The sequence below is a fragment of the Apostichopus japonicus genome, chromosome 16 (assembly GCF_037975245.1).
Source record: "Apostichopus japonicus isolate 1M-3 chromosome 16, ASM3797524v1, whole genome shotgun sequence".
Taxonomy (NCBI): Eukaryota; Metazoa; Echinodermata; class Holothuroidea; order Aspidochirotida; family Stichopodidae; genus Apostichopus; species Apostichopus japonicus.
In genome coordinates this window covers 13,334,087-13,559,616 of record NC_092576.1, presented here as the reverse complement: position 1 = coordinate 13,559,616, position 225,530 = coordinate 13,334,087, and the positions used below count along the sequence as shown (strand labels likewise).

General features: G+C 38.7%; 6 protein-coding genes and 4 long non-coding RNA genes across 29 annotated transcripts; 3 read left to right on the top strand and 7 right to left on the bottom strand.

Annotated features, from left to right (window-relative positions):
* The first annotated feature begins 15,471 nt into the window (after positions 1–15,471).
* LOC139981960 (phospholipid scramblase 1-like) lies at positions 15,472–191,045 on the top strand. 7 transcript variants are annotated; one of them, XM_071994409.1, is made up of 7 exons: positions 15,472–15,760; positions 183,529–183,630; positions 186,467–186,610; positions 187,115–187,356; positions 188,227–188,341; positions 188,749–188,945; positions 189,559–191,045. In XM_071994409.1, exons 1-7 carry the CDS (start codon positions 15,641–15,643, stop codon positions 189,578–189,580), a joined length of 942 nt encoding a protein of 313 aa, XP_071850510.1. In that variant the 5' UTR covers positions 15,472–15,640; the 3' UTR covers positions 189,581–191,045. The 7 variants fall into 7 exon arrangements, with proteins under 7 accessions (XP_071850510.1, XP_071850509.1, XP_071850513.1 ...); XM_071994408.1 differs by lacking the exon at positions 189,559–191,045 and having other exon boundaries at positions 15,473–15,760; positions 188,749–189,493; XM_071994412.1 differs by lacking the exons at positions 183,529–183,630; positions 186,467–186,610; positions 187,115–187,356; ... (1 more) ...; positions 188,749–188,945; positions 189,559–191,045 and adding exons at positions 20,330–20,469; positions 20,972–21,213; positions 22,102–22,216; positions 22,631–24,063 and having other exon boundaries at positions 15,481–15,764.
* On the top strand, positions 29,266–32,764 carry LOC139983596 (uncharacterized). The gene is made up of 4 exons (XR_011798761.1): positions 29,266–29,437; positions 30,327–30,510; positions 30,901–31,114; positions 31,636–32,764. It is a non-coding gene; the product is annotated as an uncharacterized lncRNA (long non-coding RNA).
* LOC139983597 (uncharacterized) lies at positions 32,201–33,549 on the bottom strand. The gene is made up of 2 exons (XR_011798762.1): positions 33,333–33,549; positions 32,201–33,215 (listed from the first exon to the last, which is right to left on the bottom strand). It is a non-coding gene; the product is annotated as an uncharacterized lncRNA (long non-coding RNA).
* Positions 49,465–51,500, bottom strand: LOC139983608 (uncharacterized). The gene is made up of 2 exons (XR_011798765.1): positions 51,428–51,500; positions 49,465–50,861 (listed from the first exon to the last, which is right to left on the bottom strand). It is a non-coding gene; the product is annotated as an uncharacterized lncRNA (long non-coding RNA).
* LOC139983607 (uncharacterized) lies at positions 51,497–54,782 on the bottom strand. Its single transcript, XR_011798764.1, has 3 exons — positions 54,518–54,782; positions 53,150–53,293; positions 51,497–51,576 (listed from the first exon to the last, which is right to left on the bottom strand). It is a non-coding gene; the product is annotated as an uncharacterized lncRNA (long non-coding RNA).
* On the top strand, positions 70,176–94,588 carry LOC139982409 (integrator complex subunit 11-like). 3 transcript variants are annotated; one of them, XM_071995242.1, is made up of 22 exons: positions 70,176–70,336; positions 71,341–71,352; positions 72,041–72,126; positions 72,534–72,607; positions 73,499–73,610; positions 74,479–74,538; positions 76,731–76,787; positions 77,891–77,989; positions 78,732–78,766; positions 79,913–79,993; positions 81,858–81,980; positions 83,202–83,256; positions 83,482–83,577; positions 83,989–84,201; positions 85,427–85,464; positions 87,416–87,540; positions 87,919–88,029; positions 89,446–89,516; positions 90,412–90,539; positions 90,775–90,844; positions 91,724–91,783; positions 92,775–94,588. In XM_071995242.1, exons 1-22 carry the CDS (start codon positions 70,309–70,311, stop codon positions 92,841–92,843), a joined length of 1,803 nt encoding a protein of 600 aa, XP_071851343.1. In that variant the 5' UTR covers positions 70,176–70,308; the 3' UTR covers positions 92,844–94,588. The 3 variants fall into 3 exon arrangements, with proteins under 3 accessions (XP_071851343.1, XP_071851344.1, XP_071851345.1); XM_071995243.1 differs by lacking the exon at positions 70,176–70,336 and having other exon boundaries at positions 71,341–71,405; XM_071995244.1 differs by lacking the exons at positions 70,176–70,336; positions 71,341–71,352; positions 72,041–72,126; positions 72,534–72,607; positions 73,499–73,610 and adding an exon at positions 73,621–73,684.
* LOC139982408 (APOBEC1 complementation factor-like) lies at positions 97,598–131,702 on the bottom strand. 4 transcript variants are annotated; one of them, XM_071995238.1, is made up of 9 exons: positions 130,831–131,701; positions 115,189–115,363; positions 111,774–111,969; positions 111,077–111,239; positions 109,597–109,680; positions 108,766–108,861; positions 107,702–107,831; positions 106,126–106,362; positions 97,598–101,698 (listed from the first exon to the last, which is right to left on the bottom strand). In XM_071995238.1, the coding sequence occupies exons 1-9, from the start codon at positions 131,560–131,562 to the stop codon at positions 101,589–101,591; spliced, it is 1,923 nt and encodes a 640-aa protein (XP_071851339.1). In that variant the 5' UTR covers positions 131,563–131,701; the 3' UTR covers positions 97,598–101,588. The 4 variants fall into 4 exon arrangements, with proteins under 4 accessions (XP_071851339.1, XP_071851340.1, XP_071851342.1 ...); XM_071995239.1 differs by lacking the exon at positions 109,597–109,680 and having other exon boundaries at positions 130,831–131,702; XM_071995241.1 differs by lacking the exon at positions 106,126–106,362 and having other exon boundaries at positions 107,695–107,831.
* On the bottom strand, positions 137,132–149,448 carry LOC139981962 (phospholipid scramblase 1-like). The gene is made up of 5 exons (XM_071994416.1): positions 149,158–149,448; positions 139,273–139,416; positions 138,548–138,789; positions 137,949–138,063; positions 137,132–137,525 (listed from the first exon to the last, which is right to left on the bottom strand). The coding sequence occupies exons 1-5, from the start codon at positions 149,275–149,277 to the stop codon at positions 137,301–137,303; spliced, it is 846 nt and encodes a 281-aa protein (XP_071850517.1). The 5' UTR covers positions 149,278–149,448; the 3' UTR covers positions 137,132–137,300.
* On the bottom strand, positions 170,862–176,754 carry LOC139981963 (phospholipid scramblase 1-like). Its single transcript, XM_071994417.1, has 5 exons — positions 176,418–176,754; positions 173,851–173,994; positions 173,219–173,460; positions 172,776–172,890; positions 170,862–172,325 (listed from the first exon to the last, which is right to left on the bottom strand). The coding sequence occupies exons 1-5, from the start codon at positions 176,535–176,537 to the stop codon at positions 172,104–172,106; spliced, it is 843 nt and encodes a 280-aa protein (XP_071850518.1). The 5' UTR covers positions 176,538–176,754; the 3' UTR covers positions 170,862–172,103.
* Positions 191,046–204,770: 13,725 nt separating the features above from the next.
* LOC139981955 (phospholipid scramblase 1-like) lies at positions 204,771–221,663 on the bottom strand. Of its 9 annotated transcripts, none has more exons than XM_071994400.1 (7): positions 221,403–221,662; positions 212,374–212,507; positions 210,594–210,737; positions 207,984–208,127; positions 207,376–207,617; positions 206,669–206,783; positions 204,771–206,233 (listed from the first exon to the last, which is right to left on the bottom strand). In XM_071994400.1, exons 3-7 carry the CDS (start codon positions 210,711–210,713, stop codon positions 206,012–206,014), a joined length of 843 nt encoding a protein of 280 aa, XP_071850501.1. In that variant the 5' UTR covers positions 210,714–210,737; positions 212,374–212,507; positions 221,403–221,662; the 3' UTR covers positions 204,771–206,011. The 9 variants fall into 9 exon arrangements, with proteins under 9 accessions (XP_071850501.1, XP_071850498.1, XP_071850497.1 ...); XM_071994397.1 differs by having other exon boundaries at positions 210,594–210,730; positions 212,373–212,560; positions 221,399–221,661; XM_071994396.1 differs by having other exon boundaries at positions 210,594–210,730; positions 212,373–212,507; positions 221,399–221,661.
* Positions 221,664–225,530: the final 3,867 nt, after the last annotated feature.

Sequence of the window (225,530 nt, the reverse complement as noted above, 5' to 3'; positions counted from 1 at the left end):
GGCCCAACGAAGTTACCTTAAAAATGATAAATAATTTTCCAAACATTTTGTCAAAGTATGAGAACGCTAATGTTGCGTTTGACAGAGAAACGATTTTTAATCGTTAAGGATGGACATTTCCAATATGATATGAACAGTACAGAACGTGACGTCATCTACGCTAATGCAGATTGCGACATAACCCACGCTCCGTACAGTACCTACAGTAATCACAACAAAAACCGCGTTTGTATACAGATTAATTTCTACCTTAATTTTCGGTGAAATTTCTTATAAATTAGATATGTTTTCAAAAACTCCTTAAGCCGCCATATATGTAGTAGATCGGTGGTTTCGTGGACTTTTGTGTAACACAAGATAAGTTTTAACAGCAGACTCTTCGTTGTTTATACATCGCGCTATCCAGCTCCAACGCGAAGAATGTTCGCATGTAGGTTACTCTAACGTTTACAATCGGACAGTTCTGCAAAGCCTAATCTTCTCGGTACTACACTCTGCTCTGACATCGATTCCGCCAAGTTTCATCTTTCGGTGTTTTGAATACTTTTCAAGTTTCCTTTTACTGTTATTTTGATCCGTGAATTTTATGTCAGCGATTTCGAAGAACAGTTTATGAATTGTGGTTTGAGTGTGAGAGTATATTATGTGCAACGCTTTACGTATACCAACTGGGCATGGTGCAGTAGGCTATATACGTTCGCGATATGTACGTTTATATACTAGGCAATCACCTGTTCGTGTACACGTGAGAGTGTATTTTCTGCGGAAATGGGAGTGCTGACTTCAAGTCGCCTGTTTTGCCTATTTGCCAGCACAACGTCAATCACCATATTGAAAACGTTCGAACAAACGGTTCTTTTGGTGAGAAACTGGTGAATTTAATTTCTACAATAAGACAACGTCGAATGGGGACAATTTTTACATGGGTAGAAAGAGAAAAATCATTACTACAAGGACAATGTATCAAAGTCTTCCACCAGACAATTTCTTTAACCTGGGCCCATGATGTCCACAATAACAAGCAGTGATACAATGTACAGTTATGGTTACAGTTGTTGTGAATTTACACCTTCCATGTTAAATGAAACATTCTTTAGTTTCAGACAATTGATTTGCAAAACTCCAGGCCTAAGTAGCCTACTAGCTAATGTTTTCAACCAACCCTAATAGTAGTAGTACTACGCAGCATACTGCACATGTATGATGTACTGTCATTAGCTGCACCAGGGTAGTACAATACATATTGGTTGTAAGGATTCTATTGTTGTAAGTCACCGTAACACAACGCACAATACGGTTTAGGCAGTTCCGCGAATTCCAACGACACATGCACAGAATGGACTGGCTTTTTAAAATATTTCTCTTTGTTACATAAATCTTACCACGTTGGCAAACTCAAGTTTTTAACTTGCAAAATGGTTGAAATATGTTCTAGAGAACATGCTTAGATGGATCCCGAAAAGATTGGACGTTGGAATTTTCGTGTCATGGCCACTTTCAAGTTAGTTTAGAGACCCAGGGATTAGAAGTATTGTAGTAGGTTATTTCAACATGCAAGGTGCCAATGAACTGTCGACTAAGTAAATGATTTCTTCTTGGTAATTTGTTTGGCCATAAAAATCTGTTCAGGTGATGCAGAATTTATTCAGCAGGTGGTTCAAGTCCACCAACAGATAACATTAAGACACTCAGTTTCCAAAAAGAATGTCAAACTTTTGAGCACTTAATGAGACTTGCTATAGAAAAAAGGCTAATCCTATGATAGAATTTTTGTATGGCAATTGGCAAAGCGATCAATGTGTAGTATAGTAAAGGCTTTATAATTGACGCAACTTCGTTATTGACCAGCTTCAAATTTTACTAGCAACGATACAGCAGGCAACCTAAACTTTTTGCAGCGAAGCAGAGTTACATATTTCATGAGATATATGATATACACAAATTGTGGATTTGTTTAAGCTTTTAACACTCTCTCCCAAGTTTTGAACGTATTTTTAGCATTTAGAAATCTTTTTCCCTAAAAATAACTACAATTACCTCAACACGAGACCACTACTCACTGGGACTTGGTCTGTCTGAGTTTATAGGCTCAAAGCATAACAAACAGCATCCAGAGTCAATGGATGTATAATTACATTATTACACAAAAGATACAGTTAGGTTATCGACGAATGTATCAATTTCGGGGTATGAAAGAACTTAACACGGCGGACATTTTGTGGTCAAAATTCTGCTCACTATACTCTTGAAGGTGCAATGCCAGTCCGAAAAGATCTCTTCATTTACAGTTAGCTTGTTACAACAATGTGACAACATAAGTGTTCAATTGGTAAACATTTCATAATGTTTGAGCAACACATACATTCACACTTAATATAAGACAGTGCGCCCCCCCCCCCTTGTAAATAAAGAATAGGAGCTGGTGTTGTTTTAGCTTATTACCAGCTGCTTTTGGTACAAACACAAACAAACCCACTGGCGGGATCATGGGGTGGGGGCCAGGGGCAGATTATGTCTCCCCAACATTTTCCCAGACCTTGAGCAAGTTTTCAAATACACAACTAGAAACCCAAATTTCTCAAAAGGGGGTAGGGGAACTCCATTGTTTCCTTCTCCCAGGTTTGCCTCAAAGCTAGTACTTGGAAATAAGCTTACCAAAGCTTCACCATGTTACATATAGGGGCTTAATAAACCATAAATGTATCTCATGGACAAATGAGGCACCTTCCTTATTTCCTTCTCACTTGTATACCCCCTTCAGACCCAACAACCTTGGACAAACATGTCATGCTTTTTTTAAAGAGCTGCATAATATATAATCGTGAAGAAAGTACATGCTCTTAATATGTTGCACAGATTGATAAGCAGCCACCAGAATGTGTCTGTGTCCTGCAGTAAACACAAATGGATAAGATTTCACCATTATCAGCCAAGACTTCATAAATTTTTTTCTGCCATCATTTATTGAACTTGTAGAGTATTGTATTCTGAGTGCCACATTCAAACACTTGGTAGTCCAATTGCATTCTGATTGTTTCACTTACCCCCTTCGACTGTGCCACCGCAAACCAAACACTTGGTACTGCATTCTGAGTGTTTCACTTGCATACCAATGGCACAGTGATTCAAACACTTGGTATAATATTCTGAGTGTTTCACGTACATACCAAAGGCACATTGATTCAAACACTTTGTACTGCATTCTGAGTGTTTCACTTTCGTACCAAAGGCACATTGATTTAACACTTGGTATTGCATTCTGAGTGTTTCGCTCACATTAGTGATTCAAGCACTTAGTACACGGAGTGTTTCGTTTTCCATCATTTCTTGAATTGATTTTGAAATTTGGTTTCGCAATGAACTAAAAGTAACTGGTATCTTCATCTCTATCCCCAACGCATTCAAAAGCTTAACAGTTTACCACTAAAACAATTCATATTATTAGCGAATCTGAAGCGGAAGTGAAGTTAGAGGTCAACTAGCTGTGTTGTCGAACACCTTGAAACTAACCTCAGCCCGGCAAAAACCTTTCTAATGAGTTTGATCATTCGTAGTGGTAGGCAAATGCATAGGCTATTCCCGATTTACAATTTGTGTGCGATACGACGATCGAGGAGTTAATTAGATCGCATGCTGTCAACCATTGTGCATCTGGCTTTACACCCAAACAGTCTGCAATTTAGTTTGAAATTAAAGTTTTTGTCGAAATGGAAGCGGCTGGAAACTAGACATCGTTTACACACCAAAAGTACTCTCCTCAGATGAGATCGTACAGGTCGGTAAAATCAGCAAGCAATGGTCAGGATAATACGTTAAGGAAGCGTATACTAACCACCGACAACTTTGGTATCCAATTCTCAATAGACTTAGAACTGAAAACGAAGGCGATATATATAGGGGCTTTTTTCTAATTGATTTTGTGTTCTTCGAAAATAATTGAAGAATGTTTTGAACAAAGCCCCAAAAATTACTTCTCATAAAAGAGAACTATTAATGTTGTAGATTCTAAGCCAACTGCAAATATTAAGACATTGTAATCCAATGTTCTTTTTAAGAACCACTTTAAACTGCTTACTGTAAGTCGAGGAAACCGCTACGTTGCGATATTTGTCTTGGTTCATCTTTAGACAGCGCCCTCCCAGTTTTGTAGAGGGGGCACGCGCCCTCCCAGTTTTGTAACTCAATTGTTTGTTCATTTTCTTTTATAAATTACAGGACTCTTTCTGGTACCCTCTCGCTTTTCCGTAAGTGAATTGTGTTATTTGGTTATTTCAAAAGATTGATGTTCCTTCTCTGAAATAATATAAACTTCAATGAAAAAAAGAAAGTGTCCTAATGTTGCAAATTTAAGAATAAAAGTGTTTACTTAAAATGTGCCCTCGCGTCAATTTGTTATCTTCAAATATTGGAATTTTTGGTAAGAATAGCACGGACAGGATCAATTTTGTGTTGAGGTATAACTATCTGATTCTGTCTTGTATAGCTGCGAACGGATTTTTGGAAAACTACATACAGACTGCCTTAACCATTACGGTGACCCATGCATACCAGGTTTGCCGTTTACTGGGAAAGCCGTTACTAATTAGATACAGTATCTATAACAGCGCATGCGTATAACATGGCTGTCACCATACGGTTACTTATTTTTACGAGCGTGAGTTTCCCAGTAGAGTAGTAAGCCACATGAGTATTGTATTCTTATTGCATATGTATAGTCAGCTAGTTGGGAAAAATTCCTAACGCTAATACCTCTCTAAACTGTCCGCCTAATTCATGCTTCAAAGCACTCGTATGGACAGTACAGGCAGTTCCTAACTTTTATCTGATAGAACATGATATTCATACTGCTCATACGGACACGATACGGGTTCTCTGCAGGGGACATTAAGTGCAGCTGCATAGAAGGGAAAAAATGTCCCAACTGGCCGGTGTAGCAGTAAAAACTGTCGCATATAATCCCTATATATATTCAGTTCATACTGTCCTATAGTCCCCATAGGACAATTTATACTGGATTTACCATTACTTTTAGTCGCCCGCACCTATTGTACACGATCAGTTGGTACAGACTGTCTCCCGGACAGCAAATGCTATGGTTACACGAAGGGGGACATTATTTAACGGTCGCATATTTTGTTGTAAAATGTGTCCCGCTGAACACAATGTCCGCCCTAGCAGGTAGGCCTACAATAGAGTAGCAAAAATTTAATCAGTAATGGAATTTGGCATTGTCCGTATTATTAGCAAATTTGTCGCATTTCGGCTTCCGTATATTTAGCAGTAAGTCGATCGATCGTGCCGTGCGACAACTAAATATGGACAACTTAGAAGAAAACGTGAGACAAATTTGCCGATATTCGAAAAGATCCCAGTTTTGTAGAGGGGGCACGCGCCCTCCCAGTTTTGTAACTCAATTGTTTGTTCATTTTCTTTTATAAATTACAGGACTCTTTCTGGTACCCTCTCGCTTTTCCGTAAGTGAATTGTGTTATTTGGTTATTTCAAAAGATTGATGTTCCTTCTCTGAAATAATATAAACTTCAATGAAAAAAAGAAAGTGTCCTAATGTTGCAAATTTAAGAATAAAAGTGTTTACTTAAAATGTGCCCTCGCGTCAATTTGTTATCTTCAAATATTGGAATTTTTGGTAAGAATAGCACGGACAGGATCAATTTTGTGTTGAGGTATAACTATCTGATTCTGTCTTGTATAGCTGCGAACGGATTTTTGGAAAACTACATACAGACTGCCTTAACCATTACGGTGACCCATGCATACCAGGTTTGCCGTTTACTGGGAAAGCCGTTACTAATTAGATACAGTATCTATAACAGCGCATGCGTATAACATGGCTGTCACCATACGGTTACTTATTTTTACGAGCGTGAGTTTCCCAGTAGAGTAGTAAGCCACATGAGTATTGTATTCTTATTGCATATGTATAGTCAGCTAGTTGGGAAAAATTCCTAACGCTAATACCTCTCTAAACTGTCCGCCTAATTCATGCTTCAAAGCACTCGTATGGACAGTACAGGCAGTTCCTAACTTTTATCTGATAGAACATGATATTCATACTGCTCATACGGACACGATACGGGTTCTCTGCAGGGGACATTAAGTGCAGCTGCATAGAAGGGAAAAAATGTCCCAACTGGCCGGTGTAGCAGTAAAAACTGTCGCATATAATCCCTATATATATTCAGTTCATACTGTCCTATAGTCCCCATAGGACAATTTATACTGGATTTACCATTACTTTTAGTCGCCCGCACCTATTGTACACGATCAGTTGGTACAGACTGTCTCCCGGACAGCAAATGCTATGGTTACACGAAGGGGGACATTATTTAACGGTCGCATATTTTGTTGTAAAATGTGTCCCGCTGAACACAATGTCCGCCCTAGCAGGTAGGCCTACAATAGAGTAGCAAAAATTTAATCAGTAATGGAATTTGGCATTGTCCGTATTATTAGCAAATTTGTCGCATTTCGGCTTCCGTATATTTAGCAGTAAGTCGATCGATCGTGCCGTGCGACAACTAAATATGGACAACTTAGAAGAAAACGTGAGACAAATTTGCCGATATTCTAAAAGATGAGAGCTATCCAAGTGGTTTCACAAAAATGAAACAGAAAAGGATGATACGGAGACAAGGTCAGTCTATCAGACTGGCTGAAAATGGATCTCTTTCGTACTTAAAGCAGCATTTTGCGTCCTTTTCTATGATTTTTCTCAACCTCACTGACTCCACTATGCCATAACGACATACATAACTAGCTTATCTATTTAAATCGTACTTCACATGGTGGCATAAAAGTCGAAAAATTTGCAATTTTCAAGTTTGTTTTTCTCCAAGATATTTACCGTTAGAACCCAATAAACCTCGCCCATAATATGAATATTTAAACACTACAAAAGTCATTGACCAATTCAACACCATGCTTGATTTGTGTACAGTCTATATTGCAGTTGTACCAGGGAGTTCCATTACATCTCCCTGGTTGTACCAACGCAAAGTCTTGAATCTATATTTAGCAACGGCTCATAACTAAACCTGCATCTCTGATTGATTGAATTCAAACTAGTGGGTTTGGCGGAACTGTATGCGATTAATTTTAACTGTGGAATTTGTCGAGGACACTCTTCTCATTATCTGCAAATATCCTTAATTACTCGCCAATTAACGTTGTTGGCACGAAAAAAACTTGGCTAATATCTTAGTTTGCTGTTTTGTGATTGATATATGTAAAAAAAATCGATGGACATGTCAAACAAGTAGAAAACGGCGACCAAACGCAAAATGCTGCTTTAAATGGAAGGAAAGTTTTGCCATCTCAGCTTCTCAACTCGCCCAAATCGAGGCAGCTCTTAACTAGTGGCATCTGAGGTAATGTTTACAGATACAGGGAAACGCTTATCCCCTATTTGCACAGTGATGATCACATTTGCGTAAGGTTATTTATACATTACATCGCATATTACAACAGCCATTCCACAGTTAAAACATAACTAGGCCCTAGGCCTGATTGGTGCACAAATCATGATATGCTTTTACCACGTTTGGTTAGTTGTAAAAACTCATTAGCAAAAAAACTCAAGCAATTGCTTATGCAACATTATAATCAGTTGTATGCTTGAGCAAATTTGTTAGTGCATGAACAAAGTTGTTAGGGCCTAGTTTTTGTTTCGTTTTGTTTACCCAATTGTCATAACAATTTTTTTGTGAAACCTTTTATGGCTCTGCTTATCATAGAAGTTAACAAACATAACCAGTCATATCACTAAAGCTTACAGAGATAGTCTGGTCTGCATGTATGCGACAATATAAAATGCAATTAATGGACTATAGCATACAGCCTAGCCTACTTCTAGAGGGAAGTGGCACTAATAGCGTACTATACGTAACAAATTCACCTTCATTAATTGTGGTTGGTAAGATATTGAAGGTCTGCTAGTACTTTTTTCGGTGTGCCATATTCTCTACATGCCGAACCTCACTGCAGTAGAATATTTAATAAACACCTAGACGAAAAAGTAGCCATACAATAATGGGAATATTCCATTTCAAACACTGATACAGAGTTGTAAATAAATTTTAGTGGCACTTCAGCTAAAACTACCAATTCTGCAGCCAAGTTTTATTTTATTGTTTAGATTATTATTATTATTTGGGGGGGGGGCAAACAATCATGATATCTCCTTGATCATGATTTTTTTTATCTCTTTTGAAGGTGCTTATGTTAGCATAGATAACCAAACAATATATTATGTCTAGATTGTGATGGAAAACTATCAACGTGGACGTAGTATGGTATATTCAACGTTGCAACATTTACCAGGAGGTCAAAGCATCATTGTCCTGTAGACCTACAAACAAGTCTCCATAGCATTCCTGTAACTGTTGTCCACAGCATACAGTGAAGTTCAAGTTTAGTTAAAGTCACTCTGTCTGGACAAATTAAACATTTACAAGTTTAAAGGTTGTCTGTAAAGGCCCTAAATTCTGGCCACTCTAATTGGTAGAAGTTTCCCTGGAGGTATTGACCCTTCGAATTGTGCTCAGACATTCTAAATGAAGACACAAGATGATTGAATGTTACAATGAAATAAATTTCCTCCAGGGTTGTAATAAACATAGAAACATAGAATTTTGACCAAAGTGAAAATCTGGCATATTTAGGGTCAATACAGCATACCTTTAAGCCACACTTTGGCATAACTGCAGAACAACCATCCATATGAGCACATATAATTGTAAGTTTGAAAGAGCGGTACCACTTTACTGGTTTAGAGGTTAAAACGATTGTAAATATGGTACAGTATGGTTTATGTTACGTTTTCATGTATGCTCAGTTAAAATAATTGGCCTAAATCCACCAAGACCCTGTTTCGATTAGATATCCCACTATTTTCTATCTAGATCTGTGTACAGAATGGAGCAATAGAATATAACAACTGTCAAGGCAAAGCTTGCAACTTGTAAATGTTTTTGAAATTAGCACCTAAATGCTGTCTTCTTTCTTAACAGGTTGGTGTTGATCTTAATGGTCCTATGCCAGTGACAGCTGCCAGCGACTGCACATGATAACACTGTCTGACTTCTATTCAAAGTGGCCTGAGACTAAGGCAGTGCCTGACAAGACTGCAGCATCAACTTCTAATTTCATTAATGATGTAATGATGAGGTAAACATATCTAAAACATTTAATAATTTTCTGTAGTTTGTGCCAATAATGAATGGCATCATATCTGTTATTTGTACCATGCAAATAACTGATAGTGCATGGCAGAATGGTCAACACTGCTGTGTTTGAGTATAACTATTTCTACATAGGTATAAAGCATATACAAAGGTCATGAAGGTAGGTGAGAACCAAGAAAGTGTACTGTAAATCTTTGCAGGTGTAGTTCCCATTAATAAGTTTATCTGTAAATGTTTCTTTTCCTATATTTACTTGCAAAGATTCCACCTCTGGTTCTTAAGTGGCATATAGCCAGACAATTGTCTTTATTTGGTCTACATCCCCAAAAGAGATTTTTCCTGGACCTTTTTCACTGAAGCACACACAGTTTATGTGTTCAATCAAATGATGAGTAAATAATTAAGACCACATTCCACAGCTAGACATCACCTATTGTGTGTTGTTTTTCAAAAAAAGTGTTGGATAGTTTGATATTGTAACCACAGGGTACTTTTCTGTTTAGAAAGTGTGAACTTATTACTACTTCGCTGTTTGGACAGGAACTTTGATAAGATAAGAGAGATAATGTATCAACTGAGTTTTGGTACCATTTCTCGGTTGGGCCCCTTGAGGAAAATTGCTAAATGTGATTGTGTGTGTATTGGTGGAGGGATATTTTCTGAAACCTGGGTAAGGGACCCCTTTTCTTTGGCAAAATAAGGCAATTTTTAGGTCTCTTTGATGCAAAATGGTTAATAATAGTACATTTTACTATAATATTGGTTAGCTAGCATTATTTGTTTTGCATTTGGGTCGTACAGAGGGTGTTTGAACCCCCATGGATCCTGATTCAGGACAATTAATGTTGATTGGTATTAAACAGTCAGACCATGAACAATTACATCAATAGAGCACCAAAAGGCATCACACTTCTGTTGTATCCTAGCTTACTCTAATTTGATAAATGTCTGATATTTAATTTAATCAATATGTCACAAATGTTGTATTGGCTCAAATGGTTAAAAAAAATCAGTTTTTGTAGTAAACTGTATGATATAACGCCAAAATTATGACATGCAATCTCGAATAAGGAAAAAGTTGAGCCATTAAGCCCATAAACATGTAGGTGTCACAATTAAAGATCATACAATTAACTCAATGCCTAAGCATAGTTCAGTTGTACACTAACAGTCTACCCTCAACCAATATGGTGAATGTTAATTATCTTTGCAGTGGAGCTTAAACATAAACCTTTCAAGATGATAATTTATTTTATATATGACTTACAGTGTGGCATTCACTACTCGTTATATTGCTTTCAACTTTTATTTTGCACATATCTGGTTGTACTGACAGTCTCATCTCTGACCACCAATGGGAGGGAGTATCTATGAAGTTAACAGAAGACCCCAGAAGACATGTCTAGACGATTTTCTTGGCAGTTAAATTGTTGCCGACAATAATCCTGTCTTTCACTCTAACATATCATGAGAGAAAATTTCGTCGGCTGCTACACGTTTAAGCAAAGACAGGCCATTGACTTTACACTGCTATTCGTTCGGTAGAAATCCATATATTTTGCATTTCAAGTTGACGCGATGTGACGCTCGAAATTCTTTATCACCTCATTACTTCATAAAATAACAAATAAGAAGGCGTGTTTCTTGGTTCTGGAAATTGTGTTCAAGATAACTTCTCATAAAAAAAAAACATATAACCGAACATAGTCTGCTTCCTGTTGTAACGTTTGCTGTGTTATGGAGTTATGTGTAAGTCTTAAGGACAAACCCGTTGGAAACATGACAATCAGCCATTTTATTTGTAGTTTACAATAAAACTTAAACTTTTGGCGGTATCAAGTTGTACATTATAGTATTATGTAGGTAATCCTACTGTTTTTGGAAAGCAATATAAGGGGGAATTCTATAGGGAAAATTCTGCATGGTTTTATTGAGGTTTACCAAACTCCAAAGAGGCTGTTCTTCCTGTGGATTATGAGAGTTTACAAGTACATATTGTTTGAAGAAGAGTGACAGTAGTATATGATTCTAATTAAGTCAAACCTCCCTGCTTGAAGGATGCTCTAGAAAGCATCGATTATATTTAGTTGCCTCAGAGCTACAAAGGGAGAGTCATCATTCCAGTTAAATTTGCTCATGAATTATCCCATGTATAATTATTTTTTCACTCCTTGCCCAGTCTGATATAGATTCAGAATATTATGTTTGTAACTATCATCCAATTTCAAGTTTTGATTATTACTTCATCAAATGTCTTTGAACTATCTTATCTCTACAAGAATGACGTATTTAAAGTGTGAGAAACATGATGAGAAAAAAAACTCTAGCATATTGCAACCTTCTCTGTCCTATTTGCTTTATTTTTCTTTCACTTTTGTTGGCTTTGTTTTTGTTTCTTGTATGTTTGCAGCTCTTTTGAAGAGGATATCTTTTGAATATATCCTTTTTAATTTGAACCACATTTTATCCATTAAAAAAAATTTCATAATTAGAGAAAAACGATCCTTTATCACTGGAATTGCCTGGAAAGCCATTTGTCTATACAATGAATATTTGCTTCACGCATGGCCATCACAACGGGCTTAGGGGGCAGGGGATCGGGGGACGGTGGCATGGCCCTCCACCTTGTTGAGAGGGAGAAAACCTTGACTCGACGATTGAGTGAGAAAAATAAGGAAGTGTAAAAAAGTAAAAAAGTGGTAATGAAAGTCAAGAAACAGGTGTCAGGCCCGTACGGAGAGAGTTGGGGTAGTGATGACATTTTCAATGGCAGGGAAGTATCTTCCAGCTACCTCAGGGTTGTTATTAGCAAACAAAAATATTTTGGAACTCATCACAGATAGGTCACGGACGTAAGAAGGACAAAAATCGATAACTTACCACCCCCCCCCCCTCCTTGCAATCACAACTCTGTGTATGGGCCTGAGTGTTGTATACAACATTGCCGATTTCGTTTAGGATGTAACTTGAAAACACCCTAGGTTCCCGTCCTATAATGAGCTTTACGCACGGATGAAATTTCATATTGGCTAGGCAACTCTCGTAGAAGTACAATTACCATAATTGCCAATTATTACCCACTGTGTGATGGGGAAATACGGCTACAACGAAGTTTGAACTCCTTTAAGTTCGTAATCGTTTACCTCTACAATTGTTATTTTTGTTGTAGCTGATGCCTACTCTATCATGTACCCGCCCTCCGTTGGGAAGGAAGTTAGGTTGATACGATCTCTTCCTCTGTAAAGATGACTATGAACGCAAACTAGTGGCCGAAAGCAACATGCAACGTATACGGAGGATTAAATAGCAGCAATCACAACAAAACATTATTATCCTCTTTGACAGATGGAAGACTTGTTACCTTTTCTTCTCTTCTTCCCCTTCTATTTTTTGTTTCGTAGCAACGCACACCGCCTCATTTATATCATGAACATCTAACTATGTATGCATCTGTTTTAATGATTGATATAATTGCGAGTTCCTGCTATATAAGGAGGATCTAAAATACATAAATAATGAAATTAATTGTCTTTTGAATGTCGAATTGCCTACATTTTATGCGGGACAAAATATACTATGAAGTATTTGCGGACATTCTGTAGCAGAATATTTCATCCGGCCGGACTATACATTTTCGAGGAAATGTGCCGTCAAATATCATCCAATGTGATTTTTATATGAAATGAATAGGACACGTCTGTGTTGAATTATTACCCTTTATACAATAACGGATAAACATTTATAACTGGACCATTCTATCTAAATCCTTAAATGAGCATGTCAGAGTTTCCTCATATTATAAAGAGTATCCTGCCAAATTCAATAGATAGAGAATTATTAATAACACTCATTATGCGTCCATTTAAAATGAACATCTAGATACCAAGGCTAAAAGTCTGCCGAAAGTCACCGTTTAATCCCAAAATGCAAAGAGTTAATCCTTTTCTTGTATTTTCTTTCGGAGAATAAACAATGTTATTTAACTTTCAATCACTTAATTACATTCGTTACATATATAACATCAAGTTTTAGTGGGAAAAGGAATATTATAGATACAGGTATATCATATCATAGCCTACCTATAGCTGGACATTGGTGTCATTATGAAGTTATATTAGCATTTAAATTTGACAAAGTCACAATGACAAAGTGGCGTACGCTTTTATGAAGATTTCGAAGAGTGTTGTACTGCTATTCTTGTTCGATCCTCTTTTATGAACTATTGCTACATGATATATCGACCCTAAAGTGTAACCGGACTCTTGTTATGACATGTTCATACATGTATTGTCTTCATTCAGCAACTGCGAATACAAAGTTCAGTAATATTTAACCATGGGTTGTAAAGTAGACAAGCGTTGGTAATTTGAAGGGATTTTACTGTGACAGAGTCGCATACGCATTTTCAAACTTTGGAAGGGTGTTGTTAAGTGCTATAATTCTTGTTTTATTATCTTTTATTAAATATTGCTACTATGATAATTATATATCGACCATAAAGTGTAAACTGTGTTGTGTGTTTATGACATGTTCTTACATTTATTGTCTTCTCTCAGCAACTGGGAATATAAAGTTCAGTAACATTTAACCAAGGGTTGTAAAGTAGACCAGAGTGAGTCCACATCGTACCGTTTGTTTATGATTAGCTATCCTAACACTTGCTTAATTCTAACATAAGAAACAACAATGTATAAAGGGATTGCGCAAACACGTGCCTCTTTAGTAACGTTTATATGCTAACCCTTTAATGTTCCAGGTGATGATGAAAATGGCCTCGTCTTTTAGAATTATGTTATATCCTCCATATAAAATCATACAGTTTTACAAAACATGTTCTGTTTTATTGTTTTCCTTTAATAGGCCGATCAGTCTAATTGTTTTTTACATTATGTAGAACGTTCTCATGCAGTTATACTAGCATCATTTATTCATTGAGATATGAGCACACAGCATTTTTTTTGCGTGTATCCAAGAACCTGGATAATATTGCAACAAGTTTATTCTAAACATGTCAGCGGTAGATGGTTACTTAAAGTACACGGGTTTCAAAGAACAATTAAACATGTAGCTTAATATAAAAACAATGACGTCACACATGTTTGCTCCAAGTTCATTTTTGGTACGTTAGGTGGCAACTTCAACTCTCATTATCTCAAAAACGGTACATAGGAATTGAATAGAAATTTCACCAGAATACTTAAATGATGTTCCTCAATATATCAAAACGAAATTCTGACCTGGACTATTCTTTAAAGTTCCTAATATTTTACCTCTGCAATTATTTTTCGTGGTAGCTGTTGCCTGCCCTATCCCGTACTCGCCCCCTGTTGGGGAGGAATTTAGGTTGATGCGATCGCCCCCTCTGTAAAGATGACTATGAACGCAATGTAGTGGCCAAATACAACATGCAACATATACGGAGTATAAAATAGCAGCAATCACAACAAAAACATGATAACCTTTTTACAGATGAAAGACTTGTTAAATTTTCTATTTTTTGTTTTGTAGCAACGCACAACGTATCATTTATTACCTGTAATATCAAACTATGTATACATCTGTTTTGATGATTGATATAATGAATAGTTGCCTTTTGAATGGCGAATTGCCAAAATTTTATGCGGGACAAAATATACTATAAAGCATTTGCGGACATTTTGTACCAGGACATTTCGTCCGGCCGGACTATATTTGCTGTAAAGAGGGGACACAATTTTCAGCAGATAATGTCCGACCGGACTAACTTGATGTGCTCGCACAGAGTGTCCCCGTGGACACTTTGTACAGGGGACACTCTGTACTGTCACACCGGCGATGTAGTAGGCCTAAGCACGAAAATCGTGGTAACCCGTCCTAAGTCTTAAAACAGGCGAATGTGTTCAGTCAACTATATGTAACACTACTGGTTAGCCCACCTTCCAGCACATAACTGTTGTAGCCGCTTTGTTCTAGATAGTGAAATTCCTGAAAATGAAGTCTGACTGTTTACAGGAATTATATGGAATAGTTTTACTTTCATTTGCATAACGTGTAGTCTAAAGTGTTTTTGATGACAAGTGACTTGGAAGAGAAAACAATAAACATACATTCTCTTATACACACCATACACGTCTGGTACATACATTAATATCGCAATAAGGAAGGAAGTACTATGCTTTGAGTAGGTCATGTGCATGTTTACGCTCATATCCGTCACCCCCCCCCTTATTTTGTTTCTTTCTCTTCAGGCTGCCTGATATAATAAACAACCAGGTTAAGAACTGTTTGTACTGTCACTAAGAGTGCTTTGAAGCATGATGTCAGCGGACAGAATTATAGGTATTCTATACAATATCACTAGCACAAATACAACTGGCATATTAAAGCTTCGTGGACTCTTGAACTTATCGATCCTGTTTGAATTGCATTTTTCAACATTAGCTTTATAGATCCCGACCATGGCGAATACTCCACAGTTTGGTATGACAGGTATAACAGCGGTGACGTCACCTCCTGGTTTGGCCCTACCGACCCTTCAAGTCCCTGGTGCGGGGTTATCTTGGATGGATCGACCTCCCGTAAGTTATTTATAATTTCAACCAAAAAAGTATGCTTTCGCCCATGCGTTAAGTTCTGTACTGTATCATTCCTATCGATGGCTGAAAATCAGTCATGAATGAACCTCGTAATGTAATATTGTCTTCGCCTATATACAATATATAAACTTAGCCGGTTTTTTAAGGACTTTGTATAGATAAAGTTACGTTTTAAAATAGTGGTTACAAGTGGTTGAAGCTTCCAAGCACGGCTGTTAGAGCGTCTACTAGTTTAACAACACATGTGTGTAAACCATCACAGTAGAACGGAAGTTCGGGAGCGCGCGAATTAACCATACACCACCAACACATACAAACTTGTAGTATATGGGCTCCAATTAGATTCATATGAAATTGACATGTGCACTTAATTGATAGCCTTACCTCTAAATTACGGGATACAACAGAATGATACTGTCCTGGAACAAGAAGCTCGTGAACGAACTTCAATTTGGAACTTTTGAATTACATATTTCGAGATATATTTATTCCAATTATCTCCAACTGCGCTGCAACGCCAGAAGTTATAATTATCATCATAATAATTTTAATAATAATTGTAAAAATCAGTTAATATTAGTTGATGTAAATTAGACCGCAAATGAAACCAATTGCAATACACGGCTAAATGAGAAACATCTACGTTAGCAAGTTTTGACAAAATGAAAGGCGTTTCTAAGCCCCGGAAAATTCACTTTATTTTTCCGGGGCTGCTTTCGTTTAAAATAGTTCAAACTTTCAAAGCTCAAAGCAAATTTAAAAGCAAGTTTCTAAAAGAAATCATCAATGTTTGGCTCGGTGTTACTTGTCTTGCATACGAAAATATAATACTTCATTTGGATAATTAAAAAATTGTAAGGGTGACAGTAAACGTTGCCAAAACCGAAAAAAATCTTGTTTGGAAAAAAGAATTGCTTATTTAAGAAACGTGCTTTGATGGAAATTTGCCACCCTCAATACTGCTCCATATCTCGGCACATTTGACGTCGGTTTGCCAACTGTTGGCTGTAAATTTCGTTAGACTTTCAGCCATCGTTCTCTTGTTATGCAGTACGTTATGCAGACGAATTGTAATCACGTACAAACGCTACACACAGTCGGTGCATGTACACTCACGCCGAGCCGAGCAGTTACAGTATCAGCTGACATATCTTATGACACACAATAAGGATTTTGATTAGCTCTTTACTGAAAATCACTGCGTCGGAGAAGTCCTAACAACGCAAAGCGGATTAAATGAGTCCGTCTTAAGCTGCTGTTTACTCTTAAAAAAACACTGCCCGAACCATCCGACATCAAGAATATTAATTAGCCGATGAAACACACCAGAATATGTGGTCAAACCTTGGTACTAAATAAGTGCAACGACAGTGAACGATATCGAGCCTGCCCCGATGGACTAAATTGAGAGGCTGAATAAAACTGATTGGACCTTTCAAACAATTAAGAAGATGGATTTAAAAAGTTAACATTACAACAACCAGACCTCCTCCATTCAATTGGAATGGCATTAATTAAGCCCCAATAAGTTGTAAATGGGAAAGGACGCAGCTGGTATCTATTTTCAAAAGCCTTAAAAGACAGAGGAGCCCCGTTCTCGTCGAAGAGATCGCCCACAAATAAAATCCCTTTTTATACCAAATATTGTTCAAAAACCATATTACTATTAATGCGTAAGTGAGAGTTATTCCACAAATTTTCATCTCCGAAAGGGTCCGTGGGTAGCATATAAGTGATGTCACACCGTGCCTCATAAACATTGTTTTACCAAAAGACAATAAGTAGAGATCGAAGAAAATTTCCACTGTCCATCGATATCATTTGTATAACGGCGAATCCAGGTACACTTCAGACCTTTAACAAAACTTTCAATGTGAGGTACCTTATAAACCCCCCCTCACCGAAACAATTTATTATCGATGAACGTTTAACTTTGTCTGGATTGCCATGCTAGACAAAATCAAAGATGATGTGTTCAACTTTTGGAAGAATTAGAAACAAAATAGACTAGCTGAGAAAGCCCAAGGCTTTTAACAATTGTATTCCTTTCCACTGGGGTTAAATCTCTAGTAGACCAAACACGTAAACACTTTTTAAGTCTGGATAGTATAGGAATGAAATTCAAACGAAATTGATCGTCGCCGATATTAGTCAAAACAATGCCTAAGAAATTTACTGGACCTTGAGTAAGTTTAATACCCAACTCATTAATGAACACTGGACTACGGTGAATAAAAGGACCCAACGGAAACAAATAAGACTCGCTCAAATTCACGGCAAGATCAGACGAGAGCTTGATGTTATTAAGAACACGAAGAATTTTCTTAAGAGAATCTCTGTTATGATCGATGAAAAAGACAATATTAATACCACTTAGAATGTTATTACAATTAATTTTCAAGGGTACAATTTCTGCACACAGAATACAAATTTAAGGGCTTAAGAACACCTCTATTAATTGAAAAGAAGCCTGTAGTATAACCATTGTTACAAATACAAACAAATCTAGTATTTTCACCCATTAATTTTCTTTTAATGAAACCGCTTTGCCGAGGACCGAAGTCAGTCTCTTAGATTCATATTATAACGTTCATGATTATGAATTGTCAATTGTCAACAACTCTGTCACTGGACGACATACATTAATCTTTGGAGTGACTCGAACTGGGGACCTTATGATTAGAAGGCACTGGCGTTAACCACTGAGCTAACACTGCTTGAGTGTTTTATTCTTCTTAAAAGGAATAAGATAAAAAGATTCCGCCATTGTTCCTCATTTAAATTGAAAACATCTTGCCACTTTATGATAGCTTTTGGCGGCAATGAATGATAGTGGATTAACAGACTGTAAAATATGCCGAGAAATATAAGTTGTCCGCTGAATTCTTTGGAATAAAGAACCAGGAATAGCATGAATAATACCAAAGAACTGCAAAAAAGGAGCTGCGTATCTTGAATTTGTTTAGAAACCGAGGACAAAAAGTGCTCATCTTTATCCAGCAGATCCTTTTACATAAATAATACCTTTATCATACCAATTTTTGTATAAAACGTTATAATTGTTAACCTTAATACTTGAATTATTCCAAAGGATTTGATCCTTAAAATCGCAAGAAAAAGAGACGAAAAAACATGGGCTTGGGCGCGATAACACTCCATATTGATATAGTAGAGAAGAAATATGCATGCTATAACTATCTTCCAATACTCCAATACTGAGATACGCTAAAGTATCATGGAGTAACACAGTGCGCCGTGGTATTGTGCAAAATTGTATGGCTTTCCTGCTGCGCCTCTCCATTCACCATTGTAGAAGGCTGAGTTTGGTTCCATTTTGGTACAATTCTTGTACTTGCTGCCGCCATTTTCTTTTTCCTTTCTTGTCCTGTTTCGTCGGGTCGTCCACGATGTAATAAACCCTTCTCTGCGAGGGCTCTTCTAGCATTTTGCAAAATTTGAATCCTGTCTTGATAAAATGTTACCTTGACAAAGATGGTGCCTTTCTCTTCCTTCTACCAATCTCCATCTCCGTGGGCCCTTTTAATTCTGCAGGCGGGGATGCCAATCTCCGGAAAAAAACTGCAGTTGCAAGGTCTAAACAGTTCTCCTCTTCGTTCGATTTCAGATTAACAATCCTGACGTTATTAACGTTCCTGTTTTATTGATCATGGAGTCATGTAACCACATTCCTCTTCTAGTTTCGCAACCCGTTGCTCAATAGTGAGGTATCGCTCCTATAATAAATCGTTTTCCCTTTTCAGTTATTCAAAAGATTTTCTCAAATCTTCTTCTAGATGGGCAAATTCTGCCTTTATCTTCTTGAGTTCTTTCGAAATGTTGTTCGTAGCTGTATCCACAGTTTTAGTAAAGTTTACCGACATCGTTCTGTAACATTCGGATTCGGCTTCGCATTCGGAGTCATCGCCTAAGCTGCGTTTACTGACAGCATGTTGTGATGAGGCAGAGGATTGAGTGACTTGACCTACAAGTTGTCGTTCTTTTTCTCCCCAAACTGCCGACTGATCTCGCTCTTTGTGGCATATTCGCACACAATGTAATGAAGAGTTGAAAGTCGCTATCCACTTTCATTAATATAATATTAATTCACTCATTCTCTTCTGTGGATCGGATTTTGATGTCGATAGGTTGAACCATTCCCTCCACCTCTCCACTCCCCTAAAATAGATATTAAAGGAAATACAACTTGTTATTTACCTAAGTCCTTGCGAGTAGACCTAATTTATAGCCTAAACATTAGTCCATTTCACCTCTAAAATATTACTTGTCTCGCGGAAGGTGAGACACAAACCCCAACCCCTTCTCTCCCCCTCCATTCGAATGGAGTATTATATGTATCCTTTGCTAACTTTGTCGTGGAAGTCTAGATCATCAACTTCCTCGTTTCCTGTTTAGTATTGAAAGAGGTATATAAAAAAGGGGGAAATACCCATTGTTAATATGGCTGCCTTTTTTTTGTATTTGACTATTGTAACTATTTCCACCAGAGCCACTACTGACCATGTAATAACTTCGTTGTCGTTTCATAGGCAGCCATCGGTTGTCCACCAGGACTGGAGTATCTCAGCCAACTCGATCAAGTCCTCGTCCATCAACAAGTTGATATGGAAGAGGTTCTTACCAACTTGGAAACGGCAAACAAATATCATGTGAAAAATATTATCGGTCAACAGGTACGTATACGTTATACAGTACCGTATATACTTCATCTTAGGAGGTATTTAATACAGGTGCAGGGGTATGTGGGGTGCATACCCTCTCCACCCTACCCTACACAATACCCTCCCCGCCGACACCCCAGTCTTCAACCATACAACACAATCTAACGAAAGATCGTTATTAGCACAATTATGTGTAGACCAGTTTATTTAAACTTAATTTATTGGCTAATATTCCTCAGAAGATATAGATCCGACGTACATGTTTTTTGGGGGGGGGGGGGTGAGGGAGAGGTTGGGGCTCCTGAAAATATACCTACTTATCGACATCTTCCTATAAGATTTTGTTACCTAATAAGATTATTTTGTGTATTGGATGTTGAAAAAGTAGTAGTGGAACTACCTGTCTCGCGAAAATAATTTAACGTACTGTGTAACATTTATTTTATTTTTTAATATCATATGTTGATATATAAATATATTTATCTCCATACCATTTTTTCTTAATTTAAATTAGATTTTTTTCGCCGTCGAGGAGTTACACAGAGGCGTGATTCAAATCAGCGGTAAAAAAAGAGGTTTCGTGATGCACATTATGGATAATATGAATCAAGAAGTCATGAAGGTCTCCAGAGAATTCAAGTGCTGTGTGGGTCTTTGTTGTGCAAGCTGTGCTGGATGCTGTAATGGCGAAAAATGTGCCTCTAAAGCCTCTGTAGAGGCCCCGCCTGGCTGCCCTATCGGATATGTTGTTCAAAGGTATATATGTTTACTCTCAACATTACACAGAAAGGATAATTACGTTAAAAATAGTTAAAACGTTTCAAGGTTGATACTAGGGTGTAAGCTCAGTGGTTAACATCGGTGCCTTTCAATAAGGTCCCCGGTTCGAGTTACTCCCAGATTAATGTATGTCGTCCAGTTACAGAGTTGTTGACAATTAACAACTCCTAATCATGGACGTTAAATATGAACGTAAGAGACTGACTTCGGTCAGTTTGCGGCTTTGATAAGCCAATGAGGCTTCTTTGCGAGATCCTGCTTGCAGAAGGATCAAATATACATACCTATATACAAACATATTGTCTTGTATCAAGACAAGGCTGTTCTCAGAATATTTGTACAAGGTGATATATTATTGTACTGCTGCTTCTGCTAAAAAAAAGAAAAAACATTACGTACATTTGTATTCCCATATATACCAGCTTGGCTATTTATATATATATGATATATATATATAAATATATATATATATATATATATATATATGATATATATATATAAATATATATATATATATATATATATATATATATATATATGATATATATATATAAATATATATATATATATATATATATGATATATATATATATATATATATATACAGCCTACTACGTGTTCAAAGACTATTCCATGGTCCGCTAAAATATGATAAAATGTGTAAAATATTTGCAAGGAATTGCTCTAGCTTGCACCTGAGCATGCATGAATGTAAAATTAACAGCTATTGTAGCATTTCTGATAATTTTAACTCTTTTCATACTGACTATCCTTGTAGGATGTGGGAAATTGTGAACACCAGACTCAATGAATATATATATTAATTGTATTCAGTCCTAAATATATATATTTTTGTTCATGCAGGCCAAGCTTGTGCGGGGATCATTTAGCGATTCTGGACGAAAATCATGAAACTTTGCTTAAAATAAGAGGACCAGGCTGTAAATGTCGGTCAATTTACAGTGACATAGAATTCAACGTAAGTACCCCCCCCCCCCCCAAAAAAAAATAGTACTAATGTGGGGATGGATGGACTTTAAACTGGAAAAAAATCTTGATATTTCTTAGTCCAAGGATAAAGGTGGGTTGGGCGGAATATGAGTGCTACTTATGATTCTCAAACTATAAAGCTTTTATAATATTCGGGATCTCTTAAATAATCTTTGAAGGGTTAATGGCATCGTCTCCTATAGTGTAGGATAAATTGCATGCTATTGTTTATCCATGATCCCTTTTTTGGCAATGTTAATACTCCCTCCTCTACCCCCCCCCCCCCTCCTCCCCGCCCTCGCCGCTGCAACTTCAATCCACGTCTTCTCCCTCTCTAAATGTACAACTAGCCTCATTATGTAAGTAATTTACCCTCTATTTCTCTTTCTCTATCTCTCCAAAGGTACTCTCCTCAGATGAAACCGAACACATCGGTAAAATCACCAAACAATGGGCAGGAAACGTTCAGGAAGTGTATACTAAAGCTGACAACTTTGGTATCCAATTCCAGATGAACTTAGAAGTAAAATCGAAGGCGATATTAATAGGGGCGGTAATACTTATTGATTTTATGTTCTTCGAAGAACAGCAGACGATCCATCAGCAGCGGACCAATCAGCGGCGTTGAAGAATTGTTGAAACAAAGCCACAAAATAAATACCTTTCGTAAAAGACAGTTTTTCATGATTCTATATATAACAACTGCAAATATTAAGACATTGTAATCCACTGTTCTATCGCAAACCGCTTAGACTGATCACTGGCAAGTCGGGAAAACGCTACGCAATAGATTTTTATAGGAAAAAGGTGCGGCGGAGTTTGTGGCAGAGGGGGTCACGTGCCCTCCCAGTTTTGTAACTCAACACTTTCTTCATTTTTGTTACTGATATTTTAAAAATTACAAGACGTGCTCATTCCGGTACATTTTTCTGTAAATGAATTGTGTTATGTAGTTATTTCAATAGATTATGTGTTCCTTTACTGAAATAATATTAACTTATATTCCAAAAATAATAAAGGGTCCTTTTATTTTGCATGTTGGCGAATAAAACAAATGTATATTTATTATGTGCTCTTTCGTTAAAACATATTCAAATATTGGACATTTGGTAGGAATAGCACACATGATCTATTTTGTGTTGAGGTAAACTTTCTGATTTACACCCCCATGCATCACTCCCTACCCACCTCCCCTTTTCAAATCGAATCACATGACCTAATTCCCCCTGCATTATTTGTGCCCCTTCAGATTGAAACCCTCCCGTATCTTTAAAAGTAAATCTATATTTAATACCAGCTTTGTAGATTCCTACGTATGAATGAACCAACATTTCCCGCAAAAGAAATATAGGTTCAATATGCATTTTTTAAAGAGTGTCATGTCACCAACAATGTAACCCTACATATTGTAATTATACAAGGGACGAAAAGGGACCCTAGCCTGCTTTAGAACCCCGTTTAACCCTTCCACGGGGGGAAAGAGAATTGACTGTATGGGTTCTAGAATATGACGAATTTACCTGGGAGTGGTGTTACCAGGTCTAAGCAAGCCCCACGCTTTTATTCAATGCCCCCCTCGTTAGTAATCTAAGTATTTTTTTTTTAAATATTCAAATGTCAACAGTTGCTTACGGAGATTTTGTTACACCAAAGCATGTCTCTTTTACCATGGATACATACATTAACGTATTATAACCTAAGTATCTTACGTATGTGAGTACAAGGTCGATGATGACGTCACACCTCCGGTATATAGGGCAATTCATTTCATTTTGTTTTATTCTATTCTTTTATAACTTCATGTTGTTTCTTTCTACAAATATTGCTGAGACGACAATACCGCGTCGTGTTTCCATTGTAAAGTTTTGTAATGAATTTCACAGAAATCGTTAAAACTCATTTACCTCTCACGTGCTTTCTTTTGAGTCTTGCGATGTACGTTTTGAGAAGATACGAGGAGATAGGTTTCGAGCATGGACGTCAATCCAGGGGGGGGGGGGACGGGGGACACGTCCCCCCCCCACATTTCGATGGATGGGGGAAACAATATCAAATGTCCCCCCCCCCACACATTTGGAAAAAAAGTAGTGTCGTGGCTCTATTTGGTTACGGCTTACACATCTTAGGATTCATATCCTCGAATATCACTCAATGTTGCTGAATGGAGAATTCCACCCAGATCTCGTGAGTTGGTACCCTGAGCACTCCAACAATCTTAAGCTTAGTCTGCCTTTCTTTCGAAGCCAGTTCAATTCGTCGTCGGTTGAAGGGTATAGACAAATATTCAAGTCGATGAATCCAGCGGTACGGGCTATGTTTGGTGAAGTCGAAGCTCTCTTGCGGTTGCTCCTCGTCTCCTCCGCCAGTTCGACGGAAGCCGAGAGATGTTTTACTGCTCTGAGGCGTTTGAAGACAAGGCTACGGAGCACCATGACTCTACAGAGGCTGAACCACGTGATCGTGTTCCATATTCACCGCGCAGGGACGTCGTTAGAGGGGGTGTGGGGGTGTCTCATCCCCAAACTTGGTAAAACTGACGCTAGTTGGAAAATTGGAGTGCGACAGTCGGAATTTCCGACTGTCGCACTCTAGTTTATCTAGGCCTGTTCATTTATCCCTGTGATCGTGCGATTTTAAAAAAAAAAAATCGGTCAAAGTTGACCTTTAACCTGTCATATTGACCACGTTTTCCTTGCCACTTTGGGAAATTGTACCTCGCGATTCTTATACTCCACCGTATAAAACTTCGTATGATTTTGAATACTACAAAAAATGCCTAATAGAACTATATACCGAGATACGCGTAGGAGCCCAATTTGATTTTTTTTGGGGGGGGGGGGGGGGGTTGTAACGACTTGCCCGAAAAATATAACCAAACTTTTCGCGCGCTGCGCGCGCATTCCACACAATAATGTGCATATCATACAGGCATGCATCCGTTTTTACATCGCATGCAAATAGCATACAATCATTTCCGTCCCTGGTTTCGATGCTAACGGTACACTCAAGGTGTTTCGACAACAAGCTTGTTGACCTCTAACTTCACTTCCGCTTCAGATTCGCTGATGATATGAATTGTTTTAGTGGTAAATAGTTAAGCATTTGGATGCGTTGGGGATAGAGATGAGGATACCAGTTACATTTAGATCATTGCGAAACCAAATTCAAAATCAAGTCAAGAAATGATGGAAAACCAAACACTCCGTGAGCTGTACCAAGTGCTTGAATCACCAATGTGAGCGAAACACTCAGAATGCAATACCAAGTGTTTAAATCAATGTGCCTTCGGTACGAAAGTGAAACACTCAGAATGCAGTACAAAGTGTTTGAATCAATGTGCCATTGGTATGCAAGTGAAACACTCAGAATACAATACCAAGTGTTTGAATCACTGTGCCATTGGTATGTAAGTGAAACACTCATTATGCAATACCAAGTGTTTGGTTTGCGGTGGCACAGTCGAAGGGGGTAAAAGAAACAATCATAATGCAATTTGACTACCAAGTGTTTGAATGTGACACTCATAATGCAATACACTTCAAGTTCAATAAATGATGGCAGATAAAAATGATGAAGTCTTGGCTGATAATGGTGAAATCTTATCCATTTGTGTTAACTGGAGGACACAGACACACTCTGGTGGTTGCTTATCCATCTGTGCAACATATTTAGAGCATGTACTTCCTTCACGATTAGATATTGTGCAGCTCTTTAAGAAAAGCATGACATGTTTGTCCAAGGGTGTTGGGTCTGAATGGGGTATACCAGTGAGCAGGAAATAAGGGTGGTGCCTCATTTGTCCATAAGAGTAATTATGGTTTATTAAGCCCCTATATGTAATATGGTGAAGCTTTAGTAAGCTTATTTCCAAGTACTAATTGTGAGGCAAACCTGGGAGAAGGAAACAAGGGGGTGCCCCCCCCCCTTTTGAGAAATTTGGGTTTCTAGTTGTGTATTTAAATATTTGCTCAAGGTCTGGGAAAATGTTGGGGAGACATAATCTGCCCCTGCCCCCCCCCAACCCCATATTCCCGCAAGTGGGTTTGTTTGTGTTTGTACCAAAAGCATCTGGTAAAAAGCTTTAACAACATCAGCCCCTATTCTTTATTTACAACGAGGGGAGGGGGAGGGGGCACTGTCTTAAATTAAGTGTGAATGTATGTGTTGCTGAAACTTTTTGAAATGTTTACCAATTGTAAATGATCTTGTCGGACTGGCATTGTCTTTTCAAGAGTATAGTGAGCAGATTTTGACCACAAAATGTCTGCCGTGTTAAAGTATTTCATACCCCGAAATTGACACATTTGTCGATTACGTAATTTACTGTATCTTTTGTGTAATTATACATCCATTGACTGTGCATGCTCTTTGCTATGCTCTTTGCCTCTAAAACTCAGACAGACCAGGTCCCAGTGAGCAGTGGTATCATGTTGAGGTAATTTTAGTTGGTTTTAGGGTGTAAGATTTCTAAATGCCAAAAATACGTTCAAAACTTGGGAGAAAGAGTGTTACAAGATTAAGGAAATCAACAATTTGATCGGCCTATATCTGAAATGGATTCAAACTCATGAAATATGTAACTCTACTGCGCTGCAAGAGTTTATGTTGCCTGCTGTATCGTGGCTAGTCAAATTTGAGGCTGGTCAATTACGAAGGTGCGTCAATTATAGAGCCTTTACAATACTACACATTGATGCTTTGCTAATTACCATACACAAATTCTATAATAGGATTAGCCTTTTTCTATAGCAAGTGACATTCTTCTTGGAAATTTAGTGGCTTAATGTTATCTGTTGGTGGGCTTGAACTACCTGCTGAATAAATTATGCACAGATTTCTATGGCCAAACAATTTACCAAGAAGAAATTATTTACTTAGCCGACAGTTCGCTGGCACCTTGCATATTGAAATAACCTACTACAAGACTTCTAATCCTTGGGCCTCTAAACCAACTTTAAAGTGGCCATTACACAAAAATTTCAACGTCCAATCTGTTGGGGATCCATCTAAGCATGTTCTCTAGAACATATATCAACCATTCTGCCAGTTAAAAATTTGATTTTCCAACGTGGCAAGATTTATGTAACAAAGAAAAATATTTGAAAAAGCCAGTCCATTCTGTACATTTGACGTTGGAATTCGCGGAACTGCCTAAACCGTAATGTGCGTTGTGTTACGGTGACTTACAACCATAGAATCCTTACAACCAATATGTATTGTACTAGCCCGATGCTGCTAATGACAATACATCATACATGTGCAGTATGCTGCGAAGTACGTTGAACACGTTAGTAGGCTGGTACTTTGGCCTGGAGTTTTGGAAATCAATTGTCTGAAACTAAATCATATTAAATATTTCATGAAACATGGAAGGTGTAAATTCACAACAACTGTAACTATTACTGTACATTGCAGGGACTGCTTGTTATCGTGGACATCATGGGCTCACGTTAATTCCTTTGAACTTTCTTAAAAAAATAAAAACAATTAGACAGTGCAGATTCATATAGCCTACCGTCAACAACGTTCAATGGTGCTGGGGGCTCCTAGCAAGACACGGATGGTTGCGCTACCATCATGTGCAGTCCAAAGGATCAGAAGTGAGTTTCCAGCCAAAGGTCAGTTCACTGGATTTAAGTTGCCAGGAGAAAACTTGATTGTATTAGTCAGGTGGCTTAGCAACTTTAACGTTACAAATAGGTCACAAATGTTGTAAACCTTTCCCGGATAGGCCCCCAATTTTGTTACGTTGGAATGCGAGAGGTCTCGATAACTAATTTTTAACGAGACACAAGCCTGGGTTCGTTTCCGTAAGGAACACAGACAAATTGACGAGTCTAGAGAATTTGAATGAGAACGTAAACTATATTGAACAATGCAGTTTGAACCAACAACAACAAATGGTAATTACAAATATATAGAAAATTACTCACAAACTTAACAAGATAGGATACACTTTAAAACACGCTGGTCTCTTCCAACGGCGATATCCCTCCCCAGGAGAAAATTCCTGTTAATACCTGTTACAATTTCAACAGGTTTTAACCGGAACCAACAGGGACTAACATGTACCTGTTAACGACAACTGGTTTGAACATGTATTGTGACCAAAACCAGTTTATACCAATTAATTACCTGTTGCAACAGGTAAATTACCTGTAAGCTGTAACATGTACCAATTGGTTTTAACAGGTACCTGTTGAAAACAACTGGTTTAACAGGTACCTGTTGAAAACAACTAGTTAAACAGGTACCTGTTGAAAACAACTGGTTTAACAGGTACCTGTTGAAAACAACTGGTTTAACAGGTACCTGTTACACCAGTTGCATTCAACAGGTACCAGTTGGTTCAAATTTCTGTCTCCACTTTAAGGCACATAATGGTGGACCACAGTTGTCAGGGAAGGTTTATGAGGGGAGGGGGGCTTGAAAATTTTTGTTTCTCAAAAAGGGCTGATATGCAAAATGATGCAATTATTTCCTTTTTTTTGCTCCCTTCGTTTTTTTCACCGTCGGACATCACGTCCCCAAAAGTTTTTGTTGAGGTACTCTTTCCCCTGCCCCCCCCCCTTCCCCACCCTCGCTGGCTTTGCCACTGCAAAGATGTGGTATAACATATGTCTGATCATTGAATTGTTTATTCTATGAGGTACATTAAGGTAAAATGAAAAATTCACATATTAAATTTATGAGAGAGTTCTTCCAGATAGTATATGAATACGTAACATACACATACATCAAAAGATTGAGACGAGCTCGCATCTATATTTAGATCAGTGATTCATAGTCTAAGAAAGTAAGACGCATATTGCCAAGTCAAAATCAAGATAAAAATACTTAATGTTTAAATTGTGTTATGATTTAATCCTTTCTTATTTACTGTTGTTTTAAATTTTTGATATAAATTAGTGATATTTGTAATTTTCAGTGACATAAAACTCTCAAATTGGGAGGCCAAAGACACTTTTTCAATTTTTTTAAAAATCACATTTTGTACGAGGTTTAAGTTGAACTTTGACTTCAACACCATATTCAATTTCGAAACCGAAGAGCAACGGCAACTTGCATTGCACGGCGTAAGCATTGCTTGGCATGGTTGAATACGATCACTCTAAGCAACTTTCAACTGTTAATCACCCAAGAAGATCTATAGAAGAATGGAAGTATTAACCGCCACCATCGGCCTACCTGTTGTTCCTTAAACTTGGAGGTAAAACTAACGTTAATTGTTAGGCCACTGGCACAAAGTAGTATTATGGTTAGCGTTACGCTACGCAGTGACCGTTGTTAGGCTAGCGTTTCGCAATACACAAGTGCAATTACAGTGAGTAGCCTAGGATTTCTATTGAGTACTACAGTGCATTCTCAACACTAAACTGTGCATTCTAAACACCAATTAACAATGTGTTATGTGTGTATTGGGCTAGATTGAACAGTCGCACATAATCTTCTAATTTATTTCCAAACAAATGCTGAGACTGAGTTTCAATAGTTTACTTGAAGCTTAGGTCTACACTCACTTGGTAAAGATTTCTTGAATTTCCCATGTGAATCTAAATGGGTAGGCTATGTGATATTGAATAAAGCAAGGCTAGACCTTCAAACTTACTGTTACAGTATGCTGAACAAATTATGTTGGCTAGTCACCGGTATTATATACTTTAGTACTACTACTAGTAAGACTAACAAAAAGACTGAAAGACAAACTAACTTAGTGTGACAAAGAACTATTTGTTCTCTAGCCTAGGTCTAAATAGACTTGTTAAGTGAGCAAGCAAAATAACAACTTAAAACAATTAGGCCTATAAATAAGTTGGCTCAGTGCATTTGTGTTTCTAAAATTGTGTATTTTTAGATCTTAAAAACAAACAAAGATTTAGCCCATGTTTTATTATCTCTGTAGTCTGGGCATTTGATTCTGGTTGCAATAATGATGACACTCTGGTTCAAATTTTCAGCTTTATACAGTCTGCTTCAAACTTTGGGATTCTTTTATGAGACTATTGTGGAAGCAAATCTCACATCACTTTGTGGTGACAACTTTATTTCATTTTTCTTCAAATGATGACTACTGCTGTTTTGCTATTTCCTTTTTCCAGGAAGAATTAAAAAACCAAATATCCAGGTGAGGTTTCCTGTGATGTACGACACCAGTGTGGAGGCAACAACAGAAGAGGAGAACGTATATGGCTTAAAGACATAATGGTGTAAGATGATACTAAGAGTTTATCCGAGAGCCCAAAAAGCAAAGGAACAAGTGCAATAGAGAAAAAAGATGGAAGGGTGAGTTTAACCATTGTACCCAAATGTGTAATGATATTATTTAGATACTTTTCATAACCTGTTTATGTATAATATAATAAAAAACAGTCTGGTACATCATTTACGTACAAGCGTCATAAGTTTGGCCAATTTTTTACTGATTTGGGATAATTATAAACATGGTTATTAAGCTTTGAAAAATAACTTGGTGTTATAGTGCAAAGCTACTGTAGTTATTATTTGGTAAAGCTGCTATTCCTGGCTTATAATTTGAGGGACCTAGATTTAAATGTTTACCTCCCAATATGTTGATATAAAATTTTAATGTAAATGTATGTTTATGATAATGTGAGTTATCATGTGCTATAGCTGAATATATGCTTACAGGTATAACATATTTTCTGTTCACAGGTCAATATTGGTGCAGATTTTGGGCTTCCTGAAGACAAGTGGGAGGCCATTTGTAGTTAAGAGAAACACTTTATGTTCGTGAAGACTTTACTGGTGTCGATTTGGGGTACCAACACTTTGAAAACGAAAGCCGTTGGGAATGCTTGCACAAGATTCAACAGTGACAGAGATGCAAAACCGCTGTTGTCTCCCGTGAAGGTTAATGCTATGGAAGGTTAGTCATTATGAAAAGCTTTCAAACAAGTAACCATTTATATTACAAGCTCATGACTTAGTACACAAGTGTACAATATAATTTACTGAATAAGCTGTTTTTCAGGAGTAAGTAATTTTTTAACACTGACAGAACTATTTATCAGTAGGATTATGCATTCCAGTATCATGAGTTAACAACTGATATCATTTTGGTTGGTTCTTAATTGCCTTTGAGTTTTGACAGGAAGCCTACAATCAAACTACCATAGTGGTGTAGTTTTTCCAACCAAAAGATTGAGCAAACCCAAATTCTAAACCAAAAGAATGTTCTTGGTTAGACTGTGATTGCTAGTCCATTCAGGTTGGATACCAACAGAGATAAATATCGTGAGACATTCTAACCCATAGGAAAGTTTGACCTTAACTTTCCATGAAAGCACTCATCTAGCAATGCAAGAGAGTTTAAGTTTTAGGACCACACTGTTACTGTTAATCATGATAAGTCAATTCTTAAGTGTTCATACGCTTTGTTTCTTGCAGCACAATTCGTGGAACGTTTGAAAGAAAGCTGCAATTTACTGAGGAAGCTACAAGGTTCAGCAAATACATATCCGAGAAGCTGACATCAATCGTAAAACAAAGAAGGCCTTAAAACATTAGTATCATATTATTTTTTTCAATGGTTATTGCTTACCATTAAACAGTCTTTAGTTTTATTCAAACTGACAGCATATTGCTGTCACTGACAAGTTAACTTTTCAGAGGAAAAATTTCCAGACAGTTCTTTTTTCAAAGTAGGATTAAACCCATATTTATTATTATGTTTTTAACAGTTATTGTTTACCATTATATGGTATTTAGTTTTTTAATTAAATTCAGGAAATGGAAAGTATGTTGCTGTCAATTACAACTTAAGTCTTCAATGGAGATCTTCTGGACAGTTTTTTCTTGAAAGTGGTTTAACCAACACTATTATAGACTGATGTTGACTTTCACTTGGCAAAGTCATCTTTCCACTTTTGCCTTTTTTTTTTTAAAGAACTAACATTTCTAGTAATCAGTATGTACAAATGCCATTTAACAGTATTCAGATTTTTATTCAAACTCCAGAATAGACAGTATATTGTCGTCAAATATGTGTTCAGTATAAATATGCATTACAAATACATGCTTTGTAGGTAAATATTGTTTTTTAAGATCTGATTGGTAGCCAATTTAAGAATGAATTCCTTTCAAAAGGTTACTGTCTGACTAGCTATTATTATTGTCTGCCTAGCATGCAGAATTGCAGACTACATAATTTGGTAATGCTAACTCTTGAGTAACTTTTATCTATTCAGCTGTAACTTTTATTTTGATATAATGATTGATAAAAAATTAACCTTTATATTGTTTTAACAGATAGAGTTTCCTTTCTTAATTGCCACAGCAATACATGAAATCATTGTTTTAATGAACATATTTAGTTGGTATTTCATAATATATGTAAGTTTTTAATGTGTAATATGAAAGTGTTTACTTCAGAAGTTTGCTTTCTTGTTAGACTCCAAATTTATGTTTTCTTTTTCATTGCCCTCAACTTTGCATTATTGTGCAGTACTATACTTTTGCCATTCATGTTTGATCCATTAACTTGTCTTAACTTTGTTGGAATAAAATGATATTTTCAGATTTTTGTTAACAGTGATTTTTACTCCATCTGCTGGAAGTTCTCCCTCGCCTTAACTTGCTTGTTAAGTGTTAGACCTACATCGTGTGCAACTGTAAAGAGTGATTTTAACCTGTTGAAATTCATCGCCACCTGTTTTCACCAGATAACTTGTTGAAAACAATTGAACCTGTGGAAAATCCTACTGTTATAACCAGCGTAAAACCTTTCATACATGTTCTTACCTGTTGAAACGTTTTCAATACCAGTAAAGACATGTTGAAAACAGAACCAGTTAAAACCTGTTACCCCTGTTGAAACCAGTTGAAACCAGTTCATACAGTATGTTATTACCAGTTAATAGCTGTTGCGCCTGTTGAAAACAGTTGAAACCTGTTATTACCAGTTAATACCTGTTTATGCCAGTTAAAAGCTGTTGTGCCTGTTGAAACTTGTTGAAAACAGTTGAAACCTGTCAATACCAGTTAAAAACTGTTATGCCTGTTGAAAACAGTTGAAACCTGTTATTACCAGTTAATACCTGTTAATACCAGCTAAAGCTGTTGTGCCTGTTGAAAACAGTTGAAACCTGTTAATACCAGCTAATACCTGTTAATACCAGTTAAAAACTGTTATGCCTGTTGAAAACAGTTGAAACCTGTTAATACCAGTTAATACCTGTCAATACCAGTTAACACCTGTTAATACCATTTAATACCTGTTATTACCTGTCACCAAATACCAGTTGCAACAGGTACCTGTTAAAACCAGTTCAACAGGTATTAACTGGAATTTTCACCTGGGTGATCAGCGGCCACGACCTTGATGACGACGATTCTCGGTCCGTTGTACCGCGAAATTGACTGGTCCTCGACGAAGTTTCTCGCGATCCCATAAACAACAGTCACCTTCTTTCCGGCGATGCTCCAAAATAGAAAACGGACTTCCAGCCACAATCGAGTGAAGCACAAGCTGAACTCCTCGCCGACTAAATATTACCAGAGTCAGTCCAAAATCAGCTTTATAGCCACCAACTCCTGGCGTAACGAACTTCCTCAACGGAGACAGAAATTCTTCACCTTCTCCGAAATAACGACTGGAAAACTGTAGTTTCACAGCAAAGTCCTCTTCAAACTTCTGAATGGAAGTGTAGAATCAATCTTGGTATCGATATCTCAATCCCTCAGAAACTACTGGCAGTTGAGCACTGACGATATATAGTAGAATGGTATAATATGTGTCGTCGTTTGTATTCGTTCAGAAACTGAGAAACCTTCCGATCTGGGCGGCTTTTTATACGATTCGCCATGTCAAGAATCATCTAGATCTTTCTCGATACACCTGAGTAACAATTCGACCCAGTTTCTCCGTTCTTGGAAGTCCTTTGCATATCTCGCGAACATTCCAGATAATCCACGAAGATGCGTGCACAGCTTACACGCGATTTCACGTAAACCGACGTTAACCCGAGACCAGCGTGTCATCATAAGGAATATACCAGAACAATCGTGTATTTTAACATTCTGACACGGTAACCCGACCTAATTTCTCAAATATTGATTTATCACGTAGGCCAGTTCTTAACCTGGTTGTTTATTATATCAGGCAGAAGAGAAAGAAACAAAATAAGGGGGGGGGCGGATATGAGCGTAAACATGCACAGCCTACTCAAAGCATAGTACTTCCTTCCTTATTGCGATATTAATGTATGTACGTTATGTATGTATGTACGATATCCGTGCTTAGGCCTACTACATCGCCGGTGTGGCAGTACAGAGTGTCCCCTGTACAAAGTGTCCACGGAGACACTCTGTGCCAGCACATTTAGTCCGGTCGGACATTATCTGCTGAAAATTGTGTCCCTCTTCACAGCAAATATAGTCCAGCCGGACGAAATGTCCTGGAACAAAATGTCCGCAAATGCTTCATAGTATATTTTGTCCTGCATAAAATTTTGGCAATTCGCCATTCAAAAGGCAACTATTCATTTACATCAATCGTTAAAACAGATGCATACATAGTTTGATGTTACAGGTAATAAATAAAATGTGTGCGTTGCTACAAAACAAGAAATAGAAAATTTAACAAGTCTTTCATCTGTAAAAAAGGTTATCATGTTTTTGTTGTGATTGCTGCTATTTTATCCTCCGTATATGTTGCATGTTGTATTTGGCCACTACATTGCGTTCATAGTCATCTTTACAGAGGGAGCGATCGCATCAACCTAAATTCCTCCCCAACGGGGGCGGGTACGGGATAGGGTAGGCAACAGCTACCACGAAAAATAATTGCAGAGGTAAAATATTAGGAACTTTAAAGAATAGTCCAGGTCAGAATTTCGTTTTGATATGTTAAAGAGGAACATCATTTAAGTATTCTGGTGAAATTTCTATTCAATTCCTATGTATCGTTTTTGAGATAATGAGAGTTGAAGTTGCCACCTAACGTACCAAAAGTGAACTTGGAGCATACAGGTGCGACGTCATTGTTGCACACTGATAAATAATGTTTTGCTTTCCTTTAAAATTTACGTCTAAATTTATACTCCACAATTGGATGCATCCATAATGTGAATGTACCATATGTATTGGTATTTAATAAACTTCACATTCCCTTTAGACAAATTAGTAACCTATCCAATACAAGGTCAAATCAATAGACAGAGAAATAAAGAAAAAACAGACCATTATTTGTTAGTGTGCAACTATGACATCACACCTGTTTGCTTCAAGTTTACTTTTGGTAGAATATCAGATAAATTCTACTATCAATATCTCAAAAACAGTACATCGGAATTGAATGCACATCTCACTAGAATGCTTAGATTATGTTCCTCTTTAACATATTATAACAAAACCATTTTTGACCTCGACATTTTAAAGGAGTTCAAACTTCATTGTTGCCGTATTTCCTCAACACACTGTGGGTAAGATTGAGCAATTATGGTAACGGTACTTTAAAGGTCTGCATGAAATTTCATCTTTGCATAAAGCTCATTATGGGACAGGTACGAGGGTCTTTTTCAATTTACATCCTAATATACAACAAGTATACAACACTCAGGCCCATACTCATCATTTTAAGTGCAAGGAGGGGGGGGGGTGGGATGGTAAGTTATCGGTTTGTGTCCTGTGGAGGGGTCTTGTTAAGTCCGTAACCTATCTGTAATGAGCTCCAAAATATTTGTGATTGCTAATAACAACCCGGAGTTAGTTGGGAGACACTTCCCTAACCATGAAAATGTTCTAACTGCCCGTACGAGCCTAACACCAATAACTTGACTTTCATTACCACTTTATTGTTTACTTTTTACATTTCCTTATTTATCTCAGTCAATCGTCGAGTCAAGCTTTTCTCCTATCAAAAAGGTGGAGGGGCCATGCCCCCCCTGCACGCTAAACCCTTTTGTGATGGCCATGCGTGAAGCATATATTAATATGTATACACAAATGGCATTTGAACTCGGGCAATTCCAGTGATAAAGGCTCGTTGTTTATAAATATGACATTTTTTTAATGGGAAAAAAGTGGCTAAATTAGAACAGATATATTAATAAGGCTTCAGGCTCTACATCCCCATAAAGAAATGGCACGGTGTCTTGTCCTAACAATAGCAATGCTTTTTGAAAAGGGCAGCAGTATTTGTATTCTATCAACAATGTCAGCCACTACCTTCCTCCGTTATAAACACCACTTCCGATCCATTGATCATCAATTTACAGCCAATAAGTTCAGTTTGTTTGGAAACACGATATCCTCTTCAAAAGAGCTGCAAACTTCAAATAAACAAAACGAAACCAAAAAAGGTAAAGAATAAAACAAATAGGTCAGAGCAGGTTACAATATTGTGTATTTTTTCTTATTCATGTTTCTCACACTTTAAATACGTCATTCTTGTAGAGATAAGTTTCTTCAAAGAAAGTTAATGAAGTAAAGATCAAAACATGAAATTGGATGATAGTCACAAACATAATATTCTGAATCTATATCATCCTGCGAAAAAAATGATTATACATGGGATAATTCATGAGGAAATTTAACTGGAATGATGACTCTCCCATTGCTAGCTCTGAGGCGACTTAAGATAATCGATGCTTTCTAGTACACCCTTCAAGCAGGGAGGTTTGACTTAATTAAAATGATATACTACTGTCACTCTTCTTCAAACAATATGTACTTGTAAACTCTCATAATCCACAGGAAGAACAGCCTCTTTGGAGTTTGGTAAACCTCAATAAAACCATGCAGAAGTTTCCCTATAGAATTATCCCCCTGAACTGCTTACCACACCCGATAATATATAATCAGTAGGAATACCTACATAATGACTTAATGTGCAACTTGATACCGCCAAAAGTTTCATCTTTATTTTGTAAATTTTGTAAATTACAAATAAAATGGCTGATTCTAATGTTACAACGGGTTTGTCATTAAGATTTATACAGGACTCCATAACACGAATACAAAGTTACAACAGGAAGCAGACTATGTTCAGTAATATGGGGTTTTTTTTCTATGAGAAGTTATCTTGGACACAATTTCCAGAACCAAGAACCACGCCTTTTCATTTGTTCTTTAATGAAGTAATTGAGGTGATAAAGAATTTCAAATCGCGTCAAAATGCAAAATATATGGATTTCCACCGAACGACTGGCAGTATTAAGTACTATGGCCTGTCTTTGCTTAAATGTGTAGCAGCCGACGAAATTTTCTCTCATAATATGTTTAAGTGTAAGACAGGATTATTGTCTGCAACAAGTTAACTGCCAAGAAAATCGTCTACACATGTCTTCTGAGTCGTCTGTTAACTGCATACATACTCTCTCCATTGGTGGTAAGAGATGAGAATATCAGTGCAACCGAATCTGTGCACAATGCAAGTTGAAAGCAATATTATGAGTAGTGAATGCCACACTGTAAGTCATACATAAAATAAATTATCTTCTTGAAAGGTTTATGTTTTAGCTCCACTACAAAAATAATTAACATTCAACATGTTCTTTGAGTGTATACTGTTAGTATATAACTAAATTATACTCAGGCATTGAGTTAACTGGATGGTCTTTTATTGCTACACCTACATGTTTATGGGCTTACTGGCTCAACTATTCTTATTACTTATTAGAGATTGCATGTCATAATTTTGGCGTAATATCACAAACTGAAATGTTTTAATCATAAGAGCCAATACAACATTTGTGACATATTCATTTAATTAAATATCAGACATTTTTCAAACTAGAGTAATCTAGCATATACCATAAGTTTGATGCCTTTTTTGTGCTCAGTTGATTTATGTGTGCAATGTCTGACTGTTTAAGGCCAATCAAAGAGTTATTGTCCTGAATCAGGATCCATGGGAATTCAAAACACCCTCTGCCTGTATGACCCAAATCCAAAAACAAATAATGCTAGCTAACCATTACAGTAAAATGAATTATTTTACATCATTTTGCATCAGGAGACCTAAAAAAATGCCCCATTTTGCCAAAGACAAGGGAACCCTCCCCCAGGTTTCAGAAAATATCCCCACCAGTACACACACATAAACACATTTAGCAAATTCCCTCAAGGGACCTAACAGAGAATTGGTACCAAAACTTAGTTGATACATTATCACTCTTATCATGTTGAAGTTCCTGTCAAAACAGCCAAGTAGTAATAAGTTCACACATTCTAAACAGAAAGGTCCAAGTGGTTACAATATCAAACTGTCCAACATTTAAAAAAACAAAACATACAATAGGTGATGTCTAGCTTGTGAAATGTGGTCCTAATTATTTACTCATCATTTGTTTGAACAAATAAACTGTGTCTGCTTCAATGAAACAGGTCCAGGTAAAACCTCTTTTGGGGGATGTAGACCAAATAAAGACAATTATCTGGCTATATGCTAATTATTTCTTAAAAGCTGTGTATCAAATGTGGGTTAGAACCAGAGGTGGAACCATTGCAAGTATATGTAGGAATAGAAGCTACTTGCAGATAAACTTGTCAATTGGGACTACACCTGCAAAGATTTACAGTACACTTCTCAGCTCTCACATACTTTCATGACCTTGGCCTTTCTGTATGTTTTATACCTATGTGGAAGTAGTTATACTTAAACACTGCAGTGTTGACCATTCCGCCATGCACTATCATTTAAGGTATACATAACAGATATGATGCCATTCATTAGTGGCACTAACTAAAGAAAATCCTTAATGTTTCAGATAATTTTACCTCATCATCATATCAGTAATGACATGATAAGTTGATCATGTAGTCTTTTCAGGCATTGCCTTAGTCTCAGGCCACTTTGAATAGAAGTCACACAGTGTTATTATGTATAGTCTATTTGCAGCTATCACTGACAGAGGTCCAATAAGATCAAAACCAACCTGAAAAGAAAGAAGACAGCATTAAGGCCCTGTCTTGACTGTTGTTCTATTTTCATTGCTTCATTCTGTACACAGGTCTAGATAACAAAATAGTGGGATATCTGATCGAAACAGGGTCTTGGTGGATTAAAGCCAATTATTTTAACTGAGCATACATGAAAACGTAACATAAACCATACTGTACCATATTTGCAATCGCTTAAACCACTAAACTAGAAAAATGGTACGTCCACTTTTTCCAACTTACAATTATATGCCTACGATGTGTGGCTTAAAGGTATGCTGCATTGGCCCTAAATATGCCAAATTTTTACTTTGGTCAAAATTCTTAAAGTATGTTTATTACTACCCTGGGGGAAATTTACCTCACTGGGACATTCAATCAGCTAGTGTCATCATTTAGAATGTCTGGCACAATTTAAAGGGTTATTACTCCCAGGAAAGTACTTTTTTTCGAAAATTTAGAGCCTATACCTAAATTTAGGGCCTAAGGAGTGTTAGCTCAGTGGTTAACGCCGATGCCTTTCAATCATAAGGTCCCCGGTTCAAGTCACTCCCAGATCAATGTATATATATATATATATATATATCGTGCAGATACAGAGTTGTTGACAATTGACAATTCATAATCATGGTCGTTAAATATGAATGTAAGATACTGATTTCGGTCAGCTTGCGGCTTTGATAAGCCAATGAGGCTTCTTCGCGAGTTCCTGCTTGCAGGAAGATCTAAAATACATACAATACATACATACTACCTTTAAACTTGTAAATGTTTAATTTGTCCAGACAAAGTTACTTTAACTAATGTAAACCTTCACTGCATGCTGCGGACAACCTGTACAATTAGAACAGTTTGAGAATTTACCTATTTCATTTTTCCAGTTACAGGAATGCTATACTGACCAAATGTGACCATATTTGAACATCTAGCATATTTGGGTCTAATACAGGATACCTTTAAAGAAAATGAGCTACTGACACAGGGCTGAAGTTAGTCGTAATAAAGGTTATTGGGAGAGAAGCTTTGATCAAGTTTTTTAAGAGACAGGTAGTGAGAACTGTTCAAGTGATTTTCAAGTTGATTCCTTGTGCAAAAGTGATGATCAAGGGCTTGGTATCCCTGTTACATTTCACGATTGATGTCGAGCAATCAGTGCTCCAGCATATGACGATGGTTATGTTGTAAATATGTCGTCAAAATTTTGATTTCAGTACTGCATTTCTTATAGAAATTCATCGTATAAATAATTGAGGTATTAATTAAACTATACTGCGAAAGTTCACTTAGTACTCATTCTTCAAAAGTAATGGCGATGCAAATACAGTTAGCTATCAGTAGCATTAATTATGTTGTTTAATAATTTATGTTTAGCTTCTTCACAATTTGAATGCATTGCGACAATATTAATTTCTTTGCAGATTGTCCAGAAAATTACTGGTATGATATTGCAACTAAAGCCTGCAAGAAAAGTACCGTCGTATGCCAGAATGGTGGTGTCCTGCATAACAATGTTGATTTCAGCAATTGTCCTCCTTACTTTGTTGGTTTTCTTTGCCAATGTGGTGAGTTAAATCTTCATCTTACCAAAGTTTTCAAACATTCAATACAAAGTAAGAACTCGTTATTTATATCCTTCTTTATTTATAATCAGCAGAATTTAATTCTGGTATCATGGTTTGGGAAGATATACAAACGATATATAATAACAGAATATTAGAAAGAAGAACAATTCCCTGAGGTTACGGTCAGCTTCAACGCTAAAGAATATGACTTATATAACTTTCTTTTTGAAATAATATATTTTTTATCTATGTATGATATATATATGCAGTTAAATTGTCGTTGACAATTATCAAACACAACGGTTAATCTAGCTACTAATGAATGATCTTATATTAAGTATCTGTTTTTCAGACATTCTCATTTTTCGATATCGCATGACATTCGACCTCACTAAGCTAAGATTCATACTCGATATAAGGCGTCTACATACTGCAGTGTATGAGAAATAACCAGTTGACTCTTTCAGACATTGAGCTTCGATGTTGACCTTTGACCTCCAATACAAATAACTACAATATTTCTCTTAATGTGAAGCGTATATATGTAATTAATATGAGCTAATACATGAACTTGATTCATCCTCCTTACAAAATTCAGTCTTTGACTTTTGATGGCATCTAGTGACGTTTTACCTTGACCAAAACCAATACATGCCGTTTACTGGATACGAAAAATCCACAAATTAGCTGCGAGGTGTATTCCCCACCAAAGTGTCACACACCAACCACCAGATTCACAAACACACATACATTTACGACCGACTACGTTTTCTGTTGGCGTTGAAAACAAAGTCGATAAAACGAAAGTGCCGTTTCACAGAATAATTTGTTCTAATACGTTTACAGTATGTTCTTTATATTATGAGAATATATAATGAAAGCATATCCTTTGTAACTAAATTTTAGACACATTATGAGTGTTTAATATCAGCTACAGGACATTCGTCGGTGAAGTTTTGTTATATTTGAGTGGGACATTATGCTGTCTATATAACATTGAAGATTGGACCTTTCCTCCGTAACGGTGAAGTATATATCAGATATAAAATCTAAAAAAAAAATCACATTACGCATTTCTTTAACGTATGACTCTTTTTAGTTTTTATTTCTAATTTTCTAATACAAATTAATTTTTTGTCACCTTTCCAGCTGCGATTGAAATTATATATATAATTTATATATATATATATATATATATATATATATATATATATATATATATATATATATATATATATATATATATATATATATATATATATATATATATATATATATATATATATATATATATATATATATATATATATATATATATATATATATATATATATATATATATATATATATATATATATATTGGTGGTTGGTAGGGATAGCGCAAGGCTAAGGGAATTAACCCTGACAGAAAATTTGGAGTGGAGCCCCGTAGACGGTCTGAATTGACGTAGGCAACCTTTCCGGCAACTCCTGCAACCAGCTGAATGCCAGACGTACTGCTCTGCTTTCCTCTGGAGTACATTTGTGAGGTCGAGAGGGGGAACTTGAAGTATAAGATCTACCTTGGGCAACTCAGGATCCCCATATGAACTGCCCAGGCTTTGTGTCATGGAGAGGACACTTCATCCTTGTGCTAGCAACACAAGGGCACAACACGGAAGACAGCAGTTACGGGTTATAAGTCAATTCTCAATTGTCGTAGAGATGGACGCCACGGGTTGTCTTCGTCGGTGGGAGGAGTCATTGTAACTCAACTGATCAGCTACCGCCCGCCAAAACTGGGCAGCCTCCAGCCAGTAAGGTGCTGATCCGACACGGGCTACATGCTTCTTTGGGTGCAAGGGGCTTAGGGTGCTAAGCACCTGAACTGTGGACCGAAATACCTACGTTCCCAGCAACACAAGAAGAAATTTGAAGAAACTTCCAGCACTTCGTCTGGTAAGCTGGAATGTTAGAACTATGACGCCAGGCATTTCAGAAGATCTCCAGAACATCAACGACATCCGCAAAACAACCGCCGTTGATGCTGAGCTTTGCAGACTGAATATAGACATTGCTGCCCTACAAGAGACAAGACTTGCAGATGATGGTTCAGTGCAAGAGAAGGATTACACATTCTTCTGGAAAGGGAAAGCCAAGGAAGAGAGACGTAAACATGGAGTTGGATTTGCAGTAAAGTCATCCCTACTGCCTATGACAGAACCTCTCGTTGGTGGAACAGAGCGCTTGCTATCTCTCCGTATAAACACCAGTAAGGGCATAGTTAACCTGGTGGCTGCATATGCTCCAACTCTCGCTGCCAGTCCTGATGTGAAAAACAAATTCTACAGTGAACTCGATGAGCTCATTGTCAACTCCCAGAATCGGAAGACCTCTACCTGCTAGGTGACTTCAATGCAAGAGTCGGTGCTGAACATGATTCCTGGCCCACATGCGTCGGTCACCATGGAGTAGGAAAGATCAATGAAATCGTCAAAGACTTCTGGAACTCTGTTGCAACAGGAACTTGTTCATTACAAACACCTACTTTCAGCACAAAGAAAAACATAAAGTGTCCTGGATGCACCCACGCTCACACCAGTGGCATCAGCTTGACCTGATCATCACTAGAAGAAGTCGCATTGGAGATGTGCATACAACCCGCAGCTACCATGGCGCTGACTGTGATACCGACCACGCTCTAGTCATCAGCAAAGTTGTACTGCAGCCCAAAAGGATACATCATGCCAAACCAAGAGGTCTCCCAAATATCAACACTGCCTGTACTGCGGATACTGCAAAAACTCACAAAATCAACGCATCCATGAAGAACTTTTGCCTGCTCTTCCTGATGAAACTGCAGAATCAAGATGGTGTCAGCTTAGCTCCTTCATCCACCAGTCAGCCATTGATGCTTTTGGTAGGAAGAAAAGACAAAACACCGACTGGTATGATGCCAACTTGAAAGTTATTGAACCTGCAACAACAGCCAAGAGACAGGCTCTTATAAGATGGAAGCAAGATCCAAGTGCCAAGACCTTGAGTGCCCTTAGGAAATCTAGGGCTGAGAGTCAGATGATTGCCAGGAAATGTGCTAATGATTATTGAACTCAGCTGAGCACCTCCATCGAACAGGCCTCCACTAGTGGCAACATCGGGGCCATGTATGAAGGAATCAGGCAGCAGCTGGGCCAGCTGTAAAGAAGTCAGCACCCCTGAAGACAAAATCAGGTGAGATCATCACTGACCCAAACAAGCAGATGGACAGATGGGTGGAGCATTACCTTGAGTTTTACTCAACAGAGAACACGGTCTCCGAATATGCCATCAACTGCATCCCTGTCCTACCAGTACTAGAGAACCTAGACGAGGAGCCTACAATGATTGAGCTTGAAAAAGCTATTGATGCACTATCCAGCAGCAAAGCTCCAGGAAATGATGCCATTCCACTTGAGGTCATCAAAGAAGGAAAAGCTACACTTCTACCCCATCTCCATGAGCTTATCTGCCTCTGCTGGAGAGAAGGACAGGTACCACAAAGCATGCGTGATGCCAAGATAGTGACCCTCTTCAAGACCAAGGGTGACAGGAGCGATTGCAACAATTATCGTGGAATATCCCTCCTCAGTATTGTTGGCAAGGTGTTCGCACGTGTGGTCCTAGCTAGACTTCAGGTGCTAGCCGACAGGGTGTATCCAGAATCCCAGTGTGGCTTCAGATCAGAAAGGTCCACTATCGACATGATTTTCTCTGTGAGACAGCTCCTAGAAAAGTGCAGGGAACAGCAATAACCACTATTCCTAGCTTTCGTCGACCTTACCAAGGCTTTTGATCTTGTTAGCCGCAGTGCACTCTTCAAGCTGCTGCAGAGAATAGGATGTCCTTCGACACTCCTCAGCATCAGCATGTCCTTCCATACAAACATGAACAGCACAGTCATCTTCAATGGCAGCACATCTAAACCCTTTGATACCAAAAGTGGAGTTAAGCAGGGCTGCGTGCTTGCACCAACCCTGTTCGGAATATTCTTCTCTCTGCTTCTGTCGTATGCCTTCCAGACCTCTACTGATGGGATCTATATCCACACCAGGCGCGATGGCAAACTGTTAAACCTAGCCGGTCTGCGAGCCAAGACCAAGATCACTCGTGTTCTGATAAGGGAGTTGCTGTTTGCTGATGATGCAGCTTTTACCAGCCACAACGAAGAGGGACTCCAGCATCTTATGGACTGCTTCTCCCAGGCATGCAGAGAATTTGGCTTAAACATCAGCATCAAGAAAACAGAGGTCATGGTACAGAATACTTCATCTATTCCAGCAATCAGGATCCTTGACTCCACACTTGTAGTAGTAGACAACTTCAAATATATGGGCTCCCTGATGTCAAGCAACTTGTCCCTGGATGGTGAGATCAACGGGCGCATTGGAAAAGCAGCCACAGTGATGTCTAAACTCAACACCAGAGTCTGGACGAATAAGGACCTGACGCTGCACACCAAGCTCAAAGTCTACCAAGCATATGTTCTCAGTACGCTTCTCTATGGTAGCGAGACTTGGACAACATATACCAGGCAAGAACACCGACTAAATGCATTCCATCTCAGATGCCTCCGCAAGATCAGTGGCCACACATGGGAGGACAAGGTCACCAACAACGATGTTCTGTGCAAGGCTAGGTCAGCATCAATCTATGCAATGCTCAGTGAACGTCGGCTACGCTGGCTTGGACACGTCTCCCGAATGGACAAAGGACGCATCCCCAAGGACCTACTGTATGGTCAGTTGGAGTGTGGCACAAGATCCACAGGTCGCCCACAGCTCAGATTCAAGGACTCGTGCAAAAGGGATCTCCTGTCAGCCCACAAGGACATCAACACCTGGGAAGACTTAGTAGTAGATCGCCCCTCCTGGAGACATGAAGTGAAACAGGGAATAGATAGAGCAGAGCGAGACAGAAGAGAGCAACAAGACCTCAAGCGCCAAAGAAGGAAGGAATCTAGCTCTAGCTCAAAAGAAGATACCATCCATGTCTGCACTGACTGTGCTAAGGACTGCCACTCAAGGAGAGGCCTGTACAGCCACCGTAGACGCTGCTCGAAAGTAACGGAACGCAATCCATCGTATGCGCATATATATATATATATATATATATATATATATATTAATGCATGAATGCATCTACCATAATAAACGGAATTCTACACAGCTGTAATCAATACAATTTACAACACGTTATCGCGCTCCCGAGTAATTTTGAATCGTGTCAGTGCGTTTTCCCTCGAGATTTTTATCTGGGAAAAATAAATAAATCTTTGTTAGAATAGCCTTTCAGACAACTACGCAATTGTTGAAGTTAAATATATTTTGCGTCATCATTTAATCAATTGTTTTGTGAGTGAGCGGGGGAGGGAGGGAAATTCCTGTTTTCTATTGAGCACTTCATGTATCTTGTGTAATAATCTTCGGGTTAGCTGGGAAAATTTGAATCTATAAGTACGTGTTCTCTCGAGCGCGTCATTCGAAAGAAAGAAAGAAATCAAACCCTTCTTGGGGTAGCCTTTCAGACACCAACGCAAAAGTTGATGATTTATTTAAGCAAACAACTCCATCGGCGATTTACTTAGTTTGATTATTCAGAAGTTAGCAAGTTAGTTAGTTTGACCAATAACTCCCTGTAAGAAGCACTAAAAGCAAATATAATATAAACCAAAATACCAAGAAAATACAAAATACAGTAATGGTAAGAGAAGTAGGAGATATGTAGCCTTAGTCCATAACTTCTAAGATAACAGTTCCTTAATTTTCTAATTGAATGATCAAACAGTGCACTGTATATTATAATGTCCTGTGGCAACGACGAACATGACTAACACAGCATGTCCTGTCTTTAAAGATTGATTATGAAATGACACATCTTCGTTATGTACCACGTACTATATTGTATAGATATATAAACACACTTCCACATAATTATTAATACAACAGAGGATTTAGAATAAGAACATTTAATATTTTTCCATTTCATCCAAGAACACTGGTTTTCATTATGAATGTTTGTGTCGATCACAAAATACATTTTCAACAATCCCTGCGCGTGAAGAGCAAAAACACATTTGCTAAAATTGACCTTCTGAAGTTGTCGCATAAAATACGTTTTCATTGCAGAAATACTAGGCACATGTTGAATCTGCGACCATTTTCTTAACCTTAGTTTTTGTTCTAGATTTAATAGATTTTTACATTTATTGATATAGCATATGTGAAGCGAATTGAAAAAGCTGTCTTTTATAGGTAAACCCAGAGAACAACACTTATGCGATGCATGTATGTATGTATATTAGATCCTCCTGCAAGCAGGAACTCGCGAAGAAGCCTCATTGGCTTATCAAAGCCGCAAGCTGACCGAAGTCAGTCTCTCACATTCATATCTAACGTCCATGATTATGAATTGTTAATTGTCAACAACTCTGTGACTGGACGACATACATTAATCTGGGAGTGACTCGAACCGGGGACCTTATGATTGAAAGGCACCGGTGTTATCTACTGAGCTAACACTCCACATGTATGTATTTTAGATCCTCCTGCAAGCAGGAACTCGCGAAGAAGCCTCATTAGGCTTATCAAGGCCGCAAGCTGACCGAAGACAGTCTCTTAGATTCATATTTTAACGTCCATGATTATGAATTGTCAATTGCCAACAACTCTGTAACTGGACGACATATATACATTAAACTTGGAGTGACTCGAACCGGGGACCTTATGATTGAAAGACACCGGCGTAACCACTGAGCTAACACTCCAGCTATCCATCTTCTAAAACTTTAAGACATGACACATCCATTTACGACCAAATTAGCTGATGGCCCGTAAAAGCGGTTGCAGTTAGTTTCATAGCTGGGACAGTTTTGCAGACAGCTACCTCCCCATTTTCCTTTAGTACAAGCTGACAAAAAACAAGAAGTGAAGAGATTGATGGAACCATTACACGTAACACTTCTCCTTTCGAGAGGTTCTTTAAATATTCACTCTGTTTTAAGCAATGTAGTTCGAAACTTTCTAGTACTAGTAGTGGACTCTTCAAGCTGCTGCAGAGAATAGGATGTCCTTCGACACTCCTCAGCATCAGCATGTCCTTCCATACAAACATGAACAGCACAGTCATCTTCAATGGCAGCACATCCAAACCCTTTGATACTAAAAGTGGAGTTAAGCAGGGCTGCGTGCTTGCACCAACCCTGTTCGGAATATTCTTCTCTCTGCTTCTGTCGTATGCCTTCCAGACCTCTACTGATGGGATCTATATCCACACCAGGCGCGATGGCAAACTGTTAAACCTAGCCGGTCTGCGAGCCAAGACCAAGATCACTCGTGTTCTGATAAGGGAGTTGCTGTTTGCTGATGATGATGCAGCTTTTACCAGCCACACCAAAGAGGGACTCCAGCATCTTATGGACTGCTTCTCCCAGGCATGCAGAGAATTTGGCTTAAACATCAGCATCAAGAAAACAGAGGTCATGGTACAGAATACTTCATCTATTCCAGCAATCATGATCCTTGACTCCACACTTGTAGTAGTAGACAACTTCAGATATATGGGCTCCCTGATGTCAAGCAACTTGTCCCTGGATGGTGAGATCAACGGGCGCATTGGAAAAGCAGCCACGGTGATGTTTAAACTCAACACCAGAGTCTGGACGAATAAGGACCTGACGCTGCACACCAGCCTCAAAGTCTACCAAGCATGTGTTCTCAGTACGCTTCTCTATGGCAGCGAGGCTTGGACAACATATACCAGGCAAGAACACCGACTAAATGCTTTCCATCTCAGATGCCTCCGCAAGATCATGGGCCACACATGGGAGGACAAGGTCACCAACAACGATGTTCTGTGCAAGGCTAGGTCAGCATCAATCTATGCAATGCTCAGTGAACGTCGGCTACGCTGGCTTGGACACGTCTCCCGAATGGACAAAGGACGCATCCCCAAGGACCTACTGTATGGTCAGTTGGAGTGTGGCACAAGATCCACAGGTCGCCCACAGCTCAGATTCAAGGACTCGTGCAAAAGGGATCTCCTGTCAGCCCACAAGGACATCAACACCTGGGAAGACTTAATAGTAGATCGCCCCTCCTGGAGACATGAAGTGAAACAGGGAATAGATAGAGCAGAGCGAGACAGAAGAGAGCAACAAGACCTCAAGCGCCAAAGAAGGAAGGAATCTAGCTCTAGCTCAAAAGAAGATACCATCCATGTCTGCACTGACTGTGCTAAGGACTGCCACTCAAGGATAGGCCTGTACAGCCACCGCAGACGCTGCTCGAAAGTAACGGAACGCAATCCATCGTATGCATATATATATATATATATTATATAGGCTATATATATATATAGGCTATATATATATATATATATGCATGCATCTACCATAATGAACGGAATTCTACACAGCTGTAATCAATACAATTTACAACACGTTTTCGCGCTCCCGAGTAATTTTGAATCCTGTCGTGCGTTTTCCCTCGAGATTTTTATCTGGGAAAAATAAATAAATCTTTGTTAGAATAGCCTTTCAGACAACTACGCAATTGTTGAAGTTAAATATATTTTGCGTTATCATTTAATCAATTGTTTTGTGAGTGAGCGGGGGAGGGGAGGGAAATTCCTGTTTTCTATTGAGCACTTCATATATCTTGTGTAATAATCTTCGGGTTAGCTGGGAAAATTTGAATCTATAAGTACGTGTTCTCTCGAGCGCGTCATTCGAAAGAAAGAAATCAAACCCTTCTTGGGGTAGCCTTTCAGACACCAACGCAAAAGTTGATGATTTATTTAAACAAACAACTCCATCGGCGATTAACTTAGTTTGATTATTCAGAAGTTAGCAAGTTAGTTAGTTTGACCAATAACTCCCTGTAAGAAGCACTAAAAGCAAATATAATATAAACCAAAATACCAAGAAAATAAAAAATACAGTAATGGTAAGAGAAGTAGGAGATATGTAGCCTTAGTCCATAACTTCTAAGATAACAGTTCCTTAATTTTCTAATTGAATGATCAAACAGTGCACTATATATTGTAATGTCCTGTGGCAACGACGAACATGACTAACACAGCATGTCCTGTCTTTAAAGATTGTTTATGAAATGACACATCTTCGTTATGTACCACATACTATTTAGTATAGATATATAAACACACTTCCACATAATTATTAATACAACAGAGAATTTAGAATAAGAACATTTAATATTTTCCATTTCATCCAAGAACACTGGTTTTCACTGTGAATTTTTTGTGTCGATCACAAAATACATTTTCAACAATCCCTGCGCGTGAAGAGCAAAAACACATTTGCTGAAATTGACCTTCTGAAGTTGTCGCATAAAATACGTTTTCATTGCAGGAATACTAGGCACATGTTGAAAACTGCGACCACTTTCTTAACCTTAGTTTTTGTTCTAGATTTAATAGATTTTTACATTTATTGATATAGCATATGTGAATCGAATTGAAAACCTGTCTTTTATAGGTAAACCCAGAGAACAACACTTATGCGATGCATGTATGTATGTATGTATATTAGATCCTCCTGCAAGCAGGAACTCGCGAAGAAGCCTAAATGGCTTATCAAAGCCGCAAGCTGACCGAAGTCAGTCTCTCACATTCATATCTAACGTCCATGATTATGAATTGTTAATTGTCAACAACTCTGTGACTGGACGACATACATTAATCTGGGAGTGACTCGAACCGGGGACCTTATGATTGAAAGGCACCGGTGTTATCCACTGAGCTAACACTCCACATGTATGTATTTTAGATCCTCCTGCAAGCAGGAACTCGCGAAGAAGCCTCATTAGGCTTATCAACGCCGCAAGCTGACCGAAGACAGTCTCTTAGATTCATATTTTAACGTCCATGATTATGAATTGTCAATTGCCAACAACTCTGTAACTGGACGACATATATACATTAATCTTGGAGTGACTCGAACCGGGGACCTTATGATTGAAAGACACCGGCGTAACCACTGAGCTAACACTCCAGCTATCCATCCTCTAAAACTTTAAGACATGACACATCCATTTACGACCAAATTAGTTGATGGCCCGTAAAAGCGGTTGCAGTTAGTTTCATAGCTGGGACAGTTTTGCAGACAGCTACCTCCCCATTTTCCTTTAGTACAAGCTGAAAAAAAACAAGAAGTGAAGAGATTGATGGAACCATTACACGTAACACTTCTCCTCTCGAGAGGTTCTTTAAATATTCACTCTGTTTTAAGCAATGTAGTTCGAAACTTTCTAGTACTAAATCAAATTTAAACATTAGGCCTACTTCACAAATTCTTTCTTGCGAATATTGCCTCAAGGGATTTTAAAATATATAAAAATAAATATTATATATATATATATATATATATATATATATATATATATATATATATATATATATATATACATATACATATACATATATATATATATATATATATATATATATATATATATATATAATATATATAATATAATACATAAGCGGAAGGCCCGTGGTTCGAATCCCGGTGGAAACTGGAAGTTTTTTCACTGTTCTTGATTTTCCAACTCATTACGATTTTCATTTATATATATTCATTTGCCTTGTCGTTTACCTCCATTGCATTATATATATATATATATATATATATATATATATATATATATATATATATATATATATATATATGTATATATATGTTTATATTTACTTTTACATACCTCTGTCACATGCATTGCCCCACCAGCCAGGTGCACAACGGCAGCCATAGCTGTCCCCACCGCATATCAATTACCACCTGGTAGATCTTCACATGTCAAAACCGATCCGGGAGTAGATCCCAAGAGAACCTCATCATCAGCGAAAAAAGCTAGAGAGGTGACCAAAAATAATTTGTATTAGACAAACGAAAAAAAAACACATGTCATAAACTAAAGAAATTCGGTATGTATTTTTTTTTTTTTTAAGATTTCATATCTGATATATTATTCACCGTTACGGAGGAAAGGTCCAATCTTCCATGTTATGTAGACAGCATAATGTCCCACTCAAATATAACAAAACTACACCGAACGTCCTGCACATGATATTTAATACTCAAAATATGTCCCAAATTAAGTTACAAAGGATACCATTATATGAATAATCATAATATAAAGAGCACACACTAAACGTATCAGAACTTATTATTCGGTAAAACGTTACTTTCGTTTTTATCAACTTTGTTTTCAAAGCAAATAAAAAAAAAAGGGTCGGTCGTAAAACCATGTGGATGTTTGTGAATCTGGTGGTTTTTGTGTGACACCTTGATGGTAAACAAGAAGGAATAATATACCTTGCAAAAGTTTGCAGATGTTTAGTATGGAGTAAGCGACATGTTTTGGTTTGTTCAAGGTAAAACATCAACAGATGCCATCAAAAGTCAAAGACTGAATTTTTTGAGGACGATGAATCAAGTTCATGCATTAGCTCATATTAATTAATATATGTACGCTACATATTGAAAAGAACATTGTAGTTATTTATATTGGAGGTCAAAGGTCAACATCGAAGCTCAATGACTGAAAGAGTCAAGCCGAAAAGGTGTGAGCTTATATTTGTTCTTAACGTGTAGCATATTATGCATATATATGCCAGGGTGTTATTACACAGTAACACGTGTTATGTTTTGGGAGCATGCTAGAGCTAGATATGTTAAAGATACAATACAGTAAATTGTAGTGGTATTATTTATATATATATTTTTTTAATATTTTTTTTTAAATATTTTTTTTATATTTTTATATAATATAATATAAAATATTTTTATATTTTATATTTTTTATATTTTTTTATTTTTTTTTAACACAGGCCGCAATAAAATGTGCCTCTAGCATAACACGTGTTATCATGTTATAACACAGATGCATATAAATGCGCAATATATTCAAGTCGAAAACGCTATTATAAGCAACTGTACAATTCGGTTCGGGTTGTTATTTCTACAGTATACAGTATATGTAGACGCCCTATATCAAGTACGAATCTTAGTTTAGTGAGGTCGAATGTCATGCGAGATCGAAAAATGAGAATTTTTGAAAACAGATACTCAATATAAGATCATTCATTAGTAGATAGATTAACCGTTGTGTTTGATAATTGTCAGCGATAATGTAACTGAACATATAAAACATAGATAAAAATATGTATTATTTCAAAAAGAAAGTTATATATGTCATATTCTTTAACGTTGAAGCTGACCGTAACCTCAGTGAAGTGTTCTTCTTTCTAATATTATATATATATATATATAATATGTATCGTGTTTATATATATATATTTATTTCTAAACCATGGTACCGGAATTTAATTCTGTTTGATCATAAAGAAGAATATAAATAACAAGTTCTTACTAGTTTGTATTGAATGTTTTCAAAATTTGTTAAGATGAAGATTTAACTCACCACATTCGCAGGCATTTCCAGAAAATAAAAGAGGACAATTGCAGCGTTCAAAAGTGCTATGCAGGACACCACCGTTCTGGCATACGACGGTACTTTTCTTGCAGGCTTCAGTTGCAAAATCATACCAGTAATTTTCTGGACAATCTGCAAAGAAATTAATATCATTTTCCGCAATTTTTCTTCAACCTATAGTTCACCTGAGACCCTACTCCGGAGGCAATAAGAAGTTCGGGCGGTTTGACAAATGAATTGCCCATGTAACGTCTTTTATATTTACAGATTGTTTTCAGAGTAGGGGAATATTTGATGTGGTATTTGGTGTACAATCAATTTGGTTAGCAATGCAAACTCATGATATATATTTGAAGTGTTTATGAGATAATTATATATTTCATATTCCAGATTACGTACTTCGTACTTCGTTACAATGATGGCATTACTTACCTCGTAGGGGTTGCATAATTTTACAATTTTTAATTTCAAAAATTCCATTATCGGCGATTGGAATAAGGCACTTTATGACAAATGAGCTACATATATATATATAAATATATATATATATATAAATATATATATATATATATATATATATATATATATATATATGTTGATACTAGATGAGACTACCGGGATTACCGGGGATTATGCGGTTGTTGGTGTATTGTTCTGCCGGTGTATTCTACAATACACCAACAACCGCATAATCCCCGGTAATCCCGACGAGGATCCTATATATGGAGCATAACTTGAAGCTATCAGTTGTCTGAAGATCGCTATAACGCGTGAAACTCCGAGTTACAACTACTAGTGTTCCACTAGCCTCATCTAGTATCAACATATATTCCGCTCTGTCCAATGGACATAGAGCACTCTGCGCCAAGATAGACGCCAACCTACTCTATATATATATATATATATATATATATATATATATATATATATATATATATATAAATATATATATATATATGTATATATATATAAATATATATATATATATATATTATATATATATATCATATTTATATCATATAGTTAAATCAAATGGAATCAAATCAAGTGCTATTTTTTAACCGGTATCAATCCTTATCTTTCTGTCATCCTACAATTCTGACACACCAAATCCACAGACGGTCATTTTGTAAAGAATCTTTCATTTTCACCTGGCCTTAGATGCAATTTGGTGCTCCAAATGAGATTTTTTTCTCATTTGGAAATGAAAAAGGGGTTATCTGACTTGCGAAGCGGGGGGCGGAATGATACTTCCGCCCCACCATATTTTTCACTGGGGGGGGGGGGGGGCTGGCTCCCCAAGCCCCCCCCCGGTTCCTACGCCCTTGTGATGTTGTGAAGCGTAAATGAACTTACTTGAAGCAGTTACCAGGATTTGGACAAACCATCCTCTTTTCACCCTTTTTGGTCTCCCTATGGTATAGAGACCAGCATCCTGGACAGATTTCAGGGTAAGTTTAGGTCCGGTGTTAATATTTCGCTTCTTTCCTTTCCACCAAATAATCTTACTACAACCTGGAGACCATCCAACGCCAATCTGTGTTTCCTCCTTTAATTTGTCAGAAGTCAGTGATTCAGGATAAATATGGACTGTATATACACCCCTTGTGTTCAAAATATATGTTTTGTTAAAAAAAGAAAAAAAAAGAATACTAGTTGTGCTAATTCTCTCTGTATAAACGACAATAAGTAGTTTGGTTCAATTCTTATAAGAGTTAAACAATTATATGCTCACAATGGGTACGTAAAGGGTTAACCCTTTATATACCCATTGTGATCATATAATCATTGTGATCATATAATCATTGTGATCATATAATCATTGTGATCATATAATTGTACCCCTGGGGGAAAATATTTACACATTGTAATTACTTAAAATCTGTTCATTTTGTCAATAGGGACCCAAGTATTGACAGATAGGTATTGAAATGAAGTTTTAATTTTTATAATTTTTTTTATAATTGAGCTAATTAGATATGTAAATATGCAAATGAGGTTATGATACAAACAATGTACTTTTTTTGCCCATTTGAAATTATTTTGATGAAATCTGCTGGACTTTTGATAGTTTGATGAGTTCAAGACATGTTATTTCATAAGTAAAATATAATTTGATGCTTGAATGTGAGGAATATGACTGATTTTCCCCCCTCCAAACAAACAAATGTATTCTGTAATACATTGGTAGCCACGCGTAACGTTAAATCATTAACAGTAAAATAAGGAAGATTAATCGATCATCGAAATACATTTCCTTACGAGTTATAAATTGAAGTACTAACATACCTTTCCTTACGAGTAATAAATTTAAGTACTAACATACCTCATGGAAGATTAATATTTCGTATCCAATCATTATACCTTTTAAATTCTGGATATTCACTATTGAAACGGTATGGGTTTGTTTTAACTAACCTGATTATGGTTTCAAAAATGTGTGAGCGATGAAAACAAAATCACGAAAAGTATGTGTTCCTTTGAATACACCATATCGCTCTTGTGCAAGTAAACGGAAATATACTCCAAAGTTATCTCCACTAGCAATTATTTGACCAGTCTCATCGGCAACACTGGACAGATCTTTGTCTTCTTTTGTGACTTTTATTTCACCACCGAGGCGGAGCCTATCGATGGCGTAAATGTAACCGGTCGAACAACGATCGCCTTCAGGGTAATGGGAGATGGTGTAAAATGGTGGAAAACTCCTAATTTGAGATTTTGCTGAAAGGAAAAGTAGGTATTGCTGTTGTTGATTTAAATATATATGAAGTGTTTTTTTTTTCTTTAGTAAAGAAAGAATTGACTTACTGAATGATTAGCAAACTTCAGGGCTATCTTACGAAGAGGGAATGCCGCATGTAGATGAATGTGCAGGGCACTACAGGGCGTTTGTAATATAATAACCAGAGGGGGCCGCGGCTCCTCCAGTCCCCTACACGGCCTACCCACTCAGCTTGTTTCCGTCTCAGCCATCCCAGTTGGTCCCAGTAAATAATGATAACACAAACCTAACACTTAACTTGCACCTAACTTTCCCAAATGGCTACCCATCAGCATAATTAGGGTACGGCTACCATCAGAATGCCCTAACGTCCTTTTATATCTCCAATTACACGTGTAAAACAATTAATACTACTATTTTTCCTCTACTAAGTAATTTTACCGAATAGATTTTTAAAAATTTACCGTTCTCTTTTTGGGGAAGTGTAAGTTTCTAAAACATGAGATCTCAAAATAAAGAAATGTTTAGATTCAACTTACAAGGCCTGTGAAGTGATATTTCCGGCTATCTTGGAAGAATTTTTGGCAACTGTTGGTGGTGCTTCGCTTAAATAGAGTTATGATGGTCCCTTTTGGGAAATGGGCAACCCACTTTACATTTCTTTAAAAAAGTCCTGCGGCAAAAAAAATTCTGTTTTACATTTCTCAACACTATCCGAACAGGTTAATTTTAATCTAGCGAGACCTAATGAACCAAAAGTGTGTGCTTATACTGTGTCCAGCTGCTTTGTACTCTTATTTATAAATCACTTCACAGGCCTTGTAAGTTGAATCTAAACATATTATCAGGAAAACGTTGCTGTATAATGGTTACTCTAAACTATATTATTTATCATTATGAAGTACTTTTGAAACAGTAAAATAAGCTACTCTGTTTTACTTCATATTGATTTCGACGAAAGAAAATGTTTCAGCTAAACGGTTTGGCGAATTGAAGCTCATTTCTCACTATTTCAGACCACCATCTACGTCAGCAACATGCATTTGGAAAGAAATCTTAGTCCATGCATTGATTCATTTTAAAATTAGAAACAAATTTATATATGAAAAGAACTCGTCCTTACTAACCACGGAACTAATTGAACTACTCTTGTAAAATTGGATCCGAAGCAAATGTTAATGCGACTGATGCTTGCCGTCTTTGTTGTTATATAGTAAAAGAAAACAATGGCAAGTGCTATGGTATTTTACTAATTATAACATTAATTTAACTATATAAGTCATATTTACCACCACAAAAGATGACAGCAAATACTCCGCAAAAGGCTAGTTTATGTGCGACATCCATTCTGATTGGTTCTCTCTGTAGTAGTGAGATACCAGAGATCGAATTACGATATTGAAATATAAATTGAAGGCAATCATTCATGCAAAGTCGTCCTTTCATATCGACGCATACGTAAACTGGGATATTTGCATAAAGGTTGATTATTGTACTTTACAAGTTCAAGATATCATAGGCTTGATTGCACCAACTATTCTACAAATATAAAAGATAATGCTATAAATGGATTTAGACGAATTTAACAACAATGTCATTATCTGACTTCTAGTTCTAGCTTGGTGAATTCATATATATATATATATATATATATATATATATATATATATATATATATATATATATATATATTTATATATATATATATATATATGTATATGATCGCTCAATTGGGTTGGAACAATACTTGGTGTTAGTTCCTTACTTCCAGATGACAGGATGTGCATCCACACTTCACAGCTCGTTTAACTTTCACGGAGGGGAAAAATTCTATGAACTGAATATTTAATATTTTGATAATTTCAAAAGGTTATAGATAGTGATATTTAGAAAGACTTTTGTGAACTTTCCGACATTTTGAGGACAAATATTGTTGTTACATGATATTGACATTTATGGACAGTTGTTTTATAGCAACAACTCTTTGTATATGTCGTGAATGTTGCGTAGTCTCAGAGGAAGAAATAACTTTTGGTTTGGACCCCTGTAATTGAATGTTAAAGAAGTTTCCACTGCATGTACCATGATATAAACGCAACAAACCACAGTCAGTGACCTTTGCTAACAACACATTTACTTTGCTATCGTTGTCGCTCGAAATCACCATTTTTTTTCATTTTGTTTCCAAACAACCATTTTGAACTTGTTGACAAAACAATTCGATCACAGTTGCTAAACAGCTGTAATCAATACAATTTTTCAACAACTAATTCTCACTCTCCTGAGTAAATCTGAATCGTGCCAGTGCGTGTTCCCACCAGGGTTATATCTGAGAGAAAGAAACCAACAACCGCTTGTTAGAATAGCTTTTCACACACCAACGCAATCTTTTTATATTAACTATATGATGCTTTACAATTTACTTAATTGTAGGAGTCAGACCCCGTGATTTTTATTGAGCACTTAAAATTTGTTGTATAATAATAATAATAATAATGGCGTGAAAAGATTACATTTGAATGGTGTTCTCTCGAGCCTACATGTTCCCTCGAGCGCTTTATCCGAAAGAAAGAAATCTACCAACCCTTTCTCTTAAAAGAGCCTTTCATACACCAAAGCAAGTTTTTTTCTTAAATTAAATATATTATGCTGTATTTTGTATCCTTAATTGTAGAGTGCAGACCCCGTGTTTTGTAATTTATTGTTGAAAAGAAAACTGTCACTCGATCCACCGACAAAATAAAAGATTCAAGATTTTGACTACAATCTTACCCATATTTTGCTCTACTCTATACAGACGACGCTTGAAACATCTTTTATACGTTCAATCTGCCGTTATACAAAATCTGCCAATTACTATTCAAGATGATTTAAGTCAAACTAATACATGCTAAGACGGTCTTTGAGAACGGAAGACAATGAGCAGTGTTGAACGGACTTGTTATCTATTCAACAAATGCTTTATAAATGATAAATGATATTCATAAATCAGCGGACTACTAACCATGGATGCACTGAGCATAAAATCATTTCGATTCAGAGATATCTATTAGGGTGTGATTCTTTAGAACACAAAGTTACACTTTGGCGATTGATATTCATACTGGTCTGAACATGTTTGCTCGTTTGGACTATATTTCTCGCGAAATTAAACTAATCTCTTCCATCCTATGTTCTTTATTGTCTAAGAACTGTCATTGATTATCATGACTGTTCTGATTGATTCACATGAATCATTTTGTTGATTTATTGGACTAAAACAGACCTATAGGAATAACGAGCGCAGTGGCGTAGGAAGGTACTTTTGAGTGGGGGGGGGGGGGGCTGAAGACTGATGGCCGGCCTGGGGGAGGGGTCTAAGGGGAGGGGGTGTTTTTTTTGCATTTCCAGGTGGCCTCAGATGCAATTTGGAGCAATATAGCACACTTTAACACCCACTCCATTTTGTAAAGAATTTTGCATTTTCACCTGGCCTTAGATGCAATTTGGTGCTTCAAATGAGCTTTTTTTCTCATATGGAAATGAAAAAGGGGTTTTCTGACTTGCGGAGCGGGGGGGGGGGCGGAACGATACTTCCGCTCCCTTATTTTTTCACTGGGGAGGGGGTGGCGCCCCCAGCCCCCCGGTTCCTACGCCCTTGAACGAGCGTATGTACAATACAAGATATATTTGTTGTTATAGAGGATGTAGGAAAACAATGGAAATTAAAGTGATCTAAAAACCATGTGTTAGTTTGACTAATAACTCACTGTATAAACAAATACTTTATCAACCAAAATATCAGCACATACAAAATACATTAATGTTAAGATATTCTTCTCCTCCCCTTCTGTAATTCGCTGCGTCCCCCTCTTCTCCCTCGGTCTTCTCCGCGTCTCCTCTCCTTCAAGCGGAGGGCGTCCGTTACTTTTAAACGACTGCATGGTTCCCTGGGTCGTTCCCGTCACGTGACAATATTCCCACGACAGACTCCTGAGGAGACCCGACAGAACTAGCAATGTTTACACGGTTTATGACGGCTGTTAGCCTGTATCGTCTCAGTCCTTTTATCTCGGGTCCTGCGCGCGCCGCCACCTGCTTCCCAAGCCTTTCAACAACAAAAAAACCGCTCCCGTCCGTCGTAACGTTCGATGAAGTGGACCGACCCGCTAGTCTATGAGACCCTTCGGCGGCAGAACCAGAAATGTTTACAACCCAAGCCTTTGAACAAGCCGTTTCCGCTTGCCGGAACGATCGATGAGAGAGGACTAGAGTCGCTGGTTCCCACCAAAGAGCAATATAAATCTTATATGAAAGGCTGCCAGCTACTACAGGGTGGTATTGAAGGGGTTACAAACTGTAGGTCGTGCCGGCGTGTTATCGATATCAGCACGGAGACAAGTTAATGGTGTTTGCCCGGCAGGCGCGTAGCAGAACGCCTTCGAGCGTGGTGTGAGGTGACAAGTTAAGGCAACATTTTGTTGTCCCAAAATTTAAAAGCCCATTGACCAATCTTCGTGTCGACCGGTGAGGCGGCCATAAGTGCAAAATCAGTGCCGTCAGTTTTGGGGTTAGGGTTAGGGTATACACATGACCCGTGATACACAGTGAATACAAAGAACTATGTTTTGCTTAGGAATACACAGGGACCTTGACGCATTGTGTATAGTAACAATAATGACATACTAGGGTATACACAAGGGTGTGCTAACCCTAACCATATCCATGACCCTAACCCTAACCTAAAGAGTATGTTATGCTAAGGTATACACAGGGTGAATGATACATAGTGAATACTTTCAAGTATATTATGCTAGCTTATTTTATAGCTTACATAAGTTACATGATAAATAGTATACCCTAAACTGTATGTTATGCGAGGGTATACACAAGGTACATGATACATAGTGAATACAAACAACTATGTTATGCTTAGGAATACACAGGGTACTTGACACATAGTGTATACTAACAATTATGACATGCTTGGGTATACACAAGGGTATGTTAACCCTAACCCTAACCCTAACCCTAACCCTAACCCTAACCCTAACCCTAACCCTAACCCTAACCCTAACCCTAACCCTAACCCTAACCCTAACCCTAACCCTAACCCTAACCCTAACCCTAACCCTAACCCTAACCCTAACCCTAACCCTAACCCTAACCCTAACCCTAACCCTAACCCTAACCCTAACCCTAACCCTAACCCTAACCCTAACCCTAACCCTAACCCTAACCCTAACCCTAACCCTAACCCTAACCCTAACCCTAACCCTAACCCTAACCCTAACCCTAACCCTAACCCTAACCCTAACCCTAACCCTAACCCTAACCCTAACCCTAACCCTAACCCTAACCCTAACCCTAACCCTAACCCTAACCCTAACCCTAACCCTAACCCTAACCCTAACCCTAACCCTAACCCTAACCCTAACCCTAACCCTAACCCTAACCCTAACCCTAACCCTAACCCTAACCCTAACCCTAACCCTAACCCTAACCCTAACCCTAACCCTAACCCTAACCCTAACCCTAACCCTAACCCTAACCCTAACCCTAACCCTAACCCTAACCCTAACCCTAACCCTAACCCTAACCCTAACCCTAACCCTAACCCTAACCCTAACCCTAACCCTAACCCTAACCCTAACCCTAACCCTAACCCTAACCCTAACCCTAACCCTAACCCTAACCCTAACCCTAACCCTAACCCTAACCCTAACCCTAACCCTAACCCTAACCCTAACCCTAACCCTAACCCTAACCCTAACCCTAACCCTAACCCTAACCCTAACCCTAACCCTAACCCTAACCCTAACCCTAACCCTAACCCTAACCCTAACCCTAACCCTAACCCTAACCCTAACCCTAACCCTAACCCTAACCCTAACCCTAACCCTAACCCTAACCCTAACCCTAACCCTAACCCTAACCCTAACCCTAACCCTAACCCTAACCCTAACCCTAACCCTAACCCTAACCCTAACCCTAACCCTAACCCTAACCCTAACCCTAACCCTAACCCTAACCCTAACCCTAACCCTAACCCTAACCCTAACCCTAACCCTAACCCTAACCCTAACCCTAACCCTAACCCTAACCCTAACCCTAACCCTAACCCTAACCCTAACCCTAACCCTAACCCTAACCCTAACCCTAACCCTAACCCTAACCCTAACCCTAACCCTAACCCTAACCCTAACCCTAACCCTAACCCTAACCCTAACCCTAACCCTAACCCTAACCCTAACCCTAACCCTAACCCTAACCCTAACCCTAACCCTAACCCTAACCCTAACCCTAACCCTAACCCTAACCCTAACCCTAACCCTAACCCTAACCCTAACCCTAACCCTAACTAAAGAGTATGTTATGCTAAGGTTTATGCATGGTGAATGATACATAGTGATTTTTTTCAAGTATGTTATGCTAGCTTTAGGCTATAGCTTTCACAAGGTACATAGTATACACTAAACTGTATGTTATGCTAGGGTATACACAAGGTACATGATACATAGTGAATACAAACAACTATGTTATGCTTAGGAATACACAGGGTACTTGACACATAGAGTATACTAACAATTATGACATACTAGGGTCTACACAACGATATGCTACCCCTAACCCTAATATAAACTAAAGAGTGTGTTATGCTAAGGTATACACAGGGTGATTGATACATATAGTGAATACATTGAAGTATATTATTCTAGCTTAGGTTATAGCTTACACAAGGTACATGATACATAGTATATATTAAACAGTATGTTATGCTAGGTTATACACATGGTACATGAAACATAGTGAATACAAACAACAATGCTATGCTTAGGAATACACAGAGACCTTGACACATTGTGTATAGTAACAATTATGACATACTAGGGTATACACAAGGGTGTGCTAACCCTAACCCTAACCTTAAACCTTACCCTAACCCTAACCTCAACCCTAACCCTAACCCTAAAACTTACCCTCACCCTAACCTTAACCCTTAACCTAACCCTAACCCTAAACTAAAGAGTATGTTATGTTAACATAGTGAACACAAACAACTATGTTATGTTTAGGAATACACAGAGACCTTGACACATTGTGTAGAGTAACAATTATGACATACTAGGGTATACACAAGGGTGTGCTAACCCTAACCCTAGCCTTAAACCTTACCCTAACCCTAACCCTATCCTCAACCCTAACCCTAACCCTAAAACTTACCCTAACCCTAACCTTAACCCTAACCCTTAACCTACCCCTAACCCTAAACTAAAGAGTATGTTATGTTAACATAGTGAACCAAACAACTATGTTATGCTTAGGAATACACAGAGACCTTGACACATTGTGTATAGTAACAATAATGACATTCTAGAGTATACACAAGGGTATGCTAACCCTAACCCTAACCATATCCATGGCCCTAACCCTAACCTAAAGAGTATGTTATGCTAAGGTATACACAGGGTGAATGATACATAGTGAATAATTTCAAGTATGTTATGCTAGCTTATGTTATAGCTTACATAAGTTACATGATACAAAGTATATACTAAACCAGGTGCGTATCCAGGGGGGGGCGTTGGGGGCGCGCGCCCCCCCCCCCCCCGGGTAAGAAAAAGAGGAGAGAAAAAAAAGAGAAGAAAAAAGGAAAAAAGAGGGGAAAAAAGAAGAGGAGGAGAGGAAGGAAGAGAAAAGAAAAAGAAGAAAGAGAGAAAAAGGAGAAAAGGAGGGAGTAAAAGAAAAACGCGAAGACACCGGGAAGAGAAAGAGGAACAGTGACATCATTACAGCGCTGAAGGGTAGCCAGTGACGGATCAATGATTTCGTAAAAGTGTGACTCACCCTACCCCTTACACCGACAACTCCATTTTTTGACGTTTCCATTTTCCTCTCTCACTAATGATCTACAGTATATATATACTATATATGGTCTATCATAACGCGTGTGTAGAATTGTGCTATGAAACCAACTGTGGCTGGTCTCAAACTCGACCGTGTCGTCGGGGAACATGACGATTTTTGGGATGGGGGCGACCGCCCGCCCCCCCCCCCCCCATTCAGCATTGTTTTAAATGATATCGCTAAGTAATTTCAAAATAGAAAGTGCTTAGATGCAACTTACAAGGCCTGGGAAGTGTCATTTCCAGCGATCTGAGAGACATTTTCGGCCAAAATTTGCTTGTACGCTTCGCGCTAACAAATGGTCCTGGGTAGTGCCATTTCCAGCGATCTGGGAGGCATTTTCGGCCAAAATTTTCTTGTACGCTTCGCGCCAACCTATGGTGGCGCTTCGCTGAGATAATTTGCCTACAGGCTTCGCCCCTCCCTTGGCAAATTCCTCGCTACGCGCCTGTTCGAATTTGTAACGCAAATAGCAGATATCACATCATATCAGTGAGCATGAAAATGGCGTTCCAGGATGAAAAGCCTCAAAACTGTCCGACTTGCCTGAAAAAATAACCAAAAATTTTCTCGCGCTTCGCGCGCGTTCAACGTGTTAATGTCGATATCATATAAGCAAGCATCGGTTATTACATCGCATGCCATCATGTACCGTACGGTCCGTTAAAATTGCGCAGTATACCGCGGGATGCTAATGTAAACAACGACATGTCTCATGTAGATGTATAAAAAGCAGGTCCAATTATGTCAAAACTCTCTTTTACATTAGTAATGGCGAATTAGGGGCTGCACCCCCGCCGCGCAGTGGCGGAGCGTCCATACGGCCAGGGGGCGCATGCCCCCCCCCCCCCCCGACGGACTCAAATGGACTGCTGGCGCGTTTTTCAGCTCTTTACCACTTTTTACTTATTCTAGATTATTGACTTTTTTATTGCGCTCTCATCTACTTATTGACATTTGTCACATTTTGTTGGTGTAATTTGGAGATGACACCTATTTATTCTTTGTTTATCTGCAAATTAGCCAGGCCCGGAAAGGGTCATTTCCTGCGATCTAGGGAGTATCTTTACTCAAAAAATTTCTGTACGCTACGCGCCAACCAGTGGTGGCGCTCCGCTTAGATAGTGTTGAAAGTGCCCCTACAGACCATTCTCGCGCCTCCTGACCAATACCCCTAGCTCCGCCACTTCCGCCGCGCCTCCTACGCCTATGTGTATAGTGTTCGGTTTCGGAAATATCTGCTATTTTTTCATTTCCTTCAACCAAGTTTCATAATAGCCGTTATAAGAGGTTGCAATATTTCTACACCAATAAATTAACTGTGTCTGAATTTTCGAAAATTTCTGACCTACATTCTGCATCACACTTCCCTCTACTCGTGCAATTTTGACGGTCTGTTAGGGGTTCAAGGAAGTTTTTCTATATTGGTTGTCCATAGATGAAATTTTGTACAACATTATCGGTATGTTTTGAAGTGAGTTTATTCACGAGAAAATGTGAATTTTCAAATTCTGAACAAATATGGGGCTTAAAACCTTGAAAAGTGGGGCTGACGGGTATTGTGGGCCGCGACGTAGAATCACCTACAAAAGCAAAGACCCACAGGAGATGCGATCAGGTCGAACATGATGTGTGCCGGGTTGACAATCTTCAAAAAGGTTATGGATGGAAAAAAAAAAACTATTAGGAAATACTTGGTTCTCAGGCAAAAAGTGTACATCTGGTTGGTCATTTCAAGCCCGAGAAGTGCCGTTTCCGGTGATCTGGGGGGTTTCAAAATAAGAAATTTTCTTGTACGCTGCGCGCCAACCGATGGTGGCGCTCCGCTTAGATAGTAATTCGCGCCCCCCGGGTTTGAAAATCCTGGATACGCGCCTGTAAACAGTATGTTATGTTAGGGTATACACATGGTACATGATGCAAAGTGAATACAAACAACTATGTTATGCTACGGAATACACAGGGACCTTGACACATTTTGTATAGTAACAATTTATGACACACTAGGGTCTACACAAGGGTATGCTAACCCTAACTCTAACCCTAACCGGATTTTGCAGTGTCACGGTGTTTGTGCCATGTGGAGGAAAGTCTGATTAGCTTTAATGGGCTGAGGGGTTGGATGTAGAGTTGCCTACGTTCCCCATTATCACCCATAGACCCTGTAGTATATCAACGATATCGGTAGTATTTACAAATAGATAATATTACCTAGATAGGTATACATGCACGTGAGTATCTCATATCTCACGTGTAATGAAGCGTACTTCTTTGCATTAAAGATCGTCGATAAATCAAGTCCCACACGACACACGGAACTGTTCTAGCTATCTGGTATATGACTATAATGAGGAAAATGGCTTCTAAGAAACAGATGCACCGTGCTATGATAAAAGCAAGTAGGAAAGCCTATCAAGTATTATCTATAATCATACATGGCTTTCTTATTTTTCAGTCTCGTCATTTTGTTAACTTCATTCCCAGTTTCGTTCCTGAAAAAAAAAAAATGTTTGATCCTAGAAGAGGGGGCCAGCTGGCCCCCTCTCCGGCCTTCTGGCTGCGCAGCTGTTGTTCGGTTAATACACGAAAGTAACGTATCCGAAATTGGAAGATAAGTAGTAATGAGGCTGAGCATAACATGTACGGTGGTGTAATGATGCCACGATAACTTTGATGAACCAAGAGTATTTGAAATTCAACTATTGTAGATGTACGCAGTGGCGTAGCCAGGACTTTTCAAGCAGGGGGGCACTGGGGGGTCACAAACTTTCCCTGGGGGTCACAAATTTCCTTAGCAAAAAGTTCCGCGAAGAGTGGTCATCCCTCTTCGGCAGTTAGAAAAATGCTTTTCTCAGAAAACATTTTTCACAGTTCATATTTCGAGAACATGAGATCACAATATATAATCAGTTTCAGTGTACATCAAACGGCCCATTTCCTGCAATCGGGGGCCTGTAGGGCAGTGGCGCCACCAGACTTTTCAGTCTGGGGGGGGCACATGGGGGCACCAGCATTTGATGGGGGCACTTAGGTGGATACGGATCGCTGTCCTGGGGGAGGGGTCTAAGGAGGGTCTTTGGAAAATTTTCGCATACGGAGGATGGGCTAGATGCAAAATATTGCCACATTTGATGCTAAATTCGATCTGAAGATATCTCCGGAAATTGCTATTTTTGAGGTAATGATTTTAACAACGCGCAGAATTTTGCAGAGGATATGAACCACATGCTGTCGATATTATGCCTAACCCTATCAATAGAACCTACATTTGTTGAATTACTGTGTGCATGACCCCCGACTCCTTTCTTGTCCTTCTTGTCCTTCTCGTTTTCTCCCATTATGTATTAAGATGTAACAGGTTCCAGCATCGTTATTGGCTCCTATCAGGGATCTCACCATATGCAATCCAAAGTTGGATCACACATCGAGTATGGCTCAGTATGCAGGTGTGAACATTTGCCATTTGTTCCTACAAGCATCTGACCTCAAATGACCTCTGCACCCCCTACACAACAGGGTTAATATATGGGTCCACAAATATAGGCAAGTATGGTGCCTGCGGACCCTCACATTCTCACATTTCGTCAGCTCCTAACCTGTCAACCTCAGACCAAGGCAACATATTGCAGTAACCCTCCCTTCTCACAGCAGGTCCGGATTTTCGGCATTTCACAGGCATCCAATTCACGAGAGGTAAAAGACACACACAGACAGCAGACAAACACTCTCACCCATATGACAAATGCACACAAAGGCTCACACAAAGGCCCTCAAGGTTAGGGTTCAGAGCAACGATATTACTCATCGGTCCAGAAAAAATAAAGCGCGTTCTTTCATATTCTGAGGTCAGAATCATGAGAAAGGTCCAGAAATAGTGTTCTCTGGAGAGTAGGGGTGGCCTACTTTTCAGGAATTTGATTGGACTGCACCTAGTGATTTTCTGAATATTCGTCCTACTTCCTAGGAAATAAAAACACGGCTGCAGCACAGCCAGAACAGGGAAATTCATTGTTTTGAACGATGAGTCATGTAGCTCGCGAAGCGGACGTGTATAGCCGCTGGTATGGTTTGAGCACTGACAAATTCAATGTAAATATCGACACCTGTTGTGATGGCGCGGGTTACGACTTCGATACCCGACGGTCAAGGATATACTTTTTCATTTTTTCGCAGCTCATTTGAAGAAAATACGAATTACTGTGCTTCTTTGTCCTTATGAAAAACCAACTCAGATGATGGGAGTTGAATATAACAAACTATATATATTTTTTTTACCAACCCAAACCTCAGATGGGGGGCACTCGGGGGGGAACTAGGTTTTCCAGGGGGGCACGTGCCCCCTGCCCCCCCCCCCTTGGCGACGCCACTGCTGTAGGGGCCATAGAGTTTTTGTACTCTATGTGCCGTGACCGCAATGACGTCACCCCCCCCCTCCCCACTTCTTCGAGAATCGAACCTGCTGACGTTCATGTGCATAGGCGTAGGAGCCTGATTTGATTTGGGGGGGCTGTAACGACTTGCCCGAAAAATATTACCAAAATTTTTCGCGCGCTACGCGCGCGTTCAACATCGTAATGTGCTATCATATAGCCATTCATCGGTTATTACATCACATGCCGATAACCGATGAACGCATATATGACATGCACAATAAGATGTTAAACGCGCGCGGAACGCGCGAAAAATTTGGGTTGTATTTTCCCTCTTATTACCATTCCATATTGGTTATAACTATTGGGGAAGTCGTTACAATAATAACGATAATAATAATTTCAGTTTAACCATTGAAAAACACATTGCAAATTATTATTCTTTCCGTAGGTGCCCGAAAAATTCTCAGCATATTGCCCGAATTTTCACCCCCCCCCCCAAAAAAAAATTGGAAAACACATTGCAAGTTATTCATCTTTCAGTAGGTGCCCGAAAAATTCTCAGCATATTGCCCGAATTTTCACCAAAAATTTTGTTTGGGGGGGCTGCAGCCCCCCCAGCCCCCCCGCCTCCTACGCCTATGTTCATGTGCAAAATTCGTCGTTAGCACTTCAATTCCCTCTGGAGAGACAATACCTTTTAAAAAATTACCAATGGTCTTAATGTTTTGTTCATTCACTTTCACATGAGAGTAGTAATTTCCTAATCAGACAGGATGAATATTTGGTACATATCTCCGAAAGTCTGAACATCCTTTTTATTTCTTTGTTTGGATTCTCCTGTTTTACATGTGTTAACAAACTACGCATGAAGCTAAGTGTTAAAACTGTTTAAAAGCAAACATAACTGCTTTATATTTGTACTAGTTACCACACCCTGGAGGACTTGTCGATGTGAGTGATAAATCTACCAAGCTGAACACTGTTCAGATCAGATGAGAGCTATTCTCCTGTTATTGTGCCCGTTCGCAAATTTGTCCACGAACAAGTCCAGATCTAACTTCTCAACACGGTGACTCTCTATTGAAAGTACTGCCAAATTGCTCAACCGGCTGTTTGCCATGGAATTCCTGACGAGAGTTTTGATGAGTTTTAACTCCTTTCGCATGCGGCGGATGTTTTACTGGTAGAACCGATGCAATTTTGGCAAGTCTGTAGAGCTCCCGGAAGGCCTCCTCAAATGGTTTTAAGGACTTGGCGAACTCTTAACAATGAATGAGGTGGTTCTCGCCCTTCCTTTTCACGGCTTTGTAATAGACGTTTCACTGAGTGCAGTTCATGCACTAGGTCTTCTCTGTTGGCATTGTAAGCTGTGGCGAATCCTGGTTTCCATGGTTTCATATTCCAAAAAATTCGGGCTCTTAGGAAGGGCTGCGGCGCTGGACTTGCCTGGAAAGGGCGATGTTTGGTGATCAAAATGTCAAAAGTTGGGCCAATTTCCCTCTGGGGGGCACCTGGGGGGTCACGGCTTTGTCGTGGGGGGGGGGGGCGTGCCCCCCCCCCCCCCCCCGTAGCTACGCCACTGGATCAGTATACGTATCAGCTATGACAACATTAAAAGCCAAGGCATGTCGTATCTGTTCTATTTCGTTATTCAAACTGCAATCGAAACGAAGTCAGCATAAATATACATTTCTTCATGAAAATGTTAACTTCTCTGTGAGACACATAAAGAGTCAGATTTGCTAAGTTCGAGCTCATGAGTTCAGTTTACACTTCAGATTTTATTCGAAAAAAAAAAACTCATTTGCATTAGAATTTTCACCCAAACATATCATGTATGCGATTTATATACTAACCTATACTGTGTACCTCATGATTTTAATTAAGCTTCCGACTAGACCGAATGACAAGATTGCCTAAAATATCCAAGGCGGATCATTTTTTGTGGGGGATAGAATTTACTGTGACGTGGAAATAAAATTAGTATATTTTGTCCGTCCGAACATTTACTGTGCAGTGGCACCGACCTGTCCTCACAGTGAAACTTATTTTATTGTAATTCTACCACAACATTAGTTCCGCGAAAACTTAAATCTAAACCAGGCAGAGTGTAAAGAAACTCGCGCTAGATGTAATTGATGTCCGTGAGATAAACCTAACAGATGCCGGAAATTAAAGTTGTGCCATTAGGTAACCGTTAATTTCAGTGTTAACTTTCACGATCTTACTTCTGTATGTAACGTAGCGTTAGGCCTAAATTACGCTGAGCACTTACACTTAGTACTTACCCTCGACCCTAACTTCCTATAAGTTGAACTTAGCGTTAACCTCGGAGGTAAAGGCTAGCCTTTGTAAGTAAGGCCTCGCGTGCAAACGTTAGTAGCCCTAGGCCTACTTTTACTACGTAGACAAAGGCTAAGCGTAGTTATGCTAATTTCAATTTCGTCTTGGTGCAAAATCTCTCTGTTATTCACTGAGAAAAAAAAATACAGACTAAGCCTAGGCCAATCCCGAAACACTGCCAACGAGAAAAGATATGGGCTTCTGTAAAACAAGGCAAAATACTGTCTAGGCCTAGCAAAACTACTAGTAGTAAAAGTATGACAAGAGAAAGGTTAAGACTAAAGTAAGGACAGGGACAGTCTCAAGGTGTCATGTACCATTCCTCGGATTAAAAATTGTCTCCAGGCATGAACCTGGATTTTATGTAGTGTCTTAGGAATACCCCCAAATTTGAAGGGAAAAAAAGCTTCCTGCTCTTACCTGAGGGGTAGCTTGAACCAAGTTATTAAGATGTCATTGTCCACAACCACAAATGTAAAGTTCATGGCTCACAGAAAAAGGCAACCCAGATCATTGTAAAGTTTCATAGCCTGAAATTCACATAAAAAGCATCATGCTGGACTAAGTGATGAATAATAATTCAAGGTTATAGTTTACAGTGCCTTCACCCTATTTTGCAATGGTTTATACTCTGGAACGAAATTCTTGTCAATAAATTCTGGCTGAGGTGTTTTAAAAGTTGAACTTTGGCATATCCTTGTAACATAATGTACACCCACCAATACAAACTGTGCCATATAAGAAGGAGCCTTTAAAAACAGATCTGTACCTGGCCAACGTGTTTAGATTATGTTGTTTTCCTTTTAATGGGAAGACAAACTAATATCTTGTGTTCTTTGTTTCTTCCCCAGGTGCCGGCCAAGGTGAGTTGGTGATTTTTCAGCGTCATTTTGTTTCAAAGAGAAGTTGAAGGATGGTATGAATCTATTTGCTATTTTTAAGCAGCTCGGCTTAGTAGCAAATTTCCTCGAGGAAATTCGAAGGACAGGCATGGTGGTGGCCTAGGTCACCCATTGTGATGCTATCCTAGATTTCTGAGGGTAACATGATCATATCTTTGGATTATATGTCATTGTTAAAGTTGCATCAGTTTTTAACATCAGTTTTAATATCGACATCTGAGTACACATGTTTCAACCTTATACAGCATACTCAATAAGCAGGTCAAGGGTCAAGACTTGACTGGCATACTGTACCTCTCGGGCTTGAGATGGTCAAAGGGATACGTAGAGGGCTATATATCACAATGGCATGGTGGACATTAGTTTGCCTAAATGTAGGACACCTTTTCATTACCTTGTCCTGGAGACCCCCCCCCCCTCCCCCATCTCCCTACAGTATTTGGACTCCATATATCGGCATGCATACATGATGCTCCTACTATGTGGAAATAAGAAAAACATGTACCACTATCCTGCAGTTTGGTCATATGATCTCATGTTTTAACTTTTATTCCATATTTGGTCATGTTAACAAATATCCTGAGCCAGTCATATCAAATCCTGTAATTATTTACTTTTACTTTTACTTTTACTTTTTTTCTTTTTGTAGATGTGGGCCGGAGCTGTATCCTACTCAGTATTGGAGGGAAGAACATCATGTTAGACTGTGGAATGCACATGGGCTTCAATGACAGTGTAAAGCTTTTCTTCTTAAAAATTCCTTTCTGAAAAAACTCATCCCCACTTTACACACCCCATCAGAAACCATAAAACTGATGGGGCAATGAGTAAAGGCCTTGTTTTTGTAACAGTTTTCTGAAAATTATTCTGGTTGAGTTTACTTAATCAGAGCAAAAAGCAGGAATTTTTGTTGCAATTTTTCTGGTAGTTTTTCACCAAGAAATGAACCTTTTTCAATGTGTCACTCCCAGTAATGATTATGACAGCTGTCAAGGTTTTCTTTGTTCCGCGAGAAGAGCAGCTGTTCTATTGATTGTGAAATTTTTGAATATTTTACATATACACGATGGGTACAGATGGAAGTAGTTATTTGGATTTTAAAACTGCATTCTTACACTTCTTATTTGTCGGTTACTTGACAGCGACGGTTCCCAGATTTTTCGTACATCACAAGGACAGGCAAACTCACAGAGCACCTGGACTGTGTTATAATCAGGTATGTAAAATTATTCAATCTCCAATCACCACTCTCCCGAAGAAGCAAAGCCTACTATTCGTCATTCAAATTTGCAAATTGCCTGACACCAGAGAAAGAGACAATTTTTACCACACATTCGTTTTTGTTTTTTTTCACCCTCAGTACACAGCACATACAGCACACACAGTACTTGTACACACAAAACACTCAGTAAACAACCAGCCTTGTAAGCTTTTACATTGCCATTAAACTCAGTTCTGGATTCAGCTGTGTGTTGAGGGGGGGGGTGGAGGGGGTGATGAAGCAGTATGGAAAGATTATCGACTGAAAACTGGCCATTCACTTTATTGTTATAATGTCATTGGACAGTCAGTGTGACCATACACCCTGAACACTTTTGAAAACTAACCCCCCAAAAAATCCTTTGCAGCAGATTCCTGTCCTTGGAAACTTTGTTTACTTGTGTTTTTCTTTGTTTTCTAGGAGTACTGTACCTATATTCCACAAACCCATCACAGTTCCCCGTTTTACATTAGGGTGAACAGTCACAGGGCCAAAAATACTGTATGTACTAGTCTAATAGCCTATGTGTTTTCATTAGTTCATTTGTATAATCTTTAATATGGTAACAGCAGTGTGTTTGTCACTTTGTAACCTATGAATCAGCCTTTGTCCAGTTCCAGGTGTTACACCCTGTATGACATAGTTGTAATTGTTGCGAGGAGGGTGCATCGTCGCGAATGTAGTTCTATGGTAGGTTTAACTTGTCAGCACTTTTCAAGTAGATGAGTTTATAGGCTGTTGGGATACAAAATCAGTATCGCATTGGTCCATGTTTATAACGCAGGGCAGAATGGGGCCCTTTTGAGTGTCATGAATTTTACAGTTTTGTTGCCATTTGTTTTACAGCCACTTCCACTTGGACCATTGTGGAGCCCTCCCTTACATGTCAGAGATGGTCGGGTTTGATGGACCCATCTACATGACCCACCCAACCAAAGCTATTTGTCCAATATTGCTGGTGAGTACTAACCTGTTTGTCAAGGACCCATCTACATGACCCACCCAACCAAAGCTATTTGTCCAATACTGCTGGTGAGTACTAACCTTACCCATTAGTCAAGGACTCATGTGCATGACACATCCAACCAAAACTATTTGCTTGCTGTTACTGGTGGGTAACCCTTTAGTCAAGGACTCATTTTCATGACCATCCAACCAAAACTATTTGTCCAATATATACTAGTGAGATAAAACCAATAGTTTTTTTTTCATGATCCTTGTGATATTACTCGTGAGTAACCCAGTAGTCAAGGACTCACTTTCCTGGCCCATCCAACCAAAGCTATATGCCTGATATTACTTGTGAGTAATCCAGTAGTCAAGGACTCACTTTCCTGGCCCATCCAACCAAAGCTATATGTACCATATTACTTGTGAGTAACCCAGTAGTCAAGGACTCACTTTCCTGGCCCATCCAACCAAAGCAATTTGCCCGATATTACTCGTGAGTAACTCAGTAGTCAAGGACTCACTTTCCTGGCCCATCCAACCAAAGCTATTAGCCCAATATTACTCGTGAGTAACTCAGTAGTCAAGGACTCACTTTCCTGGCCCATCCAACCAAAGCTATATGCCCGATATTACTCATTAGTAACCCAGTAGTCAAGGACTCACTTTCCTGGCCCATCCAAACAAAGCTATCAGTCCATTATATCTGATCAAGTTGCTCAGGAAAGGAAGATAAGTTAAAATGGCATTTAGTAATGATAGCTATCTGCCCTATATTAAGATGTGTGTAAACCATGCAACGAGGATCTTTTCAAGGAATATTAACGACAAAACTATTCTGTGGATTTGATGTTTTTTAAATGTCTCGTTTTGTCCAGGAGGATTACAGGAAGATCACCGTCGACAGGAAAGGTGAAACCAACTTCTTTACTTCCGGTGTAAGTATATTTATGTTAACCTTTTCAGTATCCCCCACTCACTGTCGAAAGGATATTTTTGGCTCTTTTTTTTAATATATCTATCGGCTGCTCGTATGATTTCTTGTCATATTAAACATTCCTTTGAGTCAGTTTAATAAAGCAAGCAACGTTAATAAATTATGCCTGCCTTTCACTGCTCGACCGAACACGACCCGATTTGACTCGGTTATAAAGAAACAGTCATAAAGAAATCATATTCCATTTGGGAGGTTTATCACAGAGTTGATGGGGTTTTTTCACGAACAACAGTGTGAGGACTTGATCAAGTCTAAAGACCTTTGTAACACTGAAAATCATGGATAGTCTGGTAGTGTCCAGTATGTGTGCTCGAGGATAATTAATATCTCGACTGATCAATCACAATTTTGCCAGTTTAGTTTAGTAGAAAAAAAAAGGATCAGGAGGGACACTCAAGTCCCCATCAAGGACCCTATAGGAGACAAAAAAATACTGAAGATGCAAACACTCAGACTCGATTACAATGCTTAAAGTGCTTGTCCAAAGCATTCTTAAACCCATTGACACTACTTGCAAGTACAACTTTCTCAGACAAACCATTTCCACTCATTCACGACCCTATTACAAAGAAAATTATGCTGAATATTAATCCTACTTTAAGACTTTTGGAGTTTAAGGCAATGACCTCTGGTACAACTACTATCAGCAAACATGAAAAAGCCAGTGAAGGATAAATTGTAAAACCATACACAATCTTGAAAACCTGAATCAATTCCCCTCGTAACCTCCTAAGCTCCAGTGTGGTGAGAATCAACAGTTGTAACCTCCTATAATAAGGAACACCCTTTAAGGAACTAATCATCCTAGTAGCCCTCCTCTGCACCTTTTCAAGTACTTCCTTATCCTTAGCAAAATATGGGTTCCAAGCCTGCACAGCATACTCCAGATGAGGCCCAACCAACTGCTTTATACAGCCTAACAACTATGTCCTCTGTTCATGCACCATGATGAATAGGGAAAACATAAAACCATTTTTTTTAAAATCCTTTTGAAGGTGGCACAAACTGAACCATCATTTATTGATGGATACAGATATAACTGTCATGAAAAACTTCCCAAAACAGTTGTAAAGAAATCATATTCCATTTGGGAAATATATCACAGAGTTGATGGGGGTTTTTCACGTACAACAGTGTGAGGACTTGATCAAGTCTAAAGATGACATCATCAAGCCACCTGTGCTTCAAGATTTTATGTTTTTCTATTCATCACAGTGTATGAACATTTCGAATAGACCTTGCAAGCATCTACATGAACAGAACCTGGCGGCTTGATTGCTTACATGAGAGCTCTGTATTAGAAATCAATATTTTATATATCATATGATATCATAATTTAGGTGTTATTCCGTATATTATCGTGTTCTACCATATCACATTATGGTTACATTACATTATATTAGATTATGCTATATTACGTTATGCTATGGTATATTTTGCTATAATATGATGTGGTTTGCTACTTTTGCTATGCCACGTTATGTTTCACTTTGCTACAGTATGCTATGATTTGCTGTGTTATATAATATTATGCTATATTATATTTTGTTATATTTGGCTATGGTATGATGTTTTTTGCTATTTTTGCTATGCCACGTAATATGTTATACTTTGCTATGCTATGTTTTGTCGTGTTATATAATATTATGCTATACTATGTCATGTTATATTTTGCTATGATATGATAATGTTTTGCTATTTTTGCTATGCCAAGTTATATGTTTTACTTTGCTATGCTATGTTTCGCTGTGTTATTTCATATTATGCTATATTATGTTATGTTATATTATATTTGGTTAAGATATGATTTTTTTGCCATTTTTGGTATGCCAGGTTATGTTATAATTTGCTATGCTATGTTTTGCTGTGTTATATAATATGATGTTATGTTATATTTTGCTATCTTATATTATGTTATGTCATGTTATGTTATTATGTTGTATTATGTTATATAATATGATGTTATGTTATATTTTGCTATCTTATATTATGTTATGTCATGTTATGTTATTATGTTGTATTATGTTATATAATATGATGTTATGTTATATTTTGTTATCTTATATTATGTTATGTCATGTTATGTTATTATGTTGTGTTATGTTATATAATATAATATGTCCTCTCTTGCAGATGATTAAAGACTGTATGAAGAAGGTCATCACCGCTAACCTCCACCAAACTATTCAGGTGAGATTGATGGCGACTGTCAAACACTGACTAATTCAGTGGTGGATAACAAATACATCACATTATTTAGCAACCTGGCAAAAAGTGCACTGGTGTATACAAGTTAATAATAGTAATAACTGAGATTTATAATGCGCTAATTATAAACAAAATAGTTGTCAAAAGCGCCGTACAAATATAGTTTGAATAGAAAGAAAGCAAAAACAATAATGCAACAATGAAAAATAATAACAAATCAAAATTGAAAAATGTTTAGCATACAGGTAGGCTTTTAGTTTAGTGAAAAGTGATTTAATAAAATAAAATGGGCAAATGTCCAGGGAAGTAAGTTCCCAATGGCTGTGTTGCTATAGGGGTGCCAACTACTTGCAAAGTCCATCCAATCATATACACCTTCCCTCATTAAATGTCCCATTTTGTGAAGGATGTATGCAAAGGAAAGTCACTTGCCATCTGCGAATATCCCGTCAAAGTTTATGCCTAAATTATGCGATAGTTAAGTGGACATGCCAGAGATTGCTATGAATATTCATGGATCCATGGTACGACTTGACTCTCGAAGTCGGACGGTTGTTCAAACATCACAAGGAAAGCTTGAAATGAAAACACCAGTACAGTGTTAGTTTTTAAGAGGTTTCGCTGTGTGCATGCTAATGTCACAGCATGGCTTTGTTGACATTTACTATCTGTAGTTGATAGAAGTATGCATGCCCTATGTTGATCTGTACAAATCTACATTACATGGACACTTCACACCAACTAGCGTGTGTCGGAAACTATCGGAAAGTGCTCTAGAAATATTGTGACTTATTAAAGCTATGTCTGATATTTTATCTGAATATTCAGTGATTCTGTGATATGATTATTCATCAGGTAGATATATCAGATGTCAGAACATGGCATTGTTGACATTTACTATCTGAATTCGATAGAAGTACGCCATATGTTCGATCAGTAAAAATCTACATTACAAGTACACTTCATGCCAACTAGCATGTGTCAGAAACCACAGCAAAGTGCTCTGGAAATTCTATGACTTGTAAAATCTATGTCTGATATTTTATCTGAATATTCAGTGATTCTCTGATATGATTATTCATCAGGTAGACGACGAGCTGGAGATCAAAGCTTACTACGCAGGGCACGTCCTCGGAGCCGCCATGTTTCACATCAAAGTTGGCTGCGACTCGATCGTATACACGGTAAGATGTCTACTTCTTTATTTTAGCTGATCACCTATCGGCTTGTTTGGTGGAACTAGTAGAGCCATCTACTGCGAGTGTGTTGAATGAGACAGAATACACTCTTCTTTCTAATTTCATTCGTATATGTAGCCTCAATCGTCGACTATAAGTCGAGAGAAATTTTCAGTTTAACATGGAACCTGACATTAAAAAGAAATTGTTTACAAACATATAAAAATAAACACTTTAGGAACGATCGAAGGACTCGCGGAGAAAATGCTGTCCGAACGAGATTCATTGATATTCATGGTATTTGATATGTTTTGTATATAAGCAATAAAATGTAAAAGATAAAATTAGCTCTTCCAGACTACCCATTGCTCACGCCAAAAAAAGAATTAAACACTGATACTACAGTGCACAGTCTGCATATATATATATATATATATATATATATATATATATTAAATATATATATATATATATTAACAGTGGTAGCACGAGGGGTCAGGGGTAATGGGGGGGCATCTCCCATTGTGATGATTGCCCCACTGTGACGTGTATCTGATACAAGTGCGCTTTTGCAATTCTAAACTATTGGCCCCCATTGTTGCCCCCTTCTAAAACATTTGCTTGCCCCCTGCCCTTACCCCATCCTGGAAAATTCTGGTGCTGCCACATTTGCCCAAATTCGTCATCCGTTTGAATGTCTCTTGATTACAGTTCTTCTCTCTATCTTTTCTGCTTCTTTTGTCTACAGGGTGACTTTAATATGACACCAGACAGACATTTGGGGTGAGCTTTGATTTTCAAATTTGCATATTAAATAGAATTGAATGTTAGATTAAATCTCTACGGCACATTTACAGGTAGTCTGTGCAACAGAATTGGCTGCAGTGGAAACAAGTCTTTGTGTGTGCGTTACAAAACAACTCATTTTCTGTGTACCCCCTGGTATTCAGACTTTTTGTTTTTACCTTGGTGACCCCAATTTTTCCAAATAGTGTGGCCTGGGGGAAGGGTATACTGGGGAGGGGATAGCCCACTCCACTTTGAGAATTTTTTTCTTGTACGATTTAGGGTAGAAGGTTGCAAAATGGTGTTATACTTTTCAGCATTTGAAGTAATTTACGTTCGAGATGTTGCCACTCTTCCGAATACTTCCAAAAGAGTTTTTCTCAATCCTTAGAAAAGGTGGTCGCAGCCAATACTTTGAATACCAGGAGGTTGTAAACGATAAGTTCTCATTGATTAGGTAACATGTAACTCATAACCCGAAAGTGAACAGTTGACTGCAGTTGTGCAACCGCTGCACGACGGTCGCAGGCCGCAAGTACGAACGACACTCAGTGCTGAGTCAATCTGACTGAATCTGATGCAACTTAACACTGGCAAAAAGTCTTGATAAGTTGTGTGGTTAAAAACAAAATAAAATAAAACTGTTAGCAAACTGCTTATCCACTAGAGAGCCTGTGTAGGAGAATGTGTAAAAGTAAGTTGGCCTGACATTTCGATCCTAGCAGGATCTTCTTCAGAGGCTAAATGACAAGTAACAGTAACAGAAGGGACAAAAACAGGCACAGCATACAGACAGGTTAAATGAGCATGGTGAACACAAAGATATAGATGTAAGGGGATTAGTAGACAAGGGATGGAGAGAAGAATGAAAGAAACCAACAGGGGAAGAGGAGAGGTAGTAGAAAAAAGTTGTGTGGTTGTAAGGGCACAGATGGCGCTTGACTATATCCACACTGTTCTACATTATCATGGCTATAATAAATTTCAAAATGGTCTATTCCAGTCCGGCAGGGTGCAGCCTACTTTGAGGATGTCTTTGGAGAGCAGTTAGCTAGCTTTCAAGAAAAGTATTTCCATAAATAAATGTATATTTTCAAAGCTTGATGATTTTTGTTTGTTTTTTCTCAACTTGCAACATTTCAGAGCTGCCTGGATCGACAAATGCAGACCGGATATCTTGATCACGGAATCGACCTACGCTACCACCATCAGAGATTCTAAGAGGTAAAAGTGACATATTTATGTAGTCTTTTTCTTAATTTAATTTTTTTTTATTTTTAAATTTATTTTAAATGAATTTTTATTATTTTTTTATTATTTTTTAAATTTATTTATTTTATTATTATTATTTATTTTATTTTTATATTTTTTTATTTATTATTTTTTATTTATTTATTTTATTATTATTATTTTAATTTTTTTTATTATCGTTTAGAACGGGTGTATTTTATATTGTTGCATTTGGCTTTTACATTTTATGCCTTGTTGGTTTTTGGGTTTTGTTACTATTTGCTTTTAGGTTTTACATTTGTAAAGCCCTTTGAGCAGCTTTGCTGATTATGCGCTATATAAATATTACTTACCATTACTTATTATTATGAGTACTGTCATCATGTCATGAAGCCTCGCCACCCCCCTCCCCCTCCCTCTTGTACCTCTGGGAATCTGTTCTGTGATTTCAAGTTCTAAGTTAAGTTAAATGATACCAAAAGGGGAAGTGATAAAATTGAATGTTAAAAAAGCAGTGATGGGTAGAGGTGCCTGCCCAGGAGTTAGCAAATTTTGTTCGAGGCTCGGTCCCTTGAGCAGAAACAACATCAATGGAATATTATGATTGCCAGGTGCCTGATTCATGTCTTTAGGAACACTACAAGAAGATTAAAGTAACATGCTGTGTAAGGTTATATTCTCTTGCGATACCATGCTACGATATTAAAATATATTAAAAATATTAAACATCACTCCTACTCTGTTTGTTAGAGGAATTTTTTGTGATATTTACAAGTATTTAAAAGGGGACTCATACCCAACCATCATGGTTAGCTTATATGATATAAGATATAAGAATCTTTATTGACCATAAAAGGAATTGGCATTCACTCCATCTCAGTAAAACAGACAATAAAACAATCATAAATACATCGAAAAAAAAACATAAAAATCTGATTCCTAAAACGAAAAATTAAGGCTACTACGTCCAAAGAGCAAATAAAATCTTGCTTTGTTTGGGAGATAAATGTTGTCCCTGGGAGGTGTCAGTTAATAAATCTGTTCAGATTGCGATAAGTTCCGATTGGTTGAAAGAATAGAAAGAAAGAACACTTTTAGTCGACACAGGTAGTGACCTTAAAAGAAGCAGAAGAGTTTTCTGTTACACACCTATTTTGGTAACATGGAAGGGAATGTGGCGTAGAATATATTTTGTTGTAATACTGTAAGGATTTAATAATAATAATAATAATAATAAACAGTTCTTATATAGCGCAACTTACAATAAAGTCTCGCCACTCTGTACAAAAGAAAGTGAAAGATATGTACACAATATACAATAAGAGTAAACATAACAATTATAACAATGAAAACAGGTGTGTCTTCAAAACAGTTTGAACATCCCCACAGACACGACATTCTTTATGTTGAGTGGGAGTTTATTCCAAAGGAGGGTTGAGGAGTACTGGAAAGATCGCTCGCCATGAGATTTAGTGGACTAGTTTAACTACCCGACTAGGAAAACTTAATCTAGGAGAAAAACAAAAACAAACGATGGAAACTACTTGTTATGTAACAGGGAATTATTTACCCAATATCGCATCACAAAATACTATGGAAAAATGGACGACAAACTGCTATGTATACAAGTGCAAACATGTACAGCAGTTTTAGTTACACAGGAAACATATAGTAATTTTTATTATGGGACAGAGGACAGAGGGCCTGCCTTCAAAACTGCTTCGCAAAATTTTGAGCACTAAAGTATTCCCTTTGCAAACCCTCATAAAGTGTTCAAATTGTTTCATACGTACCATAAATAGTTAAAAAACTTATAAATGGAAGGTTTTGATTTCTTCATTCGGTGTTCCGTGTGCAGATGTCGAGAGCGAGATTTCCTCCAGAAAGTTCACGAGTGTGTCGAGAAAGGAGGTAAAGTCCTGATACCGGTCTTTGCCCTCGGACGAGCCCAGGAGCTCTGTATCCTCTTGGAGACATTCTGGTGAGAGATTTAAACTGTCAGATATTAGATTTCTCTTTCTACCCCCCCCCCCCTTTCAAATAGTTTTCTTTTTCTTTCCACCAATTGGTTAAAGGCATTGAAGACTTGCCCCCAAAAAGTTTACTTTCTGTTGCTTGCAAGTGACGTTTTGTTCGTGTCGCTACAAAATGCAGACAGTAATGAAACGTGATACCTTGTTATCTTTAGCTGGACATGAGATGTCCATCCCTGTATCGTTTATGCACTGTGCTGTGGGTATTGACCGCAGCTGTATGTACTGACTGTACACTAGTGTCCTAATTACTGACAGTAGCAAGCTGTGTGTGTATTTTCTGGGATCGAAGGTGGTGTCTAACACTTCTGTTACACCTCATTCGAAACTAGGTCAGATTACCAGCATTAGACGTTTCTTTTTGTGCGATTCTTCACACCCTTTAAGGCAGATTTGATGAAATTAAATTGTAGTGTATTATTTATATATTTACTCACAAAGCAAAATAAATTTTGCCAGTTTCCTGGTTTAGTGTACTAAACAACTGTAAAGTTTGGTTTTGTCAATGTTTGGGTTAATTTCAAGGTTTCAATCTCTTTTATCATAAAAATAATAATAATACATCATTTTTATATAGCGCCAAACAAACTATGAAATAATTCACGTAGCGCTTAACATAATAATAACAATTATAACATGTATGCTTTGGTGAAAAGATACGTTTCGAGAGCTGATTTGAAACCGTTCACAGTATTTGCACATTTTTACATGTTCTGGAAGTGAGTTCCACATGCACGGTGCACTGGATGCGAACGTTCTCAAGCCGTTAGTCTGTGTTTTTACTCTAGGGATGAGTAACATCAGCAATGAATTAGAGCGAAGTGAGCGTGTGAATGATGATCATGACTTAAAGAGACGCTTCCACTCCTGTTCAATTCTGATTGGAAGAAGATCAATAAGAAGTATACAAATGTATTACTCTAGTCATAAAATTTTAAAATCGTTGAGACAGTTGTGAAGTTTGAATCTAAGAAATAAAATAATGTAGATGTGGGTACAAATAAAATAGTCAAATAGGTTTCCTGCTTCCAATAACCTGTTGGTCATTATATTTTATTTATTAATTTTTTTGTATGAGGGGAGGGGGGTATCATAGTTTCAGTGATTTACAGTTTTTGAAATAAAGTATGATTAAAAGTATCTAAATTTTGAGATTCTTCTCTTTGCAGGGAAAGAATGAACCTAAAAATTCCAATTTACTTCTCACTTGGCTTAACAGAAAAGGTTAGTATATCTTTATTGCCAGTTTTGTATATATGTTTGGTTATCTTTTCAAAGAACACTTAGACAGTTTTCAAACCCTAGGGACACCTTTTGCCACCATGGACCCCCCCCCCCCCACACTCTGCACAGCTCCAAGGTACACATTCTACTTATCTCTGACTACTTTACTGATGTTGATTTGATTTTGATCACATTTCTCATTTTATATTTTATTTTTTTCATCAGGCTAACCATTATTACAAGCTCTTCATAACATGGACCAATCAAAAGATTCGAGAGACATTCGTCAAGAGAAACATGTTTGATTTCCAACATATCAAGGTCAGTGATTGGTCAATATCAGTGTTTGCTTGAATCACAAAAGTAGTCCGATTATTTGTAAGCTTAGAGCTTGATTGTAAATAAGAGAAGCTCAGATATCATTTTTTTGATGTTGACAATATTTACAAAGAAATAAATGAGTGTTGTTTCAGAATATGTATCAACAACTAGCCTATATTTCTTCACTTTCTTAGTTGGTTGACCTAGTCTAGCCTACATTTCATTTTTACATATTAAATGTGTGGTAGGCTATCATTTTTTTTTCTTTCTTTCATATTTTTTCTCTGTTTCCTCTTTGCAGCCCTTTGATCGTAACTAGTCTAGCCTACATTACATTATTACATATTAAATGTGTGGTAGGCTATCATTATTTTTTCTTTTCAAATTTTTCCCTCCGTTTCCTCTCTTCAGCCCTTTGATCGTAACTACATCAACAATCCTGGAGCCATGGTCGTTTTCGCCACCCCGGGAATGCTCCACGCAGGTCTCTCGCTTCAGATCTTCAAACATTGGGCGTCCAACGAGAAGAACATGGTGATCATGCCGGGATACTGTGTGGCGGGGACGGTAGGGTCAAAGGTCCTGGCAGGTCAGAAAAGAATCGAAATGGAGAACAGACAAGTGGTGAGCGAGTCTGTAGCTATTAAAAGTATATATATGAAGAATAATGATAATATTGTCTCTTCGACGGACTGCAGCATTTTTTTTATAACAAATATAGAAGAATATAGAGTAGCGTTGAAATTAAGATGTTTGGTTGATCCAACTAGAACACTGTCCAGACTTGGATTAGTATTAATTTCAATGGATTAAAGGATTAAAAGGATAATTCTGGTGACAGACAATTTGACAATTATTTAGAAGAAAAAGTTGTTAGTTGGAAAAAAAAAAGATCTTTCTTCTAACTCGAAATATGCTTTTCTGCAAGACACCTATATTTTTGACCAGAATAACACTTCTTTACTCCTAAACTTCAAGTAGTGGATCACAGTAGGTGAGCTGTGATAGCATTGTGGTAAATGTACCTCGACAGCTTTACATTCCTATGGTAACACTGTCGTTGATTTGTCCCTGACATGTGTTACATTTGGAGTGATCGCCTTACAGTTGCCATGCAGTGTTCTCTTCCTTTAAAGAGATTTTTCTTAACCCAACACTGTTTGTAATAACGTTATTTTCCTCATGTACAAATGGTGGTTCTTAACCCAACACTGTTGTGATAACAGTATTTTCCTCATGTACAAATGGTGGTTCATAATCCAACACTGTTTGTAATAACAGTATTTTCCTCATGTACAAAATAGTGGTTCGTAACCCAACACTGTTTGTGATAACAGTATTTTCCTCATATTTAAATCATGTTAATGACATGAAGTTGTATGTGAGAAATGTGTTTGGTATGGACTAGTAATTGCCTTCTTGTTTTAACATAACTTGATCAAATGAAAGATTTAAAACTGTTCCCTGAGAAGGAGACTACGAAATTGGACTAATTAAGAATTAATGATCTCATTCATTATTGATCTAAATACATCTGTTATTTCAGATAATATTTTGAATGACAAAAAATATTTGCAAATTTTTTTATGAAATCTTAACAAAAATTTGTGGGAGTCTAATAACTACACTGTTTATCATATGGATAATTTTTACTTGGCCCACCAAAAGTTCAAAGATGTTGTTCGCTTTTCTCGAGTCTCGTCACGAGAAAGATCTCAGAAAGTGACAGGCACTATATTATATTAGATCTTGCCGACAGTGCGGATGAAATGTTAATCGGTCCCTGAAACTGGCATGGACGTTGCTTTTCTTTATTCCTTTATTTGTTTTTTTGCTCTCTTCTTCACAGGTTGATGTCAAGCTCTCGGTACAATACATGTCTTTTAGGTAAGTATCATGACTTGCCCTGGACTGATTATCTTAGGTCATTGTCAAGTCTTCAGTATCTCAGGGAGTACTCCAGGTATATGTGAAATGTCTTAATACTGAACATGTTCAAAACCAAGGTAGACATGGAAAGATTCCTTGTACTAAACTTTGCTATCTTCATTACTTATCTTCACATGAAAATGCAAAAGTATTTGCTATCCTGTAAGGAAAAAGTGTTAGTCTCTCAAAGATGGCTAAAAAATTTGATTTGTAATATGCTATTATTAATCAATGATTAAACCAGCCTGGATTGGATTAGTAGTATTAAGAAAAACCAGAATATAACCTGAGTAGATTTTTTTTTTTTTGGTCTTGGTCATAAGCTCTCCAGCCGCAAACTGAATAGACTAGGTCCAAGTAGCTAGTACAAGTTGTCTCTGGCAGCCATCATCAAGTGTGACAGCCATTCTAATGTTTCGAATGTTTATTGAAACCAGTATAAATATTAACAAAAATATTTATAAAAAGGTGTACAAAATACATTTAAAATATAAAATAATATTCAAAATATTCAAAATATAAGAAATTACTATTTGATTACTAAAAGGTTAGTACAGACATAAAATTATATAAGAGGTTGTAAATGATCAGAATAAATAGTGCAACACGATAAATTAAAGAATTTCTGTAAAGCTGAATTTTTTTTGGGGGGGGGGGGCAAGATATGGGGATTTCTAAGATTTCTGCTGGATGTAGTTAAATGACTCATAAGTGAAGCATGCAATGCATGGGTTTGGTTGTTTTTAATAGTATTTGTCAGTCTGATGAATTCGGTCTTAGCAGAGGTAGTAACGATTTCTCTTAATGATTGGTAATCTACTTTCCATACATCGTTACTGACAGCCATGTTGTAGCTGCTGTCCTCAAAATGTCCCCCATCCTTCAAGTTTGGTTTTCATACCGATTCCAAATTGTTAAACATGCTGTCGATTCCATCAGTGTGACCATTCTCAGCGCGGCTGTCTCAGTCGTTATTAAGCCGATGAAAGGCGTGATCATACTTTTCCTTTTAATAGCTGTTCCTCTCACAGTGTGCTCTATCTCCTTACAATTTTCTTTCTGTCAGTTTGAACAGTTTCAACACAAGCGCCTCAGTTTTGTTGCTGGCTGTTGCAGGCCAGTTTTTCACCGTCATTGTAAGGCCTTTGATATCGCAGCGTGTCTACCGTATTCACATTTCTAGTGCCCTGTGCAGAAGCCAAAATGTAAGATGCCGTTGAACTGCTAAATATGACAATCTCAAAACAAGAGTCCTCAGTTGTTGTAAGCTGTTGACAGCCATTATGACTGTCATGTTATAGCTATTGGTGATCTCATGTTTTCTGTACCTCTTTCCCAGTGTCAATTGAGTCGACCAATCAGAGTGAGCTTTCTCAATACAGGTGCCTCAGTTGTTACAAGCTGTTAACAGCCTTTGTTGCACTCTCAGCCCTTCTAACACCTTCCTCTTTTCATTCTGTCAAACTGTCAGTACGGGTGTTCTCAAAATAAAGTGCCCTACAGTATGGGTGTTCTCAAAATAAAGTGCCTAACATGTTGTAAGCTGTTGACAGCCATGTAATACGTAGCTGTTGCACTCTCAGCCCTTCTAACACCTTTCCTCTTTTCATTCCGTCAAACTGTCAGTACAGGTATTCTAAAAACACATACCTCATTCTAAGCTATTGACAGCCATTGTGACTGTCGTGTTTATAGCTGTTAATGATCTAACGGTTATCTCTACCTCGTTCCCCAATTTTCAGTGTCCTCCTACCACCTTCCTTTTTCCATGTGGTCAAACTGTCAATATATGGGTATTCTCAAAATAAAGTGCCTAACATATTCTCAGCTGTTGACAGCCATTGTGACTGTCATGTTTTCTAGCTGTTGATGATCTCACAGGTGTCTCCGCCTCGTTCCCCATTTTCAGTGCCCATGCGGACGCCAAGGGTATCATGCAACTGATCCGCCAGTGTGAGCCGAAGAACGTGGTCTTGGTTCACGGCGAGGCCACCAAAATGGAATTTCTCAAACAGAAGATCACTCAAGAATTTGGTAGGTGAAGTTTCACGACTTCTAGACATTTTATTTTAGAATGATTAGTTACGTCTCTTTTCGTCCTCTGTTCCCCTGACAATAATTTCAGGAATTCGGATGAAGTGAAAACAAGAATAATTTTGTCGGTAAAGATTAATAGGTCATGTGTGTGTGAAATTTGTTCAAAGTATTCATCTTGAGCAACTTCTCCAACTAAACCCAACCTTTTCCATGGCACTGGGTTTGACTTTAAAATGTATTCAAATTGCTCCAGTGTGAAATTGAACTGTGAGGTATTTGAAAGTTTTATCGACATCCCAAACGTCAAAAGACTTGCTAATATTGCGAATCAGCAATATTTATTTGTACTCGCCGATAATTGGTGTTTTCTAACAGATATCGGCTGCTTCATGCCAGCCAATGGACAGAGCATCGCCGTGGCAACTAAACCTACCATATCGGTCGACATGCCCTTGAGCCTGCTAAAGAGAACAATGAACCAGCCAGGTAATTAATTGTTTTTATCGATTTCTTAAATTATGTAGTTTTGCCATACTTGAAAGCATCAATCAATGTGTTATTTTGGTCCATGATGATACATTTGGACATCACCATTCCCCTGTAAGGGGTTGATGGATGTAGTTTCTACAGACTTTCCATCTAATCCATAAAAAAACCACTAGCTCCGTGAGCGCTAGCCTAACTACACCTCAATCAAAGAACAGGTTGGCTAGGCCAAGCGCAACTACGATATCCCGGTGCCGTAACTTCCTTCTAAGAAAGTGTTGCTTTTTTTTGCAAAATGTACTTTTAACTGTCTCCCATTGCTTACTGTCAGCAATTTTAGCTGTTTTATCAATTTCTCAACCAGTAATTTGGATAGTTCATTTACTGGGAAATTACACATTCCCTTTTCTTCCCTTTGAAATAAAAAGCACCCAGTTGGGACTATATTTTTCTATACTGTAGTGTCATGTCCCGCTTCAGAGCACTCGTATTGTCAGTGAGCAGTATGAATATCATGTTTCTATCAGATCAAGGTTAGGAACTGTTTGTACTGACAATACCAGTGCTTTGAGAGCATGATATTGGAGTACAGTTTAGAGTGGTATTAGCATTAGGAAATTGTCCCAACTGGCTGTTAAATAACATCTGACTTGTGAATAATCATTAATAAAGCATTTCATTTGCATATACAGCCTCGGTATGTCACATGTCATATATATGCTGCTTTAATTGCTCGATGGGTTTTGTACTATGTGAAGGTCACGCTTGCATTGCTCTTGGAGACTGTCACACATCCTGTGTCACGCATTCTGTCACACTTTTTGTGTCACGAAACGATCTTGCTCCGTCAAGCTCTGCCTCCTCCGTTAGGAATCTAAATTAATATGTTGAGAGAATTCCAGAGATTGTCACACACTCTTTCATGCCTTCTCTCAGTTTGTCATGTTTTTTGTCAGTTCTGGTGGGATATTTTCTTGTAAATGTTTTTGATTCCAGATCATGATCTATCCTTAAATGATCTTGTGTAAAAGTAAGTCTACTTACTTTAACACATTCTCCTAAACAGGCTCTCTAGTGGATAAGTAGTTTGCTAACAGTTTTATTTTATTTTACTTAAATGATCTTGACACATTTGGGAATCAAAGTTTGTGTTTAAAATGTCAGAGTAAATGTCAGTGCCACAGTCACAACAGTTAATTTATGGTTGGTTGTGTAAAATGTTCTCAACTTGATCAAGACAAAAATTGTGAGTGTAAGATCGAAAATTTATGACAGTTTAAATGTCCTCAATCTCCCATCCCCCATTCCTACCCCTCCCACCTCCCACCCCCCCCCTCATTTCATCATTTTTTTTCAGTCCTCTAGGATATTATCTAACTGTTTTTTAATCCAAACTCATTGTTGTTATCCTAACAGGTGATTTGATGGACCTACGGTCAGAGAAGAGATCCAAGACCTTCCATGGTGTTCTGGTGATTTCAGAAGATGTAAGTATACCAACCGGCAGGGAACCGTCTACCCGATACACCTAAACCCATCAAAGGAAATGGGCACAGATATACCCTTCAGAAACAATTTCACAGCTATTTGTTATCATACTATATATATATATATATCTTTGTGTATTAGGAAGCTGTGTCAAAGGGAGCGCCAATCAAGAGTGGAGACGTTGAAAACATAAATGCAGACATCCTGTTATTCACAGAAGGCATATAGAGAAATATAAATTTACCCACACACTCACACACACCGCTTTGAGATATTAAAGTAACCATTTATCAGTTAAAAATCAAATTTGTATCAGTGACATGTTAACATATGTAAAGCGGTTAACAGTTTACATTGACAACTATCGTTAACATATTACATTACATTAAAACATATCATTAACCACTACCATTCACAACTATCACCATCCTTTGGGGAAGACCTGAATTAAAGGATAGATCCCCTGTACAGAGATGGCAGCCACCCCTACTCACCTCTCCTAGCCCCCCCCCATCCTTCCCACCCTACTCTCTAAGGGCAGTACCAGAACTGACATAGTTAGAAGACTCACATCATCATATGCGGCAACGCATTTTCAGATTTATAACAAATTAGCAGTTTTAATTTATAAACACTTAGATTTACACTGTAGTTATTTAGTTGCTCTGTTCATGTTAATCTAGTGAGCTGTCTCACTGTAAAGCAAAACTGTAAGGCCAGGAGGGCTCGGAGGAAGTGGGGAGGTTTTGATGAGGGGGGAGGGTGACAGGTAAATTAGTGAGAAAGGCAGTAAATTTGCTTAAATCTCAAGCCAAATTCATGACATCCTTCAATAAAATTTTAGTGGCCATCATGTTTCTGCTAAAAATTAGATCACTCCTTTTTGCCTTCCAGAAATTGAAGGTCGAGGAACCTTCCAAGATCCTGAACGATTTAGATCTAAAAGAACACGAAATAAGGTTCACATCTACGGTCTCCGTGCCTCCCGTTACCATGGAAACACTTCATTCCAAGCTGGAAAAGTGAGTATCAGCCTGTGTCCATATCCATAATTTATTGGTCTACACAATTTTTTTTTCCCATTTGATTCTGAGACACCGATTTAGAACATCATTTTCAAAGTTGACAGTGTAGGGTTCTATTTTCATCATACCTCAAAACCAGTCAATATTCTTTTTCGAACAGTATGAAAAGTATATTTTGTTCAATTTTTGCGGGATGGAATTTGAAATTTTTCATTTCTAATTGTTGTACCAGATTACTTCCAGACCATTCAGTCTTGTTATCACCCGACGGATCAATTCTCATCGGGTCGGTCTTGTTGAAGGTAAGAACGATTTATTACAAAGGATTCAGATGGTGGGGGTGGGGATCGGGGTGAGAGGGGTGGTTGAAGCAAAGGGGATCAACAAACTTGAACAAAGGGGATTGCATGGTTCGGTGTTGATATCATTGAAAGAACATTCAGAGAAACATAAATTAATCCACACTGTTGGAAAAACCATCTCAATATCAAGATATGGTTTATTGCATATACCTATTTTAACTGGCTAAAACTAAGTTCTTTGCTCCTAAAAGTAGATCTCAGCAGGTGATCTGGGATGTCATCAGGGGTAAAACATCTTCAAAAGCTTTGCTGTACAGGTCTAAATTGTTTATTAAAAAACCTTCAAAAGACCACAGGAAACTTGCTTGGTGGGCCCATGCTCTGCCCACTTGTATTGCTAGAATATTGAATATATATATTGTGAAAGGAAGGGAAGAAAATGCCGAACCACTCCACTTCTGAAGGAACTTCATTGGCTCCCTATCAGCTACAGAATTCAGTATAAACTACTTCTTCTCACCTTTTGTGCTCATCATCTGGAACGGCCTGTGTACCTGTCACAACTTCTCTTGCCATATATTTCAACTCGCACACTTCGTTCCTCCAACAAACTGTATTTAACTGTTCCTAAACCACGCTTGAAAGACCTATGGTTACAGAAGCTTCGAATACTCTGGCTCTTAGCTCTGGAACAAGTTACCAGATCACATTCGAACATGCTATAAACTTTCTACATTCAAAAGTCTACTTAAGACCCATCTTTTCACTTGTTCTTTTGTAAATTAATTTGCTTTCTTTGTAAAGCGCCTTGAGCAGTGGCATTTGTCTACTGATTTGGCGCTATATAAGTCTCATTTATTATTATACTTTTGTGTTTAGTGCTCCGCAGAGGATGAAGATGATGAAGACCTGAAAATGCTCGTCTCGTGGTCTTATCAGGTGAGCAACGTTCCAACATTCAATGTTGTTTCGAGAGGCTGGTATTGAGTAGGATTGCTGATCTAAATCTACACAGACCTGCTATCCTGCCTTTCATAAATAATTATGGAAATTTCTGACGTGCGTTATCTTGTTTCATCACGTTGTCGTAAAATTCTTAGTACCCAAAATATTAAATGTTATACTTCCTTTTCTTATGAAAAAAAGTAGCGAAATAGATTTGAATCATTTTTTGATACCTTGAATGTCTTTAATGAAACTGATTCTGTGTGTTGGTATCTTTACCGGCGCTGTAGCCGATTGGATAAAGGCGGTGACATTTTGAAGCAATGAGGCTTAGCGATCGGGAGGTTCTGGGTTCGATACCCGGCCGGTTCATAGCAAGTTGGGTTTTTTCATCCAAGAGCAATCTACGGTTTTCCCATCTGAAAGGACTTTCGAAATTGAAAAAGGTTCCAAATTTGAGTTAATATGTTGAATTGGAAGCCACCCGACGTGTAAGTTGTACTTCATAAGCCCTTGCGGGCTTCTCCATCATTTGTGGTCGCTTAAAGGGTGTGAAGACTCGCGCAAAAAGAAATGCTCATGTCGGTAATCTGACCTAGTTTCGAGTGAGGTGTAACAGAAGTGTTAGACACCACCTTCGATCCCAAAAAATACACACACAGCTTGCTACCGTCGGTAATTAGACACTAGTGTACAGTCAGTACATACAGCTGCGGTCAATACCCACAGCACAGTGTATAAACGATACAGCGATGGACATCTCAGGTCCAGCTAAAGATAACAAGGTATCACGTTCATTACTGTCTGCATTTTGTAGCGACGAGCAGAAAAACTGCACTTAGCAAGCAGTTAGCAAGCAACGAAAACTTAACTTCTTAAAGATGGCGGCACGCTGTTTGGGGTGAGTCTTCAATGCCTTTAAGCGATTATAACTGCTGATTATTATTAATATTATTATTATTATGATTATTTTTATCTTTAACAGGAGGAAGAACTTGGCAGCACCCTCTTCCACACGCTGAAAAATGACTTTGAGTATCTGATGCAATTGTGACAGCATTTTTCGTGGCATGTCAAAGGTCGCATCGCTGCTAGCGGTTGCTTCACGACGGCTTCGGAATGCGGGCGGTACTGCTAGGACAGCCAAGGATATGACATAGTAGTTAACATCACATGTGGTGTAGCTGATTGGCGTGTTTAACATCTTTTCATGGCGCTAGATGGTGGATACCTCCCCCTTCACAAATGCACTGTGTCACACACCCTTTTATAAAGGTGGGAGGGTGGTGCTGCGTGGACTGCTCGATGAACTAACCAAGTCGATATCACATTTAATGTACAAGATGTAAGATATGTCCATAGCTATTGCTGTATAGGTTTTTCAGTTTCTGGATGACACTACACTGCTTTGCATAAGCTGGAATAAATCAAGTGCTGTGTGGGTTAGGCCCGGAACTGTTGTTAAGTTCACATCTCAGTTGGTATCTAAAGCTGATGGCTGAACCTATCCATGGCTGGTTCTGTAAACATGGTTAAACCTTTCAATCACAGAACACTGCATTGCATAGCTTGGAATACACTGTACAGATGCTGCTGCATCATGCATGGACAGTCATGGAACTGATTAATTTAACTTCACATTTGATGTTGGTGATTGCCGAACTCAACGTCTTCGTATAGCTATTGCTGTGTAGATGGTTAAACCTCCCCCCCCCCACCCCCATCACATCTTTGCCTGGAGTGAAGATGCTGGTGTGTGGAACAGTCATGGAACTGAATAAGTTAATATCACATTTGATGTGGCTGAATGCCAAGGTCCACATCTTTTTTATAGCCAATCCTGTGTAGATGGTTAAACCTCCCTCTCCCCTCACACTACACTGTGTTAAGGTAGCATTGGACTACAAGCTTCAGTGTACAATATCGTTTTGGGAGAAAAGGATACGTTAGATGCTCCTTTACAGAGCTGCTACCATGGTATAATATTAATTGACGGGCATCGATGGCAAATTGCTCTCGATTCCCGTACCACTTGCGCATTTTGCCCCCCAAAAAATCGCCCTTAGAGAACGGCAACGACTGCCGTGCTACCTCTAACCAACTCGGCGTGGGTGCCCCTCATACTAATCTAGATCATAATTATCAAAATTTTATCGATGGCTCAAAAATTGGCTGAAATTCCAGCAACAGTTGCAACCAGAAAAGCAGCCCTTGTTAAAGCAGCTACCGGAAGCGCAAAGTTCTCGATGTAAAGTTTTACAAATGGTGTCTTGAATTGGTCCCGTCTAATGTCATCTCTGGAAGTATGTTTTGTGACATTTGGAAGAAAATTCCTTGATGCTTTGCCATGTCAGTACCAAATCCAAAGAAATGTCTTACTATCCTTAGATAAAGCAAAAGGTTCCTTCGCCCTCTCCCAACCCTGGTAGTGAAGAGGGTTAGAAGTTTTTTTGGGTCAATGGGTCAATGCAACTTTTAGTGAGCATTCCCCCAAAACAAATTTAACCATTCCATGCGATTAGAAAAGACGAAACGTTGGGAAACATTGAAATGCGAGCTGGTTTATTGAGAACAGCAAATAATGATGGAATCACATATAACATGGAAATAAAGCATTGAATGAATTTGGTGAAGATAACAAAGGTTGTTTTTTTGTTCTTTTCTATTACTTTTGGTCATTTTTTCTATCCTTTTTCTTTTTTAAATTATATGAGCAAAAAAAAAAAAAAAGCATTGAATAAGCTACTTTCTACATTAATCACCATAACCTTTGGAGAGAATTAAGGTCGTAATCCCACAGATATCACCTGTGGTCAGACACATTGTTGTTGTTTTACGATAGGAAGAATATTAAGGACTATCCACTGCGGGCTGACCAAAAGGCCTTGACCAATCACAAAGCTCTTTACAAGAGACATGAAGTACATAGATCAACCAATTCTATTGGCTAAAAAAATTCACAGCTCTGTATAAAAAACATCTGAAGTTCCTTTTCCTCCACTTTTTTCTCTCTTTTTTTTTTTTTTTAGTAGCAAAAATATCTTCTTTCCTGAGACAGGTAAAATGTTTTGAATTCTGGTCCAGACTCAGTTTTGACAAGACAATGGCCATCAACCAATTTATTGTCCAGTGGTGGCACCAGCATACTATTACCGATCAAGAGGGTCTAGCGACGTGACTCATTATTGAGTTAACCTTAGAATTGAATAATTACTATGAAATATGCACTATGGCTTTGAGGAGGGAGTGAAATTTGCCCATGGTACCACCCAGAGCTGCAGCCCTGGGAGGGGAAGGGGTTGGGGGGTACTCTGCCAAAATTCTTCTTTGAAATGTCTTACAGTTTATAACACACAAGCAAAGTTGTACACACTGGCAACAGTAAATTCTGCATCTAAGCACCCCTTACCCAACCAAGCTCCCTTGGATTCTCCCCCTGCCCTCCCCTCTAATAAAAATTAAACTCTGGCTACAGGCCTGGTACCACCACCGTTAATTGACACAAGTCATACTGTGCCCAACTGGGCAAGCCACAGACATAATGCTACAAAAAAACACTAAAACAAACAGACTAGCCTTAAACCATGTGGGCTATAAGCTGGTATCTGTTTTTGCATTTTTTTTCCCTTTAATAATGTTTAAAAATAATAAAAAATATAAAAGGAACAAAAATGGCCCCCCTTTTTAAATGAAATTTTCTTAAAACATTTGTAGTAATAAAAGTTTCTTACAAAAAAAAATAATAATAATGAAAATATGACAATCATTGTAATATGTTCTTGAAATTGTTCATGTCACCGTGTTAATAATGAACGGAAACACTGCTAATTGTCATCACGTAGTTTACAAAGATTTATCTGTCTTATTCCCTGATTTACTTTAACATAGCAAACTTTTCTGCCTGCTCGACTTTAAGACAGACGACATACGACTTGGCGATTATGACTTTGAATTTTTCTCTTTTTAATAAATCATAGCTATAAACACAGAAACATTTTATTATCATGCATTCTGATTGGGGACATACAGTTCTCTTCTTAAATTGTTTTTTAACAACACAAAAAAAATACAATGGGATCATCTGCATTTGTTAACAATGGGAACAAACCAGTGTATTGTTGAAACCAATAAGATGAAATTGCTGGTGATTTTTAGTATCCTCCTTTAGGGTTAGGAGTATATAGGGGGCCATGTAAAAACCCATACACCCCCTCCCTCCCCTCCCCCTGCTCCTCAAATTTCGTGACCCTCCATTCCCCATTCCACCAGATTCAATCAAATTTTTCCCTCCCTGATGCCCCTGGTTGTCGTGCAACATTGAAAGTTGCCTCAATTTTTCATTTCCAAGCATGTTACTTTCTTGACGTTTGTGAGGGGGCTATTCAGGAATATGTCTTCATATGACATATTCTCAGATTATGTGTCCCCCTTTAAATTAAAAAAAAAAATTTCAAAGGAAACCATTCTTGCACTTTTGAAGCTCTGAGGGCCTTCAAAAGGGAGTTATACTCACGGTTGAAGCTTTTCTACTTCCGAAGAACGTGACCAGAGATATGTTTTGTTATTCAATTATTGGAAGGTGAGGGGTGGGGGTGGGGTGGGGTGGTTTATATACTTAGTGATATACACTGGCTTGTTCCCTGTGATTGTTTTATTCACTTTCATTCATCTCTCAAACTACTTCTTCTGATTTCATTACTCAGAAACGAAACACTACTTTTTGTTGCTCTTTGAGACGCCAAACAAAAGCGACTTCTCAACACATGAATAAAACAAGCATTATTAACAGTACTGTAGAAATGTTTTGCATAAAGTTTGTATAATATATATTTATGTGCACATATATATATATATATATATAGCTATGTAAAGGTCTTTTACTTCTGGAATTGGGTCTCACGGCAAAATATATCTCTCTTTAAAAAAAACCAGTGTAAGACCAAAAAAAAACAAAATATAATACTTTTTTTTTTTTTCCAAATCCCATTTTTTGGGGGGAAATTTGAAAAGGGCCCTCTTTTTTTCTTTAACATTAATATCTTCTTCCGTTACCCCCCTTTTTTCTTTTCTTATTTGATATTTCAGCAACATAAGTAGGGTCATGGCAGAATTGTCTAAGAAATATGTTTGCGTTTTACAGGGATGTATAAAAGCCAAGAAATATAGGCATAGCTTAGAATGGGAATGTTTACTTTGCAAGAGTGAAAAAGAAAAAAAAAAAAAAAACTTGAAACTAGATGAGGTGAGGATACTTAGATTATACCCTTGTCATAGGACATTGAGATATAAAATAAAAATAATAAAATAAAAATATGGTAAGCAGAGCAAGTCAGCAGGAGAAAGTCCAGGTTGCAAGTTAAGAATGAGTTATCAAGAAACCTGAGTTCCTCTTACAACCTCACAGCATGAAAAATATAAAACAGTAAGGTACACTTTTGAGGGATCCTCTTTCATCACCGAACCTCACCCCACCCCCCACCCCCCTCTTCCCATTAACCCAAACAACAATCCCCCTCCCCAGCAAGTAAACAAGAGACTGGTAAAAATTCACTATGAACAGGGTTTAATATCCTAACAGCCAGCCCCATTTGTTATACGAAAAACGGGAGGTTGTGTCAGACAATGCAAATGCTATTTTTCTCCCTCCAGGGCAAGAAAAGAGACACTTCCGGAAAAGAAAAAAAAAAAAATGTGTAAAAGTGGTAAAAAAAACTTTTAAGAAAAAATACTTTTACATTCTTTGTTTTGTCGAGGGGATCAGGTCTAAGAAGATTGCTAGATATATTTTTTTTTTATTTTCCCAATTCCTTTATTGCTAGATAATTCCACTTACATTTCATCTATTCGTTACTGCCGAGCTTGAAAGTACTGACGTAATGACAATGGTTTTTGAAACTAGGTTGATAAAGACAAATTGCTTGCAATGACAAAAGTTCAGAAGATGTTTGAAACAAAAGTTCAATTGTTTTTTTTGGCTTATTTCTTCCTGCTTTTCTATGACTTTAGCAGTTTTGGCAAGAAAAACATGGGGGATAGGGGTGAAGTAAGAAATAATTCATCTGTGCTACTGCAACTTTGGGAAAAAAAGTTGCAAAAAACGGTGAAAAGGTAAAAAACAAAATAAGACCAAAAATCAAACCAGTGTTTTTTTTAATGTTGATGTACCTATGTGGAATGCCTAATAGACATGTTGTTTATACACTACAAACAAAGGAAAATTCGATTTCTTAGCACTCTGCAAAAACTGTTAAAAATAGCAAAATACTGTTCAAGATTTGGCACTGTAAATGTGTTTGCTCACAAAGGAATGTTTAGAAAAAAAATGGCTGCTAGCAAATATGAAAAAAAAAACTCCAAAAAATAGTTGGAAAATAGCAACTGGAGAGAGGGAGGTAGGCTAACTGTTGAACAGATGGTTTTCTTACTTGTTTTTTTTTAGAGGGGAGGGAGGAGGAGGGGTGTGGGGGTAATGGATTGTGTATATATAACCCCTCCCTTCCCCCATCCCACCTCTGTACCAATATATTTTGCATAATGGTTTACTGTTAGTCTTTTCTTGCTCTGCAAACAGGTCTGAACAATATTAGCACCTCAAAAGTGATAACAGCAACTAGCTACACATGCAAGAATTCAGAATATTCCAAATTTGTTATATATACATATATATATATCTCAAATTTGAAGCGGCTCAAACATGTACAACTTTGTATAAGCTTTCAATAAAATGTGGTCTTTATTTTTTATCTATAAAAAGCTTGGTTGATATGAGCAGGTAAGATTCATAATCCACAAATCAGAAATTTTTAGCAAAAAAGTTTGCATTGTCTCCACCATTTTGAAATGTAACTGAACCAGATTTCAATACAAACTATATATTGCAAAACTGGGGGTACTATTTCAGTATTCAAAGTCTTTCTCTGACCAAACTCGGTGTAATAGTATGGGGTACTAAGTATACCACAATCATGTTGGTAAAAAGGGTAAATATTCTCCTTTTTTCTCATTATGGATCAAACTTTCTGACATAGTTCACTGTCAGACTTTTTCCAAATAACACTTTCAACTCCAGATTCCTTCTGTGAAGTTAGTAGTATTTCCCAACACACCACCACCAGCAAGGGTAAAAAAAAATTGGGCATACCTCGTTAACATATTCAAAATCTTTGAATTGTATATCTGTGAAGGTTGTTTTTGAAGAAGAGGGAAAAAAAAAAAAAAAAAAACGGTAACCAATTACTTTATGGTTATACACCTTATTTGCATATGGATCAAAGTCTGGCTTTAAAAGAACTGTTACAACCTATCACCATCATCTCAAAAGATAAGCCAACTTTTTTATCAGTCTGGTGAGGAATTTATACCCCTACCCAATTGTTTGCAGTCGAGGGATACAAAGGAGCATCTTTATCTGGCACTGTGTCAACGTTGGGAGAATTGAGTCAACACGAGTGCTGGGAACAGATATACATCTGCTGTTGATCTAAAACAAATCTCCTTACCAATTTTCTTTAATACCCAATCCACAGATCTGCGACCTTTCGATTTGATTTGTTTGCATGGAGGTTTCAAATATTTAAACAAGTTTACCACCCCTGTGTACAGATGGGGTTCCCAGTCCTTTACCTTTTAGGCTTTAGGACTTTAATACCAGACTTTGGAGCCCTTTACTTTTTTTAATACCCACTAAAGTTACACATCTTGTTTCAAGGTTTTCCAAAAATAAAACCAAATACATATACATTAAACTGATAGTTGCAAAACACTCCAGATTTTTATCGGGCTGGTAACTGAAGATAGGGCTAACGAGACGATAGCCATAAAATGTGATGTCACCAGATGAATCCAGCCAGATTTAGATTCTTGCGTCTGATTAAAATCTCGGCATGGCAAATAAAGTTTGCTTTATGGTGGTTACTTTGTAAACCAAGTTAATAGGTACTATTCTTAATCTCCTCATCACGAGAGCAGACAAAAAAAAGAAGAGATTTGGCACAATCGATACCACCCTATACCTATTAAGTCTTCCTATTATCTCTCTGGGTTCAGTTTACAACACCTGGCATGAAGTAGCGTTAGGCATTTAAATATTTTTTTCTTTACGCAGCTAGGTGATCAAGGCTGTTACCGTACGTACAATTTACACTAAGACTACTGTACTCAAACCCATAACGTGACTGTCTGTAAAAGAATTCCCTACAGAAATCCTCCTAAATTTGACTGCAATATTTTTCACAGTGTCTAAGAACTTGCCCTCCTTCACAAGAGAAAGAAAAGATGAGGTGTAAATATTTTTTATAGTTCATAGGACTACTCTTTCTTTTTTTTCTTTCATTACACCATTTGGGATCTATGACTTTGTCTGCATATGTAATAAATCCTGCCATGATGTTGACTTCTGAATTCTATCGCCCCCCCTACCCAACCCCCCCCAATCACCCCACAATCTATTACAAACTTTCTGAAAATAAGTTTCCTTTCAAAACTTGGCTTTTCAAATGTGTCACAAAATATGAAATATTCTTTAAAATGTTCAGCCTGGCACACTGTTCTGTTTCCACGCATGCACACGCGACGATTCCTGACCTTCGACCTTCCATTAAGGATTCGAGGAAAAGGAGTCACCATCAGCACTGACTGTTCAAAGCAAAAATTTGGCTGATAGACCTGTGAAAATCCATGATTGTATTCTTATGAAGGTTATTCCTTAATGTCCCCCCGCCCCTCACCCCTCTCTCTTAACATCACCATCATTGGTTTGGTACCTCTACCCTTCATAACCCTATCCAAATCATTAATGGTACCAACATTCCTATTCGTTTCCCCAGTCAACTAACTACCCTAGAACCCATCCTCATTGTCTTTGGGCAAACTCCAAAAATAATTCTCTACCAAGAGAGAGGTAGTGAATGCCATGAAAACTTTTCAAGTATTAAGGTACCTATCATAAATATTCAATGTTATGAATATTCAACCTTATGAATATTCAACCTTATGAATACTCAACTGTGAATATTCAAACCATTCATCAATTAAAAAATGGCTTATCCTGATGAAGGACATTTTTTTTTTTTTATCAAGCAGAAATTTACAGATAAAATGGAAAACTGAAATAATTTTTTTTTTTTTTGGACTTGAATCTTAAGTATTAATAAAAGAATTAGAAGCAAAATCTGAAAATGTAATGAAATGAGGCTGGCGATACCAAAATTAAGTCATGCTTCCAGGGTTTTTAAGCTGTTAAGGGAAACAGTATTGACCTTGGAAAGATGCTATGGTTTGTTCTTTCTTGTTTTCTTCTTATAGAAGAGTTATGGAAGTCCATCACAAATACCTTGGCCTGCTACTGTCTCACTTCCCTTAGCAGAACGATAAAAATTACAATTTTTTTTACGTATAGAAATTTGACTCCCGACCAAAGAATTCTGACTCTGACTTTACTTGCGAACTCGATTCCGGCTTGATTTAAATTTTTTCATTTTGTGATAACTGGGCGAGAATTAAATACCGTCTCCCTCGATTAAAAACGAAATTGAGAAAAAGTTTAAAATTGAAAGAATTGACTGATGAAAGCGGGAAGGAGGGAAAAAAAATTGCAATAATAATAATAATAATAGATGATGATAATAATAATAATAGCAATAATAATAATAGTAATGAATTGATGATAAAAATGGTCAAGAAATAGAACAGGGAAAGAATTTTGCCAAATACTTATATCTTTGATAAAACTAAGAAAATGAGGAAATTATTAAAAACTTGACGATGAATGATGAAGAGTGATTCCGTTGTTGTTGTTTCATTATTGCTGGTAGACTGCTGCTGCCGCGGTGGCGCCTGGGTACATGTCCGGCGCTACTTGGTATGCGTAGTGGTTTTGATAGGCAGCGTGACTATCGGATGCATCACCACCTGCAGAAGAGGAGAAGGAACAATCGAGGTTAGAGAGAGAGGTGGAGATACCGGACCGGAAAATCTACATTTGAAAAATCCGCCCTTTTAGTAAGACTGCCGTCCATTTTTTTGCCACTGCCCACTTCTTCACCTTGAAAGGTTATTAGTCTGGAAAAAGCCTGTGCCCTGTTTGTTACGTAATCGATTCGCCAAGCCCAGCGGAGGAAACAAGCGTGGGAAGGTTATTTGCAGGGCTCGGAATTTTGCACAGTCTACCGCGAGAGCCTATTAAAATGCACAAGGCAGGCAGGTATAATACTGTTATGGCAGTGGTATTAAATGGCGCATTTTCAAATGAACTAAAATCTAATCTGAGCCAATTATCTCGCCCAACACTTAAAAATTGATTTTATTCATTTAACTTTTTTGGAAAATACAACTAAGAAATTTTATGGCTATAACAGAATTCGTACAGTGCAGTGACCCCTGGGTTACAATCAAGTCCGGGGTACTACCAACTGAGGTATCCAGTCCTTAGTTTGTGGCGAATCCAAACTATAAGGGCTTGTCAGTAATCCCAGAGCTCCCTGGTTCGAATCACGTTCAATATATATGTCATAAATTTCTTTGTTCTTTTCCATTGTCTAAAACGTCCGTCAATTTTCCATTATTCCTTTACTTATATAATTTGTTTCTAATGCGTTGTTTTCTTTTACTATTGTTCTTTAAGTCATTGTTTTGCTTGTCTTTTTCTTCTTTTTGTTGGCTTAGAATCCACCATCAATACAACATAAGTGTTTTATATAATACCTACTAGTGAGTGATGGAATGGAAGTGGTGGTGTAGGGTGGGGGGGGGGGGAGGGGGTTGGAAAGGAATTAATGGCGGGCAAGTAAATAAGAAAAAGAATTTATCTTGTACCTTTCGTCTTCACACAGTTTTTGGTGCCACATTTTGTTCATTGAGTTAGGGTTTTGAAACTACTTAATTTTTTTGTAAAGTCTAATATTTTACATTATTATCATAATTTTTACTTTTCAGTGGCCCCTTTTTTAAAAGTGAGACTGTTTTCACTAGCCATAATGAAGGAATTAGTTTCACTAGAACATTTATGGTGACTTTCGGAGTAAGGCCAGTACTGATTTCCTAGTTATTGCAATGAGTGATGATTTGGACATAGTGGCCTTAGGTACTGTAACTATAGTGGCCAAAATTGATTGTGTTTGGATAAGATTGAATGGAATTTGGTGGCCACTAATAATTTTGGTACAGTGGCCATTTGTAATTGTTATTTACATGTTTATTAGTGATTGGAAGTGACCCATCAAATTGGTAATTTAGTTACAGTGGCCCATTGTAGATTTTGACACAGCGGCCATGGGTGAGTTTGGTTGTATCTAATCATTTACTGGTTGAGACAGCCTGGGGTCTATTATTAATTTTGTCACAGCGGCCATTTGTGAATCGGAATGTATGTATGGTAGCCACCAATGATTGGGACAGAATGTCAACTGTTACTTTTGTCATAGTGGTCTTTTGTGATTTTCTAGTTGCATAACTTTTGGTAGATACAACTTAAAGAGTTTTTTTGAAGTACAGCTTTTCAGATAAATCATCTGATTTTCAGACCCCCCTCCCCCTCCCAACCCCTCTAACCACCACCTCCCACAATCGAAACCTGCTGATTATAATAACCAGCCCATGCATAATTACTTGTAACATATTTCATTGAAAAACTCTCAAAGTAATTGCAAAGAAATCTAAAAGTAAAAATGAAATGAAGTGCCTTCTTTTTTTTTAAATTAAAATGTGGTTGCTTACGACTACAGCTTTTTTCTTCTATATTCAATATATATGTGACCAAATAATAGTTGCTTTGATAAAAAATAGACTAAATATCAATTTTGCTCATATAATGTGGATTTATGGATGTGATTGCTGACTTCAGTTTTTTTTTGAGGGGGGGGGTTCCATTTTCATACATACATATTTTTTTTTATAAACAGAATCTTCATAAATATATATTTATCATTGTGAAATTACTGCAAGAAATACATTTTATTGTGAGCAAGCATGAATGAGCTTTTAAGGGTAAAATGCGGGCAAAGAACTTGAAACTTTAACAAGAGAAAGCAATGAATGAAGCTGAGCAGCTGGTTGCATTAGCAGTGGAAATGCTTTCTCTTTAAAAGACAATTGATCTTGGTCTAGTGATTAAATTAACAGGGTTCAGTAATGGGGGGGGGAAGGAGGGGGCAGGAGCAAAGGGGAATGGATGATCAAGACAGGGTGGGCAGAAGCGGGGGGGGGGGGGTTGGGTGATCTAGAGACTTCCTCATATTAATCACATAATAATCACATTGTAAACACACCCAAATTTAAAAACAAATTCAAAAATGTTGGGGGATGGATGGGGGGAAGGGGTGGAAGGGGGGTCGAGTGACATCAAAGGAGAGATTTTTTAACAGGATTTGGTTGTTTGTGAGCAAATTTATTCATTCATCTAGCAGGCTGAACAGCTACACTATTTCAATTAAGAAGTGGCCTCTCACCGATGAGAAGACATAGCACCTATGCCCCATCCCCACCGCCACCCAAGATAAATGTTAGCCTCCTCAATGACTCAACCACCCCCCTCCCTTCCCCCCCACCGTCCTTCATAAACTCCTAGATCTGAAAGAAATACTAAGCATCAGCTGTTTGTGACATTAACAGTACAGGTACTTTAAAATACAGTGTAACACTGCCTTCCAATAGGTTACCATCCCCAACCCCCCTCCACCGCATTCCAACCCCTTACATCCCTAGCATATGAAGTAATAAACATGGGAATACCGCCAAGGTATTATGAATTCATAAAAATTGCAGAAGAGAAAGCAAAAAAATCAATAAAAATTTCAAGGAAAATAGAGGCTTTTTCTTTTTGTGCATGTTCTTTCCTTGCTTTTTGTAATTTACCAAATAAAATAGAAAAAAAAAACAGATAAATGCAGAAACTGTCAGTTAAGAGAGAAAATTCTCCCCCTTCCTGCATTTTATATTTTCAATGTGCACCTTTTCCTCACACATATCTATCATTTCAGAAATGATTTAATTCTAATGTCAATTGAACACTGTAGATCATCACAATGAAAGCTTTTGTTCTAACGATGAGATGGTACTATATATCTAGAACAGTGTCCCCTGTAGGGGCGTAAGCTGGACTTCTTTTTATGGGGTGGTCCAATGCTTTTCTAGGTGGGGGGTGGGGTGGCCCAGGTAGAACATTATTTCTAGAAAAAAATTTTTTTTTTAGATCTGACAATTTTTTTTTTTTTTTGGGTGGGGGGGGAATAGTTGAGGGGCCTAATCCCCTGCCCCCTCCACCCCCAATTGCTGTCTCACTGGTTCCCCTTGAAAATGAACGAAATCTATTTTAATCACACAAAAACTACTTTGTCATCAGATCCAAACATAAGTGCGACTGCAGCAAAGCAATCAAAGATTTGCTATTATTGCGTACTACTCTCGGCATCACCACACCTACTTTTAGCAAGCAACTGCATAATAAAATGTACAAAATGAAGAAAAAACAAAAAAAATGACAAAACGTTATAAAACACATACATGATTTCCACGGAAAGCTACAAGCCTTTGAAAACAAACAGAAGCCAAAACACAACAAAAATGAGAATAAGAATAAAAACACAAAAATAACCATAAAAACCAAAAAAAGGTGGGAAAAAGAGATATATTAAAGCAAGCGTAGGAATGAGATAATATAAATGATTCGCATGGCCAATCCTTAAGCGGACTTTCGACACACGATATTAAAAGTATCAAGTTTTGTGGGAAGGCAGTGGCCTTTTTTTAAGATTAATTTCTAATTTTGACAGATCTTCACTCTACTGTATCTTAAACCATACATACCACTAACATTAACAACTCCCAATGTGCTTTTTCGATGATAACCCATATTCTTTCACACATTTTCTCCACTTTTCGCCAATTTTCGTTCCGAGAGTCAGAGCTCCCTCCAGACGGAATAATTTTTTTATTTATTTAATACAGTCTAATTTTACATTATTTTGATAATTTAGGTTTTAATCTCCCATTGTGATTCCAAATTGGTATACTTTTGCCAAATTGGCGAGTTGGTCTCAGACACTTTCTATTATTTGAGGCTATCTCCCCCCCCCCTCCCCCCTCCTACCCTTTTCCCAGTTCTGTGCTGCAATCGTAAATGTCACCTTTACGACTGTAACCACAGAGCAATAACCTCTCAAACTTATTTCGGACTGACTTTGACATAACGGTCGATATCTGCACCACCTAAGTACACATCCTAACCCTTCCACCCTCCCTCCACATTTGCCAATTCCTACACCTCCCCCTCCCCCTCCCCCACCCCTTCCCTTTCCATTCCTAATACACGTGGATTGGCCATGCGATGTATGACTGCTGACCTGCAGTTGGCATGACGGCGGCAGAGTTTGAATTGGCGAAGCTGTGTGGCTGCGGGATGACTTGTTGAGGAGTAGGATGGTATGATTGCTGCTGCAGCGTTGGCCTGTGATGATGATGGTGGGTGGTGTTGGGGGGGCTCCCCCCGTTGTTGGTGAGGTGAGGCGAGCTAGCCATGGAGGAGGTGGTGGGAGTGGTGGAGGCCATGGGTGTTTGCATGGTAGAGGTTACCTCATCCCCTACAGAGAGAAAGAGACAAGCAAAAAAAAGGAAAAAAAAAACGACTTGGCAGATGGAGATATTTATGAGCAAGATTTGAAAGCAATGATTCCATCGTAAGACCGAACAGAAAACTCTTATTTACATCTTCAAAACACCTAACTGAAAATATCTGAGTAGCATATCGTTCCTTTCTTCATGGTTCCCTCCCCCCCCCCAAAACAAAATAGAACACACTTTTTGTTTCTTTTCTCCGGGCCCCTCTGCACCCGATACCTCTGAACATTAATTACCAGAATATTACAATTTGAATAACAAACTAAGTTCTGCTAAAATAAGGTTTGAATCAATGAATTTGTTATTTAATATAAAACCCCTGTGCTCAAGCAACTAATCACTACACAGTGCCCAGACATACAGAAGTATCACAGGTTTTCAGGGCATGATTTAGAGATCAAATTTTTTTGGCTTAGCAATTTTTGAAGCATTCTGAATTTGTTCTTTTATAAAATGTTATGCATCATGCATAACAAAAAACTTTTTATAACATCGTTGGACATGTGTATAGCAATTTCACCATTTATTTGCATAGCGCTTTGCGTTGTAGTACTAGATAATTTTATACCCTGGGCGGACAAAGATGTGTCGTGGGTGTGCGCCACTGACGATGTCATTAATATGCGAGGAGGATCGATGGGCTATATATGGTTGGATTTTCCAAGACTGATCGACGATAAATTTCTTCTTCGTTGGTGAAGGATGCGAAATAATTAAGAACATGCATGTTTGAATTTCTGAGATGGCTATGACAACATGAAGTGGATATGCATGGAGGGGTGGGGGAGAGGGATGGGGAGGAGGAAAGAACATTGAGGGTAGTGAAACATTTTTTGGGGGGGTGTCCCTGCAATTTGTTTTTTTATTTAAATATTTTTACAAATCTGTAGGGACTAATTTTTCTGGTGGGAAGACCTACTGTTTGGTAGGCAAGCTCCTGTGATTGTGCAAAACTTGGGCAATTTGATATTTATTTATAAAACACAGTGTCTGTGACCGGCAACTCTTAAGCATTTTTTTTTTTTCAACGTGACAAAATGAAAAAGGTAATTTCCTCCGTACATCTTTTGCAAGTTTCCAAGATACTCATATATAATCATGTGTATAATTAATAAAATTATTATAAATGATAAATTATGACTATAGGAGAGCTAATTCGCCGAAGAGCTTTTAAGGCTAATACGACCACAAGGTTAAACGGCGACCGTTACATGGATGGGAGCATGTATGTGTGTGTGCGGCTACTAAGAACTACAAGCACGTGACTGAAGAATAAAGGAAATTCTTACAGTTACCTCTTACCATCAACGGGGTAGCCCAGATGGACGAGCACGTGTTCGGCAGCGAAGACCTTAGCCTCCTCCGGCGTGGCGCAGAGTTTGGTCGGTTGAAATCCGTTGGGGTAGTTTGGGGCGAGAGCCGGTATCTGGATCTGTGGAAAGAGGGAAAAAACCGAAGGAGTTTTATGAGCCCACCAAAGAAAATAATATAACCGGGATAATTTTTTACATGGAATCAAAATACGTCGGATAATAGACATGGGTACATTTTTGTTTTTGCCAAAGTGAGGATAGAAGCCTGGGCAGGAAAACTTCTAACATCTTTGATCCACTCTCAACCCCTGCCCCCCCTCCCCACCCCAATCCTCTTTGCATCAAGGCTGTGACCCATTTCATCGTGACCGTGTCCAAGTCATGTGATGAATCTCAGGTCCCTCGGTAAGGGGATAGATACCACAACACATTAATTAACCGGTTAATTATCAAACTTTAATTCACGAGCGTGAGGGGAGGAGGGGGAAGGGGAGGGGTAAGACAGATAACAGTTTAAAGGAAAATGCAATCCCAACCATCATTCTTCATTTGTCTACCTGATAAGGAGTGTTAGCTCAGTGATTAACGCCGGTGCCTTTCAATCATAAGGTCCCCGGTTTTAGCCACTCCAAGATTAATGTATTTCGTCCAGTTACAGAGTTGTTGACAATTGACAATTCATAATCATGGACGTTAAATATGAATGTAAGGGACTGACTTCGGTCAGCTTGCGGCTTTGATAAGCCAATGATGGCTTCTTCGCGAGTTCCTGCTTGCAGGCGGATCTAAAACACATACATACATACATATATACATATCTGAGTTAACTGTGATGTATGACTTCCCCAATAGCAGCTAAGAAAAAAAAACCGGCTTAGCTCATATACAATTTTTTTTTTAATCGATAGAATAATGAACAAGATTTTTCTCAGCTGTTTGAGTGAATTGTTCGGCACAAAGATAACTAATAGATGCAAATTTAGCTGACATTCAAGATTATAACGAGGGTTTTTGTTTCCCTCGTACGTTTTGAATAAGTATATATATCCTTACCTTGAAGACAAACAACTGTAATTCCCCTTGCATACTGGACAACAGTGTGTACTGTGGGGTTCCCCACTTGTTCTTGTTACAAAGATCCTCCAATACCTAAGAAAATAGAACCAAAACGGTTACAACAAAGCCTGGGATTGAAAATCAGGATTAAAGAATTCCAAAAATGTTCTCCTCCATTTCGATGGCCACTCTGACTTTCGGACTTTGATCGAGCCTCCCCACCACCGTTCCTGTAAAGACTTACTGTAGAGTTTACAAAGTTTGAGGATAATACAGGAAATGAAAAAACTTTACAATGTATAAACCCGTCCCAAATATTTTTTATTTTTAATGAAAGACCATGGCAGATTTATATTCCGTGTAAAATGATGAGAAATTTGAACCTGGCTTTAAATTTTCCAAGGTATGCCATGTTGGCATATATTTTTCATCAGGGAGTTTTAACTGGTACTGCTCAACTTGGAAAAATCAGAGTTTAGGGTCAGGATGGTGAGGGTGGGGTTAAGTTGAGGGCCAATGGAGGGGGGGCGGGTAGAATTATCTGACCTGCTAACCTTTTAAAGTATTGCTCAACGTTATTACTCATGGTTCCAATTTCCCACGCATATCAACAAATCAAAATGCCAGACATAAATTTTTGTCTCTCTTTCACATACTTTTTCATGACCAAACCGTGTAATTTTAGGCTACTTATGGTCAGCCTAAACAATTGGAAATCGTGCAAATTATACGCTGACTAAATTATGATCCATCCCCACCCACCCCCCCCCCTTTCACCCTCTATCCGAGAAACTGTCCCTCTTTTACGGAAATGGTTGTAAATTATACCTGGCCGCTGTTTTTCTCTGGCTTGAGAGTGAGGGGGTTGGTCGGTGTCAACTCCATGCCTGGTACTATATCATAGAGTCTAGGCTGTTAGTGGCAGCAGCAAAGTTAAAAGGAAGCAAACACCAGCAAATAAAAGCAAAGAAAAATGAAACAAAAAGAGGGAAAAGTTAGTAAACCTCGCCGCACATAGCACTACGATGCGCGGTATAAATAAAGAAGAAAATAAAATTCAAAAAAAATAAAATAAATAACAAGAGCTATAAACCAACGAGAATCATGTTTCAAAATCATTTTGCTTGACCTTAAAAACAAAGGTGTTGGGGATCCTATACTGTAAGAAGTGACATCGAAAAATATCCAGTTATGATAAAAGAGAAAATTATTGGCTAACAATTTGGAACGACAAAAACGAATATGCAGAAGACACCAAAAACAAAGTAGAGGGTAAACTGAAAAAATTTAACAAACAGCTCAAAATGTTCAAATCAATCAAATAAAAGAATTGCTACAAATCAGAAATTTGAACTCCATAATGACATTTACTCATTAAATGTTGACTTATTCAAAGAGATAACCAAACTTAGTGCCAGGGGTACTTCTCCTACATGACCCTCCACCCCCCTCACCCTACATCAGTGGGAAGGTGGGGATTGTGCCTCCCCATCATCCCCAAACTATTTCCAAATCAATAATCTCCACATTTTAACACTACTGTAAATTGTATCTGACTCTTGCCTAGATGTATCAACGACTGGATCACGTACTATACAAATTAGGGAAAAGGCCATTTTTCCAAAGGGCTCATTAATGCTTGTGGAAGGCATGAGGGTGGGAGGAGGGGGAGGGAAGGACCAGTCCCTCCCATATAATCTAGCCTCAATATATTGTTTTCATGTGGACATTGTACCACCACCACCTCTGGCAGTAATTTCAACACTGCTGAAAAACGTTGTAACTATGGGGACTTACTGACCAACCAATCACAAACTTATCCATAAACCACAAAAAAAATACAAAAAACATTAAAAATAGAAAAAACAGAATGAAACTTCAAAATTTCAGAGGCAATCCAGGGAAGTTTGACTTTTTTTTCCCCTTGTATTTGTATAATTTGCATAATAATTTGGAGTTTTATTCATTTTGATCATATATTTAGACATCCAATCTGTATCATTTTGCAACAATTATCATTTGCATAAATTTGAGTAGAAACAGAATATTTGAATGCAAGGAATTTGCAATGCAATGACAGTCAAACTATTCCCTGGAGTTACTTCTGATCTTTGAAGTTTGAACATGAAAAGGTGAGAAAAAAAAACAAAAGAAGACAAAAAACAAAAAACAATTGATAAACTCTCAACATTTACACAAATTTTCAAACATTTGACAACTGACTGAGACCAGCTAGACAAGAACTATGTATGTTAGATGAGAACTTGAGCAGCATTGGAGCTAGGACCCTGAGAGAGGGGGGTCTTACCTCAGCTATGCGTTTGTTGTAAAAATTGCCGAATCCACCGCGACCAGCGGCGAATGGTGAATAGTGCCTGGTTCCTCCTGCACCCCTGCTTCCACCTGCACCCCTGCCGCGGCCCCTCATGGCCCCACGTGGTACCATCTGGCCACGTCCTGCACCTGGCATGCTACGATTAATGGAAAGCTCGGAATTATATTGTGGATAAAGTTGCAAAATAGACAAATGAAAACAATGTAGGTGGGGGGAGGGAGTGGGGGCTGCTGACTGATTCCATGAGTAGAGCTACAAGTAGATGGGCCTTACTCCTCATAAATCATGAGTTTAATTATCACCCCCTTCCTCTTCCCACCCCCGCTCCGCCAACTTGACATCTTCTTTACCGGGAGGGAATGTTGTCAGGTTGAATCGTAAATTTGTGAATTCAGTACCCACTGGGATCAACTGGTTAAAGTTAGAATATTTTCTAACAAGTTATGCATTCAACATATTTGTTTAATGCAGTACTTGTTACTCACATTCCCACGGACGGTGGGTTGACCTTAGAATATTGCGTGTAATGTGGTACTTGTTACTCACATTCCCATTGAAAGTGGGTTGAAGTTAAGAATATGTTTAATGCAGTACTTGTTCCTCACATTCCCACGGACGGTGGGTTGACCTTAAGTAGAATATTACGTGTAATGTGGTACTTGTTACTCACATTCCCATGGACAGTGGGTTGAAATTAGAATTGAATGACTGTGGTGCAGCGGGGCCTGGCATCATGTTGAATCCAAATTCTTGGTAAGGGTTGGGTTGGATGTAGCCGCGTCCGAAAGGTCTCATCTGATTCCTGGCGTTCTTGTCGACCGGTTTGGCCAGGACCACTTCCACCATAGCGCCATCTATGTCGTTACCTGTTAGGCGGCGACAAGAGTCGGGAGAGAAAATACAACTTAGCAGAGTTCTACGGAAAGCCCAACTTCACAACTTGGCGTGGGGCTCAACTTCACAACTTGGCGTGGGGCCCAATTTCACAACTTAGCGTGGGGCCTCCGTCGGTTTCCTTTTTGTTCCCTTTTTTAGCAAATGTACCGTGTTTCTATAAAAGTTTATTCTTTGGATAAATGCTCAAAGAAAGTTTACATGAAGTACAAGCAGCAGCACTGTACTGAATCTATACAATAATTTGAAAACACAAACATTTGCAAAACTGCACATCTTCCTTTACCTGGCAAATTTTCAGTTTAAGTAAATGTTTTTTATGATTGTCCCTCAGACAACGGACATCTTCTTGGTATACATGTCCAAACAGCAATTGTGGTTGGACATGCCCGGTAAAAAAATGTAGCAAAACAACAAAGAATGACCAAGGTTGGAGAGAACGAAGGTGAGATGTGTAGGGGGCAAACTGGTGAATAGAACTCCCCTGGATTTAGGCCGGTGAAACTCCCCTTCATACTGATCTGACCCTTCATATATGCCGACCAATCTTTTACTTCAATCTGTCATCTCCAAGGTGACAGAGGATACTTAATTCCCTTTTTTTTAACCAATTTATACGTTTACCTATTAGGGGAAGGCAGGGGCGGCGATTTGTTTCGAATATTGGGGGGGATATTGCTTGGGTGCAGGCGCGTAGCAACTTTCATCCCCAAAATACTATCAAAGCGGAGCGCCACCATTGGTTGGCGCGCAGCGCACAAGAAAATTTCTGGTTTTGATAGCCCCCCAGATCACTGGAAATGGTACTTCTCGGGCTTGAAAATGACCAACCAGATGTACACTTTTGCCTGAGAACCAAGTTTTTCCCAATAGTTTTTATTTCATCCATAACTTTTTTCAAGATTGTCACCAGTCACACATCATGTTCGACCTCCGATCGCATCTCCTGTGGATCATTGCTTTTGTAGGTAATTCTACGTATTGGCCCACAATACCTGTCAGCCCCACTCTTCAAGGTTTCAAGCCCATTATTTCTTCAGAATTTGAATAATAAATTCACTTCAAAACATATCCATATGTTGCACAAAATTTCATCTATGGACAACCGATATAGAAAAAACCACCTTCAACCCCTAACAGACCGGTCAAAATTGCACGAGTAGAGGGAAGTTTGATGAAGAATGTTGGTCAGGGAATTTTCGAAAATTCAGACACAGTTAATTTATTGGTATACAAATATTAAAACCTCTTATAACGGCTACTATAAAACTTTGATATAAAAAAAATACTAAAAATATGCTCAAGGGGGGGTCTCCCCCTTCACCCCCCCCCTTTGCTACGCGCCTGCGGTTAGAAATCTTGTAGGAAACAGGCCAAATGAAAACCTAGTGAACCCATATGGATGTGGATCATATATATGATTGTACGTACTTACACTCATACACAAGATGCAAACCAAATTTTATTACGGATGCAGTCCGTCTAGCTATTCATTTCGAGAAAAAAAAGTAAAAACTACTTTCGGTCATATATAGTAACAAATTGTGACACGGTTAAACAGGCGCCTTGCGAGGAATTTGCCAAGGGAGGGGCAAAGCTTGTACCCAGACTTTCTAATTGTAGCGCCACCATAAGTTGGCGCGAAGCGCGAAGGAAAATTTTTGACGAAAAGGCCTCCCAGATCGCTGGAAATGGCATTTCCCAGGCCTTGTAAGTTGCATCTAAGCATTTTCTATTTTGAAATTACTAGTGATATCATAAAAAAATACAAAACATATGCTTAAAAAAAACTATGCCACCAAATATTGGGGGGGGATATTAGCTACTATATCCCCCACCTAAAATATTGGGGGACATGTCCCCCCATCCCCCCATGATCGCCGCCCATGGGGGAAGGGGGGGATGGAGGGGTTTAATAAAATGCAATCTGAATTTAATGTAAAATACTAGTCATTCCGTCGGACACTCCCCAAAGCCTAGGTTTGGTCGACCGAATCGAAATTCGGTCGTCTAGGATGACCGGACAACCGTTACAATTTGCCCTATCCTTATGATGTCACCGACCTCTAGCTAATATTTGGGTGCCCATTCTGCAGTAGATATGGAACTACATCAAATAAATCATCCAAGCCATCACTAAACTGAACTAAATTTCTAAGTCTATATTTATTCAATTTCCTGCAGATCATGGACATAAAAAAACTATATTTACCAACCAAAAACGCAAGAATGAGCAAAAAATGGTCTAACTTTGCATGTACATGATCTCTTCAAATAAGTTATGTACAGCATTTCTTTCGGTACAGAGCATCAGGGAATAGTTCATCCAAAACAGCATAGCAAAATGCCACACAGACACAGCATTGGCAAAATTGCTACACAAATGAAAGATGTGCTAGCTCAGTGTTAGGAGTGTTAGCTCAGCGGTTAACGCCGGTGCCTTCCAATCACAAGGTCCCCAGTTCGAATCACTCCAAGATTAATGTATGTCGTCCAGTTACAGAGTTGTCGACAATCGACAATTCATAATCATGGACGTTAGATATGAATCTAAGAGACTGACTTTGTTCAGCTTGTGGCTTTGATAGGCCAATGAGGCTTCTTCACAAGTTGCTGCTTGCAGGAGGATCTAAAATACATAAACGCATGCACACATACATGAGTAGCAGTTATTTCCTACATGTTAAGTAACCATGGCATGTTATGTCAGACAAGCTCAGAGCCTTCAAAACTTAAAGTAGTGCCACCAAATTTTGAACACTAAATTATTCCACGTGCTTCGGAAAGAGCTTGTCACATCAAACTGCTGGGAAACGCCCGAGTTATTATTCAGCCCATTACCCGGAAGTGACAGATCTTCACAAGGTTGACTACTCAGAAACTGTCAGTGCCCGATGCTTATGTATCATAGGGCCCCATTTCAAATCACCTACAATGCCTGTCAGTGCACAATGCTTATGTACCATAGGGCCCCATTTCAAATCACCTGCAATGCCTGTCAGTGCACAATGCTCATGTACCATAGGGCCCCATTTCAAATCACCTGCAATGCAGCCCGGTCAACTTAGCGCTGATCCTGTGTGTGATCAGTTTGCGTGACGCCGAAAATGTTACAAAAATTTCATGAGAGCGTCACGACGCATGGGCCCATCGTTATCGATTATGCAAGGCAAACACACACGCACACTTACCGTCCAACTGACGCAGAGCATTGTGAGCCTCCTCCACGGTACGGAAATGAACAAAGGCGAAATCCCTGAGCTTCTTGACCCTCTCCACGCCCCCCTCAGTGACCTTATTGAACGCCTCCTGGATGGACTCCTCGGTGGTATGCAGCATGAGGTTGCGGACGTACAAGATTTTCACCTGCAAAGGAAACATAGAAAATTGGGACAGTTCAATTATAACAGAATGTGCTGTGGCCGAGTGAATAATGGCAGTGGTATTTGATGCAATGAAGCTTAGCAATCGGGAGTCTCCGGGTTCGATATCCGGCCCGGGTCATAGTGAGGTGGGCTTTTTATCCAAGAGCAATCTACAGTTTTCCTATCTGAAATGACTTTCTAAATTGGGTTAGATTCCAAGTTTGAGTTAAAATGTTGAATTGGAAAGCCACCTGACGTGTAAGTTCTAATCCATAATAAGCCCTTGCGGGTTTCTCCCACATTTGTGGTTGATTAAGCGTCGTTAAAATAACTGCTGATTATTTTTATTATTAATATTGGGATTTTCACCTGCAAGGAAATGCAGAAGTTAGGACAGTTCCATTATAATACAGTATACATCTTTTGCTTCCTCAACTCAAGAAATAATTTGTAATATATACAGATTTAATATATACACATAACTAGGTGTACCATACACACCGCAGGACTGTAAGGTCAAGTGCCTGGCTGTCCACTCAACAAATAATCTAAAATGTCTTTCCCATCAGGGAAATATCCCAAAATGTTGGTAAAGTCCTTTTTTTACACCTTCTTCAACAACCTAGAAATATTTAGCCTAGTAGCATAGTTGGATTATATACAAAACACCAAGTCATATTATGTACTGTGTAGGTCCTTCCTAGATCACCCTTCAATGTCCCTCTTAACTCCCCCCCTCCCCCCCCCCCCCGCTCCCAACCACCCATAAAAGTTTGGCCTAGAATTGTCACTTTGTCAAAAAGTCAAAATTTGGTTGGCCGAATTTGTTCCCCACTTCTTTTCTTTCCATTAAACCCCTCCCGTACCCCACATTGACTCCTGTAGTAAACCCACATTGTGTATAAAAGTCATCTTCCAAACTATATAAAACTAACTGTTAAAATATGCACAGTACATCTCAGATTGCAAACTCGTGTACACATCACACTAGCTATATATATATTAGCACTTTTATATAAACGATATATATCGTAGAGATTAACTACAGTTCATATAATTGTTAAGAGGTTTAAATAAATATTTAAAGGAAAGCAAGTTATAATGGATCGGTTGTGTACTTTGATCTGGGAAAACAAGCCTCTCGGTGTAACTAAGTTACTTATCACGGCCTGAACAAACCACTGCCGTTTTTTTGTTTGTCATTTAAACAATTCACCCTAAATCACGGCTTTACACCCCTCCCCCCCTGTCTGTTCGCTCAAAGGCAACAGGCATCTTCCCTTCGCCAAATACCACGCCGCACAAGGTATCTCTGATTGTTAAGGCAAGCGTTCCCCGACTGAGATTTCGGCTTGTAAATTTGACATTTCTCAAAAGGTTTGTTCTGGGCGAGTTGAATGATAACCGTACAAGCGGTTGTACAACTCTCGATGTGTAGCTGTAACTCTATAGTATTAATTTACATACATATATACTCGACAGGTAGATTCTGATAACTTGTACACACGTGGAGGGAGTTAGATCTGTTTGCTTGTTGGTCACGACCTTTGTACCCGATCGTCGCCGCCCACCCACCTACTGTAAATACCGAGGGAAGCCATGCATCGGGTTCTAGCATTTAGAGAGAGCAAGTTACTGTAGATAGACAGCTAAGCTAGAGTGAGAGAGAGAGGGGATTGCACGCCGCAGCAGAAAATAGACTTTGAACCCTCGGGAAATTTCAGTTAACGGTTTCTACACTAGACCGTCCACCGACGCATTCCGTGGGCACTGCAGTTCGTACAGTACATGTGTGTGACTGGTACTTGTAAATGCTGTTAGGGTGCTCAACACACGGCAAGCTGCTTTTGAGCTCGCCACGACAAGTGAAGAAGACCAAAAAAGACGGAAAACAGAAAAAAAAAAAAAAAAAATGATATATATAGATATAAGTGTACTTAACGCAATCGGAAATTCTAAGCGATGGACGCAACTTACAAACGGGTAGATACGGTATTCGAGTCCGTACGTATGAACGATTGACTGCCGGGGAGGGGATCTGCTAGTGGAATACTACGATCTGAGTCATTCACTGTACATAGCAATCTACAGTGCACATAGTCTATTGATGAATGATGACAGCATATATTGATTGATTGGGTCTGGCGGGCAAAGTAAGGGTTTGGAAAAGGGCGCGGCAGTGTAATTATATGGCCATGAGGAAAGCTAATATTACATGGTACATGCTGTTATCTATTGTACACATACATGTTTACAGTATAACATCCACACTAGAGAACACATGTTGTGTGTGTGGTACAGGGTACAGTAGGCCTTTATCCCATAATGTATCGATTTGCCATGTCATTGAACAAAATGTATGTATGCAAAAGGAGGTTTTGTGCCAAGAACAAGAAACTTTGCCATAGTAACTTTCATGTTTGCATACATACATGTACAGCACATGATGATATAATGTTCAACAAAAAATTAAAAATTGGTAAAAACTACTGTCAATGGAGTAAGTACTGGGTTTAACCCCCTCCCCAACCCCCTTCCCCTACCACATACACACACACACACACCTCATAATTCGTCTGGCCTGAAAAACATGTACTACTCTCAGGATTTTTACTTCTTTTCCTTCTTAGAAAATATGAATAACAAATTGAAAATGTTTGGGCTAGGATTATCTAATGAATGGTCAAACCTTTATTAACTGACTACTATACCTCTTCTTTTATTCTGAAGAAAAGTTCTTTCGTATATCCAAGTCATCACTAATTGCTACCCTCAGAAAAGTACTGAAACACCCCTCCCTCCCCCCCCCCTAAAAATGTTAAGTCTAGCTATCCCCCTGATTACATGCAAACAACAATGTATGTATGTCCTTCCTTGATCATACACCCTTCAATGTCTCTAAAAAAAAAAATAATAATACAAAATTAAAAGAACACATGTATGAAAAAAATCAAACTCTTTGATTGGTTACCATTCATGCACTTCAAAAAGAAAACTGAACATAATCTGAGGTGAGTTCAAAGGTTATTATGATGTTTTTCACAGCTTACAGGTAGGCCATAAGATCAAAGGCTGGTGGGGAGGGGGGAGGGTTCCTTTTTGGATTCCTGTCAAACAATGTCAAATATATTCCAAACATCCATTCCTCTAAAAATGAAGTTTTATGTATCTAAGGAGGCAAGCCAAAGGAGGGAAAGTCTTGGTAGAACTTTTCATTCTATTTCTTGGAAAAAGTTGTTAGTACTTCTTAATTTTGGGCTTCACGGCAAATTGTCAGCAAATGAATTTGCAGCCTAACAGGTGAGACTGGAAATGTTGTAACACAATACAAGCATCCACTGCAAGGAAATGTCCTTTCCAATGAAACTCGAGTTTGCAACTGGGTCAGATCCAAAACCTGTCAACCTCAGGGCTAAAATTTAGATGATCATAGTTATCAATTTTGATAGTTTTGTCCAAAAGAAGAACAATTTAAGCTTGCTTGGCAAAAAAATTAAATTTGTATGTTTCTTTGTTAACGAGTACTGCTTAATTATATCAACAATGCACTTATACCAGCGTTATGGACGGAAACAGCAATTTGTGCCACTGAACTGCAAGGAATGATGGAATTCACAGGAATCTGCACCTGAATAATTGTTTATGGTACTGATCTCTCCAAAATAGTTTTTGGAAAAATTAAGTAGGGCATCCCTAATTAAGATGCTAATCGAGAAGAAAATCATTAATTCCGTCCATAACGCTACCTGATGTCATTAATCTCCTGGCAATTTTAAAGTTCACTTCAGTGAAAAAATTTGCATGTAATCTTCTGAAGGTTATCAATGCCATTAAGGATGAAGTGAAAAATTACCAGATTCTTGCATATTGATAAGCTGGGGTTCAATGAAACATCTGTGTTATGGATGGAATTAGGAAAACGTTATGGACGGAATGTGAATGTTATGGATGGAAATTACTTTCTTTGGGAAAACTATGCAGAATGCTTTTTATTAAGTTAAATCAAAGACATCAAATGTGAATGAATGTTATTTAGGATGGAAAACCTTTTATTACATGTACATTACAGTATTTTTCTAGGCTTTCAGGTGATGTTTTCCCTAATTTAAAAAAAAAAAAAAAGAAGAAATTTCTGTAAAAATCCCAAACTTTGAGGATTTTTCATTTCAAAATAAGGCAAAACACCCTCCTGAAATTTTTTGTACAAACAGGGTGGTACTATATCTCTTCCAGAAAAAATTATCAGATTTTTTCAACATTACGCATTTTGAGTTATTGGCCGTCAAAGACGACCTCTTTTGTACATCGGAGCAGCTTAACAACTTCTTAAATTATTATTGAGAACAGCTAGAACCCTGAAATTTGTTTAGGGGTAAGAACTTTATAAGTAGTATAAAACCCTGACAGCTCTAACATGGTTACTTTGGTAAAAAATTGGCATCAAAACTCCTACCTCATGCTGAATCGCAGCATGAAATAGCAACTTTAGAGTTGCACAACTTGCAAACATATCATAGGAAAGCATTGTAATCATTATTTTGTAATGTTTGTACCAGACATAATAACCTCTGAAAGAATCAAGTACCCTGAAGCAATGGTGTAGGACCAATTCATCACTAAAAATAGCACATTTTTTAGTGAAAAGTACAAAAATCAAATATTTTGACATTTTTAAGTTGACCTAACTCCACAAGACAATATTTTTGTAGCCTTATTTTTGATATTCCTGTTTTATGGGACAGACTATATATGCATCTGTGATAGAAAGGTAATAGGATGTTTAATTGCTGAGATGTGAGACCTCAAAAGTCAAGAAAATGCCACGGTGGCGACAAATTGCGGAATTTCAAAGGGTGATAAATCCGCCAATTGGAAAGCAATGCAACTGAAATTTTCAGAATATGCTTAATTTCATGATGGTCCAATCATACAAAAAATTTGGAATTTTTGGAGAGGGTGCAGCAACAGCCATTCTTGATTTGACACGGAATGACCCTTATAAATCCAAGTTGTCATCCTTATGCAACATGGTTTTTGTGTATGAAGGAGACTGGTGGTTGGAAAAGGTGGACCAAATATCAGTTGACAGTAATGATGTCTATGTCTCCTTCCTACACCCTAAGGGCCCTACCAATACTTTCTTCTGGCCATCACCTGAGACAAATATCCCACTAGGAATGATCATGGGGAAACTAGAACAGCCTGTCCTCCTAATTTCAAGTAGCAAAGTGGGAATTGCAACAAATTTAGGTGGTTGAATATATTAGGGACAAGTTTCAAAGAGATTGTGAGCCGTGATGGTGACGAAAATTTTTGACAAATATGAATCGATGTATTTTGTTGAGATTGAAAAGTCTATTTCAAATTTTCATGACTGTTCAACCATACAGGCTTCCCATGTCCACAGTTTTATTTGCATGTGTTGTTTTCTTTCATACAAGCTTTGCAGACTGGTGAAACTTTGATTGCATTGGCATTGTTTGAAGGAGGTAAAGCCACAAAAGTGAAAAAAAAAACAAATGGGAAAAGTACTGACAGCCTCTGCTTATAGTGCTGAAAGCCACCTGATGAGTACCTTCAGCAAGAGTGAGACTTTTCATGTGCTGTAGCAATTCATTTCAGGCTAATTCAATACTTTCCGTCCATAACATTCCGTCCATAACAATTCCTATTTCAGGACTAGCTCTTTCCCTTCTTATAATAAATTCAATTTTATTTGATATTTTTACACATATTGGCCATAAGTATTAACTTATAACACACACTTCACAATTCAAGAGTTGATCCTAAATCAGGACAAAACCTTCCGTCCATAACGTTGTACATTCCGTCCATAACACAGAATTTTGGTTTTGGGTAGTGGGTTAATAGAGGTACATTGAAGATTATGAGTGGGAGTATGATAAAGCTAAGGTACCAGGCCTGTGATGAAAAGTACCTGATACTTTGAAATCCTGAACACTTCACAGAGTTTTGACCCACTATGAAGGTTGGTGGATATTGATCATTTTTCTGATTCCGTCCATAACGAACACCTAATTTGCATATTCAGACTAATATTGCACTACCCAATTAATTTTTTTCCGTTATATGGTAGAGGTATCCCAACTTAGATCAATCATGCATACCTTACCAAATACTAACTCTCACACTATTTTTGATGGGACTTTATCTCTGTGAATTCCGTCCATAACATTGGCAGAGGTTTTGGATCTGACCCAACTTACTTTTATGTTTTTAAGAACAAGTACATTAAAAGCATTACATATATATACTAATATTGATCCATTGGTACATATATATTTATATTTTTCCTCCTTTCTTTGTTCATGAATGCTTTATTAAAAACAGAGTGATCTGCCTCACAAAGCCTACCAAGGTTTTCTTTAGTTTTATACTTCCTTTCGTAACATACAGTACATTTTCATTTACAACTTCTGTAACATTTGTAACTCAGGGAGTTATCAAACTTGTGTGTGTGTGTGTGTTGTGGGGGAGGGGGATGGGGGCAGGGGAGGGGAGGGGGTGGGGGAGGGGCCTGAATTAGTGACATATATGTACTGGAAAGTGAGGAGTGTCTGGATGATAAAGAAACTTAGCCCTGGGTGCAACCAGAAACACATAACTAACTGACCTAGTGTTATCTCTTTAGGTTGTTTTGTTATTTTTAATGGTAGGGGAAAGGCAGGGGTGAGGTGTGAGGGCAGCCTGGGTGGGTAGAGAAGAGACGGAGGCATGAGATCATCTTCTGTAGAAGCTAGGCTGTATTACTTGGATCATTCACATTCATGATAAATATACGCAGGTTGCATCTAGTATGATATTCGACACAAGACATGTACGCTGCCTAGAGTTGTCTAAATTTGCAGGATTTTCAATTGTACTCAAAAATTTGCACACAGAATGATATATCGCAGAAACTTCAATAACTTTTTTCCAATTTGTTCTACCCCTCCACATCCCCCTATCCCCTCCCCTATCCCCTACCCCACCCCTACCCCTTCCCTACTACTCCAGTCTCAATGTCAAGTACAACCCTCCTGTGAACATGAGCAATACTTATATACTGCAAAAAAAAAAAAAAATTGAAACCTCAGAAAATAATCTGCACTTAATACAGACCTACTGATACTACATGCTTAAAACCTTCATGGTAAGAACTGATTCATTTTCAATTCCATTTTATGGATAAATTACCAATTCTACCACCATACAGCACTGTTATGTGAATGAATGAAAGTTAAATGAGATTGAACACTATATAGGCCAACCTATGCCCAGATAAAAAAACAAAACAAAGATATGCTTATATAGGTCAGCTTCATACTGTACATAACAAAAGAGAGTTCCTAGACACTCCACCACTGTTGACCCATCCCGCGACCTAGACGGCACCGAGCCGACTATCAGCTGCTCTTTGAGGGGGGGGGGTGTTTCAGAGAGGCCAAGGCTGTAATAGTAGTAAATTTCCAAGAATTTGACCAGTTAAACTGTAATTTTGACTGATATAATCTCAGATTGTAAAATAGCAAACAGCCCCAAAAAAATAATAAAAGGTAAATTTTACCCAAAAAATAGAAAAAAATAAATAAAATAAAACAAAACTGTTAGCAAACTGCTTATCCAGTAAAAGTGTATGAGAATGTGTGAAAGTAAGTGACCATTGAAAGAAATTTTCAAACAATGATTGGTCTGCAAGACACACTTTGAAAGTAAAATAAACAGTATACAATTTGATTCAGCCAATTTAAAAAAAAAAATATGCTAAATTTATGAAACTGAGGGGGATGAGATGGACATGTTGGGAAAGATGGGGTACAGCTGAGGGGTGTCTAAGTACTGTAGGATAGCCAGTGGGTGGTGGGGAGGGGTGGGAGGGGGTTGGATATGCCATGGGGATGATTGTTTTCCAATAAGAAACTTCATAGTAGTAGTAGGTAAGTAAATAGTAATAAATTACTGATCCTGTGGGTATAAAACAATATGTTAAAAAAATAAAAATATTTAGCACTTTAATGTAGTGCACACAGCCAATTTGTTGCACTATAATGTAGTGCTCACAGCCAATCTGTTGCACTGTAGTGTTCACAGCCAATTTTTTGCACTATAATGTAGTGCTCACAGCCGATTTTGTTGCACCATAATGTAGTGTTCACAGCTAATTTGTTGCACTATAATGTAGTGTTCACAGCTAATTTGTTGCACTATAATGTAGTGCTCACAGCCGATTTTGTTGCACCATAATGTAGTGTTTACAGCCAATTTCTTGCACACTATAATGAAGTGTTCACAGGCAATTTGTTATTGTCATCAGATGGGTCATAAATGTAATGAAGTGCAGTCTGTTGCACTTTGTTAGTCCTTCTCTGAAACAGTGAGGCAATGACATTGGTAATATATACTGTATGTCTGCCAGGTGGTTGCCAAAAAAAAAAAAAAAAAAAAAAAAAAAAAAAAAAAAGTGGCCACCTCACAAAATGAATACCAGCTTGGGAAACCCTGAGTATATACATCTCTTTACTGTTCAATCAGCCTCAAAAAATATATGCACCTTATCTGGAAGGAAAAAAGGTTCTGTTTTTTTTTTAAACATTATCAGAAGGAAAATCCTACACCTTCGCAGTTCCCACTCTCTTATCATTGTAGCCTAACCAGATGTTGCTGTTGTTGGTTAATATTAGATCTTAGAGTAAATAAAATTTAAAAAAGAAAAAAAAAAGACAAACATCCAACAGTCTTACATATATTAGACTAGATAAGTCCTGTGTATGTCTGTGGTAAGATACAGTAAGCTCTACTTATACTCACCTAGTTCAATTAATACATGTATATGCAACCTTTGACCAGGCATGTCCACGTGTACAACAGAGAATAAAATTTACAGTACTTAGTCAGTTCAAAAAAATTTAGTGTATTCAGTGTTGAAAAAGGCTCCGATTAATGTCTCAGATTACAAAACACTAGGGTTTTCTGTCTGTTTATAATACTTTTAAAGAAAGAGGGAAGAAAAATTACTGTACGGTACTAAATACATATTTGCCTATTTATGACTACACAGCATTAATTTATCTGCATTAATTTAACTGGCATTTAACTGACAATTTTTTTTTTTTACTGACTTTTTATTTTTTTTTTAACTGATTTTTGTTACTGACTATCTTTGTTCTGACTTTTTAGTGACTTTTACTGACTTTAACTGACTTTTTACCGATCATTTAACTGACAAATTTAACTGCATTAATTAAACTGACATTGCATTAATTTAACAGACTTGAAACCCTTACTCCAGGCGAGAGAAAATTGCAACCATTAAAGATGGTATGTCGTCTCCGCGGAATCCAAGGATGTGTACATGCTGGATACTGCATGTATACATCATGTATACATCATGTGCTTTTCTCTTTTCTTAAGTTCGATTGAGAGCCGATAGTAGTTAATACAAAAAAAAAAATGAACATTGATGATGAGGACTCGTTAACGGAAACAAAGTAAATGGAAGATAATATGGTGTCTGCAGGCATCATCGTTTTTAGCAATTATATAAACTGCCGATTTCAGCAATATAAAACTCTCAGATTCCTCATCTTTAATAACCATGAACCTCCCCACAAAATATAAAAAGAAAAAAAATATTAATTATCCCCATATTAGAAAACACTTGTAGGCTCTTCTATATTGTTACAAATTGTGGTATTTATACATGGAATTGCACAGTATTTGTAGTTATTACAATTTTCTGTATATATACTTTTATTATACGATTTACATAAAAGACAATCGTAGAATCTTCGCTATATATTAAGGTGAGCAGACGTCCCCAATTTTCGAGGACAGTCCCCGATCACAGTGTGCTGTCCCCGATGAACAAGTGTCCCCGAAAATGTCCCCGATTCGTCAAAATGTTCAGGAATTTCGAAAATATCCCACATTATTGGTAAAATAATTGTAAAAACAAAATTTAGTCAAGTGTGCAGTCAGTCGCAGAACGGAACTTATAACCAGTATTTCAGGTGAGCCAGTGTAAAGTGGAAACACTGTTAAAAATATGCGAGATGGATCTAGCCTAGCACTCTTTCGACCGTATAAATGGCAACTAGAGCGACACAAAGACACTTATAGTGTGAGCATGAGCAAGTCACAAGCTCTCAAAGAACCACGTAAAGATAGTGGATTTCGTTTAAGAAAAAGCTACATTTTTGAAAATAAAAAGTGCTTCAAAGTATCACCATTTTACATCTAAGCACCTTAGGCACTTGAAAATTTTCCAAAGGGGAGAGGGAAGCCCCTCCCCTTAAACCCCTCCCCCATATCAGTCACGCAATAAATGTTCCCGATTTCAGTCACGAAAATATGGTCACCTTACTATATATTGTAGTTATTGGAGAATAATTTCGCATTCATTTTTATTCGGTGTGCAGGCACTGTACCTTCGAGGGCTGCAAATTTCCGTCTGCTCTCAAATGTTACGGTTCCAAACTTCCTGTACATATATATATGCAAAAAGCGATATACATCTTTGCACTACAACCTTTCCCCATTTTTCATCCAAAGTATTTTTGAATTTTTTTTTTTCGACGTGATACCTTTCCGTCTAAACTAAATTCCCTATCCATGTAACTTGTTAAATACTATGAAAATTTGACAAATATTATAATATAATCAAATATCAAGTAGTTTTTTTTTTTTTCCATCCCACTATGCCAGCCTAGCTCACCCCTTCTCCAAACCAAAAATCTTCACAAATTTTATCCTCTGAATTCTTGTTGCTGCAGCACCCACACACACAAATATATGCACACACAACATACACATGTACCCACATCACGGACACAACAGGCTACATCTATAGGGTATTATTGTACAGTGTTTGCACTCAACCTGACCAGATTGCTTTTGGTTCAACAAATAAAAAATAACTCCAAGTAAAAAAGAAAAGTTAACAAACCCCACTGTCCTAATAAGTCTAAGCAGCTAAAAAAGTCAACAAGTTTAGAGATTTTGAACAATAACAAGAGGATTTTTGTTTGATGCCCCAGTTACAAGCATGTACATATATATCTTAAATACCTATTTATGTGGTTACACTAACATACATCCATTTTAAGTTGTCTACTTGTGCTTGTGGCTTTCTGATAAACTTTGGGGCTAATTCTTGACATTAAACTGCTATTCAAACTTAAGACAGTTTACTCTAACAGTTTATATGTGTTTATATGTCTTTGTTTGTTGTTTGTTGATTTGTCAAATGTATCAAAGAGAAGATTGAATACCGTAGACCTGTTTTTACTTTCTGGTCTAAGTTATTTAATTGACTTTTTCTCCTCGATCGTTTTGGTGTCCAGACATAAAATAGGTAACCTATTTAATAGTACCAAACATTTAACCACAGCTTATTTAAACATAGGTTGGCTATAAGTTGCAGCTAAACTTTTGTTTCAAGATGACAACAACAACAACAAATTGGGTGGAATGGGGAGAAGGAGGGATTGTCCAGAAAGATGAAAGATAAATTAGTTAAATTACCACTGATTAATAATTGATGCCCTCTGCAGGGTTGAACCATTTTAAAATTCCTTGATTCCCAAGCAATGAGATTCCAGTGGTTTTTTTTTTCCAAGATCAGAAACACATCTGTTTGTCTTAGGATACAGCTGAGTACAGCGTACTCCGTAGTAGCTCAACGACGACTTAAATTTTGGGCAACCTATCTACTGTTGAGCAAATACCTACTGTATTCAGTACCTAGGGCGAGCAATTTTAATGCAGGTTTTACATGATGTATGCTAACCCCAGAATAGTCCAATTTGGGGGTTGGGGGTGGGGGGGGGGACATTCAAAGAGCCAAGAACCACAAACCATGACTTTACACCCACGGTTTTCATGCTGTTAACTTTATCTCAAGAAGGGAATATACTATATTAACAAGATTTTTTTTTAAATAAGGGATATTTCCTTACTTTTCCCTACTTAAATTCACAATTCAAGGGCTTTTCAAGGCCTGTTTGAACTTTTCATTCCTTTTTTCCAGACTTTTTTTTCCCCCATCTTCCAGACCATGTGGGAACCATTTAAATCACACTGATATAAAACTTGATACAGAACACTTGATTTTTTTTACATTTTTTCATTTCAATAAAACTTTTTTTAAAACTGCAAACACTTTTCAAAGAAACCAGAACAGCTTAATCCTACTACAACCATAAATCTAATCAAACACGAAATAGTTCAACGGAGTACATTGCCAGCAAAATTTTAACAGGTCTTTATCTTTACAGTTTATCAAAAATGTCAGAAAAAGAAGGGAACAAATGGGTGGGGGGGTGGGGACTGGGGAGGCCAGTAACAGGGAACTTAAAAATGGGACTGGTCAACAATTTTGGTTTTGACTGTGATCTGCCAAACCTACATGAGCCCCAAAAGTGTGATTAAATTTATGTAAATATTACATTACTACACAATGAGGCAGGGGGGGGGAGGGTTCTTGTAGGACTACTGAGTGCATTAATGTAGATAACAATACATGCAATGAATGGCAGTTCGATCATTGTTTTGACTACCAGTACATAATAATAATAACAACAATAATCATAATAACAAGCACATCCACCCGGAAGGGTCACCAAGGCTTGGGAGAGAAAGAGAGAAAAGAAAAACAAAAAAAACAAACGAATGAATGAATGAACAAAAGAATTACTGGTTAACATATTGATGAATGCTTGACGCATAAGATGGGGTTTTCGGACGTTCTCTTTGAAGGAAGTGTCTAGTGGTAATTAGCTAGGAGCAGCTACTTCGAACGATCGAAAAACATCAAAACTAAACAGTTTAGCTGTGGTTTCATAGATTGTGTACTACACCACAAGTGTGTATCCTACAGGTGTATTATAAACCAGGCAGTCATTTTAAGTTCAAAAGTTGTGCAGCAGTGCACACAGTGGATGGCTCTGAGTTTTGTCACAAGTTTATAAAATACTACGATTCTTGTGTTAGAAAAAGAAAAAAAAACCTGCTATAAATGTTTGGACTTTGTACAGCAATTCGATTATTTTGCATAGCAGTTTTTGATTATTTTACATAGCAATTTGATTTTGTTTGGCATAGCAATTTGATTTTTTTACATAGCATTTTGCCTTCATGCCTGATAAATTGTTCCCTGTTTAACCACACAAAAAAAAACATCAAATGTGAAACATGTAAGGTCATCATGTAAACTCAGGACAAACATAACTTGGGATTAAAAAAAATAAAACACAAAATCGATTACATCAATTTTTTTTTAGCTTCAGTTTTTTAATTTGCATTTTACAGTAAAAAAAAACTTCCAGCCTCCACCGGGAGGGTGAGGGAGCGGGAGGGCAGGGGGATGGTTGGAGGGATATCTATAATAGTGACAAGCAAATAGCCATTAGGAGAGGGGCACAAATGCCCCCCCCCAAAAAAAAATCAATTTAAAAAAAAAAACATTTTCTTTTCAAAATGTCTAGCCCATTATAAAAAGATAAGATTGTACATATACAACATAAAAATGGAAGAAATACAAATATATGTAAGGAAAAAAGGTGGACAAGATTGCATCATTTGGCATCTGAATCCCCCTGAAAATAGCAAAAATTTCCTTTCGACTCCTCCTTCAGGACCCCCTGCGTTGATGGACCCCCACCCCCCAAATAGGTAATTACCCTGGCTACAAGCCTGGGTAGTGATGAAAACAATAAAACAAGTAATAGTGAAATGATGTATTGTAATTTTAACAAAGTGGCTATTGTTACGACTAGTCGTAAGAATAATTCCCGACTACGCATGCGCAGTTGCTATTTTCATGACCAGGAGTACTATTTTTACGACGAGAAAATAATTTCCGGTTAGGGTTAGGGTAAGGGTTAGGATTGAGGTTTAGGGTTATGTTTAGGGTTAGGGTTACCCCTACTACATGCGCAGTTGCTTTATTTACTTTACTGCGCTTGAATTTGCCTTTGTCGTAGGAATAGTTTATAAATAATTGTTACGACTCGTCGTAAGAATAGCCACGGCCTAATTTTAAATTTGTGCATTTACAAGATGTATGCAACTGTCTAAGACTAGGTTGGGGGAAGGGGGCATGGGGAGGGGGTGTGATGGGTGATGGGAGGGAATCTTTTCCTGCCCGACAAGAATGTGAATGCCAACATATCCTGATCCTTCCAACAAATTGCAAAGCTTTTTATTACAAACACTACCACTTGTAGCCTTGTCACTTATAGGTCCTTCCAGAAAGTGGACATTTGCACCGACTTCATTGAACAACACAGTAAAGGACAAATCCAGCAAAGAAAAGTTTTGTGATTTTGTGAACATGTTATCCCTATAACTATATATGCAGTGGTGACCCAAATGGGTTTTTTTTACAAATCAGTCGACATTGTTTCAACAGGGGATGCAGATAAATGTCTTAAACTCACAATGACTTTTTAATGAGATCTTTCAAAATTGTAACAGGAGCTGCCCTCTTACTTTAAACTGTACTGTAAAAATAATGTGAACATTTTCAGCAAGATGTTACACCCGATCTAACAGGAATAGGTCCTCAAATAAGCTACTTGAAGGCTTCCTGATCCTTGGGTCTCTAAACTAAACTACATGTATGCCTACTGTAGGTCATAAATCAATCTACTGTAGCAGTTTAGGTTAGGCACATTAGGAACAGTATCCACTTTCTCAACACACTGAATACTAATTTAACCAAAAATCTTCATTTCTTCTCATTCCTCATCAACAAATTTAAACAACTACAGCTAGGCCTAGGTGTAGGCTTTTTGAGTTGAAACTTTCGCTGTTATTTTAAGTGTTAACCTGTAGCCTACCTTGGAATAAGATGGATTTTTTTTTATGTGGCACCCATAGGTTGGGGAATAGGCCTACATCATGTATAGATACTGTACATGTATGTGACCTATTGTACGCTTTGGAAATTTGTATTAGGCTAGTAGGCCAAAGTTAGTGCCTTGCCAGTCCTAGCTAATTTGAATTATTGCACAACTTAGGCCAGGGTCAAACATTAGACCTAGGTTACCACTTTGTTACAACTTTACTTATCGGCGAAACCATTTCATTAGAAGTGTTGGTTGGTACAGTTATATGACAACTACTAGTAAAGTAGGCCAAGTACTTCTTAAGATGATGGTAAAATTTGTAGGAATTAGGCTACAGTACGTAGCCTAGGCCTAGTTTGGTCTATCTAAGTTATCTTGGCTAGGATAGTAAGCCAACTGTGCAATGCCAAGTATTATGTTAATACTAGTAATTCCAATATTAAATTTAATATTAACTGTTTCTTGTTACTGTTACTAGGCTACTACTACTAGTGTTAGGCTTTTTTGCCCAAATACTAAATAACTGTTAACCTAGCCTAGCGTGTACATAAGAATTCAGTAACTATTACCCATTAGGCCTACTACTGGTTAAGGATGAAGGCCTGTCTGTGAAACTTACATTTTTCATGATTTCTTCATCAACATCTTCCTCTGGTTCGGCCCAATCGACCATGATTTGATGGGACCACAACTGAATTCGTCCTGGGATGAGTTTTCTCCTCGCCATTGCAGCCGCACGGTGATTTTCATATTCGACGAAGGCAAAGCCACGGTTCTTGGTCTTGTCGTGAAGAGATGGGTAGACAATTACATCGACGACTTGATCAGTAACTTTGGACATTTCACTCAAAATTTCTTCTCTCTTTTTATTCTTGGGAATTCCTCCAACAAAGAGTCGGCAATTATCAACACTTGAGCAAACGCCAAGGTATCTCCCTTTGCGAATCTCGAAGTTGTTGAGTTGCTTCACGGCTTTCTTGGCATCTTCCCGAGATGCATACATCACGAACGCATAGCCACGGTTGTTCCCGCTAAAATCCATCATTAGACGTAATTCGTAAATTTTACCAATTTTTGCAAAAACGGGAACTAGTTCATCTTCATACAAATCACGAGGAATTTTGCCGACAAAGATTTCGCATCCACGTCCAGGAGTAGGACCCGACCATTCGGGTGGTGGTCCACCGAATTTGCGCTGTCCATTTTCCTGAACGATGTTGTATCCTGTACGCTCCATTAGTGCAAGCAAATCTGATTGATTTTTGGCCCCAGCCATCAGATCCCCTTCCCCGGTTTTATTGGCATTACGATCCATTCCTTCCATTTGATGATCTGATCCGAATCCAGACATATTAGAAAATGATCAAGATAAAAATTTTAAAATGAAAACGGGGAAGATTGCAATCAAGGTGCTTTCTGCCCTTTGAGCCGACAGAAAATGATTAGCACATCGAAAATCAAACTGAGTTAGCTGCTCGTCGCATGCATGCTGCTTGAGTTGCTCATGTACGTGTACGTATTAGCGCTAGCATAGTACAACGTACGGTTTGTACAGTCAATATTTACACTCGGTCAAACAGTCAAATGGCACATAATTGCTAATTGGTCTAAAGTTGCTGTTGAATATACATTACATGTTGTTACTTTTGGGACTTATTTGCTGTGTTCTGCGTGTTTCTTATGCAATTAACTTCTCAGAGATGTACATTTATCCATATAATGTAAACTAAGTGTGTATTTCGTTCATTAGTGAAAAGAAAGGGAATGTACATTACTAAAATATGATTATTTATGCGTGTTTAGATTAACCAATGACAATATGTTTAGTATGTTCGTGACAAACATGGTGCCGGTAGGACCCTGGGAATGAAATCTCTACCAAATAGCATTGATACAGTGTATACTGCACACATGTACAAATACTGTTCACTTGTGTGTAACTGTAACTGCATGCATTCTTGAAAATGCATCTTATCCGCTCTTCCTTTCCTGGCGATACGCATAACCAGCACTGCCATTATTACATTATGAGAATAACAGAATAGTTTGATCAAGTAACCTTGGTAAATGTTGGATAATCGAGATTTGATGTGCATGGTTCATGATACAGATACGGCTGCCCTATCCATACATATACCTATATACGGTATAGATAAGGTGAGGAACGGGTGGGGCGAAGATCGGAATGAGCATAAGGGGAAAGGGAAGGAGAAGGGGAAATAGGAAAGGGGATTGAGAATGGGAAATAGGGACCGGAATGGAGAAGGGGAGATGTAGGGATGAGGGGGAGGAATGAGTAGAAGAAGGGGAGGACGGATGGGAAGGGGATTTTAAGGGAGAAGGACGGGGTTGGCAGGGAGGGAATTCATAAAGAGGGGGGAGGTAAGGGGTAAGAAATTGGAAGAGAGTAGGGAATGATAGAAAAGAAACAGGATGAAAATGGTAGTGAGATAAGGACGAATGGTAAATTAGGGACCCTGAGGAGGAGGAAGTAAGGTTGGAGGTATAGGGAGGGAGGATAAGTTGGTAAGGAACACGAAGAGTGAAGAAGAAAAAGTGGTAGGGAGTCCAAAGTACAGTTGTAGATGAAAAAGGGATTTCTATATGAGCTGACGTTTATGTATACAGATTCGTTTTCACATTTACCGTCTTATAGGGACAGTGAAGTTTATTTCAGGGAACGATTTTCGGGGGGCAAACGATCATATTTTGGCTATGATAGTTGCCTTTATTGACTTACATCCAACATCTGATCTGTGAGCCTGGGAACATATAATATTGGGATAGATTAAAGATCCGGTTGTTAATTCAGAACTAACCTGGCCTTAAAGAATTTTTATAAATATATTTTTCGATCTGTGCGCTGATTCACAGTACATGGTTTGGTAAAATGTGTCATTTCTTAATTTTTAGCACGCCCTCTGTCGTAAGGAAACTTTATGTGGCAAACTCGCGTATATGTTCAAATTAAAAGAGGAAGTGCGCCCTCGATTTTTTCTTCCAAGGAATTTCCCAGTGTTCGAGTCCAGGAAGTAAAATGGTTTCTTTGCGATCGACAAATAACTCATAACATTAACATTGAGACAGGGGGTGGGCGGAGTCGGTTGAGTGAGGGAGGGGGGTTGTTGAGGATCCTTTTTATATACATTTTTTATATAAAGGACACCTGTCCCATTCCTGTTACGATTCTATGCGTTATTCAGGGAGAAGGAGGGATGGAAGTTACGTGGGCGAATTTGTTTAGGTACAACGCTGATGAAAAGTACCTGCGATATGGGGTACTGTACTCCACTACAGACCCTTTTACAAAAAAATAATAATAATAATCCACATGTAGTCGCAATGTACTTTTAGTGAGTCCGTCCCATTACGTGTACTCGGACTCGTATATGTTACTAGCACTACCATGTACCCGCGTACTCTCCCGCCTTGGATGTGTTCATTGTGGTATATACCGCCCTCGTACTTTAAAGTATTGTTAGAAGTTAAGTATACATCATTATGTATACTGCTGAAATATTTCGACCCTGCGTCCTATTCCATATCATAACAACACATCTAACATTTTGGTAGATATATTGTTGCAGGCTTTCTCATTAGATTACTATTAATATTAGCCGGCCTGACGGGGGGTGGTCTAGCTCAGAGTAGATGTTGGTAAATGAAGGTGCGACGGGAGAAAATATGAGATAAAGAATAATGCATTTTCATTTTCATAATACACTCACGTTCTTTAAGGAAAGATGGAAGATTAATATATGTGGAGGGGGGGGGGGGGTTATAGTGAACATTGGTCCCTGGGCCCGACCGATCTCTCAATGCCACTGCATATGCAGTGTCTATTCGATAAGACTATTGCGTAGATTTTACTGCGATGCTGTTGTTGTTGGGGGGGGGGGGGTCTTTTTAGGGTGGGGCGTTTGGGGGTGGGATAACTCAAGCATGCAATATTGCCGCTTTAAGGTGTATTAAATCACTACATGGCCATAAATATTTTTATGTACAATTGGCTTAAAAGACACAAAAGGTGTTTACTCTTTGAATATGGTAATGCTACCTGTAATACATTTATAAATAAGTACATAAATTGATGATATAAACATATCAGGATATATGACTTGACTAAAACACCTTTTCATCTGCGCATTTGTGTATGTATGTGTGTGTGTATACGTGTGTATGTGTTTGTAATTGTATATTATGTGTGCCTTTTCGAACAGGGGTAAAACATTACTACATACCTTAATGTACTATCGTGTGAATGATGGTATTAAAACCATGTCTATACTTGTCCAGCCGCTTCCATGTTGACAAAAAAAAAAAAAAAAAACGGTAATAACTAACATCAATTATATCTTTTGTTGCGGATCATGTCCAATTCGTCGCCGGTTGTATTATTTGGGACTACCGTACTATTCGATAATTTAGGTTGTCATCTAAAAATATATGGTTAAAGGTTGGCATAGGTTAGAGGGTTCAGTCGTTTTCTCAAATGTATTTTTTTTATTTCAATAATTTATTATATATATTGCGTGTATTTCTATTTATTGGTTTTTTTTTGTAGGTGTAGGGTATTTTCTCTCATTTTGATAGTAATAATTTTTTTATTTTATTTGATAGTTATCGGAAATGTCGTATTTTACCTCATTTCTTTGGGTTTATTCTTCAACATGCATGTTTCAAAACTTGCAAAATATATAACAGCCTCCATTTTACGAAAATTTCTCAATTCAACCGGACACCCCTCGACGACACTCCTCTCCTTCCCCCGGTGCAAAATATGGGGGTTGCAGGAGCCCCTGATGGATAACTTAGTTTAATGTCAAGTGTACTGTTAGCCTCGAAACCTATCTCCTCGTATCTTCTCGAAACGTGATCGCAAGACTCAAAGAAAAGGAGAGGTAAATGAATTTGAACGATTTCTGTGAAATTCATTACAAAACTTTTCAATGAAAACACGACGCGGTATTGTCGTCTCAGCAAAATTAATAGAAAGAAACAAAAATTGAGTTAGGCTTATAAACAGGAAGTTATAACACAATGAATAAAACAATACAGTGGCGTAGGAAGGTACTTTTGAGTGGGGGGGCTGAAGACTGATTGCCGACCTGGGGGAGGGGTCTAAGCCGAGGGGGTGTCCCCCTCCCCTTTGGATTTTTTTTTGCATTTCTAGGTGGCCTCAGATGCAATTTGGTGCAATATAGCACACTTCAACCCACCCACTCCATTTTGTATATAGTTTTGCATTTTCACCTGGCCTTAGATGCAATTTGGTGCGCCAAACGAGATTTTTTTCTCATTTGGAAATGAAAAAGGGGTTTTCTGACTTGCGAACCGGGGGGGGGGGCGGAATGATACTTCCGCCCCTCCATATTTTTCACTGGGGGGGCTGGCGCCCCCAGCCCCCCGGTTCCTACGCCCTTGAAACAATATGAAATAAATTGCTCTATACCGGAGGTGTGACGCACGTCATCATCGACTTTGGTTTCACATATACGTATGATACTTGTTATAATACGTTCATGTATGTATCCTTCATGGTAAAAGAGACATGTTTTGGTGTAAAAAAATCTCCGTAAGCAACTATTGACTTTTGAATATTTAAAAAAAAAAACCTAAATTACTAACGTACATATAACGATAAATGTAACCTTAAACATTAGCTTCTCTGACTCTATAGACTTTAAAAATAATAAAATATGTATATATATACATATCTAATTAACTCACGTATAATATGTGAGAATGAAGCTATTGAGTACAATGAACTCGAAAGTCGTATGCATTTGTTAGATGTATGCATCGATTTACGGTGAAGGGGGGGGGGGGGGCATTGACTTAAGTCGTGGGGCTGGCTCAGACCTGGCAACACCACTCCCTGGTAAATTCATCATAGAACCCATACGGTCAATCTGCTGTCCCCGTGTAAGGGTTTCACTCGCCAACACTACACCGGGGTTCTAAAGCAAGGCTAGGGTCCAGTTTCCTCGCGCCCAACCACCCCCCCCCCCCTTCATCTCTCCGTCACAGGAGCTTACGCCATCCTCCAAGCTAGTGAAGTCAAGCGGGTTCTTAAACGGGAAACGTAGCTAAATTCATTGACATTAGGTTCATATAACATTCACAATGATGATATTTGAAATATGCAAATATAATTAATACGACTTTATAGGTACGGTGAAAATGCAATGTTGATATTTACATATAGGCATAAATAAACAGAACATAACATAAAATTTGAAATTGCATAATATAGACAGGCTACATAAAATCATCTGGATATTAGTGTTTAATTACAATATGTAGGCTGACATTGTTGCTTTAAAAAATGCATATGGAACCTATATTAATGTTGCGGGAAATGTTGGTTCACAACGTAGGAATCTGCAGAGCTGGTATCAAATATAGATTTAATTTTAAAGATACGGGAGGATTTCAATCTGAAGGGGCACAAATAATGGTGGGGCAGTAGGTCATGTGATTCTATTTGAAAAGGGGAGGTAGGTGGGGGTGATGCATGGGGGTGTAAATCAGAAAGTTTACCTCAACACAAAATAGATTGTGTGTGCTATTCTTACCAAAATTCCAATATTTGAATATGCTTAATGAAAGGGTACATATATAGTATACACTTATTTTATTCCTAAATATGGAAAAACAAAGGACACTTGATTTTTTTCTCATATAAGCTAATATTATTTCAGTAAAGGAAAACATAATCTATTGAAATAACCACAAAACACAATTAATTTACAGAAAAGTTAAAAGTGTACCAGAAAGAGCACGTCTTGTAATTTGAAAAATAACAACAACAAATACGACTGTTGAGTTTGCTTTTTTTTACAAAACTGGGAGGGCATGTTACCCTCTCTACTACAAACTTCGCCTCACCTGTTTAAAGATGAACCCCCCTCCCCCCCCCCCAAAAAAAAAAAATTACGTGGCGTTTTCCGACTTGCAGGGATCAGTTTAAGCGGTTTGCGGTTGAACAGTGGATTACAATGTCTTAATATTTGCAGTTGGTTTAGAACCATGAACAATCGTCTTTTACGAAAGGTATTTATTTTGTGGCTTTGTTTCAACAATTCCTCAACGCCGCTGATTGGTTCGCTGCTGATGGATCGTCTGCTGTTCTTCGAAGAACATAAAATCAATTAGTAAGACCGCCCCTATTAATATCGCCTTCGTTTTCACTTCTAAGTCCATCGGGAATTGGATAGCAAAGTTGTCGGCTTTAGTAAACACTTCCTGAACGTATCCTGCCCATTGCTTGGTGATTTTACCGATTTCTTCGGTTTCATCTGAGGAGAGTACCTTTGGAGAGATAGAGAAAGAGAAACAAAGGGGGAAATTACTTACAAAATGAGGCTAGTTGTACATTTAGAGAGGGAGAAGACGTGGATTGAAGTTGCTGCGGCGAGGGCGGGGGTTGGGGAGGGGTGGGGTGGGGTAGAGGAGGGGGTGTTAACATTGCCCAAAAATGGATCATAGATAAGCAATAACATGCAATTTATCCTACACTATAGGAGATGATGTCATCCCTTCAAAGGTTATTCCAGAGATCCCGAATATGATAAAAGCTGTATAGTTGTAGAACCATAACTAGCACTCATATCCCGCCCCGCCCCCCACCATTTGCCTTGGACTAAGAAATATCAAGATTTAAAAACAAAAAATCATCCGGTTTTAAACTTCCATCCATTCCCACATTGGTACTCTTGGGGGAGAAATACTTACGTTGAATTCTATATCACTGTGACTTGACCCACAGCTACAGCCTGGTCCTCTTATTTTAAGCAAAGTTTCATGATTTTCGTCCAGAATCGATAAATGATCCCCGCACAAGCTTGGCCTGCATACAAAAATTAAATATATATGTAGGACTGAATTCAATTAATATAGGCTATATTTTCATTGAGTCTGGTGTTCCCAATTTCCCACATCCTACAAGGATATTTAGTATGAAATGAGTAACAATTATCAGAAATGCTACAATAGCTGTTAATTTTACATCCATGCATGCTCAGATGCAAACTAGAGCAATTTCTTGCAAATATTTAACACCTTTTAGCGGACCCTGGAATATTACCAGACATGTCATTACGTAGCCGGCTGTGTATCCGTGTTTGATAAACGTGTCTCGTGTTACATGACTTAGTCATCCACCTGTTTCCGTCCCTGTTTTCTACCCTAAAAATTACTGTAATTGGCTGCGTATCCATGTTTGATAAAATAATATATATATATATATATATATATATATATATATATATATATATATATATATATATATATATATAATATATATATATATATATATATATATATATATATACCTTTGAATAACATATCCGATAGGGCAGCCAGGCGGGGCCTCTACAGCGACATTAAAGCCACATGTTTTGCCATTACAGCATCCAGCACAGCATGCACAACAACGACCCGCACAGAACTTGAATTCTTTGCAGACCTTCATGACTTCTTGAGACATATTATCCATGATGTGCATCTCGAAGCTTCTTTTATTACCGCAATTTTGACGCACGACAGTGTCTGACTCCTCGACAGCGAAAAGAATCTAATTAAAAAAAAATGACATAGACACACACACACATAAATATATATATATATATAAATGAAAATCGTTATGAGTTGGAAAATCAAGAACAGTGAAAAACTACCAGCCTCCACCGGAATGGAACCCGGGCCTTCCGCTCTGTACACGGACACCCTAACCAATAGGCTATGGACGCTGATTGTATGTCCAGAGGTTCGAAACTGGTAAGGAAGGTCGCAATTTCACTGTAGGCGTTTGACATCTATATCAAACAATACTATTTCTGCTTTTGGTGACATATTTTGCATTCCTCTAGTGATCAAACATGATGCTAAACAACTCGATCGAAATCATCGAATATATATATATATATATATATATATATATATATATATATATATATATATATATATATATAGGGTAGGGGGTATGCAATCCATATGAAACTGCACCTGTATTATATACCTCCTAAGATGAAGTATAAACTGTATAACGTATACGTACCTGTTGACCGAGAATATTTTTCACTTTATATCTATTTGGTGTTTCGAAGTTGGTGAGAACTTCAGCTATTTCAATTTGTTGATGGACGAGGACTTGATCGAGCTGACTGAGATACTCCAGTCCTGGTGGACAACCGATGGTTGCCTAGGAAACGACAACGAAGTTACAAAAATATCAGTAGTGGCTTTGGTGGAAATAGTTTCAACAGTCAAATAACCACAAAAAAAAAAAAAAAAACCGTAGCATTATTAAAAATCAAAATAAAATGAAACTGTTAGCAAACTGCTTATCCACTAGAGAGCCTGTGTAATAGAATGTGTAAAAGTAAGTTGGCCTGACGTTTCGATCCTAGCAGGATCTTCTTCAGAGGCTAAATGACAAGTTACAGTAACAGAGGGGACAAAAACACGCACAGAATACAGACAGGTTAATGAGCACGGTGAACACAATGGGATGGATGAAAGGGGATTGTAAGTAGAAAGCAACAGGAGAAGAGGAGAGGAAGGAGATAAACTGTGGAGGGACAAAGAGAGGATTAAAGGCACAGGGTAAGGAATAAACTGGAGAGGACAAAGACAGAAAGGTGTGAAGAAAAATGGAGGGGAAGAGAGCTGTGAGAAGAAGAGTGAAAGGGGGGGGGGGGGAGAAAGGGGAGAAGGAGTAGGGAACAGAGGAAGTTAGTCATGTCCTTCCTGAATGTTCAGCCCATGAGGTTGAATGGTACGAAGGCGTTGCATCCAGAGCCTCTCTCTGCTGATTCGTACTAGGTCAGGACGGCTACCTAAGGATTCAATCCCCTGTAGGGACATGTCGTTAATGGTATGGTTGGGAAGGTTAAAATGTTCTCCAACTGGGGTCTCAGTCTTCATGGTGTTGACTGTGGATCTGTGACCATAGAATCGCTTCTTGAGGGTGGTTTTGGTTTCGCCAACATACTGGATGCCGCAAACTCTACAAGAGATCAGATAGATGACATTGGTGGTAGTGCAAGTGATGTGACCCTTAGTCTTGTGTGTGAGTTGCATGCTGTGGCTGGTGATGGAATTGGATTCAACAATGTGGTGGCTGCAGACGATGCATCTCGAAGTACGATCACATTTGAAGGTACCATGCTGAATGGGTGTGAGGTTAGAAGTAAGAGGTGGAACAGCAGCACGTACAAGAAGGTCTCGTAGGTTGCGTGGTCGTCTGTAGGCGATGATGGGTTTTTCAGGGACGGCTCGTTGGAGTCTATCTGAAGTGAGGAGAATGTTGTGGTTGTTAGAGGTGATTTTCTGAAGGGGAGGAAGATTTGGGTGGAAAGTAACAACCAGGGGCAGCTTGTTGTCGCAATCTCGTCCCTTTTTGTCCTTCACTGCCAAAGTAGATGATCTGGAAAGGGAGCGGACTCTCTGAATGGCTTCACGCACCCTTCTGGCACTATGGCCCCTGGCAATAAGGTGTTTTTCCAAAGCATCTGTATGGCGAATGAAAGAGGAATTGTTGGAGCAAATGCGACGAAGACGAAGTGCTTGACTGTAGGCAATTCCAGACTTGCAGTGACGGGGATGGCAGCTTGAAGAATGGAGATACTGGTGTGTGTCTGTGGGCTTGGTGTATAAGTCTGTAGAGAGAGAACCGTGTTCCTTGCGAACAGTCACATCGAGAAAGTTAACCTGTTGGTGAGAGTAATCAGAGGTGAATTTGATGGTGCTGTGGAAAGAATTGATGTGATGGATGAAGGTGAGCAGGCTATCCTCATCACTGGTCCAAATGAAGAAGATGTCATCAATGTAGCGCCACCAGATAAGGGGACGGCAGGGAGCCGTACTGAGCATGCGTTCTTCAAGGCTAGACATAAACAGACATGCAAAGGAAGGAGCCATCCTGGTTCCCATGGCAGTCCCGTGTCTTTGAAGGTAATGCTTGTCCATGAACGTGAAGTTGTTTTTGGTGAGAACCTGTTGCATGAGAGCTTTGATGTCAGAGATGGGTGGACAAGGTGACCGATGACGAATGGACTCAGTACACTAACAAAATTAACTTGTGTTTGTCTCAGCAGAACATTGAACTCACAGAAAGAAGAAATAAGAAAATGACTGACCTTCAGAAAAGACGCAAACGTACCGCTTGCAACCGTTTTAGAAGGCCCCAGACTCCACCTGAGTCTGAACCACCATCCTCAACTGCAGTTGTTAACTTATCTTCTTCTACTCTTACCAGTGCAGACCTTAGGCTTCTCTCCAAAGGACTCAACTTCTGTCCTACTCCTCCAGCATTTGACCAAGCGGAACTGAGTCAAGATCTTACTCATTTCTTTCGCAGAATTCGCCTTCGTGAGTTTTTCCTAGATGATCCTCCAACTGAACGGGAACCCTTCTGCAAGAAAAGTTCTTGGATGCCTCCTAAGAACAGAGTCCCTGTTTTAGAAGCCTACACACAGGTCGTCAGCTCTGAGACTAACCAGTCAAACTCTCCTCTCCGCAGAACACACGACAACCTTCCAAGAGATGAGCGTACAGCACTCTCCTCACTGATGTCTCGCAGTGACATTATCATCAAGCCAGCCGACAAAGGTTCTGCAGTTGTCATCCAGGATCGACAGGATTACATCAAGGAAGCCATGCGTCATCTCTCCAACAGTGATATTTACACTCTTCTTGATTCTGATCCCACAGATATTTTCTCCCAGCAGATAAAACAGACCATCACTGATATGTACCAGCGGAACCAGATCTCTAAGAAGGCTGTTTCTTTCCTTTCTCCCACAGACTGTAAGGCAGCCAGGTTTTATCTCCTGCCCAAAATTCACAAGCCTGGTAACCCTGGTAGGCCTATCATCTCGGGCAATGGGTCCCCCACCGAGAAGATATCCTTGTTTGTGGACCACTTCATCAAACCTCTTGTTCCTCAGATTAATTCTTATATCCATGACACTCCAGATTTCCTCAGGAAACTTGAAGATATCAAAAACCAAATCCCCAGTACAGCCATCATCGGTACTTTCGACATCACTTCTCTGTACACTAACATCCCTCATGCTGAAGGTATCGCAGCCACGTGTGCAGCCCTGTCTAAGAAGGTCCACCCTTGTCCACCCATCTCTGACATCAAAGCTCTCATGCAACAGGTTCTCACCAAAAACAACTTCACGTTCATGGACAAGCATTACCTTCAAAGACACGGGACTGCCATGGGAACCAGGATGGCTCCTTCCTTTGCATGTCTGTTTATGTCTAGCCTTAAAGAACGCATGCTCAGTACGGCTCCCTGCCGTCCCCTTATCTGGTGGCGCTACATTGATGACATCTTCTTCATTTGGACCAGTGATGAGGATAGCCTGCTCACCTTCATCCATCACATCAATTCTTTCCACAGCACCATCAAATTCACCTCTGATTACTCTCACCAACAGGTTAACTTTCTCGATGTGACTGTTCGCAAGGAACACGGTTCTCTCTCTACAGACTTATACACCAAGCCCACAGACACACACCAGTATCTCCATTCTTCAAGCTGCCATCCCCGTCACTGCAAGTCTGGAATTGCCTACAGTCAAGCACTTCGTCTTCGTCGCATTTGCTCCAACAATTCCTCTTTCATTCGCCATACAGATGCTTTGGAAAAACACCTTATTGCCAGGGGCCATAGTGCCAGAAGGGTGCGTGAAGCCATTCAGAGAGTCCGCTCCCTTTCCAGATCATCTACTTTGGCAGTGAAGGACAAAAAGGGACGAGATTGCGACAACAAGCTGCCCCTGGTTGTTACTTTCCACCCAAATCTTCCTCCCCTTCAGAAAATCACCTCTAACAACCACAACATTCTCCTCACTTCAGATAGACTCCAACGAGCCGTCCCTGAAAAACCCATCATCGCCTACAGACGACCACGCAACCTACGAGACCTTCTTGTACGTGCTGCTGTTCCACCTCTTACTTCTAACCTCACACCCATTCAGCATGGTACCTTCAAATGTGATCGTACTTCGAGATGCATCGTCTGCAGCCACCACATTGTTGAATCCAATTCCATCACCAGCCACAGCATGCAACTCACACACAAGACTAAGGGTCACATCACTTGCACTACCACCAATGTCATCTATCTGATCTCTTGTAGAGTTTGCGGCATCCAGTATGTTGGCGAAACCAAAACCACCCTCAAGAAGCGATTCTATGGTCACAGATCCACAGTCAACACCATGAAGACTGAGACCCCAGTTGGAGAACATTTTAACCTTCCCAACCATACCATTAACGACATGTCCCTACAGGGGATTGAATCCTTAGGTAGCCGTCCTGACCTAGTACGAATCAGCAGAGAGAGGCTCTGGATGCAACGCCTTCGTACCATTCAACCTCATGGGCTGAACATTCAGGAAGGACATGACTAACTTCCTCTGTTCCCTACTCCTTCTCCCCTTTCTCCCTCCCCCCCCTTTCACTCTTCTTCTCACAGCTCTCTTCCCCTCCATTTTTCTTCACACCTTTCTGTCTTTGTCCCTCTCCAGTTTATTCCTTACCCTGTGCCTTTAATCCTCTCTTTGTCCCTCCACAGTTTATCTCCTTCCTCTCCTCTTCTCCTGTTGCTTTCTACTTATAATCCCCTTTCATCCATCCCATTGTGTTCACCGTGCTCATTAACCTGTCTGTATTCTGTGCGTGTTTTTGTCCCCTCTGTTACTGTAACTTGTCATTTAGCCTCTGAAGAAGATCCTGCTAGGATCGAAACGTCAGGCCAACTTACTTTTACACATTATTAAAAATGGGTATTTCCCCTTTTTATACCTCTTTTAATTCTAAACAGGAACGAGGAAGTTGATGATCTAAACTTCCACGACAAAGTTAGCAAAGAAAACATATAATACTCTATTCGATTGGAGGGGGAGAGAAGGGGTTGGGGGTTTGGGTCTCACCTTCCGCGAGACAGGTAATATTTTATATTTTATATATATGGACTAATGTCTAAGCTATAAATTAGGTCTACTCGCAAGGACTTAGGTAAATAACAAGTTGTATTTCTTTTAATATCTATTTCAGGGGAGTGGAGAGGTAGAGGGAATGGTGAAACCTACCGACCTCAAAATCCGATCCACAGAAGAGAACCAGAGAATCAATATATACTAATGGAAGTCGATAGCGACTTACAAAAGTTTTTAAACTCTTCATTACATTGTGTGCGAATATGCCACAAAGAGAGAGACCAGTCGGCAGTTTGGGGAGAAAAAGAACGACAACTTGTAGGTCAAGTCACTCAATCCTCTGCCTCATCACAACATGCTGTCAGTAAACGCAGCTTAGGCGATGGCTCCGAATGCGAAGCCGAATCCAAATGTTAAACAACGATGTCGGTATACTTCACTAAAACTGTGGATACAGCTACGAACAACATTTCGAAAGAACTCAAGAAGATAAAGGCAAAAACCAGAAGAAGATTTGAGAAAATCTTTTGAATAACTGAAAAGGGAAAACGATTTATTATAGGAGCGATACCTCACTATTGAGCAACGGGTTGCGAAACTAGAAGAGGAATGTGGTTACATGACTCCATGATCAATAAAAACAGGAACATTTTTCACGACACAATAACGTCAGGATTGTTAATCTGAAATCGAACGAAGGTGAGAACTGTTCAGACTTCGCAACTGCAGTTTTTCAGGAGATTGGCATCCCCGCCTGCAGAATTGAAAGGGGCCCACCGAGATGAGAGATCCGTCGAATGAGGAGAAGGCACCATCTTTGTCGAGGTAAAATTTTATCAAGACAAGTTTCAAATTTTGTAAAATGCTAGAAGAGCCCTCGCAGTGAAGGGTTTATAACATCGTGGACGACCGGACAAAACAGGTCTGGAAAGGAAAAAGAAAATGGCGGCAGCAAGTACAAGAACTGTACCAAAATGGAACCAAACTCAGCCTTCTACAATGGTGAATGGAGAGGCGCAGCAGGAAAACCATTACAATTTCTGTTACTCCACACATTAAGATATACGGGTAGAGTTCTGATTGTTGAAGCGACAATTCTAGATAATTCTTTCATTCTCTGGTTAATGTCTACGGGTCCAAACTCTGATGATACGGGGTTTTCCCCGCTTTTTATCTTCTACTTTACAAATGGTTAATATCAACGATGTCATCATAGGAGAATGATTTGAACTTTATTTTCCGTTTCAAATTTGTCAAATTGGCAGGGAACCTGATGACCAAATGTTAAGGCGCCGAGGGATGAATGTATCAACTTAGTGTCCAGTTTTGATTTGATTGACATTTGGAGGGAGTGGAACCCTAGCCTAAGAGAATACTCTTGGAATTTTAACATTAAAACTCCCGGAATAAGATGTAGACAGGAATTTGGTTTCTTCTTATCTCGAGTCATATTCGCAACTTGGTTACAAAGTGCACTTCTTCTCCTATACTATGCATTCTGATCACTCAATAGTTAATTTGGCTTTTAAATATTTAATACAAATAAGCGTAGTCCAGGTTACTGGAAACTTAATAACTCTTCACTGACTGATTTGGTTTACACTTCAAAAGTAAGAGCAATTATTACTTGTGAGAATTGACGTGTTTCAGGGAAGTGACCCGTCCAAAATATGGGAATACTTTAAGTATAAAATCCGTGCTTCTAGAATAGACTTTAGCAAAGAAATAAGGGCTGCTCGTAGGAAACAGGAGACAGAGTTAATGAGAGAAATTTCGCTTTTAGAAAGTTCCTATTATAACTTTAGGGCAACAGAGAATCTGGAGAAATTGAATGATGGCAGGTTCAGGCTGGAAACTTGATATAACTATACACTTCAGGGCAGTACAATTGGTCGTTCCAGGGCTCGTTGGGTGGAACAGGGAGAAAAACAAAAATAAACATAGAGAATTGTCATGAATCTGTAAACGTTCAAAAGTGTCTCAGGACAGGATGTTATCAATAATTCAAGTATTTTAGGTGAGTTAAACAATGTTTACAAGCAGTTATATGGCAGTGTGGCTTGATCTCCTTGGTTGATCCTCCAACTTAATCTTCATTGTCCAATGCCTCTCACTGATGAGGATGCCAGCATTTGCAGCACTTCCTACAGAGGAATGTAGCCAGCCACCATTTTCTTTCAATGATAACAAGGGCCCGGGTAGTGGCGGTTTAACGGCCGAGTTTTACAGCTCTTTCGGCCTGCTGTTGCAAAGTTGGTCACAAACAATATAAATTTTTGCTTATAACCATTGCAAATTGTCGAACGAACAGTCTCGTAGTATAATTACACTTTTGCCGAAGCCTGATAGGGACCTCAATAAGTCTTATGGAATGTAGACTACCGGTATAACATTTGCTCCATAGCCTTTGGCCTCTAGAGTAAAATGGTTTATCGAAAAGTTGGTTGATTCGAATCAGACCGGTTTTGTTTAAGGGCGATATATTGGTGAAAATATTCCTTGTATTTTAGATATGATAAACTTTTCTGATGCTATGTCAATTTCTGGATTGATGGTATTTGTAGATTTTGAAGAAAAAAAGCCTTTGGTCAACTGGAGTGAGATTTTGTTTTAAGACTCTCAACATTTTCAACCTCAATGAGGATTTTTGACGCTGGGTTCAAACCCTTGTACTTTAACTCAATAGCTTGTGTTTGTAATAATGGCCTTTTCAACTCCTTGAAGAGTAGCTCTGGTTTAATGGTCAATTAATGAAGGGGGAAAACGAATGTATTTCCTCTAGGATCGTTAAAGGGAAACAAACCACCTTTTATGGACAGGTAAAAATTTAACTAGACCACTGGTCCAATTACTGTTTTGGGTATCACGATCGGAAGGGGGGGTGATCATCTTTTTTGGCTGGCAATTTCATCCCCAAACTTTCCCACCTGAAATCAATTCTCAATCTGTGGTAGCAGCATGACCTTAGTCGGCTCGTTGAAATCACGTTGATCAAAACGTTTCGCAACCTTTCGCAGCTGGTGTTTCTGTTTCGAGTTCACCCAAACCATGCCTCGAAAGTGTCCATTAGCTATAGGTTGCATCCAAAAACCTGTCGTTTGTACTGAACGGCAGGTTTATTCCAGTTGGTTAGCTGAGTTATAAGTCCCATCTTTTCGCACTTTAGTTGAGCTGCCTATTTGTCTATTATGCAACTCATCACACAGCTAGTAGCCAAATCACTATCAGATCAAGGCAGACATGGCAAGGTGTGAACAAATCAACTCTTCCAAACTAACCAGTCTGTTCGCAGAAGAGATAAAGTTTCAGTAAGTTGAGGTCAAGAGAGCTGAAAAATGCAACCTATGGTTAATGGACTAATTCTTGTCATGCCCACATTTTGGACAGGGAAGCCGGACACATAATACGGTTTTTAACAATATTTGGTATAAAAGGGATTTCATTTGTGGGCGATATCTTCGACGAGAACGGAGCTCCTCTGTCTTTTAAGGCTTTTGAAAATAAATACCAGCTGCGTGCTTTCCCGTTTACAATTGGGGCTTAATTTATGCCATTCCAATTGAATAGAGGAGGTCTGGTTGTTGTAATGCTAACTTTTTAAATCCATTTTCTCAATTGTTTGAAAGGTCCATTCAGTTTTATTCAGCCTCTCAATTCAGTCCATCAGGACAGGCTCGATATCGTTCACTGTCGTTGCACATATTTAGTACCAAGGTTTGACCACATATTCTGATGTACATGCACCGACTGTGTGTAACGTTTGTACATGTTTACAATTCGTATGCATAACGTACTGCATAACAAGATAACGATGTCTGAAAGTCTAACGAAATTTACAGCCAACAGTTGGCAAACCGACGTCAAATGTGTCGAGATATGGAGCAGTATTAAGAGTGGCAAATTTCCATCAACGACCGTTTCTTAAATAAGTAATTCTTTTTTCCACACAAGGTTTTATTTTTCGTATTTGGAAACGTTTACTGTCACCCTAACAATTATTTAATTATCCACCTGAAGTAATATATTTTCGTATGCAAGAATAGTAACACCGAGCCAAATATTGGTGATTTCTTTTATACATTTAAATTTGCTTTGAGCTTTGAAAGTTTGAATTATTTTAAGCGAAAGCAGCCCCAGAAAAATTAAGTGAATTTTCCGGAGCTTAGAAACGCCTTTTCATTTTGTCAAAACTTGCTTACGTAGATGTTTCTCATTTAGCCGTGTATTGCAATTGGTTTCATTTGTTTACAGCAACTAACATTAACTGATTAAATGATTATTACAATGAATATTATATTTATTATCATTATAATTATAACTTCTGGCTTTCCAGCGCAGTTGGAGATATTCGGAATAAATTATATCTCGAAATATTTAGTTCAAAGTTGCGTTCGAGTACGAACATGTGTGCTTTGGTTATGATTATGAGAACAAAATGAAATGGTATAACCTCACAATTATTTACGCTAAGTTTTATAGTTACTTTTGCAGAATAAACAAAAGCGTTCCAAATTGAAGTTAGTTCACGAGCTTCTTGTTCCAAGACAGTATCATTCTGTTGGATCCGGTAATTCAGAGGTCAGACTATAAATTAAGTGCACATGTGAATTTCATTTGAAACTAATTGGAGCCCATAAACTACAAGTTCATATGTGTTGGTGGTGTATGGTTAATTCGCGCGCTCCCGAACTTCCGTTCTACTGTGATGGTTTACACACATGTGTTGTTAAACTAGTAGACGCTGTAATAGCCGTGTTTGAAAGTTTCAACCACTTGTAACCACTATTTTCGAACGTAACTTTATCTATACAAAGTCCTTAGAGAAAAACCAGGCTAAATTGATATATTGTATACAGGCGAAGACAATATTACATTACGAGGTCCATTAATTACTGATTCTCTGCCATCGATAGTAATGATACAGTACAAAACTTAACGCATGGGCGGAAGTATAATTTTTTTCGTTGGAATCATAAATAACTTACGGAAGGTCGATCCATCCAAGATAACCCCGCACCAGGCACTTGAAGGGTCGGTTGGGCCTTACCAGGAGGTGACGTCACCGCTGTTATGCCTGTCATACCAAACTGTGGAGTATTCGCCATGGTCTGGATCAATATAGTTAATGTTGAAAAACGCAATTCAAACAGGATCGATAAGTTCAACTGTCCACGGAGCTATCAATATGCCAATTGTATTTGTGATAGCGATATTGTCTAGATTACCTCTAGTTCTGTCCGCTGACATCATGCTTCAAAGCAATCGCAGTGACAATACAAACAGTTCTTAACCTGGTTGTTTATCAAACCAGGCAGAAGAGAAAGAAAAAAGAAAAAGAAAAAAGGGAGAATACGGATATAGACGTAAACCTGCACAGCCTACTCAAAACATAGTACTTCCTTCCTTATTGCAATCTTAATGTATATACCAGACGTGTTTGATGTGTATAAGAGTATGTATATTTATTGTTTTCTCTTCCAAGTCACTTGTCATCAAAAACAATTTAGACTACACGTTATGCCAATGAAAATAAAACAACAATTCCATACAATTCCTGTAAACAGACCGATTCATTATTTAAGGAACTTCACTATCTAGAACAAAGCGGCTACAACAGTTATGTGCTGGAAGGTGGGCTAACTAGCAGTGTTACATAAAGTTGACTGAACACATTCGCCTGTTTAAAGACTAAGGACGGGTTACGACGATATTCGTGCCTAGGCCTACTTTACCGCCGGTGTGACAGTACAGAGTGTCCCCTGTACAAAGTGTCCCCGGGGACACTCTGTACCAGCACATTTAGTCCAGTCGGACATTATCTGCTGAAATTGTGTCCCCCTCTTCACAGCAAATATAGTCCAGCTGGACAAAATGTCCTGGAACAAATTGTCCGCAAATGCTTCATAGTATATTTTGTCCCGCTTAAAATTTTGGCAATTCGCCATTCAAAAGGCAACTATTCATTATATCAATCATTAAAACAGATGTATACATAGTTTGATGTTACAGGTAATAAATGATACGTTGTGCGTTGCTACAAAACAAAAAATAGAAAAAGAAGAAAAGTTAACAATTCTTTCATATTCTTTCAAAGATGTTATCATGTTTTTGTTGTGATTGCTGCTATATATTTTATCTTCCGTATATTTTGCATGTTGTATTCTGCCACTATATTGCGGTCATAGTCATCTTTACAGAGGGAGCGATCGCATCAACCTAAATTCCTCCCCAACAGTGGCGGGTACGGGATAGGGCAGGCAACAGCTACAACAACAAAATAATTGCTGAGGTAAAAGATAAGGAACTTCAAAGAATAATCCAGGTCAAAATTATGTTTTGATATGTTAAAGAGGAACATAATTTAAGCATTCTGGTGAAGTTTCTTTTCAATTCCTATCGTTTTTGAGATAATGAGAGTTGAAGTTACCACCTTACGTAACAAAAGTGTACTTGGAGCAAACAGGTGTGACGTCATTGTTTATGTTCATTGTTTATGCTCCTCTTTAACATATCGAAACACATTTTTGACCTCGACTCTTTAAAGGAGTTCCAACTTCATTGTTGCCGTATTTCTTTTAGACACAGTGGGTAAGATTTGGCAATTATGGTTTTTGTACTTTATCGGTCTACGAGAGTTGCCTAGCAAACATGAAACTTCATCTTTGCAAAAAGCTCATGATAAAACGGTAACCTTGGGTCTTTTTCAATTTACATCCTAATATACAACAATTAAGTATACAACACTCAGGCCATTATACATCATTTTAAGTGCAATGTCGAGGGGAGGTGGTTGGGATGGTAAGTTATCGGTTTGTGCCATGGGGAGGGGTCTTGTTAAGTCCGTAACCTATATGTGATGAGCTCCAAAATATTTTTGCTTGCTAATAACAATCCTGAGTTAGGTGGAAGACACTTCCCTGACCTTTAAAATGTCATCACTCCCCTCTCCGTACGAACCTAAAACCTACCACTTGACTTTCATTACCACTTTATTGTTTACTTTTTACATTTCCTTATTTTTCTCACTCAACAGTCGAGTCAAGGTTTTCTCCTCTCAAAAAGGTGGAGGGGCCAGCCACCCTCCTCCCCTGAACGCTAAACCCTGTTGTGATGGCCATCTATATCAGCCTGGGCAAAGAGTGAAAAAGTGATTATGCATGGGATAATTCATGAGGAAATTTATCTGGAATGATGATTCTCCCTTTTCTAGCTCCGAGGCGACTTAAGTTAATCCATGCTTTCTAGCACATCCTTCAATCAGGGAGGTATTACTTAACTAGAATTAGATACTACTGCAACTCTGCTTCCCAAAATATGTACCTGAAACTCTCTAATCCACATTAAGAACATTCTCTTGGGAGTTTGGTAAAGACCTCAATAAAACCATGCAGACTTTTGACTTTAGAATTTCCCCTTGAACTGCTTACCACACCCGGATATTATTTAAACAGAAGGATTACCTATATAATGCTTTAATGTGCAACTTGATACCGCCAAAAGTTTCACCTTTATTGTAAGTTAAAAGAAAATGGCTGATTCTAATGTATCCAACGGGTTTGTCATTACGATTTATACAGGATTTCATAACACGAATACAAAGTTACAACAGGAAGCAGACTATGTTCAGTTATATCTTTTTCTATGAGAAGTTATCTTGGATACAATTTCCAGAACCAAGAACCACGCCTTCTCATTTGTTCTTTAATGAAGTAATGAGGTGATAAAGAATTTCATATCGGGTCAAAATGCAAACTATATGGATTTCCACCGAACGACTGGCAGTATTAAGTCAATGGCCTGTCTTTGCTTAAATGTGTAGCAGCCGACGAAACTTTCTCTCATAATATGTTAAAGTGAAAGTGTCTGCAACTAGTTAATTGCAAAGAAAATCGTTTACACATGTCTTTTGAGTCGTCTGTTAACTTCATACATACTCCCTCCATTGGTGGTCAGAGATGAGAATATCTGTTCAACCGAATCTGTGCAAAATAAAAGTTGAAAGCAATATTATGAGTAGTGAATGCCACACTGTAAGTCATACATTAAAAGGTTGAAAAGGTGTATGTTTTAGCTCCAATACAAAAAATAATTAACATTCACCATGTTGGTTGAGTGTAGACTACTAGTGTATACTCTAAACTATACTCAGGCATTGAGTTAATAAGATGATATTTTATTGTCACACCTACATGTTTATGGGCGTACTGACTCAACAATTCTTATTAATTATTAGTCATAATTTTGGTGGCGTAATATCACAAACTGAAATGTTTCAACCATACGAGCCAATACAACATTTGTGATATATTTACTCAATTAAATATCAGACATTTATCAAGCTACAGTAATCCAGGATGTACCATAAGTTTGATGCCTTTTTGTGCTCAGTTGATTTATGTGTGCAATGTCTGATTGTTTAATGACAATCAAACATTAATTGCCCTGAATCATGATCCATGGGGATCCAAAACACCCTCTGCCTGTATGACCGAAATCCAAAAACAAATAATACTAGCTAACCATTACAGTCAAATGTTCTAATTGACATCATTTTGCATCAGGAGATCTAAACAAATGCCCTTTCATGCCAAAAACAAGGTAACCCTTCCCCAGGTTTCAGAAAATACCCCCCACCAATTCACACACATAAACATATTTACCAATTTTCCTCAAGGGACCTATTAGAGCATTGGTACCTAAACTCAGTTGATACATTATCACTCTTATCATGTTGAAGTTCCTGTCAAAACAGCCAAGTAGTCATAAGTGCCCACTTTCTAAACAGAAAGTTCCCTGTGGTTACAATATCAAACTGTCCAACATTTTTTGAAAAGCAACATACAGTAGGTGATGTCTAGCTGTGAAATGTGGTCTTAATTATTTACTCATCATTTGTTTGAACAAATAAACACCAACTTGAAAAGAAAGAAGACGGCATTACGGTTCGAATTTCAAAAACATTTACAATTGCAGGCTCTGTCTTGACTGTTGTTCTATTTCCATTGCTTCATTCTGTACACAGGTCTAGGTAACAAAATAGTGGGATATCTGATCGAAACAGGGTCTTGGTTGATTAAGGCCAATTATAATTACTAAGCATACATGAAACTATACTGTACCGTATTTAAAATTGCTTAAACCACTAAACCAGAAATGTATTTTCCAACTTATGTGCCTATGTGGATGGTTGCTCTGCAGTTATGTCAAAGTGTGGCTTAAAGGTATACTGTATTGACCCTAAATATGCCAGATTTTCACTTTGGTCAACATTTTATGTTTCTATGTTTATTAAAACCCTGGAGGAATTTTACTTCATTGTAACATTCAATCATCTTGTGTCTGAGCACAATCTGAAGGGTTCATACCTCCAGGAAAACTTCTACCAATTAGAGTGGCTAGAAATTAGGACTTTTACAGACAACCTTTAAACTTGTAAATGTTTCGTTTGTCCAGACAGAGTGACTTTAACTAAACTTGAACTTCACTGCATGCTGTGGACAACCTGTACAATAAGAACAGCTTGAGACTTACCTGTTTCCATAATCCAGTTACAGGAATGCTGTTGATACTTTTTTGTAGGTCTACGGGACAGTGACGCTTTGACCTCCTGGTTCATCTCGCAATGTTGAACATACCTTACTACGTCCACGTTGATAGTTTTCCAACACAATCTAGACATAATATATTGTTTGGTTATCTATGCTAACATTAGCACCTTCAAAAGAGATAAGAAAATTCATGATCAAGGAGAGATTATGATTGTTTGCCCCCCCCCCCAAAAAAAATAATAATAACAAATAAAACTGCTGCAGAATTGGTAGGTTTAGCTGAAGTGCCACTAAAATTTAGTTACAACTCTGTATCAGTGTTTGAAATGGAATATTCACATTATTGTTCATATTGCATGGCTACTATTTGGTTTAGGTGTTTATTAAATTTCTACTGCAGTGAGGTTTGGCATGTAAAGAATATGGCACACCTAAAAAAGTACTATCAGGCCTTCAATATCTTACCAATCAAAATTAAAGAACGTGAATTTGTTACATACTATTAGGCTATTAGTACCACTTTCCTCTAGAAGTAGAGCTGTAGCTGTATGCTATAGTCCATTAATTTCATTTATGTTGTCGCATACATGCAGGCCAGACTATCTCTGTAAGCTTTAGTGATATGGCTGGTTATTGCAGCGGACATACAGTGCAACTGGGCGGCAGTGTAGTAGGCCTAAGCAAAAATATCGTAGTAACCGTTCTCAGCTCTTAAAACAAAGTGATTGTGTTCAGTCAACTATAGGTTACACTACTGATTAGCTAACCTTCCAGCTGAGAACTGTTGCAGTGCCTTTGTGATAGATCCTTCCTGAAAATGAAGTAGAACTGTTTATCGGAATTACATGGTCATATTGTTTTCATTGGCAAAACGTGTAGTCGAAAGTTGTTTTAACAGATTTATGACAAGTGACATTGGAAGTGAAAGGAATTAACATACTCTTATACTGACACCATACACGTCTGGTACATACATTAAGATTGCAATAAGGAAGGCAGTACTATGTTTTGAGTAGGCTGTGCATGTTCACACTCATATCCGTTTTCCTCCTTCTTATGTTTTCTTTCGCTTCTTCCTGATTTAATAAAAAGAAATAAAAATTTTAGGACCTGTTTTCTACTGTCACTACGAGTGCTTTGAAGCATGATGTGAGCGGACATAACTAGAGGTATTCTATACAATATCAGTCTAGCACAAACACAACTGGCATATTATAGCTTCGTGGACTCTTGAACTTATCGATCCTGTTTGAATTGCCTTTTCAGCATTAGCTATATCGATCCCGACCATGGCGAATACTCCACAGTTTGGTATGACAGGCATCACAGCGGTGACGTCAATTCCTGGTTTGGCCCTACAGACCCTTCAAGTGCCTGGTGCGGCTTTATCTTGGATGGAAAAACCTCCCGTAAGTTATTTATGATTTCAACCCAAAAAGTATGCTTTCGCCCATGCGTTAAGTTTTGTACTGTATCATCCCTATCGATGGCTGAGAATCAGTCATGAATGGGCCTCGTAATGTGATATTGTCTTCGTCTATATACACTATATCTTTTTAGCCATTTCTTTATTTAAGGATTTTATATAGATACAGTTACGTTTGAAAATAGAGGTTACAAGTGGTTGAAACTTTCAAACACGGCTATTACAGCGTCTACTAGATTAACTACACATGTGTGTATACCATCACAGTAGAACGGAAGTTCGGGAGCGCGCGAATTACCCATACACAACCAACACATACGAACTTGTATTATATGGGCTCCAATTAGTTTGATATGAAATTCACACGTGCGCTTAATTTATAGCCTAACCTCTAAATTACCGGATCCAACAGAATGATACTGTCTTGGAACAAGAAGCTCGTGAACTAACTTCAATATGGAACGATTTTGTTAATTCTGCAAAGGTAAATAAAATACTTTGCCAGAAGTTATAATGATAATAATAATAACATTGCGTCGTGAAAAATGTTCCTGTTTATTGATCATGGAGTCATGTAGCCTATTTTCCTCTTCTAATATCTCAACCCGTTGCTCAATAGTGAGGTATCGCTATCGTTTTCCCTTTTCAGTTATTCAAAAGATTTTCTCAAATCTTCTACTGCATGGCCAAATTCTGCTTTAATCTTCTTGTCAAAGAATTCTTTCGAAATGTTGTTCATAGCTGTTTCCACCGTATTAGTAAAGTTTACCGACGTCGTTCTGTAACATTCTGATTCGGCTTTGTATTCAGAGCCATCGCCTAAGCTGCGTTTACTTACAGCATGTTGTGACGAGGCAGAGGATTGAGTGACTTGACGTACAGGTTGTCGTTTTTTTTCTCCCCAAACTGCCGACTGACCTCCCTCTTTGTGGCATATTTGCACAGAAACAGGATATAAAAGCAACGGCAACCAAGATAGACGAAAATTGTCCCAAAAGTTAGAGGTGGATCGTATCTAGAAGGAGATTATCTGTAGCACTAAATAAGTACGTTCTTACATGGTCATGACAGGCTCGTTCCCAATAATAATAATAATTATCATGATAATAATAATTATATTGAGGATTTTTAAAGCGCAGACATATCCATCGGTAACGGTGCTCGTGGCGCATACCAATATTACCCTGGTCAACGATAACCTGTCAAACATAGGGACATGCCCTCCACATGGCAGCAGCTTAACAGCGCCCACCTGTCAGTCCCAGTCTAACAGGCCCCCATGTAAACACTTGGGTGAAAGAGAGGCAATGGAGATGAAGTGCCTTTCCCAATGACACAACGTAATGATCTGGCCAGGGCTCGAACCTGCACACCTTAGAACACAAGTCCACTGCCTTAACCAGCTAAGCAGCGTCCAAATAACAGTTTATCTCACAGGTCCCCATATATACACCTGGGCGAAGAGAGGCAATGCAGATAAAGTGCATTGCCTTGTCCAAGGACACAACGTAATGATCTGGCCAGGACTCGAACCTGCAAACCTTAGATCACAAGTCCAATGCCTTAACCTCTTGAACACAACGCTCTCAACATATTCCAAGCATACTGGTGAATGTTTGCATTCGATTCCTACATGTGGGATATGAGAAAGAAACAAACATCGTTTGGACACATTTCAAACCCACTGTACAAACTTAAAGCACACATGTCTGATATCTTAGAATCTACATGACCAATTGGTTGTGATGAAGAGTTTAAAAACTTTTCTAAGTAGCTATCCACTTTCATTAATATAATATTGATTCTCTCATTCTCTTCTGTGGATCGGATTTTGATGTCAGTAGGTTGAACTATTCCCTCTACCTCTTCACTCCCCTGAAATAGATATTAAAAGAAATACAACTTGTTATTTCCCTAAGTCCTTGCGTGAAGACCTAGTTTATAGCCTAAAATTTAATCCATTTCACCTCGAAAATATTACTTGTCTCGCGGAAGGTGACACGCAAACCCCTCCATTCAAATGGAGTTTGTCGTGGAAGTTTAGATCATCAACTTCCTCGTTTCCTGTTTAGTATTGAAAGAGGTAAAAATAAGGGAAATACCCGTTGTTCATATGTCTGCGTTTTTTGTTTGTATTTGACTATTGTAACTATTTCCACTAGAGCCACTACTGATAATGTAATAACTTCGTTGTCGTTTCATAGGCAGCCATCGGTTGTCCACAAGGACTGGAGTATCTCAGCCAACTCGATCAAGTCCTCGTACATCAACAAGTTGATATGCAAGAGGTTCTTACCAACTTGGAAACGGCAAACAAATATCATGTGAAAAATATTCTCGGTCAACAGGTACGTGTACGTTATACAGTACCGTATATACTTCATCTTAGGAGGTATTTAATACAGGTGCAGGGGTATGTGGGGTGCATACCCTCTCCACCCTACCCTACACAATACCCTCCCCGCCCACACCCCAGTCTTCAACCCTACACAACACAATCTAACGAAAGATCGTTATCAGCACAATTCTGTGTAGACCAGTTTATTTAAACTTAATTTATTGGCTAATATTTCTCAGAAGATATAGATCCGACGTACATGTTTTTCTTTGGGGGGGGGGGTGGGGTGAGGGAGAGGTTGGGCTCCTGAAAATATACCTACTTATCGACATCTTCCTATAAGATTTTGTTACCTAATAAGATTATTTTGTGTATTGGATGTTGAAAAAGCAGTAGTGGAACTACCTGTCTCGCGAAAATAATTTAACGTACTGTGTAACATTTATTTTATTTTTTAATATCATATGTTGATATATAAATATATTTATCTCTATACCATTTTTTTCTTAATTTAAATTAAATTTTTTTCGCCGTCGAGGAGTTACACAGAGGCGTGATTCAAATTAGCGGTAATAAAAGAGGTTTCGTGATGCACATTATGGATAATATGAATCAAGAAGTCATGAAGGTCTCCAGAGAATATAAATGCTGTGTGGGTTGTTGTTGTGCATGCTGTGCTGGATGCTGTAATGGCGAAAAATGTGCATCTAAAGCCGCTGTAGAGGCCCCGCCTGGCTGCCCTATCGGATATGTTGTTCAAAGGTATATATGTTTACTCTCAACATTACACAGAAAGGATGATATTACGTTAAAAATAGTTGAAACGTTTCAAGGTTGATACTGGGGTGTAAGCTCAGTGGTTAACACCGGTGCCTTTCAATAAGGTGCCCGGTTCGAGTCACTCCCAGATTAATGTATGTCGTCCAGTTACAGAGTTGTTGACAATTGACAACTCATAATCATGGACGTTAAATATGAATCTAAGAAACTGACTTCGGTCAGCTTGCGGCTTTGATAAGCCAATGAGGCTTCTTCGCGAGTTTCTGCTTGCAGGAGGATCTAAAATAAGTATATACATACATTCATTGTATTCAGTCCTAAATATATATATTTTTGTTCACGCAGGCCAAGCTTGTGCGGGGATCATTTAGCGATTCTGGACGAAAATCATGAAACTTTGCTTAAAATAAGAGGACCAGGCTGTAAATGTCGGTCAATTTACAGTGACATAGAATTCAACGTAAGTACCCCCCTCCCCCCCCCCCCAAAAAAAAGTGTACTAATAAAAGGATGGATGGACTTTAAACTGGATGGAAAAAAAATAAATCTTGATATTTCTTAGTCCAAGGAAAAAGGTGGGTTGGGGGGATTTGAGTGCTAGTTATGATTCTAAAACTATACAGCTTTTATAATATTCGGGATCTCTTAAATAATCTTTGAAGAGTTAATGGCATCGTCTCCTATAGTGTAGGATAAATTGCATGCTATTGTTTATAAATGATCCATGATCCTTTTTTTTTGGCAATGTAAATACTCCCTCCTCTACCCTCCCCCAACCCCCGCCCTCGCCGCTGCAACTTCAATCCACGTCTTCTCCCTCTCTAAATGTACAACTAGCCTCATTTTGTAAGTAATTTACCCTCTGTTTCTCTTTCTCTATCTCTCCAAAGGTACTCTCCTCAGATGAAAACGAAGAACTCGGTAAAATCAGCAAGCAATGGGCAGGAGACGTTCAGGAAGTGTATACTAAAGCCGACAACTATGGTATCCAATTCCAGATGAACTTAGAAGTAAAATCGAAGGCGATATTATTAGGGGCGGTAATACTTATTGATTTTATGTTCTTCGAAGAACAGCAGACGGTCCATCAGCAGCGGACCAATCAGCAGCGTTGAAGAATTGTTGAAACAAAGCCACAAAATAAATACCTTTCGTAAAAGACAGTTTTTCATGATTCTATATATAACAACTGCAAATATTAAGACATTGTAATCCACTGTTCTATCGCAAACCGCTTAGACTGATCACTGGCAAGTGGGGAAAACGCTACGCAATATATTTTTATAGGAGGGGAGGGGGCATCTTTAAACAGGTGCGGCGGAGTTTGTGGCAGAGGGGGTCACGTGCCCTCCCAGTTTTGTAACTCAACAATTTCTTCATTTTTGTTGCTGATATTTTAAAAATTACAAGACGTGCTCATTCCGGTACATTTTTCTGTAAATGAATTGTGTTATGTAGTTATTTCAATAGATTATGTGTTCCTTTACTGAAATAATATTAACTTATATTCAGAAAATAATAAAGTTTCCTTTTATTTTGCATGTTGGCGAATAAAACAAATGTATATTTATTATGTGCTCTTTCGTTAAAACATATTCAAATATTGGACATTTGGTAGGAATAGCACACATGTTCTATTTTGTGTTGAGGTAAACTTTCTGATTTACACCCCCATGCATCACCCCCTACCCACCTCCCCTTTTAAAATCGAATCACATGACCTAATGCCCCTGCATTATTTGTGCCCCTTCAGATTGAAACCCTCCCGTATCTTTAAAAGTAAATCTATATTTAATACCAGCTTTGTAGATTCCTACGTATGAATGAACCAACATTTCCCGCAAAAGAAATATAGGTTCAATATACATTTTTTAAAGAGTGTCATGTCACCAACAATGTAAGCCTACATATTGTAATTATACAAGGGACGAAAAGGGACCCTAGCCTGCTTTAGAACCCCGGTGTAGTGTTGGCGAGTTTAATCCTTCCACTGGGGGAAAGAGAATTGACTGTATGGGTTCTAGAATATGACGAAGTTACCTGGGAGTGGTGTTACCAGGTCTGAGCAAGCCCCGCGATTTTATTCAATGCCCCCCCATCCTTCCCCCGCACCCTTAATCGATGCATACATCTAACAAATGCATACGACTTTCAAATTCATTGTACTTAAAAAGCTGCATTCTCACATATTATACGTGAGTTAATCAGATATATATATATATACATATTTTAATATTTTTAAAGTCTATAGAGTCAGAGAAGCTAATGTTTAAGGTTACATTTATTTTTATATGTTTAAAGAGCTACTGAACGTTAGTAATCTAAGTATTTTTTTTTTAAATATTCAAAAGTCAACAGTTGCTTACGGAGATTTTGTTACACCAAAGCATGTCTCTTTTACCATGGATACATACATTAACGTATTATAACCTAAGTATCTTATGTATGTGAGTGCAAGGTCGATGATGACGTCACACCTCCGGTATATAGGGCAATTCATTTCATTTCATTTTGTTTTATTCTATTCTTTTATAACTTCATGTATATAGGCCTAACTCAATTTTTGTTTCTTTCTACAAATTTTGCTGAGACGACAATACCGCGTCGTGTTTTCATTGAAAAGTTTTGTAATGAATTTCACAGAAATCGTTAAAACTCATTTACCTCTCACGTGCTTTATTTTGAGTCTTGCGATGTACGTTTCGAGAAGATACGAGGAGATAGGTTTCGAGCATGGACGTCAATCTAGGGGGGAGACGGGGGACACGTCCCCCCACATTTCGATGGATGGGGGAAACAATATCAAATGTCCCCCCCCCCCACACACATTTGGAAAAACAGTAGTGTCGTGGCTCTATTTGGTTACGGCTTACACATCTTAGGATTCATATCCTCGAATATCACTCAATTTTGTTGAATGGAGAATTCCACCCAGATCTCGTGAGTTGGTACCCTGAGCTCTCCAACAATCTTAAGCTTAGTCTGCCTTTCTTTCGAGGCCAGTTCCATTCGTCGTCGGTTGAAGGGTATAGACAAATATTCAAGTCGATGAATCCAGCGGTACGGGCTATGCTTGGTGAAGTCGAAGCTCTCTTGCGGTTGCTCCTCGTCTCCTCCGCCAGTTCGACGGAAGCCGAGAGATGTTTTAGTGCTCTGAGGCGTTTGAAGACAAGGCTACGGAGCACCATGACTCTACAGAGGCTGAACCATGTGATCGTGTTCCATATTCACCGCACAGGGACGTCGTCAGAGGGGGTGTGGGGGTGTCTCACCCCAATCTTGGTAAAACTGACGCTAGTTGGAAAATTGGAGTGCGACAGTCGGAATTTCCGGCTGTCGCACTCTAGTTTATCTAGGCCTATTCATTTATCCCTGTGATTGTGCGAATTTAAAAAAAAAAAATCGGTCAAAATTGACCTTTAACCTGTCATATTTACCACGTTTTCCTTGCCACTTTGGGAAATTGTACCTCGCGATTCCTATACTCCAAAACTTCGTATGATTTTGAATACTACAAAACATGCCTAATAGAACTACCGTCATAGGCGTAGGAGCCCAATTTGATTTGTGGGGGGGGGGGGAGTTGTAACGACTTGCCCGAAAAATATAACCCAAATTTTCGATAATTTGGTAATGTGCATATCATACAGGCATGCATCGGTTTTTACATCGCATGCATATAGCATACAATCATTTTCCGTCTTAATACCCTTCCGTATGGTGAGAATTGTTGGGTAATAATAATATCAGGTTTAACCACTGAAAAACACATTGCAAATTATCTTTCTTTCAGTAGGTGCTCAAAAGCTATCAGCATATTGCCCGAATTTCACAAAAATATTTGGTTGGGGTGGGGGCAATAAGTTTGTGAAATGAGTGCCAGTGGGTACAAATGTATCGCAACAAGTTCGTAACAGAGGTGCAGTCGCGAAAGATTGGGTTTTCTTACTGACACTGACCGTATCGTTGACGAGTAGCGCGAGAGTGAGGGGTACAAAGCAGCAGTCGGAATTTTCTGGCTTCAAAACCGATTTTCAGCCACTACACCCCCCCCCCCCCCCCCCAATCATCAGGCCTTAGCTACGTCCCTGGGTATATGGTGGTTACATAGTACGCTCCGACCAGAATTTACCCGATAACCAGATGCAGATCCACCTAGCAACCGAGGTAACTTGCTTGAGGACTCCAAGTTAGAACGAACAATTACTGATTTATTTTCATGCCTTCATCACTTTAGCCACCACTCACATGGGACCTATTCTAAGTCTGACGATACATGCGCATGTGTGAGGTCCTAAAACATAATAAAAGTGGTTTGTCTTGCTATCCTTGTTTTCAAATTTCATATAAATGGATTCTCGTAGACCCAGCAACCTGGTTTAACATGCTGGCGTTTGACGACTTTTGGCCAAATTTGCGTTAAGCTCGCTATACGAACTCGGATCTGGGCTGTGCCTTATTAGTTAGTTATTTAAATAATTAATAATGGCGTATGAGGAAATGCACCATTTTGTGATATGACTCCCAGGACGGAAAGTCGAAAAAATCACATGCAGTCGTGGCGGATAGCTTCCTTCGCCTATATGTCCGGCAAAATTTTGGGACATCGCTCCTATATACCAGGGGTGGGCAACCTGCGGGCCACATGCGGCCCGCCAGTGATTATTTTTGGCCCGTGAGGTGTCTCAAGAAAAAGAAAAAAATCAATCTATTTTGCATCATCACCAAATGCGAGCTTGCTGCTTAGAATTTATCTGCACTAATGATGCTGTCAGGTTGGTCTATTATCACCATTAATTATCAACTGGACTGTATTGACATTATGGTTTTGTGGATACAGATTAAGTTCGCACACCTATTGAGTGAACTTCCTCAGTTTCAAAGGTATGAAATCAACAGCAGGTCGTTGGTTAGGTGCGGCCCTGTCAATCTTTCACTCCTAAAATCTGGCCCATTCATTCAAAAGGTTGCCCACTCCTGCAATAGGCCTATATCTGAGGCCCTGTGGTGTCGTGCTCATCGGGGCCTGCGGGGCACAGGCCCCCCCCCCCACAACAATTTTGTGAAAGGTGTCATAAAATTTTGTCATAATTTATAAAAAAAAAGTGTTTTCGAAATCGAAAAGTAGACTAAATATTCAATTGCTCTTTGATGGTCGTTGCGGATTTTCCACACACCTCAAAGACGACATATCGGGATTAGTAATGCCATTACCTTTAAATATGTTTGTCCTAAGCTCGCGTTTGATACAGTCTCAATTAACCTGGAAAATAATCACTTCGTTATCGCGCGTTTTACCTTAGGTTTCCCTACTTTCGCTTTTTCTGCCCATGGTTTCAAACGGCATAGCTTTTTATTCACCCAGTCACCACTTCTCACGGGCATGGGCGGTGATCATGGATCAGCCAACACAAAATTGTTTCGATATCTTAAATTTTGGGCGCTTCTGGGAGACGAGGAATTGGTAAACTGAGGAATAAATGGCGATCACTTCCTTCGAGAATATTTCCCAAAATAAAAAATTGCCGGAAATTTTTATCAATTTTAGGGGTGTTACTTACTGCCATTATGCACGGGAAGTGCCGTTTCCTGCAATCTGAGGGGTCCGCCAGAAGAAAAATTTTCTTGTACGCTGAGCGACAACCGATGGTGGCGCTCCGCTTAGATAGTACTTACGGCCGGAATACTCGGATCGATTACGATGCTTCGACAACATCGGTTGGCGCGAAGCGTAAAAGAAAAATTGTGAAAATTTTGGGTTTTTAAAACCCCCAGATGGCCGAAAACGGCACTTCCCGAGTGTTTTATGCTGCGAATACCTAGCCCTAAAATATGGGTCTCAAGCCTGCAATTTCTCAGATTGCACGTAAAAATCTGTAAAAACATTGTAGTTTGTATATTCGATGGTGTTTTAAGAGAGTAGCTCTTACTCGTAGTGTACTCGCAAGAACGTTTTTGAGTGTAGTAAGGGGATGTTGGAGAACTGGCTAAAATGAGGCAAGTCATTGGCCTAAGACGAAGTTGTGTTGCGCTTACCGGTACTCACACTCACAGACGCGGTGGGGGTGACAATGTGGTCTATAGCCAGGGAACGGGCCGAGGGTCCCCCAGCATTTACTAAAATTATAACACCTATATAGTATACGTGTGCATCGGACAGATCGACAAGTATGCATTGAAAAATGGGCAGATGCACGTTTCGGAGCCATAGTAAATATTGGGGGGCTTATCATGCATTTGCCACCTCAACTTTTTCATTGGGGGGCTGAGCCCCCCCCCCCCCCCCCAAGCCACCCCCTCCCCCGGTTCCGCCGCCACTACCTTCGGTACGAAAGTGAAACACTCAGAATGCAGTACAAAGTGTTTGAATCAATGTGCCATTGGTATGCAAGTGAAACACTCAGAATACAATACCAAGTGTTTGAATCACTGTGCCATTGGTATGTAAGTGAAACACTCATAATGCAATACCAAGTGTTTGGTTTGCGGTGGCACAGTCGAAGGGGGTAAGTGAAACAATCATAATGCAATCTGACTACCAAGTGTTTGAATGTGACACACATAATGCAATACACTTCAAGTTCAATAAATGATGGCAGATAAAAATGATGAAGTCTTGGCTGATAATGGTGAAATCTTTTCCATTTGTGTTAACTGGAGGACACAGAAACACTCTGGTGGTTGCTAATCCATCTGTGCAACATATTTAGAGCATGTTCATCCTTCACGATTAGATATTGTGCAGCTCTTTAAGAAAAGCATGACATGTTTGTCAAAGGGTGTTGGGTCTGAATGGGGTATACCAGTGAGCAGGAAATAAGGGTGGTGCCTTATTTGTCCATAAGAGAAATTATGGTTTATTAAGCCCCTATATGTAATATGGTGAAGCTTTAGTAAGCTTATTTCCAAGTACTAATTGTGAGGCAAACCTGGGAGAAGCAAACAAGGGGGTGCCCCCCACCCCCTTTTGAGAAATTTGGGTTTCTAGTTGTGTATTTAAAAATTTGCTCAAGGTCTGGGAAAATGTTGGGGAGACATAATCTGCCCCTGCCCCCCCCCCAACCCCATATTCCCGCACCTTGCATATTGAAATAACCTACTGTAAGACTCTAATCCTTGGGCCTCTAAACCAACTTTAAAGTGGCCATGACACAAAAATTTCAACGTCCAAACTGTTGGGGATCCATCTACGCATGTTCTCTAGAACATATATCAACCATTCTGCCAGTTAAAAACTTGATTTTCCAACATGGCAAGATTTATGTAACAAAGAAAAATATTTGAAAAAGCCAGTCCATTCTGTAAATTTGACGTTGGAATTCGCGGAACTGCCTAAACCGTAATGTGCGTTGTGTTACGGTGACTTACAACCATAGAATCCTTACAACCAATATGTATTGTACTACCCCGATGCTGCTAATGACAATACATCATACATGTGCAGTATGCTGCGTAGTACGTTGAATACGTTAGTAGGCTGGTACTTAGGCCTGCAGTTTTGCAAATCAATTGTCTGAAACTAAATAATATTAAATATTTCATGAAACATGGAAGGTGTAAATTCACAACAACTGTAACTATTACTGTACATTGCAGGACTGCTTGTTATTGTGGACATTGTGGGCTCACGTTAATTCATTTGAACTTTCTTAAAAAAAATAAAATCAATTAGACCGTGCAGATTCATATAGCCTACCGTCAACAACGTTCAATGGTGCTGGGGGCTCCAACAAGACACGGATGGTTGTGCTACCATCATGTGCAGTCCAAAGGATCAGAAGTGATTTTCCAGCCAAAGGTCAGTTCACTGGATTTAAGTTGCCAGGAGAAAACTTGATTGTATTAGTCAGGTGGCTTAGCAACTTTAACGTTACCGGCCGGACACAAATACCAAATTTGGCATGGAGTTTCTTTACGACCTATCTACTGACTTTATCCGTGGAACCCACTTAATCGGCTCCGATTTTTTCAAGATGGCGGCCAAATCCAAGATGGCTGCCAGAAAAAAAGGAAATGTCATATATCTGGCTGTAAAAAACAGAAATGAATCCTGATTAGTATTGAAAATCCAACCACCAGACTGACTTTTAGTCGATGCAGTGTGAAAATTAGACAGATTTACTATCACGTAATATTTTGTGACGTCGAGGGGTGAAGCAAAGTAAAATGCAAAATTTACATTTTCAAAACTCTACCGCTTAAGAACGGCGAATCTGACTTGAATGAAATGTTACCGAATTTTGAAGAATATATAAATATATATGCAAGCATTCATTGACTTTGAAGAAAACATTAACTTGACATTTTCACCTATGGAGGAAGAAAAATCAGCAATTACTGTGTAAACTCAATAGCGACATTCATTTCGTTTCCCTCTTGACGTCAACGGACCCGGATATTTAATTTAGGTAACACAAAAACGAAATGAGTTTGAAACTCAAAATTTAATATTTGGGGTAATAAAATACACTCTTTTCATCTACGTTAGCTTCAAATCAATCCGTTGCACCAACGGGACCTTCAAAAATGTAAGTTCTACGAAGTGAGTCACCAATCTGAGTATACACCCCGAAGGGCGTGTCGCCTTTGGCCGGTTATTGCAAAAGGATCCGGGCCAGAGGTGGCGAAAAAGAAAGCCACCCAAGAACCTAACAAAAAAGGCAAAGGGAAACGAAGGATTCTCAAACGCACTTTCAAAGGACCTTTCAAAGGAGAAAGCGCAGTTTAGATGGAAGGTGGACCAAACCAAGCCTACCGCTCAGGGGTATCTTTTACAGAACGGTCCTTTTGACAAGGTTTGGTTTTCGCTTTCCCCGAATGAAATCAAACACATTCCTCTCCAATCTCACCAAGGCATGATCCGGTGCAGCGACCACAGTACCAGGATACCAAAGGAGAGGAACAATAAAACGATTAACAACTGTAACCTTCCCAGGGAGGAAGAACCACCTCCGACTGAATGTGTCGAGCCTTGTCTCCACCTGATCAGCCTTCTCGGCCCAAGTGGTGGCCTCCGGGGCACCATAACCTAGCCAGATGCCATTTACCCTGATCATGACATCTGACCAAGTAGCATCAAAGGGAGTGATTTGCCGCGTCAACCTCCTTAACGCAGCCTTTTGGTCTTGGACTTGTTGAGTCTGGCATCAGTAGCCTCTTGGAAGGTGGCTAAAACCTTCGATAAAGACTTGAAGGAGGCAAGGTCCGACACAATACAAGTGACGTCATCGGCATATTGCACGCTTGTAACTCTAGCCCCACCCGGTAAGATTGAAGGGTTGAAAACCCAAGCATCTGCCCAGCGAGGTACTGAGCATTTCGCTGAAGAGAACATACAACAACGGGGAGAGGGGACAACCCTGACGGACTCCCCTTCGAACCGGAAGGGACCAGAAGTTAATCCGTTAAAATTGACCATGCTCGAGACGTCCTTATATAGTAACGAGACCCAACGAATAAACACTGAGTTCAATCCGAAGGATTCTAAAGTTCTAAACAGAAAGTCGTGATCTAACATGTCAAAGCTAGGCCTTCTCCTGGTCCAAGGAGACCAGTGCACATGGCAAATCACGAACTTTAACAAACTCGATCATCAACCAGAGGTTATGTTGAATACGCTTGCCTCACACAACACAAGTCTGGAGAGGACCTACAATATCCGGCATCACATCCGCTAAGCGATTTCCTAATGCTTTGGCCAGGATTTTGTAGTCCACAGTTGACAGCGTTATTGGACGCCTATTCGGGTCCAAAGAATCTCCCGACTTTGGGAGGAGAACAATACAATATTTCCAACCCGCTGTGTTAAGCTTATGTAATTCAACTGGAAAGAGGTAGCGAACACGTCTCTCAGGTCCCCACCGAGAACCTCCCAGAAGGTCCTATAGAACTCAGCAGGGAGGCCATCGGGACCGGGGACTTTCCCTTCTTCATCGCTGCTACCGCTGTCCAGAGCTCACCAACGGAGGGATTCGAACCCAAGCTATCATTTTTACTCTGAGGGGCGGGGGGGGGGGGGCTTGTCTATACCAGACAACAAGTCTTCCTGGAGATCCTCGCTAACAGCAGCCCTGGAGTACAGGTTCGAAAAGAACGACCTAAATATCTCAGATGACTAGTGACCTGACTTAGCCTGTGTTGTTCGCAGAATTGACGTTGTGTTTATGAAGGATGTAAAATCGCACAAAATCTCCCAATGAGTTGGTATTCACATCTGGTCGGTTTTCCCTTCAAGTTACCCTATTAAATAGTTGACTCAATGTAATCAGTCTTACATGACATTCGTAACTCCCGTATAATAACGGGCTCTGCGACAGTGTCTTTCCACGGTTGGTCACACCTCAAAGTTCCCAAATAAGTCCTCAGTGGCTTCCTGAGCCAAAGTGACACAATTAGAATACCAGCCATAACATACAGTCAGGGTGCTAGCCCGGTTTCATTTACACGTTTGAGGACGGAAGGTTTGATGGTCCCGATCAGTAAAGGCCACAGGGGATCTGGGGAATGAATATATATGAAATTTCCTTTTTTTCCAGGCGGCCATCTTAGATTCTGGTCGCCATCTTGGAAATGGGTGACCCAAGCAACGTTTCATGACCATCATCTGTTTCAGTGACCCCGGAAACACCTGAATTGACCCCTCATTTGTTCATTTCTGATTTTTACAGCCAGATATATGACATTTCTTTTTTTTCTGGCAGCCATCTTGGATGTTGGCCGCCATCTTGGAAATGGGTTGCGGAAGCAACATGCCATGACCATCATCTGTTTCAGTGAACCCCGAAAACACCTGAATTGAGCCCTCATTTGTTCATCTCCGATTTTTACAGCAAGATATATGACATTTCCTTTTTTTGCTGGTGGCCGTCTTGGACTTTGGCCGCCATCTTGGAAAATCGGAGCCGATAAAGTGGGTTCCACGGATAAAATCAATAGATAGGTTTGAAAAGAAATGCCAAATTTGGTTCTTTTGTCCTGCCGGTAACGTTAATCCTAAAAATTGTTGCTAAGCCACCTGACTATATAGGAAGCCTTGGTTTAGAATTCCCCCCAGAAGCACCTTTTCTATTCTACGATTGTGTTGGATTATTAATGCGTCAGGTTTCCCTCAGTGTTGAAGTTTGCAATTCAAGACTTTTAATTAAATTAAGGATGGAGTGGTCATTTTCCAGACCCCAAATCAACAATGACAAGAAAGGACATATTTTGAAGCATTCGGACACATGTATTGGCGTGAACGTGATGTCATGTAATATGTGCATAGGTGAACGGTGATTGACCTTTTTAGGAACATTTACCTCCCAGACATGTTTGCTTTGTACCTTTAATCTGGCAGCCAAAATATCCATATCTCCAATGATATTTGACAGAAAGTCATGATAAAGACCAATGGAGGCAGCAGAACTCTTGACTGGTTAAACTTTGTTTCTTCAGCAACAGGTGTTTTGTTTTACAATCTGAAACTCAGCAGAACACCATGTAACTGGTGTCCAATTGTTTTAATGGGTGTGATACTGTGTTTCAAGTTGCACGTCAGTGTTGTACGTGTCGTCGTGCGTGGGTAACATTGTTGCATGTGAGTTGCGTTGTGCATTTTTTCTTGTTTTACCCTTTATTCTATTTGCTTCTGGTTTAATCATATTAATTTGTCACAACAACGATTGATGGCGATGGACATGCATCTGTTTTGTAGGCTTTAAGCCAAAGCCTCCATGTTAATTGTTTTCCTTAAACCTTCTTTGATGTCAAAACTAACATCAGTGTAATTTAAGAATGATATTGCCTTTGGAAAGTATAGTTTCAAGCATTCAAGTAAATTGTAGCTAATATCGGTGAATATGTTTTTTGCATGAAATCGAAAAAAAGCATGCATCGGTCGTGAATAGAAGATAGACGTTAAGAGGGCTTATCAGTCATTCAGTATTGGGAACCAGTTCCACTACTTTCGTCTTGCGGAATATCGAAAACTTGAGCACGATTGTCGAGGTGGGTTTTACATCTTTTTCAGACTATTGTTTCACTTTTATGTAACTTGACTTCAGAGGCACAACAAACTATACTTCGGGTGGGAGGGGAGAGTGGAAGAATGGCGTTAGCCTCTCCAGAAATAAAATCATGAATAGGCTTACTGGCCCAGTCCCATCCTCTGGGGAACAAACTGATAGGCTACCAAATAAAAAGTTTTCAGTTCGTAGTTTTAGCAATGGTAACAGGTTGGCATAGGTTAGGAAGTTCAGTTGGTTTCTCAAAAGTATTTAATCAAAACACGCCTTGGTCTGTATTATGATATATATTTTCCTGTTTTTTTTATCTGACATGGAGTAGTTTATCTCCTATTAAGAGTAACAGTAATTTCACTTTCCTAGATATCGGACATGGCGTGTTTTATCCCCTTTGTGAGTAATATTAAATTTTGTTGTGTTTTAGGTATCGGGACATAGATAATTTGATCTCATTTGTTTCGGGTTTATTCTGCATCATTGTTTCCAAAGTTTGCAAAATATAGCAGCCTCCGTTTTACGAACATTTCTCAATGTCTCCTCGTATCTTCTCGAAACGTACATCGCAAGACTCAAAGAAAAGCACGTGAAAGGTAAATTAATTTCCACGATTTTTGTGAACAGCATTACTAAACTTTACAATGAAAACACGGCGCGGTATTGTCCTTTCACCAAAATTTATAGAGAGAAACAAAACTTTAGTTAGTCCTATACATGAAGTTATAAAAGAATGGAATAAAACAATATGAAATAAATTGCCCTATTTACCAAAGGTGTGACGTCATCATCTAGTGAAGTCAAACAAGGTTTTAAACGGGAAACTTAGTTAAATTCATTGATCTTAGGTTCATTGAACGTTAACAATAATGATATATGAAATATGCAAATAAAATTAATACGACTTTATAGATTCGGTGTAATTGCAATGTTGATCTTTACATATAGGCATAAATAAACAGAACACAACATAGAAGTTGAAATTACATCACATAGACATGTTACATAAAATCATCGGGATATTCGTGTATAATTACAATATGTAGGCTTACATTGTTGGTGACATGACACTCTTTAAAAAATGCATACGAAACCTATATTTATGTTGCGGGAAATGTTGGTTGATTCATACGTACGAATCTACAAAGCTGGAATGAAATATAAATTTACTTTTAAACTTGAGATACCGGAGGGTTTCAATCTGAAGGGGCACAAATAATGGAGGGGCAGTAGGTCATGTGATTCGATTTGAAAAGGGGAGGTGGGTGGGGATGATGCATGGGCGTGTAAATCAGAACGTTTACATCAACACAAAATAGATTGTGTGTGCTATTCTTACCATATTTCCACTAGTTGAATATGTTTTAACGAAAGGGCACATATTTAGTATACATTTCTTTTATTCTTAATTTGCAAAATAAAAGGACACTTTATTATTTTTTCAATATAAATTTATATTATTTCAGTAAAGGAACACGCCATAATCTATTGATATAACTACATAACACAATTCATTTATAGAAAAATGTACCGGAAAGAGCACGTTTTGTAATTTTTAAAATAACAGCAACAAAAATGGAGAAAGTGTTGAGTTACAAAACTGGGAGGGCACGTGATCCCCTCTGCCGAAAACTCCACCGCACCTGTTTAAAGATGCCCCCCCCATCCTAAAAAAAAAAAACTAATACGTTGCGTTTTCCTGACTTGCAGTGATCAGTTTAAACGGTTTGCGATAGATTAGTGGATTACAATGTCTTAATATTTGCAGTTGTTATAGAATCATGAACAAATAATTGTCTTTTACGAAAGGTATTTTTTTTTGTTGGCTTGTGTAAACAATTCTTCAACGTCGCTGATTGGTCCCCTGCTGTCTGATCGGCTGTTCTTCGAAGAACATAAAATCAATTAGAAAGAGGGCCCCTATTAATATCGCCTTCGATTTTACTTCTAAGTTCATCTGGAATTGGATACCAAAGTTGTCGGCGTTAGTATACACTTCCTGAACGTTTCCTGCCCATTGCTTGCTGAGTTTACCGAGTTCTTCGTTTTCATCTGAGGAGAGTACCTTTGGAGAGAGATAGAGAAAGAGAAATAGAGGGTAAATTACTTACATAATGAGGCTAGTTGTACATTTAGAGAGGTACAAGACGTGGATTGAAGTTGCAGCGGTGAGGGCGGGGAGGAGGGGAGAGGGGGGGGGGGGTAGAGGAGAGAGTATTTACATTGCCAAAAAAAAGAAAGGATCATGGATCATTTATAAACAATAGCATGCAATTTATCCTACACCATAGGAATTGACGTCATTAACCCTTCAAAGATTATTTAAGAGATCCCGAATATTATAAAAGCTGTATAGTTTTAGAATCATAACTAGCACTCATATCCCCCCAACCCACCTTTTTCCTTGGACTAAGAAATATCAAGATTTTTTTTCCATCCAGTTTAAAGTCCATCCGTCCTTTCATTAGTACTCTTTTTTTTGGGGGGGGGGGGGGGAGGAGGACGGGGTACTTACCTTGAATTCTATGTCACTGTAAATTGACCGACATTTACAGCCTGGTCCTCTTATTTTAATCAAAGTTTCATGATTTTCGTCCAGAACCGCTAAATGATCCCCGCATAAGCTTGGCCTGCGTGCAAAATAATATATATATATATATTTAGTATTTATATATATTTTCCCTCAGTCTGGTGTTCACAATTTCTCACATGCTACATGGATAAATAGTATGAAATTAGTTAATGTATGTATAGCCTGGTATACTTCCTATGGGTATATAAAAGTACGTTAATGTTCTTTTTTTTGGCAGCAGCAGCAGTACAGTAAAATATCACCTTGTACAAATCTTCTGACAACAGCCTTTTCTTGATACAAGACAGTAACAACCTTGAAACGTTTCAACTATTTTTAACGTAATATCAATCTTTCTGTGTAATGTTGAGAGTAAACATATATACCTTTGAACAACATATCCGATAGGGCAGCCAGGCGGGGCCTCTACAGAGGCTTTAGAGGCACATTTTTCGCCATTACAGCATCCAGCACAGCATGCACAACAACAACCCACACAGTACTTGTATTCTCTGGAGACCTTCATGACTTCTTGATTCATGTTATCCATAATGTGTATCACGAAGCCTCTTTTATTACCGCTAAAATGAAGCGCTCCTCTGTATGCCTCCTCGAAGGCGAAAAAAATCTAATGTACATTAACAAAAAAATGGTACAGAGATAAAAACATATATAAATATTTCAACATAAAATCTGATAAGAAGATGTTTTCTTGTCGATTTGTGGGGATAATTTCTGGAGCACCCACCTCTCCCCTACCCCACCCCCTTACGTCGGATCTATATCAGATATGGAGTAGAGGGAATGGTCCAGGATTCTAAAAGGAGCAGGTTTTGTCCCGGGGTCATTATAACCAACCACCAGTTGAAGGGTTGTTGTGTAGGGTTGAAGACTGCGGGGTTGGCGGGAGGTACTTTTTAGGGTAGGGTGTAGGGGGTATGCACCCCACATATCCCTGCACCTGTTTTAAATACCTCCTATAATGAAGTATATACGGTACTGTATAACGTACACGTACCTGTTGACCGAGAATATTTTTCACATGATATTTGTTTGGCGTTCCCAAGTTGGTAAGAACCTCTTCCATATCAACTTGTTGATGGACGAGGACTTGATCGAGTTGGCTGAGATACTCCAGTCCTGGTGGACAACCGATGGCTGCCTATGGAACGACAACGAAGTTATTACATTATCAGTAGTGGCTTCTGTGGAAATAGTTACAATAGTCAAATACAAAAAAAAATGCAGCCATGTTAACAATGGGTATTTCCCCCGAGGACTTGATCGAGTTGACTGAGATACTCCAGTCCTGGTGGACAACCGATGGCTGCCTATGAAACGACAACGAAGTTATTACATTATCAGTAGTGGCTTGGGTGGATATAGTTACAATAGTCAAATAAGCACACATAAAAAAAACGCAGCCTTATTAAAAATGGGTATTTCCCCCCCCCCCCTCTTTCAATGCTAAACAGGAACGAGGAAGTTGATGATCTATAATTCCACGACAAAGTTAGCAAACAAAACATATACAACTCCATTCGAATGGAGGGGTTTGCGTGTCACCTTCCGCGAGACAAGTAATATTTTCGAGGTGAAATGGATTAACTGTTAGGCTATAAACTAGGTCTACACGCAAGGACTTAGGGAAATAACAAGTTATATTTCTTTTTATATCTATTTTAGGGGAGTGGGGAGGTGGAGGGAATAGTTCAACCTACTGACATCAAAATCCGATCCACAGAAGAGAATGAGAGAATCAATATTATATTAATGAAAGTGGATAGCTACTTAGAAAAGTTTTGATACTCTTCATCACAACCAATTGGTCATGTTGATTCTATGATATCAGACATTTGTGCTTTAAGTTTTTACAGTGGGTTTGAAATGTGTCCAAACGATGTTTGTTTCTTTCTCAAAACCCACATGTAGGAATCGAATGCAAACATTCGCCAGTATGCTTGGAATATGTTGAGAGCGTTGTGGTCAAGAGGTTAAGGCATTGGACTTGTGATCTAAGGTTTGCAGGTTCGAGTCCTGGCCAGATCATTACGTTGTGTCCTTGGACAACGCAATGCACTTTAGCTGCATTGCCTCTCTTCGCCCAGGTGTATATATGGGGACCTGTGAGATAAACTGTTAGTTGGACGCTGCTTAGCTGGTTAAGGCAGTGGACTTGTGTTCTAAGGTGTGCAGGTTCGAGCCCTGGCCATATCATTACGTTGTGTCATTGGGAAAGGCACTTCATCTCCATTGCCTCTCTTTCACCCAGGTGTATACATGGGGGCCTGTTAGACTGGGACTGACAGGTGGGCGCTGTTAAGCTGCTGCCATGTGGAGGGCATGTCCCTATGTTTGACAGGTTATCGTTGACCAGGGTAATATTGGTATGCGCCACGAGCACCGTTACCGATGGATATGTCTGCGCTTTAAAAATCCTCAATATTATTAGTATTATAAATAGTATTATTACTGGGAACGAGCCTGTCATGACCGTGAAATGACGTGCCATTTCTAGTGCTACAGATAATCACCTTCTATAGATACGACCCACCTCTAACGTTTGGGACAATTTTCGTCTATCTTGGTTGCCGTTGCTTTTATATCCTGTTTCTGTGCAAATATGCCACAAAGAGGGAGGTCTGTCGGCAGTTTGGGGGAAAAAAACGACAACCTGTACGTCAAGTCACTCAGTCCTCTGCCTCGTCACAACATGCTGTAAGTAAACGCAGCTTAGGCGATGGCTCTGAATACAAAGCCGAATCCGAATGTTACAGAACGACGTTGGTAAACTTTACTAATACGGTGGAAACAGCTATGAACAACATTTCGAAAGAATTCTTTAACAAGAAGATTAAAGCAGAATTTGGCCATGCAGTAGAAGATTTGAGAAAATCTTTTGAAAACTGAAAAGGGAAAACGATTTATTAAAGGAGCGTTCCTCACTATTGAGCAACGGGTTGAGAAATTAGAAGAAGAAAAGAGGTTACGTGACTCCATGATCAATAAACAGGAACGTTTTTTCCACGACGTTATATTATTATTATCATTATAACTTCTGGCAAAGTATTTTATTTACCTTTGCAGAATTAACAAAAGCGTTCCAAATTGAAGTTAGTTCACGAGTTTCTTGTTCCAAGACAGTATCATTCTGTTGGATCCGGTAATTAAGAGGTTAGGCTATAAATTAAGTGCACGTGTAAATTTCATATGAAACTAATTGGAGCCCATAAACTACAAGTTGGTATGTGGTGGTGGTGTATGGGTAATTCGCGCGCTCCCGAACTTCCGTTCTACTGTGATGGTATACACACATGTGTAGTTAAACTAGTAGACGCTGTAATAGCCGTGTTTGAAAGTTTCAACCACTTGTAACCACTATTTTCAAACGTAACTTTATCTAAGTATGCAAAATCCTTAAAAAACAAACGGCTTAATTGATATATTGTATACAGGCGAAGACAATATTACATTACGAGGTCCATTCAAGACTGATTCTCAGCCATCGATAGGAATGGTACAGTACAGAACTTAACGCATGGGCGAAAGCATACTTTTTTTTGGTTGAAATCATAAATAACTTACGGGAGGTCGATCCATCCAAGATAAAGCCGCACCAGGGACTTGAAGGGTCGGTAGGGCCAAACCAGGGGGTGACGTCACCGCTGTTATACCTGTCATACCAAACTGTGGAGTATTCGCCATGGTCGGGATCTATATAGTTAATGTTGAACAATGCAATTCAAACAGGATCGATAAGGTCAAGAGTCCACGGAGCTTTAATATGCCAGTTGTATTTGTGCTAGTGATATTGTCTAGATTACCTCTAGTTCTGTCCGCTCAGATCATGCTTCAAAGCAATCGCAGTGACAATACAAACAGTTCTTAACCTGGTTGTTTATCAAACCAGGCAGAAGGGAAAGAAAAAAAGAAAAAAAAGGGAGAATACGGATATAGACGTAAACCTGCACAGCCTACTCAAAACATAGTACTTCCTTCCTTATTGCGATATTAATGTATGTACCAGACGTGTTTGATGTGTATAAGAGTATGTATATTTATTGTTTTCTCTTCCAAGTCACTTGTCATCAAAAACAATTTAGACTACACGTTATGCCAATGAAAATAAAACAACAATTCCATACAATTCCTGTAAACAGACCGATTCATTATTTAAGGGACTTCACTATCTAGAAAGAAGCGGCTACAACAGTTATGTGCTGGAAGGTCGGCTAACCAGCAGTGTTACATAAAGTTGACTGAACACATTCGCCTGTTTAAAGACTTAGGACGGGTTACGACGATATTCGTGCCTAGGCCTACTTTATCGCCGGTGTGACAGTACAGAGTGTCCCCTGTACAAAGTGTCCGCTGGGACACTCTGTACCAGCGCATTTAGTCCAGTTGGACATTATCTGCTGAAAATTGTGTCCCCTCTTCACAGCAAACATAGTCCGGCCGGACAAAATGTCCTGGAACAAAATTTCCGCAAATGCTTCACAGTATATTTTGTCACGCTTAAAATGTTGGCAATTCGCCATTCAAAAGGCAACTATTCATTATATCAATTATTAAAACAGATGTATACATAGTTTGATGTTACAGGTAATATATGATACGTTGTACGTTGCTACAAAACAAAAAATAGAAAAAAAAGAAGAAAAATTAACAATTCTTTCATACTCTTTCAAAGATGTTATCATGTTTTTGTTTTGATTGCTGCTATATTATCTTCCGTATATTTTGCATGTTGTATTCGGCCACTATATTGCGTTCATAGTCAGAGGGAGGGAGCGATCGCATCAACCTAAATTCCTCCCCAACAGGGGCGGGTACGGGATAGGGCAGGCAACAGCTACAACAACAAAATAATTTCTGAGGTAAAAGATAAGGAACTTCAAAGAATAATCCAGGTCAAAATTATGTTTTGATATGTTAAAGAGGAACATAATTTAAGCATTCTGGTGAAGTTTCTTTTCAATTCCTATCGTTTTTGAGATAATGAGAGTTGAAGTTACCACCTTACGTAACAAAAGTGTACTTGGAGTAAACAGGTGTGACGTCATTGTTTATGTTCATTGTTTATGTTCCTCATTCAAATATCAAAACACATTTTTGACCTCAACTCTTTAAAGGAGTTCCACCTTCATTGTTGCCGTAGTTTTTTTTAGACACAGTGGGTAAGATTTGGCAATTATGGTTTTTGTACTTTATCGGTCTACGAGAGTTGCCTAGCCAACATGAAACTTCATCTTTGCAAAAAGCTCATTTTAGGACGGTAACCTAGGGTCTTTTTCAATTTACATCCTAATATACAACAATTAAGTATTAAACACTCAGGCCAATATACATCATTTTAAGTGCAATGTCGGGGGGAGGGGGGTTGGGATGGTAAGTTATCGGTTTGTGCCCTGGGGAGGGGTCTTGTTAAGTCCGTAACCTATATGTGATGAGCTCCAAAATATTTTTGTTTGCTGATAACAATCCTGAGGTAGGTGGAAGACACTTCCCTGTCCTTTAAAATGTCATAACTGCCCTCTCCGTACGAGCCTAAAACCTATTACTTGACTTTCATGACCACTTTATTGTTTACTTTTTACATTTCCTTATTTTTCTCACTCAACCATCGAGTCAAGGTTTTCTCCTCTCAAAAAGGTGGAGGGGCCAGCCCCCGCCCCCTCCCTGAACGCTAAACCGTGTTGTAATGGCCATGCGTGAAGCAAATATTCATTTGTATAGACAAATGACATTTGAACTCGGGCAATTCCAGTGATAAAGGCTCGTTCTTTCTAAATATGACATTTTTTTTAATGGGCAACAATTGGTTAAAATTAGAACAGATATATGAATAAGACTTCAGGCTCTACATCCCCATAAAGAAATGGCACGGTGTCTTGTCCTAACAATAGCAATGCTTTTTGAAAAGGACAGCAATACTTGTATTCTATCAACAATGTCAGCCACTAGCTCCCTCCCCCATCAACACCACTTCCGATTCATTTATCATCAATTTATAGCCATTACGTTCAGTTTGTTTGGAAACACGTTATCCTCTTCAAAAGAGCTGCAAACATCAAATACACAAAACGAAGCCCAAACAACGTAAAGAAAAAACAAATTGAACAGAGCAGGTTTCAATATTGTGGATCTATCGTCTCATTTATGTTTCTCACACTTTAAATACGTCATTCTTATAGAGATAAGTTTTTGCAAAGGAAGTTAATGAAGTAAAGATCAAAACAGGAAATTGGATGATAGTCACAAACATAATATTCTGAATCTATATCAGCCTGGGCATAGAGTGTAAAAGTGATTATGCATGAGATAATTCATGAGGAAATTTAACTGGAATAATGACTCTCCCTTTTCTAGCTCCGAGGCGACTTATAATTATCTTATGATAAACGATGCTTTCTAGTACACCCTTCAACTAGGGAGGTATTACTTAACTAGAATGAGATACTACTGCAACTCTGCTTCCAAAAATATGTACCTGAAACTCTTTAATCCACATTAAGAACATTCTCTTGGGAGTTTGGTAAAGACCTCAATAAAACCATGCAGAATTTTGACTTTAGAATTTCCCCCTGAACTGCTTACCACACCCGGATAATATTTAAACAGAAGGATTACCTATACAATGCGTTAATGTGCAACTTGATACCGACAAAAGTTTCATCTTTATTGTAAGTTACAAAGAAAATGGCTGATTCTAATGTATCCAACGGGTTTGTCATTACGATTTATACAGGATTTCATAACACGAATACAGAGTTACAACAGGAAGCAGACTATGTTCAGTTATATGTTATTTATGAGAGGTTATCTTGGACACAATTTCCAGAACCAAGAACCACGCCTTCTCATTTGTTCTTTAATGAAGTAATGAGGTGATAAAGAATTTCAGATCGCGTCAAAATGCAAACTATATGGATTTCCACCGAACGACTGGCAGTATTAAGTCAATGGCCTGTCCTTGCATAAATGTGTAGTAGCCTACGAAACTTCCTCTCATAATATGTTAAAGTGAAAGCGTCTGCAACTAGTTAATTGCAAAGAAAATCGTTTACACATGTCTTCTGAGTCGTCTGTTAACTTCATACATAATCCCTCCATTGGTGGTCAGAGATGAGAATATCTGTTCAACCGAATCTGTGCAAAATAAAAGTTGAAAGCAATATTATGAATAGTGAATGCCACACTGTAAGTCATACATAAAAAGGTTGAAAAGGTGTATGTTTTAGCTCCAATACAAAAAATAATTAACATTCACCATGTTGGTTGAGTGTAGACTACTAGTGTATACTCTAAACTATACTCAGGGATTGAGTTAATAAGATGATATTTTATTGTCACACCTACATGTTTATGGGCTTACTGACTCAACAATTCTTATTAATTATTAGTCATAATTTTGGTGGCGTAATATCACAAACTGAAATGTTTTAACCATACGAGCCAATACAACATTTGTGATATATTTACTCAATTAAATATCAGACATTTATCAAGCTACAGTAATCCAGGATGTACCATAAGTTTGATGCCTTTTTGTGCTCAGTTGATTTATGTGTGCAATGTCTGATTGTTTAATGACAATCAAACATTAATTGCCCTGAATCATGATCCATGGGGATCCAAAACACCCTCTGCCTGTATGACCGAAATCCAAAAACAAATAATACTAGCTAACCATTACAGTCAAATGTTCTAATTGACATCATTTTGCATCAGGAGATCTAAACAAATGCCCTTTCATGCCAAAAACAAGGTAACCCTTCCCCAGGTTTCAGAAAATACCCCCCACCAATTCACACACATAAACATATTTACCAATTTTCCTCAAGGGACCTAACAGAGAATTGGTAGCAAAACACTGTTGATACATTATCACTCTTATCATGTTGAAGTTCCTGTCAAAATAGCCAAGTAGTAGTAAGTACCCACTTTCTAAACAGAAAGATCCATGTGGTTACAATATCAAACTGTCCAACATTTTTTGAAAAGCAACATACAATGGGTGATGTCTAGCTGTGAAATGTGGTCCTGATTATTTACTCATCATTTGTTTGATTAAATAAACACCAACTTGAAAAGAAAGAAGACAGCATTACGGTTCGAATTTCAAAAACATTTACAATTGCAGGCTTTGTCTTGACTGTTGTTCTATTTTCATTGCTTCATTCTGTACACAGGTGTAGATAACAAAATAGTGGGATATCTGATCGAAACAGTGTCTTGGTTGATTAAGGCCAATTATAATTACTAAGCATACATGAAACTATACTGTACCGCATTTAAAATCGCTTAAACCACTAAACCAGAAAAGTGATACGGCATTTTCCAACTTATGTGCCTATGTGGATGGTTGCTCTGCAGTAATGCCAAAGTGTGGCTTAAAGTTATGCTGTATTGACCCTAAATATGCCAGATTTTCACTTTGGTCAACAGTTTATTTTTCTATGTTTATTACAACCCTGGAGGAAATTTACTTCATTTTAACATTCAATCATCTTGTGTCTTCATTTAGAATGCGTGAGCACATTTGAAGGGTTAATACCTCCAGGAAAACTTCTACCATTTAGAGTGGCCAGAATTTAGGGCCTTTACAGAAAACCTTTAAACTTGTACATGTTTAATTTGTGCAGACAGAGTAACTTTAACTAAACTTGAAGTTTACTGCATGTTTGTGGACAACCTGTACAATTAGAACAGCTTGAGACTTACCTGTTTCCATAATCCAGTTACAGGAATGCTGTGGAGACTTTTTTGTATAGGTCTACAGGACAATGACGCTCTGACCTCCTGGTACATCTCGCAACGTTGAACATACCTTACTACGTCCACGTTGATAGTTTTCCAACAGAATCTAGACATAATATATTGTTTGGTTTTCTATGCTAACATAAGCACCTTCAAAAGAGATAAGAAAATTCATGATCAAGGAGATATCATGATTGTTTGCCTCCCCCCCCCCCCAAATAATAACAAATAAAACTTTGCTGCAGAATTGGTAGGTTTAGCTGAAGTGCCACTAAAATTTAATTACAACTCTGTATCAGTGTTTGAAATGGAATATTCCCATTATTGTTTGTATTGCATGGCTACTATTAGGTCTAGGTGTTTATTAAATTTCTACTGCAGTGAGGTTTGGCATGTAAAGAATATGGCACACCTAAAAAAAGTACTATCAGGCCTTCTATCTTACCAAACAAAATTAAAGAATACCAAAGTTGTCGGTGGTTAGTATACGCTTCCTTAACGTATTACAAGACGTGGTCTCTCTGGTACACATTTCGCTTTTCTGTAAGTGAATTGTGTTATTTGGTTATTTCAAATGAGAAATGTTCCTTCACTGAAATAATATAAACTTATATGACAAAAATAAAGTGCCCCGAAGTTGCAAATTTAAGAATAATAATGTATACTTAAAATGTGCCCTCGCGTCAATTTGTTATCTTCAAATATTGGAATTTTTGGTAAGAATAGCAGACAGGATCAATTTTGTGTTGAGGTATAACTATCTGATTCTGTCTGGTATAGCTGCGAACGGATTCTTGTAAAACTACAAACAGACTGCCTTAACCATACGGTGACCCATTAATATCAGGTTTGCCGTTTACTGGGAAAGCCGTTACTAATTAGATACAGTATATATAACAGCGCATGCGTATAACATGGCTGTCACCATTCGGTTCCTTATTTTTACGAGCGTGAGTTTCCCCGTAGAGTACTAAGCCGCATGAGCATTGTTTTCTTATTGCATATGTATAGTCAGCCAGTTGCGACAAATTCCTAACGCTAATACCTCTCTCAACTGTCCGTCCGCGTCATGCTTTAAGCATTCGTATTGGCAGTATGAACGGTTCCCAACCTTTATCTGATTATATTGCTTGTACCTCTATAAACTGTCCGCCTAATTCATGCTTCAAAGCACTCGTATTGACAGTACAGGCAGTTCCTAACTGTTATCTGATAGAACATGATATTTATACTGCTCATACGGACACGATATGGGTGCTCTGCAGCGGACATACAGTGCAACTGGGCGGCAGTGTAGTATAGGCCTAAGCAAAAATATCGTAGTAACCGTTCTCAGTTCTTAAAACAAGCTGATTGTGTTCAGTCAACTATAGGTTACACTATTGATTAGCTCACCTTCCAGCTGAGAACTGTTGCAATGCCTTTGTGATAGATCCTTCCTGAAAATGAAGTAGAACTATTTATCGGAATTATATGGTAATATTGTTTTCATTGGCAAAACGTGTAGTCTAAAGTTGTTTTAATAAATTTATGACATTGTGACATTGGAAGTGAAAGGAATTAACATACTCTTATACACACCATACATGTCTGGTGCATACATTAATATTGTAATGAGGAAGGAAGTACTATGCTTTGAGTAGGCTGTGCATGTTCACACTTATATCCGTTTTCCCCCTTCTTATGTTTTCTTTCGCTTCTTCCTGATTTACTAAAAAAATAAAAAGGTAAGGAACTGTTTCCTACTGTCACTACGAGTGCTTTGAAGCATGATGTTAGCGGACAGAACTAGAGGTATCCTATACAATATCAGTCTAGCACAAACACAACTGGCATATTAAAGCTTCGTGGACTCTTGAACTTATCGATCCTGTTTGAATTGCATTGTTCAACATTAACTATATAGATCCCGACCATGGCGAATACTCCACAGTTTGGTATGACAGGCATAACAGCGGTGACGTCACCTCCTGGTTTGGCCCTACCGACCCTTCAAGTCCCTGGTGCGGCTTTATCTTGGATGGAAAAACCTCCCGTAAGTTATTTATGATTTCAACCCAAAAAGTATGCTTTCGCCCATGTGTTAAGTTTTGTACTGTATCATCCCTATCGATGGCTGAGAATCAGTCATGAATGGGCCTCGTAATGTGATATTGTCTTCGTCTATATACACTATATCTTTTTAGCCATTTCTTTATTTAAGGATTTTATATAGATACAGTTACGTTTAAAAATAGTCGTTACAAGTGGTTGAAACTTTCAAACACGGCTATTACAGCGTCTACTAGATTAACTACACATGTGTGTATACCATCACAGTAGAACGGAAGTTCGGGAGCGCGCGAATTACCCATACACAACCAACACATACGAACTTGTATTATATGGGCTCCAATTAGTTTCATATAAAATTCACATGTGCACTTAATTTATAGTCTAACCTCTTGATTACCGGATCCAACATAATGATACTGTCTTGGAACAAGAAGCTCGTGAACTAACTTCAATTTGGAACGCTTTTGTTAATTCTGCAAGGTAAATAAAATACTTTGCCAGAAGTTATAATGATAATAATGATAATAATAATAATATTGCGTCGTGGAAAAACATTCCTGTATTATTGATCATGGAGTCATGTAACCCCATTCCTCTTTAATTTCTCAACCCGTTGCTCAATAGTGGGGTATCGCTACCTTAATTAATCGTTTTCCCTTTTTTAGTTATTCAAAAGATTTTCTCAAATCTTCTACTGCATGGCCAAATTCTGCTTTTATCTTCTTGTCAATGAATTCTTTCGAAATGTTGTTCATAGCTGTTTCCACGGTTTTAGTAAAGTTTACCGACATAGTTCTGTAATATTCGGATTCGGCTTCGTATTCGGAGTCATCGCCTAAGCTGCGTTTACGTACAGCATGTTGTGACGAGGCAGAGGATTGAGTGACTTGACCTACAAGTTGTCGTTCTTTTTTTCCCCAAACTGCCGACTGACCTCTCTCTTGGTGGCATATTTGCACAGAGACAGGATATAAAAGCAATGGCAACCAAGATAGACGAAAATTGTCCCAACAATTAGAGGTGGATCGTATCTAGAAGGAGATTATCTGTAGCACTAAATAAGTACGTTCTTACACGGTCATGACAGGCTCTTTCCCAATAATAATAATAATAATAATAATAATAATAATAATAATAATTTCTCCCTATATTATATCTTTCGGATGTATCAATGATGAATTAAACCCGATAAATTTCTTAATTTTCAATGCCAAATATTATATTTTCTCTTGTAAGGTACAGAACAAGATTCCGACAGCTGAGGAATTTTCAGTAAAATTTCGATTTCAATTATCAGTTGAAAAGTTTCTTCTGCAAAAAGAGAAAAAGGAGCATAAATTGATTAAGTTCGATAATTGTTTTGAAAATGTTTAGGAGCATGTATTGTATTGGAGTATTATAATTTGATACAAAGGTGCTGCGACACTGTGCTGTTTTATATTGTGTTGAGAAGAGAAATAAAATACGGATGGAAAAAAAAAAAAAAAAAAAATAATAATAATGATAATTATAATTATACTGAGGATTTTTAAAGCGCGGACATATCCATCGGTAATGGTGCTCATGGCGCATACCAATATTACCCTGGTCAACGATAACCTGTCAAACATAGAGGCAATCCCTTAACATGGCAACAGCTAAACAGCGCCACACTGACAGTTCCCGCCTCACAGGTTCCCATATATACACCTGGATGAAAGAGAGGCAATGGAGATAAAGTCCCTTGCCCAAGGACACAACATAATGATCTGGGCTGGGACTCGAACCTGCACACCTTAGAACACAAGTCCACTGCCTTAACCAGCTAAGCAGCGTCCAACTAACAGTTTATCTCACAGGTCCCCATATATGCACCTGGGTGAAGAGAGGCAATGCAGATAAAGTGCATTGCCCAAGGACACAACATAATGATCTGGGCTGGGACTCGAACCTGCACACCTTAGAACACAAGTCCACTGCCTTAACCAGCTAAGCAGCGTCCAAATAACAGTTTATCTCACAGGTCCCCATATATACACCTGGGTGAAGAGAGGCAATGCAGGTAAAGTGCATTGCCTTGCCCAAGGACAGGATGTAATGATCTGGCCAGGACTCGAACCTGCAAACCTTAGATCACAAGTCCAATGCCTTAACCTCTTGATCACAACGCTCTAAACATATTCCAATCATACTGGTGAATGTTTGCATTCGATTCCTACATGTGGGTTATGAGAAAGAAACAAACATCGTTTGGACACATTTCAAACCCACTGTAAAAACTTAAAGCACACTAGAAGTAGCTATCCACTTTCATTAATATAATATTGATTCACTCATTCTCTTCTGTGATTTTGATGTCGGTAGGTTGCACTATTCCCTCCACCTGTACACTCCCCTGAAATAGATATTAAAAGAAATACAACTTGTTACTTCCCTTCTTGGTGGCATATTTGCACAGAAACAGGAAAAAAAGCAATGGCAACCAAGATAGACGAAAATTGTCCCAACAATTACAACTTGTCCCAACAAATACAACTTGTTACTTCTCTAAGTCCTTGCGTGCCGACCTAGTTTATAGCCTAAAAGTTAATCCATTTCACCTCGAAAATATTACTTGTCTCGCGGAAGGTGACACGCAAACCCCTCCATTCGAATGGAGTTTGTCGTGGAAGTTTAGATCATCAACTTCCTCGTTTCCTGTTTAGTATTGAAAGAGGTAAAAAAAGGGGAAATACCCATTGTTCATATGTCTGCGTTTTTTTTTTGTATTTGACTGTTGTAACTATTTCCACCATAGCCAATACTGATAATGCAATAACTTCGTTGTCGTTTCATAGGCAGCCATCGGTTGTCCACCAGGACTGGAGTATCTCAGCCAACTCGATCAAGTCCTTGTCCATCAACAAGTTGATATGCAAGAGGTTCTTACCAACTTGGAAACGGCAAACAAATATCATGTGAAAAATATTCTCGGTCAACAGGTACGTGTACGTTATACAGTACCGTATATACTTCATCTTAGGAGGTATTCAATACAGGTGCAGGGGTATGTGGGGTGCATACCCTCTCCATCCTACTCTACACAATACCCTCCCCGCCCACACCCTAGTCTTCAACCATACATTACAATCTAACGAAAGATCGTTATGAGCACAATTCTGTGTAGACCAGTTTATTTAAACTTAATTTATTGGCTAATATTCCTCAGAAGATATAGATCCGACGTACATGTTTTTTTTTGGGGGGGGGGGTGAGGGAGAGGTTGGGGCTCCTGAAAATATACCTACTTATCGACATCTTCCTATAAGATTTTGTTACCTAATAAGATTATTTTGTGTGTTGGATGTTGAAAAAGCAGTAGTGGAACTACCTGTCTCGCGAAAATAATTTAACGTACTGTGTAACATTTACTTTATTTTTTAATATCATATGTTGATATATAAATATATTTATCTCTATACCATTTTTTTCTTAATTTAAATTAGATTTTTTTCGCCGTCGAGGAGTTACACAGAGGCTATATTCAAATCAGCGGTAAAAAAAGAGGTTTCGTGATGCACATTATGGATAATATGAATCAAGAAGTCATGAAGGTCACCAGAGAATATAAATGGTGTGTGGGTTGTTGTTGTGCATGCTGTGCTGGATGCTGTAATGGCGAAAAATGTGCCTCTAAAGCCTCTGTAGAGGCCCCGCCTGGCTGCACTATCGGATATGTTGTTCAAAGGTATATATGTTTACTCTCAACATTACACAGAAAGGTTGATATTACGTTAAAAATAGTTACAACGTTTCAAGGTTGTTACTGTCTTGTAGCAAGACAAGGCTGTTGTCAGAAGATTTGTACAAGGTGATATTTTACTGTACTGCTGCAAAAAAACAAAAAACAAAACAAAACATTACGTACTTTTGTATACCCATAAGAAGTATACCAGGCTATATATAAACCAGGCTATATACATATTTCAAATATATATATATATATATAAATGAAAATCGTAATGAGTTGGAAAATCAAGAACAGTGAAAAAACTTTCAGCCTCCACCGGGATTCGAACCACGGGCCTCCCGCTCTGTACGCGGACACCCTAACCACTAGGCTATGGACGCTGATTGTATGTCCAGAGGTTCGAAACCGGTAAGGAAGATCGTAATTCCACTGTAGGCGTTTGTCACCTATATCGAACAATACTAGTTCTGTTTTTGGTGACATATTTTGCCCTACTCTAGAGATCAAACATGATGCTATCCAACTCGAAAATCATTTGTGATTCCTAAAGCCGGATCTCGAAAGAGATACTTTGAACAATATATATATATATATATATATATATATATATATACGTGTTCAAAGACTATTCCAGGGTACGCTAAAATAAATATGATAACAGGTGTTAAATATTTGCAAGGAATTGTTCTAGTTTGCATCTGAACATGCATGAATGTAAAATTAACAGCTATTGTAGCATTTCTGATAATTTTAACTCTTTTCATACTAACTATCCTTGTAGGATGTGGGAAATTGGGAACACCCTACTCAATGAAAATATATATTAATTGTATTCAGTACTTAATGTATTTATTTTTGTTCATGCAGGCCAAGCTTGTGCGGGGATCATTTAGCGATTCTGGACGAAAATCATGAAACTTTGCTTAAAATAAGAGGACCAGGCTGTAAATGTCGGTCAATTTACAGTGACATAGAATTCAACGTAAGTACCCCCCCGCCCCCCAAAAAAGAGTACTAATGTGGGGATGGATGGACTTTAAACTGGAAAAAAATCTTGATATTTCTTAGTCCAGGGATAAAGGTGGGTTGGGCGGAATATGAGTGCTAGTTATGATTCTCAAACTATAAACTTTTTATAATATTCGGGATCTCTTAAATAATCTTTGAAGGGTTAATGGCATCGTCTCCTATAGTGTAGGATAAATTTCAGGCTATTTTTTTATCCATAATCCCTTTTTTGGCAATGTTAATACTCCCTCCTCTACCCCCCCCTCCTCCCCGCCCTCGCCGCTGCAACTTCAATCCACGTCTTCTCCCTCTCTAAATGTACAACTAGCCTCATTATGTAAGTAATTTACCCTCTATTTCTCTTTCTGTCTCTCTCCAAAGGTACTCTCCTCAGATGAAACCGAACACATCGGTAAAATCACCAAACAATGGGCAGGAAACGTTCAGGAAGTGTATACTAAAGCTGACAACTATGGTATCCAATTCCAGATGAACTTAGAAGTAAAATCGAAGGCGATATTAATAGGGGCGGTAATACTTCTTGATTTTATGTTCTTCGAAGAACAGCAGATCAATCATCAGACCAGTGGCGGCGCCAGGAATTTTTAGTTGGGGAGGCTAAGGGGGGGGGCTGAGCCAATTTTTTGGGTGGCTTACAAGATTGAGTGATCGCCGTCCTGGGGGAGGGGTATTAGGGAAGGGGGTGTCCCCCTCCCCCTTTTGAAAGTTTTCCCAATCCTGGAAAGGCCTACATGCAAAATGGTGGCATTTAGCGAGGCTTTTGTCACCTGAAAATTTCTCCAAAAATATGCATTTTTTTGTGAGTAACTTTAGTCAAATTAGAATGGAAGATACCAATTCACAGTTTTCGTATCACTAAAATATTACCTGCTGTGAAAGATCCAATTCCTTTGCTCAATTATTATATCGCGCTCTCTGACACAACTCTTGTTTTAGTCTGTATACACGCTGTTTGTGAAACGCACACGACATTGCCGTATGAGAACAAAATTCATCAAAATTTCCATTGACCATTGTAGCACTGCGTTATGGCTGACAAAATTTGGGTAGGCTAAATTGTTTCAATGAGTTTTTTTTGCCTATTTCAGTTGGAGGGGGGCTAATGGGGGGCTGACTACTTCAGTGGGGGCTAAAGCCCCCCCCCCCCCCCCCCTTGGCGCCGCCACTGCAGCAGACCAATCAGCGGCTTTGAAGAATTGTTTAAACAAAGCCAAAAAATAAATAAATACCTTTCGTAAAAGACAGTTTTTCATGATTCCATAACAACTGCAAATATTAAGACATAGTAATCCACTGTTCTATCGCAAACCGCTTAGACTGATCCCTGGCAAGTCGGGAAAACGCTACGCAATAGATTTTTATAGGAAAAAAGGTGCGGCGGAGTTTGTGGCAGAGGGGGTCACATGCCCTCCCAGTTTTGTAACTCAACACTTTCTTCATTTTTGTTGCTGATATTTTAAAAATTACAAGACGTGCTCATTCCGATACATTTTTCTGTAAATGAATTGTGTTATGTAGTTATTTCAATAGATTATGTGTTCCTTTACTGAAATAATGTTAACTTATATTGAAAAAATAATAAAGGGTCCTTTTATTTTGCATGTTGGCGAATAAAACAAATGTATATTTATTATGTGCTCTTTCGTTAAAACATATTCAAATATTGGATATTTGGTAGGAATAGCACACATGATCTATTTTGTGTTGAGGTAAAGTTTCTGATTTACACCCCCATGTATCACCCCCTACCCACCTCCCCTTTTCAAATCGAATCACATGACCTACTGCCCCCTGCATTATTTGTGCCCCTTCAGATTGAAACCCTCCCGTATCTATAAAAGTAAATCTATATTTAATACCAGCTGCCTTTGTAGATACCTACGTATGAATGAACCAACATTTCCCGCAAAAGAAATATAGGTTCAATATGCATTTTATAAAGAGTGTCATGTCACCAACAATGTAAGCCTACATATTGTAATTATACAAGGGAAGAAAAGGGACCCTAGCCTGCTTTAGAACCCCGGTGTAGTGTTGGCGAGTTTAACCCTTCCACGGGGGGAAAGAGAATTGACTGTATGGGTTCTAGAATATGACGAATTTACCTGGGAGTGTTGTTACCAGGTCTGAGCAAGCCCTACGATTTTATTCAATGCCCCCATCCCTCCCCCGCACCCTTAATCGATGCATACATCTAACAAATGCATACGACTTTCAAATTCATTGTACTTCAAAAGCTGCATTCTCACATATTATACGTGAGTTATTCAGATTTATATATATACATATTTTAATATTTTTAAAGTCTATAGAGTCAGAGAAGCTAATGTTTAAGGTTACATTTATTTTATATGTTTAAAGAGCTACTGAACGTTAGTAATCTAAGTATTTTTTTTTTAAATATTCAAAAGTCAACAGTTGCTTACGGAGATTTTGTTACACCAAAGCATGTCTCTTTTACCATGGATACATACATTAACGTATTATAACCTAAGTATCTTACGCATGTGAGTACAAGGTCGATGATGACGTCACACCTCCGGTATATAGGGCAATTCATTTCATTTTGTTTTATTCTATTCTTTTATAACTTAATGTTGTTTCTTTCTACAAATATTGCTGAGACGACAATACCGCGTCGTGTTTTCATTGAACAGTTTTGTAATGAATTTCACAGAAATCGTTAAAACTCATTTACCTCTCATGTGCTTTCTTTTGAGTCTTGTGATGTACGTTTCTAAAAGATACGAGGAGATAGGTTTCGAGCATGGACGTCAATCCAGGGGGGGTTGGGACGGGGACACGTCCCCCCACATTTCGATGGATGGGGGAAACAATATCAAATGTCCCCCCCAACACATTTGGGAAAAAAGTAGTGTCGTGGCTCTATTTGGTTACGGCTTACACATCTTAGGATTCATATCCTCGAATACCACTCAATGTTGCTGAATGGAGAATTCCACCCAGATCTCGTGAGTTGGTACCCTGAGCTCTCCAACAATCTTAAGCTTAGTCTGCCTTTCTTTCGAGGCCAGTTCCATTCGTCGTCGGTTGAAGGGTATAGACAAATATTCAAGTCGATGAATCCAGCGGTACGGGCTATGTTTGGTGAAGTCAAAGCTCTCTTGCGGTTGCTCCTCGTCTCCTCCGCCAGTTCGACGGAAGCCGAGAGATGTTTTAGTGCTCTGAGGCGTTTGAAGACAAGGCTACGGAGCACCATGACTCTACAGAGGCTGAACCATGTGATCGTGTTCCATATTCACCCCGCAGGGACGTCGTTAGAGGGGGTGTGGGGGTGTCTCACACCCAAACTTGGTAAAACTGACGCTAGTTGGAAAATTGGAGTGCGACAGTCGGAATTTCCGACCGTCGCACTCTAGTTTATCTAGGCCTATATTCATTTATCCCTGTGATTGTGCGATTTTTTTTTAAATTTCGGTCAAAATTGACCTTTAACCTGTCATATTTACCACGTTTTCCTTGCCACTTTGGGAAATTGTACCTCGCGATTCCTATACTCCACCGTACAAAACTTCGTATGATTTTGAATACTACAAAAATGCCTAATAGAACTACCGTCATAGGCGTAGGAGCCTATGGCGGTAGTTCTATTTGATTTGTGGGGGGGGGGGGGGCGGGGGGTTTTAACGACTTGCCCGTAAAATATAACCAAAATTTTCGATAATTTGATAATGTGCTTATCATACAGGCATGCATCGGTTTTTACATCGCATGCAAATAGCATACAATCATTTTCCGTCTTATTACCCTTCCGTATGGTGAGAATTGTTGGGTAATAATAATATCAGTTTAACCACTGAAAAACACATTGCAAATTATCTTTCTTTCAGTAGGTGCTCAAAAGCTATCAGCATATTGCCCGAATTTCACAAAAATATTTGGTTGGGGTGGGGGCAATAAGTTTGTGAAATGAGTGCCAGTGGGTACAAATGTATCGCAACAAGTTCGTAACAGAGGTGCAGTCGCGAAAGATTGGGTTTTCTTACTGACACTGACCGTATCGTTGACGAGTAGCGCGAGAGTGAGGGGTACAAAGCAGCAGTCGGAATTTTCTGGCTTAAAAACCGATTTTTGCCACTACACCCCCCCCCCCAATCATCAGGCCTTAGCTACGTCCCTGGGTACATGGTGGTTACATAGTACGCTCCGACCAGAATTCACCCGATAAACAGATGCAGATCCACCTAGCAACCGAGGTAACTTGCTTGAGGACTCCAAGTTAGAACGAACAATTACTGATTTATTTTCATGCCTTCATCACTTTAGCCACCACTCACATGGGACCTTTTCTAAGTCTGACGATACATGCGCATGTGTGAGGTCCTAAAACATAATAAAAGTGGTTTGTCTTGCTATCCTTGTTTTCAAATTTCATATAAATGTATTCTCGTAGACCCAGCAACCTGGTCTAACATGCTGGCGTTTGACGACTTTTGGCCAAACTTGCGTTAAGCTCGCTATACGAACTCGGATCTGGGCTGTGCCTTATTAGTTAGTTATTTAAATTATTAATAATGGCGCATGAGGAAATGCACCATTTTGTGATATGACTACCAGGACGGAAAGTCGAAAAAATCACATGCAGTCGCGGCGGATAGCTTCCATCGCCTATATGTCCGGCAAAATTTTGCGACATCGCTCCTATATACCAGGGGTGGGCAACCTGCGGGCCACATGCGGCCCGCCAGTGATTTTTTTTGGCCCGTGAGATGTCTCAAGAAAAGGAAAAAAATCAATCTATTTTGCATCATCACCGAAAGCGAGCTTGCTGCTTAGAATTTATCTGCACTAATGATGCTGTCAGGTTGGTCTATTATCACCATTAATTATCAACTGGACTGTATTGACATTATGGTTTTGTGGATACAGATTAAGTTCGCACACCTATTGCGTGAACTTCTTCAGTTTCAATGGTATGAAATCAACAGCAGGTCGTTGGTTAGGTGCGGCCCTGTCAATCTTTCACTCCTAAAATCTGGCCCATTCATTCAAAAGGTTGTTCACTCCTGCAATAGGCCTATATCTGAGGCCCTGTGGCGTCGTGCTCATTGAGGCCTGCGGGCACAGGCCCCCCCCCCCCCACAACAATTTTGTGAAAGGTGTCATAAAATTTTGTCATAATTTATAAAAAAAAGTGTTTTCGAAATCGAAAAGTAGACTAAATATTCAATTGCTCTTTGATGGTCGTTGCGGATTTTCCACACACCTCAAAGACGACATATCGGGATTAGTAATGCCATTACCTTTAAATATGTTTGCCTTCAGCTCGCGTTTGATACAGTCTCAATTAACCTAGAAAATAATCACTTCGTTATCGCGCGTTTTACCTTAGGTTTCGCTACTTTCGCTTTTTCTGCCCATGGTTTCAAACGGCATAGCTTTTTATTCACCCAGTCACCACTTCTCACGGGCATGGGCGGTGATCATGGATCAGCCAACACAAAATTGTTTCGATATCTTAAATTTTGGGCGCTTCTGGGAGACGAGGAATTGGTAAACTGAGGAAAAGATGGCGATCACTTCCTTCGAGAATATTTCCCAAAATAAAAAAATTGCCGGAAATTTTTATCAATTTTAGGGGTGTTGCTTACTGCCATTATGCACGGGAAGTGCCGTTTCCTGCAATCTGAGGGGTCCGCCAGAAGAAAAATTTTCTTGTACGCTGCGCGCCAACCGATGGTGGCGCTCCGCTTAGATAGTACTTACGGCCGGAATACTCAGATCGATAACGATGCTTTGACAACATAGCATGTTCACCTCTAACATCACTTCCGCTTCAGATTCGCTAATAATATGAATTGTTTTAGTGGTAAATAGTTAAGCATTTGGATGCGTTGAGGATAGAGATGAGGATACCAGTTACATGTAGATCATTGCGAAATTCAAAATCAAGTCAAGAAATGATGGAAAACCAAACACTCCGTGAGCTGTACCAAGTGCTTGAATCACCAATGTGAGCGAAACACTCAGAATGCAATACCAATGGTTTAAATCAATGTGCCTTCGGTACGAAAGTGAAACACTCAGAATACAATACCAAGTGTTTGAATCACTGCGCCATTGGTATGCAAGTGAAACACTCAGAATAAAATACCAAGTGTTTGAATCACTGTGCCATTGGTATGTAAGTGAAACACTCATAATGCAATACCAAGTGTTTGGTTTGCGGTGGCACGGTCGAAGGGGGTAAGTGAAACAATCATAATGCAATTTGACTACCAAGTGTTTGAATGTGACACCCATAATGCAATACACTTCATGTTCAATAAATGATGGCAGATAAAAATGATGAAGTCTTGGCTGATAATGGTGAAATCTTTTCCATTTGTGTTAACTGCAGGACACAGACACACTCTGGTGGTTGCTTATCCATCTGTGCAACATATTTAGAGCATGTCCATCCTTCACGATTAGATATTGTGCAGCTCTGTAAGAAAAGCATGGCATGTTTGTCCAAGGGTGTTGGGTCTGAATGGGGTATACCAATGAGAAGGAAATAAGGGTGGTGCCTCATTTGTCCATAAGAGGAATTATGGTTTATTAAGCCCCTATATGTAATATGGTGAAGCTTTAGTAAGCTTATTTCCAAGTACTAATTGTGAGGCAAACCTGGGAGAAGGAAACAAGGGGGTGCCCCCAAACCCCTTTTGAGAAATTTGGGTTTCTAGTTGTGTATTTAAAATTTGCTCAAGGTCTGGGAAAATGTTGGGAGACATAATCTGCCCCTGCCCCCCACAACATCATCGCCCCTATTCTTTATTTACAACGAGGGGAGGGGGAGGGGGCACTGTCTTAAATTAAGTGTGAATGTATGTGTTGCTGAAACTTTTTGAAATGTTTACCAAATGTAAATGATCTTGTCGGACTGGCATTGTCTTTTCAAGAGTATAGTGAGCAGATTTTGACCACAAAATGTCTGCCGTGTTAAAGTATTTCATACCCCGAAATTGACACATTTGTCGATTACGTAATTTACTGTATCTTTTGTGTAATTATACATCCATTGACTGTGGATGCTCTTTGATATGCTCTTTGCCTCTAAAACTCAGACAGACCAGGTCCCAGTGAGCAGTGGTATCATGTTGAGGTAATTTTAGTTTGTTTTAGGGTGTAAGATTTCTAAATGCCAAAAATACGTTCAAAACTTGGGAGACAGAGTGTTACAAGATTAAGGAAATCAACAATTTGATCGGCCTATATCTGAAATGGATTCAAACTCATGAAATATGTAACTCTACTGCGCTGCAAGAGTTTATTTTGCCTGCTGTATCGTGGCTAGTCAAATTTGAGGCTGGTCAATTACGAAGGTGCGTCAATTATAGAGCCTTTACAATACTACACATTGATGCTTTGCTAATTACCATACACAAATTCTATCATAGGATTAGCCTTTTTTCTATAGCAAGTGACATTCTTCTTGGAAATTTAGTGGCTTAATGTTATCTGTTGGTGGGCTTGAACCACCTGCTGAATAAATTCTGCACAGATTTCTATGGCCAAACAAATTACCAAGAAGAAATTATTTACTTAGCCGACAGTTCGCTGGCACCTTGCATATTGAAATAACCTCCTACAAGACTTCTAATCCTTGGGCCTCTAAACCAACTTTAAAGTGGCCATGACACAAAAATTTCAACGTCCAATCTGTTGGGGATCCATCTAAGCATGTTCTCTAGAACATATATCAACCATTCTGCCAGTTAAAAGCTTGATTTTCCAACGTGGCAAGATTTATGTAACAAAGAAAAATATTTGAAAAAGCCAGTCCATTCTGTACATTTGACGTTGGAATTCGCGGAACTGCCTAAACCGTAATGTGCGTTGTGTTACGGTGACTTACAACCATAGAATCCTTACAACCAATATGTATTGTACTAGCCCGATGCTGCTTATGACAATACATCATATATGTGCAGTATGCTGCGTAGTACGTTGAATACGTTAGTAGGCTGGTACTTAGGCCTGCAGTTTTGCAAATCAATTGTCTGAAACTAAATCATATTAAATATTTCATGAAACATGGAAGGTGTAAATTCACAACAACTGTAACTATTACTGTACATTGCAGGACTGCTTGTTATTGTGGACATCATGGGCTCACGCTAATTCATTTGAACTTTCTTAAAAAAAATTAATACAATTAGACAGTGCAGATTCATATAGCCTACCGTCAACAACGTTCAATGGTGCTGTGGGCTCCTAGCAAGACACGGATGGTTGTGCTACCATCATGTGCAGTCCAAAGGATCAGAAGTGAGTTTCCAGCCAAAGGTCAGTTCACTGGATTTAAGTTGCCACGGGAGAAAACTTGATTGTATTAGTCAGGTGGCTTCGCAACTTTAACGTTACCGGCCGGACAAAAATACCAAATTTTGCATGGAGTTTCTTTTCGACCTATCTATTGATTTTATCCGTGGAACCCACTTAATGGCTCCGATTTTTTCAAGATGGCGGCCAAAATCCAAGATGGCTGCCAGAAAAAATGTGAAAATGTGCATCGACAAAGAGATGTGCAAGGCATCTGGCCCACCCTCCTCTTTGATTCTACGAAGTGAGTCACCAATCTGAGTATACATTCCCGAAGGGCGTGTCGCCTTTGGCCGGTTATTGCAAAAGGATCCGGGCCAGTGGTGGCGAAAAAGAAACCCACCCAGAACCTAACAAAAAAGGCAAAGGGAAACGAAGGATTCTCAAACGCAACGAAAACAAGGAGAAAGCGCAGTTTAGATGGAAGGTGGACCAAACCAAGCCCACCGCTCAGGGGTATCTTTTACAGAACGGTCCTCTTGACAAGGTTTGGTTTGCGCTTTCCCCAAATGAAATCAAAAACATTCCTTTCCAATCTCACAAGGCATGATCCGGTGAGGCGATCACAGTACCAGGATACCAAAGGAGAGGAACAATAAAACGATTAACAACTGTAACCTTCCCAGGGAGGAAGAGCCACCTCCGACTGAATGTGTCGAGCCTTGCCTCCACCTGATCAGCCTTCTCGGCCCAAGTGGTGGCCTCCGGGGCACCATAACCTAGCCAGATGCCATTTACCCTGATCATGACATCTGACCAAGTAGCATCAAACGGGAGTGATTTGCCGCGTCAACCTCCTTAACGCAGCCTTTTGGTCTTGGACTTGTTGAGTCTGGCATCAGTAGCCTCTTGGAAGGTGTCTAAAACCTTCGATAAAGACTTGAAGAAGGCAAGGTCCGACACAATACAAGTGACGTCATCGGCATATTGCACGCTTGTAACTCTAGCCCCACCCGGTAAGATTGAAGGGTTGAAAACCCAAGCACCTGCCCAGCGAGGTACTGAGCATTTCGCTGAAGAGAACATACAACAACGGGGAGAGGGGACAACCCTGACGGAATCCCCTTCGAACCGGAAGGGACCAGAAGTTAATCCGTTAAAATTGACCATGCTCGAGACATCCTTATATAGTAATGAGGCCCAAAGAATAAACACTGAGATCAATCCGAAGGACTCTAAAGTTCTGAACAGAAAGTCGTGATCTAACATGTCAAAGCTAGGCCTTCTCCTGGTCCAAGGAGACCAGTGCACATGGCAAATCACGAACTTTAACAAACTCAATCATCAACCAGAGGTTATGTTGAATACACTTGCCTTACACAACACAAGTCCGGAGAGGACCTACAATATCCGGCATCACATCCGCTAAGCGATTTCTTATGCTTTGGCCAGGATTTTGTAGTCCACAGTTGACAGCGTTATTGGACGCCTATTCGGGTCCAAAGAATCTCCCGACTTTGGGAGGAGAACAATATTTCCAACCCGCTGTGTTTAGCTTATGTAATTCAACTGGAAAGAGGTAGCAAACACGTCTCTCAGGTCCCCACCGAGAACCTCCCAGAAGGTCCTATAGAACTCAGCAGGGAGGCCATCGGGACCGGGGGACTTTCCCTTCTTCATCGCTGCTACCGCTGTCCAGAGCTCACCAACGGAGAGATTCGAACCCAAGCTATCGTTTTTACTCTGAGGGGCGGGGGGGGGAGGGGGGCTTGTCTATACCAGACAACAAGTCTTCCTGGAGATCCTCGCTAACAGCAGCCCTGGAGTACAGGTTCGAAAAGAACGACCTAAATTTCTCAGATGACTAGTGACCTGACTTAGCGTGTGTTGTTCGCAGAATTGACGTTGTGTTTATGAAGGGTGTACAATCGTACAAAATCTCCCAATGAGTCGGTATTCACATCTGGTCGATTTTCCCTCAGGTTACCCTATTAAATAGTTGACTCAATGTAATCAGTTTTACATGACATTCGTAACTCCCGTATAATAACGGGCTCTGCGACAGTGTCGGTTGATCACACCTCAAAGTTCCCAAATAAGTCCTCAGTGGCTTCCTGAGCCAAAGTGACGCAATTAGAATACCAGCCATAACATATAGTCAGGGTGCTAGCCCGGTTTCATTTACACGTTTGAGGACGGAAGGTTTGATGGTCCCGATCAGTAAAGGGCACAGGGGATCTGGGGAATGAACATATATGAAATTTCCTTTTTTTCCAGGCAGCCATCTTAGATTCTGGCCGCCATCTTGGAAATGGGTGACCCAAGCAACGTGTCATCTGTTTCAGTGAACCCGGAAACACCTGAATTGACCCCTCATTTGTTCATTTCTGATTTTTACAGCCAGATATATGACATTTCTTTTTTTCTGGCAGCCATCTTGGATGTTGGCCGCCATCTTTGGAATGGGTTGCCGAAGCAACATGCCATGACCATCATCTGTTTCAGTGAACCCCGAAAACACCTGAATTTAGCCCTCATTTGTTCATCTCCGATTTTTACAGCAAGATATATGATATTTCCTTTTTTGCTGGTGGCCATCTTGGACTTTGGCAGCCATCTTGGAAAATCGGAGCCGATAAAGTGGGTTCCACGGATAAAATCAATAGATAGGTTGAAAAGAAACTCCATGCCAAATTTGGTTCTTTTGTTCTGCCGGTAACGTTAATCCTAAAAATTGTTGCTAAGCCACGTGACTATATAGGAAGCGTTGGTTGAGAATTCCCCCCAGAAGCACCTTTCCTATTCTACGATTGTGTTGGATTATTAATGCGTCAGGTTTCCCTCAGTGTTGAAAGTTTGCAATTCAAGACTTTTAATTAAATTAAGGATGAAGTGGTCATTTTCCAGACCCCAAATCAACAATGACAAGAAAGGACATATTTCGAAGCATTTGGACACATGTATTGGCGTGAACGTGATGTCATGTCATATGTGCATAGGTGAGGGGTGATTGACCTTTTTAGGAACATTTACCTCCCAGACATGTTTGCTTTGTACCTTAAATCTGGCAGCCAAAATATCCATATCTCCAATGATATTTGACAGAAAGTCATGATAAAGACCAATGGAGGCAGCAGAACTCTTGACTGGTTAAACTTTGTTTCTTCAGCAACAGGTGTTTTGTTTTACAATCAGAAACTCAGCAGAACACCATGTAAATGGTGTCCGATTGTTTTAATGCGTGTGATGCTGTGTTTCAAGTTGCACGTCAGTGTTGTACGTGTCGTCGTGTGTGGGTTACATTGTTGCATGTGAGTTGCGTTGTGCAATATTAATCATATTAATTTGTCACAACAGCGATTGATGGCGATGGACATGCATCTGTTTTGTAGGCTTTAAGCCAAAACCTTCATGTTAGTTGTTTTCCTTAAACCTCCTTTGATGTAAAAACTAACATCAGTGTAATTTAAGAATGATATTGCCTTTGGAAAGTATAGTTTCAAGCATTCAAGTAAATTGTAGCTAATATCGGTGAATTTGTTTTTTGCATGAAATCGAAAAAAAGCATGCATGGGTCGTGAATAGAAGATAGACGTTAAGAGGGCTTATAGACCGGCAGCCCAGGGCACTTTGATCAAACGAACGAGGTACCAATATCTGAGTATTGGAACATTTGTGGAAAAACCCAGTATATACAAAAGTGGATGTCTGCCGTGGTCGCTCTGCTGCATGTGGCCCCTGGGGCCGGTTAAAGGGGGCCCAAAAATGCATCTGATCAAACGAACGAGGTATCACTCGAAACCAATGTCAACTTAATGCATGAATGCCACATAGTACTGAATGGCCCATGCCAGACAAATTTTCTGCTGCAAAGGGCCCGCCAGACGCCCAAGAAGGGTCCATAAAAAAAATGCATCTGATCAAACGAACGAGGTACCACTTGAAACCAATGTCAACTTAATGCATGAATGCCACAAAGTACTGAATGGCCTATGCCAGACAAATTTTCTGCTGCTAAGGGCCCGCCAGACGCCCCCAAATATGGCCCAAATGCCCGTTAGCGTAGCATTGACCCAGATTAAATATGCAAGGTACCACTCAAAATCGGTTTGGAATGTTCGGGTTGATCTTACAGACTATGGAAATCATCATGCCAGACAAATTTTCTGCTACAAACGGGCTAACAGACACACTAAAAGAGGGCCCCCAAATGGGCCATGATCAATCATAGTTGGTACCACACAAAACCAATATTAAATGCAAAGGTACTTTCCACAGAGTAAAGAACTGCCAATGCAAGACAAATTTTCTTCCGCATAGGTCCCACTTGATGGAAAGTATAGGTGGCCCAATGCGGCCCTATATGGGCCTAATGAATTGTATATCGATGCAGACTATATGTGCCTTGTGACATGACATTTGTAGCATTCCACAGAGTAAAGAAATGCCAATACAATACAAATTTTCTTCTGCAAAGTGCCCACCACATGTAAAAAAAATTATACAGTTTAAATAGTTAAGATACCACAAGAAACCAATCTATAACAATCAAGAACATCCTGAATTATTCAAATTCCTTTCCGCTACATAGGCCAATGGAATAATGAGATTAGTATACTAGTAGGTGTATCAATTACTGAACATTTCATTGAGCAAAACAAAAATGACGCGAACTCAGTCTTTGAGGGAGATCCTGACAGTTATAATGCATTCTCAAATCCATTCTTTTTCCTTTTATCCATTCTTTTTTCTTTTATCCAGTCAGTACTTTGTATCGTGAGCAGTGTTTAACTTGGCAGTTACTTTGTTTCGCTGGAAACACTGGAGCAGATTAAAATCAGTTTATGTATTGTAAATAAGAAACCCAAAATCATTTTGTATCTTGAAACATTGTGTTTACGTTAGCATTGTAAATCTACAAAGTTTAAAATCTTGAGAAAGAACGCTTAAGTGTCATCTTAAGACATACATGTAGTCGAACAAAAGAGATTGTTTTGTTTCTTAAGCTCAGACAAAGAAACAATTATAAAACAATGGTGAAAATGCTTTATAACGTGTACTTAACGATAAAGGTTTGGGTTGAAACTGTCCAATATGGTTTTTGAAAGATACATAATTGAAGCATATAAATGTATATGTACCTTTATACTAGGTACACTCTTTAAAGGACTTAAAATGCTAAGATTGAACAAACAAATACTGATATCACCACGTATGACTCCATTCCTTGATACAAAATATAAAATGAGTAATAAGCCTATATATTACTCCATCTTGGTCTTTTAGAACTTCCATCATTACACTAATTCAATTCGAATAGCTTGTAACAAGTCCAACAAATAGATGTGGCATCCATTTTTCAGAAATATGAATGCTAGATGAGGGTTTTTGTTTTCATCTATGAAGGAATCTTTTACCTTTCAAGAAAGTCATCTTGCTAGTTTAAAATGTACTAAAATCATAATTGGCAAAGATAGTAACAAAAGATCACTATGTGATTACTCTGAACATGACACATGTTAGGTTCGAAGTATAAGAACTGAGAATTCATGTCTCTTGACAGTGATTAAACACTGGAGTGTGTGATGTAAAAAGACACTGCATTTGCCATTCAGACAGATCTCAAAAGAATCATTAGTAAGTTTATGAAAATTAAGTATTCCCATGAACTTGATTCTAAAAAGACATTGGAAGCTCAAATCTATGTTTCATTGTCGGAGTCATCACTCCAAGATGGTTCAGTACTTGAATCATCGGCATCAAACTCGGAAGCCACGTCTGGTCAGCTACTTTGAAAATCTTCGCTCAGTTCCCCCTCTTGGAATAGATGATCTGGGAGAGCCGGTCCCTCAAACCAGTCAGGGCTGTAGCACCCATTCTTGCTCTTCCAACCGTAGTTCTGTGGATCCAAGCCAGGCAAGACTCTTCCTCAGAGTGTTAGCAGAGTGTTAGAATTATAATATGGGGAACTGTAATTTTTGCCCAGGCCAGCAAATCCCAAAATATTTAGAGGCTTAGGTGAAAGTGTTATCTTTATTTTGCTTAGAGCAGCGAATAGCTAAATAAGATAAAACACTGGTCTTGTGTACAGTAACTCCAATTTATGCTGGAAACAATATAACCATGAGCTTGAAATGTCATGTTACAAGGCACATATATCCAATTCTTTAGGCCCATATATAGGGCCACATTGGGCCACCTATTCTTTCTATCTGGTGGGACCTATGCAGAAGAAAATTTGTCTTGCATTGGCAGTTCTTTACTCTGTGGAAAGTACCTTTGCATTTAATATTGTTTTTGTGTGGTTCCAAACCGGTTTTGAGTGGTACCTTGCATATTTAATCTGGGTCAATGATACGATAATGGGCATTTTGGGCCATATTTGGGGGCGTCTGGCGGGCCCTTAGCAGCAGAAAATTTTCTGGCATGGGCCATTCAGTACTTTGTGGCATTCATGCATTAGGTTGACATTGGTTTCAAGTGGTACCTCGTTCGTTTGATCAAATGCATTTTTATGGGCCCTTTTGGGGCGTCTGGCGGGCCCTTTGTAGCAGAAAATTTGTCTGGCATGATGATTTCCATAGTCTGTAAGATCAACCCGAGCATTCCAAACCGGTTTTGAGTGGTACCTTGCATATTTAATCTGGGTCAATGCTACGCTAATGGGCATTTGGGCCATATTTGGGGGCGTCTGGCGAACCCTTGGCAGCAGAAAATTTGTCTGGCATGGGCCATTCAGTACTTTGTGGCATCCATGCATTAAGTTGACATTGGTTTCAAGTGGTACCTCGTTCGTTTGATCAAATGCATTTTTATGGGCCCTTTTGGGGCGTCTGGCGGGCCCTTTGTAGCAGAAAATTTGTCTGGCATGATGATTTCCATAGTCTGTAAGATCAACTCGAACATTCCGAACCGGTTTTGAATGGTACCTTGCATATTTAATCTGGGTCAATGCTACGCTAATGGGCATTTGGGCCATATTTGGGGGCGTCTGGCGGGCCCTTAGCAGCAGAAAATTTGTCTGGCATGGCCATTCAGTACTTTGTGGCATTCATGCATTAGGTTGACATTGGTTTCAAGTGGTACCTCGTTCGTTTGATCAGATGCATTTTTTTTAGGGGCCCTTCTTGGGCGTCTGGCGGGCCCTTTGCAGCAGAAAATTTGTCTGGCATGGGCCATTCAGTACTATGTGGCATTCATGCATTAAGTTGACATAGGTTTCGAGTGGTACCTCGTTCGTTTGATCAGATGCATTTTTGGGCCCCCTTTAACCGGCCCCAGGGGCCACATGCAGCAGAGCGACCACGGCAGACATCCACTTTTGTATATACTGGGTTTTTCCACAAATGTTCCAATACTCAGATATTGGTACCTCGTTCGTTTGATCAAAGTGCCCTGGGCTGCCGGTCTATTATCAGTCATTCAGTATTGGGAACCAGTTCCATGACTTTGCGTCTTGCGGAATATCGCCGAAAACTTAAGCACAATTGTCGAGGTGGGTTTTACATCTTTTTCAGACTATTGTCTCACTTTTATGTAACTTGACTTCAGATGCACAACAAACTATACTTCGGGTGGGAGGGGAGAGTGGAAGTATGGCGTTAGCCTCTCCAGAAATAAAATCATGCATAGGCTCACTGGCCCAGTCCCATCCACTAGCGAACAAACTGATAGGCTACCAAATAAAAAGTCTGCAGTTCGTAGTTTTAGCAATGGTAACAGGTTGGCATAGGTTAGGAAGTTCAGTTGGTATCTCAAAAGTATTTAATCAAAACACGCCTTGGTCTTTATTATGATGTATATTTTCCTGTTTTTTTTTTTTTTGATCTGACATGGAGTATTTTATCTCCTATTAAGAGTAATAGTAATTTCACTTTCCTAGATATCGGACATGGAGTGTTTTATCCCCTTTGTAGTAATATTAAATTTTGTTTTAATTTAGGTATCGGGACATAGATAATTTGATCTCATTTGTTTCGGGTTTATTCTGCATCATTGTTTCCAAAGTTTGCAAAATATAGCAGCCTCCGTTTTACGAACATTTCTCAATGTCTCCTCGTATCTTCTGGAACATACATCGCAAGACTCAAAGAAAAGCACGTGAAAGGTAAATGAATTTCCACGATTTTTGTGAACAGCATTACTAAACTTTACAATGAAAACACGGCGCGGTATTGTAGTTTCACCAAAATTTATAGAGAGAAACAAAACTTTAGTTAGTCCTATACATGACGTTATAAAAGAATGGAATAAAACAATATGACATAAATTGCCCTATATACCGAAGGTGTGACGTCATCATCTAGTGAAGTCAAACAAGGTTTTAAACGGGAAACTTAGTTAAATTCATTGATCTTAGGTTCATTGAACGTTAACAATAATGATATATGAAATATGCAAATATAATTAATACGACTTTATAGATACGATGAAATTGCAATGTTGATCTTTACATATAGGCATAAATAAACAGAACACAACTTAAAATTTGAAATGACATAACATAGACATGTTACATAACATCATCTGGATATTCGTGTATAATTACAATATGTAGGCTTACATTGTTGGTGACATGACACTCTGTAAAACATGCATACGAAACCTATATTTATGTTGCGGGAAATGTTGGTTGATTCATACGTACGAATCTACAAAGCTGGTATGAAATATAAATTTACTTTTAAACTTGAGATACGGGAGGGTTTCATTCTGAAGGGGCACAAATAATGGGGGGGGGGGGGGCAGTAGGTCGTGTGATTCGATTTGAAAAGGGGAGGTGGGTGGGGATGATGCATGGGCGTGTAAATCAGAACGTTTACATCAACACAAAATAGATTGTGTGTGCTATTCTTACCAAATTTCCACTAGTTGAATATGTTTTAACGAAAGGGCACATATTTAGTATACATTTCTTTTATTCTTAATTTGCAAAATAAAAGGACACTTTATTATTTTTTCAATATAAATTTATATTATTTCAGTAAAGGAACACGCCATAATCTATTGACATAACCACATACCACAATTCATTTACAGTATAGTATACCGGAAAGAGCACGTTTTGTAATTTTTAAAATAACAGCAACAAAAATGGAGAAAGTGTTGAGTTACAAAACTGGGAGGGCACGTGATCCCCTCTGCCACAAACTCCACCGCACCTGTTTAAAGATGCCCCCCTCCCCCTATAAAAAACTAATACGTTGCGTTTTCCCGACTTGCAGTGATCAGTTTAAGCGGTTTGCGATAGATTAGTGGATTACAATGTCTTAATATTTGCAGTTGTTATAGAATCATGAACAAATAATTGTCTTTTACGAAAGGTTTTTTTTTTTTGGCTGATTTAAACAATTCTTCAACGTCGCTGATTGGTCCCCTGTTGTCTGAGCGGCTGTTCTTCGAAGAACATAAAATCAATTAGAAAGAGCGCCCCTATTAATATCGCCTTCGATTTCACTTCTAAATTCATCTGGAATTGGATACCAAAGTTGTCGGCGTTAGTATACACTTCCTGGACGTTTCCTGCCCATTGCTTGCTGATTTTACCGAGTTCTTCGTTTTCATCTGAGGAGAGTACCTTTGGAGAGAGATAGAGAAAGAGAAATAGAGGGTAAATTACTTACATAATGAGGCTAGTTGTACATTTAGAGAGGGAGAAGACGTGGATTGAAGTTGCAGCGGCGAGGGCGGGGAGGAGGTTGGGGAATGGTAGAGGAGGGAGTATTTACATTGCCAAAAAAAAAGGATCATGGATCATTTATAAACAATAGCATGCAATTTATCCTACACCATAGAAATTGACGTCATTAACCCTTCAAAGATTATTTAAGAGATCCCGAATATTATAAAAGCTGTATAGTTTTAGAATCATAACTAGCACTCATATCCCCCCAACCCACCTTTTTCCTTGGACTAAGAAATATCAAGATTTTTTTCCATCCAGTTTAAAGTCCATCCGTCCTTTCATTAGTACACTTTTTTTTGGGGTGGGGGGAGGAGGGGGGGTACTTACTTTCAATTCTATGTCACTGTAAATTGACCGACATTTACAGCCTGGTCCTCTTATTTTAAGCAAAGTTTCATGATTTTCGTCCAGAACCGCTAAATGATCCCCGCACAAGCTTGGCCTGCATGCAAAATAATATATATATATATATTTAGTACTGAATTATTATATATTTTCCCTCAGTCTTGTGTTCACAATTTCTCACATGGATAAATAGTATGAAATTAGTTAAAATTATCAGAAATGCTACAAAGCTGTTAATTTTACATCCATGCATGCTCAGATGCAAACTAGAGCAATTCCTTGCAAATGTTTAACACCTTTTATCATATTTTAGCGGACCCTGGAATAGTCTTCACATAGTCGGCTGTTTATGCATGTACATATATATATATATATATATATATATATATATATATATATATATGTATATATATATATATATATATATATATATATATATATATATATATATATATATATATATATATATATATATATATATATATATAGCCTGGTATACTTCCTATGGGTACATAAAAGTACGTAATGTTCTTTTTTTTGGCAGCAGCAGTACAGTAAAATATCACCTTGTACAAATCTTCTGACAACAGCCTTTTCTTGATACAAGACAGTAACAACCTTGAAAGGTTGTAACTATTTTTAACGTAATATCAATCTTTCTGTGTAATGTTGAGAGTAAACATATATACCTTTGAATAACATATCCGATAGTGCAGCCAGGCGGGGCCTCTACAGAGACTTTAGAGGCACATTTTTCGCCATTACAGCATCCAGCACAGCATGCACAACAACAACCCACACAGTACTTGTATTCTCTGGAGACCTTCATGACTTCTTGATTCATATTATCCATAACGTGTATCACGAAGCCTCTTTTATTACCGCTAAAATGAAGCGCTCCTCTGTATGCCTCCTCGAAGGCGAAAAAAATCTATTATACATTAAGAAAAAAATGGTATAGAGATAAAAAATATATATAAATATTTCAACATAAAATCTGATAAGAAGATGTTTTCTTGTCGATTTGTGGGGATAATTTCTGGAGCACCCACCTCTCCTCTACGCCCACCCCGTTACGTCGGATCTATATCAGATATGGAGTAGAGGGAATGGTCCAGGATTCTAAAAGGAGCAGGTTTTGTCCCGGGGTCATTATAACCAACCACCAGTTGAAGGGTTGTTGTGTAGGGTTGAAGACTGCGGTGTTGGCGGAAGGTATGCACCCCACATGTCCCTGCACCTGTATTAAATACCTCCTAAGATGAAGTATACCCGGTACTGTATAACGTACACGTACCTGTTGACCGAGAATATTTTTCACATGATATTTGTTTGGCGTTCCCAAGTTGGTAAGAACCTCTTCCATATCAACTTGTTGATGGACGAGGACTTGATCGAGTTGGCTGAGATACTCCAGTCCTGGTGGACAACCGATGGCTGCCTATGAAACGACAACGAAGTTATTACATTATCAGTAGTGGCTCTGGTGGAAATAGTTACAATAGTCAAATAAAAAAAAATGCAGCCATGTTAACAATGGGTATTTCCCCCGAGGACTTGATCGAGTTGACTGAGATACTCCAGTCCTGGTGGACATCCGATGGCTGCCTATGAAACGACAACGAAGTTATTACATTATCAGTAGTGGCGTGGGTGGATATAGTTACAATAGTCAAATAACCACACACAAAAAACGCAGCCTTATTAAAAATGGGTATTTTCCCCCTTTTTTTTACGTCTTTCAATACTAAACAGGAACGAGGAAAGTTGATGATCTAGACTTCCACGACAAATTTAGCAAACAAAACATATACAACTCCATTCGAATGAAGGGGTGGGTGTCACCTTCCGCGAGACAAGTAATATTTTCGAGGTGAAATGGATTAACTTTTAAGGCTATAAACTAGGTCTACACGCAAGGACTTAGGGAAATAACAAGTTATATTTCTTTTAATATCTATTTTAGGGGAGTGGAGAGGTGGAGGAATGGTTCAACCTACCGACATAAAAATTCGATCCACAGAAGACAATGAGAGAATCAATATTATATTAATGAAAATCGATAGCGACATAGAAAAGTTTTTAAACTCTTCATTACAACCATGCATGGTCATGTTGATTCTGTGATATCAGACATGTGTGCTTTAAGTTTTTAGAGTAGATTTGATATGTGTCCAACAGATGTTTGTTTCTTTCTCAAAACCCACATGTAGGAATTGAATACAAACATTCACCAGTATGCTTGGAATGTGTTGAGAGCGTTGTGGTCAAGAGGTTAAGGCATTGGACTTGTGATCTAAGGTTTGCAGGTTCGAGTCCTGGCCAGATCATTACATCGGGTCCTTGGGCAAGGACCTCTCCTTGGGCAAGGACCATCTCCATTGTCCCCATGCAGATAAAGTGCATTGCCTCTCTTCGCCCAGGTGTATATATGGGGACCTGTGAGATAAACTGTAAGTTGGACGCTGCTTAGCTGGTTAATGCAGTGGACTTGTGTTCTAAGGTGTGCAGGTTCAAGCCCTGGCCAGATCATTACGTTGTGTCATTGGGAAAGGCACTTCATCTCCATTGTCCCCATTTCACACAGGTGTATATATGGGGACCTGTGAGATAGACTGTTATTTGGGGGCTCTTTAGCTGCTGCCATGTGAAGGGCATGTCCCTGTATTTGACAGGTTATCGTTGACCAGGGTAATATTGGTATGCGCCATGAGCACCGTTACCGATGGATATGTCGGCGCTTTAAAAAATCCTCAATAATATTAGTATTATAAATAGTATTATTATTGGGAACGAGCCTGTCATGACCGTGAAATGACGTGCCATTTCTAGTGCTACAGATAATCGCCTTCTATAGATACGATCCAACTCTAACGTTTGGGACAATTTTCGTCTATCTTGGTTGCCGTTGCTTTTATATCCTGTTTCTGTGCAAATATGCCACAAAGAGGGAGGTCTGTCGGCAGCTTGGGAAAAAAAACGACAACCCGTACGTCAAGTCACTCAATCCTCTGCCTCGTCACAACATGCTGTAAGTAAACGCAGCTTAGGCGATGGCTCTGAATACGAAGCCGAATCCGAATGTTACAGAACGACGTCGGTAAACTTTACTATTACGGTGGAAACAGCTATGAACAACATTTCGAAAGAATTCTTTGACAAGAAGATTAAAGCAGAATTTGGCCATGCAATAGAAGATTTGAGAAAATCTTTTGAATAACTGAAAAGGGAAAACGGTTTATTAAAGGAGCGATACCTCACTATTGAGCAACGGGTTGAGAAACTAGAAGAGGAAAAGAGGTAACATGACTCCATGATTAATAAACAGGAACGTTTTTCCACGACGCAATAATAATATTATTATTATTATTATTATCATTATAACTTCTGGCCAAGTATTTTGTTTACCTTTGCAGAATTAACAAAAGCGTTCCAAATTGAATTTAGTTCACGATTTTCTTGTTCCAAGACAGTATTATTCAGTTGGATCCGGTAATTAAGAGGTTAGGCTATAAATTAAGTGCACGTGTAAATTTCATATGAAACATATTGGAGCCCATAAACTACAAGTTCGTTTGTGGTGGTGATGGTGTATGGTTAATTCGCGCGCTCCCGAACTTCCGTTCTACTGTGATGGTATACACACATGTGTAGTTGAACTAGTAGACGCTGTAATAGCCGTGTTTGAAAGTTTCAACCACTTGTAACGACTATTTTTAAACGTAACTTTATCTATACAAAATCCTTAAATAAAGAAATGGCTAAATAGATATAGTGTATATAGACGAAGACATACATTACGAGGTTCATTCATGACTGATTCTCAGCCATCGATAGGGATGATACAGTACAGAACTTAACGCATGGGCGGAAGCATACTTTGTGGTTGAAATCATAAATAACTTACGGGAGGTCGATCCATCCAAGATAAAGCCGCACCAGGCACTTGAAGGGTCGGTAGGGCCAAACCAGGAGGTGACGTCACCGCTGTTAAACCTGTCATATCAAACTGTGGAGTATTCGCCATGGTCGGGATCTATATAGCTAATGTTGAAAAATGCAATTCAAACAGGATCAATAAGGTCAAGAGTCCACGAAGCTTTAATATGACAGTTGTATTTGTGCTAGTGATATTGTATAGAATACCTATAATTCTGTCCGCTCACATCATGCTTCAAAGCACTTGCAGTGACAATACAAACAGTTCTTAACCTTGTTGTTTATTAAACTAGGCAGAAGAGAAAGAAACAAAATAAGGGGGCGGATATGAGTGTGAACATGAACAGCCTACTCAAAGCATAGTTTTTCTTCCCGTATTTCAATCTTAATGTATGTACCAGACGTGTATGGTGTGTATAAGAGTATGTTAATCCTTTTCTCTTCCAATGTCGCTTGTCATAAATTTATTAAAGCAATTTTAGACCACACGTTTGCAATGAAAATAATATTTCCATATAATTCCGGTAGAGAGTTCGACTTCATTTTCAAGAAGGATTTCACTATCTATCACAGAGGCACTGCAACAGTTCTCAGCTGGAAGGTTAGCTAATCAGTATTGTAACCTATAGTTGAATGAACACAATCGCCTTGTTTTAAGAACTAAGAACGGTTACTACGATATTTTTGCTTAGACCTACTACACTGCCGCCCAGTTGCACTGTATGTCCGCTGCAGAGCACCCGTATCGTGTCCGTATAAGCAGTATAAATATCATGTTCTATCATATAACAGTTAGGAACTGCCAGTACTGTTAATACGAGTGCTTTGAAGCATGGTGTGGACGGACAGTGTAGAGAGGTACAAGCAATAGAATCAGATAAAGGTTAGGAACCTTTTATACTGCCAATACGAATGCTTTAAAGCATGACGTGGGTGGACAGTTAAGAGAGGTATTAGCGTTAGGAATTTGTCGCAACTGGCTGACTATACATATGCAATAAGAAAACAATGCTCATGCGGCTTAGTACTCTATGGGGAAACTCACGCTCGTAAAAATAAGGAACCATATGGTGACAGCCATGTTATACGCATGTACTGTTATATATACTGTATCTAATTAGTAACGGCTCTCCCAGTAAACGGCAAACCTGGTAATCATGGGTCACTGTAATGGTTAAGGCAGTCTGTTTGTAGTTTTCCAAAAATCCGTTCGCAGCTATACAAGACAGAATCAGAAAGTTCTACCTCAACATAAAGTTGATCCTGTCTACTATTCTTACCCAAAATTCCAATATTTGAAGATAACAAATTGACGCGAGGGCACATTTTAAGTACCGGTATACAATTATTATTCTTAAATTTGCAACTTCAGGGCACTTTATTTTTGTCATTTAAGTTTATATTATTTCAGTGAAGGAACGTTTCTCATTTGAAATAACCAAATAACACCATTCACTTACAAAAAAAGTTTACAAGAATGAGCACGTCTTTTAATTTATAAAAATAAAATGAGGAAACTGAACTTTTGAGAAAAGTCAAATGTTGAAACTTCTTCAATTGCCCAAACACATCATGATCTTAGATATTCAACTACTCAGGCTCTACAAACGTTGCAACAGTTCTTAATTTAGAACCATTTAACAGAATGTTAACAAAAGTAGGTTATCATATCCACGGCAAATATCAGTTTACCAACTCAAAGACATAAAATGATGCAGGGAACTATTTTGGTTTGGGCGATACTTACTGACAGTTACAGTTTGCTGGCGGTGACTTATATGTCTGCCTGGTATCGTTTGTATGTATTGGTACAGATGGTGCACTAGGCTGGTGACTGGTGACACATGTAGGGATCCACTAACAGGAGAGAACACACTTACGCCTGTTGGTAGGAGGAACAAAACGGAAATAATAGGCAGCTTGAAACTTGTTAAACTAAAACAGAAAACTGTTGAATTATGCAGATGAATTTTTGGCATGTATTACCAGCACGGTCTACGAAATATGAACTAACTAGTAATGTCGGTTATACTCAAACTAAAGCTAGGGTTCGTTGAGCATTTTGAATGAGTGAGTGTTATTGACGTATATAGCCATTGTGAACCAGTCAAGGTGACAATATTTTTTTGCCCTTCAAGATCACACCTGAAAAAGCACTTCTTTCAAGAGCATTATAATTTCCCTTTTTTTTTCCAATCGAGTTGTAGATTTTGTAGTCAACCTGTTTTATCGCTTTACTCTTCACCAGTGCTTTTAATCGTTTTTCTATCTCATATTCCTGTATATATCTATATATGGTATATGTGTTTACTTTTTTATGTATTTTCTCCATTTATGTAATTGTATATTCTAGATTGTTTGTAAAGCGCACAGATGCATCGCGCGTAGTGCGCTATAAGACTTTATTTACATTACATTACATTCTACACGTGAACACGGACCATGGCAAGCAAAATGCCAAGTCTTTATCATTCAGTGAGTATTCTTCTCTGTATATGACATATAAATAATAAATGCCTACTCGCAAATCACATGATATGAAGGGAGGGAGTAGCAGTAACTGGTCCGAAAGTGTCACATTCTACTAACAGCCGTCAACAAATAACGTTGTAGTTGCGTGTCGATCATCTGAATTTTGGTGTTATTACTTTTTTCTCACATTTTATCTAGTTAGTAGTTTCTCGAAGTAGAGAGTTAAGTTCGGTATGCAAAGAATGTCTGTCATTGAATTAATTTTTGACAGGTATTACCATCACAGTCTACGAAATAGGAACTAACTAGTAAGGTCGGTAACAATCAAATAAAGCTAGGGTTCGTTGAGCATTTTGAATGAGCAAGCTTTATTGACGTATATAGCCATTGTGATTCCTTTCTCTCAGAGGCGAGGATGAACTCCGCAGTCGCACCTCCTCGCCACGAACGTGGGTGTTCTTGCTGCTTTTAGCAGGACATGGGGCAGGGTGGGTGTGGTACTTATATCACAGCTAAAGCGGCGTGGGAGCGTGTAGCCAGCGCTATACAAGATTAGTCTCGGTCTCTCTTTTCAAGGGGATCACAGGCTAGACTGGCTTGAACGGGCTGGGGAGCCTTAAAACCCCCTAGGAGAGGGAAACTCTGATTCCAAACCCGGGCAGGCAGAGCTCGTTAGCGTTGGCACGCAGTTGTCTAGGGGAAGGTACCCTTAGAGAAAACCCGGTCCTCCAGAGTGGGGGTTGGGCAGTCGGCTGATAACCGCCTCCTGGAAAAATCCCATTTATCACAGAAATCAATGATGCTTAGGGTCCTAATGAAGGACCACAAAACCTTTTTGGATTAACTGCAGTAGCAGACAGTTTCACAACTGGACGCAGGATGACGCCGTTGGGCCAAAGCCTTCGGGAAGCCCAACGCCCGATAGGAACTGTGGTGACGCCAAAGCACAGCCTATTCTTAGGCGCATGGAACGTGAGGACTATGTATGCAACAGGAGTTACATCCATTGTGGCAAGAGAAAGAGAGAGGTACAACATTGACATTCTAGGCCTCAGTGAGGTCACATGGACAGGTGCAGGGAAAGTGAGACTTGCTTCAGGTGATACTCTGTTGTATGTGGGCAACGACAACACACATGTACAAGGTGTTGGTATCATGTTGAGTGAGAGAATTGTAAAAACTCTCATTGAATGGACACCAGTCAGTAGTAGACTAATTACAGCAAGGTTTTATGGTAAACACAAGAAGGTCACAATCATACAAGTATATGCTCCGACAGAAGCTGCAGTAGAGGAGGAAAAAGACACGTTTTATGGGCAGCTCCAAGAGATTGTAGACAGGTGCAGCAGACATGACATGGTATTTATCATAGGTGACTTCAACGCAAAGGTGGGATGCGACAATGAAGGACTGGACGACATTATGGGCAAGGAAGGTATTGGTGTTACAGACGACAATGGAGAGAGACTATGTGAGTTCTGCCAAGTGAATGGATATGTTATCACAGGTACGATCTTCAAACACAGAACTATCCATAAGGAAACTTGGGTCTCGCCAAATGGAAGAGCGAAGAACCAAATTGACCATGTGTTAGTGAACAAGAGTATGAGGACCTCAGTACTAGACACAAGAACACAAAGAGGTACAGACGCAATAAGCGACCACTACCTTGTCAGATGCAAAATAAGACTGAAACTGTGTAAATATTTGAATAGATCAAAGGTAAAGCCTAAATTAGATATTGAAAAGCTTAAAGACAGGCAGATGAGAGAGCCATACAATGTAGAGGTCAAGAACAGATGTGAAGCCCTGGATGTCGAAACACTAAAGGAATGGTGCGAAGGGCTGGAGAAAGTATATGTAGAAGCAGCTGAGATGACAATAGGGTACACCAAGAGAGTAAGTAAACCTTGGGTCTCAACAGAGACATGGGTTAAGGTAGATGAAAGGAGGGAAATTAATACGAAGATTAATAGTACAAAATCAGAGAGGATCAAAGAGAGATGGAGAGAGACTTACAGAATAAAAGACAGAGAAGTAAAGAGAAGTGCGAGAAGTGACAAGAGAAAGTGGATAGACAAAATGGCACAAGATGCCCAGAGAGCAGCAGAGAATGGAAGGCTTAAAGATGTTTACACTATAACACGGAAATTGACAGGTAAATGGAAGAGCACTACTGCTGCTGTTAAGGACATAGATGGCAATATTATTAAAGACAAGCAGGCTAGAAAAGACAGATGGAAGGATCATTTTAGCTCTGTGTTAAACAGAGGCGATCCAATGAACTGGGTTCGTGAAACTGATGAGCGTATTGAAGCAGAGGTTGAAATCGATTTAGGTGTTATTACAAGGCTAGAAGTACATGATGCATTGATTAAGACTAGCAATGGCAAATCCCCAGGTTTAGATCAAGTAACAGCTGAATTGTTAAAAGCTGATGTAAATGCTACAGTGGAAAGACTAACAGACCTCTTTAATATAATATGGTCAGAGGAGTCAACCCCAAAAAGATGGAACAAGGGGCTAATTGTTAAAATCCCCAAAAAGGGGGACCTCACAGATTGCAGCAACTGGAGAGGTGTGACATTGCTGCCAGTTATGAGCAAGATCTTCGGAAGAGTGCTCATCAACAGATTAAAGGACGGAGTGGACAAGGTTTTGAGGCAAGAACAAGCTGGTTTTCGCCCAAACAGGAGTACAACAGAGCAGATATTTACACTGCGTAACATCCTAGAGCAGTCAAATGAATGGAACTCACCTCTGTATGTGCATTTTATTGATTTTGAGAAAGCTTTCGACTCTCTACACCGCAACAGCTTGTGGAATATATTGAAAGAGTACCAGATACCAGACAAGATAATTAGAATTGTGAAAGCTTTATATGACAACGTTGAATGCGCAGTCGTGGATGAAGGTGAAACAACTGAGTGGTTCCACGTAACATCTGGGGTGAAGCAAGGATGTGTCATGAGCGGGTTCCTGTTTCTGTTAGCAATAGATTGGATGATGAAGAGAGTACTCGCAGGAGAAAGAAGAGGCATCAGATGGAGATTTACCACGCAGCTTGAGGACCTGGATTTTGCGGACGATATTGCCTTGCTATCGGCAACGCATGACCACATCCAGAAAAAGACAGAGAAAGTAGAAGAGATGGCAGGAAGAATCGGTTTGAATATGAATGTGAAGAAATGTAAGCACATGAGAATGAACAACAGGGTAGATACGCCACTGAAAATCAACAACATAGAAGTGGAAGACGTAGAAGAGTTTATATATCTGGGGGCCAAAGTCAGTAAAGATGGAGGAGGTACAGAAGACATCAAAAACAGATAAGGAAAGGCACGTGGTGCATTTAGAAAGCTAAGAAGAATATGGACAAATGGTGCAATAGGCAGAAAGACAAAACTAACACTTTTCAAAACACTAGTAAGATCAGTGCTGTTATATGGAAGTGAAGCATGGAAAGTGACAAAGAGAGAGGAGCAAAAGTTGGATGCTTTTCAGTTCAAGTGCATACGAAGAATACTGAAAATACCTTGGACAGAACTAGTTAGCAATGACAGAATTATGCAGCAAACAGGCATAAACAGAATAAGTGTAGAGATACGGAGACGCAGATGGAATTGGATTGGTCATATTATGAGGAAGGAGACAGGTAATCATGCAAGTGTAGCAATGGAATGGGCACCAGAAGGAAGGAGGAAGGTTGGCAGACCCAAGACGACTTGGAGAAGGACAGCAATTAAAGAGAGAGACAAGAATAGCTGGAGAAGCTGGTCCGATGTGAGAAGAGCTGCAGAAGATCGACAGGGGTGGAAAGAGAGCATCTTGACCTTATGTAACAGACGTTACGGAGAAGATTAAGACTTAAGATAGCCATTGTGAATGATTCAAGGTGAGAAGTATATGTTTGTTCTACACGTGAACACGGACCATGGCAAGCAAAATGTCAAGTCTTTATCATTCAGCGAGTATTCTACACTGTGTATGCCATATAAATAATAAAAGCCTACGCGCAAATCACATGATAGGAGGAAGAAGCAGTAACTGGCCAGTGTCACATTCTACTAACAGCAGTCAAAATTACACTGTAGTTGCGTGACGATCAAATGAAAATCTCTTGGGCGGAAAACACTTTTTTCACATGCATTTGTTTCATACCAGTCTAGATTCTCCAAGCGATTGGCTGGCACTACGTCATTGACTGCTGCTTCGGCCTGCATGGTTGTCATCGTCGTCAGATTCATCTGTTTCTGGCTCAAACCTTTCCTCGTTAAACTGTGGAATTTTATCCGATTCTGAGCCGGCTGTCTTAATTTTTCCCCTCCATCTATTTCCCCTTGTTTCCCCCTTTGTCACCTCTCTTCTCCTAGCTCTCCTCGACCTTTTTTCTCCACACCTTCCTGTCTTTGTCCTTGTGAAGTTTATTTTAACTCTCTTCCTTAAATCTTCTCTTTGTTCCTTTACTCATACCTCCCCTCTACCCCTGTTGGTTTATTTCTTCTCTCCAAGCGTTGTCTACTAATCCTATCACATCTTTTGTATTCACCCTGCTCATTAACCTACCTGTATGCTGTGTTTGTATTTGTCCCAAGTAGTTTATGTTACTTGTTATTCAGCCTCTGAAGAAGATACTGATAGGATCGAAACGTCAGGCCCACTTACTTTTTCACATGCTTTTATTAGGGATATTTGTTGTAGTTGTATTTTTATCATACATCATTTATTTATTTTCAGTATAAATATAAATATTTATAGACAGGACATCAAAAGTGAGTACGTTATAAGAAAATATTATTTTAAAATGTTAGTGTACAAAATCAAAAACAATATATATATATATATATATATATATATATATATATATATATATATATATATATATATATATATATATATATATATATATATATATAAAGGAATAACGGAAAAACTGTTAAACTGTTAACGGAAAAACTGTTAAAATATATATATATATATATATATATATATATATATATATATATATATATATGTGTATAAAGGAATAACGGAAAAACTGTTAAAATGTTAACGGAAAAACTGTTAAAATATATATATATATATATATATATATATATATATATATATATATATATATATATATATATATATATATATATATATATATATATATATATATATATATATAGTATTAGAGAAAACCAGAGAAATAAGATATGACTCATAATTGACAAATAAGGAGTAAGTTTTAGAAAATATATTGGAATTTACTAAGACCCTTTCCCTCTCTTGTGATTCTATTAATGTTATTTACATTTTCTATTGTGTACTTTGCAAAGAGGGCAATTGTGTAGGTGAAACAGGCTCCCGGTTCCGCTTACGTTTTAATAATCACAAAAAAAATCTATTCGTGATATCTTTGCAGGATTCCCAGTTTCCGAACATTTCAATCTTCACAGTAATTCTCTAAAAAACGTAACGTTGTGTTTACTGAACGTAAACATAAGGAAATCGATTTGATCTTTCGTATTAAGTCTCACATCACCGGCCTCAACAAAGACTTGGGACCCCTTAACAACTATCAGTTCAACATCCATATGTAATCCGTTCTTCGCTCCTTAATCCGCTTCCTGTATAGTCATGGTTTATTTGGTTTTAATTCCATCATTGCAACTTACTTACACTAGCGTCATACTTTCATTGTGTTACATTATCTATCTATCTATCTATCTATCTATCTATCTATCTATCTATCTATCTATCTATCTATCTACCTACCTATCTATCTACCTACCTACCTACCTACCTATCTACCTACCTACCTACCTACCTACCTACCTACCTACCTACCTACCTACCTACCTACCTACCTACCTACCTACCTACCTACCTACCTACCTACCTACCTACCTACCTACCTACCTACCTACCTACCTACCTACCTACCTACCTACCTACCTACCTACCTACCTACCTACCTACCTACCTACCTACCTACCTACCTACCTACCTACCTACCTACCTACCTACCTACCTACCTACCTACCTACCTACCTACCTACCTACCTACCTACCTACCTACCTACCTACCTACCTACCTACCTACCTACCTACCTACCTACCTACCTACCTACCTACCTACCTACCTACCTACCTACCTACCTACCTACCTACCTACCTACCTACCTACCTACCTACCTACCTACCTACCTACCTACCTACCTACCTACCTACCTACCTACCTACCTACCTACCTACCTACCTACCTACCTACCTACCTACCTACCTACCTACCTACCTACCTACCTACCTACCTACCTACCTACCTACCTACCTACCTACCTACCTACCTACCTACCTACCTACCTACCTACCTACCTACCTACCTACCTACCTACCTACCTACCTACCTACCTACCTACCTACCTACCTACCTACCTACCTACCTACCTACCTACCTACCTACCTACCTACCTACCTACCTACCTACCTACCTACCTACCTACCTACCTACCTACCTACCTACCTACCTACCTACCTACCTACCTACCTACCTACCTACCTACCTACCTACCTACCTACCTACCTACCTACCTACCTACCTACCTACCTACCTACCTACCTACCTACCTACCTACCTACCTACCTACCTACCTACCTACCTACCTACCTACCTACCTACCTACCTACCTACCTACCTACCTACCTATCTATCTATCTATCTATCTATCTATCTATCTATCTATCTATCTATCTATCTATCTATCTATCTATCTATCTATCTATCTATCTATCTATCTATCTATCTATCTATCTATCTATCTATCTATCTATCTATCTATCTATCTATCTATCTATCTATCTATCTATCTATCTATCTATCTATCTATCTATCTATCTATCTATCTATCTATCTATCTATCTATCTATCTATCTATCTATCTATCTATCTATCTATCTATCTATCTATCTATCTATCTATCTATCTATCTATCTATCTATCTATCTATCTATCTATCTATCTATCTATCTATCTATCTATCTATCTATCTATCTATCTATCTATCTATCTATCTATCTATCTATCTATCTATCTATCTATCTATCTATCTATCTATCTATCTATCTATCTATCTATCTATCTATCTATCTATCTATCTATCTATCTATCTATCTATCTATCTATCTATCTATCTATCTATCTATCTATCTATCTATCTATCTATCTATCTATCTATCTATCTATCTATCTATCTATCTATCTATCTATCTATCTATCTATCTATCTATCTATCTATCTATCTATCTATCTATCTATCTATCTATCTATCTATCTATCTATCTATCTATCTATCTATCTATCTATCTATCTATCTATCTATCTATCTATCTATCTATCTATCTATCTATCTATCTATCTATCTATCTATCTATCTATCTATCTATCTATCTATCTATCTATCTATCTATCTATCTATCTATCTATCTATCTATCTATCTATCTATCTATCTATCTATCTATCTATCTATCTATCTATCTATCTATCTATCTATCTATCTATCTATCTATCTATCTATCTATCTATCTATCTATCTATCTATCTATCTATCTATCTATCTATCTATCTATCTATCTATCTATCTATCTATCTATCTATCTATCTATCTATCTATCTATCTATCTATCTATCTATCTATCTATCTATCTATCTATCTATCTATCTATCTATCTATCTATCTATCTATCTATCTATCTATCTATCTATCTATCTATCTATCTATCTATCTATCTATCTATCTATCTATCTATCTATCTATCTATCTATCTATCTATCTATCTATCTATCTATCTATCTATCTATCTATCTATCTATCTATCTATCTATCTATCTATCTATCTATCTATCTATCTATCTATCTATCTATCTATCTATCTATCTATCTATCGACCGACCGACCGACCGATCGACCGACCGACCGACCGACCGACCGACCGACCGACCGACCGACCGACCGACCGACCGACCGACCGACCGACCGACCTACCTACCTACCTATCTATCTGCTTACCTACCTACCTATATTATATTTATCTAACAAAAATTATATATTCCATGATTATGAATTGCCAATTGTCGACACCTCTGTAACTGGACGACATACGCGAGTTCCTGCTTGCAAGAGGATCTAATATACAAACATACATACATATGCATACATACATTGATCTCGGAGTGACTCCCAACTCGGAACCTTATGATTGAAAAGCACTGGCGTTTACCATTGAGCCAACACTCCCTTTATTACAGTGATATTTACCTACCGTTACTGCTGGCTGACAAGTAACACTTCTTATCATGTAGTGCAGGATAATTCCAAATTGAATTTACCGATATTACGTTTCTCTGGTAAATTACAGTCAAGGTAACCCTGGCTGTACAATGTGCGATATTTGGATGTTAGTATATCCGAAGGAACAAACAGTGAACAAACATGAACGGACGTGAAAGTCTATGTGTTACGATATGAGCTATACAACGGAAAAATCAACATGAGTCATTGGAAAATGAGATTCTGTAAAAGGATGACGTCAGCCGACAACCTTCGCTCGTCTGTAACGGTAGAAAATTATTAATGTTGGTTTCATTATGTTATTTCTTATGGTGAGGCTTACATACACGGGTGAAGGAGTAAGAGGAGCAGAGGGTGGAGAGAGGAGAAAGGGAGGGGTGTAACAAGTCATCTCCGTCTTTCGGAAAGTATATCTTAGAAGCTCACCGCTCATCAGATTACTATGAACTGACAGATTGGTCGATATGTGATACATACAGATTGTATATCAACCACACCATATAGAAACAACATATGTTTGCAGGGAGGAGGGGCTTTAGTTTCACTCTTGCTATTGCAAACCAAACACAGAATATCCGCTTATTTATTGTGTGTGTACACGTTGACACTATCTTTTTCTCGACGCAAAGTAAAACGTTTGTTTGTTTAATTAAGAGAAGGAATCCTATATAACACACTCTTGTTAAGCTTGAATGTTAACACTCGCAGCTCGATGCAATTAATGTTAGTTAATATTTATGACTATCATTCAATTTTGAAAATGAACGACAGCCTTTGGTAATCAAATTTGATTATCATTGAGGTCAAATTCACTGTATTCATAACCTTCAGCTTTTGTTGTTAGTGAAGTATTTTGTAAGGAATGTTGTTAACGTGATTTAATTCCCTGTCGCAACAGTTATAGCTCAACAAAGATTTTTGGAAAACGTAGAATGAGAATATAACAGTTCATTTAAATTCCGTTCAAAGATCAATATCACTTAGCAGGGGCGGGGTTTGAGTTGTGAAAGTAGGGGGGCAAACCGCTGTACCGCTGATTTTGAGGAACGGGATTGATAGAATGAGTTGGTGACTCAATGGAATGGCCCTATCTATTTTTAGAAATATGCAGTGGCGTAGGAAGGTACTTTTGAGTGGGGGGGGGGGCTGAAGACTGATGGCCGGCCTGGGGGAGGGGTCTAAGGGTAGGGGGTGTCCCCCTCCCCTTTGGATTTTTTGCATTTCCAAGTAGCCTCAGATGCAATTTGGTGCAATATAGCACACTTCAACACCCACTCCATTTTGTAAACTTAATTTTGTATTTTCACCAGGCCTTAGATGCAATTTGGTGCTCCAAATGAGATTTTTTTTTCTCATTTGGAAATGAAAAAGGGGTTTTCTGACTTGCGAAGCGGGGGGGGGGGCGGAATGATACTTCCGCCCCTCCACATTTTTCACTGGGGGGGGGGCTAGCGCCCCCCAGCCCCCCGGTTCCTACGCCCTTGGAAATATGGCTGTTGTACAAGGTTGCATCAAAATATCAAGACGATAGAATGGGCTACTACACTGATGATAATACGATTTACTAGATTTGGACACACATGTTAGAACAAATTAAAAAAGGATAAAGACAACAATTTATGGTTTTAAATATATATTAAACAGTGAAAATGATACCAAGTTTCATATACAAACACAGATTAAAGCAACATTACAAACATACAAAGGCACAAAAATATGCAATGAATGATCCTCTCACCCCACATGTATGTTCCCCTCATACAAATGTGATTTTCTTATAATTAAAAATACTTGTAGTTACGTCCATGAAACATGTTTCAGAGTGTGCTGGCAATACCTCAAAAATGTTTTTGAAAATAACGCAATCTTACCATTTCAATTTGCTATATGCAAACATTTATAATTTTCGAACTCGTTTTGGCGCCTTTTTAAAGCTGTGAAAACATATATGAAGAACAACAATCACACTGGGATACTACTGTCTATGGCTGGTGAAACGGATATGTTACAGCACAATGGTAAATTGCTGACAGATAATAATTAAACGCTTCATCCTATGTACATCTAAACCCGTCAACCCTCTGGATGGCAAAACTAGAACAGTAATTTATGCAAACATTGAAAGGAAGTTAACTCAGTAATTACGTATTTATTAAGTCATATTTAGGCACTAGTAAATATATTTAAATAAAAATAAAATATTTAAATATTTTTAAGTATGGGAATTGGATCACAACTATTCAATTTGGTTTTGCAAACAATACCCTCGTAAAAGAATTTCATATTATACTCATAACAGAGTTTCAAAGTTCAAAATAATGGTGGCGTCTGAAAACAGTCGAAGAGTGTCCAATTTATAAACAGATGCATTGGGACCATGTAAAATAATAATGTAATAATGATGAATGAAAAATATATCAAAATAGAAAGTGAGTCAAGTGGTCTAAATTTCGAGTTCATAATGTGCTTTTGAATAAATCCTTTACAAAGAATGCATCATCCATGAAAGATTAAATTAAACCTTTTAATTACTAACATAGCAGTGCGTAATGAATAAAACATACCTTCATTTGCTTCTTAAAACTATCAAACTTGTTAATAAAGAATAGAAAAAAGTGGGAATTTACAGGTAAACAGACAGGTCAAAGTTCCCATTCATATAGAAGTATATGTAATTCTGAGTAAGATGGTCTCTGAAAAGTCAAAATAGCAGCTGCACTTTTCAAGTAATATCCACTTTAATTTTAAGCTGACAAACTTTGATAGCAAAATGTCATTTGTTCACTCTTTTGTAAAGAGTGAATATTAAGTACTTTGGCTTTGAAATACGAAGATTTCTGTTGTCAAATAGAGTGAATTTCCGCTCCTTTGGATTTTAAATTTTGGTTGTATACCGTATAGCAGTGTGCATTGTACGCCGTCCAGGCCTGCATATATTGTATCTATAGTCTACGGTCGAATTTCTCGCGTTCGCAATTTGACAGTTAATGGTCATAATTAAAGGTTTCATCATTAAATGTTTTAGTACACATTACACTCTAAAAGCAAAGGAGTTAAATTTTCACTCTCTTCACGGTATAAAACCAAAGTGTGTTATGATCAAGGGCGTAGGAACCGGGGGGGGCTGGGGGCGCTAGCCCCCAGTGAAAAATATGGGGGACGGAAGTATCATTCCGCCCCCCTCTCCGCAAGTCAAAAAACCCCTTTTTCATTTCCAAATGAGAAAAAATCTCATTTGGAGCACCAAATTGCATTAAAGGCCAGGTGAAAATGCAAAATTCTTTACAAAATGGAGTGGGAGTTGAAGTGTGCTATATTGCACCAAATTGCATCTGAGGCCACCTGGAAATGCAAAAAAATTCCAAAGGGGAGGGGGACCCCTCCCCTTAGACCCCTCCCGAAGGCCGGCCATCAGTCTTCAGCCCCCCCCCCACTCAAAAGTACCTTCCTACGCCATTGGTTATGATAATGTAGTCGGTTTTATCTATATGCTGTGAATTGTCAGAAATCAAGTAAAACGAGTATGTCTAGACATAATGCATGCATAAAAATACGGCACTAGTCAACTGATTTAAGTGAAGCAATAAATATTGCGTGCATATGCCGTGAATGTCGAAATCAAGTAAAACGACTAAAGCTAAACATAATACCAGCATAAAAATCCTGCACTTATCAACTGATATTCAAGTAAACCATTACATTCTGCGTGTATTTGCCATGGATGTCTGAAACCAAGTAAAACGAGTGTCTAGACATAATTCCAGCATAAAAATACTTCACTTGTCAACTGATATTCAAGTAAACCATTAAGTTCTGCGTGTATATGCCATGAATGTCTGAAATCAAGTAAAACGAGTGTCTAGACATAATGCCAGCATAAAAATACTGCACCATTTGGATGAAAATATTTAACCATTAAAAGAATAACGAAGGCAGGGGTCACATTTTCAAAATAAATTAACAAAAGGACCCTCGTGAAATTTGTTGTACAACCAGGGTGGTACCATATCTCTTGTAAAAAAAAAATAATGGTGGCGTCTGAAAACAGTCTAAGAGTGTCCAATTTTAAAACAGATGCATTGGTACCATGTAAAGTAAT

What these genes read in the sequence shown, in the direction of transcription:
- LOC139981962 (XM_071994416.1), bottom strand. Translation starts at nt 149,277, where the DNA reads ATGGCGAATACTCCACAGTTTGGTATGACAGGCATAACAGCGGTGACG. An exon ending in CTTGGATGGATCGACCTTCC is followed by an intron (nt 139,417 to 149,157) that starts GTAAGTTATTTA and finishes GTCGTTTCCTAG; the next exon opens with GCAACCATCGGTTGTCCACC. An exon ending in AAAATATTCTCGGTCAACAG is followed by an intron (nt 138,790 to 139,272) that starts GTACGTATACGT and finishes TTTTTTAATTAG; the next exon opens with ATTCTTTTCGCTGTCGAGGA.
- LOC139981963 (XM_071994417.1), bottom strand. Translation starts at nt 176,537, where the DNA reads ATGGCGAATACTCCACAGTTTGGTATGACAGGTATAACAGCGGTGACG. An exon ending in ATCGGATATGTTGTTCAAAG is followed by an intron (nt 172,891 to 173,218) that starts GTATATATGTTT and finishes TTTTGCACGCAG; the next exon opens with GCCAAGCTTATGCGGGGATC. An exon ending in ACAGTGACATAGAATTCAAG is followed by an intron (nt 172,326 to 172,775) that starts GTAAGTACCCCG and finishes CTCTCTCCAAAG; the next exon opens with GTACTCTCCTCAGATGAAAA.
- LOC139982409 (XM_071995242.1), top strand. Translation starts at nt 70,309, where the DNA reads ATGCCGGAAATTAAAGTTGTGCCATTAG. An exon ending in CTGGACTGTGTTATAATCAG is followed by an intron (nt 72,608 to 73,498) that starts GTATGTAAAATT and finishes TTTGTTTTACAG; the next exon opens with CCACTTCCACTTGGACCATT. An exon ending in GTACAATACATGTCTTTTAG is followed by an intron (nt 85,465 to 87,415) that starts GTAAGTATCATG and finishes CCCCATTTTCAG; the next exon opens with TGCCCATGCGGACGCCAAGG.
- LOC139982408 (XM_071995238.1), bottom strand. Translation starts at nt 131,562, where the DNA reads ATGTCTGGATTCGGATCAGATCATCAAATGGAAGGAATGGATCGTAAT. An exon ending in TACAGTTGTTTGTCTTCAAG is followed by an intron (nt 107,832 to 108,765) that starts GTAAGGATATAT and finishes CTCTTTCCACAG; the next exon opens with ATCCAGATACCGGCTCTCGC. An exon ending in TCTGGGCTACCCCGTTGATG is followed by an intron (nt 106,363 to 107,701) that starts GTAAGAGGTAAC and finishes TTCTCTCTGTAG; the next exon opens with GGGATGAGGTAACCTCTACC.
- LOC139981960 (XM_071994408.1), top strand. Translation starts at nt 15,641, where the DNA reads ATGGCGAATACTCCACAGTTTGGTATGACAGGTATAACAGCGGTGACG. An exon ending in CTTGGATGGAAAAACCTCCC is followed by an intron (nt 183,631 to 186,466) that starts GTAAGTTATTTA and finishes GTCGTTTCATAG; the next exon opens with GCAGCCATCGGTTGTCCACC. An exon ending in ACAGTGACATAGAATTCAAC is followed by an intron (nt 188,342 to 188,748) that starts GTAAGTACCCCC and finishes CTCTCTCCAAAG; the next exon opens with GTACTCTCCTCAGATGAAAC.
- LOC139981955 (XM_071994403.1), bottom strand. Translation starts at nt 210,713, where the DNA reads ATGGCGAATACTCCACAGTTTGATATGACAGGTTTAACAGCGGTGACG. An exon ending in CTTGGATGGATCGACCTCCC is followed by an intron (nt 208,128 to 210,593) that starts GTAAGTTATTTA and finishes GTCGTTTCATAG; the next exon opens with GCAGCCATCGGTTGTCCACC. An exon ending in ACAGTGACATAGAATTGAAA is followed by an intron (nt 206,234 to 206,668) that starts GTAAGTACCCCC and finishes CTCTCTCCAAAG; the next exon opens with GTACTCTCCTCAGATGAAAA.